The 288,358-nt window shown below is 39.4% G+C and overlaps 2 protein-coding genes and 1 pseudogene across 5 annotated transcripts; 1 reads left to right on the forward strand and 2 right to left on the reverse strand.

Annotated features, from left to right (window-relative positions):
- Positions 1 to 91,219: 91,219 nt before the first annotated feature.
- LOC149120136 (pre-B-cell leukemia transcription factor 2 pseudogene) lies at positions 91,220 to 92,739 on the reverse strand (annotated as a pseudogene).
- A 4,630-nt stretch (positions 92,740 to 97,369) lies between these two features.
- LOC149120137 (uncharacterized) lies at positions 97,370 to 117,335 on the reverse strand. Its single transcript, XM_089322524.1, has 8 exons — positions 116,974 to 117,335; positions 115,395 to 115,685; positions 113,312 to 113,410; positions 108,823 to 108,887; positions 103,222 to 103,378; positions 102,380 to 102,541; positions 101,528 to 101,593; positions 97,370 to 98,908 (listed from the first exon to the last, which is right to left on the reverse strand). The coding sequence occupies exons 1-6, from the start codon at positions 117,333 to 117,335 to the stop codon at positions 102,409 to 102,411; spliced, it is 1,107 nt and encodes a 368-aa protein (XP_089178650.1). The 3' UTR covers positions 97,370 to 98,908; positions 101,528 to 101,593; positions 102,380 to 102,408.
- On the forward strand, positions 113,699 to 218,151 carry FLRT2 (fibronectin leucine rich transmembrane protein 2). Of its 4 annotated transcripts, none has more exons than XM_008271954.5 (3): positions 117,522 to 117,667; positions 169,468 to 169,596; positions 211,339 to 218,151. In XM_008271954.5, the coding sequence occupies exon 3, from the start codon at positions 211,718 to 211,720 to the stop codon at positions 213,698 to 213,700; it is 1,983 nt and encodes a 660-aa protein (XP_008270176.1). In that variant the 5' UTR covers positions 117,522 to 117,667; positions 169,468 to 169,596; positions 211,339 to 211,717; the 3' UTR covers positions 213,701 to 218,151. The 4 variants fall into 4 exon arrangements, with proteins under 4 accessions (XP_008270175.1, XP_008270176.1, XP_051681922.1 ...); XM_070065668.2 differs by lacking the exon at positions 169,468 to 169,596 and adding an exon at positions 117,772 to 117,922 and having other exon boundaries at positions 117,615 to 117,667; XM_008271953.5 differs by lacking the exons at positions 117,522 to 117,667; positions 169,468 to 169,596 and adding an exon at positions 113,699 to 114,213.
- The last annotated feature ends 70,207 nt before the right edge of the window (positions 218,152 to 288,358 follow it).

A 288,358-nucleotide genomic window follows, 5' to 3' on the forward strand; every position in this document is an offset into this window, starting at 1 on the left:
CCTTCGGATCAGCGTGATGCGCCAGCTGCAGCGCACCAGCCACGGCGGCCGTTGGAGGGTGAACCAATGGCAAAAGGAAGACCTTTCTCTCTCTCTCTCTCTCACTGTCCACTCTGCCTGTCAAAAAAAAAAATACATCTATTAGATGCATAAGGATAGTGTCAAAATATCTAGGAGCTGAAGAAGCAACTCATTTTTTCTTACCTATTGCTATACTTTAAGGGCAGCAGATAGTGAATCATTGTTTCCAGAATCAATGAACATACTATCTCGATTCTTATTAAAAACTTTCCAAAACCCAATTCCCCCAAAATTAAATTCTACAGATCTGAGTGGAAGACCGGGAACCTAAATTATTTGTCAACATACTACATGATACCAATGCAGGTGTCTCTCTCAATATACATTGAGTAAAAAAAGCTGTACGCTATGTTTTGTAGCTCTTGGGATGCCATGTTTTCCCAGCTTTAATAATGATCCCACTTCTTCTTTTCTTTTGTCTCTGTATCACATATGACCTCAAAAATATAGAAATTGGAAAACAGAGTATAAAAGTGGCTGAGATGGAGGCCGGTGCCGCAGCTCACTAGGCAAATCCTCTGCCTTGCGGCGCTGGCACACCAGGTTCTAGCCCTGGTCGGGGTGCCGGATTCTGTCCCAGTTGCCCCTCTTCCAGGCCAGCTCTCTGCTGTGGCCCAGGAGTGCAGTGGAGGATGGCCCAAGTCCTTGGGCCCTGCACCCCATGGGAGACCAGGATAAGTACCTGGCTCCTGCCATCGGATCAGCGTGATGTGCCAGCTGCAGCACGCTGGCCGTGGCGGCCATTGGAGGGTGAACCAACGGCAAAGGAAGACCTTTCTCTCTCTCTCTCTCTCTCTCTCACTGTCCACTCTGCCTGTCAAAAAAAAAAAAAGTGGCTGAGATGGAAAAATGATGCTTTTCTGTTTGCTTAACTAGGTTCTATGTTGAATTTTCATTTATAAAAAGGTCTATCTTAGAAGCTGAATGCATGTGGCTGGCATTGTGGCATAGTGGGTAAACCTACCACCTGCAATGCTGGCATCCATATGTGTGCCATTTCTTGTCCCAGACATCCCACTTCCCATCCAGTTCCCTGCTAATGGCCTGGGAAATGCAGGGCCCTGTCACCCATGTGAGAGACCCAGAAGAAGCTCTTGGCACCTGGCTTGGATCCTAGCCCAGTCCTGGCCATTGAGGCCATCTGGGTATTTCTCTCTCTCTCTCTCTCTCTCTCTCTCACTTCAAATAAATAAATAAATCTTTTTTTAAAAAAAAGTTGCATAGGCAAGAAGATAATCAATTAGTTGACCTGTTTGTTAACACATGTGATATCAAATTAGAGAACAAAACCTTGAGTAACAACCTTCCCAAACAGGTTTTCACAAACTGCATAATTTTACGGCCTTAACCTTCACCAACAATTACTGCTTTGATAGTTTCCTGCAGCTAACCCTATCTCAGGGCTTGCATACCTTTCTTGAAGTAGGTTCAATTCTTTGGAAGTCTACAAAGTTGGGAAGAGGAGAGCATTAATTAATATAAGAGAAACTGTGGACATTAATGGCCATTTTGCTGCAGGCTAGAAAGGTAGGTTATAACCTAGGAACTAAAAAACTAATGAGCAACCAGGTAAATGTTTATAACCTTAACCCAGGACCCAGGTATAACACACAAGATTATGTGTATCTCTAGTCAGCTTATACCCTAAAGCTATATAGCCTTAGGCACATGCAAATCCCATATCTCCCCACCTGTTCCAATCCTGCTTCACTTTCCTCAAATAAGACCTGTCGGGAGGAAAGAGTTAAATCTGTCTTCAAAGATTCTAACTCCAAGAAAGATATTGCTCATAGCTGCCTGCCTGTTTGATGAAAAGTAGTATATTGGGCTTACAGATAGAGTTATATATAGAGAGAGATCAAATAAAGATAGAAGTACCTCCCACTCACAGAGTTGGAAAATGCATATAGCCTTCTGCAAAAATAGACAAAGGAGGATTCATAGACTCAGGAGTAGCTTGGTGTTCCCAAAATACTGACTGTCTCATGCAGGAACTTGAGAGGATGGAAAAGTCAGTTAAAGCCAAACCATAAAATCAGAAAACTAAGTGAATTCATCTTGTAATTTGTTTTATTATCTCAAGATTTATAGAAAGCAGTTCTACCTAATGCACAAATCTTTTTAAAATTTTGGTTCCCTTCCTTTATCCCCCACCCTATCCCCCTTCCCTCTCCCTCTGAGGTTTTAAATATTCAGTGGTAGGTGGTCTTGGAAAGTGCTGACTTAAGACTTTGTTAAGTAAAGTCTTACATGTCTGGTTGATGTTAGAGTTCTAAAAGTCTCACAAAGTAGCACCTCATATTTGTCTAAGAGACTAATGACCAAAGTGATACACACACACACAAACACAAGTACAGATGCATGTATATACCTAGAGACATGGACATATGCAAAGACTACTAACCTTTTCTACTTTTATGTGACTTAGTTTGGGAAAGTGCTGCTTCCATACTTCAACAAATTCTTTGTATCATGATATTTAATTTATATGATCTAGCAGGATAAAACTGAATAGGACTTATTTTATAATAGGAATTATTATCAAGCTTCAATGGCACTCAGTAACATTTCCTATTTTAATATACTAGTAGACTATACATTTTTATGTTTAAATGTGCATTTAAAACTATTATACATTAATTCCATAACTTTTTTAAGAATTTTTTATTTAAAATTTTTAATTTCTCTAAGTGGAACAAATTTCATGTTTCTCATACATACAGGGATTTTTTTTTAAAGATTTATTTATTTGGGACTGGCGCCATGGCTCACTTGGTTAATCCTCTGCTTGTGGCGCCTCCCATATGGACGCCAGGTTCTAGTCCTGGTTACTCCTCTTCCAGTCCAACTCTCTGCTGTGGCCTGGGAAGGCAATGGAGGATGGCTCAAGTGCTTGGGCCCCTGTACTCGCATCATAGACCAGGAGGAAGCACCTGGCTCCTGGCTTCGGATCAGCATAGTTCTGGCCGTAGTGGCCATTTGGGGGGTGAACCAATGGAAGGAAGACCTTTCTCTCTGTCTCTCTTTCTCTCACTGTCTAACTCTATCTTTCAAATAAAAAAATCTATTTATTTATTTGAAGTCAGAGTTACACAGAGAGAGAAGGAGAGGCAGAGAGAGAGAGAGGGAGTGAGAGAGAGAGAGAGAGGTTTTCCATCCGCTGGTTCACTCGCCAATTGACAGCAAGGGCCAGAGCTGTGTTGATCCGAAGCCAGGAGCCATGAGATTCCTCTGGGTCTCCCACATGGGTGAAGGGACCCAAGGACAAGGCCATCTTCTATTGCTTTCCCAGGCCAGAGAGTGGGATTCGATGCGGAGCAGCCAAGACTTGAACTGGCACTCATATGGGATGCTGGCACTGCAGGTGGTGCCTTTGCCCACTATGCTCCAGTGCCGGTCCCTCAACATAATGAGGTTACCCACACCATCCTCCCTCCCTCACTTACTCCCACCCTTCCTCCTACTTCCTTTCTTATTTTTCTTTTAATTTTTGTGATAATACACTTTTTTAACTTGAGAACAAATTTTATCACTAATTAAAGAAACACCTAAGGAAATAAGCAATGGAGTTGGGCACTTAGGCTTACCTAAAACTTATGAGACATAAGAATATCCTTCATTTAATACACTAAAACAAGGTAAATCTTTAGAACAAGTTTTGCTATTAACTCTCATAATACAACTCTTGGAGGACAGAGGTCCTGCATGGGAAGTTAGTGCACAGTAGCTCTTGTTAATTTCACAGTTTACACTTAATGTATGATGTGAGTGATCACCTGAGGCTCTCAACATGAATGGCTAGGCTATGGAAGCCTTTTGAATCAACAAACTCCTTCAGTATTTAGACAAGGCAATAAGCAAAGTAGAAGTTCTCTCCTATGTTCAGAGAAAAGTACATCCTTCTTTGATGACCACTCCTTTCCACTGGGGTCTCACCTGCAGAGGCCTTTCATGTAGGATACTTTTTGCCACAGTGTCTTGGCTTTCCATCCTGAAATGCTTTTGTGGGTTTTTCAACCAGACCAGAATGCCTTAAGGGCTGATTCTGAGGTCTGAGTGCTATTTTAAGTGATTGTATTACCTTTTTATTAGTCTGCTGTATTTAATCCCATAACTATTTTTTGATTATCTATCACATAACAATCACTGTTCTGGCTCTTGGGATAAAGTGAGGGCAAAGATTGCCACTCTGATGAAGATTCTAGAGAATCATGGCATCTGACACTAACAATAATTCTGTTATATACTTCTTTTGAGAGAAATATGACTTAAACCTAGATATTTTGATCCATAAAATGAGCACTTTCCAATGCAACATGTATTTTCTCTAATAAAGATCTAATCAATAAAAAAAGAATAAGGCAATTGCATGAACCTCAATGAATGCCTTAATCTATACTAGAAAACATACAAGTATACTATTAAGTTTAGTAATTGGATAAATTGTTTTGGGGTGGTTTAATATTAATTCAGTTGGCAAATTCAAAAATTACAGGAAGGTACTCAGAAAGGAGCCAAGTAACAGTAATTCTTTATTGTGCCTATAGAAAGTATATAATGTGACTTTGCATGCACTGCCAAGTAGTTATAATTAATTGTGCTTGACTTGTATATTAAAACTGAGATGTCACACAAGAGAGAATTTCTGTTTCTTATTACAATACTACATTGGTTAGTCCTCATCTGAGCGCAAATACTTTTTAACCACAATTGTTACAGCTTTCATTTCCTTTAATAAACCTTGATTTTTAAACTAAATTTAGTCTTACACATTTTTTCAAATGCTTGTATTATACTCAGATCCCAAACTTATCAACTTAAATAGAAATATTCAGTTTCTCCTTAATTTATTTTTAATCATGACACATGAATAATCAATTTCCTTCTTTTTTTTAAAGATTTATTTATTTATTTGAAAGTTAGTTACAAAGAGAGGAGGGAGAGAGAGACAGAGAGAGAAAGAGATCTTCCATCTGCTGATTTACTCCCTAGATGGGTGCAATGGCCGGCATTCTGACAGGCTAAATCCTGGAGCCAGGAGCTTCATCCGGGTCTCTAATGTGGGTGACAGGGAAGCAAACACTTGGGCCACCTTCTGCTGCTTTTCTGATTCCATTAACATGAAGCTGGATTGGAAGTGGAGCAGCTGGGACACAAACCAGCTCTTATATGGGATGCCAGCATCACAGATGGCAGCTTTACTTGCCATACCACACCATTGGCCCCTCAATTCCCATTATATATATATATATATATATATATGAATAATTAAATTATATATATGCATTTTTTTACTAATTCTGTAAGTTAGCCATTCAGGTATGAATATATATGATGTGTGTGTGTGTGTGTGTGTGTGTGTATGTATACAGTAGATATGAGAGTCTCAAACCCTTCCTTAGTGGTAGGTTTGATTTGAATCCTACTAGAAGATAAGCCCATTTGATTATGTTGACATGGGTCATTCTAATCATGGATAAATTTTAGCTCCTTGCTAACCAGTTGATGAAAGACCTCTCTCTCTCTCTCTCTCTCTCTCTCCTTCTCTTACCTCTCAAACAAATAAAAATTGTGGAAATACATACTTAAACATAAGTTTTAAGGTAGCTAAATAGACATTATCCTATGTGTGTACAAGGGACCAAAAGAAAAATGATAATTTTTGTATGGATGCAAGAGCAAAAATAGAGAACAAGCCAATAACCTTGTTGGGTGAGTATTTTGTATGATTGAATGGGGGGGGGCAGCGCTGTGGCACAGCAGGTTAACACCCTGGCCTGAAGCGCCAGCATCCCATATAGGCACCGGTTGGAGTCCTGGCTCCTCTACTTCCCATCTAGCTCTCTGCTGTGGCCTGGGAAAGCAGTGGAAGATGGCCCAGGTCCTTGGGTCCCTGCACCTGCATGGGAGACCCGGAGGAGGCTTCAGCTCTGGCTGTTGCAGCCAAGTGGGGAGTGAACCAGCAGATGGAAAACCTCTTTTCTCTCTCTCTCTCTCTCTTTGCCTCTCCTCTCTCTGTGTAACTCTGACTTTCAAATGAATAAATGAATCTTTTTTTTTTTTTTTTTACAGGCAGAGTGGACAGTGAGAGAGAGAGAGAGAAAGGTCTTCCTTTTGCCGTTGGTTCACCCTCCAATGGCCACCGCGGCCAGTGTGCTGAGGCCGGCACACCACGCTGATCCAAAGCCAGGTACTTATCCTGGTCTCCCATGGGGTGCAGGGCCCAAGGACTTGGGCCATCCTCCACTGCACTCCCAGGCCACAGCAGAGAGCTGGCCTGGAAGAGGGGCAACCGGGACAGAATCCGGCGCCCCAACCAGGACTAGAACCAGGTGTGCTGGCGCTGCTAGGCGGAGGATTAGCATATTGAGCCGTGGTGCCAGCTTGAATAAATGAATCTTTAAAACAAAAGATTGAATGAGGGAAGAAATGTAGTAACAAACCAGCGTTTACAAAACAAAAGTCTTGCCATTGTTCAATAACCTGCTTGGGTGGGTCCCAGCCCACTATGTAGGATGCAGTTCAGGAGAATCTCATCTGCCTTTCACCAAGGAAACTATTATGAAGTTCTGATAGGAATTCCACACCCAGAAAGCCCTCTATCCAGCAATATCCTGGAATTGGTGTAGGTGAATGAGAAATGGAAGACCCATACCCACATCCACATGAACACCTGTCAGAATGCAGATTAGGCTATTGCTCCTTTTCTGAAATGTCTATTTTGTTTTTCAAGCGTTACTTCTTTTCATTAAATGCGGCTAGCATGCTTACTGCTACTTTCTGTCTCACATTTGAATTTCTTATCCAAAAACAAGAACCCCCAAGCAACCAATCTCTGGTAACATAACTACACAATCTTAGCTTTAGTAGGAAGTTTAAATTGGTGACATTTCAAAAGGGGAGAGAGAGAATTTGCCTGATGCCGTCATGAATATTTGCCCTTCCTGTGTACTAATGGGACTTGGCCATTCCAGGCATGCCTGTGTTTGAATAAGCCTCAGTGTTGACTCTGTCTCCAGTTCACCTAAATCTGTCTAAAAGGTGCAATCAGACAGCTGAGTCATTCTCTAACAATTGCCAACTGGTGATGACTTTCCAAAGCCAGACAATCTACCTGATTTGTCATCCTATTTCTTTCTTTTATTTTTCCAGAGATCATCAAAAAGTTTATGCATCATTTTCCATCTATTATTTCACATAAGACTAACTGCAAATGCTGGGAAGGTGAGTGATTTCTTGGAAAAGGTAACTTGAAGGTGGAGGTTGGAACAAAGACCTAATTATTTGGTAGAGGTGCTGAAAGGCACAGGCCTCCATAAAGCAGACTAACAGCAAACATCAAAGTTCACAGCTACCGCTGGGCTTGTTGTCATTTACATGTGAGCCAAAGAGAACATCTAAGACTCTATAGTAAGAGACCAAACACACATGGTCAAAATCACACTAGCATTTGCTTGAATTTTTTCAAACACAATTCCTCCCTTCTGTGGCCTACTCATTTTTGTGTAGATAAATACAGGTTCACTTTCCCCAGGGCTCAGTGAGGAAACCCAACTGCAAAAAACGTGCTGATTGATGATCTGTCTGGCACTCTTTGTTTTCTGCTTACTTGGGTCTGTCAGATCAGAAGAAGGAAGAACAGAGGACCCACATTTTGAAGGGCCAGGTTGTAAGAACTATTAAAATCCAACAATGAACAATGATGTTCAAGCATTGTGTTTTCATTAATAAGTTTTTCATTTAGGGATATTTATCTGTTACTAATAATTATCCTTATCTTGTATTTCTTTGCTTTGTCTTTGTAATGTTGACCAAAAATTACTATATCAGTAGAGTTCTCACTAAATATTTATTAAAATGTAATCATCCAGGGACATTTTTACCTGTTAACGTTTTATCTAATTTGCCAGAAAAACTAAGGTTATAGGATACCATTAAGGCCAATAGATTACTTAGTTTATCTAAATCATTATAGGACTAAAAATAAAAACAGAATCTTCACTCATCTATAATAAATTAAAATGATTATTTCATCTGAGGTCTTACAACATCACATGGGGATGATGGAAATTGTTTTGAATATTGGCAGACTTGAGACAGGAAGGGGAAGTTTTCTAAAGTGCATTACTCCAAGGCGTTAGCCATAATTCAGTATTTGCTGAAGACTTTCAGAAAATTAGCTCACTGTTCGTTCTATGTGATGAGTTGTTAATATTACATGAAATAACAAATTGGCGTCATAACTAAACACAGACTTTGGACAGCAATAAAAAGAACGATAGGAATCTAAGTATGAGAGTTGGGTTTTCACTGACAAACGAGTTATTCCATGCAATGTGAAATTAGTCATTATAGCTTTCTGGTTGGAGACACTTCAGTCTCAATTTAAAATGCCATCATTATACAAATCTTATTTATTTTAAGTGTGGGTAAGATTCAATTTGTTAGAATGAGAGCCTATCATAGGTTCTGTTATTTTTAAAACCTGAGGAATTTCACACCTACCCAAATGAAAGGCCTATGTGCAGTGCTAGAACCGTTCCATTGATGGTAAGGACATTCCAACAGCATTTTTGATGTACTAGAGGCTGATATTATGCCCAGACAAATGCTCTACTGTTCCCAGCTCCCTTCATTTTCAGGATCCCTTTCTTCCTGGTGTCAAGTAGTAGTTGAGTTCCTCACTTCTCCATCAAAATATAAAGTAAAATCCAGAGAAAACACCATGGAATCTTTCTTTGATAAAGTACTAGACAAAGAAAAGCATATTAATGAGTGGGATGCTGACCAGGAGGTGAAGTCATTTATTTAATTTCTTTTTGAGTGGCAGGGAGACAAACAGACTGAGAGAGACAGCTAGTGCTGTCAGCTAGTGCTCATTGGCTGGTTCTTTCTCAAATGCTCACAATAAGAGGCCAAAGCCTGAAGCTCAGAACTCAATCCAGGTCTCCCATATTAGTGCCAGGAACCCAGTTACTTGAGACATCATAAATATCTCTAAGAGTCTACTGCAGCATGAAGCTTGAATCAAGAGCCAGATGTGGATATCAAATGCAGGTACTTCAGTGTGGTGCATGATCATCCTAACCACTGTCTTAATTTGGCCAAACGCCCACCTGTGAAAATCATTTATTTAAAATGGAAATCAAAAGACCTCTTAAGAGCTTCCAGCAAGATAAGCAGAATGGGAATTTAATCCAGGCTCTATTAAAGGTATTCAAATGTAGACTCTTGGAATATCTCCAAAGAGTGTTCTGCCTTGTTAATGAACTAACTGTGTCTCTTGCAAAGTCCTAATTCCCAATGTAACTGTACTTCAAGATAAGGCCTTAAAAAAGGTGAAGTCAAATGAGGTCATAAAGATGGAATCCAGATCTACTGAGGTTGGTGTCCTTACAAGAACAGGAAGAGATACTATGAGAGCAAACACACAGAGGAAAGGTCATGTGAGGACACAGCAAGAAGGTGGCTGGCTGTGAGGCAGGAAGAGAGGCCTCTCCAGAAGCCAACCTGCTATAACCTTTATCTTGGGCTTCCAGCCTCTAAAACTCTAAGAAAATAAGTGTCTGTATTACCATGTTTTACACATAAGAAAAGGGGATAGTGACAGTACAGGTAACTGGAGTACTCTAAATGTTATATTTAACTGATAAAATAAGCTACTAATAATGCCATGATTATCTGGGACAAAGACAAGGGAATCACTGGACATTTGTGTGCTTAAAAGTATTCTTTGACAAATGTGAATGTTTTACAGAGCTTTTTGGTCATAATTTATTTTATAATACTAGGCAAGTCTTAGAAAAAGAGATAAAAGGACATTCATAGAATCACTATACTGAGTTGTATCTATTTAAGACATTATTCAAAACATAGAATAAATTATTTTTATTTAAAAACAATTATGGAATTACATAAAAGATTATTTTTATAACTCTTCAATAAAGAAGATAATCATTTTTCCTTTAGTTATTTTTTATATATCTCTGATTTAAAATTTAGTGCTAAATTTTCTTCTGAATCCATGATGGGGTTTGAGACCACGATATTTCCGGGAGGTAAGAACGCTACTGTAATCTTATTTTTAACTTGTCAGCAAGTAAAAATCTAACTAGTGTTGATCTTTTTCTGACAGCACTTGCTTGGAAGGTTCCACTGCTTTGATTAATATTTAAACACGAGGGCTTTCAAAGCAAATTTACAGCTGAAATTACTAAAGCAACAATAAATACAGAAACATGTTACTACTGTATTTTCTACGTGTGCAAAAAGAACAGCCATTAGAAATAAGCAAGTGCAGGAAGGAGGAATTTTGTATTTTCTGTGCTTTCTGCATTGGCTATTAGAAATTTATAGTATGAAACATACCAGTAGAATGGTACTGTTTATCGGTTTTGTAGCTTTACCATGTAGATTTGAATACAAGCTCCATCACTTGTGTGACATTGGACAAGTTACTTCCATTTTCAGTGCCTCAGTTTTCTCATCTGTGGATGATATTATAAGGGTATTTCACAAAAAATTACATCTATTAAATGAGTTACTACAAGTATAATGCAGTGAACAACGCCTGGTACATAAATGTTCCATATGTACTAGCAGTTAATACTATAAATACAGTACTTGAATAAAGTCATGATTCTGTGACATTCACTTATTCACTCAATAAATTCATCCAATACATAATTATTAAATCGATACCATTGTGAGAAACTGTACATAAGAAATTAAATAATTTATAGAACTTTTCTAGGAGCAAGCATTTGAGTGGGACCAAGAGACATATAAGTGATTGATAGATGCCATGTCCGAATTATCCATTATAATATTGTGCTGGGAAGTTAAAACAAGTTCAGGGAAGACTCTGTAAGGGGTATTGCTGGAACTGAGTTTTGCAGCTTTGAGATTCAAAGTTAATTAGAAGAGGAAATAGAAGCAGACATTCCCAGTAGGGGAAACATTGTGGCAAAGACATATGGTCTGACCAAGCCTGCTTATGGAGGCTGAGAGGAAACCAAGTTAAGATTTCACAGTTCTGAGGCTTGCGGCATGGCTCACTTGGTTAATCCTCTGCGTGCGGCACTGACATCCCATATGTGTGCCGGGTTCTAGTCCCGGTTGCTCCTCTTCCAGTCCAGCTCTCTGCTGTAGCCCAGGAGGGCAGTGGAGGATGGCCCAGGTGCTTGGGCTCCTGCACCCTCCTGGGAGACCAGGAGGAGGCACCTGGCTTCTGGCTTCGGATCGGTGTAGCGCCAGCCATAGTGGCCATTTTGGGGGTGAACCAATGGAAGGAAGACCTTTCTCTCTGTCTCTCTCACTGTCTATAACTCTACCTGTCAAATAAATAAATAAATAATTTAAAAATTTTTAAAAAGTGTAATAATCAAGATAATCATTAAAAAAAAAAAAAAGGTTTCACAGTTCCAAGTTTTTCAGCAATACCATAGTATTTTTTCCTGTTATCAGTGTTTCAATTCTGACTGTGGAAGTGGACAAAAAGCATGATAACATTTTTGTCCACTTGTCTATATTGCATCAACATTCCAATAAATAATCAAGTCAAAATCATCTTTGTCCGTAACCTATGATTAATTAGACATCATCAAGTATAAACTAATACTGCTGGACTGGAATAATTTTATCCACAGTTAAAAATTTTTCAATATTCAGCTCAAAGATGACTTGACAAGTGTTAGTCTGGACAGTATTACAGTATATTTAAAATTAAAGCTCAGGGCTGGCGCCGCAGCTCACTAGGCTAATCCTCTGCCTAGCGGCGCTGGCACACCGGGTTCTAGTCACGGTCAGGGCGCCGGATTCTGTCCCGGTTGCCCCTCTTCCAGGCCAGCTCTCTGCTGTGGCCTGGGAGTGCAGTGGAGGATGGCCCAAGTCCTTGGGCCCTGCACCCCATGGGAGACCAGGAGAAGCACCTGGCTCCTGGCTCCTGCCTTCGGATAGGTGCCGTGCGCCGGCCTCAGCGCACCGGCCGTGGCGGGCCATTGGAGGGGGAACCAACGGCAAAAGGAAGACCTTTCTCTCTCTCTCTCTCTCTCTCACTGTCCACTCTTCCTGTAAAAAATAAAATAAAATAAGTTAAAAAAATAAATAAAATTAAAGCTCAATATTCAGTAGTCTTTCGAAAGGCAATGAAATTTCACATCTGGTTTAAGGATACACATTCTCTAAATTATGGTGATGGTAAATTGCAAACTAAGTATGAAAACAACTTCAATTAATGGCTGCTATTTATGGCCTAGCCTATTCTTTTGATGCATACAAAATTATTAAGGTGGCAGCACACAAAATACTGAATAACTGAAAAGTGATTCAAGATGAAAAAATATTTAATCATACCAGTTTTATTGTAGATCAGCAAGGCCATCTCTTCAGGTGGGCCTAAATCAACAGTAGAAAAATGAATAATTTACCAAGCTCTGACTTGAAGCCAACTGACTATTTTATGCCTAAGGAAAAATAACATAGGGCTTTGTAACTCTGTACCCTGATTGCTTGTAATGCTTATTGATCTGACGACAAAACAGTGCATAAATCTGTTCTTTAGCAACAGAGGTGTCAATTAAAAACGACCAAGCAGAAATTGGAACATGATTGCCAAATCCATAGAAGCCGGCATCATTCATTGATGCATGCATAGCTGCCTCATTGAGAGGAATGAACTAAATGAAATGCTTTTCCAACAAATTGAATTGTAAGAGACATTTTTTGAGGTATTTGTGAGTTTTTTTTTTCTAGGACAAAAAATATGAATTTCTAACTGATAACCTTAAGGACTCAACCCATACCCTTTCCAATATTTATTTCTTCTCTTCATGAAAAGGATCAGAGAGTGAAATTTCATTTGTTCTGTTGACAACTTGTACTGTAAACTAGTTTCCACCGAATGCTTCTCTAATATTAGAGGAGCTCAATTCAACAGAATGAGCTTACATGCTTACGGGGGAAAACAGTTACCCACATCACACTACTTAACACCAAAGAATTGCACCAAATTAGATTTGTCATATAAAGTCAATAACTGTTTACCAAAAGCCAGTGAAGAATAAAGAATTTTCCTCTTCTACAAAAGAAGCTGAGACATAAAGCAGTTAAACAGTTAAGTCACTTGGTTAGACTCAGATATATCATTAGTAAGTGCCAAAGATCCTAGTGAAACCCCAATCTGAAGGAATCTGGGTTGTCATTAGTGCAGTCTAGCAAATATTGACAGGTCCCCAGGCACCTGGTGGGATTGTAGTTCCTGTATTCCTTGTGGTCGGGAGGGGTCATATACCTAGTACTAGCCAGGTACAAGCACAGTGACATATGCACCTGCTTGGATAAAACATGAAGTACTAATGGAAGGTGCTCCAGAAGTCAGTTCTTTCCTTCTTCCTATTCAACTGACAAGACAGTTTTGTCTCTGGCAGCCAAAGTCCAAAGCTGAGGTGAAGCAGAATTGTCTCCAGCAAGGTGTGCTGCAGCAGTAGAAGCAGCAAAAATGTTATTGTGAATAATGTCGCCCAGTTAAGGTCTGTTGGTTTCCACAGCACCGCTTTGCCTGTCCTGACCAATGTGAACCTACCGTGGGGCGCATGAACTTGGGAGATCATCATGAAGCCAAATGGCAAGGGGCACAGCTTCTGAGGGGTTGAGATGATATTCAAGCTTTAAAGAAGAGAACATTGTTGCCTACTGAAGAGCACTTTGGAATTATAGGAATAAGCAAAGAATAGAAACTAAGTGCAATTGGTGTTTTTGAAGGACCACAAAGAAATGTCCATAAGAATTCAGAAAGTATCAGGAACTGATACTTAGTAAATAGCGACTTACAAAGTAAGAATAGTGAAATAGGAATGTAGTCAAAAATTCTGTTTCCAATATTAAAAATAGGCCACTTATAGATAACTGCACACATTTAAGACCATAATATCATTTTTCAATATACAATATTATGCCAGTATCTACATAACGAACAAGATAGGAAGATACTGTTAAAGTCTCTATTCTAATTATTTATATGTGTTTTTAAAATAGCATTTTTATATAAACCAAATTCATGTATTGTCTTAGGAATCTTCATTGGCTTTAAACCCTCTGAAAGAATACTTAGATAGGAAAATGCTAGATTTTTATTTAAAAAAAAAAAGGCATCTCAAGCATGTGTACAGCAGTGTATTCAAAGGTTTCAGTGATTTTGGGTAACTCACAGCATTTGTGTCAGACTTTCCTCACCCATTCAGCATCCTGTCTTGGGTGGCTTCTGGGAGCTAATGAAGACCATTATGGCAGGATTGATGATCAATGAGAGGGCAGCTTTGCTGATGGTGCATAGGGGCTTCTGTAATTCCAGACAGACCTAAATCAAGATTTTAGATGTTATGGAAATGGATCTGGTAAATGTGGTCAGGAAAAGAAAAATATAAAAATGGAGATGTTGCCACCAATTCACTTAGTTAATATGATACATTACTAGAGGAGACAGATTAGAATCTTGCTTTCCCAGTAACCAATCTAGCCTGCTTTAAGTTATGCTGATATTTAGGTAAAATCTAGGGGCAACTCCTTCAGTGCAAACTTTTGGCTTGGAACTCTAGGCTGTTTTGGGTCCTGCTTTTTAGGACTGCCATTGAACCCTGTGCATTATCATTACATTTGGCATACTGCACTATAATTTCTGTTCATGTTTGTGTCAGACTCTTTCATGAGACTGAAACATTTATGAGAACATTTTAGTGTTCACCATTGTGTCTCCAGCACAGGACAAAGACAGACTCAAAGGAGCTCAAAACAAGTTTACTAAACAAAAAGAATAAATGAAAGAATGAATACATTAAATGATACACTTGTTGAAAAGGTAACTGCCATAGTTTGAGTATGGTTTGTTTCTTCAAAACTCATAGTAGAAATTGAATCCCCATTATGAAATAGTAAGAGCTGCGATGATGTGGGGCCTTTAAATGTGATCATGACCCTGCTCTCCTGAGTGAATTAATCCATTCATGTAATTAATGGACAAAGGAGTTATGTCAAAAGCAGAGTTATGATGAAAGCCAGTTTGTCCAGGTCTCTGCAGCTCCCTGTCTCTTGTCATGTGATGTATGTGCCTCCTTGGGATTCTGTCAGTAAGAAGACCATCACTATACACAGTCCTTCAACCTTGACCAGCACCATGGACCAAAATAACCATGTTTAAAATAACTTGTAAAAAAGATTGATTGATTGATTGATTGATTTGACAGAAAGGAAGAGACAATGAGAGAGACATGTTACATCCTCTATTCTATTCCCTTAATGTCCCTAAGAGCAGGTCTGGGCAAGGCTGAAGCCAGGAGCCTGGAACTCCATCCAGATCTCTCACATGGGTGGCAGGGATTGAAGTACTTGGACCATCATCTGGTGCCTTCCCAGGCACATTACAAGGAAATTGGATTGGAAGTGGAGTTGTCAGTACTTGAACCAGCATCACAAGCAGCAGCTTAATCTGCTGTTCCACAATGCTGGCCCATTTTTAAAATAATGTATTGTACCTGTGGTATCCTACTGTTAGCAACAGAAAAGAAACTAAGACAGTAACATATTCTCCATCATTTTACAAATAAGCCTCTGTGGAAACCCGTTCACCTTACTTTATGAGATGGTTGCCATTGCCTCAATTTGCAGTGTCAGATTCCATTTCATATATTACATTCTAAGCTATGTCGCCCCCAAATAATCTCATTTTATAAGATTATCATCTTTGCTTTGCAAACTAAAAACTAAGGCTCAGAGTAGAATAAAGGAAACCATCTTTTCAGGTGGCAAGAGAATACATTTGGTTATTGGGTGAATTTATTATAATATTAGTAAGTCTGATTATTCTGAAACATTTGTAATATTTCTTTAATGCTTGAAATTCCAAATAATTTAAAATAACATTCACATGAACTCTTACTGCAAGCATGTTCTCATGATAGAGATATTTTACATTAAATTTTCTGAGTAGATTGTGCTATTGTGTCAAAGAACAAAAATTTGGGAAACAGAACATGGGTGTTGAAATCTCAAGTCTGTATAACCCATTGGAAGATCTCCTTGTTCCAATTTCTTCATTTCTAATGTGGATACCATAGTACATTATATTTTTCAGAGTATTAAATTATTTAAGAGCTATTAATTACTTAGGACAGTTGTTATCACATAGACGAGAATAAATAGATATTACCTAATACTGGTATCTTCGTTGGAACTACTGAAATCAACTTTTAAACCATGATCTCTTTTACTGAATACAGAATAGAAAAATTATAACTTTTACATGTGATAATTGGATAAGAGATTGTGGATTTAACATGGAAAAGCTTTTGTGATCTAGAAAGCCCTCAATAAACTGGTCTCTGTGCTCTATCCACCTTGCACATATTCTTCAGCCATATTGAAGTATCTGCATGTTCAAAGGAGAGAGTCCTCAAAAGTCTGTTTGGCTTTTCATTCTATGTGGGTCCTCCCTTCACTGATGGTCCCTTGGCCTGTAAAATTCCTTCCAGTACTTTTGGGTTTGACTAAAACAGCATCTGCTTTGAGAAGAACCCCATGCACCTCTTGTAACCATGCCTGGATAAAAGCCCCTTTTCAGTGCTCCTTCAGCCCCTCCACCTACACCTGTGATCCCCCCCTTTTTTTTTTTACCTCATCTGAGTTTGTCCCTGTGCCTGCCTGCCTTCCCAGTTAGACAGCAAACTACCCACGTGTAGGAGCTGAAACCTTGTACCACATCTGATACCACTTCTGGAACATCAAAGTTTTTGATAAATAATTATCAAATGAATAAATGAGTAAAATATCTTTAAAGCAGATTAGAGCATCTGTATTTAATTGCTTAGAGCACTTTCAAATTGCAGAAAATCAGAGCAAAATAGGGAAAAGGGTGGAAAGTTTGTCTACCTCAGGTTAACACCACAGTCCCCAGTAGCTTGTACAACCAAAGAAGCACTCATTATCCACACCTGAGCATGGGGGACAGCCCCACCACCACCACCACTAAACCCTGCACACCACCTCCACCAAGCTAGGAAACTGGTTTTAAACAAAGAGTAAGAAAGTTACAGTCACACCGTTCCCTCTGCGTGTTTCAGCCATCCTCACTCTGTGTGTTCACTCAAATACTGTAATGAGTTAAAGGTGAGGTTCCTCTTTAATAACTGTGAAAGTAGCATGCTTGATGTATTCATTGGAGAAATCCAAAGATGCAAGGTCTAATACCCTCTATGCCACTGGAAAAATTGTATGACATACCCCTGTCAATTAATAGTTTCCTTATTTGTAAAATAGAACTGATAAATTCTTTGGCTTTCCATGGGACTGTTTTCAGTATAGTATAACATGCTACAGGAAAGTACAATTTGAGATAAACAAAATTCTATATAAATATGGTATGGATTGCAAATATATATTTCTAGTATATGAAATGGTACCATCCATTGTAAGTAGTTTGAATATATAATTTATCTTATGGACTTGGACATCCATCACAAATAAGATATTTTTAAGAAATACAACATGAAAAGAGGTGATCATCAGGACCTTGTCAGGCAAATTATCCCCTCAAATGTAAGAGAAAATACCAGATTTTGAAATGCTTATTTTAGTGACATTGATGATTGTGACTGTAAAGCACAGGAATCCTATTTTGTGTATATAGAACATATCACCTTTTGGAAATATATTGCTAATGTGCTCAGTATATCCCTGCAGCTGGGGCATAGGCAGTGCACAGTGCACATTGGCTCATCCAATGACACAAGCCTATTCCAAACCAGGGAAACAACAATGTAGACTCTTTAAATCTTTGTACAGAGTGTGATGGCAGTTATAATAGCCATACTTAGTTTCCAGAGGCAGAAATGGTTCTAGCAATGACCTCCTATTAATTCAGTGGTACGCAGTGATAAAGTCCATGCCCAAAGATTAAGAGAGTGTTATCTTTGAGGGACCGATTCCCAGCCTGACTAGCAATACTGTTTTTCTGTCTTTCAAATAAAATAAATAAGTATATAAATAATTTTTAAGGTATAAGTTTTCCTTTTTTAACTTCGAAGATCAGGTCTGTGGCCATCTCCAAGGATCTATGAACTATCCTATATACTTTAGTGCACTACTTTTTTTTTTTTTTGACAGGCAGAGTTAGACAGTGAGAGAGAGAAAGAGACAGAGAGAAAGGTCTTCCTTTTCCATTGGTTCACCCCCCAAGTGGCCACTATGGCCGGCGCATTGCAGCCGGTGCACTGCGCCAATTCAAAGCCAGGAGCCAGGTGCTTCCTCCTGGTCTTCCATGCGGGTGCAGGTTCCAAGGACCTAGGCCATCCTCCCCTGCACTCCTGGGCCACAGCAGAGAGCTGGACTGGAAGAGGAGTAACCGGGACAGAATCTGGCGCCCTCACCAGGACTAGAACCTGGGGTGCTGACGCCACAGGCAGAGGATTAGCCTAGTGAGCCACGGCGCTGGCCCTAGTACACTACTTTAACACTTAAATTAGCATGACTTGGTTTCTTCTAAGTCATGGAAGATCTAGGAACACCATAATTAAATAATTTTTAAAATTAATTAGTCAAGTAATTAAACATTATATAACTCGTTTACAGTCATATAGCTTAAAAGATAATCAGAACTAGGGAGACTAGATCTAGAGAGACTGCTCCTGGTCTAGAGAGTTTGAACTCCTACAACTCGACACACTGAAGACACACAATAATTCTTAGTTGATTTAGCATTTATGTTATTTTTCTTACTTCTATTCATTTATTTATGCTGTTTGAAAAGTAAAGAGGCAGAAAGACACAGTTTCAGAGAGACCTTTCATCACATCTTAAATGTCCACAAGAGCTGAGGTTGGGTTTGACCAAACCTGGGAACCCAAAACTCAATCTGGGTCTCCCAAATAGAAGGCAGAGACCCCACCACCTGAGCAGTGTTGCTGCCTCCCAGCATGCACATTAGCAGGAGATTAGAAAAGAGAATGGAGCCAACACTCAGATCCAGGAACTCCCAGATGGGATGTGGGTGTTGCAAGTGGCATTTTAACTGCTACACCAAATCTTGACCTCTTGTTTTTGTTTTAACATGCTTTCTTCAGGGCCACAATTTTAAACAAATGGTTGATGAAAGTGTTCTAACAATATATGGTCTGCTATTCATGCAACAATTAGTTAAATTTTACAAGTGTCGTTTATTTTTTCAAGAATTATTTATTTGTTTTAAAGGCATAGTTACATAAATAGAGGGAGAGGCAGAAGAAGAGAGACATTTCCATCTGTTGGTTCACTCCCCAAGTGGCTGCAATGGCCAGGGCTTCACCAAGCCAAAGCCAGGAGCTTCTTCGTTGTCTCCCACGTAAGTGTAGGGGCCCAAGAACTTGGGCCATCTTCTGCTGCTTTCCTGGGCAATTAGCAGGGAGCTGGATCGGAAGTGGAGCAGCCAGGATATGAACTGGCACCCATATGGGATGTCAGTATCACTGATGTTGGCTTAACCTGCTGTGCCACAACACTGGTTCCTACAACTGTGATTTAAAATTTAAAATCTAAGAAAAAAAAAAAAAAAAAACCCTGATAGACAGTTTCTACATTCTTTGTCTTCCAAATGATGTGTTTTGTCCTAGAAAACAAGAGCTAAAATTAGGCAATGTACTAAAAAAAAGAATTGTGCAGAGATTAAATGAGTAAGGGTCTAATTTTATTTTCCTTTAGAGGGCTTTAGTGGTCTCAGAAACACAACATTTTATGATGATGTAGTTTGATTGATAAAAGCTAACAAGAACTTGGAATTTACACATTTGAAAAGAGACACTACTAGAAAGGATATTCTTTTCCATCTGTTCCTAAAAAACACACCTTTGTTATTATGTCTTCAGATAATTTATTATAGGCAAATCCATTTTCTGTAACTAGGCCTTTCAAGCTTGAATACCATTCCAGAGGGATAGCACTAATGTACCATTTATTATTGTCTACAACATTACATTTTCCATTCCTTTTCCTCTTTTACTTATTAGACATCAAATATGCTGGCTACTTCACAAACTCTTACTAAAATAATTCTAACAGTTCAGGGCAATGCATATATGGAAGTGCATGTACTAATGCCACTATCATTGCTTTGTGTGGATTAGCTTTGCAGAGTCTCCTTAAAAGATATGAATTTCTCTGCTTTAAAAAAAAAAAAAAGGCAACTTGAAGTTCCGAACATCTGCCCCAGCTGCATTTTTCATTTTGGTCCTGGACTCCAGGAAGTACTTGAGTTCACAAAGCTGCCAAGACATATATTCACAAACTTGAGACTCAAGTTACCATGGAACAGGGTCCATGGAAGTCTCTTTAGACTTTTGAAATCCTCCAGTATCAGCAAAAACATAGCCATTAAACAAATTAGCCTGAAATATGTTTAGAGACTACAGAGTGGTTGTCACACATCTGGAAAAAGATTATAATGAGGACCAGGTAATGAGGGGTTGCCCAAGAAAAAGAAAGTATTGAGCAGATCAAGGGAGAAAGGGTGAGAAAAGGAAGAAAAATATCAAGGTAACATGGATGCAAAGCCATTAGCAGATACTGCTTTGTTTGCAGAAATATGGATCATGATCCTCACAAGAGAGGTCTCCTTCCAAGACACAAAACTGTTCCACATGTGCTGTCTAGTTCCTCCCCTTTTAAGTCCCCTCTCACCCTCACAACACCTTTTGCCATATACCAGCTCTACTGTTTGTGTTACCAGCTGTGCAGTCAGGCAGAAATATTCTCAGCATTGAACTAGTCTGCCTCTTTCCAGGTCTGCATATTCTGGCTCCCAGAACCTCAACTGCTGTTCACCCACTGGTTCCAACTTTGACAACATCTGCTAGTTATTTCTGGAGATTTTATAACACAAGTGACACTGATGGGAAGAAGGCATGGTGGTCAGTTAACGTGTGGACTTTAGAGTCGAGTTTCCTTGGTGTGAATCCTATTTCCATGTCTTATCTGAGTGTTTACTTAACCTGTCTGGGCCTCAATTCCCTCATCTGTGCAATGGGGATGATTTGGGTACTATCTCAAGGGTTTCCCATGTGTAGTAAGTAAACATTTAGTAAAAAGTGAGAACAGTACCAAGTAAAATATTTGCACAGCATTAAATATTTGCTCCTCTTATTATTATCCTTGTCTCTTCCAGTTTCATCCTCTCCCATTTTCCCCCACATGGTCACGTTTTATGACCTTGAAATGATTTTCCATCTCAGAATCTTCATTTGCCTCAAGTTCATTGTAAGTTTACTGTCCAAGCATCCATTCTGCCATCAGACAATCCTCCATATCACCCTCACTTACCACTGAAGAACAGCTTATTTTTGTCTCAGTGTAGTGTTGTTTAGGGGCATTGACTACAAATGGGTTCAATAAGAATTTGGAGGGTGGTGGAAAGCTGAAAAGCTAAGTTGTGATCATGGTTACTCACTCAGTAAATTTACTAAAACATTGCACATTTAAAATGTATGAATTTTGTGGCATTTAAATTATATCAATAAAAATTAAATAAAAATTATGATTGTTAAAAGTTCCCATTATATCCTTTAGGAGGCAGAGAAATATAAAGAGCTACTGTGGAAATACAGTGGAAACAAGTACCACCATTTTTTGTTTGTTTTGATGGCACAATTATTTACTTTAGGAATAGTAACACCATCTTTTGGCTAGTATTGACATTTAAAAGAAATCAAGCAGTGGGGCAAGTTTTGGTGTAGTAATTAAGACACGTCAGAGTGTCTGCATTTGATGCATGGCTCCAGCTCCTGATTCCAGCTTCCTGCCAATGCAGACTTTGGGAGGAAGCAGGTGATGGCTTCTGTAGTTGGGTTGAGTCCCTAGGTCCCAGTTTCAGCTCTAGCTTTGTCCTGGCCACTGTGTAGGCATTTGAGAAGTGAGCCAGCAAACAGGAGGGCTCTTTCTCCTCATACAAATAAATTTTTAAGGTTAATCAGACAGTATTTCTGACATTTATGCTAGGGTATTTTCTGCCTTGAAAAGCAGTGAGAGGAAAGAGAGTACTTGGGAACAGGCCTGAGAAATCTGGAGCACCACCATCTGAGCATAAGCATCAAGACAAAGCAGTCAATGAGTCAAAAGGAGTAGAGGGTTTTTTGTGTTTTGTTGACAAGACAGAATCAGGGCTGCGTAATCCTCTAGCAGCTCTGAGGTACATTCACTGAAAATAACCTTAGTCAAGGAAACTACAGTTGCCAGGGGAAAAGTAGATTTTAGTGACACCTTCCCTTGTTTGCATAGCCGAATTGACTCTGAGCCTAACAGACGATTCATACACTATAGAGAAAAATAAAGAAGAAAAAGAAAATGAATAGGAGGAAAAATAAAGTGTATCATCTCACAAATGAATGGTTCAGAACAGTAATACATTTCCAATTTCACTTGTGCTAAGAATTTTACTTCAAATACCAATTTTAAGGCAATATGTCAATAAATTCTCTTTGTATTTGACATTTCTATTTATATTTCGAATAATTCTTTAAGCTGAAATGTGCTAGCATGGTGGCTGGCTGCTTGTTAGCATGAATGGGGGACACTGGCAGAAACTAGAAGATTAGAATTAAGACAATAACAGCAGTAATCTGACTGCTTGTGAATTAACTGAAAAAAATTCGAGGGATGTCATTTTTGCTTTAGAAATGTAGAGATAAGGATGCCTTTTAATGAACCAAAGAATTCATGTTTTTACTCCCTTAAAATGTTTAAAATTTATTTATTTGAGAGGCAGAAAGGCAGAGCTTGATTCTGCTGGCTTGTACTCTAAATGCCCACAAGCCCAACACTAGGCCAGGTTGGAGTCAGGAGCCGAGAATTCAACTCAGGTCTCCTACACGGGTTACAAAGACCCAAGGATCTTCACTGCTGCCTCCCAGGGTCCAGATTGGCTTGCAACTGGAATCAGAAGTTGGACTCAGAAGTCAAATCCAGGCATTCCACTGTGAGACATGGATATCCTAATTGGCATCTTAACTGCTGTACCAAATGCCCACTACTTTATTTTCATCTTTGAGTCTTTATAAATAAAATGACAGTCTATTGTATACCCTGTAAATTGCCTTATGAGTATAATCTAATCAAGAAATACGTTAATTGACATTCTCCAAGTTAGTGACTTGTGTTCAAAAATAGTTTTAAGTTGATCTGGGGCATCTGTGAATCTTGAAGCGTGGACAAAGTCACCTCCAGGGTCTGAGCAGGAAGCAAGGGGACAGGTGATCCTCTATTAAGAGTTTGTATGGCCGTTCACGTGGCTACCTTTGCTCTATTAAGAGCCCTGATAAAGCAGGTCTGTCTTACCTACAAAAAGATTGACCTCCTCAGATCTGCAGAAGTGAAGATACCCTGATACCAGATTTACTCGGAGTTAATGTGTACCTGAGTTATTGACTGCCCAGTGAGATACAAAACAGCTGGTGACTTGGTTTGTGATGCTTTTTCTTTGAGTTACAAGAACAGAGCTATAAATCCAAACCTGAGAGGCTTTCTTTCATCTTTCCTCCTTGTGAAATATACCTCTTCAGCAGAACCAACTCTGGGTCATTGTAAATCAATTACTAATAAATCCGTGGTGATTTTTCTTTCTCTCATTGAAAGAGAAAGTGACATTTTAGGAATTAATTTTTGTTTCTGGCTAACTTTTACCTAAGCTGCTCAGCTGTGACTCTCCTTATTTATTTCATAAAACGATTGGATATTAAAAGTTTACTGGATGTTAAGATGCCTTGAGGCACAAGGATGCTAAACCACACAGTGAGTTAAAATATTTCAAAAGCCCATGCAGATGCTAGCAGTCAACATAAAAACAACTGACTGGGAAAATAAAATGTTCAGGTCATTGTATCTTTAATTTATTTACATCTTTATAATTTTTCTCACCACAAAATTATTTCAAGGTGGCATGCCAAAAAAAGTATATTCAATAAAACAATTCTTATTAAAATAAGGATAGGGAATTAAAGTCATAAGTTGAAGAATGATATAAACATTTAATCTACTCTGGATGCCAGAAGTAATAATGTCATCCATTTGACTTTTGAATTTGAGCTTCCTAGCAACTTGTGGGAAAATGATTTTTACTTTTTAAAAATTTGCATAATTTTTATTTATTTGAGAGGCAAAGAGACACAGAAAGTAACAGAGATAGAGAAATCTTCAGTTCTGGTTCACTCTCCAAACACCCGAAAAAGCCAGGCCTGGGCCAGGCTCAAGCAAGTATTTGGGTACTCAGTCTCTTTCTACCATGTGGTGGCAGGAATATAAGTACTTTAGCCTTCACTTGCTACCTCTCAGGATGTACACAATTGGAAACCTGGAATCCCAAGTGGAACCAGGACTCCAATCCAGGCACTCTAATATGGGATGTGGGTATCCCAAGTGGCATCTTAAGTGCTATGCCAAATGCCCACACCCTGATTTATACTAATTTTTACTCTAAAAATTAATATATCATTTACTTAAAATAAATGTTTCCTACTGTCATTTTCTAAAACAGGAGCTTAACCTAGCTTTGAAATCACAATGTATATATAACTACTGTATATTCAATATATACCTGTAATGATCTCATTGTTTATTTAAAATTGCCAAAAGTACATACTTCTGGATCACTAAAAAAATTGTTGGAAAGGATTTTCATCACATATGATTATAAATAGGAAGCACCTTAATGATACAGATTTATTACTTATGCTAGATTTTTTTAACCTATAAATTTTATTTATTTATTTATATTACTAGATTGTCAGGGAGAGAGAGAGAGAGAAACAAGGAAAGAAAGAGCTCCTGTATATTGCTTCACTCTGTAAATGCCTGTAGTTGCCAAGCTGGGCCACACCCCAAACCAGGAGTCAGGAACTCAATCCAAGTTTCCCTCATAGGCAGAAGGTATCCAACAAGTTGAGCCATCACTACTCACTGCTGCCTTCCAGGGTGCACATTAGTTAAAAACTGGAACAGGGAGTCAGGGAGTAGAGCCAGGAATCAAATCCAGGCACTTTTAAATGGGATACAGGAGTCCCAAGAGACATCTTAACCACTGTATCAATTCCTGGATTTTCTAGGAAATGCAAAAGTTAGCTTTATTTTGTTGTTTCTGAGATCAGTTGTAGATAGTGTTGAATGCACAAATACCTGAATCAGAGGCTAAATTAACAAACACTGTGTATTTTCTATTTATTTAAATTCATATAAGGATAAAGTTAGAATATATGCAAGGCTAAGTAATAGAATGATCTGAAGATTATTTATAATAGATATGGTTTCTAATATGTGGCATAAAATTCAAGGATGTGTATTTCAACTACTACTCAAAGAAGTATTGATAAACTCAGGTAATATCTCTGAAAGAAGAAATCGTATCTGTTTTTCCTACTACAGAATTCTTGGTAAAGGATGAAAGACATACTATTTAAAAGACATTTGTTGAAATGGATTTAACTCTATTTTCCTTTAAATTCAACCTTTAATTTATTTAACCCTTCACAACATCACAGAGTAGAAAACCCACACTGAGTATTTAAAAAAAAACAACACTCAGTTGTTTTCCAGTTCAAGACAGGATAATTTCTTGATGTAGCCACTGAAATAGTTAGTATGCAAAATTTACCGTCATATAACTGATTAATCTTCTGAACAGAATTTTTGAATGTTTGTATTTTTAAAATACATTAACTTCAGAGCATTCTAAGGATTTTATTTATATTTAGCTATTTTTTCAAACAATTACCAAAGGTTATTTGAACTATCCATGGTTCACAATAGCGCATTACTTTCTGAGCTTCCATCTGGATGTTAGATGCAGCCTTCCTATTTGCCATGACTCAAGAAAATAATATTATATTAAAGAAAAGTACAACATTATTGTGTTCAATAAAAAAAAAATACAAAAAAAAAAAGACTTCTAGGCCTTAAACACATCTACAACCCTTGTAAAGACTGAAAGACAGCTGGTGCTGCAGCTCAATAGGCTAATCCTCCGCCTTGCGGAGGCACACTGGGTTCTAGTCCCGGTCGGGGTGCCGGATTCTGTCCCGGTTGCCCCTTTTCCAGGCCAGCCCTCTGCTGTGGCCCGGGAATGCAGTGGAGGATGGCCCAAGTGCTTGGGCCCTGCACCCCATGGGAGACCAGGAGAAGCACCTGGCTCCTGCCTTCAGATCAGCACGGTGCGCCCGCCACAGCGCGCTGGCCACAGCGGCCATTGGAGGCTGAACCAATGGCAAAGGAAGACCTTTCTCTCTCTCTCTCACTGTCCACTCTGCCTGTCAATTTATTTTTATCTCATTTGACATTAACAAAGACCATATTCATGACCTCATTTTGTAAACAAGAAATCAGAGACTCTTACATGTTTGATAAGAATTCTAGTCAGTAGTAGAAAGTGGGATTGAATGTTGGTTTCTTCGTTGGCTATCCTAGGTACTGCTATGGTAAAAATGATCCCATATCATAGTGGCTTGAATGAACAAGACCTATTTTTTTTTTAAGATTCATTTGTTTTATTTGAAAGGCAGAATTACAGAGAGGCAGAAGCAGAGAAAGTCTTCCATCCGCTGGTTCACTCCCCAAATGGCCAAAATGGCCAGAGTTGAGCTGATCCGAAGCCAGAAGCCAGAGCTTCCTCCAGGTCTCCCACACAGGTGCAGGGGCCCAAGGACTTGGGCCATCCTCCACTGCCTTCCCAGGCCATAGCAGAGAGCTGGATCGGAAGCAGAGTAACCAGGGCTCAAACTGGCACCCATATAGGGTGTCAGAACTGCAGGCTGCAGCCCCACCAGCTATGCCACATTGCTGGCCCCGGGACCTATTTCTCAAGTATGTGGATTGACAGGTGCTCTGCCCAGCATCATTGTCATCTTCACTCTGGGACCAAAACTGACAAAACAGCCACAGTCTGGAAAATTGCAATTTGTTGTTGGAGAAAAGGAGGTACTGAAGCATCTCATGTAACTTATAAATGCTCAAGCCCGAGGGGTGTAGAGTAAAACTGCTGCCTGCCACGCTGACATCACATATGGGGTCCAGTTTGAGTACTAGCTGCACCACTTGCAATCCAGCTCCCTGCTAATGCACCTAGGGGAGCAGTGGAGGGTGGCCCAAGTCCTTGGGCCCCTGTATTCACATGGGAGATCTAGAAGAAGCTCCAGACTCCTGGCTTTGGCTTGGCTCAGCCTCAGCCATGACAGCTATTTGGAAATTGAATTAGCGGGTGGGGGAATCTTTCTCTTTCTCTTCCTCTCTTCCTTTCTCTCTCCCTCCCTCCCTCCTTCTCTCTCTCTGTAACTCCGTGTTTCAAATAAATAAATAAATAAATCTTTTTTAAAAATGCTCTAGCACAAAGGAAAAAAATAATCACACCCACTCCCAATTGATTGGACAGAGGTAAACATGGAGTTTGAACAACCACAAGGTGACCAGAAACTATGATCTTACCTTATGCCCAAGTGAATAACACACCAGTGTCCAACTCCGTAGTCCTCTGCTCCTTCTAGAACCTTCTGTTATGTAGACCTCGGTTATTTCTAATGTGCCTAACCAGGGCAATGCAAAGGCCTGTTGAATAAATGTGACAGTGAGTATTCTCAAAAATGTAATTTGATGGGAGAGTCCAAAGGTACAATCACTAGACTCAGACTAAGGCTTCCTTGTGCAATTTTGTAGGTTGTGATCTGCACAATGGTCCTAGACCTGACTCCTAACAACCTGACAGCTTAGCTCCCTGTGTTAATTTAGACATTATATTTTAACCCTCTAAATTCTCCTTTTCCCTATTGTTAAAGTTAGTACAGAAATAATAATTAGTTCAGAGACTTGCTGGAAAGACTAAATAAGCCATACCTAGTGCTTTTTACAGTTCATAGTAAGCTCTTAACAAAATTAGTTCTTAGTATTATCAAACACATTATTATTCTCTTCATTATTATCAATTAAATAATTCTGTGAACTTTTGATCATTTTCTTAGGATAGACTGCTGGAAGTAAAATAACTGGATGACAGTTAATAAACCTTTTGAGGGCTCTTGACTTGCTCTTGAGAATATTGAATGAGGCAAGCCCTCTCTGTGTCTCACCATGAGAGTTCAAGCAGCTTCCACAGATTTCCTCACAGCCAGCCTCCTGGGATATTCTAGGTTCTTTTTTTTAAAGATTTATTTATTTATTTGAAAGGCAGAGTTACAGAGAGGCACAGAGAGAGAGAGAAAAAAGTCTTCCATCCTCTGGTTCACTCCCCAAATGGCTGCAATGGCCAGAGCTGAGCCGATCCAAAGCCAGGAGCCAGGAGTTTCTTCCAGGTCACCGACAGGCATGCAGGGGCCCAAGGATTTGGGTCATCTTCTGCTTTCCCAGTCCATAGCAGAGAGCTGGATCGGAAGTAGAGCAGCCAGGACTCAAACTGGTGTCCATATGGAATGCCAACAGTGCAGGCAGTGGCTTTACCCAGTATGCCACAGCACCAGCCCCAGGATATTCTAGGTTCTACCACTGGAGACAATGAAGTCTTTGCCTCTTGAGAACGAATATTTCATTTGATGGGATAAGATTTCAACTCTTCTGTCCTCCCTTATGTATTGGAATAGAAGAATCATCAAATAAGCTAACACACAGCTAGGCACTGTAAATACAACATAGTCACAATATTTGTGGTTGTAGAAAGAACCATAGAAATCACTAGGCAAATAAAATTTCCTGTCAAGAAAAGAATTTAGCAACTAGTAAAAATTTGGAGATTTAGGTTTGACAAATCCCCAGGATCTATCGGACCCCTAAGACTGATAAAGAATAAACTTGTAGTCCTGTGCAGAATCTCAGCAAACTGTGGACAGGAGACTCACAAGAGATAGTGAGTTAACTCATTCACTGTCAAATGTTTCATGACAAACACAGACACGGAAGCCTCAGTTCAGTGATTATATTTGTTGGATTATTTATTCTGAGGATTTTATTCTGAGGATTTTGACCCCAAAAAACTCCATAATTAAAGCAAAACCTGTGTATAAAAGCACAGATTTAAACTAACTCCAGGAACCCAGAGCAAAGTCTCAAGGTTTTCCTTGGAGGTGAAAAATCTAAGGGAGGCAGTAGTTGTCTGAAAAGAAGAGGTTATCTTTAGAAGAGTTTGATAGACTATTTTCTACCTTTGAAAGCACAGCACCTGCAGGAATCACATGTGCATAATAGAGGGTAACTGCAAGAAAAAAAAAAAAAACACTAAAATCGTTCAGAAAACTGTACTCAGATATGTTCAACATTATTTTTTCTCCTCAACTCCCCTTATTGAAGAAATGTTTCTGGTGGCCCTTTCCAACATTATATAATTAAAATTCTATTTTACCCTTTGAGGAAGCAAGTTCAAGTGTAAATGTTCCATCAGGTCACTTGCCTAAGCCTAATCTATTTAATCAGCTGCATATCAAATGACAGAAGTGCCAAGACTCTTGCCTTGTTGGCCGTAAGTCTTCTGAAGTGCAAGTCCTCAAATGTCATAGCATTTCATAATCTATACACAAGCAAAGTAATTAAAAAAACTTGAACATTTTTCATAGAATGTTTTCAATGTTTCCTTATTTGTGTTTATCAGCCATAATAGTCAAATAAGTACCTAAGCTCCCAGCAGTTTTATTCTAGAATAAATGTTTTATTTGATCATATTCTACCACTGATAGTTTCCACCACCCTCCCCACATACATTCATGCACATGTACCTACACAAGAATTGAAGTTCTAAAGAGCCTTTCACTGAGTCACTCTTAAGAGCTTATATTATCCTGAGCAGTGAGCTCTAAAATTAAACTCGCTTCTCTGTTTGAATTCTGAGATAGCATGTACATCTATTAGCCCATCTGCTTCTGGGAACAGCATCCCAGGAGCCTGGAGGAATTGAGTCTGTGCCTTGAATCATTCACATAAGAGGAGTGGAGATGTCAGAACATGAAAAATTGTAGATCATAGCAAGTGTACTGATACCCCATGAAAACTAGCTTATGTTGGCAAAGCACTGTTGCATTTTTAAAGTATGCTCAGGCTGTTCACAAATCTGGGAAGTGAAAAGATGAAGGCAAAAGAGTCAAATGAGAAAGCCTCCTAAGGGCCTTGCAAATTCTACTGCAAGTCTCTATGGTTGCAGAGGGAAACATAACTAGAATGGCAGAAGAAACAGGGAGATGTTCAATAAGCTTTTTAACACTTTTCTACATTAAAAAGCTGATTAAATATAAATTCATTCTACCAACATCCTCCTAGGATAGCGTAATTGCAAACTCCTGACTGGAAGCTGGAATCAATAGTTAGAAGTTTAACACTGAAAATCAATATCTAGAAGTTTTGATTTCTCCTTGTGGAAATGTCTACGAGGTCCAAAATCCAAAGCAGATTTTTCCTTTTTTTTTCTTTTCCTCCCCCCTTCCTATTTTCCCTCACCTTTTTCTCATTCTTCCCCTTCTCCTTCTCTTCTTCTTCATTTGTCTCCTCTTCCTTTGCTTCTGTTTCTTCTGTTCAAGGTTGGAAAAATGTTATAGCAAAGAAAATGTTGGTGCTTGGAAACCACCAATTCAGCTTACAGTAAAGTTAGCACAAAGGGGGAGATAATGGTGAACTTGTTTAAGACTCTTATTTCCATTTAGTCCATGTTTGGCAATTTGCCAAACATTAACCATGGCGCTGCCAGTGAAAGAGTAATACATATACTAAAACTGCATCTATAAGCATCTAAACTCATTAAAAAGTAAACATCTCAATCAAAAAATATATTTGAGCTCTATATGAAATATGGACACAACCAACACCCACTTGCATGCACACACCACATTTAACTGATATATGGAAACAAATATTTTCTCCTATTTTGTCAGGATAAACATAATTTAAATATAATTTTGCCACTTTATCTCTGTACATCATGACCACAAATCTGCCTGAATCTATTAAAGTATATTGCATATTTTGGCCAGCGCTGTAGCTCACTAGGCTAATCCTCCACCAGTGGCACCAGCACCCAGGTTCTAGTCCCGGTTGGGGTGCCGGATTCTGTCCCGGTTGCTCCTCTTCCAGTTCAGCTCTCTGCTGTGGCCCAGGAGTGCAGTGGAGGATGGCCCAGGTCCTTGGGCTCTGCACCCGCATAGGAGACCAGGAGGAAGCACCTGGCTCCTGGCTTCAGATCGGCGCAGCGTGTTGGCCGCAACGCACTGGCCATAGCGGCCACTTGTGGGGGTAAACCAACGGCAAAAAGGAAGACCTTTCTCTCTGTCTCTCTCTCTCACTGTCTAACTCTGCCTGTCCAAATAAATAAATAAATAAATAAATAAAGTATATTGCGGGTTTTCTTTTTCTACCTCAATGATTTGGGAGTAAAATATGGTTAAATCAGTAGCTTGATTTATTTTTAAAATAACTCCTTTCACAAGTTTTACTTAGTAAATTTCTGATGTGAAATGACCACAAATGTCCTTCATCTGGTTTCTAGGTGAGGGATGACCGCTTTTGCTTTGAATTCTTTGGACTCTACTGTTGTCCCTGAATCCTTTCAATATCAACCCATCTGGCCGTGCTCTTTTCTTCTGACATCTAAAAGCCTCTTGTGACATGTATCATCTACTAGATGTGCAATTATTACCTTGCTTTCTTTATAAATACATTGTTATTTTAAAAAAATCTGTAGCACCCAGTAGATCCTCAATTTAAAAAAGAACTTAGAATTACAAATGAATAGGCCAAAGCATTAAATTTTCAAGAAATATTTCCAAAACTTCCACTAACTTTATTTTAGTCTTAGTATATGTTTTATTAGTTGGCTCAGTGAATGTTTTAAAATTGGACCATAATGTAATATTAAAAGTCATTTAACTGGCAAATACTCTAATGTAATTATAAGTTATTATACAGCCAAAACATGTTGAGGAAGTAAAAAAGATCTTACTTGCCTATGGAAACAAAGCCAGGATTTATAGGATTCTGATGTGTTGGCCTTGTATAAAAGCCATGGCTATGAGGAAGTTGTGTTTTTCACATGAGGCAGAAAAGGTTGCCATATTTTGTTACGGTGAATCTTTGTTGCCAGGACTTTTTCATGACATGCTACTCAAACCAGGAGCAAAAACAGCCTAAGGAGATGAGGAAGCCTTTACCCAGGCAGGCTTAAGTACATTACTGCAACTCAACTTCTCCAAATATATCTAATGAAAAAAATGACTGTAGCCCTGTCTTTTGTTTAAGTCTTCTGAAGTCAGAAACTCATGGCATTACAGTGTTGATAATGGAAGGGCAAGTCTCCAAAGACAGAGCTCAGATCTGAGCTAAGGATATAAATAATTGAATTTTGACAGGCTCGGGTCAACAGCATGTGAAAACACCAGAAGTAGTAGAAACAGGATTCAAGATAATAGGAATCACTTTGAGTGCCACTGTATCCGTATGTATTGAAGGGTTCCTCCATGTACTTTGAAGTTCCTGACCCATGACTACCAGGTACATAGCTCTCCTTCCTGCTTTCTTACCTTCCCTCTTCCTGCCTGCCTTTCTTCTTATTTTTCCCCCATACATAATAGCATGCACTCTGCTGCTATGAAGGACTATGAAGATAAATAATCCATGGATCTTGTCCTGAGGAGCTGCTGACCTTAGCTGGATGCATGGTTTTCAAATTTTAATGTATATAGGCATCATCTGGGGATCTTGTTAAAGGTGGAGACAACAGTCCTGAGCCAGGATCTGAAAATCTGCATTTCTAACAAGCTCCCAATCTGCAAATCTGCAGACCACATTCTTAGATACAAACCTCCATCAGGAGTCTTTGAACCTGTAGTTGGTGGGGTCTGAAAATTACAGCTGTTGAATTACATCTGCAGCTCTAGTTGTGCCCTTGGTCCCCAGGTAACTGAAGGAGAAAAAATGTTGTTATATCCATCATCAAAAACAGCAAAGAAATCACACTACATTGATGACCAATGCGAGTGGATGAGTCTCATCACCCTGATAAATGGAAGATAGTTAGTAAAAATAGCCTAAAAAATTAGGAAGCCAAAGCAAAAGTTACCAAATTTTAATTAAAGAAGAGTATGTTGAAGTGGAATTAGGCCTTAATGAAGTTCTAATAATGAATAACATTTGTAAGATTTCCCATGTGTCTTGATCATTCTCTCCATAAACAGCATTAAAAGAGTGCAGAGGATCATAGGACAATAATATCTGGTGATAAATGTTTGATTACACTTCCCAGGTGCTGCTAGGTCCAATTATCTTAGTGCTAAAATATCCTCTAATTGAGTGTGAAACTCTGATCAGAGTTAATTATATTGTACACCACTAAATGGGCTTGACAAAATTAAGATTTTTTTTTTTTTTTTTGACAGGTAGAGTTAGGCAGTGAGAAAGAGAGAGACAGAGAGAAAAGTCTTCCTTTTTTCATTGGTTCACCCCTACAAGTGGCCGCTACCACGCTGCCCTGATCTGAAGCCAGGAGCCAGGTGCTTCCTCCTGGTCTCCCATGCGGGTACAGGGCCCAAGGACTTGGCCCTCCTCCACTGCCTTCCCGGGCCACAGCAGAGAGCTGGACTGGAAGAGGAGCAACCGGGACAGAATCCAGCGCCCTGACCGGGACTAGAACCTGGGGTGCCTGCGCCACAGGCGGAGGATTAGCCAAGTGAGCCATGGCACCGGCCAAATTAAGAATTTTTTTCATTCCTCTACTGGTCTAGAAAAAAAAGGACATACATTTCAAGTTTCATTCCTTGGAGATTTCTTTGAAACTCATGAGACCAGCTAGATATGAATTTATGTAAATTTCTAACCCTGGTATCTTATTGAGACTATAACTTATCATAACTTAAATGCTTTGATCTACAAAAATGTAGCTATCTGTGTTTTTATGAGGAGCATGTGCCCTTTAAAACTTAAAAAATAAAAATATTAATGGGAAGAGCTGCTGTGGGGAGCAACTCGGACTAGACTGTTACTGGAATTAAGACTTATTCTATGCATCTGCTCTCCCACAATATGGCGCTGGGAGAGGAGCAAACAGCTTCTACACAGCTGCCTCCAGTTCAACCAATAAACTGTAGGACCTGCTCCTGATTGGAGGAGAGCAGCGTACTTGGCGTGTGGGTAGCAGAGTTGGGATTGGTGGAAGAGGACTATAAAGGAGGAGAGAGACAACATGCACCAGGAACATCTATCTGAAGGAACATCTGAGCAGCCCCCGAGAGAGCCGGCCAGCGGTGTGCCGCTCCCCCGCAGAAGTGGGGAAAGTGGCAGGGGGAACCGCCCTTCCACGGAGGTGGAAGGGATGGTAGCCAACCCGGGAAGAACCAGCAGCAAACCCAGGGAGGGCCGAGCAGACGAAAGAACAGCGCAGGGTCCTGTGTCGTTCCTCCACGAAGAGGGGGAGCAACATAATGGTGCCATGACTCGGATATGAAGCCTAGGCAGGGTTTAGTGTCGTTCCTCCACGAAGACGGGGAGCGACATAATGGTGCCGTGACTCAGATATGAAGCCTAGGCAGGGTTCAGTGTCGCTCCTCCACGAAGAGGGGGAGCGACAAGCTGCTACATATTTTTAATTGTTTTATCACTTAAAAATAATAGCCTTTTTTTTTTTTTTTGACAGGCAGAGTAGACAGTGAGAGAGAGAGACAGAGAGAAAGGTCTTCCTTTGCCGTTGGTTCACCCTCCAATGGCTGCCGCGGCCGGCGCGCTGTGCTGATCTGAAGGCAGGAGCCAGGTGCTTCTCCTGGTCTCCCATGGGGTGCAGGGCCCAACAAGGACTTGGGCCATCCTCCACTGCATTCCCTGGCCACAGCAGAAAGCTGGCCTGGAAGAGGGGCAACCAGGAAAGAATTGGGCACCCCGACCGGGACTAGAACCTGGTGTGCCTGCGCCGCTAGGTGGAGGATTAATCTAGTGAGCCGCGGCACCGGCCTAGTAATAGCCTTTTCAAAGTACCCTTTTGGGAGCTCACCTTCACAACAAATACTGGATTATCAAAGCCAATTGTGGTATAGAATATTGGTTCCAAAGTATTTTAACAGTATTGAGACAGCTGGAAGATAAAAACCAACATGACACCCAAATCTTCAAAAAGAGGGGCAGGAACCAGCACTGTCATGTAATGTGTTAAACAGCCACTTAGAACGTCAGCCTCTCTTAAAGGCGCTGGTTTGAGCCCTGGTTGTTCCATTTGTGATACAACTCTATGCTAATGCATCAGAGAAAGCACCATAAGATGGTTGAAGTCCTTGGGCCCCTACACCCATGTGAGAATCCTGGAAGAAGTTCTTGGCTCCTGGCTCCTGGCTCCTTCCTTGGCCTGGTCCAACCCCAGCTGTTGGTGGCCATTTGGGGAGTGAACCAGTGGATGGAAGATCTCTATTTCTCTCTCTCTCTCTCTCTCTCTCTCTCTCTTTGTAACTCTGCCTTTCAAATAATTAAAATGAATCTTAAAAAGAGAGAGAGAGAGAGAGAGAGAGGCAGGTATTTAGCATATCAGTAAAGAAATCACTTGGGATGCCCACATGCTGTTTTGGAGTAACTTGGCTCAAGTCATAGCTCCACTCCTAATTCCAGCTTCCTGATAAAGCACACCCTGAGATGCATCAAGTAAGGGCTCAGTACTTGGTTTCCTGGTATGCATGTGAGAGTCCTCAATGAAGTTCTGGTCTACTGGCTACTGGCCTGGCCAACCCTAGCCAAAGCTATGTGGGGAGTGAACCAGTGGATGGAAGAAGTCTCTGTCTCTTCCTTTCCCTCCTTAACTCTGACTTTCAAATAAAAAATAAATCTTTTTTTGAAAAAAAAGATAAACTAAGTTGAATTAATAGACATAGAAAGTGGAACCATGGGACAGAGATGGGAGAAATAGGAGGTTGTTGGTCGAATGGTAGACATTTCATTTAGAAAGAAAAAGCTTTGAGATCTGTTGCACAGAATGGTGACTATAATCAATAAAGTGTGTATTTCAAAATAACCAAGAAATTGTATTCCAAATATTTTACCAAAAAAATGTGAATGAGGTGATGGATATGTTAGCTATTTTGATTTAATTATTGCATAATATATGTGTGTATATTTCCATCAACCTGTATCTCACCTATTAATGTATGAATAATTATTTATCAATTAAAATAATATTAATTTTATTTAATTTTTATATATTTAACTTGACTTTATTTGAAAGATACAGGAAGAGAGAGGTTGTCTCCTATCCACTGCTTCATTCCTGAGCCAGGCCAAAGCCAGCAGTTAGAAACTCAATCTGGATCTGCCATATGGGTGATAGGGACTTAAGTATTTGAGTCATCATCTGCATCTTCCCAGGGTGCACATTAGCAGGAAACTGGATCAGAAGAAGAGTAACCACAACTCAAACCAGGTGCTCCAATATGGGATGTGTCAGTCCCAGTTAGGGACTTAATCCCCAAGTCAAACATCTTCCCCAATGTCATGTGTTTTAAACAAATATAAATATAGCAATTAGCAAACTTGAAATTATGATGAATTGGTAATCTTGAGAAAGGAGAAATAGTTACAGAAAGGTGATAATAAGTTAGGATGTGAGCAACATTTCTTGACTCAATATCCTGGAAGTTTGTGGTCATATGGCCATTTCCTTTCTTGGATTATCTCTTGGCATTGATGAACTGACTCCTGAAATCTGCCAAGATGTTTGTATTGTGACTCTGTCTCTCTGGTCAATAACTGATTCATCCGTGCAATCATTCACTTCTTCTACCATACTTTAAGGTCTCTGGACTTCATCTATCATCTGCTCCTCTCACCTTATCTTACTATACCCGTGTTTCATTCTGCTTTGATTCAACATTTTTGGCTATTGTTCATCCCAAGCAAGATAATGCTTGGTAAATAGTAAATCATGATAATTCATCTGAAATTATGGTACTCTGTATAACTACTATAAAATAAAGAAATCAAGATATCTTAGATTCTTCTCCTGTTACATCATTTAAGAGGCAAAATTTTTCCTTATCTTGTCTCCCAATTTCATTAATAATAAATCCTTGAGTGGCACATTTTTAACAATCACCATTTCAACCTTTCACCAGTGTTTCCATATTGTTTCAGTTAATTCACTAAAGTAAGCCAAAAGAAATCTGAAAATAACCAAAGATCATTATTTTTAAAGTTTTTGTCTTTTATATCACTTTAATGTCAAAAACAAAAAGTATTTCCATAAGACATGTCATGTTGATAAATAGATTCTTAACTCAATAGCTATATAACATACACCATTAGCGAGATTTAACATACTTAGAATTTGTCCAGTTTATGGGTAAAAATTAAAATGTTGAAAATACTTGCTAAATTTTTTCCTTGCTCATCTTGCAAATTCAGTCTACTCGCACCACCTATTTGTATGTATTTTACATGAGTACTATCAGTAGATAAATAGAGAGGTGAACATTTGATGTAATGGTGAAGACATCCCTTGGGATGCCTGCCTCCCATATCAGAGTGCATGTGTTCATGTCCCAGGTCCATTCGGTTTACAGCTTCCTGCTAATATACAATGTAAGGCAGCTGCTTACAGCTCAAGTAGTTGAGTCTTTGCCACCCATGTGGGAAACCTGGATTGAGCTTCTAGCTTTAGTCCCACTGGCAGTTGTGGGAATTTGCGGAGTGAGCCAGTGGATGAAAGATCTCTCACTCTCTTTCTCTGCTCTCTTTCTCTTTGTTCATCTGTCTTTAAAATAAATAAAGATAAGCCTAAAAATTTTGAAAAACAAAAGATCAGTATAAAGCAAAAGAGAAACTGCTGTGAAGCCGTATTAATCTTAAGAACCAAACAAATTAAATTTCACAATGAAAAAGAATAAGAACTATTGATTTTAACCTTATTAATTTACAAGAAATGGAATATAATTTTATAATCACAACATCACTTTTCCATAATAAAAATTAATCATTTCCATTTCATTTTATACTATATCCCAAACACTAGACATTTCTAAAATCTAGCTAAATCAACTAACATTTTATATACTTGGAACTACTTTCTGTTACCGACATGGCAATGAGGCAAAAGATATTATGTTTAAAAAGCCATAGGGATAGGTATTTGGTCTAGTGTTTAAAACCATGGTTGAGAGGCCCATATCCCATATAGAATTGTTTCAGTTCACCACCTAGCTCTGGCTGCTGACTCTAGTTTTCTACTGATGCAGAGGCTGTGAGGCAGCAGCAGTGGCTCAAATAATTGGATCCTGGCCACTCACATGGAAAACCCAGATAGAGTTCCTGGCTCCTGGCCTCACCAAGCCCAACTGAAGCCATTGCAGGCCACCAGGGAGTGAACTAGCAAATGGAAGCTCTCTCTCTGTCTTGGTTACTTCAAGACTGGATTGAGGACAGGGTGGAAGGGGTCTTACATGAGAAAGTAGATATATTGGCTTATAATTCGTTTTTTTTTTCCTTTAAATGCAGCTAGAACCTATATTCTTTAATTCATTCAATGAGCACTTAAAGAACCTCTCCTGTATAACAGGCATTATTGATACAAGAGCATTTCTACTCAAGACCTGTGTTGTGAAATGTTATGCTTTCTTAGATAAAGCATGAATTCCCTGAATAACTCCATTAACATTTTTTGAAAAATTGTGGGAAAATGTGGAAATACTATGTGTAGTCTGGAGATCAAGATTCCTTAATTAAGTGGTATTTGAATGAGAACTGGAAAGGAAAAGTATCTAATCAGGTTAAAGAGAAGTGCTTTGTAAACAGAAAGGAATACACCTAAGATCCTGCGTTAGGAGTAAGCATGTCATATTCAGAAACACTGACAAAAATCGGAGTTGCTGGAACATAGATGAGAGAGACTGTGCTCTCAATGTGCTGATCCTGTGTCACTCAACATTCTGTTTTATTTGCCCACTTCTGCCTCAAATTCCAAAAGGCATTGTGGTTAAAAAGCACATGTACCAGATATCTGTTGCTTTATGGCTTGTGTGGGCTTACAGGCAATTTGGCCCTGCCAAATCTGGTACTCTGTCCTAGGTCAGATTCCTTTTCTCAGTGCCTAAAGGGTCCTTATGACACCCAGTAAGGAACTGACAGCACAGAATTCCATAACAGGTCCTGGTAAGAAATGACAACTCCAACTGAAAATCTAAGGGCCAAAACAGATTTGCATTATCCCAAATTCTGTGCTAAAGCAGATTGCATTGTAGTTGGCCTTTGATGTGTTCTCAGTGTCTAATAATAACTTAAAAATGAAGACAAGCGTCTGTCTAGAAAAACTTTTAAAGGGCCTCATTTAAAATGCTTTGCAATGGCAAATGAACAGAGTTGTGATTTAAATTGTCTTCTTCCATTTTTACTGTAGGGATGAACAGTAAGTTTCAGAAAACACATTCTTTTGTATTTTGGCAGAAACGTACATGTTACATAATCTTTGTAAGTATACAATTATAGGACATGAGCCTAGTAGAAGTGTGATCCACGTGGGTATCAGAATAATATGTAATTAACATAAGTAATTTAAACATAATTGGATTGAGATGAAAATGATAAACACTAGATTATTAGCCTCTTACATGCCCAGATCACACTTAATAGCACAACAAAATGACTCAACTTAGAGAAAAGTAAATTTACTATATAGAAGCAAAAATTAATAATTGAATGATTAGGTCCACTAAGAGTGTTCTTAATGCCTTAACAATGTAATCTTCAGTGAACCCTAATATAAACTATCAATTTGGAGTAATAAGGATGGGTCAATGTAGATTCATAAATTGTAACAAATGTACCACCACTTCACTGGGTGATGTTGATAATAGGGGAGGCTATGCATGTTGCGGGGTAGGGGATTTGAGGAATCCCTGTACCTTCCATTCAATTTTTCTGTGAACCTAAAACTAATCTTACAAATAAAGTGCATTTTTTAAATGGTTTAAAAAATTAATTTGATGAAGTTCTAAATTGTTATGGGAAGTGCAAATTTCTGTTCTGTCATAGTGTAAGTTTGGGATTAGAAGGCTGGCGCCGCGGCTCACTGGCTAATCCTACGCCTTGCGGCACCGGCACACCGGGTTCTAGTCCCAGTCGAGGCACCGGATTCTGTCCCGGTTGCCCCTCTTCCAGGCCAGCTCTCTGCTGTGACCAGGGAGTGCAGTGGAGGATGGCCCAAGTCCTTGGGCCCTGCACCCCATGGGAGACCAGGAGAAGCACCTGGCTCCTGCCATCGGATCAGCGCGGTGTGCCAGCCGCAGCGCGCTGGCCATGGCGGCCATTGGAGGGTGAACCAACTGCAAAGGAAGACCTTTCTCTCTGTCTCTCTCTCTCACTATCCACTCTGCCTGTCAAAAAAAAAAAAAAAAAAAGTTTGGGATTAGAGTATCAGTAGCATAGCACAATTCAATCACTCTAGCAATGTATCTGCAGATACTAAGTGACGCTGCTGCCAGAAGATATGGACAGTGATTCCTGTGTTCTAAGCTCTGTATGAGGCACCTTTGCACACTTTCCCAGTGATTCCACACAAGAACACTATGACATCAGTCCTGCTCTTTTTAATTTCTTTTAAATTGATTTGAGATGCAAAGAGAGATAGAGACAATGACAGAATCAGAGAGATAGGAAGACAAGGAGAGCTACCATCATCTGAGTTCACTCCCTAAATACCTGCATTGGCCAGGGCTAGATCAGACTGCAGTTGGGAGCTAGAAACACAATCCAGGTCTCCTATATAGATATTGAAGTCCAACTACTTAAGCCATCACCAGTGCTTCCTGGTATGTATTGTCGCTCCCCCTCTTCGTGGAGGAATGACACAGGACCTTGCGCTGTTCTTTCGTCTGCTCGGCCCTCCCCGGGTTTGCTGCTGGTTCTTCCCGGGTTGGCTACCGACCCTTCCACCTCTGTGGAAGGGCAGTTCCCCCTGCCACTTTCCCCACTTCCGTGGGGGAGCAGCACACCGCCGGCCGGCTCTCTCGGGGGCTGCTCAGGTGTTCCTTCAGATAGATGTTCCTGGTGCATGTTGTCTCTCTCCTCCTTTATAGTCCTCTTCCACCAATCCCAACTCTGCTACCCACACGCCGAGTACGCTGCTCTCCTCCAATCAGGAGCAGGTCCTGCAGCTTGTCAAGTTGGTGAAAGGCAGCTGTGTAGAAGCTGTTTCCTCCTCTCCCAGCGCCATATTGTGGGAGAGCAGATGCATAGAATAAGTCTTAATTCCAGTAACAGTCTAGTCCGAGTTGCTCCCCACAATGTATATTAACAGGAAGCTAGAATCAGGAGCTGAAGCCAGGCATGAAACCCAGGCACTCCAACATGGGATGCAGGCATCTTAGCCATTAGCCAAATGCCCACCCCCATAGTGATATAGGCAGACAGATAGGATCAAATTGATTGAATTTGTGAGCTGGAAGACCACACCCCTTATGTGATTTCATGCCCCTACCTGATCTCACCTGGAAGCCTACTTGCCAATCAAACTACACAACAACTCCCCTTTGGGAGTAGATAAAAGGCCTGGAGCATGGTGCCCCCCGCCTTTTTTCTGATACACCATTGTTGTGCATATGTTGCACCCCACCTCTGGGCCTGAGGCCTTAATGGCCTCCACCCTGCCTCTGCTTTCCTGCTTACATGCTTGCTACAGGTGGCACCCAGCCTGCTTTCTGCCTGGTATGGACCCAACTTAGCTTCTACATTTCTCTTTCTCCCCTAACTAAAGCCCTCACTTTCCGGTGCCTTTCTCTCATGGAATAACATCCTTAAAAACTTAACCATGTTTTCTGGTCCACTTGAGCCAGTATTCAGAATTCTTCTCTGAATAAGTGGCAAGAACCCACAGGATTATTAATATTAAAAATTATTAATAAGCAGGATGATATCAATAGGTCTTACTTTTATTCCCAATTCGTAAATGATGGGGGGAGGATGAGATTCAGAGATGTTATTAAGTAGGCCAGTGTCACATAGATTGCAGCTTTCAGAGTGACATTAGTTCTTGCACACATCTGAGTAGCTAATATTTTGGCTTGACTTCTTAGGATGGAAAAAGAGAATACCTTCCTATCCAAATATATATTACTGTCCTGGAAAAATGTGATATGAGTTCTGTTCATGGAGCTAAATACCCAGAAATTTTAATACCATTGGAATAATAATATCACAAATAAGTTGAAATCGGACTAGCAAAGGGGCACACAAATACACACATCTGTTTTCTCCGTGTTGAAAACCTGAACACACTCCTCTTCTGGATGAGTTTTGGAGCTTATTCAGCTTCATGCCAAGGTGAATAGAAGTGGAAGAATATTCTAGACACAAGGAAGCTCAAGAACAAAGGCCCAAGGGTGTGACCATTCATATTCAGAGCACCACACACTGTTGTTCACAATTAATCTTCAACTATAATCTTACAAACTTTTGATACTGCACTTTCAATAGGATTCAAATTAGTCACAGGGAGTTCTTGGGGATGTTTGTTTCATAACTTTCTGGCTCTTGTGTGATTTAATATGATCACATGGGGACAAAAGAAGTTGCAGCTTTATTATCTCGGTCCTATAGTTTGCAATCAGAGAAGAAGAATATGAAGTCAGGTCAACACGAACGAATGAACACAAATGTTTTGAAGTCTGGGTGGCATCTACAGGAAAATCTTGGAAAAGAGATAAAGAAAAACCACAATCCAAATCGTCTTCTCCACTTACCAAGGCATTTGGGCCAAATTCTGTACTTTAACATAAGAACTCCAATTCTGTATTTTCTGCTCTTGGAAAAATAGACTGAGAAGTGAAAAAAAAAAAAGGCAAAGTAATGTTTCTTTTCTTCCTCCCTCACCTTTCCCTCTTACCCTCTGATTCTCATCTTACTCTGTTTTGTCTTTTTTTTTTTTTAACATCTAGAAGCAAAGATTGTTTAATCCCATCTGGGTGCTTTAGTCATTTTTCAAAATCAGATTTTTAAGACACTGTTGTCTTATGTTTATCATCCAGGTGTCTACTTTCTCAAGGTAACAGAAAGGTTCACAAGGATTCTTATCTCAAAGTGATAAACAGATGCAAACAGAGCCAGGCCTATCTGGGCTACCACAAGGCCTGTTTGACTAATTGCCCTGATAGATCATTCTCCTGATGCCTGATGTTGTTGTTGCACCCAGCATAGCTGAGATAGCACATGTTTAACCCCTGACCTTCCAGCTGCCTAGCCCATGCTGCTTTGGAACTAACTGTTCTGCATCATCACTTCCTCCCATGGCAGCCACAGAAAGAGATCTGTTTCTAAGCAAACAGCAAAGGCTTTGACCCCGTCATGAGTCACCAGTCTGTCTACCCACTTCCAAGATTCCACTTTTATATATTTATTCAGCTTGCCAGAATTCCTGGCAAAAACAATAGTGATTTTTGTGTTAAGTAGGATTCATTCTAACTCTGGGAATAGTAATTTCACAATTCTGGAACATCTTAAATGACTTCTATAGGCTTTATATGAGCCAATCCATCTCATTCTACTATCCTCTTTTCTATTTTTTTTTTTTTTTGATCAGCAAAAGATAGCAAAAGATGCAGGAAGGATAAAAAAAAAAAAAACATGCCTGGGTCAGTCATTATAACGTAGGGAAATATGTAAATATTTTACCATAATACAAAGATTTATCATTTCTAGAAGATAGACTAAATACTACTCATAACAGAAGAAATGAGAAGCATGTATAGTTTGTCTAAGACAAGTTGTCTTTCTTTTATTGAATAGTTCACACATCACGTTCACAAGACTTATGCTTACAGTGATAAAGTTTTAACAGACGTTGCCAACACATGGTAAGTCAGCTGCTCACAGTCCTGGCTGAGCATTGCTGTGCAAAATTTCACATTATGCAACAGTGCAGAAGCAGTAAATGGGAAAATCACAATAGCAAGTGATGCTTCTTATGACTACTTGTGTTAAGTAATTAAATTATGTTGTCTTTACAATGAGGTAGAAAATAAATGGAGACACACAAAATTGTAATCACCACGGAATGTATTTGAATTTCTGTTCATTTTCTTTCAATATCTCAAACCTGATTAGACATGAAATATTATAGGCTACTGCACTGGGGGGAAAGATCCATTTATGTGCATATGGTATTTCTGTTTCCACTAAATCATTTAACATAGAATCAAAGCACTGTGGCTTAATTATAAAATAGCTCCCATCATTCTGTAACAGTTTGTTTAGCCTGGTCTTCAGACTTTTAATAATTTTTCAATCACAAAAAGCATATTTGTTTTGTGAGATCAATTCCTCAATGCTAATGTTGTCATCCATCATTATTATCCTTCTCATGTAGAAAATTCTTAATATTTTCCTCTGTCCATCAAGGAAGCAGGATTGCCTTGCTTGAAATATTCAGTGGATTGGCAAGTGTTACAGACTACAGAGGACAAAACAAAACAAAAAGATAAATGGTCAAAGTTGTTTGTGCTTTCACCTGTGCTTTGAAGGAGGATCTTATTCAGAAGCAGCCCTCAGTGTCAGAAGCTAGTACAGGTTTAGCCTCATCTAGACAGATTGAAGCCGTTTCCCGAATCTCAGTTTTCTTTTTTTTTTTATTTTATTTTTTTTTTTTGACAGGCAGAGTGGATAGTGAGAGAGAGAGACAGAGAGAAAGTTCTTCCTTTTGCCGTTGGTTCACCCTCCAATGGCCACCACGGCTGGCGCACTGCAGCCGGCGCACCGCAGGAGCCAGGTACTTATCCTGGTCTCCCATGGGGTGCAGGGCCCAAGCACTTGGGCCATCCTCCACTGCACTTGCTGGCCACAGCAGAGAGCTGGCCTGGAAGAGGGGCAACCAGGATAGAATCCGGTGCCCCAACCGGGACTAGAACCCGGTGTGCCGGCGCCGCAAGGCGGAGGATTAGCTTAGTGAGCCGCAGCACCGGCCCTCAGTTTTCTTTTAAAAGCAGTTTATGTAGACTTTCAAACCAGCTTCTGAATGTTAAATAATGTAATGTGCTCTGTATAGTGACGAGATTTAAAAGAAGGCAAATACTTTACAGATATAAAGTCCTTCCCTGCCCTTTCTTGTAAAACTTACCAAAGATTCCACCTTAATTCAATTTGTCTTTGAGCTACTTTGGAAATAACCTAACTCACACAAGTTTCAGAAATGTTTGTCCATAGTGAAATAGTGTATATTCTATAAAGAAAGAAAACTGAGGTTAAACATTAACAAATACTGCTCCACCAAAAGATATAAAGAAATTTAGGTGAATTTCTAAATGTAATAAAAAATGTGTGTATTAGAAAATTTGGGTGAAAATGCCAAATAGCAAGATCATATGGAGGTGAATTGAAAGGCAAGATGTCACGTTAACCCTGGCTCCAGGTGGAACATTCCTGGATTTCTCCACTCAGTTTCTTTATTAGAAAAATGGGATAATAATACTTGTCTCATATAGTTGTTTAATAGATTAAATGAGATAAAGCCAAAAAAATCCTTAGCCTAGTAGAGATAGACTTAATAAAAGATATTTTAATGTCAATATTATTAATTTTATTTATTAATAAATGTATCATAATTCTGAAATAATTGGTTAAGGTTCTCATATCTCACCTACCAAAATTCCCTCATAATCATTTCTTAAAAATGAATTTATGATGATGAAAACACCTTTGCCAATTTCTCTCTTTATGTTTATTATCTAACTCTCCAGTGGCACCCATTCAAGTTAATGTCAGTAAACACTGCATGCATGTTAGGATGAGCTTCAGAATGTTAGGTTAACAAGAAAATCCGGCCGGCGCCGCGGCACACTAGGCTAATCCTCTGCCTTGCGGCACCGGCACACTGGGTTCTAGTCCCGGTCGGGGCGCTGGATTCTGTCCCGGTTGCCCCTCTTCCAGGCCAGCTCTCTACTGTGGCCAGGGAGTGCAGTGGAGGATGGCCCAAGTGCTTGGGCCCTGCACCCCATGGGAGACCAGGAGAAGCACCTGGCTCCTGCCATCGGATCAGTGCGGTGTGCTGGCTGCAGCGGCCATTGGAGGGTGAACCAATGGCAAAGGAAGACCTTTCTCTCTGTCTCTCTCTCTCACTGTCCACTCTGCCTGTCAAAAAAAAAAGAAAAAAAAAAAGAAAATCCTCCTTTTTTTTTATGATTTATATACTCAGAGCCTAAAATTAATCACATGTTCTGACATTTGGATCTGGCAACACATAGATTTTGCAAATAATTTGACAGATTTTCAGTGAATCCAAATAAAGCTTGACAAATATGGAAAAAGAATGTACCAAGTATTTCTCTTCACTTGGGATCAATCTCGATCTATCTATCTATCTATCTATCTATCTATCATATATGCATCTACTTATCAGCCTAATGTAGCAATTTTAAATAACAGGTTCCTAGGTGAAAATTCTTTTGCATATAGTGTCCAATTTTCTTTACAGTAAAAAAATTAACTATTAGTAATGCGATATATTTACCCTTATAATAAACCATTACTTTGCCAATTTGTGGACCAATACATTATGGGAAAACTATTCTTTAATACTCTGTACTATCAGTAGTCACCAAATTGGCTCAAGGACATCTGTAACATTGGGCTCAAAGGCTTAACATCTCAGTAGTGATATTTTTAACTCGTATTTCTTGTTTAAATAAATGTAAATAATTGGATTTTCTTCTGTATAAAAAATGTGTCATATAAATGTTATAAATCTAAAAGCAGAAAAGTAGAGAAGAAATAGTAATTTATATGCCATAATGGAGTGTTTCACAATTTTTGTTTAACAAAACATATTTTACCCTGCTTACACCTTGATCTATTGGACCCCACTGATTAAAAGGCTGTAAATTGTGTGAAGAGCTCTGCAGAAAATCATAAAAAGGCAGCAAGGGGGCCTTATATCATGGAGTCACTTGGTCCCTAAGACTCAACCAGGACTTTGATATTTAGTTTGAACACAACCATATATTCCTGTTAATAATGAATAGAGCCACTTGTTTCAATTTCATAAGCCCAGTGCACCAAAGCTGGTGAAATTTCTATTGCCCATGACCTAGATATTAACCCTTTGACTTAAATTTTTTAAAGTCTCCATTTTTCAAATGTTGACCTAATGCTAAAACAATGAGAAACAATTTCCCCAGAAAATTTGACAAAATAAATAGGGAATTAAGGGATACTATTCTTTGTTTGCTGGAAGAGCTATTAAGAATGTTTTGGTACAGGAAATACTTTTTTCCTCCCCAGGAATTAGAGGATATCTTCAGGAAACTCACTAGATTAATTACATGAGTCCTGGCTCAACTTTATTTAAAGTAAAGCACAAGCTTTAACTCTTATCCAAAAACTTAAAATCTCTCAGTATTTCATGATACTGAGATTCCTTGTTTAAATGTTTTTGTATTGGTTCATTAACTGAAAGCAAGGGGTTTTTCCTTTATTTTATATTCTTTTTTTGTTTGTTTTTAGTAGTATAGGAGAGGAGAGAAAAGAGGAAGAACGTTGACTTAACTTGCTTAAAATTTAACATGAAATAGCTATGCTAGCAGTAATATATTTTCTAAATTCATAGAATATATAAACATAAGCACAGAAGTTATTTATTTATTTTATTTGAAAGGCAGAACTACACAGGGAGAGAAAGAGAGACTCTTCCATCCAATGATTCACTTTGCAAACGACTGCAATAGGCAGAGTTGGACTGGTCCAAGGCAATGAGCCAAGGACTTCTTCTGGGCCTCCCACGTGGATTCAGGGACCCAAGCACTTGGGCCATCCTCCGCTGCTTTCCCAGGCACATTAGCAGGGAGCTGGAGTGGAAGTGGAGCAGCTAGGACTGGAAGGAGCACCCATATGGGTTCCTGACTCTGCAGGCAGCAGCTTTACCTGCTATGCCACAGTGTCAGACCCAAGAACAGAAGTTTTTAAAGCTTTTAATTTTAATTTATTTAATGACATTTTTTGACTGCATTCCAAAAAGTTTTTAAATTCAGAAAACATTCAAATAAACAGGTGTCTTTGTTGGGATGCCGAATAGTCTGTCTTTTGGTAGAATTCCCATAAAAGCCCAGAATATTGCCCAGCTTTTCTGAAATTCTTGGGTTTTTTTTAAGTTTTGTTTATTTATTTGAAAGTCAGTTACAGTGAGAGAGGGAGAAAGAGGGAGGGAGAGAGAGAGAGAGAGAGAGAGAGAGGAGAAAGATCTTCCATTCACTGCTTCACTCCCCAAATGACTGTAATGGTCAGCACTGGGCCAGGATCTCCCCCATGCTTCACCTGGATCTCTGACATGGTTGCAGTGGCCCAAGCACATGGGCTATCCTCTGCAGCATTCCCAGGCACATTAGCAGGGAGCTGGATCAGAAGTGGAGCAGCCGGGACTCAAACCTATATGGGATGCCGGCACTGCAGACTATGGCTTAACCTGCTGTGCCACAGTACCGGCCCCTAAACTTGCTTTTAAAACATTTATTCTTTTACACTTCTAATAGAGCAGTTACAGCTTATATCAGTGTTGTCAAAACTAAAGGTAATTCTTTTTAACTGGGTCTTAGAATAATCACATGGGCAAAAATACACATTGCATGATTACTGCTTTAAGCCTAAGCTAAGGACTAGGCATATTGGTCAGAGTTGAGGGGAAGTAGAAGATCTTGGCTCTCCTTTTAGAAGCATAGTTTTTGATTGGCCTAAACTAAGTAAGAACGTGTTTCTGAAGTCCCATGTCAAGTGCATTTTGAGGCTGTGGGGCAGACACAGGGAATGTAAGTTAGAGGAAGATTTGAATTTGTGAAACAGGGTCTCTGGAAGATAATTATGTTGATGCAGGGATAAAAGGAGGGCTGGACAATGGACTAGGTAGGCTTGGGCCCAGAGTGGAGGCAGTGCAATTGAGCGCTGGGTATGCATGCTAAACACATTAGGACAGAACTCCCCCTTCCTACCCTAACTCTCTGCATTTTCCCACCTGTCTCTTATCCTGCCACCTCTACCCAGTAGCATTCAGTAAAATACAAAGGAGAAAAAGTGATGTAAGCATACATGTGTGCTTGTACGTGCAACTTCTTTAGACTCTTGACTTGAGTATGATAGTCAAGAATACGTTTTTCAAAAGTGATTGAAACAGGACTGTGCATCTGATAGACCTTGAAGATGGTAAATACTCCCATAATATTAACTTCTCCAGAGCACAATTTTCTTATTTGTGAAACAAAAACATTGATGATGGAATGTGAAAACTATTTTATTAAACACATACAAAACATGGAGTCAAGTGTCTGGGACAAAAAAAAAGACAATATAATTTTGGAGTTTCATCCCTAGAGACATCTTGGGCTGCCTGTTTCACAATTTATAATGTATAATCTTCAACCTTCTGCACCAGGAACAGAGTGAACGCAGAGCATGCTTGAAGCATTTGCTATAAGATAAGGATGTATCAGCTTACATATGTTTGTGGTACTTTGAATGTGATACCTAGCAAGTGAAATTTCATATTTTAAACCCCATTGTGCACCTTCTCACTAGGTTACAATTATAATGGTAAATTATAACAAGAGCCTTGGTGGATTACTGCATTCATTGATAATTTGAACATCTATGAAAGCAGCTGAGAGTCTTCAGTCAAAATTCTCAAAAATTGCTCAAGACATTGCTCGAAGAACACACGGATACAAGGAATAACTATGAAATATTTCATCAGCTAAGGCAGTTTGTCTTCTGTCAAAGAACAAATGCAATATAGAAATGGTAATCGTGGAAAATGAGAGGAAATCCACCATTCCTTATTTTAACCTTTGCTCTATTATGAATGAACTACTTGAGAATATAACATTGTCTAATGTAAGAGAATGCGTATTTTCCGATCTAAATGGCAGTGTTTTAAGTGCACAGGATAGAAGATAACAAAAACGTTTTTAAAAAAAACATTTCAACTTCCTAGGGTCTCGGACTGCAATATTCATTTCCAAAACCCTTACTCAGCCACCTCATCTTCTGCAAGTACCAGCTGAACTTGAGAACCTTGAAAAGTAGCATTTCAAATAAAGTGCCCTCAATATGTTTTTCCCTGTGGGTAATTTTTAACAGATCTAGAAGAGCTATATTCTGCCAAATAAAACACTGAAAATGATTTTTTAAAAATACTAACAGGTTATAGTCAGGAGACTATAAAGTTCTCCTAATCAAAATAAATTACCTATAGTCCTTTGAGGTCTATCATTCCAGAAAGGTCAGGTGCTCTGTCCCTGAAAGCTGACTGGTACATGGGAAATGGCAACCCCAGGAAGAAGCAATTTTCAAAGCACTCAGCAAACTTTTGGTACAAGAATTCCCATTAGTAGTGCCAGGTAGTTTAGACACCAAATTTACATTCTTCTGGAGAAAAGGGGAAAAAATTGGAATAGAGACTTCCTGCTCCCCAGATACCAAGCCCAATTTAAGCACAAAGTGTAAGAAGGAACTGATCAGGTACTTCTCTTATTTTCTAAGTTAAGTAAGTGCATTTAAAATGTTTACATATACATATATATGTATATGCATACATTAGAGATATATATATATATACATATTTTAAATACATGCAAACAGGGTACCTCAGAATGTTGGAGGAAAATGAAGTTGAAAGGTAAGTTTATTTTGCTATAAAAATTTTGAAATGCATGCAGTTTTTATACAATACTCAATTCTACATGAGCTTTCTGAAAATCCCTCCTAGATGAGGAAAAAGGAAACTTGTGAAAGCAAATGTAGGTTCTGAACATAGTTAGCCTACCAAAGGGATTAATGACAGTAGAATCAAATGTGTCTTTTACTAATAAAGTAATCACAAATTCCATTGGATATCTTCACTTGAATCAGTAAAGATGAAAATAGTCATTCTCAAATACATGGTGCTGCTTCACTTTAGCTGACAAGAATCTAGTTATATTGGGAATAGAGACCACATAATAGCATTTTCAAAACATATTTTGGCAGTCTGATTCTGGCCTATAGTTAAATTTTAAGTCATCCATGGGAAAATGAGAAAAATGAAAACAATATTCATAAAGCCAACTGTATTTACTGGAGAGAACTATGATTATCAAGCCGATGTTGTAGTTTAGTGTAATAAAGCTGCTGCCTGTGAAGCCTGCAGCTGGTTCAAGTCCCTGCTGTTCCACTTCCAATCCAGTTACCTATAAGGTGCCTGGAAAAGCAGCAGAAGATGATTCAAGTCCTTGGGCCCCTGCAACTCACATGGGAGATCCAGAAGAAGTTCCTGGCTCATGGCTTCAGACCATTTGCTGCCATTTAGGGAGTGAACCAGCAGATCTGTAACTCTGCCTTTCAAATAAATAAATAAATCTTTCTAAAAAGAACTATGATTATGCATTTCCTTTCTTTAAAATGTTGGTGATGATGTGTTATATTCTGTACATCTTTAATTAATAATTTTAAAGTCATATACCATATGTTAATTTCTACTTATTTTTTTCCTTATTTATAAAATTCAAAAGTCAGAGATCTTCCATTGTCTGCAGAAGGCATCAGGATTACTATTATAATGAATGTTCTTTATTTATATGTATATTTAGGTATGCTGTCCACTCTATGATTTGAAGCAGAAATCACTATGTATATGTGGACAAGCACAGAATTATGCTTGACATTCTAATCTACCACAACTCTGAAAATCTGAAATTTTCTAAAAACCACTGAATCCAAGGATGATACTCTCCTTGGATCTCCATTTCTCTAAGGATAATTCAGTAGAGGCTCTTTGCCAAAGAGGCTAAGAATTATTCCTTCCAGCTTCATACACACACACACACACACACACACACACAGTGAAGCACAGACTGCAGCTCAGAAGACCAGAATCTCAAAAGAGAAGAGAGTCACACTTTAAGAAAGAACTAAGATTTCAAGGTGGCATAATAGGGAGGGAGCTTACTGCTCTAGTCTAGGGGAAGATAGTTTAAAAAAAAAAAAATTAAGAGAGTGAAATTTCAGGGAAAAGTTAAGAAGAAAACTGCAGAGCAAACTCCACACAAATTAGAGGGACACTGTGCAACTACATGTAAGGTGTAGACATGTACAACTCAGGACCCCAGCAGTTAAGAGCCTCAGCACCAGCTTTGGAGAGTGACGTGAGACCTGCTACAGTGGTAAAGCAAGATGAACCTGGCATGAGTTCATCCTGGAGCCCACTGGGGGACAGTGTACATGCCAACCTAGAGGGAAAAAAAAGGGAGGCGCATTTCTCTCTCCTCAACCACCCGGCACTGCTATCCTGTTACTAGTTGAGAGAGGGTCGGTGCCACTTTGGACATATGTAACAGCTGTGCCAGCTTGTGTCTGCATGTCCAGCAACCAGCTGAGAGGAGACACCTGAATCTGGCTGAGAGAATTAACAGGCGGCTGGGCACTTGTGAATGTGGGAGCCTTGTGTGCTGGTACAGATTGTGAAAACACTGTAGCTAAATAGGAGGCACAGGGTATGTCGAGGTGTCTGAGCAGTCACTGGTGGTAGCTCACACGCTAAGGGCTCCCTGATTGCCTGGTGAGACCCAAAACTTCAGGATCCATGCTCACATTGAGAACTGCACGGATCCTTTGTGTGGTTCTTGCAGCAATGCAGATGAATATTGCACACACAGGAGCTAGTGCCTGAGCAGTGCTCTCATTGCAGGAATGGAGGTAGGCATCAGACTCTGAGAAAGAGCTGAACAAACCCTTCCCTCTGGTTAAAAAAAAAAAAAGAAAAGAAAGAAATTTATCATGCTCAACTTGGGTGTCGCCTTGGACACTCCCCAGAGCTCAACAGAGTTCCCAGGCTACAAGGAAGACCGAGAGGAAGCACCTGGCTCCTGGCTTCGGATTGGCACAGCACTGGCCGTAGCGGCCATTTGAGGGGGGGTGAACTGAACCAACGGAAGGAAGACCTTTCTCTCTGTCTCTCTCTCTCACTGTCTAACTCTGCCTGTCAAATAAAAAAAAAAAGCGTTAAAAACAGACTCTGTGAGGTAGAAGGAAAAATGTTTGAGTGAGAAGACAAATCTCTGGAAATTTTGCAGTCAGGTTAAAAAAAAAAAGTCAGAAAACTAACAACACTGTTGGGGATTTATGGGATACTATCAAACAACCCAGCATATGGGTCTTAGGAGTTCCTGAAGGCATGGAAAGACAGAATGAATTAGAAGGCCTTTTTACTGAAATAATCACAGAACACTTCCTTAATTTGGAGAAAGAAAAGGACATCTAAGTACAGGAAAGCACATAGAACTGTCTTAGGACATGACCAGAAAAGATCTTCACCATGACACATTGTAGTCAAACTCTCCACAGTAAAACATAAGGAAAAGAATCTAAAATTGGCATGAAAGAAACACCAGATTACTTTCAGAGGATCTCCAACTAGATTCACAGCTGACTTCTCATCAGAAACCCTATAGGCTAGGAGAGAATGGCAAGATATAGTCCAAGTCTTAAGGGAAAAAAAAAACATGTCAGCCCAGAATATTGTACCCTGCAAAACTCTCATTTATGAATGAAGGTGAAATAAAGAAATTCCATAAAAAAACAGAAATTGACATACTCGTCCAGCCTTATGAAAGATGCTTAAGGAAATGCTACACACAAAACACAGAAACATGGTCACCATTAAGCAAAAAGGTGAAGGCAGAAATTCTCCCAATAAAAGTCCAGAGGAAGTCCAAAGTAAACAATAGGAATATTTATGGAAAAATGGCAGAATAGAGTCATTACTTATCAATAGTTACCTTGAAAGTAAATGGCATCGACTATCCAGTTAAAAGATAAAGACTGGCCAAACAGATTAAAAAACATGACCCAACTATTTGCTGTGTACAAGAAACACATATCACCAACAAAAATGCACACAGTCTGGAAGTAAAAGGATGGAAAAAGATATTCTATGCTAATAGAAACCAAAAAAAAAAGCTGGTAAAGTCATCCTAATATACAAAATAGACTTTAGCACAAACTCTTAAAAGAGACAAAGAAAAACACGATGTAATGATCAAGGAATCAATTCAGCAGGAAGATGTGACTATAATAAACATATAAGTACCTAATTACAGGGCACCTGTCTATTTAAAATAAATGTTAATGTATCTAGAGGGAGACATAGACTCCAATACAGTAGTAATAGGGTACTTCAATACCCCACTTTCAGCCATGGACAGATCAACCAGACAGAAAATTGGCAAGGAAACAACAGTTAATCAGCACTATAGGCCAAATGGACCTAACGTCTATCTACAGAACTTTTCATACTACAGTTGCAGAATACACATTCCTTTTACCAGTGCATGGAACTTCCTCTAGGACAGATCACATGCTAGGCCATAAAGCCAGTCTCACCAAATTAAAAAAAAAAATGAAAGCATATCATGTACCTTCTCTGACCACAATGGAATGAAGCTGGAAATCAACAACTCAAGAATCTGTGAAACATATGCAAATACATGGAGACTGAACAATATGCTCCTGAATGAACAGTGGGTCATAGAAGAAATCAAAAGAGAAATAAAAAAATGTCTGGAAAAAAATGAAGACAACAATACAACATATGAAAACTTATGGGATACAGCAGCAGCATTGTTAAGAGGAAAGTTTATAGCAATTGGTTCCTACATCAAGAAATTGGAAAGACATCAAATAAATGAGCTATCAATGCATCTCAAGGACCTAGAAAAACAACAGCAAAACAAACCCAAAATTAATAGAAGAATGGAAATAACTAAAATTAGATGAAAAAAATGAACAAAATTGAATCCAAAAAAGCAATATAAAAAATCAGAAAATGAAGAGCTGGTATTTTGAAAAAATAAGCAAAATTGACACACCACTGGTCCAACCAAACAAAGAGAAAGAAGACCAAAATCAATAAGATTAGAGATGAAAAAGGTGATATAATAACAGATACTACAGAAATAGAAAGAATCATCATAAATTACTACAAAGAGCTGTTTGACAAAAAATCGGGAAACCTAGAAAAATGGATGGATTCCTGAACACATACAGCCACGAAAACATAGAAAAACCTACAAAGATCAAACCAGGACAGAAATTGAATCAATATCTAAGCCCTTTCCAACAAAGAAAAGTGCAGCACTGGATGGCTTCACTGCTGAATTCTACCAGCCATTTAAAGAACAAATTCCAATTCTTCTCAAGCTATTAAAAACAATTGAAAGGGAGGGAATCCTCCCAAGCTCCTTCTATGAAGCCAGTATAACCTTACTTCCTAAACCTGAAAAAGATACAACAGAGAAAGAGAACTACAGACAAATTTCCCAGATGAACATAGACACAAAAATTCTCAACAAAATACTAGCCAATGGAATCCAACAACACATCAGAAAGATCATTCACCCAGACTAAGTGGGATTTATCCCTAGTATGCAGGGATGGTTCAACATATGCAAATCAATCAATGTGATACACCACATTAATAAACTGAAGAACAAAATCCATATGATTATCTCAATAGTTGCAGAGAAAGCATTTGATAATATACAATACCCTTTCACAACAAAAACTCTAAGCAAATTGGGTATAGAAGGAACATTCCTCAGCACAATCAAGGCAATTTATGACAAACCCTTGGCCAGTATCCTATTGAATGGGGAAAAGCTGGAAGCATTCCTACTAACATCAGGAACTAAACAAGTATGCCCACTCTTACCACTGCTATTCAATATAGTACTGGAAGTTTTAGCCAGAGCCATTAGGCAAGAAAAAGAAATAAGAGGGCTACAAATTGGGAAGAGGAAGCCAAACAATCCCTATTTGCAGATGGAATGATTCTATTTATAAGGGATACAAAGACCCACTAAGAGAGGCTATGAGTTTGGTAAAGTGTTTGGTAAAGGTTATAAAATCAACACACAAAAATCAATAGCCTTTGTATACACAGACAGTGCCACAGCTGAGAAAGATCTTCTAAGATCAATCCCATTCACAATAGCTGCAATAAAAAATTAAATACCTTGAAATAAATTTAATCAAGATGTCAAAGATCTCTATGATGAAAATTACAAATCATTAAAGAAAGAAATAGGGAAGACATAAAAATGGAAAAATCTTCCATGTTCATGGGTTGGAAGACTCAATATCATCAAAATGCCCATGCTACTGAAAGCAATTTACAAATTCAATGTGATCCCAATCAACATACCCATGTCATTTTTCACAGATCTAGAAAAAATGGTGCTAAAATTCATATGAAAACATAATAAATCCAGAATAGCTAAAGTGATTTAATACAACAAAAACAAAGCCAGAGGCATCACAACACCAGATTTCAAGATATAACACAGGGCAGTTATAATCCACTGCACAAAAACTGGTACTGCGCAAAAACAGATTTGTAGACCAGTGGAACAGAATAGAAACTCCCAAAAATCAATCCATGCACCTAGAACCAACTTATCTTCGAAAAAGGAGCTAAAACCAATCCTGGAGCAAGGACAGTCTCATCAACAAATGGTTCTGGGAGAACTGGATCTCCCCATGCAGAAGAATGAAGTAAGATCCCTTCCTTACACCTTACATAAAATCCACTCAAAATGGATCAAAGACCTAAATATATGACTTCCTATCTTCAATTTATTAGAAAACATTGGGGAAACCCTGCAGAACATCTGCATAGGCAAAGAGTTCTTGAAAAAGACTCCAGAGGCACAGGCAATCAAAGCCAAAATTGACAAATTGGATCACGTCAAACTGAGAAGCTTCTGCACTGCAAAAGAAACATTCAACAAAGTGAAGATGTAACCAACAGAATGGGAGAAATTATGTGCAAACTATGCAACTGATAAAGGATTAATATCCAGAATATACAAAGAGCTTAAGAACCTCAGAAACAACAAAACAAACAACCCAGTTAAGAAATGAGCAAAGAACTTACACATGCATTTTTCGAAAGAGGGTATCTAAATGGTCAACAGACACACACAAAAAAATGCTCTGGATCACTAGCCATCACAGAAATACAAATCAAAACAACAATGAGAGGGGCTGGCACTGTGGTGTAGTGGGTAGAGCCACTGCCTGCACTGCCGGCATCCCATATGGATGCTGGTTTGAGTCCCAGCTGCTCCACTTCCAATCCAGCTCTCTGCTATGGCCTGGGAAAGCAATAGAAGACAGCCGAAGTCTGCATGAGTTGTATTTCCTGGCTCCTGCTTTCGGATCTGCACAGCTCCAGCCATTGTGGCCATCTGAGTAGTGAACAAGTGGATGTAAAACCTCTCTCTCTCTGCCTCTCCTTCTCTCTAACTTTGACTTTCAAATAAATAAATAAATACTTTAAAAAAAACACAATGAGGTTTCACCTAGCCCCCATTAGAATGGTTTTCAGACAGAAATCAACAAACAACAAATGCTGATGAGGATGTGGGAAAAAAGTACCCTAATCCACTGTTGGTGGAAATGTAGACTGGTACAGCCTCTGGTGGAAGACAATATGGTGTTACCTCAGAAATCTGAATATAGATCTACCTTATGACCCAGCCATCCCACTCCAGGGAATTTACCCAATGGAAATGAAATCAGTAAGCAAAAGAGTTATCTGCACCTGCTTGTTTATTGCAGTTCAATTCACAATATCTAAGATATGGAATCAATCCCAAATGTCCTTCAACTGAAGACAGGAAATTATGGGATATGTACCTCCTGGAATGCTACACAGTGGTTAAAAAAAATAAATGAAATCCTGTCATTTGCAACAAAATACTTGCAACCAGAAAACGCTATACTCAATGAAATAAGCCAGATACTATGTGTTTGCCATAATCTGTGGTAACTAATAGAGCATTAAAAGGTAATCTGTAGCAGTGAAATTGGCACATTGATGTGATGACTTTGGATAGCCCTTGTCTGGACTGTTGAGAAACAGTTTTTTCCCCCATACTATTTGTTTAATTCTTTGCTTAGTATAGAGTTAATCTTATGTGTATAAAGTTAATTGAAAATAGAACTTAGTAAAAACGGGAATGGGAATAGGAGAGGGAAGAGGAAAGGTGGGAGTGTGGGTGGGAGGGCAAGTGGTGTGGGAAGCATCACTATGTTCCCAAAGTTGTATTTATGAAATGCATGAAGTTTGTATACTTTTAATAAAAGATTTCGGCAGCGGGGAAGCCAAGGTCTGAAAGGTGCCTCTAGGCAACTCATGCTCAGTCAATAGATGCATCATCAGCCTAACACCCAGAAGTGTAGCAAGAGCTGGTTAAATGGTTGTAGACTGGAAATAAAGTGTCTTGGGATGACAGGTTTAAAACTTGATATTCTGTCATTCTTGTCACAATCCATAATAATGTGAAAATGACCAAAGCCTGGAAAACATGTGTCTAGTTACTGTGTGTATAAGCAGTCATAAGGGGCTGAATGATAGAAACTTCGAGATTCAAAGACACCATTATCCCTTTGCAGTTAGCCCAAGGTGAAAATATTTGTCTTAACCCAGGTATCTGACTTCTCACCCTTTCTTGTTAGCGGGTAGACTTTTGTATCAGGATTGTGGGTAAGACAGCACAAAAGGGATGCATGAGATTTAGATGTTGATGGTTTCAAGTCCCAAGAGATACTAATGAAATGGCTGACATTTGGGTTAGCACCCTACAACATCTGGTAGGAGTTAGGGAACTGTCACCTATTTATCATTATTTCCATTCTCATTGATAGAGAACAATTTGGGTTCTATGTCTTGTAGTCCTTAGAACTACATTGATGTTTGGCACCTACAGATAAGTGAGGATTCTTTCCTCAAATGCTTTATATTTAAGGACATTTCCCAGGAAATATAAGATAATATTAAGAAATGTATCTAATGTTCAACTTAGTAGGAATTTTGCATGAAAAGTAAGAAGCAAGTCTTCCTGCTGCTCATATAAAATACTAAATGTAAAACGTATCAAGTCATGTAATCTAAGAAATTTGATGACTTCCTTTGTTTATATTCTATGCTTTGCCTTCTGGTTTTTCTAATGAAAAAATAGAGGCCTCTGGTTTTGAATTATCATATAATTATCCCTACTATGAGCTGTAAAGGAAAGTAATTCAAATTCTAAGGGTAAAATGATGTGTAAAGTCAATAGTTCATCTTATTTCCAATGTACTTAATTTAAATCTTTCACCTAAAAATAAAACAGCTCTGAGAGAGGGAATTTCTAAGCCATCTGGCACTAGAATCTCTGCTGGTTTTTAACCACATGGTGAACATTTGGACCCAAAGTCATGAGAAGCCATCAAATTAGGGGGGCACATTATAGTTTCTCAGTGCAGTTCTTGACTTTCTGAGTTCTGTGACTATCAGAAGTTACTTTTTATACATGGATTCTAAAAATATGGTATTGCTGTAAAATTCTCAAGTATCCTCCAGGACTGAATTTCTGTAACTATATAACCTCAGATCCCTTCACTATTGTCCATCCTTTCTCTCTTGAAATGATGGGTAGTTTGTTCATGAAAAAACTACTCTCCAAGTCTGAGATCTCATCCTTTTGGATACCTAATCTAACTAAATATGTTGAGTAATCATGGTATGCAGTTTATTTTTACATGGGTTATTTCACTGTAAGAGCTTCTATTGGTCCCATACTACAGGTTAAACATAAAATTCTGAAAATATGAAAAGTTAGGTGATCTGCTCATCTTACTTACTGCATGTTGTAGTTGAGATTTTAATGCATTATAGAATAATTTCAAATCCAGCTCTCAATCTTCCATATTAAAGCTAAAATAATGCTTATGGCTGTTTTCAGATTTTGATCTTTAGGTCTTTTTTTTTCCTTTAAACCGTCTGGGAGTGCCTGTGGCCTGCATCACTCAGAAGATAAGTAGAGCAACTATATCAACATTTGGTTCTACTCTCAAAGCTGATCTTTATCAAAATAATCTTGGATGGTAGCAATATAGCTAGAAAAGGTGTGAGAAGCTTAGAAAACAAGCAAGAATAGCTACAAATGCCATGTAGTGTTTTTCATTCCTAAAAACTTAAGACTATGTTTATTCTTGAATATCTGAAAATTCTGGACAAACCTGTAATATCTGGTTTTCTTCTCAAAACTTATTCAGAACCTCCCAATGTGTACACACTAGTGAAACACAAATGTACTATCTCTCCCTCAAGCTTATCTTACAAACTTCCTAAATTATTGACCATGGATTATTGCGTCTCTTATCCTGCCTTATTCAGCTTGTCAACTTCTGCTACTAACTCTTGATAAGAAGCAGCTCTCTGCATAAGCACCAGTGGAAAAGTAAATGTGAGGCAATACTGAAACACCTTATTTACTGATGTACCCCACCTCAATGTATTGTAATAAAAATATGGAAAATAAATAAAATTATATGTGAAATATAAACTTTATTATAGTTAAGCTTAGCTGCAGCTCAATAAATAATATTCTTCCTTCCCAGTTTTTTTTTTTTTTTTTGACAGGCAGAGTTAGACAGTGAGAGAGAGAGACAAAGAGAAAGGTCTTCCTTCCGTTGGTTCACCCCCAAAATGGTTGCTATGGCCAGTGCGCTGCACCGATCCGAAGCCAGGAGCCAGATGCTTCCTCCTGGTCTCCTATGCTGGTGCAGGGCCCAAGCACTTGGGCCATCCTCCACTGCCCTCCCGGGCCACAGCAGAGAGCTGGACTGGAAGAGGAGCAACCGGGACAGAATCTGGTGCCCCAGCTGGGACTAGAACCCGGGGTGCCGGCGCTGCAGGCGGAGGATTACCCAAGTGAGCCATGGCACTGGCCCGTGCCCAGTTTTTGAACAAAGAAGATAAACATTGAAGTCAGGCAAGTGGAGCTCAAAATAGGAGCTTGGTACTGGTAAAAAGTGTGTTGGAAGGTGTGGCCAGATATGTTACCACAGTGGACTTCCTAGTAGAGAACCCCAGAAAGAGCTGGTCCACAAGACTAGCCAACATTGAAATTCTTCATGCTAGAACCTTCCTTGTCAATCATGGTGTGTGAGGACCTGGTATAATGCATCCTTTTGAGAGCAAACTAGCTCTCAAAGAGACGAGGGTTCCTTAACTATACTTGGCTTTATAACAGCTTTCTCTTCTGTGAGAGAATAGTGAGTGAGCAACAAGAACTATAGGTCAGGAATAGTCAAGGAAAAGTTTTACTCTTTGTAAACAGTGAAGTAGGGAATAATTCAGCAGAAGGCAGGCATAACATGAATTGAACAGCTCATAGGAGATGCCCTGCATAAAGATGTCCTCCATTTAGACTCTGCTGGGCTATTGGTAACTTTATTATCAATATATGAAGATGTCAACTACTACTAATCCCTACTATAAAATCAGTTGTCCACTATTTGGAAAACCCTTGTCCTCTGAACAATGAATGGCTTATGACCTATCCCGCTTTCCATTCTGCATGAGAACATTTGTCTACGTGAGTTACTTAGACTATAATAAATAGTGAATAGCGAAAAGTAATAGTGAATAGTGAAAAGGTTCAAAGGAACCTTTTCAAGGTGGTCAGTGGAAACATTTGGTAGCAAAATTCCATAGTATAATCTGAAGGGGTAGAGCGTACTTTGGGATGAAACCTCAGCACTCCTAGTCCTGCCACTTGGGCAGAATGGATGTTCCTCTCTATGTCTCCCAACACTTGTGTCCTTTGAGGTCTATAGATATACTTTTCTGTTCTTTACTGCTTAGTTGCCTAGAAGTAAATATTGACTCTCTCAGAGCCTGCACCAAAAGACAGGTGTTTTCAGTTAAAATGTCATAGGTATAGTTTACCATTAACAGACACAGTGATCAGGGAGGTTAGAGTAATCTCTGAAAATTTTTGTGACTAGCAATAAGTTAACACTGGGGCCAGCGCCATGGCACAGTAGGTTAATCCTCCGCCTGTGGCGCCAGCATCCCATATGGGCATCAGTTCTAGTCCCAGCTGCCCCTCTTCCAATCCAGCTTTCTGCTATGGCCTTGCAAAGCAGGAGAAGATGGTCCAAGTCCTTGGGCCCCTGCACCCACGTGGGAGATCAGGAAGAAGCGCCTGGCTCCTGGCTTCAGATCGGCACAGCTCTCCATTGTGGCCATTTAGGGAGCGAACCAATGGAAGGAAGACCTTTCTCTCTGTCGCTCTTTTCTCACTGTAACTCTAACTCTCAAAAAAATAAATAAATAAAATCTTTAAAAAAAAAAGTTAACACTGTGGTCTAGTGACTCAAGAGTGTTCTTTCAATACTACATTTCTTTCTCTTTTTTGAACCAAATTACATCTTTCTAGATTTTCTGTGGAATATCCGACTCCAACTATTTAAATGCAATTGCCTTGTAAGTATCTTCTAAAGTCTGCTTTGATCGCATCTTCTCTGACAACTCTACATGAGAACTAACTTAGATCTTATGTAGTACTTGTCTGCATTAAGTGTTTCATTAATATATTATTTGTCTTGGCTTATCTGAAATTTATTTCTGTAAAAACAGATGCTAGATCTCCTGAATATACTAACCTCATCTTATCCATCTCTCAAATCTTAACACATTATTCATTCACTGAATGCTAATTGATTGGCTGAAAAATTTGTTCTCCACTGATCCTGTGTTTGTGCATAATATTGCCTAATTACTCATACCTCTTTATCAGAGTGTCATGTTTTGATTCAACTTAGTGGCAATAGGAGGAGGAGGAGGTGGAGGGAGAGCACTAAGAAATAGAAACCAGGTAATTAAAATGATTAGACACAAAGACATCCTGTTAACAGCAGGTGTGGGATGAAAATTTTACCTTGCCTCCATGCTGAAACTGTCTGGGCCACACTGAGATTTTCTAGTAAGGAACGCATGCCTAAAAGTCAAAATGAGTATTTTGGAAACTGAAGCAGACAGTTTCTGATTGAGTAGATTTTAGGTGGGGCACAGGATTCTGCCTTTTTAGCAATCTGTCTAGCGATCTCCTAATTACTATGTTAGTTTTTATTTTTCCTAGGCCTAACTCATACACACATTGTGTGTATATATAATATAAGACATATGTATGTTGTGTTAATATTTACAAATGACCAGTATTGTGGTACAGTGAGCTTGCCACATTGGCATCCCATATAATGTCACCAGTTTGAGTCCAGGCTGTTCCATTTCCAATCCAGCTCCCTGATAATGTGCCTAGTAAGGCAAAATAAGAGAGCCTAAGTACTGCGATCCCTGCCACCCTTCTGGGAGACCTGTATGGAGTTTCTGGCTCCTTGTTTAGGCTTAGCACAGCCCAACCATCACAGCTATTTGGGAAGTGAACCAGATGAAAGATTTTTTACTCTCCCTGTTGCTCCCTCTCACTCTGTCGCTCTTCCTTTCAAATTAATCTTTTTTTAAAAAAAGAATATATAAAATGGCCAAGACACAGTAATATCATCAACAAGACAGGCACTTTCCCCTACATCAACACACTGAGCCCTGGGATCTAATGTGTAACAACACTCCATTCCCACTTTACAAACTTTTAATAAGCACTGAGAGCCAATTAGGATGCATTAACTTGAATAGTTCTGACATAATAATAATAATAAATAATAATAAAAGAAATAACAGAAATGTATTTTCCAATATTGGTGGAGATCAAAGAAAATAACTCTATTTGCTATTGTCTTTTGAAGAGCAAGATGCAATAATAGTGACCCCATTTCTTAGTTTGAACTAACCAGTTTGTTAATAGATTCATTCTCACATTCTCACAAATATGTATTGCATTCTACCCTCATTGGAATATAAGCTACTTGAGGCCAGAAACAATGCCTATCTTGTTCCTCTTAAAATCAACAGCAGCTGCCAAGTGCCATATCTAGAAAGCAGTAAATAGATACTCAAAGAAAGTTAAGAAAATAAGGGCCATGGAGAAAACCACAGGAAACTTGAACTACCCTTAGAACACATTACTAAGAAGTATATATATTTTCTACTAGCAACTAACTTCTGTTTAAAAGGAAGAAATGAAATGTCATTCTTGCCTAAATCTGAAAGATATTATGGCTTGTAAAAAGCATTGAATGTAACCTGTGAAATACATGTGAAATGCTGGCAACTGAATCTGGGACACAGTAGGTTCTCAGTGAATAGCTAGTATTATAATTATTACTGTCTTTATTGTAAATATTAAGGTTTTAATTAAGGGAAAATATTCAGGAACTGACTTGCAATTATATGTGATTCCTGAGTCATGGAATTTGACACAGGATTAAAATCCCCAAGAATTCTACCTCTGAAGATAGTAAGAATAGGATTCTATGATGTGTAATTACAAGAGTTTCTCTTAACAGAATTTATGAAGTCTGTGGTCATTTTTAAATACATCTGTCTTCCTATGATGATTTGAAAATAAACCTGTTTTCTTACACATCACACATATTTAAAACATAAGTAATTTTGTGGCATTTTGTGAGTATATGTTTTTTGGAAAAAGAAAGACTATATACACATGCAGACACACTTCTATGTGTGGTGTGTATTAGAAAAAGGGAAAGAATTTTTTAAATCAGTATAGTATGGTCTATAGTTGTCTGTCTTGACTTTTAATGTCCCCAAATTGTTTTAAAGCAAAAAAATGTAAGTCAGACTCACACACTTTTCCCATAAATCTCATGGTTCAAATTTTAGACCAATATTATAGCAATAAATTCCTATTTACCCACAATTCAGACCACTGGGATATGGAAATACCATAATGGATTTATGTGATTGTTGTATGCTGTCCTCCAGGTTTATGTTAAAAGAGAGGGAAGTGGTAACTAAATGCGCTGTTAAAGCTGTGGTCAGAGGAAAGCAACCTCCAGGATATGTTTAGGATCAGCAGAGCCTGTTCAAGCTGTCATGGACAATGATTCTTAACTTTTTCTTTCATAGGGATCACTCAGAGTATATCATGAAAGCAATGAGTCTTCTCTGAAGAAATGCACTTTCACACGTGCACATAAAATCTGGAATAAAGCTTTAGTGTGTTTCTAACTCCTGAATAAATTAAGTTTAATGAAAAGGTCACATACTAGTTATTTAAAAGATTGCCAGTCATTCACTAAACTCTTCTTTGACAAATATGTTGTTTCCATTGAGTGACTTGGTGAGTGAAGAACCAGCAAAGTCCAGATGTGAGCAGGTGTAAAATGAGGTATTATTCTCTTAGATTCTTGCATTTCCTTAGAAACAATATCCCAATACTTCATTTTCTTTTTGAAAATCCTAAGAACTGTTGCCTCATTAAATTGTGATAAGTAAAGTTTCTTTATGAATAAGTTTTTATAATTAGCATGTCAGAAATGCTGATATGTTAATTACAAGTGTTGACACTATGCTTAGCTCTGGCATTATATTAGACTCTAGCAGTCACATAAAGGCAACATAAGGCATTATTTAGTCCTTGAAGAAATTCAGAGCTATTTGGGGCTGGTACTGTGGCTTAGAGGGTAAAGCCATCGCCAGCATCCCATATGTGCATCAGTTCAAGTCCTGGCTGCTCTGCTTCCAATCTAGTTCTCTGCTATGCCTGGGAAACCAGTAGAAGATGGTCCAAGTCCTTGGGTCCCTGAACCCACATGGGAGACCTGGGAGAGGCTCCTGGCTCCTGGCTTCAGGTCGACCAAGTTCAAGCCGTTGTGGCCATTTAGGAAGTGAACCAGCAGATTAAAGACATTCTCATTCTCTCTCTCTCTCTCTTTCTCTCTCTCCCTCTCCCTCTCCCTCTCCCTCTCCCTCTCCCCCTCCCCCTCCTCTGTGTAACTCTGCCTTTCAAATAATAAATCTTTTTTTTTAAAAAGAAATTCAACAGCTTTTTGAGCATTCTAAATAAACTTTGAAGTTTTAAAATTAAATTATGGTTTCAATTGAAAGGAGAGTGACATAGAAAGAGGGAGAGGAATAGAGAGGGAGAATCTTCCATACATTCCATACAGTGGTTCACTCCCCAAATGCCTGCAATAGCCAGGGGTAGGCCAAGCCAAAGCCAGGAGACTGGAACTCCACTCAAGTCTCCTACCTGGGTGGCAGGAACCCAAGCACTTGGACCATTATCCACTGTCTCCTACGTGTATTAGCAGAAATCTGCATTAGAAGTGTGGAATAGCCAGAACTCAAACCAGAAACTCTGATAGGGAGGTGGGTATCTCAAGTAGCAGCTTAATCCCATGTAACACAAATCTGCCCTGAAAATAAACTTTGAAATAAGTACATACCCAATGAGAATATACCATTCACAAGACAAATATCAAGGTATTTGTCATTATATTTATTACTAGAGGAATGTTCAGAATGTTTTTGATTGCCAAAATATGATAGCTTACATAGACACTTAATTGCCACGGTATCTTGGGTTCAGCCAGGCATTATCCACTGCTTTAGAATAGAACCACACAGATTTGGAAGGTTTTAAAGGAGGACTAGAGATTGAGAGAGAATGGCAGGGGAAGCTCTTCCTCTCCCTCTGCCTTGTCATAGTAGCTAATTTTGGAGTATGTGTGCCAGGTACTAGTCTAAGGTCTTTACATAGAATGCCCTGATTAGTCCTCACAGGTACATACGAGGTAGATTCTACCTGCATTTTAATACTATGATAATTCTTCATCAGATATACCAGGGTCAGGAAAATAGACCAACCATGGTATCAACCATGATAGATATGCCTAAGAGGCTGTGCCTTTAATCAGTTTGATATGTAGGTAGGAGACCATTTACACTTCCTCATGGTTTTTTTGTTTTTTTTGTTTGTTTGTTTTTTTAACAGGCAGAGTGGACAGTGAGAGAGAGAGACAGAAAGAAAGGTCTTCCTTTGCCGTTGGTTCACCCTCCAATGGCCACCGCAGCTGGTGCGCTGCGGCCGGCGCACTGCGCTGATTCGATGGCAGGAGCCAGGTACTTATCCTGGTATCCCATGGGGTGCAGGGCCCAAGCCTCCACTGCACTCCCTGGCCACAGCAGAGAACTGGCCTGGAAGAGGGGCAACCGGGACAGAATCCGGCGCCCCGACCGGGACTAGAACCCAGTGTGCTGGCGCCGCAAGGTGGAGGATTAGCCTAGTGAGTCGCGGCGCCGGCCTTATACTTCCTCATTGTTACACAGAGTTCCTGCCTTTGGGAAGACAGGAGTTGAATGTCAGTGTTCTCTGGTAGGTGGTGTTTTCAAAGATGGTCACAGCATCTTCCATCCCACTTGCTTTGATATGTTGTGTTCTTGCCACATCTCCATCCATTTTTGCAGTCTATTCTTGTCCTCCTGCATCTGGGGAGGCTCTGTGACTGCTTTGACTGACAGAATACAGCTAAAATTCTGGACAATTAAAGTGGATAGGAAGCTCCTGCCTCTGCTTCTTGGCATGCTCACTCAAAGAATGTTGCTGCCATGCTGAGAGAAAGTTGTGCCACATGGACAGGACACATGTAGGCACTTTGTAGGTAGACTCAGCTGAGCTCAAAGCCAGGAGCCAGCATCAGCTGCCAGCAATGGAGCATTTTGTACATCTGGTTCAGTTCATCCTCGGCTGCCTCCAGCCACAGGTGCTACTTGACTACATTCAAGTGAGACTTGACAATGATGTGCTTGCCTGACCAACATTAGCCATCTTCTTTCAGGAAGTTTCTCCTAAACTCATCTACATTCTTACTTGCAAAACCCAATTTTAGCCAAACTCTGGTAATTTAGGTTATTAAGAAACATCTCACCTTTGACATTGATCTGGTTACTATAATCTGTCTTTAGTAAGAATTATCTTACATCAATTTAGGTAGACTCCCTCTTACCCCTGAGATTTCCCATGCACTGACCCTCACCCTTTCTTGACAATAAATTCCCATTTGCCCATGCTATGCTACGAGTTGAGTCCAATCTCCCTCTCCAATTCTGAGAGCTCATTATAGTGATCCCTATACCTAAGCCAATGGTCCTAAATAATATGCTAACCATGTTTGAACAAGTATCACTGATTTTTTTTCCTTTTTTTTAATATTAGTTTATTTATTTGAAAGCCAGAGTTACCTGCTATGCCACAGTACCGGCCCCGATTTTTTTCTTTAACAGGCCCCAAACAAGACCCTTCCAGAAATTCATAAAATCATGAGGGATAGTAACGGTTATTTTAAGTCTTTCAGCTTGAGATTTTTTTTATCTAGACACACATAACTATAATACCACCCACAAGAAGCACTATATGGACATTATCAAGTGATAATCACATACAACCTAGGAATAAATCACAGTAAAAATAAAAATAAAGAACTCTGGGAACACAAAACAGTAATATCCTCAGACATGAGGATGGGAACTGGTCCTTCAAGAAGGCACCAGCTCAGATAAAGGTCAAAGACAAAGGGGAGATGGGAAAAAAGGTCATGGGAGTAGGTATCAGGGAGATGGGGAAAGACCGGAAGGGGGAGTGGAGAGGGAGAGAAATAACTATTGCAGCAGACTGTGCAAGAGGAGAAATAACTTATTCTGGGCTGAGTAGGTTGGCTTGGCTAAAGAAAGGAGTGTAGTGGGTGTGTGAGGTAGGAGGGGGTTGATGAGTGAGAGGGAGTCTGAGTTAGAGTAGGCTTGAGTGAGCTACTGCAGAGCTATAGGTGGTATGCTGAGGATCTGAGACTTCATAATGAAAGCAATGGAGAGCTACTGAAGCTCTTTACAAGGAATAGATCTAACTATGTGGTAGCAGTAGGCAATGGATCATGTGAGAAGGTAGCTACAATGAAGGCAGGAGATTCCGTCAGGAAGAGGTAGAAATACCAGAAAAGAAAGAAGAGGAACAATACTAAAGTCAAATTTGTAAGAATGTAGGAGGTGGAGGAGTGACTTAAAAACAAATTGTGGAGATATAACCAATAGCACTTGGAGACTGATAAGATGGAGGAATAAGTGACAGGATAGAGTCATGGACACGTCCCAGTATTCAGGCTTGAGCAATTATTGACTAGTGCTGGGATTTATTTATCCAGATAAGGAAAAGAAATGAAGGAGCAGAGATACGGGAAAGATACAGAATAAATTTTGAACGTGCTGAACCTTATGTGCTTTTGTGGCATCTATGCAGAAAAGTCAAATAACTTGACAAACAGAACTCTCTGAAGTTCAAGACATAGGTTGTTCCAAACACAGAGTTGGGACTCATCAGTATGCAAGTGGTTATTAAATTGCAGAAGTAATTTAGAACTTCCAGAGATAAAATATATAGTACCCCCCCCACACACACACAAAAACAAAAATGTTAAGGAATGGATCTAAGAAAATTCTGGCAATTCTGATTCTAAACACACACACACATACAAAAATACACATATATCTCTGAAATCAGAATGCATCTTAAAATTAATTGAAGATCAGGGCCGGTGCTATGGCTTAGCAGGTAAAGCCACTGCCTGCAGTGTCAGCATCCCATAGGGACACTGGTTCGTGTTCCAGCTGCTCCACTTCTGATCTGGCTTTCAGCTATGGCCTGGGAAAGCAATAGAAGTCAGCCCAAGACCTTGGGCCCCTGTACCTACATGAGAGACCCAGAAGAAGCTCCTGGCTCCTGGCTTAGGATTGGCCCAGCTCCGGCTGTTGCGGCCATCTGGGGAGTGAACCAACGGCTAAAAGACTTCTCTCTCTCTCTCTCTCTCTCTCTCTCTCTCTCTGCCTCTCCTTCTCTCTCTGTGTAACTCTGACTTTCAAGTAAATAGATAAATCTTTAAAAAATTAATTGAAGATCATAGTTTAGCTGTCAATGTGTTTTGTCTTAGTATTACAAGAAATAATAGTGTCTTATAATCAGTAACACCTTAAATTCAATGAAATAAAATAACATATCCAAGCAGCCTGTATCTTGTGATTGCATAGAAAACTATATTTAAGTCTTTAAAAAGCTATGAAAATATATTAAGAAAATGGTAGTGCAGGCAGTATGTTTGTGGCGCAAAATAATGATGATTCAACTGGCAAATTTGGAAACTTTAAAGAGCCTGGCCGTCATTGAACACTACTTAGCACTGATTCTGCAGGAGCTTCACTATTCACATGTGTTCACTTGGTCTCACACTGATCCAATGAGGTAAAGACTATTTTTGGCATAATTTTTTCTTTTTTTAAATTTAAGTTATACAAGTTTCATGCATCGCATATATACAGATTTAGGAACATAGTGATACTTCTCATCCTCCCTCCCCCTCACACTTTTTTGGCATAATTTTACAAGTAAGGAAACTTAAGCAATGTGGAGTAACACAAAGTCTCTGTTCCAGCAAAGAACCCCACAACAGGAATCCAGAACAATGAGAGAAGAGCCTAGGATTAAAGAACAAGATACGAATACCCTGGAAAGGAGACTTCTGAGAAAAAAATCAAGATGGAGTTTCCAGGCAGGGAATGGGGCACTTAGGAAGATTATTAAAATGCAGACTGATTTACAAGACCAAAGTAAATGCCCTGATATAAATAGTATGGAACGGAAGAGGGTCTTCTGGTTTTGAAGTTATGAAAGAGTAATTGTTGGGGTTATTCCAGATGACAAACCAGGAAGTAGCTCAGGGAACTGTTTCAAATCTTTTTTATTTTTATTTGACAGATAGAGTTAGACAGTGTTAGAGAGAGAGACAGAGAGAAAGGTCTTCCTTCCATTGGTTCACCCCCCAAATGGCCGCCAAGGCCAGAGCTACACTGATCCCAAGCCAGGAGCCAGGTGCTTCTTCCTGGTCTCCCATGGGGTGCAGGGCCCAAGCTCTTGGGCCATCCTCCACTGCCCTCCCAGGCCACAGCAGAGAGCTGGACTGGAAGAGGAGCAACCGGGACTAGAACCTGGTGCCCATATGGGATGCCGGCACTGCAGGTGGAGGATTATCCAAGTTAACCATCACACCGGCCCCTATTTCAAATCTAATGAACTTCAGGTACAAATTAATTCTGGAACTGACAAAAGTACTAGCTAATAAGGCCAGAGGTCAATGAAGAAGCCCTAACTGTGAAGAATGAGGGGCTACATAGATGGGAGAATTGGGGAGGATTTGATATCAGTGAGAAAGCTGTTTAGCAATTTCTTGGCAGTTTAACAGCAGTAGTCAGGGGAAAGACTCAGTATCAAAGAAGACAACTTTCCTTTTCCCAGACAATAGTGTTGAAGATTAAAATCCCTAATAAGTTTCAGATAGCTGGATTATTGAGCCTTCAAGGCTGGAGTCAAAATAAATGAAACATGGAGGAATTTTTTAAAAACCTATCATTTAGCCAGATCTCTTAAAAGCAAAAGGTGGGCCGGCGCCGTGGCTCAATAGGCTAATCCTCCACCTTGCGGCGCCGGCACACCGGGTTCTAGTCCCGGTTGGGGTGCCGGATTCTGTCCCGGTTGCCCCTCTTCCAGGCCAGCTCTCTGCTATGGCCAGGGAGTGCAGTGGAGGATGGCCCAGGTGCTTGGGCCCTGCACCCCATGGGAGACCAGGAAAAGCACCTGGATCCTGGCTCCTGCCATCGGATCAGCGCGGTGCGCCGGCTGCAGCGGCGGCCATTGGAGGGTGAACCAACGGCAAAGGAAGACCTTTCTCTCTCTGTCTCTCTCTCTCACTGTCCACTCTGCCTGTCAAAAAAAAAAAAAAAAAATGTTCATAAGAATATTGTTAATTTTATAAAATTTTATAAATATTTATTTGAGAAGCAGAGCAACAGAAACACACACACACACGAGAGAGAGAGAGAGAGAGAGAGAGAGAGAGAGTATGTATGCCCATTCAGTGGTTCTCTCTCCAAATGTCTGCAATGGTTAGTGCCATGCTGGAGCCTGACCCAGGATTCCGGAAGAAACCAAGGCTTCCATGCAGGTGACGGGAACCTAATTATTTGATATAATTTGTGCCTCCCAGGGTCTGCATTGGTGGTCAGGAGCCAGACTAAAACTGAACGAAATCACACTGATATGGGACTGAGGCATCTGAACTACTGGGCCAAAAACCCACTCCAAAATACTGTTACTAACCACTGAGAATCATATGTGCTCATCATGCTGTGCACTTCACATACATTATCTCTATTTTCATAACAACCCTACAAAAAAGGCCTAGTACTGTCACATCTCACACACAAAGAAACTGAGACCCAGTCACACAATTAATGTGCCAAAAGTCAAGTTATTAGAGAGAAGAATCAAAATCTAGTCATCTACTCCAAATCCCTTGGATTTTCCACTACATTATTTTGTTTAAATTTTTAATTCTCATAAAATTTTAGATGCTGGCAATGTAAGATAAAATGCTATGCATTTAAAAATGGTTAAGAAAAGAACCCTCTTTGTAGATGCTTACTTAGATGAAGGGCTTAGCATTGCTAAGGCTTTCCTACACAGAATCGTCAATGAACTGTGGGGGAGGCTAAATCCAGAGAGGCCTAGAGGAAACTTCCTGAGCCTGCCTCGATTTTGAAAACCTGTCTTTAAGTTTCAAATCCCTGGTGGCAAACACCCCAGCCCCAGGGCGCTTTTGCCTAAGGATCATTAAGGTGGTATAATGAGTGGCTAAGACCCTTTTGCATCACATCACCCCACCCCTTGCCCACAACCGTTCTGTACCGCTCTGTACCTCAGCTATATATACACCTCCTTCTTACAATAAACTGAGATCCTGCGTCTACTGGGCTCCCCACCGCATCTGATTGTCCCCGGGGTTGGGCAAGGCTGAGTGGCGGGTGGCACACTTCCCTCCTCGGCCAAGGCAAGCTGCGGGCAGCCTGCCTAATTCTCCGGCAGTGATGGCGGTGGCAACGAAGAGTCACCGCAAATGAACAAATAAGTTTCAGCTCTTTTAAAATGCAAAACAAACCAATGTGTCAAGGAATCCTGACTTTTATAAGATTCTGTTATTAAGTGATAGAAGAAAAGACTGAATTCAGGGGGCTCAGTGGTGGTCTGAGCTCATACTATGAGATTGAAAATGACCATATCTTCAAACTATTCTAAAGCATTGGACAAACTATGGCCATATTCCAAATCCAGTGAACAGCCTGTTTTTGAACAACCTGTGAACTAAGAATGTGTTTTGTTTTACATTTTTAACTGGTAAGAATAAAAACCAAATACATACAAAATATAATATTCCATGACATGTGAAAATGACATGATATTCAAACTCTAGTATCTAAAACAAAAATGTCCTGGAACACTGCCACACACATTGATTTACTTGCTGCCCATGAGTGCTTTCATGCTACAGCAGCAGAGTGAAGGAGTTGTGACTGAGACCAGTCTAGTGTCTGCCTTTTACAAGTTTTCAGACCCTTGCTGTAAGTCAAAAATGTAAAAACATCTCTTTCAAGCTATTCTTTCATAATTCCTAAAAAGTATTCTAGTAGTAAATGAATAAACGTCAGCTTTCAAATTTCTGAGACAAGTCCTCTCATCTGTATTCCATAACCCTATTTTCTTTATCAATTCATGCTCTCAATCCTAGTTACATTCGATTGTTTTGAGAACCTAGAACACGGTGTCCATCTTCTTTTGAGCTCATTGTGCTGTTGCCTGCCTGGAATATTTTCCCTGTCTGTTCTGCCCTCTTTGTTATTATTCATTGCTCACTCACTGTAACTTACAACAAAAAATTTGCAGAAAAATTGAAATTGATTTTGAAATTTTCAATTATAAATCTAGGAAGACATTATCTTTCCTTCTGGTCTGAGATATCATTACAATGATTAATAAAATTCAGTTGACCAAAAGAAAATCACTTTATAAATTTTCATTAAAATGGTTAAACACCCAAAGGGAAATTTTATTGCATAAGTATCTTTAGCATGATGGTCTGGGTTATTTAAATCTATTTTTGCCTCTAGGTTCATGTGTTATGAATAATTTTTAACTTTTTTTCATCTTATCAAATGTCTTAATTTCATGGTGAATATTTATTGATAGAGCAACACTGTACTCAATGTCAAATTTTTTCCCCATTTTTTATTATTGTCTTTGTTTTTAGATGCAGTAGTGAGAAAAAATGTGTAATCATTAATAACTAGTTGAGAATGGCAGCATTTGAGGAGGTTCAGTTCCTAGACCTATCTTATGAGTTTCATCCCCAAACTGCTTGCTGATCTAGCTTCTAGGAATATTTCTTATGATACATCAGTCTTCCATTCAGTCAAGTCAGTGTTCTTTTTTTAAGCAAATAACTGGAAATCACCGGACTCACAAAATGATTCATTCCACAGTCCTTAGTGATTTCTTTTTTTCTCAGTATTGTTCAGTACCTGGAAGGTTTTTATACCTCTGGACAGAGCCCCAGAGGCATGCCTTTCTTTTGTAACTAGAAAAAGAGCAACTGTGAAAGGGAGGAGGAAAAGTTCCATGTCAGGCAAACTAATTTTAGGAAAGTGTAAGGATAAGGTTAACTATGTCTAGACACTGATGTCTGCAGAACTCTTCGGCCCCTGTTACCTATTCCAAAAGTCTCTACAGGTCTCCAGTGTATATGTAGCCCAGTGTGAAGACTATTGCTCCAATAGATGTCACTGTTTTCATTGTATCAACAAATATCTACCAGAAAAGAATCTAGGATAAATAGGACACTTTATTTCAGCAAGCAATTTGCAGACTTGGGAAGACATAGCCTTCCATAAAAAACAAAAGCACACTCTAAGAGAAGAAAGAAAGAAAGAGATCATCTTTTAAAGGCAAAAGGATGCATATAGAAGACACCTAGTTCTGATTGACTGGCATTTAAAAGAAACTCTAAGTTCAAAGTCAATGGTTGAATCCAGGTGACATGCTAGGAACTATCTAGAAGCTATTCTCCTTGGCAGTTTAAACAGGATCATGCCCAGGTAAGGGCCAAATAGTTCAGCAGATATTTTTGTTTTTGTCCAGGAACACAAAACATAACACAATACATGTGTAACCTCCAGTCAACAATGGCTGCCAGGCTCCAATTTGAATTTTAGCCCCAATTAGCTGCTCAGATTCCATCTTGAAGGTTGCGTTTTTCCCAGGGTTCCCAACCACATTGGATATATTCACCGCCATATCTCCAAGTGGCTGGCACTGAGCCTTTAATGCCTAGTAAATTTAACACAGATGAATTAGTGATGTATTTATAAGATTCTTTCAGCACAAGGTGGTATTTTATTTCCTTATCTTTCACATATAAACCAAAAACTTGTGGGTTTCTCAGTTTTTTAAAACATTCTAAATTTCTGTTTTCAAATATACAGTTTCCTTCAGCAAAACCTGAGAAAAAGAGGACAATATACTAACCTTACCTTTTAAGAGTGTACAGCTATTGAAAGACCAGTTTAATTAACTCTCCTGAAGCTAGGTTATATTCATAGGACAGAGAACTCAGTAGAAGTGGCTTCAAGCCAAAATAACAGTGATAAATTGCTAATTAGCTTTGCCTGTTATTTGTAGGATGACATTTACTCTGTATATGAGAATTAAGCATATATTTGAGTTACCTAAAGTATTAAGAAACCTGATACATTGCAACTAGCTGAAAAATATGATGGAATAACAGAAAAACCTGAATATTTCATTTCTAAAAGAGCTTTAATTTATGTTCTGTCTTCTTTTCTGTAGTTATATTTTTCTATATCTAAAAACTAAAGGAGAGATAAATCACAATACAAAAATTATCAGTGTAACAACATTTTCCCAGGTCTTTTTCCCCTGCCAAGTATCCCTTTGTTGAAAATGGCAAAGAATAAAATTGATTCCACTCAATTTCTTCTAAACCTGCCACTGTAGTTTTATAAGATAGGAAAACCAAGGGCAATACCATACAGATTTGTTGTCTAGGGTTTCAGAATTAGCTGAAGTCCCTGCTTCACTCTGTTTTTATAGATAAACCATAAATTTCAAGACTTGCCTTTCTATGTCTATATTCCTTTATTGGAGCTCCACAGCTAAAATCACTGATCCTATTAGATTTCTGTTCCTAAAGTAAGCATTGTGCTCTCTGCATTTCCTTTTTCTTTTCAATGGCAACTTCTGCCTTTGAAAATTCTAGTTTATATTCCTGAGATGACCAGTATTTCACTGGTAACCCTAGACCATATTACTGACAAACAGCTTTAAAATATGGAGACCAATATATGTCAAGGTTGGTGCCATTGCAAAGAATGCTGACCTAAGAGTGCCTCAAACAAGTCTAATTTCAAATAATACTTACAATAACATATAACATTGTCTCTATTGAACAGATGCAAACTCTGAGGACTAGAGACACAGAAAGCTGGTTAGGGTTACAGGCTATTAAAATGCAGATTAAGGTTTGCTGATTCCAAATTCAGTGCCCTTGTTAGGAATAGTGATTGATGGGCAAGTGCTGCTTGGAACATTCTGAACACCACACAAGACAACAGACACTTCCCTTCTCTTCTACCAAGTATGGACAGTAAAACAGAGCAATGACTGCTGGGAACTCTCTGAATATATGTAGATAATGTGTATTGACTTACTACCACTCAAAAGTGAATGCAATTTAAGCACCCAAACAAATGACATTTATTACATTTGAATTGAATTGAGGTGAGTTTAAAAAATTAATGGAATGAACATTTTAAAAATATTCATCCTTGGGGTTTACTGGAGTGCTGGTTTGAGTCCCAGTTACTCTACTTCCTTTTTTTTTTTTTTTTTTTTTTTTGACAGGCAGAGTGGACAGTGAGAGAGAGAGACAGAGAGAAAGGTCTTCCTTTTACCACTGGTTCACTGCGCTGATCTGAAACCAGGAGCCAGGTGCTTCTCCTGGTCTTCCATACGGGTGCAGGGCCCAAGCACTTGGGCCATCCTCCACTGCACTCCCTGGCCACAGCAGAGAGCTGGCCTGGGAGAGGGACAACCGGGACAGAATCTGACGCCCCGACCGGGACTAGAACCCGCTGTGCCGGCACCGCAAGGCGGAGGATTAGCCTGTTGAGCCACAGCGCCGGCCCCGTTACTCCACGTCCAATCCAGCTCCCTGCTGACATGCCTGGAAAATCAGTGGAAGATGGCCAAGAAACTTATACCCCTGTCACCCATGCAGGAGATCTATATGGAGTTCCTGGCTCCCAGCTTCAGTTTGGGCCAGCCCTGGCTGTTGAGGCCATTTGGGGAGTGAATCAGTGGATGGAAGAATTCTCTCTCCCTCTTCATCTCCCTCTCCCCCTCCCTCTCCTCCTCTCTCTTTCTCTTCCCTCTCCCCTCTACTCTACTCTCCCTGCAATGTATGTCTCTGTCTGCACTCTGCCTTTTGAATGAATGAATGAATAAATTAATCTTTTTAAAAATTCATCCTTTGAGATCTCCAAGGGCTATAATTTTAAAAAGAACAAGAAATGTTTTTATCAATAGATTCTGCACTTTTTTCCTATAAACCAATAGAATTTATTTTATTATAATATTATAAATGTCTTACAAATAACTAACCTTTGAAATATTTGAAAGAGTTATAAAATCCAGCAGTTATCTTCTAGTCACTTCCCATTCTCCACTAGAGAGTTTCCTGTGGCCTCCAGCATATCTGCTCGTCACTCCAATGTCCACAGCATAAAAGCAGAAACTTCTCCAACACATGAGTTAACCCTTAATGTAATGAAACATTCAACCATATCTTTCCTCTTTCATAGAAAGAGAATATTAATAATTTTCCCTTCCCATTTTTCTGTGTATTTTCCCAATTTTTGCCTCTATTAATGGCAAAATCCCCTATAGTGACTATCAATATCCAGTGTCTACAAGTTTCTTCTTCCATTCTTTTTTGTTTTTGCTTTTGTTTTATTTTATTATTTATTTATTTGAAAGAGTTATACAGAGAAGGAGAGGCACACAGAGAGAGGTCTCCCATCTGCTGGTTCACTCCCCAGTTGGCCTTAATGATCGGAGCTGCACCCATCTGAAGGCAGGAGCCCAGGAGTTTCTTCCGGGTCTCCCATGTGGATGCAGGGGCCCAAGGACTTGGCCCATCTTCTACTGCTTTCCCAGGACATAGCAGAGTACTGGACTGGAAGTGGAACAGCCGGGACTCAAACTGGAGCTATATGGTATCCTGGCACTGCAGGCAGTAGCTTTACCAGCTATGCCACAGTGCCAGCCCCTTAAATTTATTTTTATTAATTAATTTTTTTCTTGACTTCTTTTGCCCTTCTACCATGGGATTCAGAAAGAGAGCCCTCATAAAATGCCAATACCTTTCTTTTGGACTTCCTAGCCTCAAGAATTTATGAGGAAATAAATTTATTGTCTTAATAAATGACCCAGTCCCAGATACTCTGTCATAGAGGCACAAAATGGGAATAAGGTATAATGCATCCCCCTCCTTTTCTAAGACAGTAACTCCCACCTACACAGCCCTAACAAACTGGCTTAGAAAGCCATATTTTGTTCCGCATAATGATCCTTTTCCAGGAATTAATGGAGTAGACTAAGAATAAGCCATGACAGAAGGACAGTGAAATCCCCAGTCCTATGAACCAATGTGTCATCACTGTGACCTCATCTACGGAAGCAAGGGGGACCAGTTAGTCACCTCTTTGGTGTTTGGTTTGGGGAAGCTGAAAGACTGAACCACTTGATAGAGTCAGGGAAGAGAAAGATCCAGGGATGGCACTTGAGTATCCACGTGGACAGCAAAAATCAAAGGCAGCATCAGAGAACAACACATGAACGAACACAGGGAAAGTCAGTTTATAGGAAAACAAAAAGGAGCAAGAGAAGAACACAGAGGCTGTGATCATAAAACATAGTCTTAAGTCTTAACATAACAACATGTCTATAAATCAGTGTTCTTAAAGTAACTTAAATAAATCTCTTTTCCTTGCAGACAAGCTAGTCTAACAATTCACCAACAAAGTGCACCATGAGGTTATATTTATATTAGCTACACAAGACATTAATCTTACTTTTGTGTTTGAGCAAATGTTTGTTAAGTCAGGTATGTTTGATGTTGTCAACAAACAAAAATGAACATAATCACAGTTCAATGACTAAATGTTTAGGTCAATTACAAAAAACAGTGTTAAAATGAGTATATTTCATGATCTACTGGCGAATGATTTCATGTATATAAGCATCTAGTGAGGCTCAGAACAATGCAGCTATAATTTCAGTTGAACTTGAAATAGTGGGTATACAAATTTGTGATCTCTGATTTTATGCTTAATTTTCAAATATACTAAGCTAAAGATCAACCGTAACAGAAAAGATGGAGGATGATCTTTGCTAGGGGGATGGAACCTGTATTTTGATTGGTGATGCAGTTTTTGTGGTAGCTATTGTGTGAAAGTGACAGAGAAAAATAGACACCAGAGACATTAATCACACAAAATCTGTCACTAAGGAGGGACACAACCAACAATTTTACCATCAAAATGCAATCCATAATCAAGAGAAAAGGGAATTGCTTCACTATGTGATTTCACTGCTGATAACTAATTAATTGGATGCCAACTGCTAAGTACTGGAGCCAAGGCAGACAAAGGGTCTATTTTCTGCTTTTTCAACAAAAGCATTTATCAGTGAACTATATTCATTTCTTCAACTTTTTTTTTTTTTTTTTTGGGTCAGGCTGAGATTTTAAATGACTCATGTAAAAAAAAAAAAAAAACTCTGATAATTAAAATTCCTAAAGGCTTGGGCATAAGTTGCAAGTGGAATATTTTTTAAAATGTGATCATTGCTATTAATTCTAGATATCAAATAGTATGGTGTACTTCTTGGAATATTGCAAATGTTTGTTGTTACCTTGAATTAAAATTTAAGTAAATACTAATCAAGAAAAACATGTTTTATGTAAAGGCTAGACTGGTATATATTTTTGCATTCACATGGTTTATGTTTCTTGTTCAGAGTTAACAAAAGAAGTAAAATATAAAAATTATGGAATAAAGAGGTCAACCTTGAACTTCAGATTTCAATTCCATTAAAAAATGGATTCTACAAAGATGGTTGTTTTTATCTGAATTGTTTTTCTTTTCTTTCCATGCCCATCCTTAGTTATTAACCAAATTAGAGTTATTACCCAAAGACAGAGGGGCTACAATCAAATCCAGAGGGAATTCAAGGGCAATATCTTTTTTGTATTCAAGTGTACTGTTCTGTTCTAATAGAGCTATTCAGGCTTTCAATGACTTTATTTTTACCAATGCTTTAGGGGAATCACAACAGTAACAAGGATTAATATTGTGTGTACATGAGAAACAGTGAGGGAAGGATCATTGAGATTTGACTGGTCAAAAGGAAAAACCAAAAGAGAAATTGGTAGCATTTATAATATGCAGTTTCTTGGGAAATGATAAGACATAGTAAGATAGTAAGATATATCATCTACTTGACGCCGTTTCTGGTAGGTCTGTAAATCTATGATCATTTCCCTATGTGTACCCATTTTCTGTGACTCCTAACAAAGAAGTAATGTCCACATGCTCTTCTGATCTCAAACAATATTAAAATCTCTTCAGCAAAAAAATGTCACTTCTCATTGAACATAGATTGTTTCAACCCTCTTTGGCACAAGCCACTGCATTTTTACTGAGTATTCACATTGTGACTAACCTGCCCAGCACAATCCAATGTTTATTTAATTTTTAAACTTTTATTTAGCAAATATAAATTTCCAAAGTACAGCTTATGGATTACAATGGCTTCCCCCCTCCATAACTTCTCTCCCATCTGCAACCCTCCCAACTCCCGCTCCCTCTCCCATTCCATTCACATCAAGATTCATTTTCAATTATCTTTATATACAGAAGATCAATTTAGTATATTAAGTAAAGATTTCAACAGTTTGCACCCACATAGAAACACAAAGTGAAAAATACTGTTTGAGTACTAGTTATAGCATTAATCACAATGTACAGAGATCCTACATGAGGAGTAAGTGTACAGTCACTCCTGTTGTTGACTTAACAAATTGACACTCTTGTTTATGGCATCAGCAATCACCTGAGGCTCTTGTCATGAGTTGCCAAGGCTATGGAAGCCTTTTGAGTTCACCGACTTTGATCATATTTAGACAAGGTCGTAGTCAAAGTGAAAGTTCTCTCCTCCCTTCAGAGAAAGGTACCTCCTTCTTTGATGACCTGTTCTTTCCACTGGGATCTCACTCAAAAAAAAAAAAAAAAAAAAACTAAATGAAAGATCTTTGTTTATTTAATTTTTAAACATTCATTTATTTATGTGAAATTCAGAGTTACAGAGAGAGAAGGAGAGACAGAGATATTTTCCATCAGCTGTTTCCTCCCCAAATGGCCACAATGGCCAGGGCTGGGCCAGGCTGAAGTCAGGAGCCAGGAGCTTCTTCTAATCTCCCACATGGGTGGCGTCCAGGAACTTCTGTGTCTCTCACATGGGTGGCAGGGGCCCAAGTACTTAGGCCATCCTTTGCTGCTTTTCCCAGGCCATTAGCAGGGCACTGGGTGGGAAGTGGAGCATCCAGGACATGAACTGGTACCCATATGGGATGCCAGTGTCTTAAGCAGTGGTTTTACCTGCTATGCCATAATGCCAGCCCCAATCCAATGTTTATAAAATATACCCCCTGTCCTCAAAGAGGCTTGTAGTCAAAAGGTCTGCAGTGGAGGTTAATCTAACATACAAGAAATACCACGAGTTGGGGGAAAGAATGAGAGGAGAATGATACAGATTGTGATTTTGACTTTAATAAACTAAGGAAATAACCTTATTATTAATTCCTCATTCTAAAATAATTGTAAATTTATGCCCAAGCCTATAGGAATTTTAGTTATCAGAGATTTTTACATGTTGTGGTATATTATTGTAAAAGATAAGTTATTTTAATTTATGGTATTTTGAATTTCCCCTTAGAAAAAGCTAAAAGTTTATATTTTTTAGATTTGAAAATAAAATTTATTTCATACCCAGTTAGTGCTATCCCACTTTTCTTTTATGTGTTGCGTTATATCAATGTCTGATTTTCATATTGTGGGCATGTTGTTGAGGGTGAATGAAGCCTGCCTTTTTTTTTATAGCTCCATTGCCAATTTTCAGGGTATTGTCAACTGCTAAAGGTATAAATGAACTATTTTCTATGGTTTTAAGTAAATATTTGATTAATCATTTATTTTTCCTCACAGTATGATACACAGTAGCACACTGGAATAGATTTTTAAAAATATATACCTAAATTAGCTTTGCTTGTCAGAACAGAGCAGTTTGATTATTTTATGGTATTTTACATAAATTTTGCCCTTGGGTACACAGCAATCATTTAAAATGTATGCAGACAGTATTTGGGAATACTATGCCAGTTCATTTATTAAGAGTACTATGTCATTTAAAATGTTATAAAAATGGACATTTTTTCAAGTATTTTTAATACACTTACTTGTTTCCACAAAACATTAAAAGCAAAGTTCTGTGCTAGGAATCCAGAGACCTAAGTATTATTGTCTGTTCTTTTACCATTTTCTGATCATCTTTAATGATTTTCCATCTCTTTTTTTCTTAATAATCATAGTAACAATAGCTTGAGTTGAGATATATCACTAGAGAAATGGGAAACAAAAATCCAATTATTCATGCTATGAGATACTATATATGGAAAGCAATAAATGCACATATTTCAAAAGTATGACACTTAGTAAAAAAATTAGAAGCAGAATAATATTTGTAGAACAATAGTTTGTATAAATTTGGCAAACACAAACAACATTGCTACATTTGTTATTTTTAATTTTATTTATCTTTATTTTTTACAAAAATACACAGGCCCTATGTATCATAGTAACTATCACCTGAGTGAAAATAATGATGTGGATGAAGGGAGAAAACTAAAGGTCAGTAAAGCAAGGGAGAAACTTTGCTTGAACTCAGAATGATAATTTGGCTCAAGTGGAGAAACATGATTGTAGTTTATCTTAGCTCTTAAGGCTCAAGAGGAGATTTAAAAAGTATTCTTAGATTCAGGTAGCTATGCCTGTGTCCTGCACTAAGGACCTCCTGAGAGAGGATTGTGGGTGCTCCAGGGTCTCGGCAGGGGGCAAGAACACAATGAGGAACTCCGCCTATCCTGTTCTCTGCAACCTGTGGTAACCCAGGTTCTCTCTTTCACTCTGATAATGTGGTGATGTTGTCTACAAGTATTTTCTCTTTGGGAGAGTAAAAAACTGAGCTCAGAGCATCTTGAAGGAGCATTATGGAGTTACAGAAAGCACGGCTGTTGTGGCATCAAGGTAAAGCTCTGCCTAGTTCTTCGTAGGCCAAAGGACTTTGGATGAGTTATTTGTATCTGCTTCATAAGCCTCAGTTTCCTTATCTGTCAAAGGAAGAGATAAGAGCATTTGCAGTGCAGGGTTGTTACACTGAGATAATTTATTCATTTCACTCAACAAATATTTATTAAGTCTCTGCCATATGCCACTTTTCTTGGGGTTTGGATTGATATAGAAGCAAGCAAAACAAGTTTTAAAAGCCTAATTTTTTGAATTATAGTTGGAGGGAGGGACTACAGTAAATAAAATAGTTAAACAGATCACAATGATAGATGGTGATATGATTACAGGAGACCAAAAAAAAAAAAGCAGAAATGGGGGCTAGGACCATGCGCACAATGGGACAATTCTGTTATTCTATTTAAATAGAGTTCTTGAGAATAATTTTGCTGAGAGTTCTGAACAAAGATCTGAAAACATAAAGGAGGAGATGTTCAGGATAACTGAGAGAATGGCAAACAGTCTTGGTAAGCATGTGGTAGAAGCTAGTCTGACATATTGAAGTTGAGCAAGGAATCAGTATAATTAATGCTGTGATTAATTATAAGAGGCTGTTGGCTCCTGAGTTCATGCAGATGAAGTCCCAAAGTCCTGAGTTGATAGTACTAAGTGGCAAGAATCTTAATCCGATTTTGGTGTCTTGGAGATGGGCCTGAGAGTTATAAAAGCCTCAGTCAGACCTAGCCATTTTCTCTGTCTCCTGGTTTGTCATAAAGCCCTTCCCCTTACCATGTAATGTTCTGTGTTGCCTGCGGAATACTCTCACCAGCTGCCAACCACTGGGTTCAGACTGTGAGTCCCCAAAACCATAAACTGAAATAAACCTCCTCGCTTTGTAAGTAGCTCTTGTAGTATTTTCTTGTAGTATCAAAAAGCTAACTAATATAATTAGAGAGTAGGGAGCAAGGGGAAGTAGGAGATAAGGAATAAAGACTCAGTGTCCACACCACAGGGATTGTGTGGACCATTATAGTAAGTTTGACCTCTTCTCTGAGCCAGAACACCCTTAAAGGGAACTGAGCTTAGGAATCATAAAACTAGTTTACTTTAAAAGAAGACTTCCTGGTCGCTATGTTGGGGGAGATTGAAGGAGAACAATGGTAGAAGCAAGAACCTGATAGGAGATATTTGCAGGGATCTCATCAAGATGGTAGTGACTTGACCAGACTTGTACAGCGGAGATAATGAAAAAAGAATTTGGGTCTCTTTTGAATATGCTAACAGACTTGGATGTAGAGTATGAAACAAATGTAACTATCTAGACTAATATTCATAATAAGCCAGCTAATGCAACACTTGGAATCTAGAAGGGACTTTCTCAGGCAGTCACTTCAATGTTAATATACTAGAACTCCCTATAGGGAACTGTTAAAGTATGAAGTTCTGGTACCTGTGATCAGAGGTTTTTATTTGTTTATATTCGGGATGATGCCTCTAAGGTATCTTCATTTTTGACAAGCATGCTAGGTGATTCTGTATGGCCCACATATCTGTCCTTCTAGAATTGTTGATCTAGAAAGTTTCTTGATATTTTCAAAAATTTAAGTATTCTTTGAAAAATGTAATTAAACTAGGAAAAATCAGTGAAAACTCTAAGGTAAATATTGCATTTTAGTTTTAAGACAGGGGAAAATGTCCAAAGATACGACTTATTTTCATTATGTGAGAATGTGGAGGTAAGTGGTATCAACAGTTAACACTTGCTTTCAGGGAGTGTGAAAGGCAAGATGACAGGGGCTGGCACTGTGGCACAGTGGTTTAAAGCCCTGGCCTGAAGCGCCAGCATCCCATATGGGTGCCAGGTCTGGTCCCAGCTGCTTTTCTGAGATCCAGCTCTCTGCTGTAGCCTGGGATAGCAGGGAAGATGGCCCAAGCCCTTGGGCCCCTGACCCACATGGGAGACCCAGAAGAAGCTCCTGGTTCCTGGCTTGAGATCAGCACATCTCCTGCCATTGCAGCCATCTGGGGAGTGAACCAGCAAATGGAAGACCTCTCTCTCTCTCTACCTCTCTCTCTGTAACTCTCTTTCAAATAAATAAAGTAAATCTTTTAAAAAAAAAAAAAAAAGGCAAGATGGCAGACCATGCCAATGAAGATATATTTAATCATCTTTGTACATGGAAATAGTAGGCAATATGAAAATTGAAGTAAAAGCAGAAATAAGAAGAAACTGACTGCCAATCCTTTCCCATTATTTCGTATTTAGGTTAAAATTATATCTGTACATCCAAAGGGGCAAAAAAAGTGAAAGAAAAGTAGCTACCATTGATTGTCAAATCTCAGCTTGAATTTGAAGTTTCAAGATGAAGGGATATAAAGCATTTGTAAGCCTTTTGCATTTTTAACTCGATTATCTTTCTTTGAAATGTGCAAACTATTTGGTGCCTCTCCACCGGGATTTCTGCGTTTGTAGACTGAAAGCTCTCAAAAGGATGCTGAATTAAGATTCCATCTGGGTCTAAAATAATCTGTCAAGCTAAACAAAGCCAAGTGACAAAGTGTCTGTTGTGATTTTAATTAAGTATCAGAGGTTCACTTATACAAGTTCCCTGTATCCACAACTACCCTTTGAACTAGCTAACAGTCTTAAAAGCAGGAAATCTACTGAGAGGTCGCTCTCTAATTGTGAGCTCAGATTTGAGATGTGAAAATCAAGAAGCACAGACCATTCTGATAAGACTCAGGTAAAGATCCTAACATTTTGGGTGTGCTTTAGCCTTTTGAATTCATCCGGTCCATCTGAAGGAGAAGATGGAAATTTGACCAAAAAAAAAACAAAAAACAAAAAAACACAGAGACTATTTTTATATTGGAATATGCAGATAAAAGATCAAGGTTAATTGCCAATGGTACCTATTACTCATTTTTATAAATAAAAATAGCATCATCATTATTTTGGCTTGGAGATTGCTAGATGATTAGAAAAACCTTGTTATGTAGTTAGAAATTAAAGGCAGGACAGCCAAAAGAATCACTTCAGGTTAGTAAATTGACCAGGGACAATGGACTACAAATGCTCAAATGCTTACCGATGACAGTTCAATGCAAACAAATGAAATGTAATTATGACTTTGACAAGTCTTCATGCCACAAGACAACTCTTTGTGAGAAATAAAATATGAGGTTTTTTTTTTTTTTTTCATGAAAGGACGAAGAAGTCTCTGGAGACAAATCACTATGTATCATTAATGAAAGAGAAACAGAAAAAGACAACTCAAGGTAGTTAAAGTGTCTTAATGGCTCAATTGTGTTTTCACCAAATCTGAATACTTGAGAGAGCACAAAACAAAAGACATATTTTGAATTCCAAAATCATAGAAATGAGTAATAGACTTCCAAAGTCTGGATAACCTTTGAACAGGAAAAAAATTTCTGCATCTTTTCAGGTTTTGCTGTGATAAATCTAAAATTAGAAAATAATAATGGTCACAAGTTTTCCCAAATGACAGCATTTTACATTGTTATTTTTCCTTTTTTCTTTTTTCCCTTTTCGTGAAATGCCTTCAAGGGACAAATAAGAACGAGTGATTTATGTGGAATTCAGAGGATACCTGATGGGCATGGCACTGAGACCAGGAAGACACAAAGGTTTGGTCTAGAACAATAATTCTTGACCCTCAGATAGTTTTATCCTCAGGATACTTCTAGCAATATTTGGAGACTTTTTGGCCGGCGCTGTGGCTCACTAGGCTAATCCTCCGCCTTGTGGCACTTACTAAAATGTTGCTGCTATCTTTCCCACACCTCATTACTCTGAGTTAGCTTCCCTCCGAAATACCAATCTTAGAATCTTATATTCATTTGTATGTTAACTTATTCTAATTTCTCCAGCACTAGAATGTAAGCTATATGAGTACAGGGACTTTGGCCTTATATCTTAAATATTATATCGCAGCCGGCGCCGTGGCTCACTAGGCTAATCCTCTGCCTTGCGGCGCCAGCACACCGGGTTCTAGTCCCGGTCGGGGCGCCGGATTCTGTCCCAGTTGCCCCTCTTCCAGGCCAGCTCTCTGCTGTGGCCAGGGAGTGCAGTGGAGGATGGCCCAAGTGCTTGGGCCCTGCACCCCATGGGAGACCAGGAGAAGCACCTGGCTCCTGCCATGGGATCAGCGCGGTGCGCCGGCCGCGGTGGCCATTGGAGGTGAACCAGCGGCAAAGGAAGACCTTTCTCTCTGTCTCTCTCTCTCTCTCACTGTCCACTCTGCCTGCCAAAAAAAAAAAAATTGGAGACTTTTTGTAAAAAAGGTTTATTTATTTATTTAAAAGGCAAAATGACAGTAAGAAGAGAGCAGGAGAAACAGGGAGAGATGGATCTTCCATCCTCTGGTTCATTCTTCGAATGCCTATAACAGCCAGGGTTGAGCCAAGCCTAAGCCGGAAACCAGGAACTCCATCTAGGTCTCCCACTTGGATGGCAGGGACCCAAGTATTTAGACATTATTCACTGCTTTCCTAGGTACAGTACAAATCAGCACTCCAATATTATATGCTGGCTTTGAAAGGAGTGGCTTAGTCTATTATATCACAATGCTGGCTTCTGGTGATATTTTTGATGATCATGGATTGGCATCTTGGGATGCCAGTAGAGGCCAGAGGTGGTGCGGAGCATTCTACACTATTACAAGGGAAGGTTCCTGTGACAAAGAATCAAGCAGTTCAAAATGTCCTTCATGCCAAGACTGAGCAAACATTTAAACCTTTTAGACCTCTAAAGAGGGATCAGTCCATGTAAGAGGAATGAAGAATGTTCAGGCTACTATTAGAACACACTTGAAGTTCCTTAGGGATTGGGTGAAAGTAAGAGAAAGACTTTGCACCTCTGGTCATTTTGAACTCAGTTTAAATGAAGAATTTTGATTGATGGAGGTAAAGACAAAGATAAACAGAAAGGCATAAAAGTGAGGGAGAATGTCAATGTCTACTGACATCAGGATGATATGGTATTGAGGAGAAGCACAGGACAGATTCATCAATAAAGTGCCTACTATGTGCAAATACCTTGCTCTCTGCCTTGCAGATACATTTTATAAACTTGAATTACATGGAGAACCTCAGGCTTTGAACACTGTAGTCCAGATGCTGGATTTATTCTTATTTGATATGAGGAGACTTCAAGAAATTTGTGGGAAAATGGAATTAAGAGATACATTTATTTGAAATATGAAGCCACTAGGGTTTTTGAGCCCAGGGGTAATATGACTATCCATATAATTTTAGAAACATAATTCTGGTTGAAGAAACTAAAATTACTTGAAGGAATAAGAAAAGTTTGAGGAAAATTATTGGCACATTTCCCAAAATGAATTTCCAGACTTACTAAAAAGTATCATTGGATGGAAGTTTTCTATGGCCAAATAAATTTGAGAAATGCTCAGTTAAACTAAATCATGGGGCCGGCGCTGTGGTGTAGTGGGTTAACATCCTGGGCTGGAGCACCGGCACCCCATATGGGCACCAGTTCGAGACCTGACTGCTCCACTTCCAATCCAGCTCTCTGCTGTGGCCTGGGAAAGCAGTAGAAGATGGCCCAGGTCCTTGGGCCCCTGCATCTGCATGGGAGACCTGGAAGAAACTCCTGGCTTCTGGCTTAGAATTGGCACAGCTCTGGCTGTTGCCGCCAACTGAGGAGTGAACCATCGGATGGAAGACTCTCTCTCTCCCTGCCTCTCCTCTCTCTGTGTAACTCTGACTTTCAAATACATAAATAAATCCTTAAAAAAAGTAAATCAGTCAAATTTCTCTATTATACCAATTCTTAGAATCTTTCCTTAGTTACTACACATTGTGACTCTTCACCAGATACTGTAGGATGTAGCATTTTCCAAATATACATGCCTAAGGAAATTTTTCATGGTTTATGCAACAGGAATCATGTTCCAAAGAAGACTTCATAGATGAAATATAAGGCAATATATAGGGGAAAAAAAGACTACAGTGATCTAGTAGCTATTGTGTTAAAACACTTTGCTTTTAGATCTCAGACTGAGACACGGAGCCGAGAATGATACCCCAGGGAAAACCTTCAGCGATCAAGATGCTCTAGTGCACATCAAGATACAGGCATGGAAGTAGGAAGAAGTCCTTAGAAAGGGCTAGAAGATGGATTATGGTGCTTTGATAATACTGCCCAATTATTGTAGTTTGTTTGAAAGACTGGGTTAAGAAGGATTCTGAGGCTCTATCAGAAATCAAGAGATTAAATCAGTCAAGTGATATCTGCCTTAAAAGCAAGGAAAGCAATAAGGAGTCCTCATCTCGTGTGTGTTACACACAGACTCGGGAGAAGTGCTATCTCGAGATGGTTTATTTAGTGTTTTCAAACATTCTGAGCTCATGAACACTTTTTTTTTTTTTTCAAAAGAAACCTCACCTAGACATCTTAATAAGCAGAAGACGTAAATGCAAAAACTCTAAGAAATATCTAACCTAGAAACTCGGCTCATTGTATTCTTACTCCCTCCCTTCCTTCTCTCTGACATCACTACTCATTCTAGCTTCTGGAGTTTATTAGCTAATTGAAAAAGAAAAGGCTAGGCGATACTAAGGGGTGCCAGATACAATAAATACAAATATTTCTTTCTTATCAGCGAAATCCTTTCTCTGTTTTTCTTTTCTTCATTGAGTTTTTTTTTTTAAAGAAATTTCTTTATTTAAAATTGAGTGGCTTTTTTTCCTTTTTTCTGTGAAACTACAAGTTTACAAGTGAGGAGAGAACTGCCCCCGGCCCGTGCTTCCCACCCCCACCCATCACACTCCCAGCCTGCCCCACAGTTCTGCCCAGTTCCTTGACGGGGGACGTTCCCGCTGACAGTTTTGTCAAATCCTGAGGATGTCTGAGGGGATCACGTGGTAGGGTTCAGGGCCAAGGACCAAGGACGGGACAGTGCTGATTCTACTTCTCCCCCCCATACCTGGCTTTTTGCAACCTCCCTCCTCTCCCCACCCCCTTGATTTTGGCATGAGAAACAAAAAAGATACATTTCTGGGGAAACTGAGGGAGATATACATATAAGCACCCCAACCCATATCTAACATATTTGGTAATAACCCCCTCCCCGATTCGTTCACCTCCAATTTGCAAATAGTAGTTGTTTTTTTTTTTTTTTTTAATTAAAGATGCATCTAAAGGAAGGTGGCATCTTCAAATGCCTCAAAATCACTGAGTCCAGACCTGCCCAGGGGTTGTGGGAAGGAGGTAAGGAGGACAGCAGGGCCCACACCTCAGTGCCTCAAACCGGAAGCACCAGCGGCCCGCTTGCACCAGCAGGCAGCACTGCGGTGCCCTGCAAAACTCCCTTCAGGATGGCCAGGCCTGGCACGGGGGGGGGGGGGGGGGCCCTTTCACCAATTCTGCTTGTTCCCCTTTCTCTTACCAGAACCCCTTTGGCTGCTATCACCCCTAATATAGGAAAGTGAGAAATAAAATTTAAAAAAGGAATATATCTTTATATATATATATAAAACCTACTTCCCCAAACTAGATTAAAAATTAAGAACCAACAACACCAACAAACCAAAATATCAGAAACAACAACAAAAAAAATTACAGATGGATCCCAGGACTTCTTATTCTTTCCTTAAAAAAAAAAAACAAAAAACAAAAAACAAAAAAAAGTCCAACCCCAAAGCCCAGTCAAGAACTCCCTAAAGTAGCAGAAACTCCCTCAGAGGTAGATATCTGAGGCAGACACTCTTCCACCAAGCGATTCTATTGGTTTAAGATGAGCTGCGTATGAGGTAATGAAGCCGTCTGGAGGGGCAGGGTGGGGATGCACGGGGGGCGTGGCCCATGTCCTCTGTCCAGTCGTGTCCCCATTTTTGGCATCTCTGGTTGGGCAGGGCTGGCGTCTCCGCAGATTCCAGAGCATATAAGTGGGGTGGGGAAGAAGGGAAGTGGGGGGAGGGAGGTGTGGCTCAGAGAAACAGAATAGTTGAATGTGGGTGTATGAGAGAGAGAGGTGGGAGAAAAGGGGGTCTGAAAAATAGGTTTCTGTATATGAAAGAGGGAGAGAAAAAAAGAGAAGAGGAGAAATCGGGGAGACAGACCCCACTTTCCCATCAGGGGCCCCATTCTCCCTGCCTCGTGGTCAGCACCCCCAGCACTCAGTCTTGTTGGGAGGGGACAACCCCATCTGCTCTTTTCTGTCTTGTGCTTCTCCTGTGTTTGGGGTTTGTCCTCCGGATGCCCACGTCCTCTTCCCGAGTCGCCTGGTGACAGCCCCACCCCGTGACCCTGAGGGGCGAGATCAGTTGGAGGTGTCGGAGTGAACACTCCCTGGTCCCTCCGTTGGGGATGTCACTGAGGATGGGGTCACGGCCTCCTGCCAGCCGCCGTTTGCCCTCATTTCCGAGGGCTGTACATCTGGCCTCCCCCGAGGTTATCCCCGTAGCCCCCAGGCCCCATCGAGTGTGGGAGTGATTCCACCTGGGAAGCAGAATAGGAATCTCCATTGAGCCCGGGCATCCCCAGAAACATGTCTCCGGATCCTGAGAGATTGAAGGCGCCGCCAGAGCATGCAGAGGAAGGGGGTGTCGGGGAGCTGGTGCGGCTGTGGCCCCCCTGGGTGACTGACACGGCGGTCTTGACAGCATATATGTTCGCCTCCTCTTGGAACTTCCCAATATTTTTCTTATAGCGAATCCGCTTGTTGCCAAACCAGTTGGAGACCTGAGAGACAGACGGTGATGCCGCACTTCTTGGCCAGCTCCTCCTTGGCCTCCTGGCTAGGGTATGGGTTGCTCAGGTGTGAGTAGAAGTACTCATTGAGGACTTCAGTGGCCTGTTTGCTGAAGTCTGGCATCCAGGAAGCGGGAACGCAGGATCTTGACGGCTTCACAGGTGCTCTGCTTAAGCTGCATCTGGATGGCGCTGAACTTGCGGTGGATGACGCTCACCACGCGCTCCATCTCCTTGGGTGCCACGGGCCGCGTGCGGCTCTGCTCCCGCAGCAGGTTCATGACGTGGGTCGTGAACTCATTACATGCCTGCTCATACTTCTCCAGCTCTGAGTGGTAGATGTGGCGGATCTGGGCAAGTTTGCTGCGATAGTCCGAGTGTTCGATGGAGTTGTCAGGGGACACGCCGCCCCCAGAGGCCGCAGCGGCTGCAGCTGCTGAGTCCCCCCCTCCACCCCCTTTCTCGGGCCCAGCCACACCCTCTGCCAGAAGCATGTTGTCCAAGTGCATCAGCTGTGGGTCCACCGGCTCCTCCTCTTGGGAGCTTCGGATGCTGAGGCCGGTTTTCTCCTTGATTTCACACAGGACTCTAAAGAGAGCAGGTTTCATTCGGTGGCAGTTTAGGGCGTGTTTCTTGGCCTGGGCCGCGTCCAGGCTCTGGTCCGTGATGGTCATTATCTGCTGCAGAATGTCCCCGATGTCTTGCTTCCCCCCCCCCCGCTACCCCCACCGGGGTCTCCGCCACCGGGAGGCTCGCCAGGGCCCCCAGGCTCCCCACCCACCAATGCCAGGCCCCTGCGGCCCCCGCCTGGAGGGGGCGGCCCCAGCAGTCGCTGGTCCATAGCTGGGGGGGGGGGGGCTGAGGCCCCCTCCCTGCTCCGCCCCTCCCCCCGCCTGGTTACTTCCCCCCCAAACTCGCCTGGGCCGCTGCTCCCTCCGCCCCAACCCCCGCCCGTCTCCCCGTCCCAAGCTCCCAGCTCCCCGGGGGTTCACCCCAGCACTGAAGGGAGGCCTGGGGTACCAGCTGGGCCCCCACAGGAGACCCCGGCCCCTGGCGGCGGAGAAAATGGAGCCGGAGAGAGAGAGAGGGAGAGAGAGGAGTTCATTGAGTTTTTTAACAGTTTTTAAAATCAATATTCAGGGAGGATTTAGAGGAATTTAAGAGGAATTCAGTTTTAGCAATAGGCAATCTAATAGAAGAATTTTTGGTTCATATGTGAACAGTAAAGTAAAAGGTTGGAATTTACAACTTAGGGACCAAAATTGATGTTGGGAGCCTTAGAAACTTTGAGATGTATTTGCTCAAAAATATTTACTTGCAACTTTGGTTGTTAACTTAATAATTTATCTGGCAAAATCATAATAAAGTGTGATGCACAATTTTTTTCTTGGAATCAACATAGAAATACTAAACAAATAACTTATCATTTTGACATGTTTCAGAAAGCGAATGAAATTTGAAGATACCTGTTTAAAAAATTAGATCTAGAGCAAAGTTAAACCAATAATTTGGAGTAATGGATGGGTTTTATCTGATACATAGAAGCCATTCTTGTCAGCTGCAAGGACTGAGTGTTCTCGGCTCCAATTTAAACCAAACAAATTTGGGAGGATCACAGCTTCTTACTCAGCTTTGGGCACCTAACCCCTACTGCAGATACCCAGCACAAATGTTACGGGTTCCCAGTTATTATTGCTGATGTAAAGTTATTGTTTTTGAGTATCTAGACCATGTACAATTGCAATGGGTATTTTATTTCTGAGACTTTATTTTTTTTAACTTTTATTTAATGAATATAAATTTCCAAAGTACAGCTTATGGATTACAATGGCTTCCCCCCCCCATAACTTCCCTCCCACCCGCAACCCTCCCCATTCCCGATCCTTCTCCCCTTCCATTCACATCAAGATTCATTTTCATTTCTCTTTATATACAGAAGATCAGTTTAGCATATATTAAGTAAAGATTTCAACAGTTTGCACCCACATAGAAACACAAAGTGAAAAATACTGTTTGAGTACTAGTTATAGCATTAAATCACACTGTAGAGCACATTAAGGACAGAGATCCTACATGAGGAGTAAGTGCACAGTGACTCTGTTGTTGACTTAACAAATTGACACTCTTGTTTATGGCATCAGTAATCACCCGAGGCTCTTGTTGCCAAGGCTATGGAAGCCTTTTGAGTTCACCAACTCTGATCATATTTAGACAAGGTCGTAGTCAAAGTGGAAGTTCTCTCCTCCCTTCAGAGAAAGGTACCTCCTTCTTTGATAACCTGTTCTTTCCACTGGGATCTCACTCGCGGAGATCTTTCATTTAGGTTTTTTTTTTTTTTTTTTTTTTTTTTTTTTTTTTGCCAGAGTGTCTTGGCTTTCCATGCCTGAAATACCCTCATGGGCTTTTCAGCTGGATCAACATGCCTTAGGGGCTGATTCTGAGGCCAGGGTGCTGTTTAGGACATCCGCCATTCTATGAGTCTGCTGTGTATCTCACTTCCCATGTTGGATCATTCTCTCCCTTTTTTATTCTATCAGTTAGTATTTGCAGACACTAGTCTTGTTTATGTGATCCCGTTGACTCTTAGTTCTATCATTATGATCAATTGTGAACAGAAATTGATCACTGGGACTAGTGAGATGGCATTGGTATATGCCACCTTGATGGGATTGAATTGGAATCCCCTGGTATGTTTCTAACTCTACATTTGGGGCAAGTCAGCTTGAGCATGTCCCAAATTGTACATCTCTTCCCTCTCTTATTCCCGCTCTTATATTTAACTGGGATCACTTTTCAGTTAAGTTTCAACACTTAAGAATAACTGTGTATTAATTACAGAATTAAACCAATAGTATTAAGTAGAACAAACAAACAAAAATACTAAAAGGGATAACGTATTGAGTTGTTCATCAACAGTCAGGGCAAGGGCTGATCAAGTCACCATTTCTCATAGTGTTCATTTCACTTGAACAGGTTTCCTTTTTGGTGCTCGGTTAGTTGTCACCGATCAGGGAGAACTTATGATATTTGTCCCTTTGGGACTGGCTTATTTCACTCAGCATAATGTTTTCCAGATTCCTCCATTTTGTTGCAAATGACTCGATTTCATTGTTTCTTACTGCTGTATAGTATTCTATAGAGTACATATCCCATAATTTCTTTATCCAGTCTACTGTTGATGGCCACTTAGGTTGATTCCAGGTCTTAGCTATTGTGAATTGAGCTGCAATAAACATTAAGGTGCAGACCGTTTTTTTGTTTCCCAATTTAATTTCCTTTGGGTAAATTCCAAGGAGTGGTATGGCTGTGTTGAAAGGTAGGAAAAAGCTGCTAAGTTCAATCCCATTCACAATAGCTACAAAAACAATCAAGTACCTTGGAATAAACTTAACCAAGGACGTTAAAGATCTCTACGATGAGAATTACAAAATCTTAAAGAAAGAAATAGAAGAGGATACCAAAAAATGGAAAAATCTTCCATGCTCATGGATTGGAAGAATCAACATCATCAAAATGTCCATTCTCCCAAAAGCAATTTACAGATTCAATGCGATACCAATCAAGATACCAAAGACATTCTTCTCAGATCTAGAAAAAAATGATGCTGAAATTCATATGGAGATGCAGGAGACCTCGAATAGCTAAAGCAATTTTGTACAACAAAAACAAAGCCGGAGGCATCACAATACCAGATTTCAGGACATACTACAGGGCAGTTGTAATCAAAACAGCATGGTACTGGTACAGAAACAGATGGATAGACCAATGGAACAGAATAGAAACACCAGAAATCAATCAAAACATCTACAGCCAACTTATATTTGACCAAGGATCTAAAACCAATTCCTGGAGCAAGGACAGTCTATGCAATAAATGGTGCTGGGAAAACTGGATTTCCACGTGCAGAAGCATGAAGCAAGACCCCTACCTTACACCTTACACAAAAATCCACTCAATGTGGATTTTTTATTTATTTATTTATTTTTTATTTTTTTTTATTTATTTATTTTTTTTTTGACAGGCAGAGTGGACAGTGAGAGAGAGAGAGACAGAGAGAAAGGTCTTCCTTTTTGCCGTTGGTTCACCCTCCAATGGCCGCCGCGGCCGGCACGCTGCGGCCAGCGCACCGCGCTGATCCGATGGCAGGAGCCAGGAGCCAGGTGCTTTTCCTGGTCTCCCATGGGGTGCAGGGCCCAAGCACCTGGGCCATCCTCCACTGCACTCCCTGGCCACAGCAGAGGGCTGGCCTGGAAGAGGGGCAACCGGGACAGAATCCGGCGCCCTGACCGGGACTAGAACCCGGTGTGCCGGCGCCGCTAGGCGGAGGATTAGCCTAGTGAGCCGCGGCGCCGGCCTCACTCAATGTGGATTAAAGACATAAATCTATGACCCGACACCATCAAATTATTAGAGAACACTGCAGAAACCCTGCAAGATATTGGCACCGGCAAAGACTTCCTGGAAAAGACCCTGGAGGCGCAGGCATTCAAAGCCAAAATTAACTATTGGGATTGCATCAAATTGAGAAGTTTATGTACTGCAAAAGAAACAGTCAGGAGAGTGAAGAGGCAACTGACAGAATGGGAAAAAATATTTGCAAACTATGCTACAGATAAAGGATTAATAACCAGATCTACAAAGAGATCAAGAAACTCCACAACAACAAAACAAACAACCCACTTAAGAGATGGGCCAAGGACCTCAATAGACATTTTTCAAAAGAGGAAATCCAAATGGCCAACAGGCACATGAAAAAATGCTCAAGATCACTAGCAATCAGGGAAATGCAAATCAAAACCACAATGAGGTTTCACCTCACCCCAGTTAGATGGCTCACATACAGAAATCTACCAACAACAGATGCTGGAGAGGATGTGGGGAAAAAGGGACACTAACCCACTGTTGGTGGGAATGCAAACTGGTCAAGCCACTATGGAAGTCTGTCTGGAGATTCCTCAGAAACCTGAATATAACCCTACCGTTCAACCCAGCTATCCCACTCCTTGGAATTTATTTCTGAGACTTTAAAAACAGGAAGCTGGAAAACAGTAGTCTTCGTTTGGGAGATCCTGTCATGTCTCTGAGGAAATGAAAGTATACAACATATACAAACTACACTTTTGGATGATTTTTGAGCCATGAGTCTTAGGTTACTACATTGCATATCTATCCATAGGTGGGTATAACTAGCAAACTTGATATGGATGGGGTAATTTTTGCTATATTATAAATTCCATCCTATTATAATATAGAATAGCTAACATAAATGAAGCAGCGGATCCCTGAACATTTTTCAGGAAGTTATTTGCCAAGATACAACTCTAAAATGGGATTTTTAAAAGCATTGATTCTGTGTTTTGATTATCTAAAATGTGTTCTATGCTCTGTGGCTACGAAACTTTGAAGAGTTGCAGTCTTGATATCCTACTCTGGGATTGTTTCAGACAAAGCAGTAACTTTTACAACCAATAATAAATATCACCTTTCAGCAATTTTAATGAGCCTTATAAAGAAATGTGGAGGTTTGCCTGGTGTATGCAGATACTTAGCTATGAGAAAATTAAATTAGAATTAAGTCATATTAACCGCCATTAATTAGAGTATGAATATATTCATATAACTTAAGACAATTAAGTAAGGTTACATGATTAATATGGTTAGTATTAATCTTCAGAACTTTAGCAATGAACATATGATATTTTAGGTATGATAGAATGGAATTATTATTATACCTTGAGTATGATGATCCATTCACAAAGATACTTGGAGTTAAATCTAGATAGACCCAGTATCATTCTAAAATATTCTTGGCAGAAAACTGGCACTTTTTCATTTCCTTTTATTTATTCTTTGGCTTGTGCCATATTTCACTAAAATGAACCATGTCATTAAAATAAACACCTCGAGAATGTGCTGTTAGACCTTTGTACTTGTTTCTTCATGGAAGTGTAAGTAGGAGCATCTTTTTAAGTTGGTAGAAATGAAAAAAAATGGTAACAATTATGAATCCTAGGATTTGTGTTTTGAAACATAGAGAAAGTATACATTTTACTTTCTGGACAATAGATTTTTTTTCTCTTCTGAAGTGTAAACCACTACATACACATATATATCCACATGCATGTGCACACATTCATATATATACACACATATATATGTATGTAGTAAATATACACACATATGTGTAACCCACTATATATTCATACACACACACATAGACTATACATAAAGAACTTTCAACTTTATGCCTCCACATTCTTTTGGGGACAAGTTAAATGAAACCTTATCCACATACATCTGGACATACTCAGGATTTGTCATGTTGGAATCAAGAATTGGGATGGCATCAATCCTACTGTCACTGGATTTTGATCAGTGACCTTCCCTTTACATAAGGACGTTTAGACAGTTTCTGGAAGAGTTCTCAAGATGTAAAGCACATTGACATGACTTCATACACGCAAATCGGAAATGTTTCATTGTGTGGTTGTGATTTCCATGCCAAAAGTTTCCAGATACTGAAGTTATTGACAATATGTTTTCAGAGAATAGGAACTGCTGGAGTGGCAGGGGATGGGGTATCCAGGATGTCTGGATTTGGAATGCTAAAAATCAATGAAAGCTTGAGTTCCAAGCTATTTTTGCTAAGAATTTAAAAGCGACATCTTCTCTCATTGATGATCTGTGATGCCCAAGAGAGAAGTATGCCAAAAAAGGAGAGGTGAGGGATTTCCTTTACTCATAGTAAATAATATCTCCCAAATGTCTTGCAGAAACCCACAATTAGGAGTTGCCAAAACACTTTAACATCACATTCTGGCACAACTTCACTGCCTCTGCATTCAACTGCAGAGTAAGATGAACAGCAGAAAAATGGAGTTGGAGAGAATGACCAAAAAAAAAAAAAATGGAATGAGCTTCCTGAGTCTTTAAGGTGATAGTAGTGATATTATCTGTGAAACTGATAAAATTCCAGTCTTGAATAAAAATAAATTACAGATGAGACCACTCTGAAAAGGAAAGAAATGGAATAGAAAATATGTAACTTTTTAAAGAGAAAAGGCAGATTCTTCACTCATCTTATCTCCTAAGAATGAGATATTACACCATCTGCTCCCCAAACCGTTATTTCATTTTACTCTGGATTTCTTCTTGGTCTCCTCCCTGCGCTTCTCTGAATTTTCAGATAGGCTCTCTTCCTGTGAGTCACATCCTTTCTTTAAATGTTTCCATATTCTCCCCTTCTCTCTGCAGCTTATGTGTGACTCCTTGTTAAGCATTTCAAAATATTACACTTACTTAGTTGAAATACTTTGCCTAGATCTAGCACCTTTTATTTTTAGAACGCAGTGGTGTGCAAACAAATACTATCTTCCTAACTACTGTGTTAAAGCAAATGATTACTTATTTTACAGGTATAAAATTGTGTCACCCTTTTTAAAATGATAGAATGAGTTGCTCACATATTGATTCTATAATGCTTAGTTTAACTCAATGTCTTTTTTAGGGATTTGTTTATTTATATTGAAAGTCAGAGTTACAGGGAGAGGGAGAGACAGAGATCTTCCATCTGCTTGTTCACTCACCATTTGGTCATAATGGCCAGGGCTGGGCCAGGCCAAAGTCAGAATTTTCATCCAGGTCTCCCACATGGGTGGCAGGGACTCAAACACTTGGGCTGTCTTCTGATGCTTTTCCCAGGCCATTAGCAGGAAGGTGGATCAGAAGTGGAACAGCCAGGACATGAACTGGCATCCATATGGGATGCTGGTATTGGAAGCAGCAGTTTTACTCACTACACCACAATCCCAGCCCCTACTTCAATGTCTTTCTAGGGCCATTTAAAGATATCCTCTAAGCTGTGATCAATTATTTTTTTAAAAAAATTTATTTTTTTATTTGAAAGTTGGTGTTACACAGAGAGAGAAAGCGAGGCAGAGAGAGAGAGAGAGAGTCTTCCATCCGCTGATTCACTCCCTAGTTGGCCGCAATGGCTGGAGCTGGGCCTATCCTAAGCCAGGATCCAGGAGCCAGGAGCTTCTTCCAGGTCTCCCATGCAGATGCAGGGGCCCAAGGACCTGGGCCATCTTCCACTGCTTTCCCTATGCCATAGCAGAGAGCTAGATTGGAATTGGAGATTCTGGGACTTGAACCGGCGCCCATATGGGATGTTGGCACTGCAGGTAGTGACTTAACCCACTATGCCACAGCGCTGGCCCCTGAGATCAATTCTTAAAAGAATTGATTGACATTGCCTTCTTCTGTAACATTCTACATAGTATATCAACGAGGGTGCTTTTCGGCTACTCATTGGTAATTATTTGCCACACACTGATTAAGGGAGTAACTTAGCGTCTTCCTTTTTCTTACTTTGAGCCAGTGACCAAACTCTTTCTTGCTTACCTCCTGAACAGCTCTCTATTTCTTGCAAACTGTGACCTGCGGATCAATTCCAGCCATCAGCTTTGGTGAGTAAATGAAGTTTTATTGGACTAAGCCCCACCAATGTGCATAATGTCCATGGCAGAATCCTTATCACTCTCCTATTAAAAACCTTTCATGACTTCCAGGTCCTATTGCTACCTCTGTCTTTTCTGTTTTCTCTTTCTTACAAGTAACTATAGATGAGTTTCTGTGATATTTTATGCCATACTTGAAAAAGCTGCTACCTACAAAAGGCCATACTAGATGCCTCTTACATGTTTCTCCACAAAAGCTTGTTTCCCCTAAATTAGCATTTACTATAATTGTACTGTAATTTCACTAACTTGTCCCAATCCTCTGCAACAGTCTACTTCAGAATTATATTATTATTGTCACACTGACTGGCACCAAATGCTGCAATTGGCCCATATTGGAATCTCAGAAATACTACATGCTGTAAGTCATAAAATGTAGACGCCATTCACATACTAAAAAATAAAAAAGAAAGATCTATCATATTGCCATGAAGTTTAATCTGGAAAATTAAAACAGAAAACCAAGTTGAGAGAAGTAGTTCAAGCCCAATAATGGTAGAGCAAATGTGGTTTTTTGTTGGAACATTAGCTAAATTTATGTAAGTGATGTGATATTATTATGAAGAGATAATGAGGTAATAACTAGACATATTTACTGGTTTATGACATGCAAAGAGCAGGAAACAATTCTGCAGCTATATATCATATGGCTCAGTCTATTACTATAAGCATGCTAACATTATTATGGTTATATTCTCTTGTTATGAATGACTCTAACATACTCACTATAATTATTTAGATATGCATTTTGATGGGTTATTATTAATGATAACTTTTTGGTTTGAGTCTCACTATTTTGAAATATATGAAAGTATCAGTATGAGAGAAATAAAACTTCTATAAGGTAGGGGGAAATATTTGAAATCTATTGATGAATCAGTACAATGTTACCCCTGTAGGCATAGAAAAGAGATGATTTGTTTTCCATAAACACATTTTATTGATTGTGACCCATTGTCAACATATCCTACATCTTGAATTATTTATTCATAGATGGTTATAGGTATTCTGGGATACAGATATATACTTTTTCCACATGAATGAATGCCATCCTATGAGACACATGAGTTTTTCCATATTATTTTTTAAACAAAAGGAAAGATAGCTTACCTATTGTAGGAACTCTAGTATTTGCCTTCTCAGAGCAATCTCTGACCATGGTAGTCATGAGTTTACCTAAAGTGTAATGAATGTTGAGAGGTCAGAGATAAGAAGAGCAGACAAGAAATTCATGTTTATCTTTTTCAGTTTAGTATATCTGGATCTCCAAAAACAAAATGGAAATTTGAATTTAATATACTCTTATTAAACTAAATTAAAAATTAATAATATTAAAACATGCACTTAAGTGTTTTATACAAATTCCACCCACACTGTTCTATAAATGGTCATTTAAACATTATTTCTGTTGAGATCTTTGCTATTATAGAAAATGAAATCAAAGCAAAACTACATTCTAACAGATAGATATACTTTAAAACATTTCCAGGAAGAGAAATATTGTAGAATGTTAGTAAGAAAAACAAAAATATTAAAATATTTACAAATGAGACAATTTTAGAAGCTTTGAAAGTTAAGTGTAATGAAAATATAAGGAGGTTAGCTCATGCAAATGAGTCCTGGTGTACTTCAAATGTCCCTTCAACTACAGTTCCCAAAGTGGCTTGGCTTCTTATTGTGTAAAAGTAACACATTCCTACATTAAACAGTTTGCCAACAGAATTTATAAATCGGTTGGAAATAGCACTTGTTTTCCAAAATCTCACCCAAAACATCCACAGGAAACATTATCAGTGTTCTTTCTAAGTATAACTTTATAGCTTTCTAAAGCAAATAAATGTGGACTATTATGTGTTTCACTTAAATGACTTATGCTGAGAAAGGAAAGCCCCCCTTCTGTTCTTAGTGGTTATGTGACAGGGACAAGCCAGGTCTGAACCGTTTGAATGTGTATCCCCTTACTTCTGCATGGTGGGATTCATGGTCACCCGCTAGGCAGGGTTAACTAATGACTGAAATGAAATCCAGTCATTGAAGGAAATCTCAAAGGCTTCCTGGAGTTCGATTGGAAAGATGTCGCTGAGAGAAGGGCTGTACCTTATGCGTTTGCAGTGTTTACAGAACCTATGACACAATAGAACATGATTAATGAGGCTCTTCAAACTCTGAAGTCCCAGCATAGGACTTTGTACTTGTCATGTCTAAAGATCAACCTTTATCACCCCCATAACATAAGAAATGTAAACCAGAACATAATCATTTCCTAGAGGAATAATCCTGGCTTTCATCCTCAAATAAACTAAGGGGTTAAAGAGGAGACATTATCATTTTTAAATACTACTGACATTTTTGCTTTAAAACTGCTTTATTCTTAAATACTTTCATATTTATCACTTTATTTTATACTAAACTAGCAAAATAATGGAAAGCAAGTTCATCGGAAATTATTATCACCTTCTGACAGTTGAGACATCTGGGCCAGAAAGACAGTAAGGGACTTTCGTAAATACCCAGCTGGTTGGGAACACGTTTAACACCAGAACTTGAGATGATTCTATTTCAAATAGACTGCAACATGCTCTTCTACTTGAACACATCCTATATGGCATTAGTGAAAGAATCTGACTAATTGGCGAATTTTCTCTGTATCTTCACATTTACTTTTTACTCTTTTCCTACATCTTGAGTAATGTGACTAATTTTTAAAAATGTGATTTATATCCCTCATAATTTTTGTGCATGTCAATTCAAGAAATTAATCTCAAAACCTTCAAAATTATCCTTTTCTGTCCATCAAAACTCACACCTCATTAAATGCATTCACTCCCATCTCTCTTCCATCCGGGATACGGTTGTGAATGGGTGATGGATGACTCACTGGTCCACCAGATCCAGTCACAGTTCTGACCTCTTTCATTCTATCAACAGTTTCCCGAGGCCTGAAAAACAAGGTCTTCCTGGCTGTAAAAAAGGCCATTAAAGAGCATACAAACTCAATTTTGCTACTTCTAATGGGCAACTTTTGTTTCAGAAAAATGAACACACAATACCAACCAGGACTCATTTTCAACTGAGAGCCATGATGCCAGTTGTGCCTAAGCTCCTAGCGTGAGGATTATAAATCCAAGCTGTGGACCTTTTCATATTGCTGAAGGTAGATTTAGATTATTCTTCCTGGGCATTTTCATCAGCAGCTCCTAGCAAGGCATGATGACAGTTTATCCAAGTGTGAGAGACATGACATGTTCCTATTCAATTTTCTTCTTTTTTCTTTTCCTCTTGTAGTTAATTTTTAGCAGGTCATCCCACTGATAAAGTGACATGTTTATCCATTCCAGACATTTCAATGGAAATCCTGAAGAAACACATTTAGTGGTTTTGCTTATTTATTTTCTGGTTGCTCATAGCTTGGGTGCTGTCATCATTTGAACAAAGAAAGATCCTTGATCTAAGCTCCTTGATGGACAAGATGTTGTCTTTATTTTTTGTTTTCCCTTTGGCAATTGATACTGTGTCTGACTTTCTTCTTAACCCATCTGTCTTATGCTTTCTTGTTTTGCCAGAGAAAAAGAAAAATTTGACATCCTCACAAAATGATATTTATATTGCCCTAACTAGACAGAGTAAGAAAGAAGATAACTGATTGATAAACATCTGAAGGAATTAAACTGTTCCATGGCTATGTTGAAATAGTTCATAATTCTATTATCAAAGGCAGATTTTTATTAATGAAGAGTTGTGTTCCTTTAAATCTCACTAAACAAATGTATTATGGATTGTAAAAATAGAAGAATCTTGACAGTGGAATCTAGTGAACAGAGAACTTAATACAAAAAAAGTAAATATTTTCTTCGTTGATTTATAAATCTTTTAAAAAGTTACCCATTTTTCAAAAGAAAATAGAGTAGAAAGTATTTGTCATTCTGTAATTCTTTTTTGCTTCTGAGTCTTATAGATCACATAGGTGATTTTAATCAAATTGGAAATCACCTGCTGTCTTAAAAAACTAGTAAGCTACAGGAGGAACTGTTTAGACATGCATGTTACTTTATTATTGCTAATCTTCTCTATGTCTTTTATTTACCACTCTTAAAATAATTCACATCTTATTTATTGCTGATGTGAGAGGACCTAGCAAGGATTTTGCCAAGGTTGGGTATTCGTAAATGTAGATATTTTCCTTGTTGGCTTTTTTAAAAAATAATTTTATTTAGAGATACTTTGAAAATCATATAATTTTCTTTCATGAGTACACAGCTCAGAGATATTCTCTAGTAAATTTAGTAAGTTATGCATCCATCATCTTGAATCACCTTTAGCACATGCTCAACCCAGCATTATGATCCCTCATACATATTTACTGTTCATCTACATGCCCTTCTCCTTTCCCCAGTCCTCCTTCCCCTGACAACTAGTAATTTGCTTTCAGACTTCATAGCTTTGCCTTTTCTGTAAACTTACCTAAATTAAATCAGGCAGTATGAGGTGTCTTGTGGATAGCTTCTTTCAGTAAACATGATGCTGTTGACATTTTCCCTTCTCATGGCATGTATACGCAGTTTACTTTTATTGTCAAATAGTATTCCTTTACATGGATATGCCACACTTTATCCAGTCATTTACCAGTGGATGGATATTCAGGTTGTTTCCAACTTTTGACTATTATGAATGATGCTACAGAGAACATTCCTGTAAAAGTAGCTGTGGGGTCACGGGTTCATTTCTTTTGGGTAGATACCCAGGAATGGAAATCTTGGATCATATGGTAATTTATGTTATACTTTTTGAGAAAATATCATGTCAAATTGTTTTCCAAAGGATTTATACTATTTTTCTTTCCTATCAGTAATGTAAGAAGTTTCTAACTTCTCTACTTTTTTGCCAACATTTGTTATTGTTGTTTTTTTATTGTACCATTCTAGTTGGTACAAAATAGTTTCTCACTGTGGTTTGGCTTTGCATTTCCCTAATGACGTTGAGGTCTCTGGCTTTCATAGGCTCACTTCTATAATTTTTTAAGATATCTAATTAAGGCAGGCAAATGAGGAATACTTTGAAACTATTTTTGTTTTTATCCATAATGACAAGGAAAAAAATTTCCTGGTGACGAGTGAGTAAAATGTTCAGCAGAGCCTGGACCAAACCCTGGAAAGGCTTCTAGAATCCTGGTGTCTATTACTAGCTGTCTCGCTGATTCTGTGACTTGGATATGTAGCTTGAACTTCAATCTTCATTATCTTTTTACGGTGGGAGTGGGATGGAGGACTGTAAGATAAAATAATTCATTTAGGAATGTTTGGGGGCTGCCGCTGTGGCTCACTTGGTTAATCCTCCACCTGTGCCACCAACATCCCATATGGGCACCAGGTTCTAGTCCTGGTTGCTCCTCTTCCAGTCCAGCTCTCTGCTGCGGCCCAGGAAAGCAGTGGAGGATGGAAGTGCTTGGGTCCCTGCACCCATGTGGAAGACCAGGAGGAAGCACCTGGCTCCTGGCTTTGGATCAGTGTAGCTCTGCCCGTAGAGGCCATTTGATGGGTGAACCAACGAACCAATGGAAGGAAAACCTTTCTCTCTGTCTCTCTCTCACTGCTAACTCTCTCTGTCAAATTTAAAAAAAAAAAAAAAAAAGGAATGTTTGAAGGGACAAAGTCTCCACAAATGGAAGCATTTTAATATCAACAGTTTGACCTGCTAATTCTGATCTGTAGCCCGTGTACTTATATATGCTACACTTAAAAATAATCTAATAGGGGCCGGCGCCATGGCTCACTAGGTTAATCCTCCTCTTGCAGCGCCGGCATCCCCTATGGGTGCCGGTTCTAGTCCTGGCTGCTCCTCTTCCAGTCCAGCTCTCTGATGTGGCCTGGGAAAGCAGTGGAGGATGGCCCAAGTGCTTGGGCCCCTGTACCCACGTGGGAGACCAGGAGGAAGCACCTGGCTCCTGACTTTGGATTGGTGCAGCTCCAGCCACTGCGGCCATTTGGGGAGTGAACCAGCAGAAGGAAGACCTTTCTCTCTGTCTCTGTCTCACTGCCTGTAACTCTACCTGTCAAATAAATAAATAAAAATCTTTTAAAAATAATCTAAGAATATACCATTTATAAATCATTAAAGGAAAAAGAAGGGGAAATCGCTTCTTTTTTATATTTCTATACAAACTATGAGAATGCAGCAGAACCCCTTGAAAGAAAAATCAATAAATAACTCAAAAACAACAATTCCTACCTTTCGGTGTTTTGATATTGTGTTTGGGATTAACAAAATATGTCTTCAAAACATGAAGAAAAATGGGAAGGACTTTCAAAACCAATCTCCTAACGATCTCATCAGAGACAAGGCCCCTGAAGCCTTTGTTAACCTGCAAAAGAGACTTGTGACCCACACTAGCTTTTCAGTAGCCGGGAAGGAGCATGGTAAATGATTCTCTAGCCTGTACCTAGTGGAAACACCCAAAGTTAAAACAGAGAAACTATCTCTGAGACACTATCTCCTTAAATTTTTTATTATCAAGTTTCAGTTTTATTTTTCAAAAATGATTTAAGTGGAGAAAAAGTAAACATGAAAACCAAGTTGTTCCAACTGAGTGAGTAAATGAGATGACTAAAGCCAAGAAACTCAAGCACTGAAATAATTAAGAACAAACTTTGTAAAAAAAAAAACAAAATGAAAGAACAACTTGAAAAACTTTACTGTTACTTTTATTATCTAAGAATGGGAAATATATAAAGCAATTCACCAATCAAGTATATAAATCTTTAATATCTACTTATTTGTTTTTATTTGAAAGACAGAAAAAAAAATATACAAAGACAAACAGAGATCATCCATTTGCTAGCTCACTCACAGATGTCTGCAACAGCCAGGGCTGGGCCAGGCCGAAGACAGGAACCTAGGAGTCAAGCCAGGTCTCCCACGTGGGTGGCAGGGATGGACACAGTATTTGAGCCTTCAACACTTCTGCCTGCCAGGGTGTACATTAGCAAGAAGTTATAAACAGAAGTAGGGCCAAGATTTAAATTCAGGCATTCCAGTAGGAAATGGGGGCTTCCCAAGTGGTATTTTAACCAAATGCCTCAAATACTACTCCTATATTTTTAATGATATTTAGAGAAGATAAACTCAGAATTTCTTGAGTTGAGGAAGCTTATTTCTTGAGTGGGTCAAAATACGGTAGCAAGAGGTTATACCTGAAGGAATTGTGCAGAATAACTTTCCTTGAACTAAGCAGTTTTATACCTTTGAAGCTCTGAGAGCGGAACAAGGATAACCAGCAAAGCAAGAAATGGCAACACAATTTAAACTTCACGAAGTAGCTGAATTTATACAGGTTCAAATCTATCTTACATTAAACTGTGCTCTACAAAGCCCAACTATTACTCTTATTTTGAATGTTTAAATACCCCACCTCACTTGATTTCTTTATTTCTACCCTAGAAGATGCTTTTTACTTAAAAATTTATTTCATTTTATTTGAAAGGCAAGGTCAGAAAGACAGCTTCTCCATCTGCTGGTTACCTCCCCAAATACCTGCTCTACCACACTGAAGCCAGGAATCTGAAACTCCATCAAGGACTCCCATATGGGTGGCAGGAACCAAAATACTTGTTGAATTGGAAGCAGAGGAGCCAGAACTCGAACCAGGCGATTTTAACTGAGACTCAGTGTCCTAAGAGGATTCCAAATCCTATACCAAATACTACCCTTGGCTTTACTTCTCTTATCTGAAACTAAGGCTCGGAGTATTTAAATAATTTCTCTGATAAAGTGATGAAAACTTGAAGTTACATCTTTCAAGGCCAAGTTCAGAGTCTTTTGTAATTGCACAAACCTTGAGATGCTCTCATAAAAATTCTTGAAAACTGTTTATGCCCTTGTATAGGATGAGATTTTATTTTTCTGTATCACAAAACAGAAAAAACACATCAATTCTAATTCAGAATTATATATAGTCTCTCTCTCTCTCTCTCACACACACACACACACACACACAGGTAAATGTGTTTTCTCAGATGAAGACATCACCTTCTTATTTGTTAGAACTATAGTTAGATTCTGAAGGCTCAGTAACATTTTCTACAATGGAAGCATCTAGGATTGAATAAGTCCCTGGGTAGATCTTTCATCTCTTTTTATATCCTTTTTAGAAAGGCGTTTCCCTCACTTGTGCCTCCCAGTGCAGTTGGAGAATGTTTGCATCAAGTTTTTGCCAGCTTCCCTTTGGAACAGAAAGCAACTGCTTAACAAATGGCAGGTTTATGTAAGAGGAAATCTCCATGGTTTAACGTGCTTTTGTTTCCTGTCAGTATGTACCTTCTGTTTTTGTTCACGCATAATCATCTTGTAACCTGCACAGAAAAGCAAAGAAACCAAGGCTTTGGGAAATGGATATTCAAGCAATTACTTACACATTGATTTTCCAATTCTCAGTCCAAAGGGCTTTCCATGAGACAGGGGACTCCAGTAGCTGGGGCTGCCGTATGCAGAAGGATAGATATAAAAGTAATGCCAAAAAAGTGTCCTGTAAAATCAGTGCATTGTCTAAAGAGCCTCATCATGATTTAAATGAGACCTTCTCTCTAGAGAAAGGTGTAATATATTTGCATATACCTAAATTGTATTTCCCCATTGAGTGAGTCTCTGCTAGATTGAAAATTTTGACAAGATAGAGACTGAATCTATTCAAGGGACTGCTGCATGTTTTATATTTTCTACTATTGTTTATTGGCCGAACAGAAGAGCCACATCCTGTAGTGTGGGGTTTCAAAGTCAGAGGGGTATACCTTTTAATGTCACAGATTCCTGTGAATCAAGTCACACTCATAAAAAAAAGGATATTATAGATTAGGAATACTTCAGGCTTGTGATAGAAAAGCAAAGCCACCTCTCCACAGTTGTGCTAGCCAGGGCTTTCCTTACAGTAATCTTCATCTTAGAGGATACCATGCTTTTTATTAGAAGCAGCTTATTCTTCAAGTCAAATAAGCATGTTTTGAGCATCTTCCAGATAAAAACCACTGTATTGTACACCAGGAGAATGGAAAAGTGAAACCATTTTGAGATACTAGGATCTAACAGAGAGACAAACATGAAGATAACTAATAATCATTTTAACAGAGACCGAAATGAGCACATGACCAGAAAAATGTGACCGAGAGAATGAAATAAGAAGTATTCAATGTCATCATTCCATCAGGAAATTCGAGTTCCAAACCAACCAGAGGTGTGACAATGGGATTGGAAAAGAAGGAGGGGAGGGGAGCATTTCAAAAAGAATCAGCAGGATCTGGAGAAGGGCCAGGTTTGGGAATTATTAAAGCACGGCATAGTTAAAAGAGGCTTGAAAACCAGAGGAGATGGGGCCGGTACTATGGCATAGCCAGTAAAGCCGGTTCTAGTCCTTGGGCCCTTGCACCCATGTGGGAGACCAGGAAGAAGCTCCTGGCTCCTGGCAGCAGGTTGCCCCAGCTCTGGCCATTGCCGGCATCTGGGAAGTGAACCAGTGGATGCAAGATCTTCTCTCTGCTTTTGCCTCTCTGTAACTCTTCCTTTCAAATAAATAAATTTAAAAAAATAAAAAACAAAGAAAAAAAAAAAAACCAGAGGAGATTGTTGAGTATTTTCCTAAGGAAACACTGGAGAATTTTCTGAAAGCCGATACAGGAGGAATTTCCTGGGAGATTATTCTTGGCTGAATTTAATATTTGGGATGTTTACAAGTCACACTAAATGCTTATTTTACTAACTTCAAAAATCTAAATTCTTGAGAGTGGGCTGCACTTTGTGACTCACTTCCAAAGCACGAAGCATGGTGAGGGCCAATAAGTTTATGGTACAGAAACATGGTACATACTATGTTGGAGAACGTTGTCATCAATGACATCACCTGAGAGAATGTGATAGTAAGATGCTCCCCCTCTGCTATTTTTTCCCAAGACCCATAAACATGAAAGAACAGACAAACCCAAACTCAGAAATATACTACAAAATACCTGGCAATTATTTCTTGGAGTTCTTGGGGTCATGAAAAATAAAATAAAATAAAATCAGGAAACACTGAAGAACTGTCAGCCCAGGAGACACAGTGACTAAATACCATGTGGTGTCCTACATGGGACGCTGGAATAGGAAAAGGACATTCATGGGAAAACTGATGAAATATGAAAAAAATCTACAGTTTAGTGACTTGCAATGTATAAATTTTGCTTTCTCAGTTTGAGAAATATTCCAAGATAATGTAAGATGCTAACATTATGTGAAACTGACAATATCTAGATGAATATATATTACTTACATTTTGAAGACTGGGACTGTGCTGTTATCATTAACAATAACAACATGTCAAATTTTAAAGCACTTCCACATATGCTGACTCATGATGGAACAATATTTTTAGGGTAGTAGAGTAGCGAATTTTTTATGTCCACTTTATAAATGAAGAAGCAATATCAGAGTTGAACTTACTCAGCATCGGAATTGTTACAGCCTTGATAAGAAGCTATGGTGTTATTATCCAGATACTGTTTTGGTTTTATTTTCACCATGTATTAGAAAGACAAGGGAAAGTGTGTGTGTGTGTGTGTGTGTGTGTGTGCATGTAAGCTGATGAGGAATTATATAACAAAATTGTGTGTATGGGGAGGTGCAAAGACTTTGAGATTGCAATCAAATTTTCATGAAGGGACCTGGGGCTTTGTGGCATAGCAGGTAAAGCCACCACCTGTGACATCCCATATGGGCACCAGTTCATGTCTGGCTGCTTCACTTCTGGTCCAGCTTCCTACTCAAGCCTAGGAAAAGCAGAAGAAGATGGCCCAAGTACTTGGGCCCCTGCTACCCACATGGGAGACCTGGAAGAATCTCCTGGCTCCTAAATTTAGGCCTGATCCAGCCCAACAGTTGTGGTTATTTGGAAGATCAATCTCTCTCTCTCTCTCTCTCTCTCTCTCTCTTTCTCTCTTTGTCTGTCTCTGCCTCTCTCTCTGACTTTGAAGTAAATAAATAAATCTTTTTTAAAAATTTCAATTGAAATGAAAACTCCATTTTAAGGAGTGAAGTTCTAGGAATAACTAATGAACTGACCTCTTTTTTTAAAAATATTTATTTGTTTGTTTGAAAGGCAGAGACACACAGAGAGAAGATACAGGGTCGGGGTGGGGGGGTGAGGTAGAGATCTTCCATTCACTGGTTCAGTCCCCAAATGGCCACAACCTCCAGGGCTGGGCCAGTCTGAAACCATTAGACAGGGACTTCTTGAGGATCTCCCATGTGGGTGCAGGGGCACAAGGACCTGGACAGTCTTCCACTGCTTTCCCAGGCAGGGAGCTAGATGGGAAATGGAGTAGCTGGGACTCATATCAGTGTCCATCTAGGGTGCCAGCACTGCAGGCAGAGGCTTAACCTTCTACGCCACAGCGCCTGCCCCGACCTTCTGCTTTCTGAAGTTCAAAAATTTGCCTTTTGTTTCTTTCTTGCCCATCTCTCCCTCCTTATGTCAAAGTGTAATTTCTCAATAAAGTAACATATTTTTAACAGTTTTGAGAGTGTACAAAATGATTAAATTTTGGAGCCCTTGAACTACACATTTCCTATTCTTTTGCCTTCTCTGGCCCTATTGTCAGTTTCTAAAGCTGACTCATAGGTCCTGTGGATAAGAATTTTGTTGCGATGATTCTGTTCATACATACGATGTGGTATTTTCCTTGTCTTGATTACAACCACAGCACCAATAGTCTTCCATAGGGAGCACATCGTAATATTGTTTTCTTATAATGTAAAGAAAGCAGCAATTTAAAATACAACTCTGCAAACAACTTCACTCGCCTTTTTGGTCTAAATATTTTCCAGCAACATAAATCAGAAAGTAAAACCTATACAGGGCTCTATTTTTGCTTTAAGCAAAAATGTCTTCTCAAAGAGGAAACCGCTACTGTGTTATCCCAAATCAAGATTCAGAAGGAAGGACCTCTTGGATAATTATATACATTTACATAGAAAAATGGATGTTTAAAAGCAGGTAGATGAGTATTTTTCCAAAATGTGGTGTTCCTTGTCGAATCGGCTGCCTGAGAAGCTATTCCTATGCTCTGCTGCCACCTTGGTAAAACAGAAGGATTTACAACAGAATTCTTCCCCCGGGTGGCTGGAGGCAGCCTCCCCACTGCCTCTGTGCACCGGCAAGCTTAGGAGAGGCATCTGACAGGCTCTAACCCCATTGGCCGGGGATACGTTGTACAGATAAGAACATCCATCCGGTGGGGAAGCATGCTTTCTCTTTTCAAAATAACTCGGTTTCAGCGAGATTCACTTGTTCCTGTAGAAAAGCTTTTCAAAGGCTCAGTAATTATTTCTTTAGTCCGGAAGGGAGACCAAGGAAGCCGTCCCTGTGAGGATGTGAGTTTGCCCTGGCTCTTATGTGTGCGTCGGTGACAGCAGAAGTGCTCTGCCCACGGGTTTTTCTTGCCTAAATTTCCGTTCCGCGTCCACGAGATGACTCGCTCCCGACCCCAGTTAACTTCTTGGGAGTTCCAGAGCACGGGTTTGCAAAACACCATGGCTCTGGGCGCCCAAGGCGGAGGTGTACTCTGTGTGAAGCCTCTGTCCCAGAGTTAGGGAAACAATCTCTGGTTTAAATCTAGGCGCTAAATCTGACCTACTGCTTTCAGTGTTGGGACTTTTTCTTTCCTTTTCTTTCTGCGTCCTCGTTCTGTTTCGTTTCCCCTTGGTTATTCCCTTCTAAGCCTCCTGTCTCTCCCTTTCATCCCATTCACAAGTCAGACTGACTCATCTCCCCGCCGCAATCTTCCAAATTTGTCAGATATTTCAATATGTGTTATCTGGCTTACTCTGGCACTGAATGCATGGGTGGGATGCAGCTTTCCTGGAGGGCTCCCTTACATTTGGCATGGACAGTTGAGTGCCGTCCCCAATTCGCGCCACATAGGGTTACGAGCCAGAGCTAGAAGGAGCGAAGAGTTCCAAACCTTCAAAGCGCATCTAGAAAAAAAAAAAAAAAAAAGGAAAGAAATATTAAGGAGGGGGAGCGGAAGAGCAATAAACGAATAAAGACCCAACTTCGCTGGCAACTTCAATAAATCCGGTAACTGGAGGCAAAAAATAGATTCCGAGGGCTGGGTCTGGTCCGGATGAAACGCTCAGGCTCCTTCCCATCCCGGAGTCTGGAGCTGGAAACCCGCCGCTGGCGTCTTGCCACGCGAGTGCCCCTAGACAACCACACAACCGCTGGAAACGCACGTGAACAAAGCGCTCGCTCCGGGAGCGGCCGCCTGTGGTTTGCTATTCCAACGCTGCTCCTCCAGGGAGTGCGGGGCGCACACAGGGTTAAGTTAGTTCCCTCCTTGGTAGGAGGGAGAGGAGGGGGATGGGGCAAAAGCAGCCTGGAGTTCGCAGGCTCTGGTACCTCGCAGTTAGTCCTACGTTCCAAACCTGCCGCCTTCACTTGCGAGTCTGAACCCCTCTACCGTCACCGCCGAGGAGCCAGCGCTCGGAGATAACCTCAGTTCCCGCACTCTGCGCCAAGGCGCTGCGCTGCTCCCGCCCCGGGGTGCGCTTCTGGGGCCCCGGCTGTCCAGCGGCGGAGAGCCAGCACCTCCGCGTCCACCGGAACCCCGGGACCAGGGCGGCAGTTCCAACGATGGGCAGGAGGGACCTTGGCGGCGACCCCTAAAACAATACCATGCCCCGGGAGCCCCGCTGCTACCGCGCCGGCTTCTTCCCTTTCCACCTCCCCGACCCTGTCGGATTCGGATGAGCCCATTGCGAGGAGACGTGGCCGCCAGGTAAAGGGGCTGCGGTGCCAGGTGAAGTTTCCAGCAACCGCCGGAGCTGTGGCTACGCAGGAACCACGCTGTCGCTTTGGGAGAAACCGCTTCTTATTTATTTATTTATAACCAGCGGGGCGGGGGGGCGGGAGGTGGGGAGCTGGTCATCCAGGTGGCTTGTCCTAGTCTTTTCTCTTTCCCTGGGAAAGAAAATATTCTGCTGAGCTCTCCTCCGACTTCGGGGGACATCCATCTATCTGCGGGTCGAACCCAGCTCCTCCGAGGAGTTTTATAACTGAGTTCTGGGTCCAGAAACAAATGAGCTTGCCCGCTATAAGCGCGGATCCTAAACTGGTGTTGCTAGAGCCCCTTACGCGTGCAGGAGTCCAGCCTCTCACGTGCCAAGACTGAATCTCCTAACTTCCACGAGTAACAACCCTTCCAGCTCCCACCATCTGCTGTTAATGCCACCGGGGTTATTAGCAAGTATCTGAAGCCGCGGCCACGCACCCCTCCCCCGCTGCCCGCAATCCGGGATTGATTAGCGGCCAGGACGATGCGGGCTGTGTTAATTCCTTTCCCTTCGCGTTCAGCGGGGTGGGGGTGGGAGGAGGAGTTGCTCTTTCCAAAAGCAAGTCCCACTAGAGTCCCGCGGGTCGCTGAGCCGGGGCCACCTCCCCTCCCTGGCTCCCAACCGGGGTGGCCGAGGCGCCCAGAACACAGGAGGCTGAGCTAGAGCTACTTTTCCTGCGCCGCGTGCGTGGGACATAAAGGGGGGGGGGCATGTAACGCTCCCACGCGCCGGATACACAGGCGAGGAGGAGGTGAGGGTGGCTGGGTAGGGCCTAGCCAGCTGCCACCGCGGCCCTGTAGGGTCTCGGGGGCCTCCTGGAAAGATCCCTCCGCCGAGCTGACCAGTCCAGGGCTCGCCCCTGCGCCTTCAGCGCCGGCGCGGTCACTTCTCGTAATCAGGCCCAGGATCACGGTGGCCGGGTTGAAGTCGGGGCACTACCCAGGGCAAGGAAGCCCTTGGGGAAAAGGTGACAGGAACCGGCTGAACCCATGGAGGAAGCCCGGGAAACTCCCGGAGCGTGCGGGACTCCCTTTGAGCGGCTGCGGCTGCGGGTGGCGGCTAAGGCCACCGCTTCTGTCGTCGTGGACCCCGTGCTTTGGGCACCTCCCAGCAAGATGGCACTCACGGTTCCCCTCCGATTAGCGTCCCCAGCCGCGCCCCCGTGCTCCCCGGGAGAGTTAGTTGGTAGTCTCGCATTTGAGTTTGGAGAGAAGACGGTCTGTGCATGCGTAAGTCAACGCGTTTTCCTCGCCGCCATCGTTTAATGGAGCAGGAACAGCGCGCGGCGACCCGGGGGCTCTGTGAGCGCGTGTGAGCGCCGGTGTCAGCGTGCGCCTTGGCGCGGGTGTGCGTCTGGGTGGACCCTTGCGTGGCCAGGGAGGCAAATCGGGCGTTTCTCCAAATCGTCCTAACAGGACTTTAGGCGCTTGGATTTGCGAAGGTAATAGACACAACAGGGATGCGGAGGAAATACAAACAGTCGGGGAAGTGGTGCCAACTGACTCAAGCTTTGAACTGAAGACTGGGAGTGCGGGCGCGCCTGCCTTGGGCGCGTCAGGAAATCATCCCTAGTCTGTCTCGGGCCCCGCCCCACTCTCCTAACCCCGAGAACTGAGCGGTGTTAGGTCCTGGGCTGGTTTAAAACTCGCCGTTTGCTTCTCGCGTGGCCGTACCGAGAGCGCGACTCGGAGCAGCCGAGCGCTTGGCGCGGGCTCGCTCTCCCTCTTCTGTTCGGATCCAGTCTCTCTCTCCGGACTTGTTAAAACATGACAGCAACTTACCCGAGGCAGGAGCAGCAGCAAAGAAATAAGGCGAAAACCAGCGCGCGCGCGCGCACGCACGCAAACACCTTCCCCCCATCCCCCCACCTGATTTTCCTACATTACTCTTGAACCTTTGAGAAGGGATTGCAAGGAGAAACGTGGCCTGTGTATCAATGAGGCTTCTTGAGCTGTCAAGCTTGTCTCCCCAGTCTTGGAGACTGGGTCTTCAGTTGTCCGCTGCCATCCTTGGGGACAGGGAAATGGTCCTCCTAGCAGTAGCCAAGGGTGAAGAGAGCAAGACGAGTTGACATCATCACGTTAAATTCGGGATTATTTCCTCCAGTTAAAGTTATTTAAGGAGGTCCGGGATGAGGGACCCAGCGATGGGGTGGGGCACATAGCCACGGTTGCCTGTATTTGAAATATCGCCATTTTGGTTGAGAGGCTTCTATCAATCCTTACCCTCTAATCTCTCGTTTCGATCATTTCTCAGTGTTTAGGTAATCTCCTGCCGGGAAGTACAGTATTAGGCATGTACGGGCGAAATCGTCTTTCACGGCTCCATTGGTGGTGTTTTCCTTAGGAGCTGGGGGTAGGAAGTGCAGGACTGAGCGGGAGAGCGAGAGAGCGAGAGAGAGAGAGGGAGGGAGAGAGAGGGAGAGAGAGGCGTGCAGGGTCAAGGTGGCTTCCGCAGGGGTGGCCCCGGAGCTCTGCGACTCTCTTCAGGCAGGACAGGGTTAAAAGCCGAGACCGACTTTGCCTCTTAGAAAGCTTTGGGTTGCAGCCGCTCCTCCCAAGCATTCTTGAAACCCGAAAAGTGGGAGGGACTTGCGGGAGGGAGGGAGAGAAAGAGGGCTCGCGGAGGGGAGAGCGCCAGAGCGCGGGGGACGGAGGGAGAGGAGGAGCGCGGGAGCGGCGGAGGCCATCCCGCGAATTCATTACAGTAAACATCTCCCGGGGGGTGTCAGGAGGGGTGGGGCGGGGGCCGCAGCGCCTACATTAGCCGGACCGCGTCGGATCCAGACAGCAGTGTGGTCGGAGCCGCCTCCCGCCCCGCGCCGGGCGGGCGCAGCACTTGGAGCGAGCCCCGCGCCCGCCCCCGCGCAGTCCGGCGCTGCGCCGCGGTTCGCACACACGCGTCGGAGGTCCTCCGTCCGCGAGAAGCCCCGGCGCCGCGGGCCCCTGGCTGGCCCCGCTCGCCCTCCTCGTTCCGGGGTCCGTTGGCTTGTCGGAGGCGGAGAGGGGGAGGCGGAGGAGGAGAGGAGGCGGGAGCCGCGGCTGCCGGATCCGAGAGAAAGTGGCATGCCCGAGCCCTGGAGGCGGAGGTGGCGGAGGACGGGGGAAGACGATGCCGCGGCTCCGTAGGGGACGTAGGCGAGAGCGAGCGAGGCGAGCGGGGCGCCCGGGCGCCAGCAGACTGCGGGGAGGCGCGCGCCGCTCCGAGGCTCCGGCCTCCGCTCCCCTGCGCCCCGACGCTGCGGGCGACAGGGCTCGGCTCCAGCAGCAGCCGCCGCCGTCGTCGCCGCCGCCGCCGCCACCCGGACAACCCGGCAAAAGTTTGGATCTGGGGGAGGGAGCGGCGCTGAGCGGGATTACCACCACCAGGGCTGGAAAGAGACCTCGGGAACCTTCACAGGTAACGCGCACCCACCCCCACCCCTACCCCCACCTCCCTCCGTCCAACCTCTCCCCTCCACTGCGCTCCTGCTCGCTCTCTGCTCCTTTCTTGGCGCTCGTCAGGTCTGACCCAAAAGGAAGAGGCAGGCGAAGTTCAAGATCCCGGGGATGGGCACCGAGCGCTCGCAGAGCCACAGCTACGTTAAAAGAGCCCGCGGTGCGCCTCTGCCCGAGGTGGGCAGCCGTGCGGGCCGGCGAATCCCTCCAGGAGCGGGTGAGAACCCTTAGCCCCAGGTGGTGCCTCGTCCCGCAGCTCTTCCAAAATCTGGAATTGGGAATTCAAGGCCCTTTAGTGTTATTCGTCCAGGGAGTTGATTGATGGGCTTCTCTCAGCCCCCCACCCCCAACTCTCTCCTTCTCTCGCCGCTGTTTAGCATCTTGAAAAATTTGATTCGAACCCATACTCATTCCCATACTGCGACACGGGACCCAGGACTGCAAATTTGGGGGTGGAGAGTTGGGGGTTGAACATTGCAAGCTAAGGGAAAAATAACCTTCTCCCCTTTGGGCATCCCTAGAGTCCTTCCTCCGTTCGCATTCCGGCGTCAGAAATACGAACTTTTTAATTGAGAGGGGAGATGAGTCGTGCTAGTCGTGGGTGATGCGAATTCGCAGTTACTGTGTGTGTGTGTGTGTGTGTGTGTGTGTGTGTGTGTCGGAGGAAGGGGGTGCGTGGCGCTGCAGAGAGGCCGGCTTTCCTCGGTGGCCCTGATGCACCCTGGTGCCGGGGGCAGTGAGAGGCCCCGGGTGCGCGCCCAGGCGGGGGTCCACAGAGAGGGACAGTCCGCTTCTCTCCAACAGCAGCCTTATCTAAGCTGAGAAAATCTGCTGCTCACTCCCAAGGCAGAAAGATTACAGCCCCCAAACCCCAGCACCTCCTTCCCCACCCCCACCCCCGCGTGGAGTTTTGCCGCTGCTATCATCTTTATGATGATGGTCATTATTTATTCACCTGGAAACTCATCGCGCCCTCTCTTATGAATGGAAAACAGACCCCGAGAGCTTTTGATTAATTTTAATGGAGGGAATCTCTTGTAGAGCTTACAGTAAGCTAATCAAGGAAGTGCAAGGCACAAATCCGTGTAAATGCTCGCGCAGGAGTGCAAGGTGCTGATTAGATTTCTTTACATGCTGCATTTGCTATGCAAAGCCTCTTCTAAATGGGAGCTATTGCTTCCTACTCAGCTGGGAGGCTCTTTAATCACACAGGGTTTCAGGGAGCTTTGGAGCATGTCCACTCGCTCACAGGCTTATTGCTGAATTTATTATGTCTAACTTCCCCCAGCCAAAAGCTAATATGAAGCTACCCTGCGTATCGGGGCGATATTGTGTGTGGATTTAACTGGTATGACCTTATTCAATCTCCAATGAAAGGATCCCCAAAACATTTTTGAGGTAAAGAGAATGCAGGTTGGCATTTGTCCAAGGATATATTTGGTTGTTGCAGTGTGAAAGTGAAATTTTAGGTCGGTATCTGAAGTCTTCAGACTCCCATTATTAGTACATTTTTTAAATCACTAAGCAACCAACATGCACCAAATACATATGATCGACAAGCCACCATATTAGAAGAGAATCAATCTCTGGATATTACGTGTGCCCTGAAAAGGTGCATTTTATCCCTAGGACGTGATTCCTTCTGAAAAGACAACTTTTCTTCCTTCCTCCCTCAAAAGCCTGAAACAGGATAGAGTTAAACTGTTTATGGCTATTAATAATCACAAAAGGCAGTGCAACATCATGCTGTCATGTGTGCTTGCAAATATCTGTGACTGAGGAGGTCCTGAGATGAAATTTCAAGCATTACTCCATGTCTCTGCCAGGAGGTTACGAAAATTGTAAAAAGAATTGGAGTAGCTGTACTGTAGGAGAACCTATTAGAAACCTAGCATGGAAGGAATGCTTTTTCTTTTTAAAGCCCATGTCCTAACACTTCAGTAGTTTGCTTGCAGTTTTAGAAATTCCAGAAGATGCTGTTAACAGAAGAAAAGTAGATTCACAAATGACACCATGCTGGGCTACCCTGGAGTACCCAGGACAGCCATGGGTTTTCCCGCATGCTGGGTTTCAGGTGATGTGATCTTAACAGAGTTTAACTTTGACTGGCTGGATCTAATTTGAACCTTCTCTGATGCCCGTTACATTTATCTTCGGGCCTGCTGGAGAGTTTGATTTAGGATTTAGATGTGTCTCCCTAAAGCAACTTTATATTTTCCCAGTTTGAAGCTGTGGTTTCCAGGAAGGCTCAAGTATGCACGAGTGCAGAGTGCAGAAGCCTTACTCTGCAGGGACTCAGGGTGAACATCTGATCTAGGGAGACTCTTCAGCCTTGCACTTTGGAAGAGAGAATTGCTGCTTCTGCCATCAGCAGTGTCTAAAGTTAAAAACCAGCAAGGATGTTGGGCCTATTTTGGTTTTACTCTATTTATATGATTCATAAAAGGCCAAGGTGATGGGGAATATTTCTAATCAGGGCAGACCTTTTTAGATAGTCATCTTTTGGCACCTTTAATTTCAATTCAAGTTCATTTTTCACTAGATTACTTTAATAACTTTGTGGTTTCTGCCACAGTGATTCAAATTCAGTCCATTAGTGACCTCTATCTGTGAGAAGTGAATACTCATTGTTTTTCTTCTCATCAGAGAATGCAGACTATGTGGTGGGGAAAAGCCCCACCAACCCTGTAGTTCTTTCTGAATATTTTCATTTTTATAATATGATTTTTCTAATACTGAGTTCAGTATAGATAATGATATTTGATGACACTAATAAAAATGTTATGGGCTAAGAGACTACTAAATGGTTATTCTATATAGTACTGACATATGATCAACATAAATAAAATGCCAGGGTTGTTCACTGCCAATAAAAGGATTGTACAGTTGGGTAGACTGTTTTTTGGAACTCACAATGCTGCTGAATAAAAGGGAAATTATATGCCCCTGAGTGCTTACATAACAAGGGAAACCTGAGACTAGCTCAGAACATATCCGTGGTAAGTAGACTTTATCATAGTAGTGTGCATATGTCTTTAAATTGAGCGGTGCTTCTCCTGTGAACCTACAGTGCAGATCAAGGACGAGGTGGAGTGTGAGAAGGATATTTATAAACAGATGGTCCTTTTAAGGAGACTTTAAAAATCTGATTCTAACCCAGTTTTGTCCTCTGTGTTCAAATAGAAAAATTTAATTTTAGTTGATTATTCTAAAGGCTAATTGAAGACAAAGTTTACTGAATTTCTTAGGTGGGTGGATGCCATTATTTGACATTTACCAGATTTTATTTCTTTGCCCTTGTGCAGGTTTCCCTCAAAATACATTTTAAAAACCAATTATTACTATTACTACTAAAGATAAACAACATAGTACCCTAGGCAACTCTCTTACATTTCCCACCCTACAAATTTCTTTGCTTTCTGTGAAATTATGTTTTTCTTCCCAAACTATATGTTCGGGAGAACTATCAGTATCTTTTTACTCCTTTCAGTAATAAGTGACCTCCCATTAAGAATCTGTTGATGATAAAACACACACACACACACCCTAACAGCCATGTTAAAACAGAGATTCTTTTCAAGGTTTTAAGTATGTTCCTTTTTTAAGGGCTATGACACAAATATTGTAATAAAAATATCCTGTGTTCTGATGAATACAGAGACTTATTTCAGTCCCATGAAACAGTAAATCAGTGGTATTTTGAGTACATGGTCAAAATCTGTTAGAACTTTCAGGTTTTTTTTTTTTTCTTGGCGAGTTTCACATCTACTGGTCTTTTTGGTTTTCTTTGATTCCTTCTACTGTGGCTCTTTGAAGTGATTCAAAATTAAACAGTAGCTACATTTTCAGGGAAATTCATCACGTTATGTTCAGGATTCCAGAAGAGTTAATGATGCAGAAAAAGTCCTGTAAAACATCTTTCTAAAAGAAGTCCTTCTCTTGCAGGCTTCCCACTTACTGGCCTCCTGTACCATTTGCAGTGAATTGGAACTCCGTTATTTATTTATTTTTTAAATACCAACTCTAACTTAATTTAATGTGGGATGTGTTCCTGCAAAAGTGAGCAGCGCCTTGTGTCCTGAGTCGCCTGAACAAAGCAGTGTCCTTGTTACTGATCTGTCATAAGGGAAGGTCAAAGAAAATATCCTTGTACAATTTGGGAAGTCAAAAGGCCACATTCATGATTCTGAAACACTGGTCATTTATTTTGGTAATACTTAGTGAGGATGCACTTTTTGGGCAGTTTAGTGGTTAAAAAATTATTCTGGAATAATTCACAAAATAAATCGCTGGTGCTAGTAACTATTATGTGCTCATTAGAACTGGATGATTTTTTATTTTCTTCTCAAGGTGCTTTTAAGGGATTATATGAGGAATTTGGGGAAAGGTCTTCTCAGTTCACAGATCTTATTGTTATATTTTAGTTCTCTTTATTAGAAGTTTCAAAACTTAGATAAGTGAACCTCCCCCTCTGAACCTTTGAAGAACATGAAAGTGTTTAGTCCCAAATCCATTGAAAAATTTCAGGACTCAGAATTCCTAGATGCTGTTAGGCCTCAGAAAGCTGAATCGGCTGCCATCAGGAAGTGAAAGAACAGTGCCTCCCTAAACCAGTTCATGAGGATACTGTCTGTTAAAGTCAACAGAGGTCATTTGACTGAATGGAAAACATTAGACACATATCAGTCCTGAAATAGGTTCACATGCCGGTGTCACTCTTAGCCCCAGCTGCCTTTGGGTGTCATTTCCATAAGAATCCAGTGTCAGAACAGCCTTGGTCAGAGTTTCTTTTCCCACATTGCTCTTGAACTTAGTTTTGATACATAGGAGAAGGAAAGGATGTGTGGAATTGGACTGCTCATCACACATGGTAGATAAAGAGGAGGCGAGAGGTTAGGGGAACAGTTAAGGTAAGTACTGTCCATGAAACTTCTGAGGGAGCTCTTTTTTAAATCTAATATTCATTTGAAGTCAGAGTTACAGAGAGACACAGATCTTCCATCAGCTGGTTCAATCCCAAGATGCCACAGTAGCCAGCGCTGAGCCAGACCAGAGCCTGGAGCTTCATCTGTGTCTCACATGGGTGGCAGGGGCCCAATCATTTTTGTATTTTACTACTGCTTTTCTGAGACCATTAGCAGGCAGCTGGATCAGAAGTGGAGCATCTGGGACATGAACTAGCGCCCATTTGGGATGCCAGCATCTCAGGCAGTGGCTTTACCCGCTATGCCACAATGCTGCCCCCGCCCCCTGGGAGCTCTTTTAAAATTTGATTTACAACTACATTCGTATGACTGCTTGTTCCCTTGACCCCTAAATTTTCCAGTTCTCACAAACAGGATTTCACTTATTCTTCACAACTCCCTTTGTGCCTTGTTCAAGAAAAGTCCTACCTACCTAGCTTCTGACTGAGTAACTAGAATGAGAAAGAAGGTAATGGTTCTTAACACTGTGCAGAGTTAATGATGGACATTTATTTTACACTTTATTACACAGGTGTAGAATTCTCCAAGTGCAGTGTGGAAGTTTCATTCTTTACGAACTCACTCAAAATGATGAAGGTAGATATTTTATTAAAACAGTAAAAAATATTACAATCTAGAAATACGTATGCTTGAAATAATCGTATTTCACTATCCCTCCAACGTTATATTGGATTATAAGTTTGCCTGTTTTCAGTTCGCTTAAGTTTATGGTGTAGGCATTTGGCACTTTAACTGCGATGAGGAATGAGATATAGAGGAAATTTTCTTGGAGGAAGGAAAGGAAAAACCTACATTCTCATGTCAGCACACTCCTTTCTACATTTGACCTTGTATGAATTACTTAATATCCTGGAGACTTAATTTCCTCTCTGCAGAGTTCAACAGAGTTGTTGAGGGGTCAAATAAGATTAATGTGTGTGAAAATGCCTCAATAACAATACAGTGTTATATTCTCATAAAGAGGCATTATTCAAATTGATAACATTTATCACCACATGACTACCATGTAGTCAGATAAGCAAGGTGTTGTCTAATTAAAATGGTAACCAAGCCAGAGTATCCTGTCCTGCCAGAGTTTTCCCTCCTGTAGGTGGGGTAGCCTCCAATCAGTGAAGTGTCTGGTGCTCCCTGCATCATTTCTCTCACTCCTTTAATGATGAGTTACTTCCTTTTGTGGATTTGATCTATCTTGACACACGTATCCTTTTCAAGGATGAAGGGTAATTAGGATGAGTCAAGTTCAAGGCCCAAACTTCCCTCTCTTGACAGCTTGGCATAATGTTGGAAACTGAATATTTCATGAATGGATTCCATGGAGAATCTTTTTTGGAAGAAGTGAGTGTTCCCTCAAATAAGGTTGTTTCTGTTTGCCATTGGCGTTTTACTTTAGCTGTTCTAGTTACCTTTTGTGAAAACACTGTATGGCAAACTAGTGCAAAAGACTATATTTTTACTACTTTGGCAAATCCATTACCAATGAATAAGAAGACCTGATTCATTACACCAGCACATATTCCAAAGCTTGTGTTATTTTGATGATGTTAGTATCATTGAAACTTTGATGAACAGTTCCTTGCAGCCTCTTTCTGAATATTTTTATGGTTTTGAGATTTGAGATGCTTATAAGTGTTCCAAGAGTGAGCAGGTTCATTTTACTTTTTTATTTGTTTACATTTAGACCTTTGTAAAGGTTAATTGTTTATTGTTTTGGATGTCAGAAAATCCACATCTGTGTGAAGTGTGTGCTTATGTGGTTAGATCATCATTCTTGATAAGAATAAGTATTTCTATCAGTGATTGGATCTGTGAGTCTGTATCAAACTTCTTTTCAGTTTCTCATTTGCTACTTGCCAAAATCTTCCTTTTTTCCGCCCTCAATTGAGTAGTGCATTGTAAAGTGCCTCACCATAGAACTATATTTTAAAATGAAAGATAATTTTTGTAGTTTGGTAAAGTTTATCTGTGTTCCTTTAGTTCTGATAGGGATGAATAATATGATACTAATTTTTTGCACCAAAATAAACTTATCTTTTAATTCCATATTCTAGAAACTTTTTTGAAATACCCCCTACTTGAAGAAGGAAAAAAAAAATCTTTGCTACTATTTGGAAGAGTTCTAATAAAATGAGAAAATGTGTACATACAGAATTGGTGTGTGTCATGTATCCTTGAAATACAATGCAAAAGTAATTATAAGTCTTAGATACGTTAAGATGACCTCATGCAGCGGGAGTGGGTTACATCCTGAAGTTAGGTGGTGCCAATTTAGCACATATGCCCCTACTTCAGTAAAATAATGAGATTTAAATTGGAGGTGTTCTTTTCCAAGTTGGTCCCAGGGAAACTATAAATGAAGAAAAGCACAACATTGAATAAGAAAGAAACATATTTTGTATGAATGGCCTGGTACTCGTGAAGATGCTGTTACTCCTGTAGAGGTAAGAGGTAATCTATGGACAGCAAAGACAGCTTATTTGTTCATTCATTTTTTTAGTACTTACCACGTACAAGGCATAGACTTCCTTCCAGACCAGATAATCCAAATGCAGATAATGTAGGATCCTTCCAGCTGAGACTACTGAGGCTAATAAGGAGAGTTGGAGACCTAATTGCATCGCGGTTCCATACTCGGTTGAACACAGTGCACTCAACACCAAAAAGCATGCCAGGAATATACAGTGAAAGCAAAAAGAGCTCTGTATTTGGAGAAGGATAGTCCCAGGTTCTACTGCTGGCTCTGCCACTTGCTATTTTTGTAATCTTGGCCAAATTTTAAAATGCCTTTAAGTCTTTGTTTCCTCAAGTAGAAAATGAGGCAAAGCACTTTATGCTTGTAGAGCTATTCTTCAGAGGATTGCAATAATTATGTAAACTGTCTACCTGTTCTGGCACATAGTAGAGGCTTAATAAATACTGACAACTGATCCTTTCATCTTCCAAATGACACTGATTTCATTGTGTTACTTTTATTCTCTACACATATTTTCTTGCCATTTTCTCTGTAATCCCAAAGAATGCTTTTGACTTTTTTGAGCTTGAGACAGCCTCTTCTGCAGAATAAAATTTCATTATTTATGCATGTAGCAAAGCATGAAAAGGACAGCAAAGGAAATGAGCGTTTCACACAGTGGCAAAAGGAGCTTACAGCTAGTGGTGTGTAACATGGGTGATGGTGTGACAGAGGAAAAGGGAAGGGAGAGAGGAGAAAGGAGAGCTTGTCTCAGTTTAGGGAATCACGGAGTGATGTCAATGAGGTCCTGCCTAATTTTTTTTTTTTTTTTTTTTGGCTGTTGTTTTTCATTGTAGTCATAGCTTTTGGCAGTTGAGAGAGTCATATCTATGCTCCCTGCACTCTGGGCCCTGTGTCCTTCCTATAATAGCCAGTGCCTGCCGATTGCCAGGAGCCCTGTGTCTAGACCATGATGCTGAGCACAGGGCCTGTGATCAATATGCCCTCACCAAGGGACAGACATTTTCATCAAGATGACTGTTAAGCACTTGCTTCACACAGTTGATCCCATGATTCTTGGTGGAGTCATGAAGATATTTTATTGTAGAATATTAATGTGAATTATTGGTGTGCTTATGCAATGCTTATTCTGACCTTAGAGGGATTTTCCTTACGTAACGATGTATGTTAGAATCAGAATGTATTATTGTGTTATCAGTCCAGTGTGGAAGTATTTCTTTCAGAACATAATTTCCAGTTCATTTAAGTAAAGGAGCATCTCATCACCTCTCTGGAAGATACTTCTAAACCAGTACCTGCTCAAAAGCATTGGTCAAAATGCATAATACTGGGATTAGTTTTCATTTATCATTATAATTACATGTCTTCATATTATAATTTCTAAATTCTACTCACCAGGTAATGTTTTCTCTTTATCTCTCAAAGCTGAATTTTTAAATTATGGATGCAGGGAATTTATATTTAATTAGCACAGATCTCCAGGTTGGGAAGCACATCACAAATTCTTCCAGTTAAGATCACATAGTATGTAACATATAATGATATGTAACATATATACATATCATTAATCATAGTAGAATAGAGAAATGCAGGACTATAGTACATTTGTAAGCTGTTAACTAAGTAGCTTCTGAATCAATATTCAACCCAACATAAAACAATAAGACCTTGTTTTGCTACTTTTGAAAATCTAAGAGATTAAAATTCTTTGTGAAATAGTTTTTATTTTTTTTAACCAGATAGGTAAGGAAAAAGTTCAACAGTGCTGACAGTAATGGAATTTAAAACTCGATTCTAATAATCTCTGAGTCCAGAGGAATGCCAAGCCAACATCCGTTGGAGTCATGAGCTTATAACTGAGGATTTGACAAAGATTGAGCCCTTGCCTTGTACCAGGCACCATGCTAAGTTTTGTACTAGGCACCTGGGATATTCTTTCAAACAAAACCTGGTTCCCCTGCTCACAAAGAAGTCTGATGGGCTATCATTTGATTACCCTTTTCCTAAACTGACACATCCATTGACATTAACTGGAGGAACTGGTTAAAAACACAGATTCCCAGCCTGTAGGCCTGGAGATTCTCATTGGTCATGTCTGCAATAAAGCCAAGAAATAATAGATAATTTGTAGATACTTCTTCTGGTCCAGAGATTTCAGTGATTTTACGTATCTGCTCCGTATCACTTGTGAATTTCTGGGAGAGGTTTTTTTTTTTTTTTTTTTTTTTTTTTTGATTGTATTTTATCACATAATTTAACCCCACCCTTCTAGAAATGGATCTTCAGAGGAGCTAGATAGCAAAATGTCACTCTTGATAACCACAGTCTCCTGTGTGGTCTTTCCATCATCACTATCCTAGTGCTTTACTGTTCTTGGTGTTGTCAGAGTTAGTTTCCTTAAAACAGATCACATCTTGGAGGTCATTATTCACTAACGTCCTGGATCCCCTCTCTCTGTGTGTAAAGCTGGTCCAAATGGATCAAACCAGCACCCAGACCTCAATCACAAGCACCCATTCCCTGCACCTCTGCTTTAACGACTGTAAGGCAGACACCTTTTGGTCCCAAGTCTTTCCCATGTGATTTAGAGACATTTTCTGCTCACTCTCCTTTTAGATAACTCTTCTAAGAGTTTTGTAAAAGAAGAGACATCATTTTCTCTCTTAATATTATTATTATTAATTATACTAATCACACTTTTCTTCTGGCTTCTATAGCATTTTGTTTGAACCATTGTTAGCTGATTTTTCCTGGTTTATCATAAAGTGCCTATTTACATGTGTGTCTCTCTCATTAGACTCCAGGAACCTTGGCTCATTTGTTTTGCTTCCTTAGTGCTAACAAAAGAGCCTCAAACACATCAGGTTATGCATAAATGTAATTAAAGAGCAATTGTGTTATTGTAGCAGCCAGTCTTAGAAGACAAGATCTCCAAAACCTGTTGAGAGGGACTGCTTCCACAGAAGTGCTTTTTGATTTCCATAGATTGATTGCCTAATGGGCATGATACAACCACCTTTCTGGCTTCCTGTAAGCAGGTTTGTCAGGCAAATGCTTGCTGGTTAACCCAACCCTGATCATATCAAGCTCTCTAAACCACACATGAAGTAATTCAGATGCCACACTGAATAGATGTTTAAAGAACAAATAATGTCATTTCATGATATATCTTTCTTGGCACTGATTAAAAACTGTTGGTTAAGTAGATGTTCACACAGATGTGGTTTTCCATAGAATGAGAAATTTTAACTTATAACATTAACTCTGTGTATCTGCCTTAAAGAGAGCAAAGGAAAGAACTTGTGAAAATTTGTGCATGTACTCTCTTTTGTATTTTTTGCTCCTTGTTTTTGTTTATTTTATCCTAGGTAGATTATTTCCTGATGGAGATCTCTGAGGAGTCAGAGACCTCTAGAGAAGTGAAAAGAAGACTAGAACTGACAACTCCTTACTCATTCTGTCTCTAGAAAGCAGGATCCATCTTAGACTTCAAGATTTGCACATTGAGTACAACAAAGAGAATGTAAAGGTTACAATAAATTCTAAACTTTTATAGTTTAATGAGATCATGGTGGCTACAGAAGTTAGACTTTGGGTCTTTCCAGTTGGCCAAAAGACATTTTTAACAATGATTTGTTACTTTCATGATGGATTATCGATTGATGGACAGAGATGACTTGCGTGCAAGAAGTGTGAAATGTTCAGTGTATTCCAGTCTGCTCCCTCTTCCAGTATACCTCTTTTTCAGTGGCTAAAAATAGTAGAAGAAAATGAAGTACATTTTGATGTGTTCCATTCTTGACCCCGGTCACCTCTTAGTTGTCTGTGTGTTCTCATGTCCACACCATGAGACAGACATGAAATAGCAAGTCAAGTGATTTTTGATAAGCATTACCCTTTACCACTGGAGGTTTACAACACCACCCCGGTCTTTCAATGTTAATTTATAAAACTGTTTGGGTTAAATAATTTGCTCTCTTGATTCTTTATTTATATGGAGTATTAGTCAGGATGCATTCTCATCCAGGAATTCCATATAATAGTAACAACAGCAACACAAAAATAATGCAATTGATTGTAGATAAAACTAGAGTGCTATTTATTTAGTCCATCTATATTATCATATGAAAAACTTCAAAAAGACCCTGTAAAGTAGGCTCTGTTGATTAACTTTGTTAATTAGTCTCCATTTTACATGCAGGGAAACTGAAGTAGAATTGCCTTGGGTTGCTTATTTTATAGTTATTGTTAATTATCTTTATAGGACAGTTAAACTCTGGGTAGTTTTCAAAATCAACTCTAAGTTTATTTATCAGTGATTTCAGACCTAAAGTCAGACAGTGGCTCTGTGTCCACTGAGTACAAATGATAAGCTGCTGACCAGTGGTTTAACTTTCCATATTTGACTTTGCTAATAGATAACTAAAAATTCACCATGTAGCCTTTGCCATTTTTGAGTGAAAAAGATTCTTGGGTTTCTCAGTATATTTCTGTATAATGGGAAGAATGAAAGAAATTACTATTTGAAAATGAACATGAGAACTTTTAGCACATTTTTAGCACTAATGGAAATCTGTGGCTAAGTGCCTATGATTAAGGACTACATTTATTGTAAAGAGCACTCTCCGTTCTTTGCCTCTACCCTTTTACCAGCACTACTAATAAATAGTTAAATGGATTGATTTGAGTTTCACCTCTTTTTCCCTGTGGAGGTGATAATGGACAATGAAATGACCAGAGGGCAGATAATAGCATATAGCAAGTAGCTTCTCAGAGGACTTGGAATAATGGAGAATTGACTGTGTTATAAATAGGTCAGATTCACTCCTTTTCTAAACCTATGTAATTTCTCAGCAGTAGATTTTTATTGGGTGAAAAAAATGGCTCATAGTTGTGCTGGGAAAAGCTTGTTCCACATTGATAATTTGAAAATAAGCATTCTATGTGCTTGTGAGTCTTAACCCTGTTGAATTGGACTTTGAATTTGGGGTTGTAATTACGATTCTCTAACCCATGGACACTATTATCTAAATTAAGTGATCCATACTTTATTTCTTTCACTTTCTTTTTGGTAGTCAACTCTGGTTTCTGTTGTTTATATGTTCTTTTGTCTCACGTACTCATTTTCTGTCATGAGGCAGCTTACCTAGGTCAGTCTAGATGGCTCTTTGATGGGGTTGTTTTTGGAAGTAGGTATCAACCGGGTGTGGTAGCCATTTGGTGAATGGTTCCTTAGCCAACCAGCTCCACAACCACATGAAAACATCAACGTTGTTTAGCCCTCCGGTGAATTCTATGGTGTTTCTTTCTATGGTTGTGCAAGTCTATCTGAGTTGAGTGGAACCAAAACATCTACTACCTGCAGTTTGCAACTGAAAATTCATCAACCTATGTAAAAGAAACTTGTACAATACCAGTGTTGGTCCTGCTGGAAGTGGCCGCTTGGTTTGTTTGGATCACATGTACCTGCAAAGGATCAGCATATGTCATAGTATCTTACTTCCCTCCACATTTTGGGTACTGAATTTTCTGCTAGAATGCAGTGTTTGTGTGGTTTGGAATGAGCTAATGTTTCCCAACAAAGACATACTTTAAAAAAGAAAGTACTTATTTACTTGAAAGAGCTGCAGAGAGGGTGGGGGGAGAGAAATCTTCCATCCATTGAGTCACTCCCAAGATGGCCACAATGGCCAAGACTGAGCTAGGCTGAAGTCAGGAGCTTCCTCCACGTCTCCCTCATAGGTAGGAGGGGCCCAAGCACTAGGGCCATCTTCCACTGCTTTTCCCAGACCATTAGCAGGGAGCTGGATTGGAAGTGAAGCCGCTGGGCCATGAACCAGTGCCTATATGGGGTGCCAGCATTGCAGGTAATGACCTCACCTGTTACACCACAATGCCGGCCCCAAGATACATTTCTGTTTAGTTCACATTTCTTTTTTTAATCAAGATATCCTGCCTAGAACCACTATAAGTAAATTTTGATTACTCTGTTTCACTCATTTTCATCAATTCTGTCACCTGTTTTATGCATTTTAAAAATATTCTGTTCCTTCTTGGCCCTTTTGCTTTGGTTCCACTTGGCTATTATATTAACCCCGTAGGAGTGTCTCCTTTCATCTTTCCCCTCCTGACCTACATGCCAGTTACATTATCTTCCTCATTCCTGTACTGATAACTGTGTATCCCATTGCTTGCAGAGTCAAGTCTAATTAAACTCCTGTATCTGACACTTCAAGATCATCCTTTTTGAAGCCTTTCCTAATCTTTCCAAAGAAAGCTAATTTTCCTATCTTCTGAACTAGCTTTAGGGTGTTCCCTTACTTTTATCTCCGTGTGTTATTAATCTCCTCTGAAGGCTTTGTCTCCAATGTCTATGAGCTTCTTCATGGCAACCCAGTGAGTTTTGAGGAGTTGAATGGAACTCAAGTGTTTGGCTCTAATCTACCTCTGTGAAAATTACATATAGTACAAGACTGTGTTCAACCTTCTATAAAAGTAGTTCTCAGATTTCAAATATTGGGTAAGTAGATATTTACAAAGTTAGCACAGATAACTCTTTATGTATATGATTTTTAGATGATCTCATAGAAAAAGTTTCTTTTGTTTTTTCCATAGAGCACTTTGTCAAAGCAGTGCAGTCTCTTACTTTGAAAACAGGAAGGTGGAACATTCCAACAGCATCACAAGTCCTCCGTTCATGTTTGTGCAACCTGTACCCTTTCCAGGCCTCTAGGCAAAAGCAAATAGAAATAATCAGAGGCATTAGAACTTGATTATGTTGAATTGGATTCTTGTAACTGAGGCTTGATAGCCAAATTAGTGGTGTGGCAGTTTATACTGAAGGAGATTCTTGAGATATTACACAACCATAGACTTGCCGGAGCCTTTGAAGACATCTGGACATTTTGAAAAATGCATCTCATGCTTTTCATTATCTCTGTGATTGTATTCTTAAGAGGAAGCTGTATCACAATGGCGGGTGGGGGAAGAGGGAAAGTCGCAGAGTCTGCATTCAGATATTTTGGATTTGAATCCTCTTCTGCCTCAGCCAGCTAGGGTGACTTTAGCATGCTTCTTCATCTTTTTCTGTACTGCATTTATTGTACTCATTGGCAATATTTTAAAATTTTAATTGAAAGGCTGAGAGAGAGAAAGAGTGAGAAAAGAAATGCCTTCCATCTGTCGATTCATGCCCTAATGCCCACTACAGCCAAGGCTGGTCCAGGTGTAAGCCAGGAACCAAGAACTCAATTTGGGTTTCTCACGTGGGTGGCATGGACCCAATCACTTGAGCCACCACTGCTGCCTCCCAGAGTGCAAATTAGCAGAAAGAGCTGTATCAGAAGTGAAAAATGATAGAAACAAATGCTACTTAGAGGATTCTCTGATCAGATTGGATGGTGGCACACATCAAATACTGGTATGCATGAATTCCCTTCCCGTTTGTCTTCTAACCTGAAATTATATGTATACTGTGGCTTATAAATACCTATCTATATATTTTTTTTCTGCATAGGTATGGAAGTTTTGTAATTTGATGGTATTGTTTCCCTAAAGGATTCATCCTCTGTGGGGTTACAGTGACTCTGACCTAATTCTTCCATAGCGGTATTTATTTCTAGGGTACAGAGAATAAGGTCTAATAGTAATAGTCACCACTGTGTTCCATTAGGACACTCATTGTTCAAGAATTCTTAAAATCCCTTCTCTTTTTGGAAAAACAATATATTTTCAGCAGATTAATCAATTTAAAAACAGTATGTATCATGGATTACTGAAAGGAATTACCAAAATAAAGTGCTCTTCAAAATGACTGCCTGTGGAGAAAGTTGGACACGAAAATTTTTTTCTGCTAAATTTCATCTTGACATTAAATACAAGAAAAAGAGCAACGTTCGTAATATATTCTATGGGGACAAGGCTGTGAATGTTTCCACTAGGTGGAATTAATCAAGTAGGATCTTATGGAGTGAACATTTACTCTTAGAAAACCCTGGGGAATGTCTATTAGGAGACGGATAAACAATAAAACGCATGCTGTTGTAAAGAAGGAAGCAGAAAAAAAGGCAAATCAAGCAAATAAATTCATTGCAGACCATACTGTGGAAAACATTTCTTGATATGACATGCATTTCATTTAGCATGAATGACCAATGTCATTATAATGGGCTAATGGATGTTTTTTTCTTTTCTTTCTAATTTAAAATAATTCAATGTTACAAAGCTGTCTTTATAAATCAAAATCTCACAGTCCTGAAATTAAAGATATTTTTATGCTACTTTGATAGAAGTTAGCATTGTTTTCGTCTCTATATGGATTTCAGTTGAACAGTGTGTGAACTGAATGTTAGAAGATACAGAATATTTCTGCTAACCTCAAACAAATGCATCATAGAGCTTATGGTTGGTTATAATTTTTCTTGTGTAGAGATATTATCTCCCTGTGTGCCACATTTTGGAAATATAGAAGGGGTTTCTTGGGGGCCAATTTTAGGATTTTCTTCATTAGAGAGCTTTAAAATAACAAGAATAAGGGCCTTTCTTTGGATGCAGCAAATTAAGCCACTGTTTGCTACTCTGGCATCCCATATGGGAGTGCTGGTTCAAGTTCTGGATGCTCTGCCTGGGAAAGCAGCAAAAGATGGCCCAAGTACTTGGGTCCTTGCCACACTCATTGGAGACAAGGATACAGTTCCTGGCTCATGGTGTTGGCTTGGTTCCTGCTGTTTTCACCATTTGGGGAATGAAGCACTGGATGGAAGATTCTCTGTCTCTCTCTCTCTCTCTCTGCCTTCCAAATAGATAAATCTTTTTTAAAAAGAAAGTTGATAATGCTTCCCTCCCAGGTCCATGATTTTAGATTGCTAGACCACTAATGGAATTGCTGTGAATCTATATGGCAAATAGATTCCTGAAAAAAAAAATAGTGTTTAGATAATTCTTCATTCTTAAGTGACAGATACTTGTTAATCGTAATATCTAGTGAGAAATCCCTCAGTTCACTTACCACTAGTTTGGATGTGATTATGATTCTACATTTTTCCAGACCTCCGTACAAGAAGATAAAGGATTGTAAACTTCAAGATCCATTTCCTTCTCTCTTCAAAACTAAGAGCATCTTGCAGATGGAAGTGTGGTATTGAGTATCTGTGAAACAGGGTAAATGAAATCATATGATAATGGAAATGATGGAAGGGACGGAGTTTCTGGAAAGAGAATGGAAATATTAGAGGAGAAACTTGAAAAAGGCGGAGGCCTGTCACTGGTAGAAATAACTTTCTAGGGTCTCCTTTGTGGTTCCTTACTCTGAAAAGGGTAAGTAACTCCCACACTGCAGCAAAATATTTATTTTCTTCGTGTCCCTCCAGAATTTAGCTCTTTAAAACTGAAATCATTCTAAAAAATAAATTGAGCTGTAAATTAATTGTAATCTTAAAAAAAAAACCTGAAATCATAACTTTTTTAAAACTAACGCGTCACCTCCAGTTGTACTGTTTGCTATGAGGGGGAAGGGAGAATGTGCCAGTGATCATTGGCATGGCCAAGCATGACCCTATTTAGATGGAATCTCAAGCACAGCATGGTTAATCATTGTTGTAATTCCATGAGCCTGCCTTTGAGTTCTGCTACTCTGGGACTGTGAAACTTTGGGCATATTATAGATTTTATCTGTTCCTCTTCCTTAAAATGAAGATACTAATACTTTATAGAGTTCTTATAAAGACTAATTGAAATAAACTGTGCAAAGTGTTATGCATAGTAGGGTTTTTCTATATCGTTGTTGGCATCATATGTGTTTGGAACAATATCTTATTCCCATGTTCTTCAATGAATAAATGCATGCATTTTTTACATGATAGATGCATGTGTTAAATTATGTTATAATTGTAATTAGTTAGAAAGTTTATTTACTGAGAAATTAGAAGATGGGAACTGTTCCATTTTTGTAACTTTTTTTTTATTTTTTAAAGTTTCCAGCCTGGCTTTATCATTTTAGTTTCTTATCTTCCATAGTAGGTAGGGCATATGTAATTATCCTTATTTCTAGATTCTCAAAGAGGAAAATGAAATGCTGAAGGTGATCACCCTTTCCGTTTTAGGCAAAGTATACTAAATATGCTTGTTAGAAACAGTTGATGCCATGAATTGTGAATTGGATGGTATAAACAGTGTAGTATACTTAAAAAGTCAATAATATGTGGGCAAGAGAGCAGAATTGTAGGGTTTTGTGCTACCTTTAAAAAAGAAATCTTTGATTTCTACCACGGTATTTCACTGTGAACCTCAATTTGTTCATCTGTACAAGGCTCACCAGTTCTAATAATTCTCTGGTTCTCAGAATCTAGGGTGCTGGCATTATTGGCTTGGAACTTGGCTCTGGGTTTAATCTCTTTGGATTTGGATTTGCCTTCACTGCTTCACAGCTTTGTCACTTTAGCAAGGTATTTGACTTACATAAGCCTCACTTTTACTTTTTTAAAAAATATTTGATTTATTTGAAAGAGTTAGAAAGAGGGAGGGAGGGAGGGAGGAAGAGAGAGAGAGAGAAGAGCAATCTTCCATCCACTGATTCATTCTCCAAATGGTAGCAACAGCTTGGAGCGAGCCAGGCTGAAGTCATGAGCCAGGAACTCTATCCATGTCTCCCACATAGTGTAAGGAGCCCAAGCAGGTATGCCATCTGCTGCTGCTTTTTCAGGCACACTAGCCAGGAGCTGGATTAGAAGTGGAACAGCCGTGACTTGAATTAGTGCTCATATGGGTTGCTGGTGTTTCAGGCAGCAGTTTAACTCACTGAGCCAAGCCTTACTTGCTTCATCTGTACAGTGAGGATAACAAAAATAACAGCACTTTAGTACCTTGTCTTGAGGATTAAATGAGATAATACACAGGAAGCACTTAGCATTCTGCTTGGTGCATGAGAATGCTCACTGAATGTTAATTAGCAGATCACCCAACAGGGCTTATTTTTTTAAAAAAAGATTTATTTATTTATTTGAAAGAGTGACACAGAGAGAGAGGAGAGGCAGAGAGACAGAGAAGTCTTCATCTGATGGTTCACTTCCCAATTGGCTGCAATGGCTGAAGCTGCGCCAATCCGAAGCCAGGAGCCAGGAGCTTCTTCCAGGTCTGCCACGCGGGTGCAGGGGCCCAAGGACTTGGGCCATCCTCTACTGCCTTCCCGGGCCACAGCAAAGAGCCGGACTGGAAGAGGAGCTACAGGGACAGAATCCAGCGCCCCAACCGGGACTAGAACCCGGGGTGCTGGTGCCGCAGGCGGAGGGTTCGCCTAGTGAGCTGCGGTGCTGGCCTTGGGCCATCTTCTACTGCTTTCCCAGGCCATAGCAGAGAGCTGGATCAGAAGAGGAGCAACCGGGACTAGAACCAGCACCCATATGGGATGCCGGCACTTTAGGCCAGGGCATTAACCCACTGCGCCACAGCGCCGACCCCCAAACAGGACTTATTCCAATAAAAAAGTAAATTATGTATAACTGATGCCTCCAGGAAGCAACAGACATGAACATGTTCCAGTTTTGCTGGCCCAATAGCCAAACTTGTGGCCGGCAAAGCTCCCCAAAGGGCAGAGCCATCATGGCTAGTCCTGGAATGTCCCCGTGGTCTCTTCAAAGAGAAAAAATGGAACTCAGCAATTTGAGGATGATATTGGTGATTCTGTGGGGGTTTTCTGGTGTTGACAGGTAAGCCATGAAGACCTTTTTGGGTTTTTGACAGGATTTGAAGGGCTGACTGTGACACCTTTGATGTGAGAGAGCTATTCCTGAAATCCTTCTGAGATAGCTAAGCCACTGTAACTAATGAGTCTGGTTGTTCATCTTTTTGATGCTTCTGTCACCGTACTAAGTCTCTGAAAAATTTACCAGCCTAATAATATCCAGGATGTGGCTTTAGAATACTGTAGGAATGATGATATTCTTCATGCAAAGCGTAACATGTAACTCCCACACTGAATGTGAGTGATGGGATTTTGTGAGTTAAAGACCTTCAGGCAAACAAAATACAGTGAACAAGACAGAGAATAGGTAGTGAGACTCTATCCTCTACCTGCTGGCTCTCTTCATTCAATTCTAGTAAGAGAATCTGCATTAGTCATGGTTGTGAAATGTGTATGTATCTCTCCTTTGAAAATGTTCAGACCAAGCAACAGGATTCAGTGAATAGTGCAACAATTAAGGTTTGTTAGCCAAGAAGCATGATTAGCCAAGCATGTTAGCCAAGAAATCTTAGAATGCAACAGATAAGTTTTTAAGTATCTTCCTCCAATAATCCACTTGCTCTACCTCTCTCTTAGTGGGGCCTTGGCACTGAGATCATCTTAGGGCTGTTTGTCCTTGTTGAACTCGTTGGGTTCCATGGACATCGGATTCATACTTTTGTTCCTAGATCCTAGTGCTGATTGACTGTTCAGTTGGGAAGGGAAGAAGAAGGAAGGAAAAATTGAGGGAGAATAAGAAAAGGGAAATGACTTCCGCTTGTTTCCAACAGGTGATTATAAGTAGTTTATTATTGTTGGTTTTTCATCTGCTTTGTAATTTTGTAGATGGGTAGAGTCTTCGTGTTATTAAGAAGTAGCATTGACCAACAAGATTGAGTACATTAAAGCTCAGCCTTCTTATGTGCTAGATACAGTTATCCAAACTACTACAAAAACATTTTGGATCCCATTTTATGTCATTAGGTTTTAGAGACAGATAGACACTTGTCAAATGTGATTTTTGTAGGGTTAGATTTGGAAGAATCTCATCATACAAATAAAGCAAAGCATTCCTTCTTTTCTCCTATAGAAAAAAAAAGGGGGAGAAATTATTTTTTTCTTTTTCAAAGAGCTTAGTAGAGGGGTTTATATACACTGCAAGATAGATACCATGTATATTTAAGTAAAAAAAAAGTTTCATGATTGAGCCAGCAATTTATTCAAGTTTCAAATACTGGAAAGTTCTAAGCACCAGTTTAATAGTCTTGCATAGGGATTTAGCATTTTCGTTTTGCAAAATACTATGTAAAAGATAAACATTTATCAGCAAACTTTCATAGGATGCAGTGCCCTTACTGCAGAGTGGGAAACATGTACTTCATTTCCCATATATGTGAACATGTAAGAAATAGTTGTCGCTCCCCGTCTTCGTGGAGGAACGACACAGGACCCTGTGTTGTTCTTTCGTCTGCTCGGCCCTTCCCGGGTTTGCTGCTGGTTCTTCCCGGGTTGGCTACCGTCCCTTCCACCTCCGTGGAAGGGCGGTTCCCCCTGCCACATTCCCCACTTCCGCGGGGGAGCGGCACACCGCCGGCCGGCTCTCTCGGGGGCTGCACAGGTGTTCCTTCAGATAGATGTTCCTGGTGCATGTTGTCTCTCTCCTCCTTTATAGTCCTCTTCCACCAATCCCAACTCGGCTGCCCACACGCCGAGTATGCTGCTCTCCTCCAATCAGGAGCAGGATCAGCTCCTGGAGGTCATCACTCAAGTTGGCAAGAGGCAGCTGCGTAGAAGCTGTTTTCTCCTCTCCCAGCGCCATATTGTGGGAGAGCAGATGCATAGAATAAGTCTTAATTCCAGTAACTTAGTCTAGTCCGGGTTGCTCCCCACAATAGTCTAGGAAGTACAACATTTTCTATTTTCACTTCCTTCCTTCCTCCCTCCCTCCCTCCCTCCCTCCTTCCCTCCTTCCTTCCTTCCCTCCCTCCCTCCCTCCCTCCTTCCTTCCTTCCTTCCTTCCTTCCTTCCTTCCTTCCTTCTTTCCTTCCTCCTTCCCTCCTTCCCTCCTTCCCTCCTTCCTTCTTTCTTTCCTTCCTACCTTCCTACCTTCTCACCTTCCCACCTTCCCACCTTCCCACCTTCCCACCTTCCCACCTTCCCACCTTCCTGTGGAGAGTGACAGTGGCCTACAGCTGATTCTCAGGTGTTGTTAAAACATTAGTGTGGTTTGTGTACCTCTTTTAGATCCTTCCTCCTCTCCTGAAATCTGTTATTCCAATAAAACCTGACTACATGTGAGTTTCATCACCCCCTCTAAGGTTGAAAGTGCCTACTCTTTAGGTTGTGATGTTTTTATTGGATCCGTTGTGTGAAAAATTTAATTTTTTGAACAAAACCGTTCAAATTATTAATGTTAGTGTGGTTTTTTAACCCAATCCAAGGAAGGGTTACCTCTCTTCTATTATTCTTCCCTAAATGTAAAAGTACAGAGTTGCTGCTCTGAATTTCAGTAAATTTAACCTGGTTCAAAGGACAGTTCCGTGTCCCTGCACTATGGCTGATAGTCTGTCCATTTTTCCTGTTGCTGAAGATAGGGCTTGCTGTCCTGCAGAGCCAAGGGTCAGCATCACAATACCCTCTCACCTTGGGTAGGCATCACACCCCCCATAATGCCCTGATGTGAATTAAAGACCCATAACACCATGTAATCATGCCTGTCTGATAGAGATAGGCATTGTTCTGGTAATGTAATTTGGGTCCCTAGAGACTTGGTATGTACGTTAGAAATTTGATTTTATTCCTTGTATGAAAGCTATCTTTATTGGAAGGGAGAGAAGGAAAATCTGAAGTAGTAACATTGAAGGTTAGTTTTTTACTTCATATTTCACCAGACGTTCAGTTCTCCATCTAAGGGGCAAAGAAGGCCAGCAGTTCCAATCATCTTACTATGTGAGTGCCCTCCGAATCAAGCTTGTTGGCATGTCAGGCTATCCCTAGACTCCTGGAAGGCATGACAGATAAGCAGTGTAACTATTTCTCCTGTATCTGAGATCTTAAAATGAATCTGGTAAAGAGAGAAGAAAATTGGAAGAAAGCCAACCAGAAAACTAGAAGCCATTTTTAAGGAATAGAGGCAGAAAAAAGCACAAGTATGTAAACATGCTTCTATTTTCCAGCAATGAGATGTTAAGGAAAATACAAGTAGAAGCAATGTAATTAAGAAATTTGCTACTAAGTAAATTCTATTTTGTGAATATATATTTTACTTACATGAAATGGCATAGAATATACAGCTGATTCTCTTAAAGTTAAATCAAAGCAATAATAGTAAGCTTTCTGGAAGTTTTTAAAAGATTTTTATTTGAAAGGGAAGGACAATTGGAGGGAAGGAGAGAAAAGGGAAGAGAGGGAGAGAGATAATACTTTTGTCTACTTCCCAAATGTCCCCACTGACCTGGAGGCTGAAGTTGGATCTCAGAACTCAATCGGGATACCCAGGAGCAGGTGGCAGAAATTCAACTTCTTGAGTCATCACTGAGACTTCCAGGGTCTGCATTAGAATGACAATGGAATAAGAAGCCACAGGCAGGAATCAAACCCCGGCACTCTGGCATCTTGACCACTAAGTGTACACCCCATAGTGTTCCTTTTAAAGGCATTTTTAATGAAATGACGATGCTACTAGCTATACCTAGAGAGCAGAAGTTCCAATCATATTCATCTCATAGTATATCTGGAGCACCTGAGCACTGAAGTGATGACTAAATCTTATTTATGTCTTTCTGCCATTTACATTATGAGTATGAGGTGTCATGAGTAAGGCAACACCTTGATTTTCAAAAAGGAAATAGACTAGATGTACATACACAGGCCCAGACAGAGGATAAAAACAAAGCAATCTCTTCTCAGAACCACTTTACTTTTACCACTAGTTTATATTAGAAGAAAAATGATGATTGTAGAAATAGTCAGAAACCCTTTTCAGGAAATGAAGCGCATAATGGACTTCTGTGGAAATGTTTTAAGAACAGATCATAAGGCTAATGAAGGCTCCATGTATTCTGCATTGCCCTTGGAATATATGTGGCTATGCATGTGTGCATACATACATGTGCATGTGTATGTCTTCAGTTGGGTTATGTTGATGTTTCTATTTTGTAGGCAGAATGAGAGACAAAGGACTCTCATTTGTCCCCATAATTATACTCCAGTTTTTTCAGATAACTTGTGTTTTTACCCCGCAACATTTATCCTTGCTTTAAAAATAAATTTTAAAAGTAAGTGAATAAGAATAAGCAGAACAAAAACAAACTGGGCAGATGAAGGGAAAAGGGAAAGTTGGATCACAAGAATGGGTGGGTGCTTAGCTGTTTTCAAATGAGAAGTAAAGCAATGGACGATGTTCCTGGATAAATGTCGATATGCATTATTAAATGAAAAAGCAGTAAAATATAGACTGTCAAAAGCATTTTTCTTCTAGAGACACGGGGAGAATTGAAATGCAGTTTCAAAGGAGAAGTCTCTTCAGTGTTTCTTCAATCATTTTCTGTTTGAAGCTTTAATTACAGTGCTCCTTGCTACCTAATGTTTTCAGTTTAAAAACGTACCACAAAAGAGAAGAGAGGATGCAGTTGCTCAGAAGAGCATCTATCGCAATAGCATCAGGGTGTTTACTCTCCAGGGAGTTCCTGCTACATGATTCCTTTCTAGATCAACATTCTGTTTGGGAAATGTTTTTGTTTCATGCATATCTGACATACTGTTTCGTTAGAGTGATGGCTGTGATACTGCTATTGGCAGAGCAGATAATAACCTTTGGGAAATAATGTATTCTGAAATAAAGGAGCTCAATATTTGCATAGCCTTTTCTGAATTGGATAATGTGCACAGGGTGGCTATTGGCTCCAAGGGATTTAGTGTTCTAATAAAAGAAATTTGTGTTTAAAATGTGTTTGCAAAGGTAGAAGCCACATAGAGGCACTTGTATACACATTGATAGGTGCAAGCACATATACATACATATGTGCACACATAGATAACTGCCACCATTACTTATATGGAATAAGTTGTTATTCAGCCACACCAGCTCTCAGCCTAAGGATGCAAGTATGCAGAGGACTGAGCCCTGTCTTCAAGTTGTTCACCCCTGGTGGTACAGACATGGGTGTAAGAACCATAAGCTGGATTGGGTGTGAACACAGCAACCTGGGAGGAGAATAGAAGTGGGGAACCTTAGGCAGATTCCAGGAGATGATCTTTGAGCTAATCCTTAAGGAAGGAATAGGAATTAGCTAAGCAGAGGAACAAATAAAAGGTATATTAGAAGAGGCAGGTAATCACTTTGGGTGAAATTTACACTAAAACGAAAATGAGTTCTTTCATTTCCAGATAGTTCAATGTTCTTGGAATGCACTGTCCTCCCTGCTCAGAGGAGAAGGAGTCAGGGAGTTAAAATATAGTTGCTTGTTACAAAGGCTATATCAAATATATTGCATGTAGTAGATACATAATATGTCTCTACAAATGACTCTATATATCTGTAATATATATCACATACTTGCAATATATATTATGTTGTTTATAAAGTGCTTTTATGCTTCTTTTCCCCTGTAAGCTCACAGCAGCTCAGTGATCAGGTTAATGTGAACATTGTTTTTCAGATAAGGGAAGGCAGGTGCAGAGTGAGGGTCACCTGGCTTACTGCAGCCTTCTCCATCCCATGACATCCTGGATCTCGTTACTCTTGCACAGGTCTGTGCAGTCCATTATGACCTTTAGGTTAGGTAGCAGGTCCTGACCCAGAATCTCCTGAAAGCATTTGCAGTATTTAGTTGGTGACTTTCCTGAGGCTTCCTGGATCACTGTCCCTTTATCTCTGTTGATCTGTACCAGGAAGGCCATAGAATCTGAGCAAAATGTTGACTTCCTGGGAGCCCTGCCAGGGCTCTCCCCTTGTCATTCCAGGAATTTCATCAACTCTTAGCTTCTTTATTTCTGTGTTTCAGAGTGTTTCTGCCAGGCATACCTTGTCTGTTCCAGGTCTGACTCTTGGAGGATGAGTAGATTCATTTTTTAATTCTCATATGTCTTCTTCCACATGGGAATTTTTCCTCATTTGTGTAGGTGAGGAGGTTTGAATCTACAGTTGATGGAAATGAAGTCTAGAATCAGGAAGAATGTAAGAGAAACACATCTTAGCCTATCAGAATTAGAAATGATACTATTCACACAAAAAAGAACTGACTTCCCATGAAGACAGTTTTCCCACATAGAACCTATGCTTTGTGACCAAGAATTTGAAACAGCTAAAAGAGAAATAGTTATTCATAAGAAGAAAAAAATGGAAGGAGCTATGTGCTGATGTAGCTTGTCCACCTGCTTCTGGGTTTTGTGATGCTTGTGGGAAATGAAAAACAATAATATGAAGAATGTTCCTTTTTCTCCTTTTTTCCTACAGTTAGGTCTTCTTGACTAACAAAAAATGCAGAAGAGCAATTACTCTGTTACTTTAATTACTCTTCTAATTATAACTATAACCTTGTCATATTATCATAATTCCTGAAACTTTAGAAAGTGCAAGCTCCAAATTGTACCAATATTTGGTAATTTTACCTTGTTAACGACTGTCAGTATACAGAAGACTACATTTTTTTCTCATTACCTTTCTGTTGCACAGTGTAAATTTCTTTGCCTTGGAATATTCTGAACATGTTTATATTCTACCACCCCATGATTTGAATACAGCTTTTTAACATCACCTCACAGTTTCTGAAGCTATCATGAGCAGTAGGTGATTCTTCCCTGGCTGTTTGATGGTAATGGGGACTATGGATGTATCCGGAAAGAACAGAGAACAGCCTGTGGTGAGAAAGTAGCTATTTATCAAGGTATATTATAATCTCAGTTTATGTTGTTGTAAAATGTTACTGTGCATGTTTTGTGAGATTGTATCCACTAGAAATTTGTTAGCCATTGTCAACATACTGTAAGGAATAAGGATGTGTATTATTCTAGGCAACTTAATTTTATTCAGCATTTCTTTGCCCTCATTTTCAAAGAGAGTAACTATTAGGGACTCTTGCTTAATGGAGCCATTTGTTATTTTGAGATATACAGAGTGGGCACTGGATATATACACACCCAGAATCCTGGCAGGTAGGTTGTAAGGCATCTTGATGGTAAGGCTCCTGTCAGCATGAAAATTCTCCCACCATTATTATAGCAGATGGTATTGTTGACAGCCTATAAAGTTGCGGAATAACTGCCTACTATACAATGGTAAGGTAACAATGAGATAAAATAGAAATATGCCAAAAGCCTTTCCAAATAGAGTAGCAAATTGTCCTTATTTTTGAATGTATAATAATGTAACCTTCAACATCCTTAGTTCCTCAGGCTCCCCAAGACTTTGGTAAAATTATGAAATAATTTGTTATCTTTGCATTGTGGACATGTTGGTGTTTGGTTTTTGTGTCTAGAAAATTCCAGAGCCCCCCATTCTTTCACCTGTGGGACACATTGTTCATCATATCTGTTTCTGTCCCGAATTTTTTTTACCTATGAAACTGGTCTCAAGATAAGTTGGAGACACGTTCCCACTGAATGTGACTGAAACTGATGCTGTTAATTTCCTAAAAGTATTATCATTTCAAAATCATGAATAAAGCTGGGGACCAAATGTATCTGCTGAAGTGGAATGCTTGGTAGCTGCTCAGCAACTGGACAGGAGTATTAGGGGACGGCAAGCATGGCTTCTTCTTTTTTTTTTTTTTTTTTTGACAGGCAGAGTGGACAGTGAGAGAGACAGAGAGAGAGACAGAGAGAAAGGACTTCCTTTGCCGTTGGTTCATCCTCCAATGGCTGCCGCGGCCGCATGGCTTGGTTTTGACCAGGCACCTGATCAGTTTTGTGAGTCCATGTGACCCACTCAGGTTCCCAAATGGACATCCCATTTTCACACATACATGGACATTTCTGAAATTCAAACCAAAAATAATTGGAATTCTCTGTAAATGATTGATGATGATGATGATGGTTATTGGATTTTTGGCTGTTGACATCAAGATGACCCAAGTTTTGTACAATTTCTGCCATGTTTTGCTGTGAGGATCTAATGCAGGTTGCTTGACTTTATAGAAACTCAGTTTCTTCCTTTGTAAGTTGACTTAATGATACCAATACATGAACTTTTTTTAGGATCATATGAAATGCTAGAAATATCAGAGTGAGTAGATGAGTATACAGTGTCAGCTACATAGGGTGTAATTCCTACATCTCTTCTTATACTACCAGTTTTTTTTCCTTTGTAATCTAGATTCAAGGTCTCTAATTTATTTCATTATTACCTTAAAGACTATGATGCTATTGGGCATCAATTATTTTTCTGTTCTTTAGTACATTCCCAGGTCACAACAGTTCAGTAACAGGAAAACATCATCACATGATTGTATCATGTACTTCAAAAAGACATCTACTGATGGTTGAAAAGTATAAACAGAAAAGAACATAATTGGTCAGAATGACCCAGGGGAAATAGCCCAATGAAATTAAGCAAAGGAAATTTTATACTGTGGATTACAACAGAACTGTGTAAGAAAAGACAAAACTCTTTTGAGTCCTAGAGAAACGGGTGCTTGCGGGTAGTCGGGATCAGGGACCAGTCTTCTTGTTCCTTTTCTCCAAGACTGTTTCTAAAGTGTTAAATATAAATATAAATACTAATGGCCGGCGCCACGGCTCAATAGGCTAATCCTCCGCCTGCGGCGCCAGCACACCGGGTTCTAGTCCCCGTCAGGGTGCCGGATTCTGTCCCGGTTGCCCCTTTTCCAGGCCAGCTCTCTGCTGTGGCCAGGGAGTGCAGTGGAGGATGGCTCAAGTGCTTGGGCCCTGCACTCCATGGGAGACCAGGAGAAGTACCTGGCTCCTGTCATCAGATCAGCGCGGTGTGCCAGCCTCAGCGCGCCGGCCGCAGCGGCCATTGGAGGGTGAACCAATGGCAAAGGAAGACCTTTCTCTTTGTCTCTCTCTCTCACTATTCACTCTGCCTGTCAAAAAAAAAAAAAAAAAAAAGATACTAATGACATGTGATGAGAAGTTTTTTTTTAATAAGACTTCCAGGAGCATCTATACAACATCCACTCCCTAAAAGGGACACATAACTTTTTTTTCAAAGATTTATTTATTTATTTGAAAGTCAGAGTTACACACAGAGAGAAAGGCAGAGAGAGAGGTCTTTCATCTGCTGGTTCACTCCCTAGATGGCTGCAACAGTAGGAGCTACGCCGATCCTAAGCCAGGAGCCAGGAGTTTTTTCCGGGTCTCCCATGTGAGTATAGGGGCCCAAGGACTTGGACCATCTTCTACTATTTTTCCAAGCCATAGAAGAGAGCTAAATTGGAAGTGGAGCAGCCGGGACTAGAACCAGTGCCCATATAGGATGCCAGCAGTGCAGGCGATGACTTTACCCACTACACCACAGTGCCAGCCCCAGACACATTACTTTTTTTTTTTTTGAACAGGTAGAGTTTACAGAGAGTGAGAGAGAGAGACAGAGAGAAAGGTCTTCCTTCCATTGGTTCACTCCCCAAATGGCTGCAAAGGCCAGAGCTATGCCGATCCAAAGCCAGGAGTTTTTCCTGGTCTCCCATTTGGGTGCAGGGGCCCAAGGACTTGAGCCATCCTCCACTGCTATTCCAGGTCACAGCAGAGAGCTGGATTGGAAGAGGAGCAGTAGGGACTAGAACCGGCACCCATAGGGGATGCCTGCACCACAGGCAGAGGATTAACCTAGTGCTCCAGGGCGCCTGCCTGGACACCTTACTTTTGAGAATTAGAATTTTCTGCACACTGCTACCTTTCTCAACTATCACTACAGAAGCCCTGTGAAGTCAGAATTATAACAGTTGCATCCAGTAAGATTACTGCAGATCCTAGCACCAGCAGATCACACCAAGATGTGGTAAAGCTTGAAATGGGACCCAGATGTCTTTGACTCTGGCGTCTATGTCATTTAACAGGTGCCAGATGGCACTGAATCTTTCCACCTTTTTTTGAGTCTAAAATATTTCTGATTTTCTGTTATCACCAAACCTTCATACTTTATGTGAGCTTGGCAGAGAAAAACAAAAATAAAAAATAGTGTAAACATCTCAAAAACTTAAAATGTCTTACACATTTCTTCCTAGGCAGAAACCATGGATATATCTTTTATTTGTACGTAACTCAATGGACAATAGTTGACTCTTAAGTCCCAGTGAAGTGCTGTAGTTGAAAGGGAGATAGATGATATTTGCTACATGTAAAAGTCCTAACATGAAAAAGCCATAGAAAAAGATAGTCCTGCATTTGATACTTGAATGGACTGCTGAAATCAGGGCATTGGTAACCTTCCTACATAAGATCCTTCCTTAACATGGAAAGGACAGGGTGGGAAAAGGGTTTTGCTCTTCAGTGGCTCTTTTATCAATGTTTACATGGCACAAAATCAAAGTGGCACTTGGCTATCTGCTTTTTAAAGACTGTACATGGAGACTATGTCAGCCAAATGGTGTTTTTTCCCACTATCTTGTGAATTGATTTGGAGAGTGACTATCTATTTCTTGAATGTGTGTTGCTTGGATTGGCTTGAATTGCCTATCAGGTTAGAAGCTTTATCATTCTTTAATCCATTTCTCAAGTAGCAATTGGGGACTGTTAAAAAGAACACTGGTTTCTCTCATTTTACTACAACTGGATTGTCTTAGAGAAATAGAGTATAATAAGAAAATTAAACCAGTGGGGAAAAAATCACTAGCAACCTGAGTTAGAAATATATTTAGGGGCCGGTGCCGTGGCTCACTAGGCTAATCCTCCACCTAGCGGTGCCGGCACACCAGGTTCTAGTCCCGGTCGGTGCGCCGGATTCTTTCCCGGTTGCCCCTCTTCCAGGCCAGCTCTCTGCTGTGGCCCGGGAAGGCAGTGGAGGATGGCCCAAGTGCTTGGGCCCTGCGCCCCATGGGAGACCAGGAGAAGCACCTGGCTCCTGCCTTCGATCAGTGCGGTGCACCGGCCGCAGCGCGCCAACCGTGGCGGCCATTGGAGGGTGAACCAACGGCAAAAAAGAAGACCTTTCTCTCTGTCTCTCTCTCACTATCCACTCTGCCTGTCAAAAATATATATATATATATATATATATATAGATAGATAGATAATTAAAAGCTTAAATCATTACATCAACATTGAGCCAAATTGGGCCATTCCTAATATATTTATGGAAGATCTATTTGAATATATTTTGCTGTTGGCATATATGGCTAGTTTTCTGGTGTGGAACACTCTCCACACTAACGGTATTTGAAAGTAAGATTTTTATCTTACACACCATTTTCTATGTCTTTTGTAGACACAGGTTACACTATTACAGAAAAATGATGCTATTCCTATCATGATTGAAAGAAATGATACATAATTTAACACAGTGATTCTTAAATTGTGCAGCTCTGCACTCTCTCTGCAAATCATCTGCTTTGTGTGTATGATGAGGATTATACTAGTGCTGATCTCAAAGGTTTCTTTGTAGTATTATGAGATTACATCTAACAATGATTTGTAAGTTGAAGAGTCCTACTCACATGTAGGTCCTACTAGTGATAATTGCTCTGATTCTTTTGTGTAGTTCATAAATTAAACCATGTTTCATGTAGCTGATCTGAAGTTCATATAGTAATACTCAATTTAAATTTATTGCCTTTTGTCTCACAAGATTACTCTCTCATCTTTCCTGTATAGTCATGAATTAGTTGTCAAGAGCAAGCCTAGCCTTACAAAAACAATTTCTTTATTTTTAAATTTTATTTTATTCATTTGAAAGGCAGAGAGATAGAGAAACAGAGATCTTCCATCTGCTGGTTCCCTCCCCAGATGCCTCCAAATATCCAGAGCTTGGCCAGAAGGAAGCTAGGAGCCAGCACTCAATCTGGATCTCCCTCATGGATGTCAGAGACCCCGGTCCTTGGGTTATCCTCTGCTGCCTTCCAGGGTGAACCTTAGCAGAAGGCTGGAATTAGAGGCTGAGCCAGCGCTTGAGCCCAGCACTCTGATTTGAGATGCAAACATCTTTGTGTCTTTGGGGACTGTTAAAAAGAACATTGGTTTCTCTCATTTTACTACAACTGGATTGTCTTAGAGAAAGAGTATAATAAGAAAATTAAACCAGTGGGAAAAAAATCACTAGCAACCTGAGTTAGAAATATATTTAGATAATTAAAAGCTTAAATCACTACATCAACATTGAGCCAAATTGGGCCATTCCTAATATATTTATGGAAGATCTATTTGAATATATTTTGATATTTGGAGGCATTTGTGGAGGGGACCAGCAGATAGAAGATCTCTGTTTCTCTTTCTCTCTGCCTTTCAAATGAATAAAATAAAATTTAAAAATAAATGTGCTTCTCCAAACATTGCCCCCCTCCCCAAAGCAATTTAATCTTGGTTCAATCAAGTCTTTGGGATTTTTTTTTATTTTTTTTTAAACTTTTATTTAATGAATATAAATTTCCAAAGTACAGCTTATGGATTACAATGGCTTCCCCCCCATAACGTCCCTCCCACCCGCAACCTTCCCCTTTCCACTCCCTCTCCCCTTCCATTCACGTCAAGATTCATTTTCAATTCTCTTTATATACAGAAGATCAGTTTAGCATACATTAAGTAAAGATTTCAACAGTTTGCTCCCACACAGACACATAAAGTGAAAAATACTGTTTGAGTACTAGTTATAGCATTAAATCTCAATGTACAGCATACTAAGGACAAAAATCCTACATGAGGAGTAAGTGCACAGTGACTCCTGTTGTTGACTTAACAAATTGACACTCTTGTTTATGGCCTCAGTAATCACCCTAGGCTCTTATCATGAGCTGCCAAGGCTATGGAAGCCCCCTGAGTTCACTGACTCTGATCATATTTAGACAAGGCCATGGTCAAAGTGGAAATTCTCTCCTCCCTTCAGAGAAAGGTACCTCCTTCTTTGATGACCCATTCTTTCCACTGGGATCTCACTCGTGGAGATCTTTCATTTAGGTTTTTTTTTCCCCCCCAGAGTGTCTTGGCTTTCCATGCCTGAAATACTCTCATGGGCTTTTCAGCCAGATCTGCATGCCTTAAGGGCTGATTATGAGGCCAGAGTGCTGTTAGGACATCTGCCATTCTATGGGTCTGCTGTGTATCTCACTTCCCATGTTGGATCGTTCTCTCCCTTTTTGATTCTATCAGCTAGTATTTGCAGACACTATTCTTGTTTATGTGATCCCTTTGGTTCTTAGTCCTATCATTATGATCAATTGTGAGCAGAAATTGATCACTGGGACTAGTGAGATGGCATTGGTACATGCCACCTTGATGGGATTGAATTGGAACCCCCTGATATGTTTCTAACTCTACCGTTTGAGGTAAGTCAGCTTGAGCATGTCCCGAATTGCACATCTCTTCCCTCTCTTATTCCCACTCTTATATTTAACAGTGATCACTTTTCAGTTAAGTTTCAGCACTTAAGAAGAATTGTGTATTGATTACAGTATTCAACCAAAGGTATTAAATAGAACAAACAAAAAAATACTAAGAGGGATAACATATCAAGTTGCTCATCAACAGTCAGGGTGAGGGCTGGGATTTTAAAATGTTACTCTCTTATTTTTATAGAAAATTAAAATCCATAAATTAAGAATTCAAACTCCTAAATATATTTCTTCAATATAAAGAGAATTACAACACCTAATCTATATGATGTTAAGAGGGAAGCTATTGAATGTATGCTGGTCATTACATATTTTGTTGTTGTTGTTCAAGATTTATTTATTTGCTTAAAAGAGTTTTTGCTGTTTCACCCCTCAGATAGCCACAACAGCTGGTGCTGGGCCAGGTCAAATCCTGGAGCCAGGAACTTCATCCAGGTCTCCCATGTAGGTAGCAAAGGGCCCAAACACTTGGTGCCATCTTATGCTTCTTTACCTGGGCTATTAGCAGCGAGCTGGATTGGAAGTGGAGTGTCGCTCCCCTTCTTCGTGGAGGAACGACACAGGACCCTGCGCTGTTCTTTCGTCTGCTCGGCCCTCCCCGGGTTTGCTGCTGGTTCTTCCCGGGTTGGCTACTGTCCCTTCCACCTCCGTGGAAGGGCGGTTCCCCCTGGCCACTTTCCCCACTTCCGCAGGGGAGTGGCACACCGCCGGCCGGCTCTCTTGGGGGCTGCACAGGTGTTCCCTTAGATGTTCCCCTTAGATGTTCCCCTTAGATGTTCCTGGTGCATGCCGTCTCTCTCCTCCTTTATAGTCCTCCTCTGCCAATCCCAACTCGGCTGCCCACACGCCGAGTACGCTGCTCTCCTCCAATCAGGAGCAAGTCCTACAGTTTATTGGCTGAACTGGAGGCAGCTGTGTAGAAGCTGTTTTCTCCTCTCCCAGCGCCATATTGTGGGAGAGCAGATGCATAGAATAAGTCTTAATTCCAGTAACTTAGTCTAGTCCGAGTTGCTCCCCACAGTGGAGCAACCAGTACACAAACTGACACACATATGGGATGTGATGTCACAGGTGGTGGCTTTAGCCACTACTCATCATATTGTAAGAAGGAGGTAGGATAGTTATCTTGTGATCAGTAGTTTCATTATGTTTTTCGTAGGATTTCTGTGACATCAAGAAAGGAATAGCAGAGTTATGAACTGTGTCAGTCATAGGTTCAGATTTAGAAAGACAGCATATGGAAGAATGAAGGTACAAATCCACAGAAACTCTAAACTGTATTTTAAGCTAGACTTCCATTTTTGTCACCCCCATTCCTTTTAGGAATCTCAGAAGAGGAAATGAAATATCTTACTCTAAATACTGGTTTTTGTTTTTGTCTGTTTTCTGAATGAGGGTGATGAGAGTCTTCCTGACCCAAATGACTTGCAGCCTGGAATGTCTTATATTATCTTTTACATAGGAGTGATATTAATAACGTCAGTATGTATGGAGTCATAAAAATAGCCTTTGTCATAACATCACTTGTGTGCTATTACTTTTCTTATAAGAAATCTGTCACATTTATTTCAATTTAAAATGTGATTATGACACAAGTGGAACCTACAGTTGTTTTAATGGAGTGGGTGTAGAAATAATGACCTTGATGTAGCTATACAGAGTATTCTGTAGGATCTGAAGCTCTCATAGTTTCTTAATCTTATTAATAGGAATGTCACCACCTCTATTACATGCACAGTTTAGTGATCCAATTTGTTTATTTTTTCTAAATTTTCAAATGATTTTGAGAGACAAGTTCAGGCAGCTATATTAATGTATATATACTTAGAGTCCTTGCCCCCAGGTTATTGGTTTTAAAATACAGCTTGTTAACTTTTAAAATAAAAGTAGCTATTTTGGGTTGTCATGTTTGAAAGATACTTGGAAGTAACATAAAAAAGCTTCTAAAATGAAAGAGCTGTTGCAAGCCATGAGGGAAAATGTGCTTGATATAACACTGTTGTGTTCCTACCAACTGAATCTATGGGACCTTGGATCCTGTGATGGAATTTGTTATAAATACCCACCAACAGGCATTATCTTAAGGGAGAAAAAAACCACATTTTTTTGTTAGTCCCTCAGACAGAAATGTCACTGTTTCAGGAGAGACTTCAGAAGGCAGTGAATTGGCAAAATGTACCAATTTTTGTATGATACCCCCCATCCCAAATCATTAGAATGAGAAAGATTAGTCTTTGCCTAGTGGTAAATCCACGTCATGCTAACAAATAAACCAGTGTAGAAAAATGACAAACTCAAGGAAATTTGCAAGTGCTACTATATCAGCAGTAGTGTTTTCATGAATTAACCTAATGATTCACACTTTGGAGACTGGAGAGCAAAGTTTGTTATACTTGGGTATAGATTCACTTTCATAATGATACTTGCTTTCAATTCCAGTTTATGGCTTTATTATTTTTTTTTGACAGGCAGAGTGGACAGTGAGATAGAGAGACAGAGAGAAAGGTCTTCCTTTTGCCGTTGGTTCACCCTCCAATGGCCGCCACGGCTGGCCCGCTGCTGCCGGCGCACCGCACTGATCCAAAGGCAGGAGCCAGGTGCTTCTCCTGGTCTCCCATGGGGTGCAGGGCCAGGGCCCGAGTCCTGTGCACTCCCTGGCCACAGCAGAGAGCTGGCCTGGAAGAGGGGCAACCGGGACAGAATCCGGCGCCCCGACCGGGACTAGAACCCAGTGTTCTGGCGCCGCAATGAGGAGGATTAGCCTAGTGAGCCGCGGCGCCGGCCCAGTTGATGGCTTTAAAGAACACATGTGAGCCAATAAATAGAGTCCAGGTGTGTTAATGGGAAAAGTGTTTTGTCTAAATGTTGTGTCTTGAAGTACCTTAATGAGGCATGTAAGCATGCAAGGGTCAGGGAAGATGGTATCCACTGGATCATTGTTGAGTTTGGAGAAATTACAAGGGAAGGTTTTACTAAGAAAACACAAATGGACGTAAGACTAAAATCAGGGACTGTTCTTTGCGAATAAAATTACTTTCCAAAGGAAGGGAGAAAACCATCTTAATTTTTCAGCCCATATTATGAACAGTAGGTAAATTCTCAAGTCTAATCCTGAAAGAGCAGTCCTCACCAGTCTCGTGTGTATGTGTGTGTTTGTGTTTATGGTAGATAGTGCTGCTGCTGTCTTGGAGCAAGCATTTTAGAAAATGCAATATCTGTTATTGTTCAGTAGTTGATCCAAATATACAAGGATTGTATTCTTGGCCTAATTGCAGGGAAAGGAAACATCATCTGGTGGCTGGAAAACAGTCTGAGTGTTGGATACTCAAAAATCTTTGGCATTAAAAAAGGGAACATATCCCTTCTGTGTATCAGCTTCCAGGGAATGAAACAAGCGTAAATATTTTTCAGTTTGGTCTTTTCCGTATTAGTCATGATGAAAAAGCAGTCCATTTCTGCCAGAGGAAGGATGGTGCACCACAAAACTTTGCGACAGTGTTAATGTTTGTATTGTGATGAAAAAGTAATGAAAAGAGTGTCTGTAGAGCACCCACCATTTCTCATGATCCAGTGTTGTTGAAAGTCAGAGGAAGGACTTGTCTGTTAGAACCTGTGTAAGTGAGGAATCTGTTAGTATTTGCACTGAGTGGTAATTTTTTCAAAGGTGCCGGGATTTGAGAAAGCATCAGCAAATGTGTACAGGAATTACGTTTATAGAAGTGGTTGAAACCATCCCAATTCAGTTCCTATACTTGATATGTCCTCTTGGAACTGCGTGGACACCTAGACAGTTTGAAAACCTACGACATCTCCATCATCAGCATGATGCTCACATATAATAGAATCTCCAAAAGTATTTGGGAACTGGGAGCTTCCTTCTGCATCCTTTCTTTATGGGACCAAGATGGAGTTTTCTATAAATGTGATGTGCTTGTTTGTCCTATCACCATGTTAAACTGGAGTCAGATTGCCTTGGTTCCTATTTCAACTCTGTCACTTAGTTAAGAGCTTGTGCAAGTTTGTTTAACACCCTGTCTTGGTATCAGTACAATGCAGATAATTATAGTATGTAACCACAGAGTCCTCTTGATGATAGAACAAGTTAATAGTATCTGTAAAAAGTATAAAATAGAGCCCAGCACGCAGAAAGTGACTTTTACATGTTTGTCCCCCTATGGATATCAGTTCCAGGTTTAGCTTGATCAGCTTTTCTGGTGTGATTTACCTTCCTCTCTTACAGCAAGTTATAGATGCCCTGAACAGTCCCACTAAATAAGGAGCCTATTATTTATTTGGAAATTAACTATCTTCGCTTTCTTGTGATGAGTTCCCTGGGAATTTCTCCCCTTTTCTTCTTCATAAGTGGATGAATAAGAAAAATGTACAGAAAGGTGGGTAGGTACTTCCTTTATTCATAAAACCTTGCTCATGTGCAGAACAGAGGCTGCTGGGGATGAACATGGACCTTAGGCACAGCACAAGATGTTTTTCCTAGTTTTGCCCTAAGTAAGTAATGAGAATGACATTGAAATCGTAAAATGATGGGACAGTCTGAGAGGCCATATGTGAGGTATTAGTACCCAGACAACAGTCATTGCTGGGAAAATTTCTCAGTGAATTTAATTTTCTTCTTGTTATTTGATGGAGGTGTAATTCATATTAAGGACGTACTCTTTGTATGGGCAGTGTAGCAAGTTAAGCCACTGCCTGCAATGCCAGCATCCCATACTGCTGGTTTGAATGCCAGCTGCTCCACTTCTGATCCAGCTTCCTGCTAATGCACCTGAGTAAGCAGTGGAAGATGACCCAAGTCCTTAGGCCCCTGAAACTCATGTGGGAGACTTGGGAGAAGCTCCTGGCTCTTGGCTTTGGTCTGGCCCAGCCCCTGCTGTTGGCTGCCATTTGGGGAGTGAACCAGTGGATGGAAAATTTCTGTCTCTGTGTTTCCCTTTTTCTGTAACTCTGCCTTTCAAATAAATTAAATATTTTTTAAAAGAGGGATATGCTCTCATTTAAGAAGCCTGGGCCAGCTCTGGAAAAAAAAAAAATGGTAAAAGAATTGGTATTGGGCGTCAAACCCAGTTCACCTCCTCTTTTCTTTTTTGTCTTTTCTTTGTTTCCATGAACTTGCTCAGAAACCAGTGTCCTCATCCTGATCCTTCCTATGGATTCCTACCTTGACTGCTCTCTCATTCTGTTCTTGGGATATGTATCTTTGTCCTTTTGTCCTGTCAGTCATCAAACTTTCTGAAACCCAGTTTCAGTGTCTGGAAAGTGGAGAGGCCATCATTGCCTTCAGAGGTTAATGAACATGGTGCAGTTGGCTTTCTGCATCTGTAGGTTTCACAGCTATTGATTCAACCAATTCCAGGGTGAAAATATTTTGGGGAAAAATTGCATAAGTACTGAACAAGGACAGACATTTTTCTTGTCATTATTCCCCAAACAAGATAATGTAACAACTATTTTTCAGAGCATTTACATTGCATTAAGTACAAGAAGAAATCTAGAGATGATTAACGTATACAGAAGAACTGCTTAGATTATATGCAAATATTACAGCATTTTACATAAGGAACTTGCATATCTGTGGAGTTTGGTGGCCATAGTAGGGGGGTCCTATAATCACTCTCCTGTGACTACCAAGGGATGACTGTATTGTAAACTGTCTAGCATAGCACCAGGCATGTACTAGCCGTATGTCCCTCCCTCCTATTTCCCCTTTACATCAATCTCCCATTCTCTTGAGGATTTATAGCTCAATCTACCCTTTTTTTTTTTTTTTTCAGAAATCCTAACTATGATACTGGTTTATCAGTAAATCTTTCATGGAGGAGGTTTTAGCATTGTGACAAACTATTGAGGGCTGTTTAGGGGGAAGGAAGGTGCTGTGGTTACTACAGCTGACTGCTATTTTGCATTTGAGCTCTGTTATTGGATTTTGCCTGGGAGAAAAAAGGAAATGTGTCTGCCCAAAGCAGCTCTGTCATTACCCCTGCATCCTTGGCAGCAGAACATTTATTGTCACAGCTACAACTGTCAAAGCAGGGTTTCTTTTTCCAGCGTGGCATGGAGTGAAGGGAAAATTTGAGCTCTTCTGGTTGCCCTGGCTGTCCAGGAGTTTGCACTAGAGGCAAGAAGGTGGACAGTTTGGTGTGGAGTCTTCTGTCCTGGAAACAATAGGACCAGGGCAAGGCAAGGACAGCAGCAATGAGAGACTTTCGTGCATCCACACTAGCTGTATTCAACTCAGCCCTTAGAGATACAAGGGACCATTAGGAACCAGGACATTTAAAGTGTGCGTTAGAGTTCTAATAAAAATCTTCAGAGAGTCATAGTGAAGGGTGTGATTTAAGAATTTCAGATGAAGTTCATTTTGTTCCTATTTGCCTTGATTACTATGATTTGTTTTGGTTTTATCAGAGCTACTAAAAATATAGTTATCTTGCTAACCAGTGATGAAATAATGGCAGGATACCAGTTTTAAATAATGTTATTAAAATAATGTTTTGGAGGGATTTTTGCATGAATGGTAAAAATAAGTCCAAGTGTTGTCATGACCAAGCTGTTTTCTTTTAAATATTTTGGCCAGATTAAATTTCAGGGTCATGTTAATTAAATGTGACAGTTAGTCTTAGTGGTTATTTATCAAATGCTGTTAGGTCCATTTTGTCTACCATAGTATTCTTTAAGTAGCTTTTTCACAAATTGGGTCTATCATCTTTCAACCTTAGAAAAAATCAAGAATAGAAAATGACAAACTTTTGTACCGAACGAGACTCCGTATTTCTACTACCTTCATTCCTCAGCTTCTGGTATTGACAGCTGTCATCCAGGAGGGTAGAGTTGTCATTTTGACACATAAATTATACCTTGGCTCCTTCAAAGACGTTCTCTTGTTTCTTTGCCAATTAGTATTGAGTGTTTTAGGTGAAAGGCCTTGGTTTTCATAGGTTTCAAATTCCCACTCTATGTTAGAATCTGTGTAAGGATATTGTAAATAACTCAGTAAATATGTATGTAAATTGAACATTTAATAATTCAACTCTTTTTAGGCATTAAAATTCAGTCTTACTCCTCAACCTGAAGACAGTACTGGAGGCAGCTCAATATTTTCATGTTTAGAGATCAATTATTTTTTTAAATGTTGCATAGCTGTGTTTTAATTTTCTCAGTTAATGAAGGAGCAGATGGCAAAGGGCATGGTTTTAAAGAATTTTTTATGTTTTCTCCTTAATTTCTCATTATTTCATTGAAAATAACTCTAACAGCTTAATATATTCCATTGTACTTTTGCTTTCATCACATTTCAAACTACTGAGTCATGAGTTTGTTTGTTTGTTCGTTTCTTTATTTATTTGAAAGGCAGAGTTACAGAGAGGCAGAGAGAGAGAGAGAAAGATAGAGAGAGAGAGAGAGATCTTCCATCCACTGGTTAACTCGCCGAATGGCCGTAACAACTGGGGCTGGGCCAGGCCAAAGCCAAGAGCCAGGAGCTTTTTCTGGGTCTCCCACAAGGGTGCAGAGGCCCACAGACTTGGGCCAAATTCTGCTTTCCCAGGCCATAGCAGAGAGCTGGATTGGAAATGGAGCTGCCACACTCAAACCAGCACCCATATGGGATGCCAGCACTGCAGGCAACAGCTTTACCTGCTATGCCACAGCTCCAGTCCCACCAAGTTTAGTGTTAAGACATTTGGGCCAAGCATTTAGTACAGTGATTAAGATACTTCTCAGAAGGCTTGCATCCCATGTTCAAATGCCTAGGTTTGAGTTCCTACTCTGCTTTCCATTTGAGCTTCCAGGTAATGTTCACCCTGAGAGGCAACAGTTGATAGCTTAAGTGATTGGGTCCCTGCTACTCTCACAAGAAGATTGAGGTTCTGGGTCCTGGCTTTGACCTGACCCAGCCCTAGTTTGTTGTAGGCATTAGAAGAGTAAAATAGTGAATAGGAAATCTCTGTTTTTCAGAAAATAAATAAATAAGAACTGAAAAAATTTAAGTGTGTACAAGAATTGTCTTTTAAGCAAATGTCTGTTTATAGTTGTCAATAGTATTGTGTCTAGGTGATGTAAGATAAAAAACAGTGGATTTGGGGCCCCTGATGATAACTTAAGGATTTGTAGTTCAGGGCTTTCCTTCATCTGCTTTTCCCAAAATAATGTTTAGAATGGAAATATTTTACTTCAGCACATTATGCTGTCTGCTAATGTGTTTCTATACGAGTTTGTCACTTTGAATGCAATGACATTAACTTGCTGTCTATTACAGTTTTTATGTTCTAGAATTTATTCTAAAGTGGAAATTACCACATTGTTGTATATTCATTTCAGAAACATTTTTGTTACATATTTTATTTTAAAGAACATATATGTGTACTTTAGACTATAGTAATGATACAATAGTAGTTACAGTATACCTGTACATGTGATTCTTTAAATGTTAAACTCAGGGGTGACCATTTGGCAGAGGGATGAGGATGTCTGTCTGGGTTCTCACATCCTATATTAGAATGTTGGGTTTGGGTTGCAGCTCTGCTTCTGATTCCAGCTTCCTGCTAATGCACACCCTGGGATCCAGTGGTGTTGATTCAAGTGCTTAAGTCCCTGCCACTGTGTGGAAGATTTGAATTGAGTTCCTGGCTCCTGGGTTCAGCCTGGCCCAGCTCTAGCTGTTGGGGGCATCTGGGGACTGAACAAGTGAATGTGATATCTATTTATCTCTCTGCCTTGTAAAATTAAAAATCATGTACATTACAATTTAAATGATGCAGTAGGGGGCAGGTGTATGGTGCAGCAGTTAACTTGCCACTTGAGACACTTGCATCCAGTATGTGAGAGCCTGAATGGTGTGCCAGCTAACTGCCCTGTCAAGCTTCCTTCTAATGCACACACTGGAAGAAGGCAGCAGATGATACCCCAAGTACTTGAGTACAGATTGAGTTCTTGGCTTCTGGCTATGCCTGACCCAGCACTGGTTGTTGCAGGTTTTTGGAGGACTGAACCAGCTGCCTTTTAGTTTAAAAAAAAAAAAAAAAACTTGAAAAAGAAGGCAATAAGAGTGTCAAAAATACAAGGAACATATACAGTAGGAAAAAATATCCAATTAAGATAAAGAAAGATTTTTCAGAAACTCTTAACAAAGAGTTAACACAAGGTTGTGGGGTAAAGTAAATATTTAATTACTAGATCACACCAAATAATGTGTAATGTGGTATTTTCACTTAAGTGCTCATGATTAGCGATATAAAGAGTGTAACCCAGTAGATAGGTGATTGATGTAGGCATAAAAAGTGAGAATTGATTTGTCTAATCTCTGACCTTTTTCCTTCCCAAAGGCCACACCAAAGTTTTATTTGCAGAAATAGAATCAAATGCAATGATTGCCCATTTGGTATTGAATATTTCCTTAAGTTTGCACTGTGGTAGAGTGGGAAGAATTGTAAGAGCTAGACGTGGCTGGATCAGCGGCAGGGCAGAGACCTAAAGCCAGTCTCCTTTTCTGACTCTCTGTGCATTTGATGTCTGAAGAACACAGTTAACACCTACTTCACTTATCAAGTGTCTCACAATTTGGATCTCTAGAGGTCTTAGTAGCTTCTGTTTCTCACAGCAGCAGCATAAACTCTGTGTCCAGATACCAGTGTGTTTAAATAAGTGAGAGAAATGTGACTATGTGTGTATTCTGGGGGTTGGGGTAAAGGGAAAGGATAATGCCTGTTTACCAACATTTCCATGTAGTCTACAACCAATGTTATGTATGCAATCTCAAATATTTCTACTGGAGCCTGGAGAATAATCACTGTTGTTATCTAACAGTTGCACAGTAGTGAGACAGAGTGAAATGTTGAGAACCAAAGGTCTAGATAGCAATGGTCCAACTCTTTGGCCTGACATTCAGTGCTGTAAGCAACTTGATAATGCTCTATCTGTCTCCTAATCTCTGAGTCCTGTGTTTTCTCATTTGCTTGACTATTTGTATCATAAACCTAGGATTTCCTCTTCTCTGCTTATCTAAATGCTATTCCCCTCTCAAGGCCAATCTCAAGTAACTTATCTTCCACGAGGAGTTCCCATACCACTGTAACTCATGGCTATTTTTTCCCTCTGTGAGCTCATAGTCTTTATCAGTTATACAGCTTTTGGTTATGCATCAGAAATTGCCATTTGTACTTGTATATTGTCCTATTGTAGTTAAATAACCATAATTTTCATTAACTTCTCAAGCAAGTATGTATTATCTCCTTAACGAAGACATGAAGAGGAGAACAATGTGTCTCGGAATTTTTGCATCATGTACATAATCAAATCCCATGTTCATAACAGTGGTTGTTATTGAGCACAGATTAGTTAATTGATCATAAGACACTTGTGGGTAGATGATGGGTTTTGGTATTCTTTTGTAGCTCATTTGTGCTATATGCAACTAGGCACAGAGTACATTTGTGCTAAGTACTGGCAAATACATGAAAGTCCTTCAAGAAGTTCATGGAAACATGGAATTAAACGATACAGTGCATTTTTCTGTGGGTGTTTTGGAGATGTCTTATATGGTGGCCAACCCACTGGACCCACAGAAACCAACATTCTTGCTTTTCATTCCTGTTACTTACTGAGCCTTGTGCCCTGACCTGTGGTGGCTACTTTCCATGTTGACTTGCTGTTCTTCACAGTGGCTCTTGGAGTTGGCTGCTGGTATTCATATTTTACAGATGACTGTAGGGGTTTGAGTAGCCTGCTCAAGATTTCATGGCTAGTCAAGGTAGAATGTGGAGTTAAGCACAGATCCAAGTAGCTTTCAGGAGAAAGCTCTTAACACTCACTGCCTTTCCCTGTCCTTAATTCTTGCTGTGTACACACTCTGCTTCAGTTTTATCTTTCCAGTTCCTGGCCCCACATATCACTGATGAGCTACAGGTTTTGTGCCTGTATCACAGGCAGTGGCTTAATTCATTACACCACAACACTGGTCACTAGTGCAACATTTTTTGAAATCCATTCACATGAGATGTCTTAAGAAAGCTCATGAAAAATGCATATTGGGAAAAGAAGTATGCATGGATTTCAATAAGTTTTGCACCAAAGTAAACATTTTTAAATTTCAGTTTCCATCAGCTTTTTGAAGTTCCTCTTTATCCCAGAGATGATATTCTGCTGATGGAAAGAGGAGACACTGTCCTCCACAACGTCATTCCTACCCACTCGCCCTCCATAGACACACACACATACAGTGCATAATATTACAAGTAATGGAGTTTCATGTTCAGTGTAGTGCAATTAGATTTTTCCTTATTTACTTTTAAATGTGGTGTTAACATTTACTGATAAAATGAAGAGGCAGTTTACATCTGTTAAGATATAATTCCTGATTCAGACGTGGCTTTCTTCGTGTTTTGCTGTGTTTGGGCAGTTACTTTGCAGTGAAGTAATTTGCACTTTAGCTAAGGGTAGAAAAATGTCTCAGCTCCTTCTGTTGGGTGTGCCAGCTCCTTCAGCTGTTCAAGAAACAGGATGAAGGAGGAATTGTTTAGCAGTGAGAGCATGGGGTGAATTCTGGCATCAGGTGTCAGAGGTTCTATTCTTGGTTGCACTTCTGAATGGCTAATTTAGGGTGAGGATGAGGTTTCCCTTGGCGTCCTCATCTGGATAATAAAGAGGTGGTCTCACAATATTTTCTCAATGAATATCTGGGCTTATGTTATTTCCTTTTAACATTATCAAATTAACACTGTCTTAAGGTTTGTGACTTCTAAACCACCTCTAAAGCCTGACTTGAGCCATCAGATAAATCTGATTCTGACTTTCTCATTTCTTTTTATTAGTCTGGGCTATAGAAGTCATTCTTAAATGAATGCGCATCAAGAATTACCTGGGGCTGCGGCTCTCTAGGCTAATCCTCTGCCTTGCGGCGCCGGCACACCGGGTTCTAGTCCCGGTCAGGGCGCCGGATTCTGTCCCGGTTGCCCCTCTTCCAGGCCAGCTCTCTGCTGTGGCCAGGGAGTGCAGTGGAGGATGGCCCGAGTACTTGGGCCCTGCACCCCATGGGAGACCAGGATAAGTACCTGGCTCCTGCCATTGGATCAGCACGGTGCACCGGCCGCGGCAGCCATTGGAGGGTGAACCAATGGCAAAGGAAGACCTTTCTCTCTGTCTCTCTCTCTCTCACTGTCCACTCTGCCTGTCAAAAAAAAAAAAAAAAAAAAAAAAGAATTACCTGGGAGCTTTTAAACACAGTGATGTGTGGCCCATTAGGAGACCTGCTCTTAAAGGGAAGATCCCAGTAGTCCTCATTGTCCAAGTGCTTCCCAGGAAACCGGAAACACATGAGTGACGGTTGCACTGTTAACCAGCTCAAAAATAGTTCATTCAAAAGTTGACCAGGATTGTTTCACTATTCTATTATCAGGGGCAACAGATTTGATAAATAGAAAAACACAAGTCCAATTTTATATAATTTCTGATAAAGAATAAATAATTTTTACATACATATGTCCCATGCAGTTTTGGCACTTTGTTTTTATCTGGCAATCCTTTATGCCATAGATTCAGGAATATCTCAGTTCTTTCACAAGTATTAATATGCTTAGTGGTCTGAAAGGGCCCCAAGACAAAAGGGCTTTAGTGGAGTTTTTGCTACTGCCCATTAGCATATATCATGAGTCCTTTTGAAAAGTATTATGTTAGAAATTTGGAGATACCATTTTTTTTTTTACTTTTCTGCTACATTTTGCCAGGATAGCATTCACTTTTTAGTCTTTAAATAAATTGAAGGTTTATTTTTTTATAGTGCAAAGGAATTTAGCCACATGGCTTCTATTAAGCCATCACTTCATATGGAAATATGTTCCAAGTTTTCTCAGGTGGGTACAACCACCTTGTCCTAAATTGTGTAACTTTATTTTGACGTGAGGCTTATAAGGAATCTAAGCTTTCCCTATGGACCAATTTGTTGTCTTCTCAAATAGTTATTCTTTAAAATGGAAATTTTGCACAGTAGTTGAATTGTATCTCTTCAGAATCCTTTGGAAATGGATTTACCCAGGACATACAGGGCAGTGAGGGAAACAAAGGAATTGGCCATTGTTCAAGAGCAAACCAGGTCAGCACCAACAGTACCAGGATTCATTTCCACTTAAATGGATCCCAGGGTACCACCTACACGTATTACAAACTGACTTGGCAGAAAAGGGCTGTGGCCATTAGATAAGCAAATATTTTTGCTTTGGGTTTTATTTAATAAGTTATCAAATGTGATTTTCTGTATACTTAATAGGCTCATTTGTCTTGTGAAGATGACAGATACTAGTCTGAAATAGGTGTCTGGGATGGCCAAGATAATAGTTCGGCTGATGGACCCAACCTTATGATCAGTATGAGATGGTTTATTTCCAGCTTTTGTCTCAAGCTTTTACCACCTCACTGTGATTGAGAAATATAGACCCAGATTAACCTACACAACAATGCCTGTGTCTAAAACAGACCCGAAGTTAATGTTATTTTCAGGTAAATGTTAATTGTGTGTATCTGCTACCTCTGAGGGGTGAATTAGAGGACTCTGTGACTCTTAGTACTCTATTCTCCACTTTCTGGGATTGAAGGCAATTTGATTAGTTCTTATTGAAATATTTCTTCAGACTAAAAAAAAACCACAAAAATCACTAACTCTGTTTTCCCCTTAAATATTGTTTAAAAATTAATCAAGAGGTTTATGCACCTTTTTATTAAATGTGAGTTAGACTGGAACTAGGGAAATGAAATACTTTTCTGCTTTGGAACTATCACATCGGCCTCCCCAATGATAATTACCTGCAAAGTGTCACTAACTGGAGTAATGAGAGATTGACAGTTTGGGTCCCCGAGGCCCTGGTCCAACAGCTTTTTTATAGCAAGTATTGAAAACTATATGCTACAATATATACCTTTCCATAAGGAGAATGATATAATAAAGAACATTCAGTGAAAATTTAAAACCTTTTCAGGCTGAGTATCTCGTCTCTGAAATGGTTGGGATCAGCTGTTTTTCAGATTTTTGGATTTGTTTAGATTTTCAAATATTTTCATGTACACCATGAGTTGTGTGAGGATGTGACCTGAATCCAAGCATAAACTTTGTTTATGTTTCAGGTACACTTCATACACCTGATCCAAAGATAATTTACAGAGTATTTTAAGCAATTTTATATATGAAACAAAATTTTATGGTGTGGAATTTTCCACTTATTTTGTGTTGGTGCTCAAACATTTTTAGATTGGAGCATTTTGGATTTTCAGATTAGGGCTGCTCATCTTTTTTTTTTTTTTTTTTTTTTTGTTTTATTTATTTATTTGAAAGAGTTACAACGAGAGGTAGAGACAGAGAGTGAGGTGTTCCATCCGCTGGTTCACTCCCCAGATGGCTGCAATGGGCAGAGCTGTATTGATCCAAAACCAGGAGCCAGGAGCTTCTTCCGGGTCTCCCACGTGGGTGCAGGGGCCCAAGGACTTGAGCCATCTTCTACTGCTTTCCCAGGCCATAGCAGAGAGCTGGATCAGAAGAGGAGCATTCGGAACTAGAACTGGTGCCCATATGCGATGCCAGTGCTTCAGGCCAGGGCTTTACCACTGCACCACAGAACCGGCCCCAGGGCTGTCAAGAGTGATGGTGTTTAAGAGGAAGTACAGCCCCTTTGGCAATGTTCTAGCCATAGTTAGAGGTAAAATTTAGGTGAAGGCCTTCACATCTGAGTGTCAAATGCTCATTTGTGAGGAAATGATAATACTGGGCTATGGAGAACATTAAAGCAAGTAATACGTGTTAAGTGCATAACATTGACCTTTAAGGAATTCTATAAATCTTCATTCTCTCTTGCTTTTAAGGCTCCATTTGTGAGAACATATTCTAGAACTGGAAAGGATATTTATTGTACTAACTCTTTTTTTTTTTTTTTTTGACAGGCAGAGTGGATAGTGAGAGAGAGAGACAGAGAGAAAGGTCTTCCTTTGCCATTGGTTCACCCTCCAATGGCCCCCGCGGCCGGCACGCTGCGGCCGGCGCACCGTGCTGATCCGATGGCAAGAGCCAGGTACTTATCCTGGTCTCCCATGGGCGCAGGGCCCAAGGACTTGTGCCGTCCTCCACTGCACTCCCTGGCCACATCAGAGAGCTGGCCTGGAAGAGGGGCAACCGGGACAGAATCCGGCGCCCCAAGCAGGACTAGAACCCGGTGTGCTGGCACCGCAAGGCAGAGGATTAGCCTAGTGAGCCGCGGCGCCGGCCTGTACTAACTGTTTAAAATTATTCATGGGCTTGTGTATTTATACACTGCATTTCCTGATTAATGACCTACCATTGTATTCACCATGACCAATCATTGGGTAAACTGGTCTTCCTTTATTTGTGATCTACTATATTTGAAAATTCTATATGTCAGAGGAAGCCTCAGAAACTCATGAATAATCCTTCAGTTATTTGGGTGTCTTGAATTTAAAGATGTTTTGAATTTTGTGTGTGGTGTGTGTGTTATTTTCTTTTCAGGATGAACACTGTATTTTCATCACTGTGTTTATCATTTGATGCCTCAAAGTACTTGGCTCTTTCTCTCTAGTTGAGCATAGAGACAGAGACATTATTATTTGTCTAAACCTATTTACTAACTCCAAACAGCAAACAGAATGACTTGCATTTATAAAGTACAACATATTAACATTGTTTTGTGTTTAGTGCTTGCAAACTCAGAACTTTATATGTTATTAAAAGCTTTCAACACTTTCTTTTCCTCCTTTGAAAAATAATCACCATATTGCTTGCCTCTAGCATTTTTTCACAGAAAGCCAAAGACAGTGATTTTCAATTTCTGAAAATCTAATTGCAAATGCAAAGGCAGTACAAACCAGTTGTACCTATTGAGGATCAGCTAATGAGCCATTTGTCCTTTTAGTTTTTAAACTCATTTTAGACTTGTAGCACACCATAGTAAAACATTACTTGCTTGATGTTGGAAATTTCTTGATGACTGGAAATTGGAGAAAAGATATTGAAGATACACCTTAAAAATATTCCAGGTGCTCCCATGAAGGCATTGACACAGTGCTCAGAGGGCAGCAGGAGCTCTACTGACAGACTCAAATTCTTGACGGGAAATTCACACCATGTACACATGTTTTATATTTCTGTAGATAAAGTGGGAAGCCAACTCTGCCCATGTGTGCTCCTGATCTTAGATATTGTTATTCTTCCAAATATAGTTCAGGACACTTGTCAGCACACTGTGAAGCTCTTGTTAAAAATAAAATGGAGATTCAAATCTCAAAATAAACGAAGAGCAATTTGTAATACATTGCCACTTGCATTTTTCATTGTGGGATGGTGAATCCGAGGCCTGTGAAATTCTGTTATGAGTGACCCCATTAAAATAATTATTCAATGGTTAATAATTATTCTGGGTATGTTTGCTATTTGAGTAGAAAGCTACAAAGCTGAATTGATTTTTAAAGAGTGTATTTTTATATTTTGTCAATATATATAAAAATTAAGGAGAGGAAGTAAAATGATTCATTTTAAATGACATATGACTCCAATTCTCTGTGCTTTGCTGATACAAAACTCCTATTGACATTAGAGTTGAGTGCACGCATGAAAAGGAAAATTCTAGTCACAAGCTCATTGCTGTTTCTAAAAGGAGATGCATGGATTTTTATTAATTCCCTGCAGCCATACCCATCTTCAATATTTTTCTTTCGAGGCAGTATACTCTTCAATCTGTTTGTCAGCCTACAAGGACCAGTTCCTGTATTCGATACATGTGCTTTGCTTCTGTTATTTTCAGTAGGACTGCAGTGGGAAGATCAAGGACAGACTTTGTCCTTTACTCAGTAAATGACCATCACTGTCCTTGGAGAAGTTGTCAGACTGTAGTTGAGGACAGAAGGGCCAGACAATTTTAATGTTGCATTCCGTGTCAATTTTTTGTTGTCAACTGTGCACAAAGGGTCATCAGTTTGTTGTTTCAAAAAATGCATCAACACCTGTTTATTTTCCCTGTTCTACATGTAGTCATTCAAGAGGCTTCTAAAATTCCATTGCAGCTAGCTTTTGTGACTTGTGCCAGAAAAGGAATCATGGGCATGTGATATTAACTTGGCAGTGTAAAAGCATATTGCAAACAGTATTATGAAAAGAGAACACCATTGCAGGTCTATAATCATTTTGAATAGTAACGGCAGCGGTAATGATGAGAACCGATGGATGATAAACTGAGAATGAATGGCTAAGTGGCTCTTTCCAAGAAGTCAGCTTGTAAATCAGAGGCACAGCGGAGGGAAGGATGCATGGGCTTGACGTGCAGACACAGCCTTTGACATGGGGCAACTGAATATATACCCTAGCAATATGCAGTACAGGTATGGGAATATGACAAAACTATTTTAAGAAACTTTCCAATTATCTCATGATTTTTGTTATGTAGCACAATCCATGGGCACTCTTTTACAAAAAGAATGTGGCTTCAAATTATAGAAATGCACAAAATCACAGAGAGCCAGATTGGAGTATGACATACTGCTCGCCTGTCTTGGTAGAAGTAAATGGAGTCTAACTGACACCTGGTTGGTTTTCCTTCTCCTCAAACACAGACTGACACTCCAGAAACTGGGATCGTCTGACAAATTTAGGAAATACCTGACCAGCAGAAACGTATTCTTCCTGCTTGCATCTTCATCCCTTCTGATCCACCCCAGTATCCCGGCTAGAAATCAGCTTTGTGAAAGCACTCAGAATTCTTGTTTTAAGATGCCTGGCATCTGCAGTGAACCCCTATTCCTCATTCATCCTCCTCTCTAGATAAACTCCTTCTTCCTGCTAGGCCTCATTGCCCCTCTTCTCAACGGGAGCTGGCTTTGAAGTCCCTGGGAGCTGTGCCGTGGGCTGGGGGAGTGGAATTTGGAGGGGAGGAATAGGGGCTGCTGAAATTCATGCCGCTCCACTGGATTGCATGTCTCTCCTTCTCCCTTTTTGCATATTTTATTTTAAGTGCATGTTTTCTCTTGGCTGAAATGAAGACAGAATTGATTTGGTTTTAAAGAACCCACTGGAACTAACTTGTTTATGTACACAGAGTTGTCTGTGACAAGCAGCTGCCACAAAAACCACCAGTGCCAGGATTTGGAAGTTGGGTGTAGAGCCACGTCCTGCAAGCTTAGGGCATTTCAGAGGTGAGGGAGGGCCGGGAAGCATCAGGGAAATTGTAAGTGAATCCTGGTGTTTTCTTTCCTTGTAACTCAGTTTCCAGCTACTTGGAGCAAATTACTTTCCCTCTTAAAAACCAATTTTCATTATCTGTGAACTGGAAATAAAACTCTTAAGCTCATAGGGTTGTTTCGAAGAGTAAACTACTTGGCATTCTTTTTATAATTTTGAATTTTTTGATTAATTTCCTTTCATTTTGTTTTAAAGACTAAAAGACAGATACACAGGTACAAACCTTCTGTGTGTTGGTTCAGTTGCCAATGCCAGCAGTAGCTGCAGCTGGGCCCAACTGAAGCCAGAAGTCAGGAACTCAGTGGGGGTCTCCCATGTGGGTGACGTGGACCCAAGAACCTGCTGCCTCCTGGGATGTGCTTTAGCAGGAAACTGGATCAGAAGTCAGGTAGCCGTGTCTGGAATCCAGGCACTCTTATAAGACATACAGGCATCCCAAGCAGCAACCTAACTGCTGTGCCGCACGCCCTGCCCAGTACCTTCTTAAACATTTTCCATCATTTCAGGTCCATATTAACTGGTTAATGACTTGAATTCTTTGTCATTTCCAGGATTGTATTTATGGTACCAAAAATACAAAGACAGTTTCAACTGAGTAAGCATAAGGGTTTAAAGGGCAAAAAAAAAAAATCTTTAAAAGCAACACTGCTGGAATAATTGTGAATATTTTTTGTGAGTATCCAGCTGGGAAAGGTCTGGTCATCTCATGTGTAGGGTGCTGGGATTTCCTAAAATAAATGGCCATACAAAAGAGATTCTTATGTCATTTGTAGATTTGTCCTTGAACAGTCACCAGTCTAGTTTGGGTTGTCTCAATTTTGTCACTCAGATTTGCATCTTGTCTTTCTCTCTGTTTTTAGTTGTTTGGATTCCTCCCAAAGTATTTGTGGCCGAAATTCCTTTTGGACTCTGAGCTGCCTTTTTTACATAAGCTTTGGATTGGAATCAATAGAATGTCAAGATGCCAGGCACATTCAGCCTAATAGCAGGTGGGTGTCTGCTGGACAGGGTGCCTGATTTGCCTGACAGTAGCAAATTTAGGCAAGAATTAATGAGCTATAGAAGGTACTGTTGGTGTTGCAGGATTTTTGCAGGGTTTTCAGAAATAATTTTGTTTTTCTCTTCTAATGGAGTGTTCATGGTTGTGTGTGTGTGTGAATGTTTGCACACATGCGCACACTTGCACCTTGATATGGCATGAGTCAGTTTACTGTTGGAAAATAAGAGTCACACGGAGCTAAAACTCAGGCTCTTAAATCTTAATAGAATTGCGTGTAAATTAATTGTTGGCATTAGTCTAATGTTCAAAAAGAAGAAAGCACTGCAGAGGCTAAGAGAATTGTTGAAGGTTTGCTTACCCTTGCTCAGATACAGTCCTGTAGTGCCTTCACATTACGCATCAGAAAACAGCTGGTCAGCAGAAGGCAGGTCATGTGCAGTGGTAAGTAAGGTGTTGGATTTAGAATCAGACACTGCCACGTTTCAATTGTGACTTTGCTCTTTAGAAGATAGCTAACATTGAGAAAAATGCCTGCCTTTCGACTTTCTTTATATATTGAGTCTCTCGTATATCAGGAAGTTAAAGAATAAAACCCTTACTTTCTAAATCTTTTTAGAGATTAAATGTTGGAGTACAAGTAAAATGCCTGGTATCATCATAGGCCCTCCCTAAATAGTGGCTTTCAAGCTAATCTATAGAGTTAGATGAGTCTGGTTTCCCCCATGTTTATACTGTCTAGCTGGCCTTTTTAGTTTTCTTATTTTCTGTGATACAGTAGACTTCCTATTGTTTTAGCTTTTCATCTCAAACATAAACTCAGCTGTGGAGTCCATACCTTCTAATTGTTGACCACTAATGCCCTTTAAATTTGCTGGACCTCCCATGGCGGGATGGTATTAAAACAACCTGATCTAGGATGGGCAAAGGATGAATAAAATGGAAATGAGGCCTATGCAAATTAACTTCCCATTTGTTTGGAGATCCTCTGGAGGCAGCAGTAGTCCTTAAGTATTCCAGATTCTAGACTAGAGCAAGCAGTGCTCTGAATGACAAGCCTGTGGCTTCACAGGGCCCATTACGGGATGCTTCCTACCCGGGAGAAGACCGACCTCTATATTTAGTGGTAGTCTAAGTATGGAAAACACCAGTTTGATGGTACCGCTCTAGAGTTTAGAAAGCCCCACCACGTCTCTACTTCTTGGAAAAATGTGGTGGTTGTTCCTTTCCCTAGGGCTCACAGCTTCCGTCTTTGAGAAAGTTCATAGTCACGAGTGCAGTATTGTCAGCATTGCAGACCAGTCCGGGATGAACACCTCCATCTTCCTCTGGGATAAAAGGTTAAGCTCTACCTATAAAATACATTCTTCCACAGTTGTTGCAGAGTATTGATTATTTTTGAACTTATAGAAATCAATTTTAAAACCTGAAATTATTTTTGTTCAGGAAGAGAAGTGTACATTTGTTAATCGGGCTTATGACAATGATGGCCCAATCTTAGTTTTCCCTGTTTTATTTGAGTAAGTGGTATAATATTAGGGATCATTTTGCAGTGTTAATTTTTCATCTAGAGATGTTTTTCAACCCCACTCACTGATTTTCATTTGTAATTAGTGAGTGTTTGATGAAGGCAGTATAGAAAAGTGGCTAAGAACTCTAAAATCAGGCCAACCTGGGTTTAAATTATCACTGATCTTGAGTAAGTTACTTATACTCTCTGTGGGACCAATTTATTCATCTGTATAGTGGGAGTAACTGGAGACACAACCTCAAAACCACTGCATGTATTGAATGAAGGAATCTTAAATAACGTGCCCAGCACATGTTTAGGTACTCAATAAATCACAGCTGTTGCTGCTATTATAATCATTACTGTGATATGTATAATGAGAGTAATAAGCAGTGCTATCTCATACAGTCCTTGCAGTGATTATGTGAGATATTTGTGTGTACTTTTGCCCTGCAAAAGAAGTGCTCAGTGATGTCTGTTTTTTTTTTTTTTTTTATTAACTTAGGATGAAAGCATGTTATTTTGAGAACAGTTAAGAAGTAACTATGAAAAGGGACATTATGTAGAGGGTTCTGTGTATTTTATATATATTTTAGTTTCTTAGCATACATTTCTCTAGTTGTCTTCCCCATGATTCACTGCACACCTCTGGAGGTTAGAGCTAAACTACCTCCTCACTTTCCTTGCCCTTATTGAAAATAGCTGTCTGAAAGAAAAGATCCTAAGGATATTCCCATGTGAGGAATGAAATTGTCCTTGTGCAGGGTTGGGCCTCTAGGAACTGAACTGAGTGCAGAACATCATTGAAAGATAATCTTTATTAGATGCTGAAAATTACTGGCAGAGATCAATGCTGAAGGTGAGACTGTCTTGCCTGTTACTTCCAATAGTGAATACTTAAGGGACACGTATTTATATGGGATATCCACCTTCCTGTTTTATGCTGTATCATAATACTAAAGAAGAACAAGTAATGAAAAGGAAAATATAAAGTACACCATTTTAATTTTAAATCAGAAATTTAGAAAACACTCTTAATCCCTTTGAAATCATTGCTACTGGTCAACTGGGGTAGCCAGATTTCCCCTAGCAGTAGCTACCAAGGAGTTAATCTATTGAGCAACTGATGGGCTCTCTGCCCCATGAACAGAATTCAAATGTGGCCTAAAGCAATGAATTTAAGGAGCAGAACACTCCTATTTTGGCAACAGTCGCTAGAAACCCCGAGTACTCTCAGAATCAGGCAGCAGGTGCCGTGGAGAGATGCTCCAAGCACATCCCAGGACTCTTACAGGATAAAGTCAGAATCAGAGCTCCTGTACCCCTTAAAGAGCTTCTTCCAAAGCATTGTGCAGAAAAAGGACTCACTTTATGTAACACTGGGGGCTGCATGTTGATTGCCATGCTCTAGAGAGAGCTGAAAGCAGGAGCCCCCTAAAAGTCAGGCAGAAGGAAGAGAAAATGGGGCCTTTTTTAAGCTAATCAGAATCTGACAATGGCTTGATGTGGATGTTTTAAGAATAGATGGTGATTGGCAGGTTTTTTTTGCTGTTATCAGTTGGCTCCTCTGGTGCAGTGAACTTTCTTTATCCCTGCAATAGGATTTATTTATTTGTCCCCTATGGAATATGTGCTTCCTCAGTGCCTCAGCATAAGTCTGAAGGTTCCAGAAGGCTCTACAATTAAATCACTGTATTGTCTTAACCTGTCTATTTAAGCGTGGGTGAAGTGGAGGTCCTTAGCTACTTGCCTTGCAAAATGCGTGAGTTAATTAATATTTGCACAGCAGTAGAAAATGCCTTTTTTTTTTTTTTCTGAATGGATTGTGCACGTACCAAGCTATACAGTGTTGACTCAGGACATTGCACATATTTTTTCGTTTAAATAATTAGCAGAAGAAATTACATGAACAAAAAAATGCTGAAAAGAAATGAGAAAAATGGAAGTCATGAAAGGCCTCTTTTATGATGTTTCTTAATTCTGTATTTCTGTAAAGCAGCAAACATTAAGTGCCTAGATAAGGTAATGCGGTATAGACTTTGAGGTTCTTCCTTAGACATTCTGCAGTTCTGTCTCCCCTTCCTGTCTCTTAGGACATAACAATATGCCCTCCAGAATCACAGAAGACAGACATTCTTCTCTGGGCTCACATGCCTGCTTCTGTGCTACAGGCCAATCCTGCCTGGGTTCAGCAGAGAATTACTTACTGTGCAGTAGCTGGCTGCTGCTGCAGATGCCCACTAACACAGGGTTCTAAGTGGTGCTGAAAGCTGCTTTATGAGCCCTGCAGAGGCGGTATGCATGTATGCAGCTGCACATCTGTGAGAATACTGGTGGGTTCAGGCATCGCTGGCCCTACCTTATAGTCAGGCTTTCTGTGTGGGAGTTATATGAGGCTTTTGTACTCTTGCTTATTTTTCATTGCAAATGGGGCAGTGTCCAAAAGGCATCTAGTAGAGGTGGGTTGGGGCGGCGTGCATGGCAAAAGCAATGAATACAGATAGAAGAGGGCTGAGTGAAGGCAAGAGTCAGGAGTGAGGCTCTCTGGCCTGGTGAAAGAGTGTTTAACTTAGTGCCAAGAACTATGGTTGGCATTTTGACACTGCCTCTGGCAGATATGTGACCTTGAATCCTGGTGTCCTTCTTTGTGACATGGTGGCCCTAATAGCTGCCTCCAAGATGGGAGTGAGATGAAGGGAGGTAACATTTGTCAAGTCGTTTGTCATCAACACGCAATCAGCCTCCCTCTTTCAAGCCATCCCTCCTCAGGTTTGACTGAGTTGAGTATCTACCCTACAGGTTGAAAGAGCACATGCATTTGCTCAAATGTTAATTTCTTTTACAGATCTCTTTCAGACTTGGTTCATCTCGTGTTATCATTTTTCAGAGCAGTATTGGTATTATCACTACAGTCAGTCTGCCTTCCCCGCTGGAAGGGGGCTGCGTGGTATTCAGGCATAGTGGTGACTTACAAAGTGTTAGCCTTTTTATTTCTGATCAAAAGTGTAAGGCAAGTGTATTGTACATAATTTAGAAAATCTAAACTTAATAAAATAGCCACCAATTATCATCTCAGTACACAGAATCTCTCTCTGTGTGTAGTGTGTATTATATATGCTTGAGGATGTAAATAGAAGCTATTCTACTGTTTGTCATATGCACTTATATTATTTAGGATTTTTGATGCTACAAGTTCAAATTTTGACAATGGATGAATAAATGCTGCTTTTTTCGTGTTTATCAAAATCTCCTTCACAAAAGAGGTGGTATGGAGAGATATAAAGTTAAAAGGGTCCTTGGAGTTCTTCCAGGAACCTGACATAAGGTCCAGGGGAAGAGCTGAGAAAACAAAGCTAAACAATTGAATTTCCTTTCTTAATGATCCTCAGGGGATTTGCACCAAAATAAACTTATCTTTTAATTCATATTTTCCACAAATTTTTGAATTATCCTTGCATTATAAAATTTATATATCACACATAATTAGTGTATAACATGTATATATAAACAAGTATATATGTACATAAATGTATGTATGAGTATACACACATACATGGTTCATCCTCACACCAACACTATGGTGCAGATTTTATCCCCATTTTACAGATACGGAAAAAGAGGCACAGACAGGTTAATCTGCCCACAAGCTACACCGCCTGAAAACACTGGAATCAGGCTTCAATACTAGGCAACTCTGGACATTGAGCTTTTTTAAATAAACTACTCTGCTTACTGCAGTGGTAATGCTGGTGTAAGAAAGAATGCTCAATCAGGGAGCATAAACTTTCAGTTGTGCGAGATGAATGAGCTCTAGTGATCTGTTGTGCAACATTGGGCCTATTGTTAACAATACTGTATTGAACACTTAATTAGTTAAGAGGGCAGATCCCATATTAAGTGTTACTGCTACAATAAATTGAAAATTATTTAAAAATGCTCAAAATTGGTGTTCCATATTATTTATAAAACTCATTTATATTTATATGCCAATTCTGGCGCAGTTTACAAGTTGAAAATGTGTGTATACTATATTTACATTATACATTTAAAGATATATGTAAACCTCATATGTAAAAAAGGAAAGATGAAAATTAATATTTATTTACCTGTTTTTTTTTTTTAAAAGAGCTGAAATTTCCACACCAGTTGGGCAAATTCATTTTTTTTCTTTAAAACGATCTAATTTTTTTTTTTTGACAGGCAGAGTGGACAGTGAGAGAGAGAGACAGAGAGAAAGGTCTTCCTTTGCCGTTGGTTCACCCTCCAATGGCTGCCTCAGCTGGCGCACCACGCTGATCCGAAGGCAGGAGCCAGGTGCTTCTCCTGGTCTCCCATGGGGTGCAGGGCCCAAGCACTTGGGCCATCCTCCACTGCACTCCCTGGCCACAGCAGAGAGCTGGCCTGGAAGAGGGTCAACTGGGACAGAATCCGGCACCTCGACTGGGACTAGAACCCGGTGTGCCGGTGCCGCTAGGCGGAGGATTAGCCTATTGAGCCACGGCTCCGGCTACGATTTAATTTTTTATTTGGGAGGTAGAGTTACAGACAAACAGAGTGTGAGAGACAGAGAGAAATGTCTTCCCTTTGTCAATTCACTCCTTAAATGGCCAGAGCTGAGCCTACCCAAAGCCAGGAGCCAGGTGCTTCTTCTGGTCTCCCATCCAGGTACAGGAGCCCAAGCACTTGGGCCATCTTCTACTGCTTTCTGAGGCCGTGGCAGAGAGCTGAAAGAGGACTCAAATCTGCATCCATATGAGATGCTGGCACTGCAGGCAGAAGCTTAGCCCACCATACTCCAGTGCCGGCGGCCAGCCGGCCCCAGGCAAATTCTTATTATAATGTAGATAGAATCAACTTAGTAATGATCTCATCATTTGAACAATGGGACTGATTCTCCCAAAGTCAGAAGAAAGGTTCATATCTAAAAGATAGACATAGCGAGGTAAGCTGGTTCCGGTGGAATTTGAGTGGCACAGCAAACTGCTCAGGGAGAATATGCATGTTTAAAAAGTAGAGTTTTTGTTGTTGTTGTTGTTGTTGTAATTTTTGTAGTTGAATTTCCTTTATTGGCTGATATTTTCTGGTTTAGCCATAGGGAAATCTACACTGGTTTATATAACCAATATTTAACTTGGTATTTGGCCTGTGGCTTTCTCTTAGACAATGTATGACTACCCATTTTACCATCAAATGAGGAAGCGCAGTTTTACTCTGATTTCAAAATGATTCTTGAATACACCCACCCCCACACTTATATTTGTTCAGCCTTTCAGGAAGTAGGCATAAGTAGATTTTAGCCTTGAAACTGCTTTGTCATTCAGTTTGTAGCTGGCTAAGGAATGGAACAAAAAAAAAAAAAAAAAAAAAAAAGAGCAGAGCTCATCTTGGTCTAATTGGCACTGACAGCACACACCAGAGTGCCAGTAGTTCCAAAGAACCCTGCAGAAGACCTACTTCAGCTGTCAGAGGTCTTTCTGATTTGTTTTGTTTGTGTATTTGATGTATAATCTTGTGGTTTTTGGCCCTCTTCACCACCTAAAGCACAAAAACATATTGGATTCTTAGGCTGTTTTAACAGGAACTTGCTCATCAAGTGCCAGCTCTTTCAACAAATTAAAGGACTTGACCGTGAATATTTTTTCTCCAAGTGAACATTTTGCTGTGACTCAAACCCTACCACAGATTCAGCAGACAAATGAAAACAGCCTCTTTAGATCTAGTCACGGTCGACAGTTCAAAAGAAGCAAGTCAAAACCCTTAAGACTTTAAGTAAAAACTCATCCTTGGCGCAAGAGCTTATATTTCAAAGATGATATTATATGATAACAATTTTAACTGCTTCTTTTAACATAAATTTCTCTTGAGTAAGCCCTACCCACAGTGTTGTATTGTCTTAACCACTCCATCAGTAAGATACCTGTGAGATACAACTGGGCCTGGAGAATGATGAGGGAATTGTGTATGTGTTTGGGCAGGAGGTGGGGGTGGGGAATTAAATTTCTTATTATTTTTTTAAAGATTTATTTATTTGAATGGCAGAGTTACAGAGAGAAGGGGCGACGGAGAGGAAGAGAGAGGGAGAAGAGACATCTTCTGTCTGTTGCTTCACTGTCCAAATAACAGCCAGGATGAAGCCAGGAGCCTGGAACTGCATCTGGATCTCCCACATAGGTGGCAGGGGCCCAAACATTTGGAACATCTTCCACTGCCTTCCTAGGTGCATTAGTGGGAGCTTGGTTGGAAGTGGAGCAGATAGGACTAGAATCAGTGTTCATATGAAGGCCAGCGTTCCAGGCAGCATCTTAACTCGCTGTGCCACAACTCTGGCCCCGAACTTCTCTTATTTTAATTTTCTTTTATATTGGTGATGCTGAGATTAGATTAAACTATTCTAGAATGAACCAAGTATGACCATTTAAGTACTAAATTTTCTTTTCCTAATACTATTGTAAGTTTAAAATGGGTATTTATTTTTATGACCTCATGTTTTCCATTCCTTTCAATATATTATTAAGTGAAACACATATAGATATAATTCTCAATAATAGTAAAAAATACTTTAAGAAGCATGTCAGTAACTGGATGAAATGCTTTGCTTGAATTACCTCTTGTGGTACCTTCACCTACCCTTCAAGATAGGTGCTGGTATATTTGATCTCTATAAAGTGAATCACTATAACCTCCCTTCTCCCTCCCTTGCCTGCCTACCTTCTCTGCTTGCTTGCTTGCTTGCTTCCCTCCTTCCTCCCCTCCTTCCTTCCCTCTTTCCTTCCCTCCTTCCTCCCCTCCTTCCGACCATATTGTTTTAGACCTTAGAAAGTGAATCGCTAGTGTCTGCTTGTTCATCTCAATGGTGGGATAAGAGAACTGATAAAGACCTTCCTTTTCAGTTTGTGGATTTAACCAATTAAAAGTGCTACGTAGGTCAGTATATTCATATTGTGAAGGCCATCGTATTCACACAGCATCATGCATGAAGGTAGATAGTAAACACTTTCTGAGTTACTCACCTCTCTTATTTGCTGAGTGTGTGGTTGGGACATGCGGTAGTCACATGTTCACCGAGTCAGACTTCTACATACTATTTCCTCTGAATTGGTGAATGACGTTGAGCACATAACTGAATCATTCTTGGGTTTTTTTGGGGGAAAGTGAGAACAGTTTTTCTGCTGTCATACCTCTTTAATTTTGAAGGCTGAAGTGATGTTAACTATGATGTATGTTGAAGTGAATTCTAAGACATCCAGTTCATTGAAAAGTAAGCACAATTTTTGAAAATAGCATTGTTTCTTGGAATTAATTTTTGGGATGAAGTAGTTCTTTTTTCCATGATCAATATTTAAGATATTATAAGAAGAAAGACAAGAGGTGGTAACAAAAGGCCTTTCCAAGCTCACTGTACGTTTGCTTCCATTTTCTCAGGGGTAGATAGTTTCTTAGGTCTTGGAGTTGTTGGGATTGGGTAAATACAAAGCCATTATAGACAGTGGAGTGAAGCACACATCAGTGGTGGTGATGTTGGTGGCACTTACTCATTTCACAAAAGCTGAGGACACATCTTAATCTCTCCCAGTAGCAAGTACATTGTCCTGTGAGAATGGACACATTTTCCTGGTTGGAAAGCCTGCAATGAAAACAGATTAGGCCTCTGAAGATCTGAATGTGCACAGGCAGGGGACAGACCTCAGCCTTGCCTCTTTCTTGAAGAAGTCACAGAGCAGGTTCTTATTCCGCACTTGAAACATAACTTACGGGAATGCTTACATGAGGAGGACACCCATCACCTCAAGCCTGCAAAATAGCTATCAAATTTTGTAGCTGATTAGTACATGAAATAGTTATCTGAGAATAAAACAAATCTTCATATGTCTAGGACAGTAGGCAACTAAATCCTTCTTAGTTGCTCTTGATTTACTGAGTAACTGGGTGTACGTGGCTACCTAATTTATAAATGAGGTGGTTTTTCTGATGAACACATAGCATTTTTATTGCTTAATAAATATTTCATGAGCTAAGCCCTAAATCTTAATGATGTGGGGAATAAAGGAATGTTATGCTTACATAGAATGCTACATAGTTTTAATATGCATTGATCTTATTGTTTTAAAAACATTTAACCATCAACAAATGAATAATGTTCTCCACTAAATTAAAAAGTAAATTGCAAATTGATTTTAAAAGATTAAAATGGCTTCTTTACATATTGCTTGATTTTTATCCTGCTTGCAATGAGTCATTAAAATATATGTGACAAGAGGAAAAAATATTTTATTATTTTATGCTTTTTAAAGCAAGTGATAGAATAAAGATGTTTTTCTCATTTCTTAATGTTCACCAACGTATTTTTGTGATGATTGAAAATAGAAAGCAAAGAAAATGATCCCAGTGAAGGAATTAGGTAACACCTTTTTTTTCTGCTCATTAAGTCCCAGTAACTACATTCCTGGCTTCTCTGCAATTCTGGTAGTAATCGGCCTGTAAATTGTGGGACACAGTAAATGGAGACCTTCACCTTCCTTTTTTATCAGGCAAATAGAACTGGTAGAACATTTTGTTTGGTGATAAAAATACATCAATACTAAGAATAAATAAGGTTTGCTGTGTGCAAAGAAGCATTGGCATTATCTGCTCATTTAAAAACTGCAATAACACAAGTTCTGCATGTTTATGCAGGATGCCATGCAGAGTGCAATGGGGGACTCAGACGTGGAGGACATACTGCATTGTTGATTCTACGAGCACAGGGCTTTCTTTGCAATCATTCCATAATAATTTCACATTCCACAAATATTTCACCTGTTATTGTCTAATCTGTGAATTGTGTGGGTCAGAAATACGGAAAGTGCATCCTCATCTAATATATACTGAATTTCAATTTACATCTGGATGAGTCACATTTTCCTTTTACCCTTAGTTGAAATAATTGCCATTGGATTATACTCTGTTTCTTTAAGGACCTTTAGGGCAACTACAGAAGGAAAGAGAAAAATACTATTTTACCAAATGTCTATGTAATATCCCTAAGTTATCTTTTTATCTTTTTTTTTAGCATTGGCTAAAAATAGTTGGCTTTCAATAGTTAAGGTGATTTTTGAGTTTTCTTAAAATTTTTGGATTTTCTGTGATGCCGTTGTGCCCAGTCATGTGTTACTTTTGAAACTCCATGATGCTAACTGTTACCTCTTTGGGATCATCTTAACTTTTTCCCACGCTCATCTCCTGGCTGCATGACCAGTATGTTCCTTTAAGGCTTGCCCTGTCTTTCACGTGGTCTCTCCTTTAAATGGTTTTGGAATGCTATTGATTGGATAAGACTGAAAATGTATTGAGCCAAATTAGTTAAATGTCAGCAGTATTTTATATATGTGATATACTTTCTGAGGATAAGAATCAAAGGGATATTGTTGACTTTTTATTGACTACCTGGGAACCAATGAGTAATGTTTTATAGATTCTTGACTATTTACATCATTATACACTTTAAGTATTTCTTTTGGTTGTTTAGCAACAGTCATATGGCTCCTTGTTACCAGGGTATGTTTTACCTTTAACTGAAATAATTTTATACCTGGCTTTGAATTAGATATTTAGCATTTGATTTTTATAAATGATATTTTTAGAATTCTTAGTCACCTTTCATACTGTGGGTCAGAGCATTTGTCTGCTTATTTAAAATACTCAAGTCCAAGTATTTAGTTGTATTTTTTTCTCAAATGTACTAAAAAACAGTGTGAAAGGATGGGCATATGGCACAGCAGTTAAGACACCAGTTGAGATACTTGTATCTTGTATCAGAGTGCCTCATTTGAGTCCAAACTCCACTCCTAATTCCAGCTTCCTGCTGAGGCACACCCTGGGAAGCAGCGGGTGATACCTCAACTGCTTGCATTCCTGCTGCCCACGTGGGAGACCCGGGTTGAGTATCCAGCTCCCAGCTTTGACCTGGCCCAGGCCTAGCTGTTGTTCAGCATTTGAGAAGTGAAACAGAGGATTAGAGATCTCTGTATGTTACTGTTCTTTTTAAATAAATAAATATTATTCTCATAAACACTATGAATAGGGGCCGGCTCTGTGGTACAGCTGGTAAAAGCCATGGCCTGCAGCGCCAGCATCCCGTATGGGTGCTGATTCCAGTCCTGGCTGCTCCACTTTCAATCCAGCCCTCTGCTTTGGTCTGGGAAAGCAGTAGAAGATGGCCCAAGTCCTTGGACCCCTGCATGCACGTGGGAGACTAGGAAGAAGCTCCTGGCTTTGCATCAGCTCAGCTCTGGCCATTGCAGTCATTTGGGGAGTGAACCAGTGGATGGAAGACTCACTCTCGCTCTCTCTCTCTCTCTCTCTCTCTCTCTCTGTAACTCTTTCAAATAAATAAAATAAATCTTTAAAATAACTCACTATGAATAATGTTAAGCATATAATTTTTAAATATTCATATTATCATTTAAATAATACTGAACAAAAAAGTAAGGATACTTCTGTCAGTGAATGAGCATAGTTATCTTTTACCTAAGAGAAAATTTCTATTTTCAACAGTAATGAGGTTTTAAGTCCACTCAGATTATGAACATTTTAATGCACTGGCTCTAGAACTAAACTCCTCAATCCAGTTCCTACCAGAAATTCAGTTGAAGTTGGTAGACCCAGATAATTCACCAGCTGTATCATGAGGCTATGTCCCCTATGGTTTAGAACATGGTGCTGTGTCTGAATGGGAGGAACCTACTTCCACTGTGCTGTGCTTGGAGACACACGGTGTTTGGTGTCCTGTTCCAAACACCAACCAACTACCTGTTATCTGTTAGCATGGTTTCCTTCCTTTGGATCCCCAGGGCTATTCTGTAGATAACAGTGCATTTTAAATGTGACTAGGGGGGGAATCTCTTAATTTTGTTAAGTCTTTAAAACAAGACATTATTGACTGACAACTTAAAACGATACCCTGGAAAGGTGTCTTTTTGAATGGGAAGGTGAGATGAAATAAGGTACCTTCGGCCGGCGCCGCAGCTCACTAGGCTAATCCTCTGCCTTGCGGCGCTGGCACACCGGATTCTAGTCCCGGTTGGGGCACCGGATTCTGTCCCGGTTGCCCTTCTTCCAGGCCAGCTCTCTGCTGTGGCCAGGGAGTGCAGTGGAGGATGGCCCAGGTGCTTGGGCCCTGCACCCCATGGGAGACCAGGGTAAGCACTGGCTCCTGCCATCGAATCAGTGCGGTGCGCCGGCCGCAGCACGCCGGCCACGGCGGCCATTGGAGGGTGAACCAACGGCAAAGGAAGACCTTTCTCTCTTCTCTGTCTCTCTCTCTCTCTCACTGTCCACTCTGCCTGTCAAAAAAAAAAAAAAAAAAAAAAAAAAAGAAAAAAAGAAACAAGGTACCTGATGCAAGATGTGAGCCACAAAGGAGTAATAGGAGAAGATATACCCTGTGTACGTCAAGAGGCAGGACCTTGTCCCTAAGGAAAGTTAAAATTCTGTAAAAGGAAGCAGCTCTTGAGCAGAAGATTGGAAATGCAGATTGTGATGGATTGACTATAGCAGGGTTCAGGGTCTTGCTCAGATCCTGCCTCTATGTCATGTTTGCCCTCAGAAGAGGAGGTTTAGGGGTCCTTGGTCACTAAGGGTGCAGAGGTCTGCAGACTTGTGTGTGGCAGTGTGTACATGTGTGTCTTTAACATGGTTTTCTGTGAGTGAGCAGAACTTCACTGGACAGCTTTCCCCAGGTACATGTGTGTGTTTCCAGTGCACTCATGCCTGCAAGTCTCAGCTCGGATGTCCTGGCTGAGCCTGACCCTGTCTGTTTAGAACTGCACTCAATTGGTCCTTCAGCTAATTCCTCCTCACCTTAGTAGGTGCTGCTGAACAAACATTTGGGAGCTTTTTTCCTGAGCTCTGAAAGAAGTAAGGCCATTACAATTCTCCCAATTTCACTGATTTTCAGCTGGCAATCATGCATAGTTTTAGTCATAATACACATTTTTCATGAACTTTTGGAAGACTCTTCATATGCTCAGATTTCACAAGATTTTGCACCAAAAAACACTAATATTTTAATCACATTTTACACAAACATTTTGAAGCACTGTTGTACATGATTATTATGTTATAGTACTTTAGTATTTAAGTCCTTCTATCATCTAGGTTTCTTACAATCGTGTAAAGAATTAAAGTTTTCCTAATAGTTTCATACAAGCCTACGGTAATTAGCTAACAGGAGATGCAGCTTAAGGTTAGGATGACCTTAGATTTGGGAGTCACTTAATCCTAGGATCAAGTGCTAATATTTATAATCTGTGTGAGTTAAAACAAATATATTTTACATTCTTAATTTTAAAAATACCTTAAAAACAGGTAGTGATGATGACCTGCAAGAATTTGATCAGAATTAGAATAATATCTAAAAAAAAATAGTGAAGTGGTTGGCTTTGAGAAAGGTGCTTGGTTGTTGGTGTGAGTATGTATGCTTGTTTGTTTATGTAGGTGTACATGCATGTTACCATGAGAGATCATGATTCCTTTCATAGATGGGGAAGAAAAGAACCTTTTGAAGTCTATATGAAAAGAGCTTAGGAATTAATGTCCTGCTTTTATCCAAGGTATAAGTGCCTGCCCTGTTCAAAGGGCATCAATAGGATTAATATTCAGAATTTTCTTTGAAGTCCTAATACAGACAGGCCTGGAAGTAAAACCCATAGATATTTCTATAGGGGAATAAGTTCTCACTATCAAGTAACAAGCCCAGTGGGAAAATGAGGCCATTTCTGGATTATTGCATTTTCTTGTCTTCACATACATAGTTGTATATTTTCTTAGTTTCGTGAAAAAGGTCTGAAATGGTTCATCTGACTGGCAAGAGGTGATTATATTCCTAGGTCTCTTGTTTGGAGTTGAGCTCTACAAGTCCCCCTGGGGTGCGTTTGGAGGTCTTTGAGTTTTTTGCAGTTGAAATTGGGCTCCTCTTTTTATTTGCTTTTGGAAAGGCTTGTGGCCGAATCTCTCAGGAAATTACAGTTCAGTTTTTGACTGTCCAGGAAGAGCCTTTTAAAATACCAGTGCCCAGAAAACAAACACCATCTCCCTGCACAGGGCAAGGAGGCTGCATCCCACCCAGAGGCCAGGAAACAGGTTCCTCTGAACCTTTGCTGCTGTTTGTTTTTACAGGTCATCTTCTCTTTCAGATCTGGAGTTGAACACAGAAATTATCCTCATGGATCTAGGTGGAGTCCGTTTAATAACCATCCACCCTCTTCTGAAAGAATCAACCATTTCCATAAGGATGAAAATAGACATAGACTTTCCATGGAACATTTTTTTTCCTTTTTATTTTTTTGTAGTTGTTTTGAGGAGTTCCAGACACTCGTTACCTATTTTTCATGAATCATGGTTCAAAGCAGATACAAGACTAGCATTAGGTGGGCTTTTTTGTTTGTTTTTGATGGATTGTGTGTGTTTGTGTGTATGTATGTGTGTGTGTGTTGAAAAATTTTCTGGATTTGTACAGCACATACTTAGATAAAAGAATTTTAGATTTAAAAATTTCCAAAGTAACTGAACCCATCATCTTTCTAGAGACTTTTAAAAAACATTTTCACTGTTTAAACTCTTTTAGCCTATCACCATAGTACTTGGGGGAATTCAGATGTTTCCTGAGCGAGCAGTTACCATTCAACTGCACAGATCAGAACATGCTTGCCGTGTCTTGTTATGTGATGTGTTGACTTTCAATTGATTTTAAGCACATTTTAAATGGTAATGAGAATGCTGAGCTGGGAGATAGCACTTGGCTATTAAAGACTTGATTCTCAGAAAGCAAGCAAACATTTAAAAATGATAGAGTTCCATGATAGTGAAAGTCAAGGTGAATCAGAGTGTTTCTTCTTTATATTTTTAGATGTGCTTTATTATATTTTATTGCATTGATATGAAAAAAATAAAGAGGCCAACTAGAATTTGCTATCCAAGTTTAGATCAAATTAAGTATGACATAAGGCTTTGCTCAAAAGGTATAATTTCTTTGGTGCTTTTGAACTCAAATCATCCTTTCAAGCAAAATTTAATATGAAAAAGTCAATTAAAATATAATAAGGAAAAATGTAGTTCAAGGAGCTGGAAAATTAGGGAAAATATATCAGAGCATAAAAGAAAGATGAAGAGAAATATTAGCTATTTAGGCATTGCACTACATTTATATTTTTCATACTCAGTATATTCTTATTAACTAGAAAAATATGTAAATAAACGAGATGAACGACTTAGAAATATTTGATTTCCATATATGATCTCACGTCATGGACATGCTATCACAAATTTGTTTTCTTTGTTCTATTAGGTTTTGCTGGCTGCCATTCCCAGCTAAACGGCCAAAGTCTATGAAAAGTTTTCAAATCACACTATTTTCTTAGTAAAAGTTTTATATTGGATCTAAAAAAATGCAATTCATTTTAAGATAGATAGTGGATTTAAACAACTTGAGACAAGTTCATTCTGTTCAAAGAGACAAATAGTTTTCTCCCATTCAATTATTTCTACTTCTGCAGAAATCAAAAGGCATTGGTGAATTGTTCAAGCACTGTATGGCTTAAAATTATATACTGAGCTGGCGCCGCGGCTCACTAGGCTAATCCTCCGCCTTGTGGCACCGGCACACCCGGTTCTAGTCCCGGGCAGGGCGCTGGATTCTGTCCCGGTTGCCCCTCTTCCAGGCCAGCTCTCTGCTGTGGCCCGGGAGTGCAGTGGAGGATGGCCCAAGTACTTGAGCCCTGCACCCCATGGGAGACCAGGATAAGTAATTGGCTCCTGCCATCGAATCAGCGCAGTGCGCCGGCCGCAGCGCACCGGCTGCGGTGGCCATTGGAGGGTGAACCAACGGCAAAGGAAGACCTTTCTCTCTTCTCTGTCTCTCTCTCTCAATGTCCTCTCTGCCTGTCAAAAAAAATTATATACTGATAAATGTTATGGCTGAGTGGGACTACAGAGGTGATGTGTTCTGGTGACATTCTTTTCCATCAGCAAAATAAATATATTTACTGCCATGAAAATAATAGTGTGCACTTGGGGACTAAATAGTCTTTCTCTCCTTAGTTTCAACTCACTTTAATGGTATGTCTACAGTATTCACTATTTCATTTCAGTTGTTTCACTCAAACCTGTTAATCTAGTCACTTCACATAGACACAGCCTAAGTCTAATGATGAAAATAATGATTGCCTTTATTGAGCACTAACTCCATTCACACCATTTACTAAGTAAAGGCTTTGCCTAAGTGGCCTCATTTAATCTTTACAACTATGTTGGAAAGTTATAGAAATTAAATGATTTGCTGAATATCAGCCCACAGTTCATTAATGGCAGAAGTGTTTGGACATACAAGTCTGTCTGACTGCATTTCATTTACCCTGGAATTAAACATGTTTTTGTAGTTGAATAAAGGCATTATATTAGAATTATAAACTCCTACATGTGCAGGTGGTTTTTGGTTGTAGTACATGGGTGATGCCAAGCTTCTGGAAGCAGATGCAGGAAACCAAGTGATCTCTGTCATGCTCATCACCACTTCATATCTGTTTGATTCATCAAACAGGGCTTGACTTCTGATTCTGACATTGGAGTGCTGTTTAAATCTTAGAGCTCTTTCTCTTTGAACCCAGAGTGTGGCACTTCATTGCTATGACTCATAGGATTTTCAACTAAGTGAGTCCTTCTTCTTGCTGTGGTTTTAATACTCAAGTGCCTAACCTCAGAGAAATGATATGATCACACATCTAGATAATGACAGAACTAAAACAAGGATCCAGATCTCTGGAATCTGTTTTCCTTTTCTAGTTTTCACAGTCTCTCTTTAAAAAGGCATGTTGAGTACAAACAGCTTTTGGCCATATAAAACATTCTTTAAAAAAAAAAAAAAGAATTATTTATTTTAAACACAGAGCAACACAGAGAGGGAGAGACCAGAGAGGGACAGGGAAGGGAACAGACTGGATGGAGATCTTCCATTCTCTGGTTCACTCCCCAAATGGCTGCAACAGCCAGATCTGGGCCAGACTCAACTCAGGAGCCAGGAACTCCATCTGTTCTCCCATATGAGTGACAGGAGCTCAAGAACTTGGGACACCTTCCTTTTCCTTCCCAGGCTCCTTAGTAGGAAGCTGGAGTAAGAAGCAGAGCAGCCAGGACTCAAACCCATGCTCCAGTATAGGATGCTGTTATTGCAAGCAGCAGCTTAACCCGCTGCTCCATGACACTGACCCCTCAAGGGTAGTCTTAATGAGGACTACAGAGAAGGTGGCTCCCAAAGATACTTCATGTTGCTACTTCTGATTTTAAAGTAACCCTTTAAGGTAGGTATTATTACCCACATTTACTGGGAATAAACTATGACTTGGTGAAGTTAGGTGAATTTCACAACATCACGTAGCTACTCAGAATGTTCAAAAATTGACCACTGATTTCTCTGTGATGCATATGTGTTTCTCCCAACACCAGACCAACTGAAGAAGCATTAAGTTGGCTTAACAGTGTCACATACAACTAAACTATTCCTAAATTCCACTGTAACCATTCAGTTCAGTCTTTCTCCTTCTTCCTTCTTCCCTCTTCCCTCCCTACCCTACCCCTTCCTCCCTCCTCCCATCCCTCCTTTCCTTTGATTAAAATGCATGTGTGTATTTTGCATACATGTTGAAAAATACATATGTGTGTATTACTGGTGAGGAAATCAGCTCATAGGAAGAGTCTGCCATTTCCCCAAGTTCACACAATTAAGAAGTGCTAGGTCTAGGATTTAAATCCAAGACCCAAATTAAAAGATGGTAGGCTGCATACAGGCACAGAAAAGTTGAAATTATATGATTACTATCACAGTCAGTAGAGATAACTGTTTGCAGCAAAAACAGTACAGCATTCCCTCAAAATATCATCTGCAAGCAGTTGAGAGTGATTAGAAAATAGAGACTGGAGATAAGGAGATGTGAGTCAAGTGCAGTTTAGCTCATTCATGGGTGTTGCCATATTTGAAGAGGAAGAAGCACATGAGAGATGTTGTAAAGGAAGAGTCGACCTCATGAATGAGTCATTTGAATGATAAGAGGAACTGAGGGGCAGTGACTGCCTGTTTCCTGTGGGTAGCTGAGGGAATGTCTTTGGTGAAAATAGACAAGTCAGGTGAAGAGACTGAGAGAAACAGTTTGAAGTTCCAGAAGGGTACATGGTCACCCGTATCCATAAGTTTGGAAACATAGAACTTATTTCTGGCCAGAGGTTGTACTGGGTTAAAGATGAAGGATCTAGTTTTACAGGCTGAAGTGGTAGGTAGCATTTACTCATGTTTCACAGTTATGGTGTCCAGGAACACAGCTGTGAGTATATTCCACATTTAGGAGTTTCAGAGAAGACAGGTGTGGTCAGAAAGTAAAGATAAAGATTCTGACAGAACATCAGAGAAACTGATGGAAGTGGGAATTTAGACAAAGGAAAAGTCGGGAGTGTCAGTCCACGCAGAGAAGTCAAGTAAGGGAACACTGAAAGACATCCTCCTGTTGTGTATGATGAAAACTGCTACCCCCTAGTAGTTTCAATGGTATTTCAATATACTATACACTGGAATGTAAGAAGCCAGAGAGTAAGAAAAACCGTATATAATTTACATGAAATCAAAGAGAAAGGTAGAGAGGGAGTTTAGTGAACTTCAGTGCTGGGGACATTTTTGGAATAGGGAAGACCTGCTCATTCGAGAAAAGCTAGTATGAAAACAAGGCTCTGAGTGATGCATGCTGCTTCAGAATATGTTAATCTTCTCTTAAGTGCTGAATAAGTATTTATTGAATTAGTAATTTGGCCTTTTATCAACCCAGAAAGATAGATATTACATTTTTTTAAAAAAATTACTGAATCAAAGAAACCAATGGAAGCCGTGATCTATAATAAGCAGAATGGTGGGACGGGTGGGAGAGGTAAGATGAGGGACACAAGTTTAGCCTCAGGAAAGCGGAAGTCCAACTGCTGGACCCACAAGAACTGAGGCACACAAAGGCAGCAAAGATGTGGAACAAAGATGGGCAGACAGCAACTGAAGTGCTGAAGGTGATTTTGGATGAGGTTGAAGGGAGATGCCATGTGAGAGAGACCCACTGACAGAATGTGGTTCCAGGGCAGGCAGTCAAACTCACAGGGCCTGGTTGGACTCTCCATAGACTCAGACCATTGTTGAACCAATTTGTCTGCATTGCTTACAAGCCCCTTTGAACTTTAAATGACACAGCATGATCCTAATAAAGTGGTTCTGGAGCACAGCCAGACTTCCAGGAGTAAATGGATGCTGAACATCACCAATTCCCTGGGGAGACTGCAGGCCTTTGGATAATGGAAGACAGCAGGCTGCCCCAGCAGCTGGTGAATGGCAAGCTGCTGTGGATTAATGACCTGGGGAGAAAAGCCCTACAGAGGGTCCCAGCCCAAAGGAAAGAGCATAACCATGGCCTCAGAAGTGTGGCTTTGAACCCCAGCTTGGCTACCTGCTGTCCAGACAAGCTTGAGAAAATCTTTCCTATTCCTTGAGCTTTGCGTTTCTTCATGTATAAAGGGGGACCAATGAAATTACATAACTCAGAAATGTTGTGAGGATCAAATGAGATTTTTCAAAGAATATTTTGTAAATTGAAAATTCTAGGCATTTATTATCTCTTTCATCATCATCATCGTCATTGGTCAAACCACGGAGATGTGGATGGCTTCTGGGGAAATATTACTGGCAGGATTGCTCTGTATCTGACATACAGTATTCAGAAATAGGAACCTACTCCTTGGGGTCACTGTGAAATGTGTTGAGAATCAGGCTTCACAAATACTTGCTTCCTGGAGGTCAGGTATGAGTTTTATGTGCCACAAACAATGCTTCTTGGTCTGTATGTAGGAAGTAACTTTTCACAATAGATACTCACCATTTAAACTATATCTTAAATGTGAATAAACTTTTCATTATATACTTATTTATCATAAAGGGTAGTGAAATATCTGCCCTGATATTAGCTTGGCTGTTATATCATCACACACATATATTTATACACCCATGCTATGTAAATACATATGTATGATACAAAAATACATATACAACTACTTTATTTTCTTTGTTGTCTTCTGACAAAGTTATCTTTTCAAATGATTATACATTTATTCTAGCTTTTCCGAATAATCATCTTGCTTAAACAGCCTTAGAATAAATAGTCCCTTTGCTCTGATTTGGAGTTCCTTTTGCAGACTTATTCCTGGTACCATACTGGCTTATCTCTGCCAGGCTTCTCCACTGGAAGGCAAGATGGCACTTCTGATATTAAGGGACTCTATAGCTCAGAAAACAAATTGGAAAAATAAGGATTGTTTATAATCAGTGGTCTTTTGTCTTCATCAGGGTCAGTTCAAAAATCCAAGTTGGAGTTTTCAAAGCATTAGTATCTTAATGGAGCTCTACTCCATAAGAATTAAGATTTGGCCACAGTCCCCAAAATTATAAAGAATGAGATGAAAAGGGTGTTTTTTGTTTGTTTGTTTGTTTTTTTTTTTTTTTTTTTTGCTTAAGGGACTTGTACCTTTGCAGGAGTGACTTTTGCATTGTTCACTGAATGGATTTCATTAAGAAACAAGTTATTATATCACAAACGGATGATGTATCCTTTGATGCACATAAATTGTGTGAAGACCCTTCATTTCTACTTAAAATGAAAGTAATAACCCTTTGGAAGATATATTGCAGATAAATCCATCAAAACCTCAGATTAGTGATCATCTCTGTTCTGGGGCTGTTTCATGGGTGGGGGGTGGTCTGGAGGAGTATGAAAATTCCCAACGAAACCTGTCTCACATGCCATTTTCTCTCTCAAGTCTTTTAGATAGTCCCATTTAAATAGAGCCAATCTTTGTTTTGTGCCTGGATATAATTTTATTATTACCTCTAATTGTGGCCTTTAGGACCCGTTGCCTTAAATTATTCATTGAACCATCATCCCTGTCTTCTTTCCCAAGTAATATGAAGGTGAGGAATTGAACTATTTCTGAATTCCCTGAAGGTACTTAGGAGGAGCTCACTGAGTAACTGCTGCAGTTGTTTCCATTAAATTTAAGGAGATAGAGCCCCTTTGTGTTTCTAGGGAAGAGCAAGTCCAAGTTCTGGGCATCAATTATTAAGGGTGAGGGGCAGAGAGGCTTGTGTCATATGCTTTCCAGAATAATGGGATTGACTAAATAACTGATAACCTCGAAACAGCGTGTAAAAAATGATATGATGCTATCTTATTGCTCATTGCTGAGTGAAACTTTCTGACAAGGTCAAGATAAGGACAGATAAATAACTTCTGACAGAAGATGATGGGAGTCCCTCTTCACTCTTTTCTTTTTTTGTCTCATCTTTGCAGGTAATGAGACTTAGATTAAAGATGGAGAAAAGGTCAGAAACTAAAATTCTACACGTTTTTCTCTTTGTCTTTATGGAGTTGCTTTGACCGTGTTAAAGTATACGGCTTTCATGGGAGTCCACATCTGTTGCTTTCTTCAATGTTATTTCGATGAAGTGAGGAACTTCAAGAAGTCATCCTAACTAAATTAATTCCACCCTGTTATGAATTAATAAAAATAATTTTTGTAGTGTTTGATTGTTTTTGCAGAATAGAATTGGTTGGAAATATTGTTGTATATATTAAAATTGAAGAGGAGCTTTAATGGAATCAAGTCTGTCCCCTTTCATACTGATGAATGACGTGCTGCCCAGGGAAGTTAAATGATGTGTCTGCATTCACAGAACATTCAGGAATAAAAGCATGATTCCCTACTTCTTGCCCAAATCCTCCTTTAGTTGCACCGTAATCACAGTGCTTTCCACATGTTTATGTCAGCCATTAATTTTCTCTAATGTGTTCATTTTATTTACCCATCTATATATAAATTTTTCAAGGGTTCTTGACATTTTTCAAGGACATATCTTTGACTTCTTTTAACCTGTCCTCTCCTAGCCCAGATCTTTGAACATTATTATTCATAGTAGGTCACACTTAAAAATAAATGATTGCTGTGGACAGTATTTGCATAAATTGCTATGAGTAAATAAACAGTACTATTTTGAAAACTCGACCAAAAAAAGAAAAAAAGATAAATAAACCTAGGCTTGTTCATCAAACTGTGATTTTTTTTTCTTAACGTTTCTGAAATAGGACTAATGGTAGAGAGAATAAAAGAATGTGGATAAACTAAATTGCTCTAAATAGCTGCAGTTCAGAGCAGTGCTCAAGAAATACCTTCAAAGACAGCTTAGAAAATGGGCAAGAAATTAGTCTTTCCTGCTGTGTGTGTTTGCAGAAGGGTGGAATGAGGGGATTAGGAAGGAAAAAGCGAAGACAACAGCATCCCTATCAGCCTCCTCTGACTGTCACTGCTGTTAGCACGGAGGGCTCGGAGTCATCACAGGTCACAGAGAAGATGCCACTAAGAATTCATAGCCCTTCTGGGGCCGTACTGCAGTGACCCTGATCAATAATTCAGGAAGTCAGAAGTGCCTGGGTGTGGAAGACTTACTGAGCTTTTTCATCTTTTCCTTTAATATCATCCCTGGCCTTTCAATCTGATTCAATTAAAACCTGCACCTTCCCACCTCCGCCCCCTTTCTTTTGTTAAGGAAGACCATTTGGGTAGCCCTGGGGTTTTGTTTTTTCCTAGCTACATTTTGCTTTCAATAACTCACAAATATCACTGTACCTTGGTAGCATAATTTCTGCCTGTAATTGTAGCTCTCTCTATTGGGTCATGCACATTCCTTTTGCTTGAGTTTTTGCTATACCAAGTCACAGATTTTCCAAGTTTTGGGGCTGGTAGAACCAAAGTATGCATTTGAAATTTTATGTAATGTACAGCTCCCTAATATCAGACATAATTGGGACAATTACTTCAGTTAAATTAAGAAATCTTAAAAATATTAAATAGCAACTTGTTCACAGAAAGTTTAATTGTACGTTAATTTGCCAATCTTCTGATGATGTAAAGCCAAGATTTTTGTATGAACGTGAAACCAATATTTGGGCAGGCACCGCGGCTCACTAGGCTAATCCTCCGCCTGCGGCGCTGGCACACCAGGTTCTAGTCCCGGTCGGGGCGCCGGATTCTGTCCTGGTTGCCCCTCTTCCAGGCCAGCTCTCTGCTGTGTCCCAGGAGTGCAGTGGAGGATGGCCCAAGTTCTTGGGCCCTGCACCCCATGGGAGACCAGGAGAAGCACCTGGCTTTGGATCAGTGCGGTGCGCCGGCTGCAGCGCACTGGCCGCAGTGGCCATTGTGGGGTGAACCAACGGCAAAGGAAGACTTTTCTCTCTGTCTCTCTCACTGTCCACTCTGCCTGTCAAAAAAAAAAAAAAAAAAAAAAAAAAAAAGAAAAGAAAAAAAGAAAGAAACCAATGTTTGAATTTGTATTGTTTTTCCCCCCAAAAGCATCAGTTCTTATTTCCAGTTTGCTTTGTTATCTTGGAATGAATGCTTTTTAAGACTCTGCCTTCCCTGGCTCTCCTTCATATTCTCACGATTTGCCAGCAACTTTGACCCGTCATTGATGAGTTTTTCTAACCAATCAACTAAATTTTCATCCCTGAATAATTCCTTTTTGTATTCCTAGTTTATTTTTTTAGATACAGCATTTGTTCATATTATATAATTACAGTAGAAGGTGTAAGTGGCATCACACAATTTGGGACTCTTGGTAAGCATGGAGTATAACAGTCAAGTGTATAGACATTTGATGTAGCAGTTGGGACTCCTGTAATCCATATCACAGTGGCTGGGTTTGAGTCCTGGCTCTGCTTCTGATTCCAGCTCCCTGCTAATGCACATCCTGGGATGCAGCAGGTGTTTTCTCAAGTGGTTGGCTCCCTATCATCCACATGGGATTGAGTTCACATCCGCTGGCTTTGGCCTGGTCAAAACTGGCCTTTGGGGTATTTGGGGAGTGAACCAGCACATGGAAGATTTAATGAAAAGACAATTTTTTTTTTGAGAGCATGTGTAGAACTACTAGACAGTTACTTGGGCAAATGCAAACATGTAATATGCCACAAGTTGCTGAGAACATGAAAGCATAGGTTTTTATTTTTTTATTTTTGGTATATTGATTAAGTGGACTGTTGGGAGAAACACTGTGCAACATGGTTCTTCAACAAGTTCTTGGAGAATGCTTATTATGAAAAAGGTATGCATGAACATCAAAACCTTTTTGCATCAAGGTGAACTTATATTTTCATTTTTCCACACACAAAGTACATTCTCCTCATGTATCTGAGCTACTAATTCTAAGCTGTGTAATTTTGGTAAAGTTTCTTAAATATTGGCAATATAATGACATTTACATCATAGAATTGCCAACAGAATTAAATGAGTTGACAAATCTCAAACACATGATACAGTACATTTCTGTTTCACATGGCAATCAGCACACATTAGGTACTAATATTCTTTCTTCCCATCTTGGTGGCCTAATCAGTGTCTCTCAAAGATTCTTTCATTTTTGTTATTGTCCGCTGCCAATCCCTTCCCCATGGGAGGTTGCTTAGATATTTTTTCTTGCATATCTATTTATGTGCGAGGAAACTTTAGAAAACTTCTGTGAAAATGGAATTAAAAGATAAGTTTAGGCCAGTGCCGCGGCTCACTAGGCTAATCCTCCGCCTAGCGGCGCCGGCACACCGGGTTCTAGTCCCGGTCAGGGCGCCGGATTCTGTCCCGGTTGCCCCTCTTCCAGGCCAGCCCTCTGCTGTGGCCAGGGAGTGCAGTGGAGGATGGCCCAGGTGCTTGGGCCCTGCACCCCATGGGAGACCAGGAAAAGCACCTGGCTCCTGGCTGCTGCCATCGGATCAGCGCGGTGCGCCGGCCACAGCGCGCCGGCCGCGGCGGCCATTGGAGGGTGAACCAACGGCAAAGGAAGACCTTTCTCTCTGTCTCTCTCTCTCACTGTCCACTCTGCCCGTCAAAAAAAAAAAAAAAAAAAAAAAAAAAAAAAAAAAAAAAAAAAGATAAGTTTATTCTTGCATATGAAGAGTCTTCAGAAAGTTCATGGAAATATATAATATACAAAATTATGCCTGGGTTTTTGACTTCTTTGCACTAAAATAAACATTTTAATTCCATTTCTCATAGACTTTTAAGGTAATTCCTAAAACTTTTAATCAACACATAAAAATTGTGTATTTTGGGGATACTATGTGATATTTCAAGACATGCATACATTGTGTGTTGTCTAATCAGTTAAATGAATATCTCCATGGACTTTTGGATTTATCCATATTGCAGCCACTTGGAGGAACACAAGACCAGGGTGTCTCGGGTTTTTATTTTCTTTCCCCAGTAAACAATTTTTATCCTCTTGGGGATAATGTCATCCTCAGAGAAAATGCATGATATATTTCACATGACTGCTGCCTCTAGCCCAAGGCACCAGGGTACTGTTTTGGACTAGGGTAGACACTCTCATTTTTTAAGATTTATTTATTTATTTGAAAGGCAGAGTTACAGAGAGGGAGAGAGAGAGAGAGAAATCTTCCATCCTCTGGCTCACTCCCAAAATGGCTGCAACATCCAGAGCTGGGCTGATTCGAATTCAGGAGCTTCTTCCAAGTCTCCCATGCAGGTACAGGGGCCCAAGGAATTGGTCCATTTTCTACTGCTTTCCCAGGCAATAGCAGAGAGCTGGATTGGAAGTGGAGCAGCTGGGTCTCCAGTAGGCACCTGTATGGGTTGCCGGCACTGCAGGTGGCGGCTTTACCTGCTACGCCACTGTGCTGGCCCCAGATAGAATCTGTATGGTGTGAGATTGGACCTAGAAGTCATGTCTCTGTCTCCAAGGGATGTTTTCTTCCTGATATGATAGAGATTTGGGAGCTGTTGTGGATGATATGGTAGAGGACTGCAATGCTAATTTTTTAGGGCCTGAGAAAGCAATTAGACTCAGGTGGTTTTACTTAGTTAACCATTTGGCAGTAGGTTTTTTTTTTTTTTTTTTTTCAGGCAGAGTTAGTGAGAGAGAGACAGAGAGAAAATTCTTCCTTTTTTCCGTTGGTTCACCCCTCAAATGGCCACTACGGCCGGCATGCTGCACCGATCTGAAGCCAGGAGCCAGATGCTTCCTCCTGGTCTCCCATGTGGGTGCAGGGCCCGAACACTTGGGCCATCCTCCACTGCCTTCCTGGGCCACAGCAGAGAGCTGGACTGGAAGAGGAGCAACTGGGACAGAATCCGGCACCCTGACTGGGTCTAGAACCTGGAATGCTGGTGCCACAGGCGGAGGATTAGCCTAGTGAGCCGCGGCGCCAGCCGGCAGTAGTTTTTGTTACTGTTTTATTGTTATAATAGATTGTCACCGATGCTATGAAGTCCTTATTCATCAACTTGAAAAGCAGAATTCTTGACCTGTTAGAACTGAAATCACAACACCTGGGAATAGACCTTTTCTCAGATTCAGGAATTTAAAATATTCTTGAGGAGACATGGAAGCTGAAATTAGGTTCAAGGTAGATGTTTAGAAGTGAGACTTGTCCTCGATTTACAGGCAAGTTTGCTCTCAGTCCTGCAATGAGAATTGGATCTAAGTGAATTGCTTCTTAATTACCTTATGCTATCATTGGTTAAGCATGCTTTTCTTGTATGTCATGTACTTCATGAACTTTTCACTGTATTATGAGATGAAGTAATATCTGTATTGTGGCAGTCCAAGTTGATCAGTACAAAGTACGGGGCCACCCTAAGAAAATAAATTTATTTTGTCACAATTCTGGAGGCTAGAAATCCAAGATAAATATATTGAGTAGGCTGGTTTTTGAGTCACCTCTCCTTGGATGGTAGATGGCCATCCCTTCTTTCCTGTATGTTCACATGCTGTTCTCTTTATGTATCTGTGCCTGATTTTCTCAGTAGAACATCATCCATCTTGATAGGGAATCACTCTAATGGCCTCATTTTAACCTAATTACATTCTTCAAGACTCTGTCTACAAAATATATTTATATTCTGAAGTTCATGGGTTTAGAACATCAACCCATGTTTCTCAGAGTTACACATTTCAGTTCATTGCAGTCTACTCTCATTTGGTATATGATTCTTGAATGAGTGGATGGATGAATAGATTTTATTTCATTTTAGTAAGCCTGGAGTTAGTAGTTTTAGCAACACTTAGTTAAATAATAATAACGATGTTTATTGAAGTTTTTGTGTTTATTCCAGTCTGAAGATATGCTTAGAAGATACGTTCTTTAGTGATGTTGTTATTCTTTCAATAACAATGCATGATGATGGAGGCAGATTCCTTTATCATGTGAGCATCCAATACCATCAGCAGACCTGCCCCAAACATTCACAAGGTTCCATGTAAGGACATGGAGAGAGGCCTGATATAGATTAGATATTTTAAAAGTTATAAATCTTATTAACAGTTTGTTTTAAGAGTATGTGCAGTTCTGTGCTGTGACTGACCTGCCTTTCAGAATGTCTTCAATGGCCAGACAGGCTTGACTTAAGAATTTCCAAATTCCACCAAGGGAATGACAGTACAAGGTCAAACGTCTGTCCCTTTTCACCCGGGATCTATCCTAAACTCCAAGTGGTTTTACACACACAGTCGCTCAACTTTGCACTCCCCTCCTGTCTTCCAGATAAGCCTAGCTGTGTCATAATCTCAGGAGATGGATCTAGCAGAAAGGCCCTGGGAGATTTTAGGCAGGAATTTTTGGGAACTGATTATCCAGGATGCAGCTAAGACTAAGCAGTACAAGATTTCAAATGGTCATGCCACTTTGACCCTGAACATCCCTTGTCCTTGTAAGAGGTGTAGGTTGCAGATAGATCTAAGGATGGTGCTATGTCAATTTCAGCTCCTTCGACACTCGTTTTGAGATTATTCTTGTACTCTGAATTCCCTGAAGAATGGTCAAGAGAGCTGTAGAGTAAAAAGATGCTGAGAAGACGCCAAGGACAGAACTCAGCCACATCCAAAAGTAGTTAAAGAGAGCTGACTGTTTCCTTGGGAATTCACGTCAGTAAATCCTGACCCTAAATACAAACAGTTTCTGCATCTGTGAATCCTTCAAGAGAAGCTAACTACTTGTGAGGAGACTTATTTTAGAGATGTGTCAGCAGATTTCACGTAGAAGTAGAGTAAGCTTGCTCCTGCAGCCCTGAACTCGGCTCCTCACTCGTGTGCATCAAGTCTGGCAGCAGCCCAGAGCCCCTGTACTCAGGTGAGCCATCACAGCCTCTTACGCCTCTACCAGCCCAGACTGCCTTCAAAAACATATCAGAGCCTGGACTGCAAAGGCACTTTCTTTTTTTTTTTTTTAAATCACCAGGGTCAGTAAAAGCCCCTTTTCAGATTATCTATAGCTGTGTGGAAGGTTGTGCATGAAGCTTCAGAAGAAGAAGAAAAAAGGCCAATATTTTTCTTTGCCACATAGAATAATTTATAGATAGAAACCAATTTACTTGCTAGGGAACAGTGGGTGGCCTATGCCTTCCACTGTAGAGGGGACATTATGCTAGGCAGGGTGGCAGACTTCAGTGCTCATGAGAGAAGGGGAGAGACCGTCTAATTAATTACATGAATGTCTACCCAGCATGGGTACCTGACTTTGTCATCAAAGTTCTTGTTTAGTCAAAGCTGTATTTGGTTAATTTATTTATTACATATATTTGTTTCCAATGGGAATTTGTAGCAGCTGAAAAAAATGGGAGGGAGTGTTCGGGAGACATTATGAAGCAAGATATTTGAAGAGAGAATTCTGACAGGAAAAGCTTGGAGCTTGCTTTTCCTCTCCAAGTGCCTTTTCTCAATAAAATGTCCTGTCCCACTTCATCATTCACTCCCCTCTGCAAGAACTTCCTTCAGCTCTTTGCTGTATGAGACAGGTACTGTCTTTGGATCTTTTCCCTCCCTCACCACACTCTCCTCCTCTAGTGTATTTCTTTGCAGGCTTTCCATCACCCTGAAAATAAAATCCAAAAGGTTACCAAACCCACAAGGCTTTTCATGATCAAGTCTATTTGAACTCTTGGCCCTATGTCTGTACCCTCTCCTCTCCTTGTTGCTAGCAGCTTTGGTCTTTCACATCCTGAAAGAGGTCAGCCTCTTCCTTGTACCTTTGTGTGTGCTCTAAGGTCTGGGCCATGGTTTATGCCTTTCTCCTCTCATGCACTGTGTTTCTCTCCCTGGATTCCCCATTCTTAATAACTCATTCATTGGGAGCCCATTTCTCCAAGGCACCATCTGTGACCCTTATAATTAACCCCTCTTGACCCCTCTCTGTCACACTCATTTACTTTCCTTGATGACACTGATCATAGCTTTATCATTTCAAATCTCAATTTGGTAGTTTCCATTTGATTTTGTTTTCCATATTGCTTTTTAGATACATAACCTTCCTGACTTTATCTTTCTTGGTCCCTTTTATATCACGTAGTAGATCCTGAACTGTTGATGAAGAAATGAATGAGGAATGCTAGTGTTAAGAAAAGCTCTGAGGGCCGCCACTGTGGCATAGCAGGTAAAGCCACCACCTGCAGTGCCGGCATCCCATATGGGCGCTGGTTCGAGTCCCTGCTGCTCCACTTCCTTTCTAGCTCTCTGCTATGATCTGGGAAAGCAGTAGAGGATGGCCCAAGTCCTTGGACCCCTGTACTCATGTGGGACACCCAGAGGAGGATCTTGGCTCCTGGCTTCAGATCTGCACAGCTCTGGCCATTGCAGCCATCTAGGGAGTGAACCAGAGGATGGAAGACATCTCTCCCTCTGCCTCTGCCTCTGCCTCTGCCTCTGCCTCTGCCTCTGCCTCTCCCTCTCCCTCTCCCTCTCCCTCTCCCTCTCCCTCTCTGTAACTGCCTTTCAAGCAAATAAATAAATCTTTAAAAAAAAGAAAGAAAAGCTCTGATACACTTCATTTGATTTAAAGAATCTGAGAAAAATAGTTGCAGTTCTGGAAAGAGTAGCCTTCTAATCCAAAGGAATGAGTTAATAGCTATACAATGTTAAGCATCAGGGAACCAGCAAGGGAAGTCTTTTGATGAAGTAGAAGCCCATTGGAAACCACAACATATGAACTTGTTGCCCGTTCATTTTTAGAGTGTTTTGCTTCAGATAGCAATCTTACCATTGAAATGCAGTGCTTCATAGTATCACCCTTTGCAAACCAATGACAGTACTCCCAAGGACAAGTCTGTACTTCAGTCGAACATGGGCAAGTAGCTAAGGAAGGAATGAGTAATGCCGAGGAGTGATTATCTGAGCATCACCATCAGTATGTTAAATTTGCTTTATCACCCCAAACCTCACATTACTCTCTAATGCTTAGATTTTATTTTTACTCAGTAGGGAAATTTGGAACCCTTTTCTAATCAAATACTAAGTGCTTGCAACAATGATGGAAAAATCAATCCAAAACCATGTTCTCACATGAACTGGTGTATGCATGCATATGTGTGCATGCATACATGTTTGGTGTATTAAAACGTGTAACATGTATGTATATGTGTGTACATGTGTATGTGTATGTGTTTTCCTGTGTATTTGTATGTACTGTTGAGAGTGCTTTTCAGCTTTGTTGCCTCCCTCTCGTGATAGTTACACGCACATGAGTCCGGGTAGTCTTGACTGAATCAGGATACATGTCGCATCTTTTTTTTTTTTAAGATTTTATTTATTTATTTGTTTGAAAGGCAGAGTTACAGAGAGGCAGAGAGAAAGAGAGAAGTCTTCCATCTGCTGGTTTACTCCCCAGATGACCACAATGGCCAGAGCTGAGCCTATCCGAAGCCAGCAGCCAGGAGCTTCCTCCAGGTCTCCCACATGAGTGCACAGGCCCAAGCACTTGGGCCATCTTCTTCTACTTTCCCAGGCCATAGCAGAGAGCTAGATTGGAAGTAGAACAGCTGGGACTCGAACTGGTGCCCAAATGGGATGCCAGGACTGCAAGCAGCAGCCTTTCCCTCTGTGCCACAGTACCAGCCCCATAAGATGATTTCCTAAAACTGAAAAAGTCATTACATTCTCTTGATTTTTAAAATTTTTTATGATAGCTTTTTTTTAAGAAAATTGTTGAAATTCATTGGCAGTGATTTGTTCAGAAAATAAAAGCTTTGGGGTAAAATTTGAAAGCTGCAGTGTCCATAAATGAAGGTAGTGACCCAATTGGCTTAAACCTGCAAAAGGATTTACTTGAATGTTTAAATTCCCCTTTGTTTGATGAGCATATCTCAAAATTCATTTAAATGAGAGATGATCAGTACAGATTGTTTAAAAGTTGTTTATAAGATCTGATGTGCATTTTTAATATTTTCCTTTGCAGATATAGTGATGCAGCTCATTTGGGCTTTTATTTTGAGCTGTGAAAATGATTTGCTCTTAACCCGTGTCTAGTCATGGTTGGCAAGGATGTCCTTGAGAAAAGAAGGTCAAGGATAAGAAACAATAATCTGTTTTCTGTTTCTGATGTCCCCCTTAAGTCCCTAAATCTAGACATAGTTTCCCTGAATATAGCCTGACGCCTCAGTAAAACAGGTGTTCTGAAGATGAGAAGGCACTTTGTAAAAGCCTATTTATTCAGTGAGAAAATCTTGTACCATTTGCATTCAGAGTCATCCCTATGATACCAGAATAGGGTTAAGAAATGGATTTTTCATTTTTTTAGACTCAAAACCAGATAACTCACCAGGAAATATACACTATGTAATTTCATTTCATGCAACTAATCAATATCAGCAACAAAAATATGTATTCTCCTTTTGAAGAAAGCAAAAGTTTTTTTTCATTACGTATATTACATATGGGGTGCAATACTTTGATGAGGAAGTTGACTGTATTTATATTTTTGGATTCAGTTTATTTTTTGAATAAGCTCTTTTTATAGCTCTAAAGATACTGGCCTATTTTGTATTGATTCTATGGAGAATGGTAAAGTGGTATGCAGTTAAAACTCAGTTGAACTGTCACAGTAAATTTAGTTAAGTATTTAGAAGCTATTGATATTACATGAGCAGATTATATATATGTGTGTGTGTGTGTGTGTGTGTGTGTGTGTATGAAAGAACACAAAAATCTGATTTCAGGTCACAGTGACTGTGGAACTGAAGTGTTAGGTATCAAAATTTCTATCAAAGTTTGTAGAAATGGTTCAAATTAGTCTCATTTCAGAAATCATGTAGGTTAATAAGGGTATAGAAACTTGATGTTACTCTGTAAAACAAGTGTACTGCTGCAGTAGCTGCATTTATTGTTTAATTGCCTCGTCTGTGGCTTTTTGTGATGTCGTCTGGTTTCTTTATGTTCCAGAACTACTCATCCATCTCTCTGTCCATCCCTCAGTCTCTGTGGACAGGTTGTGTAACTTAACACCTTTGGAAGCTGTTCTGAAAGATTATCTCACTGATTCTTTTTGGGTCCTCAGACTGAAGATATTGAAGAGTTTTTACAGACTGCCTCTTCAAACAGAGTAATCATTTGAAGGTCATTCTTTGATTCGTTCATTTATTTTACAAACGGTTCTTGAATGCCTGCCACGTGCTGCCCTAGACTCTTGGGAAATAACAGTGAGCAAAAGCAGACCAGCCTCTGCCTGCATGGAGCTTGCAGGGCACAGGGCAGGGGATAGGAGCAAGGCTCTGCAGCCCATGCCTGGGTCCCAGTCCCAGCTGTATCACTCATTCTTTGATTGATCTAACAGATGTCTCCACATGTTTACAGGATTGATGGATAGGAAGATGTATATATGTATCAGCAAAAGAACTCTAATCAATGAATGAAAAAGGTTACCCTGTAGGGACAACTGTTCCCTGGCACAACAGTTTTTGTTGTTATTTTTCTTTAAAGCTAATAGTAGAAATGGCCAACATAATGAGTGTGTTCGATTATATTCTAAGTGATTTACAGCCTTGCAATAACTGTGAGAGATAAACGCTAGTATTTTTTTCCATTTATCATGAGTTAACTAGGGCACAGAGAGGTGAAATCATATGCCCAGGTTAACCCAGCTGGTAAGTAGGGCAGCTCTTTATGTCATCTGTGTCCAGAGCCCATCCCTTACTCATTACACTTTCTCTACTTTTCTTAAATCAATTTACTGAGTGCCTAATTGGCATGCTTATTCAACTTAACATATTTTATATTTACTCTTCCCACCAATCCTGTAGGCACTTTTCTTTGACATGAAAAATTGAAGTTCAAAAAGGCCAAGTTGTGTATTTTCACCGTGCTAGTAATGAGTGAATGAACCACGACCAAAACTAAATTCTGACTGACTCCAAACCCTCTGCTTTTCCTACAACATCAGCCACACACTCACATGTTTTTTGATTCAGAAGAGAGAAAGATCAGTTATTGCTATGCTCTGAAAGCTATGCCTGAAAGGCTGGGTCATTGGACATTTTTAGTTTAAAAAAAATGTTTTTATATTTGAAAGTCAAGTTAGAGAGGAGAGAGAGACGTCTACCATCTGTTGGGTCACTATCCTAGATGGTTGCAATGACTGGGATTATGTCAGGCTGAAGCCAAGAGCTTCTTCCAGGTCTCCCATGTGAGTGGCAGGGGCCCAAGGACTTGAACCATCTTTCTGCTGCTTTCCCCAGTCTATTAGTGGGCAGCTGAATTGGAAGTAGAGCAGTCAGGACATGAACCAGTGCCAATATGGGATGCCAGTGTCACAGGTGGTGGCTTTACCCACGACTTCACAGTGCCTTCCTCTAGATCATTGAACCTTAAAATGAATGTCAGATCCAGCTAGGGAAAGTTGGCAGCATGCCCATGCCCACCCTTCTTCATGGCTCGGATCCAGAAGCCTCTAGTATTTTTAATGACCCTTGAGAATGGGGAACCTTGGGACTAAATGCTGCAAAGAAATTAAAAATTTTCCCAGGGTCCATAGTTGTGATACAGCAGGTTAAGCCACCAGTTGGGGTGTTGGTACCCCATATCAGAGTGATGTTTTGAGTCTTGGCTGCTGTGCTTGCAGTCCAGCTCCCTGATATTGCACCTAGGAAAGCAGCTGGTGATGGCCCAATTACTTGGGTCCCTGTCTCCCGTGCGGGAAGCAGGGATAATGTTCCTGGCTCCCGGCTTTGGCCTGACCCAGTTCTGGCTATTGCATCCATTTGCAGAGTGAACCAGCAGATGAAAGATCTGTGTGTGTATGTGTTTCTCTTTCTCTCTCTTTCTCTGTGTCACTCTTTCTAATAAAAACAAAATTCTCAAAGGTAAAAGCCTAAGGAATCAGTTATTTTCTGTGAAACATGAGATACTCAGTGTATGTTTGAACAAATCAATGAATGCAATGAATCCATTTTGAAATGGATTGAAGAGTACATCAATAGGAGCTATAGTAGGTCCATTTATAATGGACCATATACTTTATATCCCATTAATACTCTCAATTCATGTTTTTCTACCTAAAATTCTGCTCCACTAGTTTCCATTCATTTCTTGGAACCAGCTCGCAAGCCAGTCACTATACGAGTTGATTTCAGGCCTTGAAGACAGCTGGCCATTCTACTGTCTGCATTTGGGTAGTGGCTGGTGCACAGAGACCTTCTGGCAGTCTCAGACTTTAAAGGTGTCATAGAACTATGCCTGGGAGCTCCTAGTGGATTGAGAGGGATATGTGGCTGTTCTGAATGTGTCCTTAAAGTTTATGCATTTGAGATTATAACACTGGTTGTTTGAAACCCACCCCTATTATTTGGATCCATTGGAAACCACTTAAGAAAAATTCTTCAAATGTTTAAGAGTATTTTGTACTTGCCAGGACAATTGCTTCTTTTTTGGTCCAGTTTTAATGTTTTCAATTGTAGACTGACGGGAGCCAGGAAATTGTCAACTGTTTAAATAAAGTTTAAATAAAGTGTTTCCTTTCTTACTTTAACCCCTCATTCCCTCTTTCTTCCATCCTTTCTTTCTCTCTTGTCTTAGTAAACAAAAATTTTCATCTAAGGAGAAACTTCAAGGGGCTCATTTGAGGTTCAGTAAAGGGCATGGGAAATTAGTTTCCAGTTAGGGGATGACTGTTGTTAAATATGTTTCCCCAGATTCCTGTGCTAATCCCCACATTTTGGCCAGCTAAGTAAAGCACGTTCCTGATTGTTGTATGAGCAGTATTTATACCCTGTCTTCAAGAATGTGCATGAGATCTATAAAGTGCTTTCCTGTCTCCAGATTGTAACAAAGGCGTGTGTAGTGCAGCTATGACTCTGGATTCCACACCTGATTTTAAGCACAAATAGCTTAACTCCAGAAATTCCAAGGCAGATGGTGACCCCTAGAAACATCCCTCTTCAGTTGAGCTTTCTTGTTTTTATCACTGCTTTCACTGTGCAGTCTTATCACAAGATAGCCAATGCTGAAACCATTAAGATTTGATTAGGTTTATCCTAGTGTCGTTATAATATGATATTGGCAGTTCTTATTGACAATTCTTATTTTCTGTACCATGATTTTTATAGTCTCAGTTTATTAAGCTCTCCTGGAATACAGGCTCCTGAAATTAATTAAGAAAAAAAAGTCTTAAGCAGCAGCAGGAGAGAAAACTTTACAGCAAGTTTTTACGTGATTTATTTGCTTAGAGTCTCAGTTCCTATGAAAAGAGTTAAAGTAAAGTAAAGTAGCCTGGAATAGCTGCTGCTGTTGCTCTCATCTTTAAGAGACTGGCAGGGCCAGGTTCTTGCTATCCCCAAAGAGCATTAGTTACATGTTGATTTACACTTATGCTTCTGAGACTTTGAATGAAAATTTCTGTTGCTGCCTAGCATTTTCCGTTAACCTATTTTTCATAATCTTTAGTTTCCTGGAGGAAAAACAAATTCAATATAATGTTCAAACAAATACAGGACAAAAGAAAAGAAATTTATCCCCAATAATTGAAATTCATTTTTAATCCCACCATTTAGAGACATACATGAAGTGCCTGATGATTTGGAAATATGAGCTTGCTCAGTGTCTTCTAGAATCACAGGCGACTCAGTGAGAAACACAGAGTTGGGAGAAAGTGCTGTGCAAAGTTTTGTTTCTTAGTTGAGCTGGGATTCCTCTCTGGAATCCAATGACAAGAGCCTGGATTCATATGCACAGTTTCTTCAATCTCTTCCTCAGCTTGAGCCTTCTTTCCCTTTAGATATTCACGGTTCCCAGCTGCAGCTCTCCCGGATACCCCTAGGGCTAGGTTAAAGCTCTTTAGCAGCACTAAAATCACCCAGTGCTCCAAGACTAGTGCTCCTTGCATAGTACCCTAATTCTCTGCTTCCTTAACTCTTTTCTCTTACTAAACTTTAAACCACAAAAGACCAAAACCTACATCAGCTCTCTGTATACCACTGTGTCTTTGTTCTAGTTCTCAAGAAATATTGGTTGGATAAATTAAGGAAAAGCTCATTGCATTTCATGCTTTATCCATGCCCATGGCAAAAAGCATTTTTAGGTAATGTATCTTAGAAACTCACCTTTACTTTTCCCTGGAACACTACAGTGATAATATCATCCATCCAAGACACCTGAAAAATGATGCGGGTCCCTGGTTCTCAACTTGGGGTGATTGTGCCACATATATATGGCAATAACTTGAAAAGTTTTGGCAATAACTGGAAAAGGTACATCTGGCAGCACCTTGATAAAAATTATCTGCCCCCAAATGTCAGTAGTGCCAAGGCTGAAAAACCCTGGGATAGGTGAAATTCCTTGGAACTTGACAAGTCAAAGGTGATGTTATTTTCTACATACTACAATTCACCTCTCTGAATATCATAGCAACAAATGCATATAAAATAATAGTTTAGATTTATTACATTCTTACTGTGTTCAGGCACCATGTAAACTTTTCAGAAGTACTGTTTTATTTAATTTTCTCAACAATGTTATGTGTTAGGAACTATTATTATTCCCATTTTTCAGATAAGAACACTAAGACTTCAAATGTTAAGTAATATATTCAGGATCTTGCAGCAATTCAGTGTCCTTGGGATGTGAAGAATTCAGGGCCTTGGCCCTGTTATATTTTGAGATTTGTTTTTTATTTATTTGAAAGGCATAGTGACAGAAGAGACAGAGGGGGAAAAAGAGGTCTTTATGCTGGTTCACTCCCCAAATGGCTACAATGGCAGTGGCTGGCTCAGGCCAAAGCAGGAGCCTGGAACTCCATTCAGGTCTCTCAGGTACTTGGCCCATCCTTCCGTGCTTTCTCAGGCACAGTATTAGCAGGGGGCTGGATCAGAAGCGAGCAGCCAGGATGCAAACAGGTGCTCCAATATGGGGTATGTGGGACACCAATGTTGCAGCTGGCGACTTATCCCATTGTGCCTGGGCTGAAGCCTCAAGGCCTGTGTTCTTGACTGGTGGACTGTACTGCTTTCTTTGTAAGTATAGTCTCCTGTTTAAAGTCTCAAAAGAGTTTAGCCCTCAGTGTCAGTAGAAACCACAACTAAAAAATATAGAGGAAATTTAAATTAAAAAAAATGTAAATTAAAACTAGCACTATGAACTAGTTTTGTAATATTATACTTGCACTAATTTGGGCAAAGATAGTCATTAGCTGACACGCACAGACTATTGTTGATCCAAGGATCAGAACAAATCTGCTACATGCCATTATTTTGTAGGATTCCCTACTGAGATGCTCAAAGAAAGATCTGAAAGTTTGTTTTCATTCAAAATTGGACTTGTCATAGCTGATCAACACACTGATCCGGATAGGGCTTTTCTCTCATTATGATGTAGCCACAGTGACAATTCACCCCATGCCCCGTGTAATCTTATTAGGAGCTTTCTTCGGGACTGCAATGCCTTGTCTTCTTGCATAATTATAAATGTGCCCGCAAGAGAGCAAGCCTGGGGGCAGAGCATTGGCTGATGTCGCTTTTTCTCTCTTCATAGAGGACGCAGTTCAGACAAGTGGAAACCTTACAATTTGGATGCACAGTAATGTCTATGTCTGCCCCTCAGTGCTTGATTAATCCCCAGTGTTCATTTCTTTGGGGCTCAGCTATGAAATGCCATCCTCAAGTATTGGTTTGTTGTTTCTTAGGCCTACAAACTACTTTTTTTACACAGGAACTTAGGTTTTTTTCACATAGGAAATTCTGTTCACTGTATGTCACCACCACATTTTGAGGATTATTATTTCATTGTAATATTAGGTTCAATTATTTTAATCAGATGTCCCTACATTTTCTACAGAGTAAATGCTAATAGCACCATTTTTTAATGTTTTATAAAACTGGGCTCTTATGACTACAAATAAGTATTTAAGGTCCTACTAGACACTACTACTTGTCATTCACATAAACATTTTCCACTGAGGCCAGATGACATAAAGTTATGCAGATGTAATTTACATATAAGATGTAATTTGAGACTGTTTCCTAGGGATAAAAGTGATTAGTATGTCTTATACCTTTACACATCTCAAAAGAATCAAGGGATATGCTCTTGCATTTATTGTATATTTAATAAATGAAAACATGAGTGATTAAATAAGACATCACTTTGTTTAGGGAAATGCTTCTCAAATTTTAATATAATCACCAAAGGTTGTCTCTGACATTCAGATTCTAGCCTGGAGGTTCTGAATGTCTACCAGCTTCTTAAGTCAGGTTCATGCTTCTGGACCAAGGCCACACACACGTAGCAAGAGATCAAGAAACCTTAAGATTGTTTGAAACCTGAGCTAAATGTTGCTTCAGCTGATTGCATTAAGCCCATTTTTTCCTGTGCTGCTATTAGTTGTATAAATTATTCTTCAAGCACATAGAGATTTCTTCCAGAAAGACTGGCTTCCTTTCAGTGGTAAGACATCTATTTGTACTTTTAAAAAAATCCGATAACTCTTGATTTTTAATAAAGTCTTACATCTTCTTTTTGCCTGGGAAAAGATCTTTCACCCCTTTTTTAAGTTTTTCTAACAACAAACTATGAATTTTACCATTTCTGGTCACCAATGGCATTTTTAGATGGTTTACAGTCTTTTAAATTATAGAACAAATTTACAATATCCTTGACACTTAAATAACACTTATATAAGTGCTTTTTTTCTTTTTAAATTATATTTCTAAAGATAGCTGAGGGGACTATTTGAAATAATATCTCTGTGCTTTAAGATGTAAGTTGATTCAATCTCTGTGTATTGGTGAGAATTGAGAGACTTGCAGCTCGCCATGTCCTGTCATGTTGTCTTACTTTGTAGGGAAATCAAATCTGGCACCTTTCAATTAACTTCTATACCTCTCTAATCTAAAAGCAGATGGAACACATTCGGAGCAGGAGGCATGATTGCTATCTGTAGATTGCCTTTACTTCCTCAACTGTGTCTTCTATCATTTTTTAAATTGGCTAAAAGTCCTATATAAACAGAAAAGCACTCACAGACAGGAAGGTGGTGTTGTTGAAAGAGAATTTATTCCCAGTCATGAACTTGGCAATTCTTAAAGGGATCACAGTGGTGTGTCTTATCTGTACCTGGAGGTCCCAAAGGAGGGGATAAGTGGGTATGTGTCACTCAGTGGAGTTTGGTCGTTCTCATTGGAAATGCCAGTGAAAGCTATTTTGGAGGAAGACAGAGGAGGGGAGGTAAGAGATGGAGAAGGACAGAGAAGTCTTCTCTCTGCCTTCACATGTATGTTACATGTGTATTTCTCTCTGCCTTCTTTGTGTTATGTTTGTCCTGTTTTATCATAAGGTCAGATGGAAAGGATGCATCTTTTTTGGAAATGATTTCTTTCATAGCATGGAAATAAAAGGTCACAACATACCATTAGGTAACAAAAAGCAAACAATAATAATTCCAGTTTTAAGTATTTGCATAGAAAAAAGAGTAAGTAAAGTTGTAAGATTGGGTGATAATATAATAAGTGATCTTTATTATTTCATCCTGTATTCTTTATATTACATATTCCAGAATTCTCCATTAAAGATGAAATGCTTTTGTATCAGAATTATAAAGTATACTTTAAAGGGACGCAGAAAGTTAACGTAGCTACTTTTTTATTGCCTAGGATCTAAAAAATTATATGATAAGTGTATTTAGAAAAGTATTAGGAAGAGCTTCCTAACAAGGGTGCATCTTTTAAAATACCTTTTTCAGTCCATCATTTTTGATGTTTAACCTTTATAGCTCTATAGGCTTTCCCCTTAAGTTTCACTGTTTTTTTCAGTTTCCATCGCCATCTTAGAAAAAGACCACGACCAAGAAGATTTGTAAGCGGTCAACCTTAACTGATATTGCAGATTAGGCAGCCTGTGGCCATTTTCTATTTGAATATGAAAATAGATATTTAAGAGAATGTACTGATTGGAATGTGAAATTCACAGTGCAATTATTGATAGAGATAAAAGTATGCTTTCCTCTTGTAGATTGTAACCATTCATTTCTTGAGTAACATTTCAACTAAATTAGTGTCATTTAAAATATCATTTAAGGGGCCAGTGCTGTGGCGTAGCAGGTAAAGCTGCCACCTGCAGTGCCAGCATCCCATATGGGCGCCAGTTTGAGACCCGGCTGCTCCACTTCTGATCCAACTCTCTGCTATGGCCTGAGAAAGCAGTAGAGGATGGCCCAGCTCCTTGGGTCCCTGCACCTGTGTGGGAGACCCGGAAGAAGCTCCTGGCTCCTGGCTTCAGATTGGTGCAGCTCCAGCCATTGAGGCCAACCAGGAAGTGAAACAGTGGATGGAAGACCTCTCTTTCTCTGCCTCTCCTCTCTGTAACTCTGACTTTCAGATAAATAGAATAAATCTTTTAAAAAAATATCATTTAATGTCAATTCCTGTCTCATTACTAAGTCCCAGTTACATTGTTGAACTTGGCAATTTTTGCATTGTTTGCTTTTTAAAAAATATTTATTTATTTTATTCATTTGAGAGGCAGACAGGGAGAGAGTCCCCATCCACTGGTACACTCCTCAAATACTTACAACTGACCGAATTGGACTGGACTAAAGCTAGGAGCTCAAAACTACTTCAGCAGTCATCCGTGGCCTCTCATTAGGAGGAAGCTAGCATTGACTGTAGAGCTGGGACCCAGCCCCATTAGCAGTCATCCGTGGCCTCTCATTAGGAGGAAGCTAGCATTGACTGTAGAGCTGGGACCCAGCCCCATGCATTCTGACCTGGGATGTGAACATTCCAATTGGCATCTTAACTCCTCTGCCAGATGCCCACCCCTCATTACTGCTTTTAACTGACCCTTTTCTCTATTGTTTCCAACAGGTTGTGGACTGAGTTTAATCGAGAAGTGTACGGGCTGATCAATGCTGGCCTGACCTACAGCAGAAGAAGGGAGCTCCACCTGCCCAGGTGCACTTGTGTTGGTACCACTGATAACTTGGCGTCATCCACTGCCTGTGTGGAAAATTCTCCCTATTGAATTGTTTTGCACATGGAGGACAACAGCAGAGAGGGCAACACAGGCTGATAAGAGTAGAGACAGCAGCAAGATAATTTTACTGTATGCCCTCAGGACATTTCCCCCAGCTGGAGTTCTGAACTTGGACCGAACCCTATCTAATCATTTTGATTTTGCTATAGGTTTTTTTTTTTTAATTATTACTTTCCCCGACACATTGTATTTTATTTCTGTACTTTAGAAATGGGCCTAAGGATCACAAAGTGGCCCAGCCATGGGGCTTTGTTTCTGAAATCTTGGCTCATCGTTACCCTGGGGCTCTACTCACAGGTGTCAAAACTCCTGGCCTGCCCTAGTGTGTGCCGCTGCGACAGGAACTTTGTCTACTGTAATGAGCGAAGCTTGACCTCAGTGCCTCTTGGGATCCCGGAGGGCGTAACCGTGCTCTACCTCCACAACAACCAAATTAATAATGCTGGATTTCCTGCAGAACTGCACAACGTACAGTCCGTGCACACGGTCTACCTTTATGGCAACCAACTGGATGAATTCCCCATGAACCTGCCCAAGAATGTCAGGGTTCTCCATTTGCAGGAAAACAACATTCAGACCATTTCACGGGCTGCTCTAGCGCAGCTCTTGAAGCTTGAAGAGCTACACCTGGATGACAATTCTATATCCACAGTGGGGGTGGAAGATGGGGCCTTCCGCGAGGCTATTAGCCTCAAATTGTTGTTTTTGTCCAAGAATCACCTGAGTAGTGTGCCTGTTGGGCTTCCTGTGGAGTTGCAAGAGCTGAGAGTGGATGAAAATCGAATTGCTGTCATATCAGACATGGCCTTTCAGAACCTCACAAGCTTGGAACGTCTGATTGTGGACGGAAATCTCCTGACCAACAAGGGCATTGCTGAGGGCACCTTCAGCCATCTCACCAAGCTCAAGGAGTTCTCAATCGTACGTAATTCACTCACCCACCCGCCTCCTGATCTCCCTGGTACGCACCTGGTCAGGCTTTATTTGCAGGACAACCAGATAAACCACATCCCTTTGACAGCCTTCTCCAATCTCCGTAAGCTGGAACGGTTGGATATATCCAACAACCAACTGCGAATGTTAACTCAAGGGGTCTTTGATAATCTCTCCAATCTGAAGCAACTCACTGCTAGGAATAATCCTTGGTTTTGTGACTGCAGTATTAAATGGGTCACAGAATGGCTCAAATACATCCCTTCATCTCTCAACGTGCGGGGTTTCATGTGCCAAGGTCCTGAGCAAGTCCGCGGGATGGCCGTCAGGGAGTTGAATATGAACCTTTTGTCATGTCCCACCTCAACCCCAGGCCTGCCTCTCTTCACCCCAGCCCCAAGCACAGCTTCTCCCACGACTCAGCCTCCTACTCTCTCTGTTCCAACGCCAAGCAGAAGCTACACACCTCCAATTCCTACCACATCGAAACTCCCCACGGTTCCCGAGTGGGATGGCAGTGAAAGAGTGACGCCACCTATTGCTGAACGGATCCAACTTTTTATCCACTTTGTGAATGATACTTCCATTCAAGTGAGCTGGCTCTCTCTCTTTACTGTGATGGCGTACAAACTCACGTGGGTGAAAATGGGCCACAGTTTGGTGGGTGGCATTGTTCAGGAACGCATAGTCAGTGGTGAGAAGCAACACCTGAGCTTGATTAACTTAGAGCCCAGATCCACCTATCGGATTTGTTTAGTGCCACTGGATGCTTTTAACTACCGTGCTGTAGAAGATACCATTTGTTCCGAGGCCACCACGCATGCCTCCTACTTGAACAATGGCAGCAACACTGCTTCCAGCCACGAGCAGACGACATCCCACAGCATGGGCTCCCCTTTTCTGCTGGCAGGCTTGATTGGGGGTGCAGTGATATTTGTGCTCGTGGTCTTGCTCAGCGTCTTTTGCTGGCACATGCACAAAAAGGGGCGCTACACTTCCCAGAAGTGGAAATACAACCGGGGCCGGCGGAAAGATGACTACTGTGAGGCAGGCACCAAGAAGGACAACTCCATCCTGGAGATGACAGAAACTAGTTTTCAGATTGTCTCCTTAAATAACGATCAGCTCCTTAAAGGAGATTTCAGACTGCAACCCATCTATACCCCAAATGGGGGCATTAATTACACAGACTGCCACATCCCCAACAACATGCGATACTGCAACAGCAGCGTGCCAGACCTGGAACACTGCCATACGTAACAGCCACAGGTCCAGCATTTGTAAGGTGGACAGTAAAACTTGCGAACACACACGTGTGTGCACATAAAGACACACAGATTACATTTGATAAATGTTACACAGATGCATTTGTGCATTTGAATACTCTGTAATTTATACGGTGTACTATATAATGGGATTTAAAAAAAGTGCTATCTTTTCTATTTCAAGTTAATTACAAACAGTTTTGTAACTCTTTGCTTTTTAAATCTTAAAAAAATATATAGTTGCTGAAGTACTGTACAGGGTTGTACAATGAGAACCCGACGACAAGGCAAAAGAACGAGTGATGCTTCCTTCTGATGCACATTAACCACTTTGCTGTCGAAGCTGTCAGAATAAGTTGTTTTCATAGAGCTGGTGGTCAGGTGAAAGGGCCAATTAAAACGGACTCATCAGGGTAAGATGAATCACATGGGTAAAAGAAGAAATGGCCCAGATATTTTTTATGCTCTTTCTATACTTCCTGGTCAGGAAGAAATGTGAGAGATCCCATCCTGCAAGAATGGAGGTAGTTACCCTGATTAGACTCAGTGCAGAAGATGCAGAAAGCGTCACAAGGAAGCTGGTTCCCTTGAGATGAGTTAACCCAACCTGACAGAATCAAGAAACTTGAGATGAGATTTGGCAAGATCCTCAAGCCCAGGGGTTAGCTTTCTGACTGGGAACTTGATAATCACTCTTCATGCTTCCCTGGCCCTATGTGATAACAGAATTAGAAGCTTGAGTCTGATTTCAGTCGTCTTCAGGGACCAGTATAATGTCCTAGAAAGAAAACTCCCTTTAAAAGTGTTACTATTCAAATCATATGTCAGGTTGAATCACATTCAACAGAGATATATTCTAGAATACTTTTTTAGAAGAGGCTAATAAAATAATGGGAAGAATTATATTGAATGGAATTATTTTTGATAATGAGAATTATTTGGGTAGATTCACTGAAGCTATGTCAACATGGTATTTAGATCAACAAGGGATCAATGTTTGGAATATATTCCAATGACTTGTTACTTAAAAATTACCAATACTAGTTAGACAGAAACACCTGATTGGTGATTCTCTTATACAGTATCAACTGGCTTTGTTAGTATCATGTTGAAATAGCTTGAATTAATATCTTTATCCCCCTTGCAAATTCTTGTCTTCCAATCATCTAGCATATATTTTTGTAATTAGTTGTTTATGCCACCTTTGTTTTTCCACCCTCTGCTCAGAATTTCAGAAAAAAAAATGGGTGCCAGTTGTAGTTGCACAGAATATCCGTATGTACTCATTTCACTCTAAACTGCATACTGATTTTCACTGCTAATAATTCTATAAGAACACACCAAAGGTGGCCAAATGAGTGTATATTTTTAAAAGCAATCTCAGATTTCCACCTTGGATTGGTTTTGATCCTGTTCCACTTTTGAAATTTCATTTGCTCCTTCTCAACGGTGAATGTTCCTGTACTTTGGAAAATGGTGGAGGGATCATCAGTCTTACATGATGAAAAGTGAACAGGTCAGAGAAGGAAGTGCTTCTCCCAATCTTGACAGAGCAGGAAAAAGAGCAGAGGGCATAGAAAAGGATGGATGTCCACACTTAATTCTAGACGTTTTTGAAGCAATGTCCATCTTCAGAAAACATGACTCATTTACTCTATTCCTTGCCATCCCTTAGATGTAGAAGGGCTAAAAATCCACCTATATTATCTAAAAAAAATACACCCATTGAAAACTCTTCTCCAAATAAAATTTAGCCATTTTACTATGTGAGGTATATTTTCTTTACCACTGACCATTATGTTAGAGACTCATGAAGTAAATGTCACTATCATCTTGCTTTCTCTCTAAGTAAAATAAAACTGTGATGTGTCTTCTTTGTAAACGTTTAGCTATAAAACGCTATGCAAGTTTTTCTTTATAGTAAGAGCTTTATTTTCTTTAATAATGTACCCCAACTTATATGTTTTAATCTCCCCCATCCCTCAGAGTAAGCCGAAAATATAACTGAACCTATAATGTTGTAGACACAAGAATTGAAACTGTGCAGTCAGTAGAGCTGAGCTTAGCTATGAATTAATTTAAATTAATTCTAAGGTGACTCTAGTTTTCATGTTAGTCTATTAGCTAGAAAGTTTTGGCTGTTGTTTCTTTAAAGCTAAGGTCCACACAGTGAAGGGATAAGACAATCCGTGAAGGTGATCCTAGTAGCAGTTAAGCCATCTAAAATCAGACAATGACATGGGGGTTTGTGTACTTAGATGGATAATTCCCTTCCACTGTCCTCTTCCCCTTGGCTGTGTAGATAAAACTGTGTGTTCAAATGATGGTACTTTGACTTTTGACGGTTTTTTATTTCTGTTATTCACAGAATAATCATTCTCATTTGTTTGTATTGTATTTTTAACTCCCAGTGGAATTTTTGGCTGCTGAAACTTCATTGCTTTGGACCATAAATAATAAGGATGGAGAGAGTCCTATTATGTTTTCTGGGATTCACAAAATCCTTTGGGGCTTAAGTGGTACAAGGGTGACCAACTTACATTAAGTGGTTAGAATGATCCAAAAAGTTTCCTCTTCTAGAAGGTGTTCCTGAAGGGACAGAATCTCTTGATAGGCTTTATTTTGATGTTGCATTTTGATATTGATGATTAGCAAGGCTTATCAAATTAGCACCAGTTTCCAATCTATAGTAATATACCTGGGGCTGTACCTACACCAGGATAGAAAGCACATCATAGAATCTATAATGTCCTGTGTGTCTTATGAAAATTGCTGAAGGAACACCCCTGGTAAATTATGCTTTGCTTTGCATTTCTAGCCATGGGAATGTGTTTTTGCAGATATATTTGCTCTGCATTTGGGCCTCTCTTGCTGTGTATACCATGTATTTTGAAGTGATTAATTCAGAATCAAGGTTGAAAGGTACAGGCCAATCCCATGGAATGAAGAAGCCATGCTCACTGGCTTTCTCATAACTTACGCTCTCTTACCAAATGAGATAATCTCTGAAAGTATGTGACCACTTTCAGAGCTCAGTCACTGTCATTGTAAAAAGGACATTCCAAAGGGAAGAGTCATCGCTATGATCACACAGGTATCACTGGCACTTAGTCATACCAAGGATAATCTTTACTAAGTACTCATCTAGGAAGGTATTTGATCAGGGGAATATCATGAGCTTCTCTCAAACAATTCAGATGCATTGACAGCCAATCACATGGGTCAATCACAAGCAGAGACAAGGAGAGGAATGTGTCCCCATGCCTACTTTCCTTATGCAACAAATGGAAAATACTCTACCTTGTGAAAAATAATGCAATTTATAATTATCTGGATGTTTGTTGAAAATATATTAGACATTTTCCCTGAGGTTAAACAAAAAGTGTAAAGGTTAAAAACAAAAAGTGTAACATGACCAGTCTGAAGTAGCTAATATCACAGCTCCATTTCTTACTAGTGCAGATCATAATGGTCTTCGTCATCTCACACAACTCAGAACTTACTTCCCATTGGGAAAACAAGCACTTCATGTTGTGAACGAAGCATCCATTCGAAACACAAGGCAATATTTTGGTTCACCGGGAGCAGATGTTGCAGTTGATTAGCAAACTTTAGCTTCAAAGTCCAGTGCAGCTTTTGAAAGGGACGTGGTTAAAAAGAACACATTACACTTTAGTTTAGAACATGAAAATAATGATTTTGCTCAAGACTTACCATTTCAGCTGCAAGGGAAAGCAGAAGCAGGAAAGAGCTCCCCCCAAAGAACAAAATACCTAAAACAAAGCAACTTCTAATTCTTGGTCTTGTCAGAACTTTCCTGATGCTCCTTTTAAAAATCTGAAGTACGAATGGTAGGAAGCTGTAGCTTACATCTTTTCTAATTTCTTCAGCAGGGTCAAAAAGACTATTGCTGGTAAAGAGGAATGCTTGTCACTGATTGTGGGGGGAAGTTTTTATACACGTATGATCCTGTTATTATATCAAGTCAGATTCTTTTGCTATGGTTTTTGTTTCTATTTTTTTTTAGATGCACACCCACCAAAAGAGCACAAGGTCATTGCCACATGCATTTTTAAATTAGTATGAAACACAAACTTGTTCACACGCACCCATAAAAATGGGACATTTGTAAAGGGGTCCATGGAAGGTTCAATTTATAATCCTTTGAGGCCAGGTAAAGGCTTTTGTCACTGCATGTTCCCCTATAATATAGGACTGGTATATATTCATGGAAAGTTAATCCTGATGATTTGTTATTGTTTGAACCATATGTTGATTTGCTTCTGGTTTGTGTTTAGTGTGTTCTCTCTGACAGGGGGCTGAAAGATTCTACATCACACATCCTCTGGGACCTACCATGTTGCACACTTTGTTAACTAAAAACTTCACTCTACACTATACAGTACCTTGTTGATATATTCAGTAAAGGCTTATTTTAAAAGAAAACCACATTGTGTTTATCTGAGTAAGTTCATTGGGACACAGCCCATACTTGTGTTGCAAAAGAGAAATGAGGGATAACTTCCTGATGAAGCAAGATAATGAGACTGAAGGTGACAGTACGGTTTTCATATCTTTCTATTGTCAAGACAGCTTCTGTTGAGGACATTTGATCCTATTTGTGTGAGGGATTTATATAAAATCCTCATGTTCTTTTCTATATTTTAAATTGTGAGAATCTATAAATATCCTCTAAGTATATGCACATATACAGAACATATGATTTTGTATTTGTGAAATCCATGTTGATTAGCTTAGAGATAATGCCAACACAGTTATCTAATGAAAATAGTCTTTTTTTTCCCCCATTATATACCCTATGGATTTTAAATGTAATTTTTCTTTAAGAATTCTCATAGTACTTTTCTACTCCAGAATTATTTATATCTCATCCACCTTTACTTTCAGTGGCCACTCATGAAAATGCATCTACTCATACACTCAAATTCAATTTTGGATGAGTCTCATAGGATTTTCCAGAACCCTCTTGCCTAACCTTTCCTGGCAATTTCACTAATAATGAATTTGACAGAGATTGAATCAGGAAATAAAATTATGACATTAAAGTTAACTAGTATTAGTTATTTGTAGAATCTCAGTTGGAAAATTAGCTATGAGAGACAGCAGTAATCAGTGATTCATATTACACTAGGGGGGTTTATGGGAAATAATGTCCGTGCTATTCTTGGTTACTCTGGCCAAGAGTTACAGACATTACTCTATGGAGATTAGACCCCTAGCCAAGGGAACAGCACTTGTTCAAAAGGATTTATTCGTGTCCTACTCTGTTCCAAGCACCAGACTGAGTTCACAGGCCTCACAGAAGAAGAAGAAAATGCAATCTAAGCCAAATCAAGCATATCTTCTGCTCCACTACATCCCTAAACAAATCTGTGTGTTGATCCAATGTATTTACTCTTCATCTATTGTCTACAGAACTATGTTAAGTTCTACTGAGGATTCAGAGAAAAATGTAGCTCCACCATTAAGGAAGTCACAGATTGTATAATAAATGCTTCTAATGCATCCCAGTGTTTCAGAGCCATGTAATATCTTTACATGGTCGCATGAAGCTTTCAGGGAAGGCTGATGTTGCATCTGCCTTAGATGATCTAAGTTTTTAATAGAAGAGACAAAATGATAGTAAATTGATAAAATCAGAACTCAATTTGGATTAGATTTTCAAGTTTACATGGAAACTTAGTAATTATACTTGGTAATTGCCATGCAATGTTTTAAATTTTCAGTTGAGTACCAGAAATCAAAACAATCTGAAATAATAATTATGACATCTGTTAATTATTGATCCCCTTTGTATATGTAAGATGATTTGCAATGCATTTTGATAATGTTTTATTTTTTTCTTACAATAACTGCATGAGGCACATTTTCTAATTTTTTGGACTTTAAAAATCACCTTCAAGAGAAATCAAGTGACTAGTTTGCAATCATAAACACTGTAAAAGGCAGAATCTGGAACTAACCACAAACATTACTCAATGGACTGTTTTCCCTACTTCTAATACATTTACTAGCCTTATGACTAACTTTCAGGACAAATTCTTAGCCAATCTTTGATGATGAAGCTGCTATTTTTTATGATGATGCCCTCTCGGTAGACATACACATTATAATTAGTTCCTTTGGAGAAATACAAAGGGCATTTTTAAAATCCCAAACATCTCTCTCCTTTAAATCCTGAAGTCATCCATTTCTATTTTTTTAGAGAGATTGTGTTTTCATGATTATTTGATGACTGCACATTTATCTGATTTGAAAGTTTTAGATGCAATCAAGATATGCCTATACCCATAGGGTGAACTGAAAGGCTTATTCAGAGAGCTTGAGTTGGGTTATTTTTAGTAATGCATTTGTTTCATACTTGAGAGGTTGCTCTAAGTATTTTGTAGATCCTGCTGAAGATGCACATATGTCAGGATCTATTAGGGCATTAGCAAGTTGGCTTCTGGATTTATACTCATTTTTTCATACCACAAATAAAGTATGCTTAGGAGATTTTATATGAGTTTTATTTTCATTAGTTATACCAAACATTAGGAATACAGAATTTTTATGTTATACTCCAAACAGATGTCATTTTAGCATGCACATCAACTGTTGATCTTATTTGTCAATTTTGTTGGTACTTCATACCATACTTCAAAATTAGCTGAAAATTTCCATTTTACCACTTCAATCACATAATGAACCTACATACTGGGTCAGTCTTTTCCTAATCAAGTATAAAACTGTCCTGGCTCCAGAATATGCTAAACTCCATGATTTGACAATAAGTCTTTGTTTAAATGGTGGTTTCATTTCAAGATATTTATTGAGGCCTGGTAAGTTTTGTGCAGAATAAAACTGGGAAACCAATTTTACATCATCAAAAATCTTGTCTAGAAGCTACTAATAGTCAACATATGGCCCAGGCTATTCCTACTTCATTGCTTTCTTTGACAAGTCATTCCTTGAAATTATTGGCCAAAATCCTGCTAATTCAGGCAAATGAATTTTCTCCTTGATCCCACTACACTGATGTGGTTATGACCCATCCTTTAGTCTTCTCATTTCAGTCTTTCCTACACCTCAGGACAAAGGATAACCTATAAAGAATCTGAGAGTGTGACACTATCTTGCTTTCAAAAACTTGTCACCATTACTTGAAACTCATATGATACTGAATATCCTCCCACCCATTGCTCTTGGCATTCCTTACCCGTATTGCCTTCAACTTCAGTACACTCTCTAGATTAGGCATGCATCTAATGTGAGCAAGCAAACAAAACCTTTCAATTTACCTACTAGAGATCTCAAACTCATTCACACTGCCATGCTTCTACTCAAGATATTTCATCCTGTGACATTCTCCTTTGGTGACATGGTCATCCCTTATGATGCAGGACAAATACTCCCCTTTAGAAAGCTGCTTGAATCAGACCTGTCGATTATCTGTCTTCTCTGTGCATTGTATATAACCTTAAAAAGACTTATTTTAGCACCAATATATTATAATATTTGGGGGTATGTTTTATGCCTAAACTCTGGGCCCCCAAGAGACAGAGAACATTCTGCAGTTGTTTTTTTTTTTAAGATTTTATTTATTTATTTGAGAGGTAGAGTTACAGTGAGAGGGAGAGACAGAGAGAAGGGTCTTCCTTCCACTGGCTCACTCCCCAGATGGCCACAATGGCTGGTGCTGCGCCGATCCGAAGCCAGGAGCCAGGTGCTTCCTCCTGTTCACCCATGCAGGTGCAGGGGCCCAAGGACTTAGGCCATCTTCCACTGCCTTCCCAGGCCATAGCAGAGAGCTGGATTGGAAGAGGGGCAGCTGGGACTAGAACCAGCACCCATATGGGATGCTGGCGCCACAGGCAGAGGATTAACCTATTGCGCCGTGGTGCTGGCTCCCATTCTGTTAGTTGTATGTTGTCCAGTGTTAAGTTCAGTGCCCTGTCTCTAATAGATGTTCAGCACGGAGAACAGTCACCTGATCAGTCCTATGGCCAGATGGCTTTTATAATAACCTTCAAGAAGAGCTGTGGAACTCTGAATTATATAGAATTAGCCTTGATCAAATACAACGATATGAATTTTAAAAGAAAAAAATGTATTTCCTAAAAATATCTCTTGGCTATTTGTTACTATTTTTTAGCAGAAATTTTATTTTTTTGGCTAATTTCTAGCTACACCTTTACCTGATTTGAAATCTACACTCACAGGGTGAGCAGAGAGAACTAGGAAAATGACTTACAGAACATCCTTTTACTATGCTCTGGACAGCCTCAAAATTCTGGGCCAGCTTGCCAAAAAGTAAAGAAAGAGATATCTTTAAAAATCATCTTGCAACAAAGCATTATCATCATGAAAAGTCCACAAAGGACAGGTAGATACAAAGTTGAACATTTTGGCAGGTTGCTAGTCAAAAGGAATTCCCCACATGTAAAAAGCACAGGTAATTTATGTTTCTCATATCCCTCTGCAGAATCAAGAAACCAATCATTTTTCACTGTCATATTCTATATTAAAAATACAGCACATATAATGTCAGGGTTTATATGGTGTCATATTGGTCATTGACATGAGAATAAATACTATCTTCAAGAAATTCTGTGCCATAAACAAGGCAATGGATAGTGTTGGTTTAGAACTCAGACTTGAAGTCAGGTCACCTAATTTTTGACCCCTTGGCAGTAACTCACAAACATCAAATTCTTTCTTTTTTAAAAGATTTATTTATTTTGGAAAGGTAATAGCGAAAGACGAAGGTACAGGCACAGAGAAAGATCTTCCATCCACTGGTTCACTTCCTAGATAGCCACAACAACCAGCACTAGGCCAGGCCAAAGCCAAGAGCCAAGAGCTTTATATGGGTCTCCCATGTGGGTGGCAGGGGTCCAAACACTTAGGCAATGTTCTGCTTTTTTTTCCAGGCTATGAGCAGAGAGCTGGATCAGAAGTGGAGCAGCTGGGACTCAAACAGGCACCCATATGGGATGCCAGTGTCTCAGGTGGTGGCTTTATCCACTATGCCAAAATGCTGGCTCCATAGACATCAATTTATTTTTCTTTAAATGGGAACAATGATTTTTAACACATATGGTGGTTGTCAGAATTAAAGGCATGTGGGGAAATTGACACAGTATCAGATACTGAGCAAGCACTGACTAAATGGCTTTGAGTACCATGTATTTTTCATACAGAACTAATTCATAAGCAGAGGGTGACATAATACCTCATTAATTTATGTTTTAAACCAAACCTCTTGAGTATTAAAATCAGAATTATATGTCGTGATTAGCTAATGAAAGGTAATTAACATCCAAAATTCCATGTCAATGTGCCCAACTGTTGTCAATACAGGTCCATTTCTTTTTGTTGTTTTTGCACAGTTGGGGAAGATGAGGTGCCATAGAGAACACAAAAACCACATTAGGTACTTTGTCTCACAATGAGTGGGACCACTGAACAGTGCAGTTGAAAGAGAACAGATTTCTTTTTAATATTGTACCCCTTGTCTGCATATGTAGGTGTGGTTATTGCTGAAAGCTAATTAAGGAACTGTGAATATGAAATGAGCCCTGAGAGTGAGTGCTCAGAAGACACTAGAAACTTGAAGCTTTTTAAAAAAAATTTAAGTAATAACATTTCTATCAGGAACCTATAGTTTCAAATACCATAGTTTTATTATGTTCTACTAAATCACCAACAATAGCATTTAAATTCACATTTGGTTTGCAGATAGGGGTGGTGGTAACAACCAAATGGAAGAACAGTTACAGATCTCTACCATGCAGATGTTGTAGTTGACTACATGTTACACAGCTCCTTTTTGCAATCAATATCATTCTAAATTTTGTCATCTGCTTGTAATTAAGAGCCATGCATCCTCTTCTGCTGGGTCATGTTGTTTTTTTCTTTCTATGCACTTCCTATTTGTAATAGCTAATCTCAGTGCATATTCCTCACTGTGGTCTGTATGAGCATTTTTCCTTTATTTTTGTTTCCTTGCTCAACAAATTGCAGAAGGTCAGATGTTTGAACACTGGATAATACTATTTTCTCTCCTAGTCCTTGACTGCATTGCTTAATTTATTTCATGGCAGTTATTTGATGGTCCAAAACCAAGCTCTATTCTGTTTGTATAAGTATCTGTTTTTGATTGGTCAGCCCCCCAGATCTTCCCATTTCTAAATAATTTAACTGTTAAGTTGGAATACAGTAGGCTTCAATAGTATATCTGAAATAAGGGAGAACAAGGGAGTCTGTTATTTTGTAAAGGAGGCAGTTGTATCAGGTAGAGTAGCCCTGCTTACAGGATTGTTGCTAATTGGATGGGAAGCTAAAATGGTCAAATGTTGTGGAACTCTTTTTTATTTATTTATTTATTTATTTATTTTTTGACAGGCAGAGTTAGACCATGAGAGAGAGAGACAGAGAGAAAGGTCTTCCTTCCATTGGCTCACCCCCCAAAAGGCCACCACAGCCGGCGCGCTGCGCCGATCTGAAGCCAGGAGCCAGGTGCTTCCTCCTGGTCTCCCATGCGGGTGCAGGGCCCAAGCACTTGGGCCATCCTCCACTGCCTTCCCGGGCCACAGCAGAGAGCTGGACTGGAAGAGGAGCAACCGGGACAGAACCAGCACCCCAAGCGGGACTAGAACCCAGAGTGCCGGAGCCACAGGCAGAGGATTAGCCTAGTGAGCCATGGCGCTGGCCGTGGAACTCTTTAATTCTGAGTTCAAAGCTGTCTAGAGCTAGATTCAAATACCTGCTCCAGCCCATATTAACTCTGGGAGTTCAGCAGATGTATGCTTTAATTTTCTCATCTGAACATGGGGTTATAACAAACACCAACTGCACAATAACCGTACAGTGCAGTGCCTGAAACTTGCTAAGTGCTGAATCAATGTCAGATACTTTCTGAAAATATGAGGAATTGATATAGAAATTGATATAGCCCAGGTCTCACTTATATCTTGGGTGAGGTCACTTCTCTCTCTGGCGTGTTTCTTATTGATAAAAGGTAAGAGTTTGGTTGATCTCCTAAGTTCTTTGGGAATCAAAATTCTATTTAATCCTTGCTGATTTTCCATGAGGTTTAGCTTTAGTCAATTGAAATATTATTCTTATAAATTCAAGATGTGTATTGAAAAAAGGGAACACTCAAACACTCAGTTCCAATGACATTATTATACACTTGATCTTAGCCAAAGGCCGAGACGCGATCCATTGACATTATACAGACTGATACCTTTCCTTCAAAACAGGGAGATGCAAACTGTATTACTACATTGCTATACTTATTTCAGTAAAACTAATCAAAGATTTACAATAAAAATTGAATAAAGCAAAAATTATTTCTTAAAATATTAAATATATCTTCTGCTTTTGCAGATATTTTATGTACTAGTTATTAAACTTAAAATATTCAACAAAAAAGGAATCATGAGAAGAATACCCCAGAAAACATCAAATGATAAGTGTGGCTTATTTTTGATTGAATATAATAGATTTTAACACTGGTTTGCCACGTCTTTTTTCTCTGAACGTTGAAAATATGCTCAGTTATGGTCTGAAAATTTGATTTTTTTTTACTATAATTGGATAATTCTTATTTTTAGGATCTTTCACGCACTCATTGAAACACTGCTTAAACAGATAAGAATCGAATGCTAATTTCAAAATATTCAGTCTTTAAAATGGTTGCCTGAGAATACTACCTCTCAGTAAACATTAGCTTCTTTTTTTAAAATTAAAATTAAAATTTATTTGAAAAACACTGAGAGCTAGAGAAAGACAGAGACAGAAACAGAGACTTCTCATTTCCTTTTTGTGCTCCAAAGCCTGGCAATAGCTGGTGTTGGGCCAGGCAGAACACAGGAGCCAGGAAATCAATCCAGGTCACCCATGTGGGTAGTAGAGCGCCAAGTGCTTGAGCCATCGTCTGCTACCTCCCAAGGTGTGCATTATCAGCATGCTGGAAACAGGAACAGAGCTGGGACTCCATCACAGGACTTCAGTATGGGATGCAGGTATTCCAAGCAGCACTTATCTGCTATGCCAAATGCCCACTCCAACATAAGCTTCTTTTGATCAGACCATACTCCTGATCAAATAATGAGATATTATTTTATTAAAGATGTTTATATAATGCAGACTTTCTAATAATTTACAATAGTCTAACAATTGATATTTAAACTAATGCTTTTTAATTGTGTAATTTAAAAATGATACTTGAAATTCAGATTGAAGTATCACTATTGTTTTACAAAATATTATTTGTGTATCTCATTCTTTGTTACAAAGTTTTTTGAAGTTTATAGTTCTGTGAAAGGAATTCAACAAAAAGTAATCAAATTAGTAATATAATTATTTTTAAAGATAGAGCTGTATTATGCTACCCCTAAAAGAACCAAATTTGCACTTCAAAAGGAGTTTATAAAAGTAAATATAATGGAAATATTTTATTGCAAACATCACTAACATAACTTAAATAGAACTAAAAATTAATTCACTTGAAGGGGGAAACACCTTCTTAGTAATCTCAACTAATTTTCCATGATAAGATAAATTCAAATTTTGAAAGAGACATGTTTTTGAAACAATTCATTTTAACATAGCTTTCTCTAATGACTGAATTACTATAAATCAAGTCTGTTTTTAAAAAATTAATATAAAATTAAAAGAAAGTAACAAACATGCCAGCATAAGGAAGAGAAAAAGAAAAACACAAATATTTTTTCATACAAAAATTGCTAAAGTTTGGCAGGCAAAAATCAAACAATAAAAAATCCACAAAGTATGATTCACATAATGATGATTAAATGCAGGCAGGTAAATTGTGGCTTGACATACTTTTTTTAGGGAAAAATATGGAGCATATTTTGTGGACACACAAATAAACATTTTAAAAATAGAAATAATTTGTGGCATGGATATAAGTTTGAATGATCAATATATTTTAGAAACTATGTACAAAAGCTTACATCTAGACCAAGGAGTTAGCAAAAGAATTAATGAGTAGCTTAAAATATTAACCTTCCAAATATTAGAAAGATGACTTCCTGTTATTAAAAACTGCTCAAGAGGGACTAGCACTGTGGCATACTAGGTTAAGCCTTTACCTGAGGTGCCAGCATCCCATTTGGACACCAGTTAGTGTCCTGGATGCTCCACTTCTGATCCAGCTCCCTGCTAATGGTCTGGGCAAGCAGTGGAAGATGGCCCAAGTGCTTGGCCCCTACACCCATGTGGAAGACCTGGAAGAAGCTCCTAGAAGCATTTTTAAAATTTGAAACAATTTTTAATACTTTACCATATTCATTTCATATGTAAATATTTCCCTTTGCTTCAGTCCTGGTAGATTTCAGTGCTTTTCCCTGTTCCTGTAATGAGAGTAAATATTTCACAGTTTATCAAAAGATGCTCAGGAAGAGAAGGGAACCTTCTCATGTGATTATGAGTGATGTGGCTTTGAGCTTGTACCCTCCTTTCCTGCCATACATTGAATATGCTCATTTATCACTTCCACAAACTGCATATTTTGTGAGAATAGCAATGTATCTAGTGGAGTAATGGTCCTTCCAACTTGTTGGCTACATTTAGAATCATACAATTATTATTTAATGCAGATCATGGCTGAAGTTCTCATGTGAAGTAAAGCTTAGTCATCAAAATGTATATTGCAAGTATTAGATATCTTGACTTAAAGGAAGATATAAAACGAAATTGTTCCTTTTGCGTTTCTATGAAAGAGGTTGTGGCAAACATTTGTGCAAATTTTTCATAGTTTACTTTCTTGCCAGTGGTAATACGGGTGACCTATGTGTTTCCACATAATGGTGTCATTCAAAGGAAGCACATATCCATTGCTATCCTTAATCTTTGCTTTGCTATGTTCCAGTTTGCTTGTAATGCCCATTATACTCCGTAAGCCTTTGAGTGCAGGAATCCTAGCAAAATGTGCACATTTCTTAAATTTTCAAGAAGTAAAGTATGTCCTAGCCATTATGATGACAGTTGGGACCATGTGTCTTATACAAATATAAAAATTGCCAATAGATGGGATAAAAGACAATTGAGTGAGAATAAAAAAAAATGGGAGAGTGGAGCAGAGATACTAAGAAGACCTCGCATTTAGAGGCAGCATCAAAGATAGCAGCTTTACCGTGTGGTTGTCATTCCAAGAAGAGCTCAATGAAAGCCTCCTGCGGCCAGCACCTTTGGATGGTGCTCATACTGAACGGAGAGTTCAAGCTGTGTCCTTGTTCCCAGAACACTCTCACCTCCAAGCTGCAGGAGGTGATGGAAAGCCCAGGCATCTTACTCAGCTCTGATCAGCTCTGAAGAGCTGTGCCATCTACCAAAGGGATGGTGTAAGATTTCAGCATGGCTTTACTTCTCCCTCCTCCTGGTACTTCTTCCTTCTCAAGCTTTACACAGTCGTCTGTCACAGGGCCCTCTAGTGTGCTTCTTGCAGGCTAACAAATCTCTGTCTCTTCTGGGGATCCCACTGCCACCATCCACCAATGGGCTACTTCACCTTTCTACTCAGGCTGTTTTATAAGTCACTAGATATAGAACTATAATTATGTGAAGGTGTCAGACTCTGCCCCAAATTCCCCTTATTTATTGAGAAAAATGACATGAAATGAACTTCATGTTGTAAGCTTTTTCTGTTCTTCTAATTCCATGAATTTGAATGGTATACCACCATAAATGAGGCCCGGATTTTGGTGCATGTTTGTTGCAAACCTATTTCGGTGATTCAGTACCGTACCTTTTCTATTGTCTGATGACTATCAGATTTCTAGGGAAAAGACCTTAATAAATCCCCAAAATGAAAAAAAAATGTAAAGCACAAAGTGCAAAAAAAAAAAACTAGTTAATATTGAATTTTTAATGAAACCGAATGAATCCAAGTTTTCCAACTCTACATGAAAATAAAAATGTCTAGGAAAATGGTAACCAATATGAGTGAGGCATTAGCACAAGTGTCTGCTGTGAATAGAAAAAGAAATCTGCACTAAAAGCAAGAAATTTCCAGAGCTGGCAGTCTATTTTGTAACAATTTTCTCTCATGAATCAATTATGTTAAGGATAGCTTCAGGATCCCACAGATTTTCTCAATCACTGTCTGGAAGCTGAAAAAGCAGTGACTCTCATTCACTGGTGCCTGGTTTTCCCTTTAGTCATTTCATCCCTTGACAAATTCAGTTAACCAGATGGCAGGTTGTTTATGAGCATGCCTTCTCATTAAGTCGAGAAAACCTTGACAGGAGTTAAAGAGAATTTAATTCTCTTTCTGAAGTGTTTATGGTTTTAAAATAAGTAGCTTTTCTTGACAGTAGTCTACCTGCATGGACAAATAGATGAGCACTGAAGGTCATTGGGCATTCAAGGCACCAGATTTACTCTTAATAATGCAAGTAGGAGTAAGATCCCCTTCAGTAATTCTGAGACTTCTTTTTCCACTTTCAGCCTCCTACTTTTTAATGAGCTCAAATGATTATAGTAATGAACAATTTATCTCAATCATCTAGGACAAGTGCTGATTTTTTTTCTGATGATGTTGGCTAGAGTTAGCATGTTTATTAGTAGAATTTGCATTTATAAACTCTTTTGGTGTCATCAAGTATATTATCCAGTTTTCAAATGGGAAAACTGAAACTCCGGCAAAGCACTGGACAGGATTTTACGATAACTGATGGAGTGAATTTTGAGACACAGAGGTTTGGATTTCGAGTCATGTTGCTTCCTCTCACTGCATCCTATTGCTTCACTAGTAGAATGTCTTGCACTGATTATTATTGCCTAACTGTTTACATAGTGAAGACTCTCCCAGGAGCTTTGCATGGATCATTCTGGAGATAAAGCAAAAGAAAGTGGCCAGTTTGAACACTTTGTCCCCCAAACAGCACATTTATCCAGTCTGATAAGGCACTCAGTGGAGTAATGATCCTTCCAACCTGCTGACAACATTTAGAATCACACAATTCCGAGTTCTTAATGTGGATCATGACCAAACTTCTCTTGGGAAGTAAAATTCAGTCACCAAACATATATTGCCAAGTATTAGATATTTTAAAAGGTTTTTAAATTGTTTAATCCCTAAGAAAAATCACTCAGTCTTCTCTATGAAAGCAAATCAGGCAGGGTAGAATAATTTAATAACACGAATAATAACTGTGTTCTCTCATCAAAGTCTCTGCCATTTTGAAACCATTCACTTCCATTATGTACTACTTTTTTAATAGAAGTTTTTTTGGGAGCATTACTACATCTATATAAAGGTACTGGAGCCTCACTGGTCAGCTAGAATCTACCAACTCCACTAAGGGAATTAAGTCCCTTGTCTAGAACAAAGACAACTTCACAGAAAGCTTGGCAAAATCATCATTAGAATCTACCTCTTGTTCTGTCTCACAAGTAGCTTTAGAGAATTGGCTTAGAAATATTTCTAAAGTACAGACGCTTTTTGTATGCTTTCCTATAGCATACTGAGTTGCCTGGGTCAAATTGTGACTTGGCTTTGTAACAGCCATGCCACCTCGTGTAAGTTGCTTAAATGGAATTCCTAATTTCCTTGTAGAATTGGTGCAAGTACTAAATGAGTTTAAATTCCTATAAAGTATGTGCTACATTGAGTACAGTTCCCCATGTGTAGGTGGCAATTATTCTAATCCCTCCCACAAAGTATTTAGTCAGTGACATATTTCTGCTAAAACTCACTAAAGTGAAAACATTAGACAAGACTTTTAAACACATAACAGCCTCCAAGAATTAAATAACAGAACATGGTATTTAATGGTGGGGTGACAAGACGTGAATTACCATCTAAGGCAAAGTCCTGGATATGGCTGACTGGTATTCATTATTCTCAATTCCTTCCTCTCTGGAAAGAATCAACCACATTCACAGACCCTTTGGCATTTTGATTCTACATGTGAATTAGGCTATCTCAATTAAATGTATAAGTGCATAATTTTCAAGCCATAAGTGAAGTGGACTTTAACTTCCTTTTAATGATTGAACTTGGGCACAAGAGGCCATCAGGCCACCTAGCCCTAATCAGTTTTCCTGTGTGTGACTGCCAGCTTCACCAGGGTCAGGAGGCAGTAGCAGGAGAGACCCTAATTATGGGTAAAGGCTACAGAAATATGTCTTTAGATGCAGCAATTTAGGAAATAGCTCCTGATTGCTCCTCCCACTGCCTTTTTACCAGTATGGTGTCTATTTAATACTGAAAGTCCTTGCTTACAAAGGTTCCAACTTTACAGTGATGTGAAAATGAATTTTGAATTTGTTTCTTTTCCTGATCTAGTGACATGGCCTATAACCCTTTCTAGAGATTTGGGGCAGTGACAGTGGTCCCAGCTGATGGTTAGCCCCATAGTAACAGGGGAAACAACTGACACTCTTCATTGTACTGTAGTGCAAAGCTATGCTGTCTTGTAGGTGAGGTGTAGTAAATGTATTGTTGTCTTATAGTATTTTTAGTTTATGATGGGTTTATTTGAACATAACCTTGTTGTAAGTAGAGGAGTATACTTATGTTAAATACTCTCCTGCTTGAAATAGTTGGAATAATTTCTATTTCCTGAATGTTACCTTGATGTAGTAGTATTTGGTACTAAAACTGATTGCAGTTCTACTTACTCAAGGATATAAATTTGGTAATGGTTCCTAACATGGCTAAATTTGAAAGAAGAGACAATCCTATTAGTGCATAATTGATCACAAATAATTTGTGGCTTTCAGTGAAAAAATAATCAGCTATTAAAATTATTACCTGAGGTCACTTGGAATGAAAGCCTATTAAAACCAATTTTTTTTTTTGCTGGATTGTGTGATTACTTCAAGAGAATTTTATGATAAGAATATATACATAATTATGCATTCTAGCCTGTTTCTTTCTGACTGGACTTAAAGTATACAGAAAGGAAAAAACAAACAGGATTTTTTAACCACGTGGTTCAAGGAAAAATCATAGATCCAAAAACTATGCATGACTACCTCTCACAATCTTTTAGATATCATAGTTGCACAACTGCTATTTGCAAAAAAAAAATAAAATATAGTAGTATGTCTGATATGATTTTTTTTTTGTTGAATCTTAACATAAGTTGTATCACAGCTTCATCAGGTCACTTCTATGAAAGAACATTGATCCAGAAAAGTCAGATATACAGGGAATTATAATGAGGAGGCTATATAGATTTAGATTTTCTAACTACACTGAACTTCCAAGCCCACTGAGCCTTCATTTTCAGGATAAGCACTTCAGCTCTGTTGTATGAGATTAATTCTTTCTTCAAAAATGAGAGCATCACTCCTTATGGGCTATTAACATCTCACTGCTTTCAGGTCTAGAGTTAGAACTGGTTCCTAGTATGTCCATAGAGCATCAAATACAAAGTATGAACCAGGAAGAAAAGGCTAAGACAACAAAAAATGAGAATAGTGTTTTACTATTTATTAACAAAAGCCTGAGGTAGACGTGTTGCAACAGAAAGGAGCTACCCTGGAATGGAAAATTCACAGCCAAATTGTGTCAAGTTAACCAATACAAAGTAATTCTGAGTAATTATCACCCTTTTCCTTTTTAAATTGGTTGAATGGAATGTGGACTCAAGGGTGGCTCATACTAAGTGAAGTTGAAATGCAAAAAATTCCATGACCTATCATAGAATCTGAGAAGTATTCATCCATTTTCTTTTGCTCTAACAAAATATCTGAATTTGGGTAATATATACAAAAAAAGTGGTATATTTAGCATATGGTTTCGGAGGTTTGAACTCCAAACAGCATGGTGTTGGCTCTTATGCAGGCCCTCTGGCTGTCTTACATCATGACAGATGGCATCTTTGTTTGGAGGGCATGAGAAAGGGAGAGACTACATGATGAGACAGGAAGCCTGAGTGACCGGAGAGGGACATGTCTTTCTCTTTTATAACAATCCTCTTGAAAGAGCTAAGATGCCAAAAGAATTACATCAATTCCTTCTTTTTAAAATATTTATTTATTTGTATCTACTTGAAAGAGCCACAGAAGGAAGGAGAGAGAGAGAGAGAGAGAGAGAGAGAGAGAGGGAGAGAAATGAGAGGAAAATCTTCCATTTTCTGGTTCACTCTCCAAATACCCACAACAGCCAAGGCTGGACTTCGGAACTCCATCCAGGTCTCTCACTTGGTGGCAGGAACCAAGTGCTTCAGCCATCATCCATTGCCTCCAAGGATGCACTAGCATGAAGCTGGATAGGAAATGGAGCAGCCAAGACTTGAAGTGGCATCCCAAATAGCAGCTTAATCCATTATACCACAATTCCTACCTCTACACCAATTCTTTCTAAGGGCAGTGTCCTGTGATCCAGTTAATGTACACTAGGCTCCAACTCTTAAATACTCCACCATTCTCACATCACTGCATTGGGAACCAAGCTTCCAACACTTGAGCCTTTGGGAGACACACTTAAACCATACCCAATCCATAGAAAAGTATTTGTCAGTTCTGGGTGCTGTAATAAGTAGGGTGGCTTAAAAACAAATGTGTTTTTCATGTTTCTAGTAGCTGGGAAGTCCAAAATAGGGTACCAGGAGATCTGATATCTGGTTAAGATCCTCTTCATGTTTCACAGATAACTGCCTTTTTGTTGTGTCCTGAGATGGGAAGGGGGGAGAAGAAGAGAATGGGAAAAGAGAGAAGAGAGGAGAGAGGGTAAAGGAGAGAGAGAGAAAGACAGAGAGAGAGAGAGAGAGAGAGAGAGAGAGAGAGAGAAAGTTGGAGAAGGAAAGCAAGAGAGCTGTCTCCTGGATTATTTTCTCATGGTGGAAGTAACTCTTATCATGAAGGTTCTCCTTTCATAGCCTAATTATCTCCCAAAGGCTTTTTTCTCCAAATATCAACCTACTGGTGGTTAGTATTTCCATATATAAACTTCAGGTGAGTGGGTGGATGTGGGAGCACAAAATCATAGTCTATAACATGCAATTGAAGCATCGCAGTATCTTATCACATGACTCACCTTAACAAAAATTGATGTCTCCTAAGAGAGACCACAAGATATTTATTTCATTAGGACATTTATCAATACATTGATGAAGGCTTTCCTCTATTGCATAGAGATAAAGATATAGATGCTGCTGTAGAAATGGGCTCCATTTGTGGCCGGCATTGTGTCATAGTGGGTAAAGTCACTACCTGTGATGTCAGCATCCAATATGTTGGCACCTCTCTCTCTCTTTCTCTCTCTCTCCCTATCAGTAACTTTTCCTTTCTAATAAGTAAATATATCTTTAAAAAATGGGCTCCATGTTAAGTGCATATAATGGAATTCTGTAGTAGCAAAGGACAGATGGCAACACTTACTGCAAGTAGAGGGTAGATATGTTTTCTATAATAATCAAGAACATAGTATTAGAAACATTTTAATCCATTTTTAAGAATAGATAATTGTTCATTATAATTTTGTGAATAAAATACATATTCATCCAACATGAATTATACCTGAGCTGTGTAGCTGATGAAAAGATCAAAGTATGGTCATTTCCCATCATCCAACTTCTAGGCTTAAAGGGTAAGTATGGATATTTCTATGATATTTCCATTTAACAAGTTTCTTTGACACAAGAGGAAATTGACTGTGTGTGAAGAAAACCAAGTCAGCGTAAGCTTCCTCAGGCCGTGACTCCAGTTACTACTGTTGTGGAGGATGTGTTCTCTACCAAAACAAAACCAACTGAGCTGTGGCCTCTTGTATACAGCTATCAGTTTAGAAATTTCTTTCTTTTTGTATCAATAAATAGAATACTCAAGTAGCTTACTTTCATCTTCATTAACTTTTCATTTAGAGATATCATGAGTTACTTCCAAGACACTTGATTGTTACATACCAGAGGATGTCACACAGATCTATTGAATAACATCATGTGACTGAAGTTAGAAAGCTGGGAGTAAAAGCCCAGATAACTTGGTAAATTATATGCTCTCAAAAAAGTGATAGGAAGTTCTCACGAAAACTTAGGGAACTTTTGCAAATGTCTAGGAATATCGTTAGGCATGTCTGAATATCTTTTGCTAAGAAATAAGCCTAGTTCTTAGTATGGGCAATATATACTACTTTTATCAAGTACTCTCTAAATATGTGAACTTTAAATTTCTTCCAAAAAGAGTACACACTCTAGGTTGTCCTGGCTGTGGTACAAGCTGTTCTCTTTGCCACTTGGTCATAATTATTTAGTAAATTCAGTGGTGCCTAAAGTGTTTGAGGCAGATGGTCATGTAGTTTGTACAATCTTGCAAATATGATAGGAAATTAATAGTTTAGACCTCTGGGGTTATGAGACAAAATCATGCATTCTTCCTCAGATTATTACTCTCCTTTTAGGAAACAGATCTTGCTCGCTAATAGGAGTTGGGAGAGAATAAACACTTTATCTTTTTTGTCAAGTAGTTGTGCAACCATGGTTATGTTTTTTGATTAACCAAGCCTAAAGATGAGCTTGGGCAGCGGAATTCACACATCAAATGGAAACAGTGTATATAAGATTGACTGAATGCTCAAATCTGTTGCTTGAGCAAGAGTTCATCCTCCCAATGGACTATATCTTGCTGCTTTACCACTTCTTCTTCAATCTACACCTACTTTCCAGAAAAACTACAAAGAAGAGAAGTCTTTGAGGTGGGCAGATCTTTGGTGCATTTGTACATCCACTTTGTTTGGAAACAAAGATTGTCCTTAATACAGATAAAATTTGAAATATCAATAATACAGAAAATTAGACAAGACATTTATTAAGGACAGTCTGTAACTGGTATAACCTAGAAAGTTATCCACATCTTATATGATTTCTATTCAGAAGACATTCTTAGCAGAATAGTCTTTCATTGAGTAAATGGAAAAGATGACCTATTAAAAGAATGTCAAGAAATTTCTTTCACAAGAACCCCCCCCACTTTGTCTGATCAATGAATTCATGAATACAGATTTCATAATAGCCAGTATGTAGGTTAAACATAGATTCAACAATATGGCTTATTTTTTGCATCAACATTGAATTATTAATCTGACAAACTCAGAGACAAATGCTAACATTCTCACTTTGCATCATTCATTAGGGAGTCCAGCAATCTCTCTGATGGGAGAAACTGGACTCTTTTCATTATGGAAAAAGTAATTATTTATCTTGATTGGGATAGACAACTACTCTGTATATGGATAACAGATATCACAAACAACTGTGATCTTGTGACCAACTGCAGAATAGGGAATTAATAATGACTTCTTTTCTACCTTGCTTTGTTATGAAATCTATACATACAAAAAATCTCCGAAATTTTGTGGAAAGTGCATATTGTGAAAGTATTATGCATTGATTTTAAAAAAAATTTTTCATGGCAAAGTAAACACTTCTAATTTCATTTTCTCCACAACTTCTTGAAGCATCCTCATATGAACTTACTTCTCTTTTCACTTCTTTCTTTTCCCTGCCCTTTTACAAAAATGTGAGGTTTGTAATTTAATCCTCATGTTACAGACTGTCAGGCTGATCTTAGGAGTGGAGTAGACAGACAAGGGTAACCCAGCTACAGATACAGTGACTAACAGAATTTGGGGAGAAGGTAAGACTATTTAGATGTGCATAAAGGATCATTGCTGTATGTATATGTTAGTCCACACATGTTGTACTTTTTAAAGGTTAAATTATGGGTCTTGAGTAGTAAATGTGTGCGTTGTGCTGAACATAGTCCACTGACACACTGAATGTACTGTTGTCCTCCTGGGTGCCATCCTGCACTAAAAAAAGGTATAAGATTAAACATGAATCTTCTAGACTCTCTTATTGCTTGGGAATGAGGTTCCACCATTAAACATATTCATGCATTCTGAAGACAAAAATGGGGCAGGGCCATTCTTATATTGCTACTTTGGTTAGAAAGGTACTGATGCATGAGCATCACAGTGATTGAAAAACAGATTGTGGTTGTGCAAGGTAGCTCTGTTTTCCTAATTTCCATACAGCAATCGCTCAAATGTGCACCTAAACTTAATACTTCCACAAAGACCCCTTTTTTAGTTCACTCAATATTTCTTATAAATTTTTAATTACTCCATTTCCATTTTTGCCTAAATACCTAGAGTAGGTTTTATTTTCTAAAGTGACCAACTATTTCCTGTATCTGGCTAGATACAGCTAAGTTGTTCTATTGCCTCTATAACTCCCCCAGATCACACCAAGGATATCAGCTTGAAGTAATCATTTATCATCATGGTTATATATTTATTTATAAGATCCATGAATCTAAGTATTTGTTGTTTTGACTGAAACTTTACACAATGCTTGGCATACCAGAGAGCCTAAACAATTGTTATAAATGAATACATTTTTGAAGATGTATTTAATAATTTATTTGAGTGACAGAGAGAGGGAGAGGAAGACAGAGTTTCCATCTGCTGGTTCATTCCCCAAATGCCCACAAAGGCCCAGGCCAAGCTAAGCCAGGAACCTGGAACAAAATCTGGTTCTCCCACATGTGTGGAAAGAACCTGATTAACCTGAGTCATCACCACTGACTCCCTGGGTCTGCATTAGCAGAAAGCTAAGAATCAGGAGTTAGAGGGGGGTTGAGCCCAGGTATTCTGATAGGGGATGCAAGTATAGTAAAATTGTTGTTTTAACTGTTGCTCCAGAAGCCTGCCTCAGAATGGATAGATTTTTAAATCATATCTGAGTAGGAAAATAATTTTTCTCTCTCTTTTATACCTTACCACTTCCTTTGAACTCAGAGAACTTATGAAGAATATTTTGCCCACAGGCAATGCCCATAACTATTGTGAAGGGAATTCCATATCACCGGGGCAAGTTTGATATTATTCCTGTCAACATGTGCTTTAACTCAGTGCAACTTAATACTGCCCTATAGTTTGGCTAAGTAGTCATAAAGGTAAAAGTGCATATTTTAGAAATTAAGAATTGAGAAATTTGCTAATTATTAATTTTCTACTCCACAATTTCCTCCAGAAAGCCTCAATATATTTATTTTGGGTAACAATTTACTTGAGTAGAAATCACTTGACCCAAATTTTGATGATTTAATAGCTCATTGAAAGAACTAGCCTGAAGCAGATAACTGAATCTGTTGCAGACGCTGTAACTCCCATTCACATCCATTGGTCTTTTGGTTATGTACTTTAATAACTTGAAAAACAAGAAGATAATCAGAAACCAAGATAGATATGTGTGTCTTGAAGCAGAACTTAATTCAAAACTGCAGGAAATGTTTTGTCAGATGAACTCCTTCACCATGTTTATTATCAGTGCTACAAATTATATTGAATTAAATTTTTGAATAATGTGCAAGGATGATGCCACATTGATCCTCAGAGACAAAAATGTAACGTTTTTATTGTACTGATTTTAGACAAAGGATGGTACGATGAAATCTTTAATATTATTTGTGATATTGTCCATACCTTTTCTCATTATAAAATGTAATGAACCTTGCATCATTAATATTTTGATGTCAACTTTGAATTCTTCACTTATCTTTTCTTGAGTTTTGCTCATAATTTCAAAGAAAGGACAGTGTTTTTGGTAAAGGTAGTAACTTGCTTTTATTTTCTTAATGTACACCTTGTACACATAAGAAATGTTAAAGTCTGAAAGATACTGTATTTAATCTTAGGCAATTATAGAATTTATTGCTTTATTATTTCACATTTTAGGAAATACTTCAATATTTCAATTACACAGGAAGATAAGAGTAAAAAATAACCCTTGCACATCCATCACCCAGCTTAATATTACCTTAAATTTATATTAACAGCTTAATTTTTTTTTTTTTTAGAGGCAGCGTGGACAGTGGGAGAGAGAGAGACAGAGAGAAAGGTCTTCCTTTTGCCATTGGTTCACCCTCCAATGGCTGCCGCGGCCAGCGCACTGCGGCCAGCGCACCGCACTGATCCGATGGCAGGAGCCAGGCACTTATCCTGGGGTGCAGGGCCCAAGCACTTGGGCCATCCTCCACTGCACTCCCTGGCCACAGCAGAGAGCTGGCCTGGAAGAGGCGCCGCTAGGTGGAGGATTAGCCTAGTGAGCTGCGGTGCCGGCTAGCTTAATTTATTTTTAAAATTACAAATTTATTTGAATCCCTTGTGTAAACCCTCCTCTACAAAATCTTCCCCTTTGCTTTTTCAAATATTTAATGGTTCAGATGTAATGCTAATAAATAGTACCACATTGCTTCATGCGTTTCCAATTTATACATAAATGATTTCAGGATCTATGAAATCGCCTTTCTTGTCTATGTTCCACTAGTTTTTCCCCACATGCCTACAACAACCAGGCTGAGCCAGGCTAAAACCAGGAGCCTGGAACTCCATCCAGGACCCCCACTTGGGTGGCAGGGAACCAAGCACTTCAATCATCATCTGCTACCTTTTAGGGTGGACAATAACAGGAAGCTGGATTTGAAGCTAAGTAGCTGGGACTTGAACCAGGCACTCCAATATGCAATGCAGGTGTCCCAAGTGGCATCTGAACTACTGTGCAAAATGCTCACTCCCAGTATCATGTATTTCAAATGTAATGATATTGCTTTAATTCATTCACTTTCAGTACAGAATACATTTTAATGCATACGTTATATATATAAATTACAAGTACATGAGGATTTTAGTTTCATTTATTGTATATAAGAACTCTAAAGTTCTTTTACATTTTCAGTATCATAAAGTATCCTTCAGTGGATATTCTCTTAATTTCTTGTTGTGTAATACATGGGACTTATATTATTAGTATTATATGATTTAATTGCTATAATGAACATTAGATTTTCATGTTTAGCATTAAAGTATCAACATTTTTGTATGCTTTGGTTACCACAGGCAATAAGTGTTCACATTTCCCTGTCCTTGATATTTCTGATTAATAGATGCTTACATGTTTATTTCAGACATGGAAATGGAGTCTCATCACGGTTTTAATTTGAGTTTTCCCATTCTTGAAGTGTTTAACTTTTTTCCATTCATTATCTCTTCATAAGTTTGTGCATTTTCTGCTATTGTTTCAAATTTCAAGTAAATGGGGCTGGGAAATAATAGCTTACAGTAACCTGCAAAAATTTGTTTTCCTTAGCATAAGACTATCAATTTCTTTCTAACTACTAATTTAACTGCATCACTCAAATTTTGTATACAGTTAAAATTAATATTCATCTCTAAAACCTCTCCAATTCAGTTACCTCCTTTGATTCATAAATAGTATAGGAGAATATCTCCAAATTTGCTTTTGTCTTGTATTGTTTTAAACATATCTTTAATTACTTATTTTGAATTTATTTTCAAGTCAAAGTATATGACCTGGAAAATATCAGGCCTTTGGTATTTGTTTGGATTTTGTTGTTGACTTGTAATTTGGTCAACTACTTGAAACAAGTATTTTTTTTTTTCCTGATAAAAACTCTATGTAATGCCATTAAATTAAATTAATATTATTTTTTTTTTGTTTCTTACCACTATTTTTGCCTGCTTTTCTATTAGGATAATGTGTTAAATGACTATACATCTGTCAGTTTCTGTCAATTGTGTCTTCTATTTTGATTGTTAATAAATGAGTAGATTTTTGAAGAGATATACATTTTGAGTATATTCCCTTCAGAATTAAATAGTGACCTACTTAATTCTTCTTAAGGATATTTTGAATTGTTGCCTTAAGCTCTGATATAGTTATATCAGCTTTTTCGTGGTTTATATTCTGTTGTTATTTTCTTCTGCTTATTTTTAGCCTTTCTATATCTATATGCTTAAATTGTGTTTGTTGTGAGTTTTTTTCTCTTTTCAACTGATTTGGAAGATACATGTTCTATTTCTATTCTGGTTAGTGGTTTCCAGAAAAATCTCAGCATGCATAATTCAGTTAAAGTTTAAAATTAATCAACTCTTTCTCACTTTTCCTGAACAGTAAAAGGAATTTCAAACATGTTGTTGGTGTTCACCAGCTGCTTACTTACACATATGCTTTTCTAGCTGAGAGGTGATGGATGCTATGTGTAAAAAAGCCTTCTATATTAAACATGGTATGCAAAACATTATTAGGAATAAAATGTAGACCTGATGGTTCTTTTTGAATGAGTTGTTTATAAAGAAATCAATGAGAATAAAAAACCACAAATGTTCCTTAGCCATGAGATGAAACAAACTATTATTAGAAGTAGGTTTGATGTTGCTGAAGAGCCTCCCATAAACGTGTTTAAAGTCAATTAGAATCTATTTTTTTTTTTTTTTGACAGGCAGAGTGGACAGTGAGAGAGAGAGACAGACAGAAAGGTCTTCCTTTGCCGTTGGTTCACCCGCCAATGGCTGCCACGGCCGGCGCACTTGCGGCCAGCGCACCGTGCTGATCCGATGGCAGGAGCCAGGTACTTCTCCTGGTCTCCTATGGGGTGCAGGGCCCAAGTACTTTGGGCCATCCTCCACTGCACTCCCTGGCCACATCAGAGGGCTGGCCTGGAAGAGGGGCAACCGGTAGAATCTATTTTTAATGACCTTACTAGGTCAAGTGATATTTTAATGATTTTAGTTGATAGATTATTTGTAGAATCATTAAATGTTTTATTAGGTTTTTTGACATGCAGCAACATGTGTACTGAAGAGCAACTTTTTTGAACCGTTTGGGGAAAATCTTGTGTTTCCTGACACGAGTTGTTTTTTTTTTTTTTTTTTTTTTTTTTTTCTGGACAGGCAGAGTGGACAGTGAGAGAGAGAGACAGAGAGAAAGGTCTTCCTTTTGCCATTGGTTCACCCTCCAATGGCCGCTGCGGCCAGCGCACTGCAGCCGGCGCACCACGCTGATCCAAAGCCAGGAGCCAGGTGCTTCTCCTGGTCTCCCATGGGGTGCAGGACCCAAGGACTTGGGCCATCCTCCACTGCCTTCCCGGGCCACAGCAGAGAGCTGGACTGGAAAAGGAGCAACCGGGATAGAATCCTGGGCCGTGACCGGGACTAGAGCCCGATGTGCTGGCGCCTCAGGCAGAGGATTAGCCTAGTGAGCTGGGGCGCTGGCCCCTGACACCCCTGACATGAGTTTTTTTTCACTGAAATCTGTAAAGATAACATAATTTCTTTTAGAACTAATTTGCATTTTCCACCTTGAAGTGGGATATACTTCTTTATTGCTTCAGAATTTTTTAACAAAAATACTTCAAAGTGTTGTCCATCTGATTAAACTAACAGATAAAACTAACATAAGCCCATATTTATTTTTATATTAATATCTCCTAAAATATTATTTAACTAAAGAAGTTGAAGAATGGATTATGGTTTTTGTTAGGCTACAATTTAAATGTAATTTTTATCAAACGGTGAGCCAGTCACAAGATTTGAGGCATGCTTTAGCTCATATTGATATATTAATTGAGCAGTTCAGAATAAAAATATCAGCAGGCGCTGCAGCTCACTAGGCTAATCCTCCGCCTTGCGGTGCCGGCACACTGGGTTCTAGTCCCGGTTGGGGCGCCGGATTCTGTCCCGGTTGCCCCTCTTCCAGGCCAGCTCTCTGCTGTGGCCAGGGAGTGCAGTGGAGGATGGCTCAAGTGCTTGGGCCCTGCAGCCCATGGGAGACCAGGAGAAGTACCTGGCTCCTGCCATCGGATCAGCGCGGTGTGCTGGCCGCAGTGCACCGGCCGTGGCAGCCATTGGCGGGTGAACCAACGGCAAAGGAAGACCTTTCTCTCTGTTTCTCTCTCTCTCACTGTCCACTCTGCCTGTCAAAAAAAAAAAAAAAAAAAAAAAAAAGAATGAAAATATCAGTAGTTTAACAAGCACTTTCAGTAATTTATACAAATCTACATGCATAAATTATGTGTAATTTGACTTTTTTATTACTTCAAGCAGTTTTTTCAAATTTCCCTCACTCTTTTTTAAAAGAGGCTAAATTAATTTTTGGCTATAAATCAATGCAATAGTAATCTAAAATCAATAAATTCTAAAGCTGTGGAGCTTTTCACCCATTGACTTTTTCTGCTTGGAGAATGTCATTGTTCATGTTGTGAATGGAAGCTGTCTTTAACCACATGGGAACCATCAGGAAAGTCAAGGTTCTAATTCACATCAGCTGACAAGCCATGGCTAGGAAATGGCCATTGCCTACAAGAAAGAAAGCAAAATAAATGGATTCCAGACAGTTATGTGTTGCAACTCAGAACACATTTTCTGTTTAAGTAGTTTCAATTTGTGATCCACTCTAAGACTTGGCATCAATAGGCTGGAGATGTTTCCAGAGTCATATATACAAATGGAATGTTTTGAGCAAAGCTGCACCCCTACACACAAACTAATTTTGCTAGGGAACAGATGTAACTTGGAGAGGTACCAGTGTAGTTGTTCTAGATAGATGACAAGTCTGGTAGCATCATTTGGCTCATCATGCCTGGGTGAAGAAAATCCAGAGATTCTATGGCTAGTGACTGAGGATTTTTCATTAGGTCATTTCAAACAAATTTCCTAGCAAGTGATCTCTTGAATCTCAATTGAACTGTCTCCTTCAGAGGTTTAAGAAAAATTTCTAGCAAACCTAAAATACTTCTGCTAAGGAGCCTATTAGTATTCTCCACAGTGTGACTCAAGCTTGATGCCTTTCCCCAGAAGCACATGAAAGAAACTCAGATCCAAAAATACTGTGCTCTTCACCAAAGCCACCTGGGAGAGAGACTGCCCTGAGATATGAGATGTGGGCTTTATTAAGAGATCAGCCTCAGAAGTACTTTGATTGAGTCACTTAACCTCTGTGCTCTTCTAAGCTCCATTCTTGGCCTGTGTGGCAGGGATGTTTTGAGGATAAGTCTCTTTGTATGAATCCTTTTCTGTGAGTTGCTGTTCTGTCTGGGGACTGGTCTGAGGGACAAGCTTTCTAAGAAATGAATGACAGAAATATATGAAAATGATACCTATTTTTCTTTTAGATTTCAATTCAAAGAAACTGTACTTTCAATTGTATTTCTTAACGCTAAGAGCATATGTTTCCAAAATGCTATTTTAAGAAAACGTTACATTATAGTAACTGATTTAATGTTATTTATTGTCTTGTTTCTCAAGGTCATGTGATGAAAATCAAAATGATTTCATGTAGTGCAAGGAACATTAAAATATAAACTGATAAAAATAACTTCTTCACATTTCTGTCTGTGGCAAACTTGTCTTGTTGAGTTCCTAGGGGAACTAATGTAATGAAGACAATCACTTTTTGCTTGTGGTATTTTTTTGAAAAGTGACATAGGTTTGAGACAGCTATGAAACTATCATATTAATTTGTAAATAATTTCTCTACACATATAATTATAATATATATTTACAGTTAAAATATGAAAACCACATAAATGTAAAACAAAAGTTATCATCTTCTCACTAAACAAAATTAACTAATTTCACCACTTTCATGACTTGTTTTTCTGTTTTAAAAAAATTAGAGTCAGCATAACACAATTATACATTTTAATTCTACTTGAGCAGTTTATAAAATACCTAATAAAGAATGTAGTCTGTATTATGAAAGGGATTTTCATTGAATCTGTAGATTACTTTAGATAGTATGTATATTTACCTATATATATAATATATAATCTCTATATATGGATGTTTGCCTATATATTATATATTTCATATATAATACATATAACATATTTGCAGAGAGAATGTGCTGTTTCACTTCCAAATGGCCACCACGACTGGGGCTGGGCCAGGATGAAGCCAGGAGCCTGGAACCCCATCCTGGTCTCTTACATGAGTGTTAGGGGCCTATGCACTTGGACTACCTCACACTGCTTTCCTACACACATTAACAGGGAGCTGGGTGAGAATTGGAGCAGTAGATGTTCTGCTCCACAATTCTGTGGAATCTGGTACTGCAGGCGGTAGTTTAACCTGCTGCACTACAATGCCAATCCCAGACATTTTAACCTTATAATTATTTTAATAAATGAATATGGAATAACTTTCTATTTGTTCATATTTTTGGTATTTTCTTTCATCAGTGCTTACAGCTTTCATTGTGGAAATCTTTCACTTTTTTGGTTAAATTTATTCACAAATATTTAATTTTTTTAAGCTACTGTGAGTGGAATTTCTTTCCTGGGTTCTCTTTCAGCAAGATTATTATTGGTATACAAAAATGCCACTTTTGTATGTTGATTTTGTATGTGTGATTTTACTGGATTGGTTTATCAATTCTAGCAGCTTTTTTATGTAATGTGTATCTTTTTCCATGTATAAAATCATGTCACCTGCAAGCATGGATATTTCAATTTCACCCTTTCAATTTTGATATCCTTGATTTCTTTCTCTTCCCTAATTGTTCTTGCTAATTCTTCCAATACTATATTGAATAAGAGTAGTCAAAGTGGAAATCCTTGTCTTGTTCCAGACCTGAGGGGAAATGATTTTAGCTTTCCTCCATTCAGTATGATACCAGCTGTTCATTTGTCATATATAGCTTTTTTATAAGTTTGAAGTGTGTTCGTTCAAAATTACTTTTTTCAGGGTCTTTATCATTAAAGTGTGTTGAATCTTACCAAATGCTTTTTCTGCATCTATTGAGATGACCATGTGTTTTTTGTTCTTCATTCTGTGGATGTGATTTATGATACTTATTGATTTGCAAATGTAGAACCACTCTTATTGATTTGCAAATATAGAACCACTCTTGAATCTCTGGGATAAATCCCAGTTGATCATGATATATGATCTTTTTGATGTAGTGTTGGATTCAGTTTGTTAATATTTTGTTGAGATGTTTTTCATCTATGTCCATTAAGAATATTGGTCTGTAGTTTTCTTTTTCTGTTGTATCTTTGGTTTTGGTATCGGAGTAATGTTGGCCTCACAAAAAAAAGTTGAGCAGAGTTCTGTCCTTTACACTATTTTGAAATAATTTGAAGAGTATTGGAATTAGTTTTTCTTTAAGTATTTTGCATAATTCAGCTGTTAATCCATCAGGTCCTGGATTTTTCTTTGCTGGGAGACTTTTAATTATTGTTGCAATCTCATTACTTGTTATGGATCTGTTTAGATGTTCTATGATTTTGTTTAATCTTGGTAAGTTATACATGTCCAGGAATTAATCCATTTTTGAGGCTTTCCAAGTTGTTAGTATATAGTTGTTCATAGTAGTTTCTTATAATCCTTTGTATTTCTGTGGTTTCTGTGACAGCTTTTTTAACCTCTACTTTTATGTATTTGAGTTTTTTCTCCTTTTCTTCTTGGTCTGATTAAAGATGTGCCTGTTTTGTTTATCTTATCCTAAACAGCTTTTTGTTTTGTTGATATTTTCTATTTTTTTAAATTTCAATATCATTTATTTCTGCTCTGATTTTTGTTATTTCTCACTTTCCACTAATTTTGGATTGGATTTTTCTTGGTTTTCAAAAATTTTTTTAAATAAATTTTTTTTGACAGGCAGAGTTAGGGGGAGAGAGAGAGACAGAGAGGTCTTCCTTCCGTTGGTTCACCCCCGACATGGCCGCCACGGTTGGCGCGCTGCGCCGATCCAAGGCCAAGAGCCAGGTGCTTCCTCCTGGTCTCCCGTGTGGGTGCAGAGCCCAAGCATTTGGGCCATCCTCCACTGCCTTCCCGGGCCACAGCAGAGAGCTGGACTGGAAGAGGAGCAACTGGGACTAGAATCTGGGATATCCAGGCGGAGGATTAGCCTAGTGAGCTGTGGTGCTGGCTGGTTTTCAAAATTCTTGACATATAGTATCAGATAGTTTATTTCAGATCTTTCCATCCTAAAATTCACACGGAACCACTAAAAACCCAGAATAGCCAAAGCAACCCTGAGCAAAAAGAAGTCAACTCATAGGCACTACAATCCCTGATTTCAAAGCATAATACAATGCTATATTAATTAAAGCAGCAAGATATAAAATTAAACACATAAATCAATGGAACAAAACTGAGAGACCAGAAATTAACCCATGTACAAACAGCCAACTGACACAGGTACCTAGAACATACAATGGAGAAAGAAGAATCTTTTCAATAAATGGTGTTGACAACAGTGGATATACTTGTATGGAATTTAGATCCTACCTCCCTCTCACCATATACAAAAATAAACACAGGTGGATCAACGACCAAAATATATAGCCTGATATATAATACCTCTTAAATATAAGAAAAAAATTCAAGACATTGGTATAAGCAACAATTTTTTTGGATAAGACCCCGGAAGTACAAGCAATGAAAGCAAAATTAGACAAATGGGTTTATATCAAACTCAAAAGGCTTCTGTACAGCAAAGGAAACACTAAGCAGAATGAAGAGACTTCCAAAAGAATTGGAGAAAATATCTGCAAGCCATTACTGACAAAGATATACTGTCCAGAATATATCAGATTTCTAAAATGTCCACAAAACAAAATACAGCCAACCAGTTAAGAAGTAGACAAAAGACCTTAATTGACAGTTCTCAAAAGGAGGACTAGAAATGGTCAACAGATATATGAAAAGATGTTCAATATGATTAGCCATGAATGAAGTACTAAGTAAAACCACAATGAGATATCACTTCACCCCTGTTAGAATAGCTATTATCATTAAGACAGAAAGTACCAAATGCTGGTATGGTATAAAAACATAGATCAATGGAACAGAATAGAGCGCCAAGAAATTAATCCATGTACATACAGCCAACTGACAAATGTTGTGGACGTGGAGAAAGGGGAACACTTATACACTGTTATTGTGAATATAAATTAGTACAACCACATAGAAAACAGTATGGAGATTTCGTAAATAAAACTAGGAACAGGGTTGTCATGACTGAGCAATCCTACTACTACAGGGTGTATATCCAAAAGACATTAAATCATGTGTCAGAGTTATACCTGTACCACTATGTTCATTGCACAGTCATTCACAATAGTCAAGATATAGAATCAACCAAGGTGTCTAAAATCTGATGAATGGATAAAGAAATGTGGTATATATGCACAATGGAATATAATTCAGCCATTAAAAAGAATGAAATACTGTTTGTAGTATATTGGATGGAACCAGAGGACATAATGTTAAGTGAAATAAGTCAGACATAGAAAGACAAATGCATCATTTTCCCCCTCATATGAGGGATTTAAAAAAAATTCAATATGAACACAGAATGTTGGTTAATAAAGGCTGGGAGGGGTGAGAAGTCTGGAGGGAGTTTGGATTTTAAAACAATAGTGAGGGCTGGCGCCGTGGCGTAGTGGGTAAAACTGCCGCCTGCAGTGCTGGCATCCCATATGGGTGCCAGTTCGAGCCCTGGCTGCTCCACTTCCAATCCAGCTCTCTGTTATGGCCTGGGAAAGTAGTATAAGATGACTCAAGTCCTTGGACCCCTGAACCCAAATGGGAGACCTGACTTTGGATAGGTGCAGCTCCAGCCTTTTCGGCCAATTGGGGAGTGAAACAGTGGATGGAAGATTTTCTCTCTCTCTCTGCCTCTCCTTCTCTCTCTCTCTAACTCTTTCAAATAAATAAATAAATCTTTAAAAAATAAATAAAACAAAACAATAGAGGAAGTTGGGTGTGGTTTATGAATTTTAACAAATATACTATATAAGATGTTCATAATAGGGAAGCTGGATATGTGGTATACGCGAATTCTAACTACAAATTTTGTTTTGTTGATTTCAAACTATTTTGAAATTTAAATAAAATATTCCATTTTATTGATATACCAACATTTATTTGATCAGTTGTATCCCCCAAAATATATAAGGGATTTTAAACTTTTTTTTTGATTCTGCATTTAAAAATTTGTGGAAAAATTGAATTGAAATATAAGCTTACTTTGGGTCAAAAGAATTTTGAAATCCATGAATAGTTTTTCATAACACATGTTTGTAATGAACTTTTTGATGACCTCTTGTGTTACATATAAGGTAATATGCACATGCTTTTGTTTGTAAATTTCAAATGAGTGGTAAAATTGGGCAAATAAATGAGTTTTTTAAAATCTTATTTCATATCACCTTTTCAACAAAGTTTGCATTCCTTTATATATTTACTGGCTGTATATGGAAACTCCAATATTAATATCTTCAACAATGCATTGTCAATTTAACAAGGTAAGAGATTGCTGTTTTCTGGTAAAATCATAAAATAGACTTAACCAGATGTTGAAATAACACCTGGCTATTAACAATCGTGAAACAAATTGAAGAAGCATCTTTAAATTCAATCCTGAAAGCGCTTCTTCGACATTTGAAAAGCTCTAGGCACAACAGAGAAAGAATGCGTTAATTTGAACCTTGGGGTCCATATGCTGTCTACAAATCAAACCCATTAGCTTTGCTTACCTTATGGTTTTACTATCATCTGGAAACCAAGGAGAGATAAAAGTGTACATTAAAAATACATTGTACCTTATCTCATGGAAGCAGGTGAAGGGGCTTTCATTCTTAAAGTAGACCAACTGAACCTTTTTGTTGAACGTGCTTAGTGGGGGACTCAACAAAAATGCTACAACAAGCATGCAATTTGAGCATGTTGTTCCAGGAGCAGTGTCTGCCATCTGCTTGGGCTGAATAGAACTAGCCCAGCCCTTGCTTCTCTGCCTCTGAAACTTGACTATTGGAATTTAATTACATGGCCTTATGATTAAATCAAAAGATTGAAAGGTTAAAGCTAATGTCCCCAGAGGTGGTGCAAGCCCCAGGCCTCTGAAACAGCTGGCATTGGGGAAGCAAGCTCCCTCTTGGCAAGTCAGAGAAGGAGAGTTAATGAACTCTTCTAGGGATGCTGCTGCTTTAGTTTTATTAGATGCAGTTCTAATTGAGAAGGAATTTTAACTTCTCAAGTACAGAAATTGAATTTGAAAGGACTTTACAATTTTTGCTTTCAATCAAAATGCTCAAACAATGTTGCTTCTCTGGATTCTTCTTCTTTATTCTTTTTACTCTTTTCGAGTAATTTTGAGAGCCTGGGAATTGTGAACCTATTTTCTGAAAGTTAAGGGATTAGGAAGGCAACAGAGACTCATTTTCCATATATGAATTGTCTTTTTATCACATTCAGTGATTCAATATAATGCAGGTGTCAGCCTCAAGATAAATATTTCCCAATGAACTTTAATCTTGATGATGAAATTCAAAATCATTTTCAGAAAATCCACCAGAAATTTGTGGATGAACAGAAATATCAGTTGTAAATGATATACAGGATGGAGCACAGCAAGAGGTTGAAGGGTTTAGATTCATCAGTAGAGGACTGGTTAGACAATAAAGTCTAGCTCTGTCACTTATTGGTGTTGGCATTTTACTTGACCTCTGCTTACTCAAATCTGTCACCTATAATTTGGGCTAATAATAACATCTACCTCATAGATTCGCTAGTCAGTATTAAACTAACCTCTGTAAGCATGTGTTCTTATTTCTATGATCATTATGGGGTGCTTCTGTTTTTTTTTTTTTTATTTGATCCTGTACCTGCTTGTAAATATTTCTATCCTGGATGTTTATAAGGTATCACTATGGCTCTTTGATTAACATCTATATATGCACATAATATATTGTGAGAATTCAAATTACCAAATGGATTTGTGACAGCATCATATGACCTTGTAGCTAAAGCTGTGAAAATTTCACATTTTAATATGAAAGCGTATTTTGGCAAGGAGGAGAATAACAGATAAGGAGGCTGTGTCAACCAGAATCCTTCCAAGTCTTCAACAGCAAAGCTCATCCCCTTTTCCAACTTGTACCTCCCTCAGTTTAGCTTTCTTGTATTCTATCACCATGAGGCATTCTCTTGGCACTGGCTACTTTTGTTCACAAAAATCATATTCATAAAGAATAGGGCAATTTGCTGGTTGTACCAAGAAGCTGTCTCTTTGCCAAAGCAACTGTTACTTACAGAGATTTGGGAAGAGGAGGTCTAACATGAAAATCAACTTTGGTGTGTGACTACTGAGATAAAAGGGAAAAGAGACTTTAAACGCAGAGTGACAAAGGCATGGATGAGAATTTCCAGTAGTGAGCATAGTGAATATTTCAAATGCCAATTCGTTTACTCACCTATTTTCTCCATCTTTTTCCTATGACACCTGATTTGAACTCATGCCTTTACAGTCTCAAAACTCTCCACTCTTGTCTGTGATTATATTTTGCATGGTGCAAAGTAATAGAAATGCCATAACAATAATTACAGCAATCTTTAGGCACCTCTTTCTTTGGCTGGGCTCTTCTAATGCACTGTAAAGTGCTTTGTAGATATCCTCCCACCAAACTCACAGTGAGATGAATGTGATAACAGCTCTATTTTATAGATAAAGAAACTGGGGTTTGGGGACCTAATGAAGCCGGTTAGACCCAAGCCCAGTGAGTAAAAGTCCATCCTCTTCTCTTCTTCTCCTTTTCTTTAAAGATTTATATTCATTTATTTGAAAGTCAGAGTTACAGAAAGTGAGGGGGAGATAAGGAGTGAGAGGTCTCCCATCTGCTGGTTCACTTTCCAAGTTGCTGCAATGGCCAGGGCTGAGCCAGCATGAAACCAGGCACCAACAGCTTCATCCGGGTCTTCTACGTGGGTGGCAAGGAACCAGGTACTTGTGCCATCTTCTGGTTGTTTCCCCCAGAATATTAACAGGGAGCTGGATGGGAAGTGGAGCAGCTGGGACTCAAATCAGTCAGAGCCACAGTGCGGGCTCCCAATCCTCTTCTTAATCATATTATGAACTACTAATAACTAGAGTAACATTATAGCATTGTTAGTTACCATTGGTGTTGCAGTTTCACAAGCACATTCAGAATCTCTGTGTATTCAAAAATCAGATTTAGATTTTAAAGTGATTCAGTAATATAACAATTGGATTCATTAGTATCTGATATAGCAACTCATGATCAAGCATGTTTTTATTTCTGTGTCAAAACTGACATCCATCCATACTACATGATAAATAAAGGCTGCCTGTTGATTCATGACCATGTAGGGAAGACTGTACTCTCAACTGAGTTACAAACATTTTGTTTCAGTAACTATTTGGATTTTGTGATTGGTAATGAGAGATTATTAATCTATATTCCTCTGACTTAAATATTAAATGATATTCCTTTTTTTTGGAAATCCATGTAGATTGCATGTTTAAAACATATTTATTCAGTCTTAACGTCTGTGTGAGACTCACTGGTTATGTTGTATGAATAATGGAATAGTAAAAAAGGAGAAAAAGAAAAATTGTACTTCACCAAAACTTGAAAAAAAATGAATTGAAGAATACTATCAAGAGAGTGATGACAACCCACAGCGTGGGAAAATCATATCCCTGTCTAATAAGGCTCTGATTTCAAGAATTTATAAGTAATGGCAGTTCCAAGAGCCAGAGAGCTCCAGAAAAAATACATGTCCGAGCTCCTAGACAAAAAGTGAGTCACTACTACCAACTTATAGTTAACAAAACAAAATAAAAAGAAAGGAAAGAAGACATGCTAAGTAGGAAGTAACTTTTAAAAAAAATTTTTTTTTATTTAAGAAGCAGAGCTACAGACAGAGAGGAAGAGACAGAGAGAGGTCTTCCATCTGCTGGTTCACTCCCCAAACAGTTCCAACCACAGGAGCTGGGCTGAAGCCAGGAGCTAGGAGCTTCTTCTTGATCTCCCACATGGTCTCCCACTTGGGCCATCCTTCACTACTTTTCCAGGCCATTAGCAGGGAACTGAATTAGAAGTGGAGTAGATGCTGCACTCAAAACAGTGCCCATATGGGATACCAGCACCACATATAGATGCTGAAACTGCTACACAACAGTGCCAGTGCCACAAATGTGTTATATAGTTTGTAATATCAAAATATCTGTGCCTTTCTCAATTTACTTCAGTTCAGGAAAATGGTTGTTCATTTAACAACAGTGGAAATCTCATTCTAACCAACAATAGACAGTCCTGATTGTGTGTTTCTCTGTTCCTTATGTAAGCATTGCTCCCTACTGAGTTTGACTTTTTGCCTCTATTGTCTGTCATATATACTTATAAAGCATTTCCAAATCGCCTTTGAAGGAAGCAGTTTGACATGCTAAATTAAACGGAGCTCCAGAGACATTTGTTTTAGGCAGCAAAGCAAACTCAACTAGACAAAAAAAAAAAAAAAAAAAAATGCCGAGTCCATCAGATCTGAAACCATCTTTCTTCTTGTCTGCATGTTAAGCGGCAATAATGTAAATGAATGCGAATCGCTTGGCGAGCTGTGAGAAAATAAGCTGCAAATTACTAAGCTGGCAAGTGAATGTTGAAATTGGTGGAATGTGATGATAATGCAATGGGTGGGGGGGGACCTGAGCCTTCATTAGAGAGTCTCATTTCTCACTCATTTCATTTCCAGTTATAAAGTCCACTGAAATGGATCTTGGTAATTGCAAAGCTGATTGCTACATTGGTTTAGGGAAATGGATACTGCTGTTAGTTTTTTCTCTCTCTGTTCTCCCTCTTTCAGTCTTTTGCTGCATCTATGGGATTTTCGGAGAACTCTTTCAAACTATCAACAGGATCAAACTGTTTAGTAGTTTAGACATTTCTATGACCTTTGGGCTCTGGTGTAATTGGCAAATCAGAGTAGAAGCCTTAGTACACTGGATATACAAATCTTCCTACTACCAAGAAAAGAAAAAGGAAAAGAAAATCTTTATTATATAACTAAAGACTCCATAAGGAAATGAAAGAGGGCAGAGGGTTTGTTGGATATTACTAAGGACAGGAAGTAGACTACAAAACCTATCACATCAAGGGTGCACATTAAATTGCATTCAAAGCTCTTTCTAAATTAAATTTATGACAGTCTGATAACAACTTTAAGTAGATTTTATGGGACTGATCCAGTAGTCAGTTTTTCAAATTAAACCAAGAGAAACATCATGCTAGCTGTTGACATCTGTTTCCTGTCATGCTCAGAAAGCATGTTAAGAATTGGCTGGCTCATGAAAACCAAGGTCCCACTCACTTTTTTCATGAGAATGGCCAGATTTCAAAATGAATTGTGCAGCCCTTTTAAGGTCTATTGGAGGCAAAGATGGTGAATGAGCAAGATGAAAAGGATGTGTGCAGATTATATCTTGGAATGACATTGGTGGATTCCCAGGTGAGTGTAGGGGAAACCTAGCAGAACTAGGTGGACTTCTGACCTATTACATCACATGCCACATGCCCAAGTTCCACTTAAATCTAAAGAATGTAATTCCATATCTTTTTTTCAGGAGGAGCAAAGCAAAATTTCAAGATATAGTGTCACACTGGACCCAGAAATTTGATCCTTTTGGACTCAATGATCAGGTTTAGGACATAAGAAAACTCAGTAGATTATATCTGACTTTACAGATGTAAGTGAATCTTTATTATCTATTTGGTTTGTGCTAAATTGTGTAAGTACAGCTTTTGCTTCTTTTATCTCTCTCTCCTTAGAGTAGCCTAAGTCATACGGAATACTCATACAGAGTCAAATTCTGACTTTGTCAAATTCAGAGCATCTATAATTTCATGGTGTGATAGGTTAGTGTATGTGTCAAGTTGCTTGGGCCACCAATGCCCAGACACTTGACTGAACATCATTTTGGGTATGTCCATGAGGATATTTCTGGATGAATTTAATATTTGATTTTGTAGGGGCCAGTGTTGTGGTACAGCAGGTGAAGCCACCAACCATGATGCCAATATCCCACATGAGTGCCAATTAGAGTCCCTGCTGCTTCATTTCTGATCTCTTTCCTCCTGTTCCCTGCCCCACTCTGTCTCTGTAATTATGCCTTTCAAGTAAATCAGTAAAATATTTTTTCAAATACATGTGATTTAATAAATTGTGTAAAGCAAATTGCCTTCCCTGATATGTGTGGGCTCATCTATTCAGTTTAAAGCCTACACAGAATAAAAATCAACTAAGAGAGGCTCATTCCTGCCTGAATACTTGAGCTGAGCCATTAGTCATTTGGGGCCTTAGAACTTCAATGGATGCATCCATTCATTCTGAGTCTCAAGGCTGCTGGCCTTTGGACTGGACCTTAAACCACTGAAAGTCTTTGTTCTTAGGCATTTGAACTCCCACTGGAAGGACATCACTGGTGAGCCTGTGTCTCCAACTTGCTGACTGCACATTTGGGACATCTCAGCCTCCACAACCACAAGAGCCAGTTCATTACAATAAATCTCTAAAAGATTATTTGTCCTATATAATAAAATATACATGATAAATAAAATATTATAATGTGTAAAAAGTGTATAAGTTACATAAATAGTATGAGAGCAGTTCAAAAAGCTTATGTAAAGTGGAATTAAACTACAAATTCATTTTGGTGAAAAGAGTTTAAAGTCCACATATAGTTTTTCATAAAGCATATTTTCCTTGAATGGTTTAAAGACTCCTCTTTTCTCTGTGCATATGTGTCTCCTCTTGATGATACTTTTTTGGAAAATTCCAATACTTTTGTTTAAAAGAAAGTTGGAACTTAAATGTAAAGGTATGCACACGTGGACTCTGATGTGGCCAGCTTGTAAGTTTGAGCTTCTTTTGGTTTTGTCAGAGAGTATGTTTCGTTAACTAATCAAACTAGGAAATTGAATGTCCATTATGAATTTATATAAGGATGCTGTGTGTGTGTGCTATGAATGAGCATTATGCCACCAGTAGAAATTTTCCTAAAGTGAATGTCTTTGTATATAATTCTGGTAAAAGTCATCATTGTTGAATATTTGCTATGTTCTAGGAATTATAGTGGGACCTTTCTAAATTTTGTAATCCTACCAGTAAACTTGCCTATGATGAGGTAATGAGATCCAGAGTCCCTAAGCAATTTACTCATAGTCATTCATTCATTAGTTGGAACAACATTCACATGGGTCCACATGATACAGTTAACCCCTGGTTCTGGTAGAAAATGGCTGAAGGAGCGAGCTGGGGATGCTACCTCTGATTAAAGTGGGAAGAAGTGACAAGTCGTTAGCATGTATTTGTCACTCAAGCTATATATGTCTCTCCTTATCTTCTGATCTTTTTTCCCTCCTACTCAGACCAAGATGTCATTATATCCCTCTATTTTCCCATTACCCATACAAATTATGAATAAACAGAAGCACAGAATTTCAGCCAAAACATGTCGCAAGACTTTCTCCTTACTGGTGCTTTTTATTCAAATGAAATTTGAAAAGAATAAAAATCCTACATACGTACTTTTTAGAAAAGTGGTAACATTTAGGACTCTTATACTCTTATGATTTCTTTTTTATGATGTGTTTTATGATGGGAAGAAAACAGGGACAGTTAGAAAAACTAATGAAGTAACTTCATAATTTCAAAGTCCATGTTCCATTCATGTAGAAAATCTGTATAATTTGTGAAATAACAACTTTGAATAAGCTTGTTTCTAATATTTTTCAGGATCAATGTTATTTGTGTGTATAGCTCTGTTTCAAAAAAGAAACTCAACAAACATACAGTATATTCATTGACTCAAATTCTTCCCTCTATAAACTATTATTATCTGATTGTACTCCAACTTTTAGCGGTTGAGATTTGTAAAATTCTCTAAATTGCCAAATTCAAAAGACTTTTACTAGTTCCCATTTGTCTTGAGCACTAAGTAGTATTTGGCTCTCCATGTTACCTGAGACTGTATGTACACATATGTTTTCATCATATAATAGTGTAATTTTCCAAGGAATATTCCATAGCTTTTATCATAATCTTAAAGAATCATATTTCATGACACAGGAAAAAATCCTTCAGTTGTTATAACAGTATAAATAAATACATTAGCAAGTCTTTGGAGACCACTTCCAAAGATCTGTGAAATATTTGGGATTAAACAACTTGTTATAACGATGAGCTGAAGATGAAAGAAAACTGACAAAGTGAGAACACAAGTAGTCCATGGTTTTCAGAAGGAGGTCTCTCTCCTTTAATGTCATTAATTTGTTCTATAGCAATAATTTGATAGTTATATTCAGAATGGTCACTTGGCAGGATGTGTAATAACAATCCATTTATTTTCTTTATATTATACAATGTTTTAACTAGTTTATCTAACTTGATACAACAAGTTGTGGCAGATCAGAGTCTACAACTTGGGATTCTATATTCTAATGCCCAAACTCCTTCCTTCATTTTGTAAGGCTTCTTAATGATTTACATTTGCATTTACTTGCTTTTCTCCCAAACCAAGACCATCAGAAGCTTAATAGCACTAACAATGATGTTATGCTATTCTCGCTTTTATAGGACTCTCCTGTACATTATTTCACTGAGCATCACCAATGATTTTTGTGGAGCAAAAGAATTTTGCTCACCAAAGGTTTTTACCAGCAAAAGAATCTTGAGCCTGAAAGAGACTAAGTGACATTCCCAAAGGTGCTGAAGCACGAGAACTGAGAGTTAGTTCCCTGTCTCTTGGCTCCACATCACAGTGAATAGCAGATTCTAGTTCCAAGAACTCATGAGAAATTTTACTAAAACAATTGAATCTCATAAAAAATTTAACCAAGATCTTATCTATGTGATGCTGGAAAAGGTAGGCAATTCAGAGGGAAAGAGGAAGAAATGGTGGAAGAGGGAAAGAGAAAAAGGGTAGAGAAAGAGAGAGAAAAAGAGAGAGAGACTTGGCAGCTCATGACAAGAGCCTCGGGTGATTACTTACATCATAAATAAAGAGTGTCATTTTTTTTTTTCTTTTGACAGGCAGAGTGGACAGTGAGACAGACAGACAGAGAGAAAGGTCTTCCTTTTGCCGTTGGTTCACCCTCCAATGGCCGCCGCGGCCGGCGCGCTGCGGCCGGCGTACCGCGCTGATCCGATGGCAGGAGCCAGGAGCCAGGTGCTTTTCCTGGTCTCCCATGGGGTGCAGGGCCCAAGCACTTGGGCCATCCTCCACTGCACTCCCTGGCCACATCAGAGAGCTGGCCTGGAAGAGGGGCAACCGGGACAGAATCTGGTGCCCCAACCGGGACTAGACCCGGTGTGCCAGCGCCACAAGGTGGAAGATTAGTCTACTGAACCATGGCACCGGCCAAGAGTGTCAATTGTTAAATCAACAATGGGAGTCACTGTGCACCTACTCCCCATGGAGGATCTCTGTCTTTAATGTGTTGTATTATGTGAATTAACGGTAAAATTACTACTCAAACAGTATTCTATACTTTATGTGTCTGTGTGGGTGCAGTCCGTTGAAATCTTTACTTAGTGTATACTAAGTTGATCTTCTGTATATAAAGATAATTGAAAATGAATCTTGATGAAGAATGGGATGGGAGAGGCAGTGGGAGATGGGATGGTTGTGGGTAGGAGGGAGGTTATAGGGGGAAAAGCTGCTATAATCCAAAAGTAATACTTGGGAAATTTATATTTATTAAATAAAAGTTGAAAAGAGAGAGAGAGAATAAGCTGTATTCGCAGATGCATTCCGGCACTGTGCTGTAGCCGGTAAAACTGCCACCCGCAGTGCCAGCATCCCATATGGGTGCCGGTTCAACTCCCTGCTGCTCCATTTGTGATCCAGCTCTCTGCTATGGTCTGGGAAAGCAGTAGAAGATGGCCCAAGTCCTTGGGCCCCTGCAACCTGGGTGGGAGACCTGGAAGAAGCTCCTGGCTCCTGGCTCCTGATTCGGACTGGTGCAGCTCTGGCTGTTGTTGCCAATTGGGAGTTAACCAGTGGATGGAAGACCTCTCTCTCTGCCTCTCTTTCTCTATGCAATTCTGACATCCAAATAAATAAATAAAGTTTTTTTTTTTTTAAAGAAACCTTTCATATAAATCTGCTTTATCTGGTAATCCATGAGGATACAGTATCCTGAAGATTCCTGTATGTAACATATGTACTATACATGTGTTGTTCTAGTTCAAGTAAGTTAATTCCCACCCACACCCTAGCTTCTCCCCTCCCTAACTGCACTCCTTTATTTTTAAAGAAAAACTTCTTTACCACCAAGGTTAAGAGTATCAATTACCAGCTAATTTTTTTTTTCAGGAAATAATGCTGTAAAGCCTGACTGCTGAGACTAATCATATCATATTAAGGTAGGTTAAGTAATGTTTAAAAATATCCCAACTAATATTAGTTATAGAGTGTCAAGATAGTAATTCTTACAAAGAAAACCAAACTTTTTTCCTTCTGTAGTTATGGTCCTTTGTAGTGGCCCTACCACCCTGATGTAGACTCATTTCTTCTCTCTCTTAGGCTGTTAAACCAGGACAGGAAGCATTTCATGACTTGCAGGATAGATTTCCAGAACTCCCTGGTGCTTCTAAATCTCTTATTTTGGCTGGGGCAAATTACACAGCACAGTGTGTAATATCAGATAGCAGTGTAAAGAGAGGTTAAATTCAGGGCGGGGGAGGCAGAATCAAGGGGAATAAATGAGATTGTCCAAAGCAGGGCTGGAGATGATCATTAATCTTTCGCTTTACAAGCAGCGGTTTCCAGGACAAACCATGGGGACAGAAATAAAAGAGGTGTGCTCTGGTCAACGTATGGGCAAAACCATCTCATGCTGACCTACTTGGACTGTCCATGTCCCTGCTAATAAAAGTATTTAAAGGATTCTGTTGGAATTCATGCTGCCTGAAAGCTCTCATTGTAAGTGTAAGAATGAATATTCTTTAAATCTCTAGGGAGGCCGGCGCCGCAACTCGCTAGGCTAATCCTCCGCCTGCAGTGCCAGCACCCCGGGTTCTAGTCCTGGTTGGGGTACTGGGTTCTGTCCCAGTTGCTCCTCTTCCAGTTCAGCTCTCTGCTGTGGCCCGGGAGTGCAGTGGAGGATGGCCCAAATGCTTGGGCCCTGCACCCGCATGGGAGACCAGGAGGAAGCACCTGGCTCCTGGCCTTGGATTGGTGCAGCACGCTGGCCGCAGCGCGCAGGCCATAGTGGATATTTGGGGGGTGAACCAATGGAAGGAAGACCTTTCTCTCTCTCTCACTGTCTAACTCTGCCTGTCAAAAACAAAACAAAACAGAACAAATTGCTATTGGGTGGGGTGCGGGGGTGGGGGGAGCAGCTGGAATACTAGCCAGCTTGCCTAAAAAAATAATAATAATAAAAAAATCTCTAGGGAATGCATTCATCATGAGTCAACAGAGGGCTTGGAGATTTTTATTTTTTAAACAATTCAACCTTGTAAATGCATGATATTTGTATACCTTAAATAAAAAGTTTCTAGGCAAAAAGAAAAACAAAAATGAACAAAAACAACCCAGACAAATCAATTTTGTTTTAGATCATGAAAAATAAGAACCTGTGGGAATATTGTGTTTTCTTTTCTTTTTTTTTAATATTTTATGTATCTATTTGATAGGTTACAGACAGAGGGAGAGACTGAAAGAAAGGTCTACCATTGATTGGTTCACTCCCCAAACATTCACAACAGCCAGAGTGGAGCTGATCCAAAGCCAGGAACTAGGAGCTTCTTCTGGGTCTCCCACATGGGTGCAGGGGTCCAAGTACTTGGGCCGTCTTCTATTGCTTTCCAAGGCCATAGAAGAGAGCTGGATTGGAAGTAGAGCAGCTGGAACATGAACTGGCACCCATATGGGATGCTGGTGCCACAGGCGGAGGCTCAGGCCACTATACCATAGGGTTGGCCTTGGTATTTTCTATTATTATTGTCAATCTAGATCTAGACTAAATCTGGACTTCAATTGTTCAGTACCCATCTGCATCAGAATAAACAATTGCCCATGAACTATGCTTAGGTCCCAATTAAATTTTTATTCCTTCATTTATCTTATGTGACTGGGTCTGAGAATTTCATTTTAATCCTGTTTTTTATAAGTGAAAATATTAATATACATATTTATTAATATGGTATAATGGTCTAGTTATTATTAGAGTGACAGAGTTGTCAATGGCTAATAAGGGAGTATTCTGAGTAGAAACAATGGCAAAACTTAATGACTATGGCTGACGAATGGATACAGAAGCAACAATGGGGTTACAGGAGAATGTGTGCTAGGGGAACAAAGAGAGATTTCTTGGAAGAGGTGTTGTTGAGGTTGATTCCTGAAAAATATGCCATATGCATAATTGAGGGGAAGTTTTTCTCAGTAAACATTATACAAATTGAGTATTTTGATAGGATATTAGGTAGAATATTTTCTCTTTCAGATGACATATGTATGCCTATAGCTATTACACAAGAATAATAGCGAACTATAGAAATGATCCCTGAAAGTATAGTCTCCACAAAAATAATAGAAAAATAGTCTATATTCTGTTGTAGTTGAAGCTATACAAAATACTTTTTACATTATGCCACTCTGAGTGCATAAATGATCGATGGACAAGTCTCAACTGTGAGAATTGTGTGACCATGTAGGATATTGTAATAAATATGTGTATTTAGCTTGACTCTCCGGTGTGTCTATAACACCCTGAAAACTTCTATTCATAATCCAAGTCCTCAGAAATTTTACATATACATATGATTTGTACATAATTAGAAAAATTTACATAATTTAATTCTAATATTTTGACCTTTAAAATGTATTTTCTATCCTTTTCTTTTCTTTTCTTTTTTTTTAGACAGTGAGAGAGAGTGACAGAAGGAAAGATCTTCCTTCCGTTGGTTCACCCCTCAAATGGCTGCTACGGCTGGCGTGCTGTGCCTATCCAAAGCCAGGAGCCAGGTGCTTCCTCCTGGTCTCCCTTGTGGGTGCAGGGCCCAAGCACGTGGGCCATCCTCCACTGCCTTCCCGGGACACAGCATAGAGCTGGATTGGAAGAGGAGCAACCGGGACAGAATCCAGCGCCCCAACCGGGACTAGAACCTGGGATGCTGGTGCTGCAGGCGGAGGATTAGCCTAGTGAGCCGCAGTGCCGGCCTATCCTTTTTTCTTAAAAAAAGTTTTTGGTTTTGATATAACATATACTCTAAAAAGGTGAAAACTGTGTCTTCTCTAACTCGATTCTTTTTCTGTATATTGATTAATTTTTCTAAGTATGCTGCTGAATTGTATTTCATGTTGTAATTCTTTGTTCTTTAATAGTTGATTAAAATCATTAATTAAAATTTTCTAGCTCTGTTGGAGAATCTAGTTTCATGTGGTTGGCTGTGATCATTAACTTCTTAAACTTGGCAAAGTGTATAAATTTTATTGTGAAACAATTTCAGGATGCAAGCGCAATGCAAAAGATTCATATTAATTTTTCCCCAGCTTTCCCCAAATAGTGATATCTTTACATGACTATAGTTACAATGATCAGGGTAGGAAATTAATAATAAAACACATTTCTGTAAGTGATGAGAGCACTGTGCAAATTTCATCAATTGTCCACCAATGCATTTCATTTTGCTCTAGAATTACTTCATGTTTAATTATTGTGCCTTCTTACTCTCCTCCACACTGGAGTGGTTCTTTGTCTTTTGTAACCTTACCTTTTTAAAGAGAACTGCAGAAATCCTCTATTTCAGGTTCATCTGACACTTGTTGATTAAATTCAGACTTGCATTTTTAGGAAGGGGACACAGGGTTATTACATCCTTCTCAATGTATCATATCTGGAAGGGCATGATGTGACATTGCCATGTCTCATGACTAGTCAATATTGATAACTTTGAAATCTGACTTCAAGAGACTAAGTTTGCTGTTACTCTACTATATTGCAACTAGGCAGACTTCAATTCCTAGCTTCACATTCAAACGTTAATTTGGAAAATAGTTGTTGTGGAGATAATCAAATATGAATTCTAGTTAAAAGAGATAATATTGCTATTATGGTTTGTGTTCTTTGAATTTGTCTCTGGAAACCAAACCACGGGTCTGAATGTTTGTGGATGTTAAAAATATTAGCATGTGCAGGTTCAATTCACTCTTGTTAGTTTTCTTTCTACCTTTGCTGCACTTTGGCAAAACTCTCCAAGCCTACAGGAAGTAGGCTTCTATCCATGTCTATACTTTATTATGAATGGTGCAGCATGGATCCCATTGTCCCAGGAAAACTCATGCATACTTGAAATTTTTCTATTTGGAGTCTGCTAGTACAATAGCCAACCAAATGTCCTGTTTTGAAGGGAATGAACTCTTTGTTGGCCTTAACTTTCATTTTATTGTTTAGAGATATTATAAGGTTGATTTATGTAAAAAGAAAAGAAAACCAACAGCCCAGTTCTTAGTAACAGGAAGACAGGGAAGATGAAAACAAGCAAAAAGAGCTGCAGGGAAAGTCACCAAGAAAGTTTCACTGTGAATGTCTCTGTGTGGGGAGGGTAAGTGAAACACAGCACACTCCTCCCAAAGTCAAGAATTCAGTGAGAATCAGAAAAAGCACCAACATCAAGCAAATAGTGAAGAGCCCCATGTAAAAGCACATGCAGGAGTTAAACATTCCAGGTCCATTGTCAAATAAATGCTGGACCTCCAAGGGGCTGGCAGGTTGATGTTCTTATCTTTTTTTTTTTAAAGATTTATTTATTTACTTGAAAGAGTTACACAGAGAGAAGGAGAGGCAGAGAGAGAGAGAGAGAGAGAGGTCTTCCATCCAATGGTTCACTCCCCAGTTGGCTGCAATGGCCAGAGCTGCACCAACTGGGAGCCATGAGCTTCTTCCGTGTTTCCCACTTGGATGCAGGGGCCCAAGGACTTGGGCCATCTTCTACAGCTTTCCCAGGCCATAGCAAGAGCTGGATCATAAGTAGAGCAACTGGGTCTCGAACTAGCGCCCATGTGGGATGCTGGCATTGCAGTCAGTAGCTTTACCCACTATGCCACAGCGCTGGCCCGGAGGTTCTGCTTATCTGACCCTTAGCGGAATTGATGAGGTCATGTTAGTAAGAATGCATGGCTACTTTTCTATTTCATCACTGAAAAAAGGAATGCTGTTCATTTGCTACAATCTAAGTACTGTGTATTAACATTAAATCAGAAACTATTTTTAAAAATATTTATTTATTTATTTGAGAGTGAGAGTTACACAGAGAAAGGAGAGGCAAAAAGAGAGAGAAGGTCTTCCATCCGATGGTTCACTCCCCAATTGGCCGCAACGGCTGGAGCTGCGCCGATCCGAAGCCAAGAGCCAGGAGCTTCTTCCAGGTCTCCTACACGGGTGCAGGGGCCCAAGGACTTGGGCCATCTTACACTGCTTTCCCAGGTAATAGCAGAGAGCTGGATTGGAAGTGGAGCAGCCGGGTTTCAAACCTATGCCCATATGGAATGCTGGTGCTTCAGGCCAGGTCATTAACCCACTGTGCCACAGCGCCGGCCCCCAGAAACTATTTTAAAGAATTCAATGTGTTAATGTAATCAATTGAGATTCACTCTACATGAAATTTAAGTATTTATTGAGAACATTAAAAAAAAGCTATCTATAATTTATCCATTTTGGATGCGACTTTTGCAAAGTGCGAGGGAAGAAATCTTTTGTAATTACCCTCAGATTCAGACACATAGCTGGAATTTTCTCCTTAGCATCTGTATATGGAACAGAGCCAGGCACAAATCTCTAAGTTTGATCTAGGGTGGAGGAGCAGTTGGAACTCTGAATCTGTCAACATGCACATATCTGGATGGGAAAAAAAATGTGAGAGATTGGGTCTAAAATAAAATATCTATGGATCTCAGCTGTTCTCTTCAAGGCTTTATCAGTCTCAGCATTTTGTCTTAATATCAATAGTGACTATTAATTTGACAAAATACATTCATAACTACTTCATATTCCATCAATCTTAACAATGCCATTCACTTATTAATCTTTCTGAAAATGATTCCATAGAATTCAATTCATGATCTGTTCTCCATGCAGTGTTTTCTAAGATATTTTTAAATAACAAAAACATCCTCTGAAGTTATTTAATACTTACAAAAAGGAGTACATTTTCTAGCTACTTCATAATTAACCATTGAAATGTTTAAGCCTAGGAATTTAGCAAGTCTGCAGAAATGTAACACCTTCTAAATCTTACTTCCATTTGAAAAGCTAGAGGATCATTTACTTCTTCTTATAACTGCTTGTTGCTTAAAAGATCATATTGAATACCAAAGAGAAGCAATGGATTGGATGAAAGGAATTTCTGTGGCTGGCTACTTTGATTTGTTCTGTGTAAAACACACCTTTTTATTTAAATTAGTCAAATGGCATGGTTTCCTGCCTAATGAGACTGCTTGGAAAAGTGGTTTGGAAGTGTCACCTCTACTCTTTATCAGGTAATCATAATTAGGGGGAATGAACCAACTAGGGAAGTAGAGAGCAAGTCAAAGTGTACTGCATGGAAACAAAAAGACCTCCAACAAATAGACCACCAGGGCACATTCAGAAGGAAACAGCTACAGCTCAAAAACACAGCCTGGGAAAAGCTGCTGGGCACCAATGATGTGACTGCTGAATTATAGTTCATAGCAAGTTTGAATCCAGACTGTCTAGATTGCCTCACCACTTCTATTTTAATTATATCCACTTTTCCACTACCACCCCCAAACAATAATATGTTTCTTTCTCTCTCTCTCTCTCTCTCTTTTTTTTCTGGCCATTAAGAGTCCATGATCAATTTGACTTGCATTTGTCTTTATATTTGCTTGCTGCCTCTTTCTACTCCAACTGAAGAATTCTTTCAAGAATATTAGAATTTATTTCTTTAAAATTTACTTATTCAAAATGCAGTGAAAGAAGCAGAGTCGGGGTGGTGGTGGGGAGACAGACAGAGACATAGACACAGATACAGGCAGAGACAGACAGAAATCTTCCATTTGCTGGTTCATTCCCCAAATATCCACAAGCAGTCAGGGTTGGGCCAGGCTGAACTTATGAGCCAGGAATTCCATTTGAATCCCACACTTGAGTGGTAAGGATTGAAGTACTTGAGTCACCAGCTGTTGCCTCACAGGATGTACATTAGCAGAAAACTGGAATCAGATGTGCAGCCAGGACTCAAAATTAGGCACTTTAGTATGGGATGCAGGCATCCCAAGTGGTGTTTTAGCCACTGTGCCAAACCCAGTCCTAAAATTGGAATTTCTTTGACATAAAATAGAAGTAACCTTCAGACTCCCTAACAGTACCATTTTAGGTGCATTATAGAATCCATATTAGCTAGAAGTAATTATTGTGACCCTTTTATATTCCTGTTAAAGTATTGGTAAATGTATTTTTAAGATTTATTTATTCATTTGCAAGACAGTTACAGAGAAAGAGGGAAGAGAGAGAGAGAGAGAGAACAAGAGAGCAGGAGAGCAGGAGAGAGAGAGAGAAATCTTCCATCTGCTGGTTCACTCTCCAAATGGCCACAAAGGCCAGGGCTGGGCCAAGTCAAAGCCAGAAGCCAGGAGCTTCATGTGTTCTCATTCATGAGTGGCAGGAGCCCAGGCACCTGCACCATCTTCAGGTACTTTTCCTGGGCCATTAGCAGGGAGCTGGAATGGATGTGGAGCAAACAGGACTTGAACTGGCATCCAGGGATGTCAGTATCACAGGTGGCAGCTTTATTCACTATGCCACAATGCCAGCCCCTATATGTCTTTTTGTTTAAGGAAAATTCTTGAGGAAAAGCCAGACTAAAATCTGAGTTCCATGGTGATAGAATGTATTCTCTGTTTTGAATGAAGAAGCACAAGTTTCTAGCAGTGCGTTCAACAATTGTTGCTAAAGCCAAGTCCACGAAGATATTCTCACAGCAACAGTGAAGGTACTTCTCTGAGAGACTTTGATGGATGAATGTAGAACCCAGAAGAAAGGGACAACTATTCTTAAAAGTAATTTATGGTAATCAAAAAAGTTTAGGAAGTCTAAAGGTTTACTTTAGGTCCAGAAATGGATTAAAAAAAAAAAAAGATTTGAGAGACAGAGAGTGAGAGAAACAAAGAGAAAGCTCCCATCCTCTAGGTCACTCCCCCAATGCCTGCAGTCACTAGCGTAGAACCAGGCAGGACTGGAGCCAAGAGACAGAAATGCAATCCAGGTGTCTCACATGGGTGGTGGGAGTCCAGTGACTTAAGCCATCACCACTGCCCCCCCCCCCCGAGTTTGCTTTAGCAACCCCGGTGAGGACAGGAGTCATAGCTGAGTTTCAAATACAGGTACTCTGATATGGGATGTACGTATCTCCACTAGCAACTTAGCTGGTAGACTACACAACCATCTCCAAAATAAATTTATATCCAATATGATACCCAGGGAAAGTTAGGAAAGGGTGTATTGATTAGGTTGGGTTAAATAAAATGATGGTTATAACTGTGAAAAAAGTAGTTATACATTATTGATTTGCTTATTTGTTTATTAGTTGTCTTTTTAATGTCATTGCCATTCTGCACATGATGTGGGGTGTTAAGCATTTTATTTATTTGTTTATTTACTTATTAAGATTTACTTATCTATTTGAAAGGCAGAGTTAGAGAGAGAGATCTTCCATCTGCTGGTTCACTTCCCAAATGGCCACAATGGCCGGAGCAGTCAGGTCAGAACTCAGAGTCCAGGAGCTTCTTCTGGATCTCCCACTTGGCTGGAGGGGCCCAGGTACTTGGGTCATCCTCCACTGCTTTTCCCAGCACATGAACAGGGAGCTACATCAGAAGTGGGGCATCCAGGACTTGAATTGGCACCCATGTGGGATGCTGGCATCACAGGCAGCAGCTTTTTCCCACTATACCATGATAGTGGCCCCAGCATTTTAAATATATATATATATATGTGTGTGTGTATGTGTGTGTGCATGTGTGTATGTATGTATATTGTGTGTGTATGTACACACGCATCTTATTTATTATATATGCACTATATATGTATATCTATGTGCATTATATGTATGTTTGTATATGTTAATAGGATAATATACACAACATAAAATTGACCATTTGGGCCATTTTAAGTGTTTATTCCAGTGGCATTAAGTAATTCCTATTATTATACAACCATTACCATATCTAACTTTAGTATAATTTCATCATTTCAAATTGAAGCCCTGTACCCATTAAACAATATCTCTTCATTGCTTCCCTTGGCAACCACTATTCAACTTTCTATCTGTATGAATTTGACTATTCTAGATACTTCATATAAACTGTCATTCAACATTTTTTCTATTGTGAAGCTTATTTCAGTTATCATAGTATCATCAAGTTTCTTCCATGCTGATGGCTGTGTCAGAATTTTATTCTTTTTCAAGTTTGAATAATGTATCATTGTTTGTATACACATTTTAAAAATCTATTCACCTTTTACTAGACCTTTGCATTTTCCTACTCTTTTGGTTATTGTGAATAATACTGCTATAAACATGAATTTCAAAGCATTATATATATATATACTTATTCTTCTGGGTCTCCCACATGTGTGCAGGGGCCCCAGAACTTGGGCTATTCTCCACTGCTTTCCCAGGCACATTAGCAGGGAGCTGGATTGGAAGTGGAGCAGCTGGGACTTGAACTGCTGCCCATATGGGATGTCAGGGCTTTAACCCATTGTGCCACAGCACCAGCCCCAAGCATTATATAATTAAGGTCTGTAAGTGTGTGTATTTTATTAGATATATGTCTAATTTTGTGTTTCAGACAGATTTTAACTGTTATTGGCAAGTAAATTTTACAACTTGTAAAATAATTCTACTTAGAAACAAGTGAAATCACTGTGGGTAGACTTTCCAAGAAATGAATTTTGGAAGTTTATAGACTAAAAGCCTGCATAGCCTTTTAGATGCCTGCTGTGGAAATGATAGCATGTTATATGTTGTATGTCAGTGCTCCCAATGTGTGATACCACCTAAGGTACCCAAAAGAAACATATGTCCATACTTTTTTTATATCTGTAGCTATTATCCCTAATGTTTTACATTAGGGATTCTTTTTTGCATTGGGGATTTTTTTTTACATTAGGGAAACCTGTTGCTAGCACATCAAGCATGAGACAACCTTGGAATATTGCTGTGCTAAAAATAATAAAAATAATAATAAACACATGAATCTAAAATCTGTTTTAAATTTAAAAAATAAGTAATAGTGACAAAAACTATGAAGGCAATTTGCAAATGGCTAAAACTCTGGGAGTTTATCATATATTCATTAAGAATTAAGCAGAAAATAAAGCTAACATTAGGAAGAAAACTATAAATTAATTAAGGTCAAATTTATATGCAGAGAAATGGCAGAATAACAGGTCTTAAAATATTGGTAAGACAAAACTAGTGACGTAGTTATCAGGTAAACACATGTCCAGAAAAGAGACATAGAAAAGATTGGACTGGCATTTGAGCTAACAATTGGAAGAAATTTTTGCCTTATTATTTTCATTGCTGTCACATTCTCTTTCAGCCAGAATTAACTTAATGGAAATGAAGTAATTTTCACATTGAGTCCTTTCAGTAGCTCCACTTTGTTATTTGTGAGTCTCAAACCTTAAGGGTAACACACACACAAAAATGTTAACATTGGATTTGTCAGAACTATAGGAAAAGATATTATAGTTTTCTATTTCAAAACTGTTACAATGTGACACCCAGACTCTAGGAGTGAATGGTAAAACTCAGCTCAAAATATTCGTTTCCTTTTCTCTAAAGGGGGTGAACAAAACAGGTATTAGATTCATACTTATGGATATTTTCAAAGAAATTAGTAAAAAAGGATAGTTTATTTTTGGATACAGTGATATTTGAGCATCTCCTGTAGCTTATTCATGAAGGGACTATTTTTATTATGTCCAATAATTTTCTCCATTATATAGCAGGAATCAATATTTTAAGGGATGAGAAATAGGATATTTTAACAGGAAATGAAAAAGATGTGAATCTAATTACGTGTCTGTGATTAATTAACCGAAATACTTTGAGTTGTTGATTTCTCTCTTACCTTCATTTTCTCCAGTTTGATTTGAGCTTGGTAATTTTTTTTCCAAGTTGCATAGGTCAAGAGATACCATATTATGACTGTGGTAATTCTTTAAGCTCAATTAGTTTACCTAGGACAACTGATTTCTTACCTATGCCCGATCTTCAGAGTCCAGGTGACTGTCCACTTCTTTGACTTCTCTTGTGTCGTTTCCCATGGCTTGAATCTCATAGCATCACCATGTTTTCATGATCCCTGAAGTGGTGAAAGTGCATGAACAAGTCACATGCTAACTATGGAAATTTTCACTGATAATGGTATCTGACGTTATTTTCTACTCACATTTACTTGACAAAAAAGATGATCACACCTACATTTAAAGGGTTGGGGAAGTGTGATCTTTCTGTGTTTTTAGATGGGAAGAGATCTGGAAATCATGTGAATTCTGGTCATATCTGTAACACCAGTTTTTTTTATGAAAATGTTAAAATGTCAGTTCCTAATATTGGAAGACTGTATGCGCACTATGTTATACTTACAGAGATTTGAGCCGAGAGCACTGCACAGACATGTCTGAATGTTCTTCAAATCAGCCATTCTTAATTAACTGCCCACAAAAAATAGCAATCAGCAAAATAGAATTAGCATGGGAGTGGATTCACCTGGAACTTATGTACTGTCATGATGGTTTTGCATCTATAGCGAGTGCTTAGCACATTTTTGTGGATAGATTGTTATGTTTATGAGAATGAAAGTCATGCAAAATTGCTAAATTGAGTTTAAAAATATATCAAAATTATTGATAAAATGTACATACTTTTGAAAGTTAAGATTTATTGTTTTAAAGTTTTAATTACTTTTTAACAGATTCAATATAGATCATATATACAATTCCAAGAATACAATGATATTCCATTAAGATTTATGCTTTGTAAGAACAAAATTAAAGGAAGGAGGGGCTAGCATAATGGCACAGTGGGTGAAGCATTGTCCTGCAATGATTATTGGTTTGTGTCCTGGCTGCTCCACTTCCAATCCATATCCCTGCTAATGTGCCTGAGCAAACAATGGTCCACATGCTTGGGCCCCTGCCACCCATGTGGGAGACCCAGATGTAGATCCAGGCTCCTGGCTTTGTTGAGCATAGCCCTGGACATTGTGTCCATTTGGAGAATGAACCAGCAGATTGAAGAGTCTCTCATTTTTCTCTCTCTGTCTCTTCCCCTCTCTCTATAACTCTGCCTTTCAAATACATAGACAAATAAATAAATCTTTAAAATATAAATATAGTTAAAATGTCCATACCATCTAAAACAATCTACAGATTCAGTGCAATCCCTATCAAAATATCACTTACATTCTTTCTAAAGTATTTTATAAGCTGCTCAACTAGAATTCAAATACGTTTAAAAATATTTTGTTGATTTTATTTTTTTGAAAAGAAAGAACACAAATACAAAAATCATGAAATTAATTAACTCTGGCTAGTGAGAATATGAAAATTTTTATTTTATACTTATGTGTTTTTTTCAGATTTTAACAGTAAGTATATATTAAGACTACATGTATAGAGAAAATCATTTACAAATTAATACCATGATATTTTCATAGTGATCTCAATCCTATGCTACTATTCATGGAAATATCACAAACAAACAAACAAACAAAAAACCTTTATTGTCTTCACTATAGTCATTCCACTAGGAACTCAACAGAATCCAACCACTTGAGCCATCACCTGTTGCTACTTAGGCTGTGCATCTACAGAAAACAAGAATTGAAAACTGAGCTGGTATACGAATCTAATCACTCTGATACAAAGTGTGGGTGTCCCATATGTCATCTTAATAATTGTACCAAATGTCTGTCTTGACTAGCCCACTGTTAAATATTTTTATGTATTTATTTTTGTGTATTTTAAAGGCAGAGTAGCAGGGAGAGAGAGAGAGATTTGAGAGTAATTTTTCATCCTATGATCTTTCCTCAAATATCCACAACCTTAAGGGATAGATGAGGCTGAAGCCAAGATCCAGGAACTTCATCCAGTCTCCCACTTGGGTAACAGAGATTCAAGTACTTTAGCTAATATCTGCAGCTTCTCAAGATGTGCATTATCAAGGAACTGGATTGGAAGTGGAGATGGGACTCCATTCTGGTCTCTCTCATATGGGATGCATGCGTTCAGAGAAGTGACTTAATTGGCTACATGACAGTGACAATTCCTTCCCCCCAACCCCACTAGCCCACTTTTTGTTTTTAAAAGATTTATTTATTTATTTGAAAGTCAGAGTTTCAAAGAGAGAGAAGGAGAGGCAGAGAGAGAAAGAGAAAAAGAGAGAGAGAGAGAGGTCTTCGCTCCACTGGTCCACTCTCCAATGGGCTGCAATGGTTGGAGCTGCACTGATCCGAAGCCAGGAGCCAGGAACTTCCTGCAGGTCTCCCACATGGGTGCAGGGATCCAAGGACCTGGGCCATCTTCTACTGCTTTCCCAGGCCATAGTAGAGGGCTGGATCTGAAGAAGAGCAGCCAGAACTTGAACCGGCGCCCATATGCCATTCTGGCACTGCAGGTGGCAGCTTTGCCCACTAAGCCACAGTGCTGGCCCACCTACTTTTAACTCAGCATCATCATTTCCAGTCTGGTGCGCCAAATTTCTTATATCTTTTGCTGAGACTTCTGTTCAGATACTGTATCCTTTTTCTGTAACCAATATGTAAGGTTCTAGTACTTTTTCCTAGCACATTGTCTGATTGTTTGATAAGATATGTAGTTTATTCAGATTTCATCCTAGTTTAGACACATTAAATACTTCTTATAGTGAACTTGAAAGAAAAACTCCACATTGATCATGTACAAATGCAATTGTTCCTATATTCATAGAATATTTGTGAAAAATGACCCAGAAGGAGATGTACAAACTCATTTTTGATTTATTGTAGTAATAATTTTATTACTTAAAAGAAAATGCAGGCTGGATATTTGGTCTGGCAGTTATGTCACCCTTCGAATGCCTGTGTCTCACGTTGGAGAGCCTGGGTTTAAGTCCTGACTCCACTGCTAGTTCCAGATTCCTGCTAAACCACACCACGGGAGGCAGCAAATGATGGCTGAAGTACCTATATCCTGAACATCCATGTGGGAGACCTAGATGGAATTTATATCCCTGATTGAGTCCTGGGCTTCTGGTGTTAGCCTGGCCCAGCCTCAACTGTTGTGGGCATTTGGAGAGAGAATCAGCTAATAGAAGCTCGCTCTCTCTCACGCGCGCTCTCTCTTTTTCTTTCTGTCTCATTCTACTCTCTCTCTCCTTTTCAAATAAAATGAAAATAAATAAAAATTTTTAAAAATAAAAAATATGGGGCCGGTACTGTGGCACAGTGGGTTGATGCCCTGGCCTGAGGTGCCAGCATTCCATATGGAAGCCAGTTTGAAATTCGGCTGCTCCACTTCCGATCCAGCTCTCTGCTGGGCCTGGGAAAGCAGTAGAAGATGGCCTGAGCCCTTGGGCCCCTGCACCCACGTGGGAGACCGGAAGAGGCTCCTGGCTTCTGGCTTTGGATCGGCACAGCTCCGGCCATTGTGGCCAATTGGGGAGTGAACCATCAGATGGAAGACCTATCTCTCTCTCTCTGCCTCTTCTCTCTCTGTGTAACTCTGACTTTCAAATAAATAAATAAATCTTTAAAAAATAAATAAAAAATAAAAATACGTCACCAATTCAATGTATATTGTAAAAATGGCTTTTTTTGCTTACATAATTAGATTATGTACATACATAGATTATATATATTAGATACATAACTAGATTGCTTAACATATGTGTCTTCGTATATTTACATGTTGGTATGTAATGTGCATATATTCATGTTTACGTATGCATGCACTTCTTTAAATCAATCTTCTCACTGATGGAGATACTATCTTCTAGGGTAAATTTTGAAAATTTATGGGAGTTTTGTTTTAATTATCACATTTGGGGAATGGCAAATTCCATGAGTGATCCAGGAAGTTTAGATATCCTGCAGTGATGGGGATTGTTCTGTAAGGAAGTATTGTTTATATCCTAAGAGATCTAAAGTGTCTTCCACACCTAAATCTAGAAACTAAAATTTCATTTTTACACACAAATTCAAAATGAGCCTTGTGGACAATTTTAAATGAAGGTAGATAATCAAGAAACTAAAATATTGTATACGCCAAAGGGATGTTGTTTTGTTCAGAATTTTATCAAGAATTGTGTATCATTTAGACTCTTCCATCATATGTGGCCATATATCTTGCAGAATTTGAGTCTGGATAATTTTCAATGTGTAGATTTTACATGTAAACTTGTAACTGTGTATTTGGAATTGTTTTCACAGGCAGGAAAGAAAATATTACCAAAAATTATTGGAGACATATAAATGTAGACATCTCAGTAAATTTTGTTAATAAAGATTATCTAAAAGTAATTTACATTCTTGACTTTCTTTTTTCAAAAATTTTTGCAGTACACTGGAAAATCTATATTGTAAGCAAGTATAAGATAATTAACTTCTGATTTTGTGATTCCTATATGCAAATTTGTTTTCCTGATGTTTATAAATCTTCGGATGGCCATTTCTCTGTAGCCTCCTATTGCTAATCTCTGCACCAATATATCTCAATCCTCCTGTCTTATATTGATCAATATGATCTCCAGGTTCTTATAGAACAGAAGCAAGTTATAGCTCAACATGGGGTCATATTTTAAAACAGGAGATATATTTTGTGATTATTTGATGCCATCATATTCAAGTCACCCTTTTGTAGCAGGGAAGTCAAAGATGTAGTCCTTATACTCACGCTTCATAGTTTCAAATCCTGACCTGGCTACTTAATACCTGAATATTCTTGGGTAATAACTAAATCCCTTTGCTTCCATTTCCTCTGCAGAATAATAGTTCCAGCTTCATAAGGTAATTCCTGTGAGGACTGAATGACTTAATACTTTGCAAAAACGTAGAATTGTGTCCAACACACAGAAAACACAATAAAATAATAAATAAGGAAAATGGAAGCAAGTATTTTCAAGCTACACTTTAATAAATAAAGTCAAGTTCATTTGCAAAGGTTTTAATTCCTCACTTTCTTTGTAACAACATTCTGTTTTGGTTCTTGGTTTTCTATACCTAAATCAATTAATGCCACTTTCTCTTGTCACTCAGAGATAAGGCTATTCTGTTGTTTACCGATCTTCCTGCAGCATTTTATCCCATCCTCTACCTATCTTTACTGTCATTTTTGTGTAAACTTTGTACTGAATTGCTTCTGATAGTTTCCTTCCATTTATTCTAAACTCATCATAATTAGTGAAATAATCTGGTGACATTATTATGCCACTCAACATAGTCAACCTGAGCTTTAGCAAACTTAAATAAAATCTTTCACCCAAAATTTCTTTACTGTTATTCTTCTACATAATAATTAGAGCTTCATATTGACTTATAAGAGAATTTTTGTGTTATGTATATGAAATTTGCTTCAAAATAGTAAATTCAGCATTAAAAAGATTGTCATTAAAAGGTTTTTGATTGGTATAAGAAGCATTTCTTGAGAATATGAAAAAATATGAAGACATCTTTCTCCTGAACTCCTGGCCTTTTAGAATCACATTCGTAGATAATACTGAGAGTCTCTACACAACTTTTCTCAAAGTTGAGTGACTGCCTCATGTCTGTGCATCAATATTAGACGAAGAAACAAGACACCTCATGTTTTACTGCTAGTAAACTTGATAGAACTGTGGTGGAATATAATTACCATATTATGTTTTAGTAACCAATATTTAAATTTATTTAATGAATAAAAGTAAAAAGTTAACATATACTAATCAACAAGTAGGTTCTTGTCTTGAATTAATCCTTATCCTCCTATGTTTTAAGGAAAAAGTTGCTTTTGCAACTTTTTTGATGACTCCCTCTGATTCTATGAAAAACAGGAAAGCACTTTGTCTTAGTTAATGCTACTGTCTATTTTGAGTTCTCCCTTAGAGACCTCGAGACTTCACACACCTTAAATAATAATTGGAATCATGAATCATTTTTATCTCCAAGTCAATAGAAGACCCATCTTTGCAATGTCTTGAGGAAACACCAAAATCCCAAACCAAAAACTTCAAATCACTCTGTCTTCAGGATTAAATGTCCTTAAGTATTATTTCCTTTGTTACTTCAAGCAAAAAAATGTTGGTCCACTAAGCAGTTTTAGCAAGACCTGAAAGAAGTTTTAAAACATTTTATAACTGGTCCTATTCTTCTGAGTTTTACTAATAAAATGAGCCCAGTTTCTGGAAAATTTGATCAGAATTGTGGTCTAGAAAGGATATTCAGTGACTAGTCAGTGTAATATTTGAGTCTGTGGAATATTAATTGAATGAATAATTTGTTGCTTATTGCAAATTTATTCAGAAATTCATCAGGCTGACTTTGGTGTGGTAATTCTCTGTTCATCATTTCATAGTTGCGTTGCAGAATAACAGGGTCATGGGAGCAGTGTGCTATAACTTGGGCTTTCTTGCAGCTGCAGTTCTACCTAATTTGTACTTTGGCACTCGAAAGATTATAATAAATGAAGTGCTGCTTTCAAAGTTTCAAACACACCAATGCTTTCCCCTGTTGGTCAAAGGTGGATTTAATTTGACTTTCACGAGTGCAAAATCCATCTCCTCAGAAGTTGGTCAAACTATTAATTTTATGGCAGGGACAACTGAGTACAGTAAACCTTTTCACAAAGCCAGACAGCTTAACCTAATTAAGTGGCTGTTTTGACAGGTGGTTTAAAGTAGAATGAATGCTATCAAGATTGTTTCAAGAAATGAATTTGATGAATGCATGAGTGTGTGTATGCAGGTGAAACTGTTTTGGAAGGGTATGATGACAGGTCTGTGTCCAAAATGTGGAAGATATACCTCAATTTCCATGTACGTGCTTGTTTAGAAATTTATTACTCTTACTTATGCATTATAAGGAGCTGAACAGCATCAAATCTATATGAACATCAAATGATATAGAGTAATAACATTGACTTATTAAATCAACTTATAAAATGATTTGGTTACCTCTGAGCAGAATTAAAGTATCCTTTGAAGAAACTGGAGACATTTTAGGAAGGAAATTTAAACTTTGAACTGAGATTTTTCTGAAGACTTGTCAAATTTCTTATAACTATTTTTTGTATGAGTCTTTTAAATTCTGGGTCTTGGGACAAAGTGGATAGTGTCATTAATTGTTCTAAGACTGTTCTGTCACTGAACACACTTTTTTGGGCAGGTTTTTATATTTTTTTATTCAGACTTCTTCAGTGAAAAGAAATTGATTACTCTTCCAGACTGGGATTCCAGGGTGTGTGTGCAAGAGGAAAGTCTACAGAATTTGCTCGTCTATGGTGTTGTGTGGTCCTCTGCTGAATGTGCAGCAAGAGCTGTTCTTCACAGTACGAATTTTCCTGATCTGTTTCCAGCTCTCACCCTGTTTCTTCTTTATTTCTTTGGTAGAAGTATAATTAAGGTGATTCAAGGTTCTGGATTACAGATATTATAGTGAAATCAAATCAATATTTATGCTTTATAGTCATTTTATAGTGATTTGATACTTTTACTAAAGAGTGATGATTTCTTAGGAATACACACATTTTTGGTAGCAAGATGTTCAGAAAGACCTACATTAGAATATTCCTCATAAAATTACTGATTTATCTGTTTGATGATGGATAATAGCTTCCTAAAAATAACTCATGAAAAGTTCCATTTATATTTATTTCAGGACTTACAAGATTTCATAAAATCAAATGAAGAAATGTTGATCATGACAAAAGTAATCGCAAAATATAGAGTAAGTAGTACGCCCAAGGTCACATACTAATTAATCTGTAATGCCATAATTCAATTTAAATGGTAACATAATAGATATGTTTGCTTAATCATTATGATGCTTCCGAAAGTTAACTGGCGAAAGTCTACATCATTCAAATATATTTAAATAATGTAAAACAAAGCCAATTCAAACCTATTATTTTCTCATTTAAAATATCTTTAGGCCATAAGCTAATCTAAAATCTAAAACATAGCTTCTACCAGCTTATCACAATAAAGACAAAGAAATAAGATGAAAATAATAACTCTATTGAACTAATATACAAATAAATGTCAGGATCATGAACATTATTTAAGGTAATGAACTAGAAAAGGAAAAAAAGAACTGTCCTATGTTTGGACTTTGCTTTAACCTGGCTTGTAGTGGGACAGGTGCCGCCTAAGAAAAGTAGAAAGTTCACACTTTTTTCATCATATCAGCGTGAACACTAACTCATGATCTGGGCATGAATCACAAGACTCAGGACCACTTTTTCTGAAAATGGTTTGAAAGTTTGCCTCTATCAAATCTACCTGCACACTCAACACGAAGTACAGTGAAACTGGGAGTTTTGTGTGCCTTCTGAAATTTATGGGTGCTATGAATAAAAAACAATTGGTGGGAGCTAAGAGAGTTGGAATAAAGAGTCCTTGGTAGCAAGTAACTTACAGATTGTGTTTAAAAATTAAGTATAAATAAAGAATATCAGAATTTTTCATAAACTTGTTAAAATATCTTCGTAGTTTTCATTTGAATTAACCACAGTTAATAGAAGTCACACAGGTACATATTCATGCACACTCACTAGATGCTTATCATGCATGATTTATATTTTCTCTCATTCTATGGATTATCTTTTCCTTCTCTTGACAATGTTCTCTGAAACACAAAAATTTTAATTTTTATGAATTCAAAAATACCTTTTTTATTGTGATTGCTGCCAGTTCTTTTGTATTGTTTATACAATACACACATCAAGGTACTTGATATATGTTCTTTAAAAATGAAACTTGAATAGAATTTACAAAAAAGAATATGATTTATGTATTGAAACCATGGTAATACATGTTAATAATTTCTTTTTAATGATTTCAACCCCTCCAAAAACCTGTTGAAATTAATAGTTAATATAGTTTCATTATGAGTAGAACTCTCCTAAAAGTCATGAAGCTGAATGTAGTCTTTGGCAGTTAGTGGAAATATTTCTCTATATTTCTGCAGAAATTTTGCACACTTAATTAGGAGTTGTTGCATCAGAGTCCACTGGCTGTATTATTTGGTACTTGTACTGATATAATTTTCTAAAATTCAACATATTCTGAATTATGAAGATTTCTTGTCCTAAAAGATTCTGAAAGACTTGTGAATAACAATAGCAGCTAACATGCCATGATGTCAGTTTGATTTCTCATGGGCTCTCTCGCATAGTATCTCATTTGAGCTCATCAAAGAAAAGGTGTTTTTTCCTGTTTTATCATTAAAAATCTGAGTCTTAGAGAATATATGTCACTTTCCAAAGATGATGGAAATATCAGATCAGAGGGGTTAGTTATCACATCTTTAGGCCTCAACTCTCAGCTTCTATTTGCAAACAACTCTGGCAAAATGGAAATTTTAGTAGACTTCATTATTAGAAATTATCTGAAAGTGAAGTGGAAAATACCTATACTATGGCGTTTCTATATATTATAGTGATAAAAAGAAAAGAGCTTATTTGTCACAATTTCTCCACATCTTAGTAGTATTAAGAAGCAATAATTAAAAAAATGTTTAAGGTGAGCAAATTTCATGTATTTCATATATACAGATTTACAGTTAATCTTATACTATAAACTGAAAATAGATCATTGTAAAAATTAAGAGAGGGAATAAGAGAGGAGGGAGAAGGAAGGGTGGGACAAACAGCAGGAGGGAGGATGGGGTAGGAAGTGTCACTATACTTCTAAATCTGTATATATGAAAAACATGAAATGTGCTTACCAAAAATTATTTAATTAAAAACAACTTCCAGCTTCATTCCATTGTGGTCAAAAAAGATACATCATATGATTTCAGTGTTTTTTTTTTTTTTAACTTTTATTTAATGCATATAAATTTCCAAAGTACGATTTATGGATTACAATGGCTTTCCCCCCATACCGTCCCTCCCACCCACAACCCTCCCCTTTCCCACTCCCTCTCCCCTTCCATTCACATCAAGATTCATTTTCGATTATCTTAATATACAAAAGATCAGCTTAGTATACATTAAGTATGGATTTCAACAGTTTGCTCCCACACAGAAACATAAAGTGAAAAATAATAGATGATTTTTTAAAATGATGATGAAATCAGAGCAGACCTATTGTCATGTTTAATCCCAGTGAGAGTCAAGTTGGGAGTTGATAATTTCTTTTTTTTTTTTTTTTTTACAGAGGATCAGTTTAGTATGCATTAAGTAAGGATTTCAACAGTTTGCACCCCCATAGAAACACAAAGTGAAATATATTGTTTGAGTACTCGTTATAGCATTAAATTTCAATGTACAGCACATTAAGGATAGAGATCCTACATGAGGAGTAAGTGCACAGTGACTCCTGTTGTTGACTTTACCAATTGACACTCCTGTCTATGGCATCAGTAATCTCCCTATGCTCCAGTCATGAGTTTCCAAGGCTATGGAAGCCCTCTGAGTTCTCCGATTCTTATCTTGTTTAGACAAGCTCATAGTCAAAGTGGAGGTCCTCTCCTCCCTTCAGAGAAAGGTACCTCCTTCTTTGATGGCCTGTTCTTTCCACTGGGATCTCACTCGCAGAGATCTTTTGCCAGAGTGTCTTGGCTTTCCATGCCTGAAATACTCTCATGAGCTTTTCAGCCAGCTCCGAATGCCTTTAGGGCTGATTCTGAGGCCAGAGTGCTATTTAGGACATCTGCCATTCTATGAGTCTGCTGAGTATCTCACTTCCCATGTTGGATCACTCTCCCCTTTATTTACTCCATCAGTTAGCGTTAGCAGGTACTAGACTTGTCTATGTGCTCCCTTTGACTCCCAGTCCCTTCACCATGACCAACTGTGAACTGAAACTGATCACCTGGAACAGTGAGATGGCATTGGTACATGCCACCTTGATGGGATTGAATTGGAATCCCCTGGTATGCTTCCAACTCCACCACTTGGGGCAAGTCAGCCTGAGCATGTCCCAAATTATACATCTCTTCCCTCTCCCATTCCCACCACCATGTTCAACAGGGATCACATTTCAGTTAATTTTCAACACTTAAGAATAACTGTGCATCAATTACAGATCTAAACCAGTCATATTAAGTAGAACAGATAAAAAAAACTACTAAGAGGGATAATGTATTAAGTTGTTCATTAACAGTCAGGGCTATGCTGATCAAGCCACCATTTCCCATAGTGTCCACCTCACTCCAACAGGTTTCCCTCTTGGTGTTCAGTCAGTCGTCACCGATCAGGGAGAACATATGGTATTTGTCCCTTTGGGACTGGCTTATTTCACTCAGCATGATGTGTTCCAGATTCCTCCATTTTGTTGCAAATGACTGGATTTCGTTGTTTCTTACTGCGGTATAGTATTCTAAAGAGTACATATCCCATAATTTCTTTATCCAGTCTATCGTTGATGGGCATTTAGGTTGGTTCCAGGAACTTCTATGTTGGTTCATTTAACTCAAATATTAGGTCATTTTATGGTATTCCATAAATCCCATAAGTTATTTTTAAGTTTTCTAATTTCTTCTCTCTCTCTCTCTTTTTTTGGACTGAGATTTGTTTTCCAGTTCAGATATTCTTTCTTCTTCCTCACCAAGTCTGTTGTTAAGACTTTTCACTGTTTTTTATTTGACATACTGAATTCTTCATTTCTAATATTTTAGTATGATTTCTCTTCAAAATCTCAATCTCATGAGAAAATTTTTCCTCTATGTTATGTATGAATTTCTTTAACTCATGAATTTACTTCTCATTGCTTCTGGGTAATCCTATGATCATTTCTTTTGAATTTCTTTTCAAGCATTTCATCAACCTTTTCCTCTTCACCTTCTAATATTGAAGTGGTGTTGTGATCCTTTGTGGGAGTCATGCTGTCTTCATTATTTTTGTTTTTTGAATTTCTGCATTTATTTTTAGGCATCTGTGGAAATACTTGTTGGTTTTCTCCTCTGATGGATTTTATCATTGAACTATGCCTTTGTGTCTTAGTGGAGTGTCTGCACTTTCAGTGACTATCCAGAGGTGTGTACTGGGTGTGACCAGGGAGATCTGGTCAGTTTCCCAGGGTGGGGCAAGTATACAGGGTGACACTAATGTTGGGTATCATTGATCTCCATTATTGTGGGCAGTGGAGAGGGTATGCTCAATTCTGTTGATGTAATCACACACCAAGGTGCTCAATGATTGGGTTAGACAACAGTGAATACAACCTCCTTCCATGCTGACACATGAACTGCACAAAAGCTCTGTGTCTTCCTGTGTGAGCAAGGAATCCTCTGTAATCACCTACCCACTCCATCAAGGAGTTCTTAGCCTCTGACACCAGACACAGTGTTTTCCTTGAAACCCAGCTATACTGTGCACCCTCTCATATAGTCACAGAATTCTCACAGTGTGCAAGGCTTTCATACTTGTATGATACAGAAGATCCTCTCGGCCCCATGATTACCTCCCATCCAAAGAAAGAACAGAGACAATCCCAGATCCAGCTACCAGTGGGTGCTCAGCCTTGCCAGTTTGAGCCTAATTGCCTGTGATACACTGAGAGGTTGGGGGCACCTCACAGTCCTACATGGATGCACAGGTCCCAATCAATCCTCCCAGCCAGACTCCATGTCAGTGTGGAATTTACCACATGAGTTCACAAGAACCATCATTGCCTCTACTGCTCCACAGCATCCCCTTTGCTTCTGTAGAATTTCCACTGCAAACTTCTCTTCAAATCTCCTCTGGAACTGCACTTCCTCCACTTTTCTTCTGCTATTTCCCCTTGTTAAAAGTAGCACATCTTTTCCCTAATCAGCCACCTTGGATTCCATCTATAATGAATTGTTATAAACAGAAGTTGAGTTGTCATCAACTTTGTTAACTTTTAAAACTTTGTAAAATGATATTTTATAGCCTCACATTCAGTTTTTAGAGCACCATATTAACTGCAATTGTTTAAGAAACTAATGTTGTGAAATAATTTAATTATTTTGAACATAGCTCCATGCAATGCATTTCTCTCGTTAAGAATTTACTCGGGAAGTAAATGTAAACAATCTAATGATTATGCAATAAAATATATTAAATTAGTTTATTAAAAGTTATTATCTACTAATACAAGTGGCTATTACTTTTTTTTTAACTTTTATTTAATGAATATAAATTTCCAAAGTACGATTTATGGATTACAATGGCTTCCCCCCCATACTGTCCCTCCCACCCACAACCCTCCCCTTTTCCACTCCCTCTCCCCTTCCATTCACATCAAGATTCATTTTTGATTATCTTAATATACAAAAGATCAGCTTAGTATACATTAAGTAAGGATTTCAACAGTTTGCTCCCACACAGAAACATAAAGTGAAAAATAATAGATGATTTTTTAAAAATGATGATGAAATCAGATCAGACCTATTGTCATGTTTAATCCCAGTGAGAGTCAAGTTGGGAGTTGGTAATTTCTTTTTTTTTTTTTTTTTACAGAGGATCAGTTTAGTATGCATTAAGTAAAGATTTCAACAGTTTGTACCCCCATAGAAACACAAAGTGAAATATATTGTTTGAGTACTCGTTATAGCATTAAATTTCAATGTACAGCACATTAAGGACAGAGATCCTACATGAGGAGTAAGTGCACAGTGACTCCTGTTGTTGACTTTACCAATTGACACTCCTGTCTATGGCATCAGTAATCTCCCTATGCTCCAGTCATGAGTTTCCAAGGCTATGGAAGCCCTCTGAGTTCTCCGATTCTTATCTTGTTTAGACAAGGTCATAGTCAAAGTGGAGGTCCTCTCCTCCCTTCAGAGAAAGGTACCTCCTTCTTTGAAGACCTGTTCTTTCCACTGGGATCTCACTCACAGAGATCTTTTGCCAGAGTGTCTTGGCTTTCCATGCCTGAAATACTCTCATGAGCTTTTCAGCCAGCTCCGAATGCCTTTAGGGCTGATTCTGAGGCCAGAGTGCTATTTAGGACATCTGCCATTCTATGAGTCTGCTGAGTATCTCACTTCCCATGTTGGATCACTCTCCCCTTTATTTATTCTATCGGTTAGTGTTAGCAGGTACTAGACTTGTTTATGTGCTCCCTTTGACTCTTAGTCCTTTCATTATGATCAATTGTGAACTGAAATTGATCACTTGGACTAGTGAGATGGCATTGGTACATGCCACCTTGATGGGATTGAATTGGAATCCCCTGGTATGTTTCTAACTCTACCATTTGGGGCAAGTCAGCTTGAGCATGTCCCAAATTATACATCTCTTCCCTCTCTTATTCCCACTCTTATGTTTAACAGGGATCACATTTCAGTTAATTTTCAACACTTAAGAATAACTGTGTATTAATTACAGAATTAAACCAGTCCTATTAAGTAGAACAGACAAAAAAACTACTAAGAGGGATAATGTATTAAGTTGTTCATTAACAGTCAGGGCTATGCTGATCAAGTCACCATTTCCCATAGTGTCCATTTCACTTCAACAGGTTTCCTTTTTGGTGTTCAGTCAGTTGTCACCGATCAGGGAGAACATATGGTATTTGTCCCTTTGGGACTGGCTTATTTCACTCAGCATGATGTGTTCCAGATTCCTCCATTTTGTTGCAAATGACTGGATTTCGTTGTTTCTTACTGCGGTATAGTATTCTAAAGAGTACATATCCCATAATTTCTTTATCCAGTCTACCGTTGATGGGCATTTAGGTTGGTTCCAGGTCTTAGCTATTGTGAATTGAGCTGCAATAAACATTAGGCTGCAGAGTGCTTTTTTGTTTGCCAATTTAAATTCCTTTGGGTAAATTCCAAGGAGTGGGATGGCTGGGTCGAACGGTAGGGATATCTTCAGGTTTCTGAGGAATCTCCAGACTGACTTCCATAGTGGCTTGACCAGTTTGCATTCCCACCAACAGTGGGTTAGTGTCCCTTTTTCCCCACATCCTCGCCAGCATCTGTTGTTGGTAGATTTCTGCATGTGAGCCATTCTAACTGGTGTGAGGTGAAACCTCATTGTGGTTTTGATTTGCATTTCCCTGATTGCTAATGACCTTGAACATTTTTTCATGTGCCTGTTGGCCATTTGGATTTCCTCTTTTGAAAAATGTCTATTGAGGTCCTTGGCCCATCTCTTAATTGGGTTGTTGGTTTTGTTTTTGTGGAGTTTCTTGATCTCTTTGTAGATTCTGGTTATTAACCCTTTATCTGTTGCATAGTTTGCAAATATTTTTTCCCATTCTGTCGGTTGTCTCTTCACTCTCCTGACTGTTTCTTTTGCAGTACAGAAACTTCTCAATTTGATGCAATCCCAATAGTTGATTTTGGCTTTGACTGCCTGTGCCTCCCGGGTCTTTTCCAGAAACTCTTTGCCTGTGCCAATATCTTGAAGGGTTTCTCCAATGTTCTCTAGTAACTTGATGGTGTCAGGTCGTAGATTTAGGTCTTTAATCCACGTTGAGTGGATTTTTGTGTAAGGTGTAAGGTAGGGGTCTTGCTTCATGATTCTGCATGTGGAAATCCAATTTTCCCAGCACCATTTATTGAATAGACTGTCCTTGCTCCAGGAATTAGTTTTAGATCCTTGATCAAATATAAGTTGGCTGTAGATGTTTGGGTTGATTTCTGGTGTTTCAATTCTGTTCCTTTGGTCCATCCATCTGTTTCTGTACCAGTACCATGCTGTTTTGATTACAACTGCCCTGTAGTATGTCCTGAAATCTGGTATTGTGATGCCTCCGGCTTTGTTTTTGTTGTACAATATTGCTTTAGCTATTTGAGGTCTCTTGTGCCTCCATATAAATTTCAGCACCATTTTTTCCAGATCTGAGAAGAAGGTCTTCGGTATCTTGATTGGTATTGCATTGAATCTATAATTGCTTTTGGGAGAATGGACATTTTGATGATATTGATTCTTCCAATCCATGAGCATGGAATATTTTTCCATTTCTTGGTATCCTCTTCTATTTCTTTCTTTAAGGTTTTGTAATTTTCATCGTAGAGATCTTTAACGTCCTTGGTTAAGTTTATTCCAAGGTATTTGATTGTTTTTGTAGCTATTGTGAATGGGATTGATCTTAGAAGTTCTTCCTCAGCCATGGCATTGCCTGTGTATACAAAGGCTGTTGATTTTTGTGCATTGATTTTATACCCTGCTACTTTGCCAAACTCTTCTATGAGTTCCAATAGTCTCTTAGTAGAGTTCTTTGGGTCCCCTAAATAAAGAATCATGTCATCTGCAAAGAGGGATAGTTTGAGTTCTTCCTTCCCAATTTGTATCCCTTTAATTTCTATTTCTTGCCTATTACCTCTGGCTAGAACCTCCAGAACTATATTGAATAGCAGTGGTGAGAATGGGCATCCCTGTCTGGTACCAGATCTCAGTGGAAATGCTTCCAACTTTTCCCCATTCAATAGGATGTTGGCTGTGGGTTTTTCATAGATTGCTTTGATTGTATTGAGGAATGTTCCTTCCAAACCCAGTTTGCTTAGAGTTTTCATCATGAATGGGTGTTGTATTTTATCAAATGCTTTCTCGGCATCTATTGAGATAATCATATGGTTTTTCTTCTGCAGTCTGTTAGTGTGGTGTATCACATTGATTGTCTTGCGCACATTAAACCATCCCTGCATACCAGGGATAAATCCCAGTTGGTCTGGGTGGATGATCTTTCTGATGTGTTGTTGCATTCTATTGGCGAGAATTTTATTGAGGATTTTTGCATCTATGTTCATCAGGGATATTGGTCTGTAATTCTCTTTCAGTGCTGCATCTTTTTCCAGCTTAGGAATTAAGGTGATGCTGGCTTCATAGAAAGAATTTGGGAGGATTCCCTCTTCTTCGATTGTTCTGAATAGTTTGAGAAGAAATGGAGTCAGTTCTTCTTTAAATGTCTGGTAGAATTCAGCAGTGAATCCATCTGGTTTTGGGCTTTTCTTTGTTGGGAGGGCCTTTATTACTGCTTCAATTTCTGTCTCAGTTATGGGTCTGTTTAGGTTTTCGATGTCTTCCTGGTTCAATTTAGGTAGGTTGCATGTGTCCAGGAATCTCTCCATTTCTGATAGGTTTCCCTGTTTACTGGCATACAAGTCCTTGTAGTAATTTCTGATGATTCTTTTTATTTCTGTGGTGTCTGTTGTTACATTTCCTTTTTCATCTCTGATTTTATTGATTTGGGTCTTTTCTCTTCTTTTTTTAGTTAGTTGGGCCAATGGGGTGTCAATTTTGTTTATTTATTCAAAAAACCAGCTCCACGTTTGGCTGATTTTTTGTAATGTTTTTCTTGATTCAATCCTGTTGATTTCTTCTCTGATTTTAATTATTTCTCTTCTCCTACTAGATTAGGGTCTGGTTTGCTGTAGGTTTTCTAGATCCTTGAGGTGAATTGAAAGCTCATCTATTTGGTGCCTTTCCAATTTCTTGATGTAGGCACCTATTGATATAAACTTTCCTCTTAACACTGCTTTTGCTGCGTCCCATAAGTTTTGGTATGTTGTGCTGTTATCCTCATTTACTTCCAGAAAGTTTTTGATTTATCTTTTGATTTCTTCTATGACCCATTGTTCATTCAGGAGCATGTTGTTCAATCTCCATGTGTTTGCGTATGCTCTAGGGATTCCTGAGTTGCTAATTTCCAACTTCATTCCTTTATGGTCTGAGAAGCTGCATGGTATGATTCTAATTCTTTTGAATTTGCTGAGACTTGCTTTATGGCCTAGTATGTGGTCAATCCTAGAGAAGGTTCCATGTACTGCTGAGAAGAATGTAAAATCTTTAGCTGTAGGATTGAAAGTTCTGTATATATCTGTTAGATCCATTTGGGCTATAGTGTCATTTAAATCTACTGTATCCTTGTTGATCTTCTGTCCTGTTGATCTGTCTATTTCTGAGAGTGGAGTATTGAAGTCCCCCAGTACTATTGTATTGGGGTCTAAGTCTCCCTTTAAGTCTGTTAACAAATCTTTTAGATAAACCGGTGCCCTGTAGTTAGGTGCATATACATTGATGATTGTTATATCTTCCTGTTGAATTGATCCCTTAATCATTATGTAGTGTCCCTCTTTGTCTCTCTTAATGGTTTTTGTGGTAAAGTTTATGTTGTCTGATATTAAGATGGCTATGCCTGATCTTTTTTCATTTCTGTTGGCATGGTATATCTTTTTCCAGCCTTTCACTTTCAGTCTGTATGCATCTTAGTTGGAAAGATGTGTTTCTTGTAAGCAGCAAATAGATGGGTTTTGTTCCTTAACCCAATCAGCCAATCGGTGTCTTTTAACTGGACAGTTCAGGCCATTCATGTTCAATGTGACTAATGATAAGTGGTAACTTTGCCCTGCCATTTGCCAAAGATAAGTTCTAATATATGCTTTGAATTCCCTGTGATCTTTTGCTGTGAGGTTTCCTTCCTTTACCTTCTTTCATATTGATGACCTTGTTTCTGTGTTTCTGTGTGCAACACATCTTTAAGCATCTTTTACAGGGCTGGATGAGTGGCAACAAATTCTTTCAATTTCTGCTTGCTATGAAAAGTCTTTATTTCACCTTCATTCACAAATGATAGCTTTGCAGGATATAATATTCTGGGCTGGCAGTTGTTCTCTCTTAGTACCTGGGCTATATCTCGCCATTCCCTCCTAGCTTGTAGAGTTTCTGATGAGAAGTCAGCTGTGAGTCTGATTGGAGATCCTCTGAGAGTAATCTGACGTTTCTCTCTTGAACATTTTACGATCTTTTCTACAATGTGTCGTGGTGAGGATCTCTTTTGGTCATGTTTATTAGGGGTTCTGTGAGCTTCCTGTACTAGGATGTCTCTGTCCTTCTCCAAACCTGGGAAATTTTCTGCTAGTATCTC

The sequence above is a fragment of the Oryctolagus cuniculus genome, chromosome 20, assembly GCF_051225735.1.
Source record: "Oryctolagus cuniculus isolate XC-2025 breed Fujian yellow rabbit chromosome 20, ASM5122573v1, whole genome shotgun sequence".
NCBI classification, from domain to species: Eukaryota; Metazoa; Chordata; class Mammalia; order Lagomorpha; family Leporidae; genus Oryctolagus; species Oryctolagus cuniculus.

What these genes read in the sequence shown, in the direction of transcription:
- LOC149120137 (XM_089322524.1), bottom strand. Translation starts at nt 117,335, where the DNA reads ATGCCACTTTCTCTCGGATCCGGCAGCCGCGGCTCCCGCCTCCTCTCC. An exon ending in CCCCCCGGGAGATGTTTACT is followed by an intron (nt 115,686 to 116,973) that starts GTAATGAATTCG and finishes AAGCGCCTAAAG; the next exon opens with TCCTGTTAGGACGATTTGGA. An exon ending in GAGAATTGGAAAATCAATGT is followed by an intron (nt 103,379 to 108,822) that starts GTAAGTAATTGC and finishes CCTTTTTTACAG; the next exon opens with CCAGGAAGACCTTGTTTTTC.
- FLRT2 (XM_008271953.5), top strand. Translation starts at nt 211,718, where the DNA reads ATGGGCCTAAGGATCACAAAGTGGCCCAGCCATGGGGCTTTGTTTCTG.